The 240,669-nt window shown below is 39.2% G+C and overlaps 6 protein-coding genes across 11 annotated transcripts; 4 read left to right on the top strand and 2 right to left on the bottom strand.

Annotated features, from left to right (window-relative positions):
* The first annotated feature begins 340 nt into the window (after positions 1-340).
* LOC121504195 (leucine-rich repeat neuronal protein 1-like) lies at positions 341-16,453 on the top strand. Of its 2 annotated transcripts, none has more exons than XM_041778870.1 (2): positions 341-666; positions 13,428-16,453. In XM_041778870.1, exon 2 carries the CDS (start codon positions 13,660-13,662, stop codon positions 15,805-15,807), a length of 2,148 nt encoding a protein of 715 aa, XP_041634804.1. In that variant the 5' UTR covers positions 341-666; positions 13,428-13,659; the 3' UTR covers positions 15,808-16,453. The 2 variants fall into 2 exon arrangements, with proteins under 2 accessions (XP_041634804.1, XP_041634812.1); XM_041778878.1 differs by lacking the exon at positions 341-666 and adding an exon at positions 8,302-8,364.
* Positions 16,454-18,520: 2,067 nt separating this feature from the next.
* Positions 18,521-27,852, bottom strand: sumf1 (sulfatase modifying factor 1). The gene is made up of 10 exons (XM_041782823.1): positions 27,737-27,852; positions 27,244-27,647; positions 25,113-25,286; positions 24,439-24,513; positions 22,970-23,052; positions 21,519-21,641; positions 21,310-21,424; positions 20,706-20,819; positions 20,562-20,621; positions 18,521-19,439 (listed from the first exon to the last, which is right to left on the bottom strand). The coding sequence occupies exons 2-10, from the start codon at positions 27,463-27,465 to the stop codon at positions 19,338-19,340; spliced, it is 1,068 nt and encodes a 355-aa protein (XP_041638757.1). The 5' UTR covers positions 27,466-27,647; positions 27,737-27,852; the 3' UTR covers positions 18,521-19,337.
* Positions 27,853-27,899: 47 nt separating this feature from the next.
* On the top strand, positions 27,900-154,731 carry LOC121506856 (inositol 1,4,5-trisphosphate receptor type 1). Of its 5 annotated transcripts, XM_041782817.1 has the most exons (61): positions 27,900-28,106; positions 33,839-33,951; positions 36,240-36,310; positions 57,112-57,221; positions 57,794-57,880; positions 59,741-59,899; positions 63,907-64,005; positions 64,664-64,747; positions 65,324-65,470; positions 67,021-67,116; positions 67,347-67,391; positions 68,291-68,445; positions 70,062-70,161; positions 70,354-70,514; positions 70,608-70,749; positions 70,880-71,038; positions 71,595-71,767; positions 75,459-75,578; positions 76,131-76,325; positions 76,544-76,795; positions 76,908-77,049; positions 77,161-77,314; positions 79,310-79,500; positions 79,605-79,737; positions 79,817-79,871; positions 79,955-80,120; positions 80,236-80,409; positions 80,515-80,589; positions 80,709-80,846; positions 80,932-81,057; positions 81,164-81,364; positions 81,459-81,710; positions 81,916-82,041; positions 82,131-82,259; positions 84,752-84,778; positions 85,187-85,307; positions 85,879-86,063; positions 86,136-86,284; positions 87,485-87,596; positions 88,688-88,723; positions 101,275-101,322; positions 104,832-104,964; positions 110,536-110,723; positions 118,641-118,824; positions 118,984-119,237; positions 121,459-121,659; positions 121,742-121,852; positions 122,160-122,255; positions 122,348-122,491; positions 122,594-122,701; positions 122,811-123,003; positions 129,795-129,917; positions 134,269-134,444; positions 139,072-139,236; positions 139,770-139,959; positions 140,054-140,146; positions 142,066-142,205; positions 143,054-143,219; positions 149,954-150,114; positions 151,834-151,995; positions 153,380-154,731. In XM_041782817.1, exons 2-61 carry the CDS (start codon positions 33,860-33,862, stop codon positions 153,464-153,466), a joined length of 8,262 nt encoding a protein of 2,753 aa, XP_041638751.1. In that variant the 5' UTR covers positions 27,900-28,106; positions 33,839-33,859; the 3' UTR covers positions 153,467-154,731. The 5 variants fall into 5 exon arrangements, with proteins under 5 accessions (XP_041638751.1, XP_041638754.1, XP_041638752.1 ...); XM_041782820.1 differs by lacking the exon at positions 101,275-101,322; XM_041782818.1 differs by lacking the exon at positions 84,752-84,778.
* Positions 154,732-159,500: 4,769 nt separating this feature from the next.
* On the top strand, positions 159,501-163,261 carry LOC121507223 (class E basic helix-loop-helix protein 40-like). Its single transcript, XM_041783436.1, has 5 exons — positions 159,501-159,900; positions 160,032-160,095; positions 160,355-160,462; positions 160,899-161,022; positions 161,233-163,261. The coding sequence occupies exons 1-5, from the start codon at positions 159,830-159,832 to the stop codon at positions 162,150-162,152; spliced, it is 1,287 nt and encodes a 428-aa protein (XP_041639370.1). The 5' UTR covers positions 159,501-159,829; the 3' UTR covers positions 162,153-163,261.
* A 1,413-nt stretch (positions 163,262-164,674) lies between these two features.
* Positions 164,675-175,838, bottom strand: ttll3 (tubulin tyrosine ligase-like family, member 3). Its single transcript, XM_041782654.1, has 12 exons — positions 175,755-175,838; positions 174,813-174,956; positions 174,568-174,739; positions 174,056-174,111; positions 171,405-171,533; positions 171,184-171,298; positions 170,855-170,935; positions 170,582-170,756; positions 168,181-168,329; positions 166,964-167,207; positions 166,408-166,843; positions 164,675-165,418 (listed from the first exon to the last, which is right to left on the bottom strand). Exons 1-12 carry the CDS (start codon positions 175,836-175,838, stop codon positions 164,675-164,677), a joined length of 2,529 nt encoding a protein of 842 aa, XP_041638588.1.
* Positions 175,839-177,826: 1,988 nt separating this feature from the next.
* Positions 177,827-225,581, top strand: slc4a8 (solute carrier family 4 member 8). Its single transcript, XM_041782656.1, has 25 exons — positions 177,827-178,037; positions 199,243-199,324; positions 204,127-204,279; positions 204,674-204,809; positions 207,046-207,206; positions 210,008-210,184; positions 214,662-214,750; positions 215,185-215,342; positions 215,454-215,541; positions 215,652-215,798; positions 215,892-215,992; positions 217,836-218,010; positions 218,107-218,240; positions 218,335-218,580; positions 220,022-220,127; positions 220,485-220,646; positions 220,737-220,850; positions 220,937-221,098; positions 221,469-221,720; positions 221,834-221,902; positions 224,500-224,673; positions 224,761-224,892; positions 224,988-225,091; positions 225,295-225,400; positions 225,576-225,581. The coding sequence occupies exons 1-25, from the start codon at positions 177,999-178,001 to the stop codon at positions 225,579-225,581; spliced, it is 3,273 nt and encodes a 1,090-aa protein (XP_041638590.1). The 5' UTR covers positions 177,827-177,998.
* The last annotated feature ends 15,088 nt before the right edge of the window (positions 225,582-240,669 follow it).

The raw sequence follows: 240,669 nt of genomic DNA on the forward strand, positions 1-240,669 counted from the left end.
GTGTTTGTGTGTGAGAGAGGAGAGGGGGGTTTATAAGACCCACTTTCAAGTCCATTAAATTTCACAATTAGTGTGAATTATTAATAAGAAGTCATTAAATGCAAATCAACTTTGGAGTCTTTGGGGACCTTCTTCTCAAATAAGCTTTTTACAAAGCAAACAGGAAAAACCTTCTCTTAAATCAGCCTGAGAGTCCTCTCTAGATTCAGCAACAACACAGAAAAAAAAAAAAAAAAATCCAACACTGATCTTCACTGCTCAAGCTGATGTCATCGCCTCCTCCGTCAACACACCATAATATTGGCACTTCGCTCGTAGCTGACTGGGTGGGACTCTGGTTCCCATGGTGCATGTTGATGACAGAACAGATGGTGAGGGTTGCCTGTTTTTTGTCGGAGTCAGAGTTGTTTGAGTCCAGCTGACCTGCGCCAGGCAGCTGCTCGTCACTGTGCGCCGCTGCAGCTGAAGTCTCAGCGTGTCTCCAGCAGCACCGGGGATCACAGCGAGGGTTTTTTCCTCCCCTCCTATCTCGTCCTCAGGGCTGATCATTCTTCTTCGGAAATATAGCCTACTCTGCCCGTCTCGCGCATCATCCTGGAGATGCGGATACCGCATGGGTCAGTAGCCTGCAGCAGCCTCGCGCACGGAGGATACAGCGATTTAAAGGTGAGTTATTTCATGCTTGGTCTAAAAATCTGTTTAGTTTTATTTGTTACATGTATGTGTTTGTGAAAGTGATTTTTTCCAATCATCTCTTGACAGATAAACTCGTTCACACCTTCCTATGGTTCTTTAAATTTTTTTTCTTTTATGGAAATATACTGATCAACAAAAATGAAACAATAACGCGACCTCTCTCCTTGCGTGGGTCCTCTTGCAGCTCTTGTTCATATCGCAGAGTAGGCTTATAGTGTTCTTTAAAGCATAAACCAATATGGTTTTTATAGATCATCAAAGTTGTTTCTCTTCATCGCCATTTATCTCAGTCTAATTGATAAAATCAATGTTATGTTGATTTTCAAGCACTCTGCATTTAAACAGTAGGCTATGTAAGAGTTGTGAACATTTATCAGCTCTAGACCAGTGCAGAACATGATTTGATTCTGAGGAAACAAAGACAGACAAACCAAATAAATCTTTGCACCACAAATGTGATTAAGTAGCGATTTTGTGCTCCTACATTTTTCACATAAAAATCCAAACATGAGTGTGATTTGTTTCTCTCTAAGGGGCTCATTGTTAAACCTGCAGCTCTGACATTTCCCTGCACTGTGACACAGGGTTCAGCTTACACTGTAACATTTACTCAAACTGCAGCATCACTCACACAGTGCAGACAGCAGCTGAAACAGAAGTCCATCCAGCCTCTTTGCATGCCTATAAGGATCAGGAAATTGGCAGGTGTCTGCAGAGGCTCAGATGTCTGTGGTAGAAGAGAAAAAGACAATCCAATGTGTCTGCTAAAGGAGTGTGAGAGGCAGGGGGGGAGTGTGGTGGTATTGTTGGGGTCACCTTTGTCAAGTGGGGTCTGTTGTTTCAGCTGCTGTGCCTGTTACTAAGATCATACCATCACAAATAACTCACTATTAGGAAGTTTGATCACATGTTAAATTAAGAAGGAAGAAACATGGTGCATCATATGAATTCCTTGCTTACAATTTTCTTTGTCTTTGGATTAAAAGCAGACACTTGATAGATATGTCACCCAATGATGGGAGAGTTTAAAGGGCCAGGGCTCCTTGTCTTGAATCTTAACAATGCACAGTGACGTATCTCCTCAGCTGGTTGTGACGAGTGTGAGAACTTCCACAAACAAAGACACGTCTCTGTGGGTATTCGTGTGTATTTGGGTGGGAGCTATTGTGTCTCACAAGGCCTAACTTTTGAGCATGTGCTGGTGCTGAGGTTCCCACTGCAGCGGAGACGAGGGTGCAACAGCTTGACCTTCAGCCTTTTGTGTGCATGATCTGAAGGGGAACACAGAAACACAAGGGGGCCACTGAAAGGTGTTTCCAAGATAACTGAGTCAGCTGTTTTTTTTCATCCTTTGTTTATTTTCAGTGGGGAAATTAAAATGTATTCTAGACATACAGGATTCAAAGGATTTAAATTCTTCATGACACATTTTTACATCTAAAGTCAATACTTAAAGACAATAAAATCCCACTGATTTCTTTTAACTTTAAAGCTGAGTGAATGATAAGAATCTGTAAGTATCATCAAGCAGAGGAACACTTATGATGCCAGTATGAAGTGCTTCAGTTTAGAGGTCAATTTTCACTGTGTTAGTTCCTTCTCTTGACCTCTGCATTGTTTTTGAAAAAGGGATTCCCCTGAGATCAGAGGCCTTGGCTCTGTCAGGGTGATTGATTGATTCTCCAGTGACGACAAATTGGTTTTTCGCCTGCAATGCAACTGTAAAACCTGATTTATACCTCTGAGTCAAATCACCGTAGCATACACTAAAGCATCACCCTAAGCCTACACAAAAACTTGCGCAGGTAACCTGATGTGATGGTGGTGGATGAAGTGGAGGTTTAGCAAGAGGGGGTGGAGGACACAGGCAAAAAAGGAGGAGGGAAAATCGTATCAGAGACGACAAATTTAGTGCATTTCCACAGAGCTGTTCTGTACAGTTGAGTATGGAAAAACCTGATCTTGATTGTGTTTTCACTGCCAACCATAGTGAGTCTGTAGTCCCTCTCTTTGGGGTCAGATATGCTTGGTAACCCAACCAGGGGTGTAGCAAAAATGTTGCATTGTTTACTGTATATCTATGCATTTGAACATATGTTTTAAATATAATTTTCACATATTAATGAGCAGTATTTTTTACTTTGGTTGGATTAAATTTACTTGCATTATTAGACACTTCCATTTTAAATCACACTCCTTCTGGGGATTGCTTTTCTCATGTTATCCCATTGGTTGACTTTAAATATTGAAGGTGTTTTGGAAATGGCTTGCTTTCCTGATCATTGTGTACCTATTTTTGATGCGTCTGCATCTTTATAAGCCAGTCTGCACACAAGTGTCGAACTCTTTTTATCAGTGGGCTTCTATGGCCGAGATCCTTGGTTAACTGACAAAAATGTATTTGCATTACCCTCACCTTTTTCAGCGTAATCTTCTGGCCGCTCCTCTTATACACAACCTTAAGATAAACATCAATTTTCCCTGTTTTCCTCTCTTCCACATTCTTCATTTTATTGCTCTCTGTCCCTGGTTTCTTTTCCTCCATCATCTTCATCTTCCTCTCTGTCTCTGCTTTCTACTCCTCCATCATCCTCATCGTGCTCTCTGTCCCTGCTTTCTTCTCATCCATTGTCCTCATCTTGCTCTCTATCCCTACTTTTTTCTCCTCCATCATCCTCATCGTGCTCTCTCTCTCCCTGCCTTCTTCTCCTCCATCATCCTCATCTTGCTCTCTGTCCCTGCCTTCTTCTCCTCCATCATCCTCATCTTTCTCTCTCTCTCCCTGCCTTCTTCTCCTCCATCATCCTCATCTTGCTCTCTGTCCCTGCCTTCTTCTCCTCCATCATCCTCATCCTGATAGAGAAGGCAACAAAAATAATAATCTCCTTTGCCACTTCCAGTAAGACTTGAAGTTCTCTGACAACTGCATTTGAAAGTCAAACAAAGATTAAATCAAATCAAAATGACAAAAAACAAGTGCCAAAGAACCAATCCATCGATGTATCCCAGTTTCTACCATTACTACACATAGCTGCACTTCACAGAAGAAGGAACGTTTTGCAGTAGCAGAACAACCTAAAAGTATCCTGATCATCTATAAAAAACAAATCAATGTAAGAAAAGATTTCATATAATTTTCTCTAAGGCTATAAGAACACCCTCTCATATCATACACACCTGTGAAACTTGACCCTCACCATAATAATTTGATCCAGAATTTGCCTCAAGTACTGTATGTTAAAACATGGGTGTCAAATCCATTGTATTTGGATACAACCTTTTTAAATTCACTCATTTGTACCCCTCACTTAGGGTCACAACCTGGTCCTGTCTTTCCACCCTGCGTATTCTCATAACCATGGTTTTACTGCTACCCTGTAATTCATTCTCCCTTTTCACTGAATGAACGTCTGCTTCAGAGAAACTCCATGTCCTGTTTTCATTGCAAGCTGTAGCCTGTGTAAAGTACAGACTCGATACTGGTGTTTTTCCATTTGTGCTAGCTATTGAGACGTTCTACCTTGCCTTTGTGTGTATTGGGTAAATGATAAGGGTAAGAATGAGTGTTAGGGATAGACTCTACTATTGTTTTGTGCTGTGGTAACAATTTTCCACAAAGCAGCAGTAAAAATCAGAACACCATCACTATACATCTGACATTTATCTAAACATAGGTACTCACCTGTAGCTTGCCTTGCTTTTGTTTACTTACAAAGCCGTTGCAGCCTCATTGTTTGGCTAGCAAAGCGCTAATGCTAGCTAACATCAGGATAGTGGATTGAAGGGAGGCTCAAACAGCAATTATAGAAAACTGTTCATTATGCCAACAATCACCTTGTTTGATGTGTTTAAACTCCAAAAACTAGACAGAAAGCTTTTAAAGAAGAAAAAATAATTAATTTTTCTAAATCTGTCAATTTCAGTTGACAAGCAGCTGTCTGTGGTAAAAAAGAGTTCCCAGTTATCACAATGATTAAAGCCTGACTCAAAGCCTAAGCCTGATAAAAGCTTATAATATTGTTAAAATTCTGTAAAATTACAGGAAGAAGTATCTTGGGGAGATAGACTGTCTTCGTCACATTCATATGAAATACAGTCATCCTCTCTATAAGATTTATCTAGTGCTACAAGTTGTGTCTATCAGCTTTTTCCATCTGTAGATAAATGTGCTTCATTGGGACTGACATTGGGTAGCATAGCCCATATGTGCATATTTAGATACAAGTCACATATGTGAAAGGAAACAAGGTGTAAAGCTTCTGCTGGGAATTTTTGTATTGACACCTCTGGACTTAAACGTACCTGTTTGATTATTGTTTTTTAGAAATCCCATCCTGCTCTTTTAAAAGACAAACCTACCATTTACTAAGAATGTTTTTTCATTATAGATGTAAGAAAAAGGCAGTTTTTTTGTAGTGTGCAGTCATTGACTTTCTTCAACACTGACCCCATGGCACTTTTTTAAAACATAAACAATAAGTACAAAAACACTGAATCCTAAGCTGATAGTCTCACTAGCTTCTAGAGAGACACTAGTATTAATTTGAGTCTGTGTCATAACCAGCTGAAAGTTCTCACAGGAGCTTTCATGTAGTCCAAAGACACAATGTGGCAGCCTTTAAATCCATATGTGGTTTCTGATTTACTCATTGTGCCTTCAGCTCTGTTGTGTTTTCAGCTCAGCAGTTTCCTCCTGTGGCTTTCTAATTGAAGCAAAGCTCCACATCCTCTCCATCTTTACTCTCTCTCCCTTCTCTCTGACTGATTGGACACCCATCCTTCTCCTCCTCCTCCTCCTCCTCCTCCTCCTCCTCAGCTCCACACCTCTGCCATCAGCAGCTGCACCAAAGCTCTGTGTGATGTGGAGGGAGACGCTTGCATACTAATGGAGCAGGAACAGGAAATCTCTCAGGCAGGCCAGCGCAGTGAAGATGGAGAAAAAACATCAGGCAGGAGTACTCAGCAATGCTGCATCATATCCCTGAATTAAAAAGTCAAGGGCTTAAAAAAGTTTGATGAAAAACTTGTCAGAATATTGTTAGAAACTTAATGTGTGCTGTCATCACTTTTTTTGTTCAAGTAGCACTATCTTTAGCCTTCGGATGCCACTAATAGCTGTCTTCTCATTTGGTTATGAAACAGGCATGCCAGTGGCATAGGCGTTGCCATGGTGATGGCATGTCCGTGAGCCTGTTGTGCGCTGCTGATTCAGAAACACTGCTTACATTTTGCACCCTGTGAAAAGGGCCTGAGGACTAAAAGGGGGGGCAAATCACAGAGTCCTATGAAAAATGATGCAGTGTGCTCTCAAGTGAGGCTCCTCCTGGCTGCACCGGTGGCACATGCTGAGGTGTTTATTAGAGGCATCACATCTGAACTCAAAGAAAGTCTAAAAGCTAGTAAAGTAAATTTCTCAAAATCTTGCAAACAGCCCCTACAAAATAAGGAGCCTTTTTTTGTTTCCTTGGCTGATAGTTAACACTGCCGCATGCAGACCAACAGCTCAAAGATTTAACAAGAACTGCTCCCTTTGTCCGCCGGTCTGTGTTTTCTCTGATTATCTTCATTTCTCCCTGTGTTGTCCAGAGATCCTGTCTCATAAATGCATTATGAGGCCTCAGCATGAAGCAGGCAGAGCTCATTATGTCCCACAATTACATCTCGCTGTCTCGCTTTGATCCTCCGGGCCTGTGATGCTCTGAGGATATATGCAAACTTAGTTAAAATAGCAGCTACTGTAGATGTATGGATGTGTGCGTATCTGGGTGTTTTTCATATGCAATGTGTGCTTAGATTAAAACCTCATAAGGATTGGGTGAGCAAAGACAGTAAATCCCTCCTGCTGGAGGCGTCAGCTCAGACAGTCAGCTGGATAATGCCAAGCTGTTGAGGGATTTTTCTGTTTCCTTCCAGTGCTATGTGCATGTCAAAAATGAGTGAAAAAGCAGACTGTGTGTGTTTTATGGCACTCTGCAGATGGATGCAGTGCAGCTACATGTGTATACGCATGCATTTTTAATTAGGATCCCTGCTGTGTAATTGCTCTCCGCAGATTCAGCTAAGAGATAAGAAGCAGAGTTTCAGGATCTAGGTGCTGCAGCACAACAAGTCGAGCCCTGCTGTAGCAGTGAGATGATTAATCTGAATCTGTGTCACATCCTAGAGAACAAAAGTGTAATTCCCACAAAGTGACTCGGTACAGCATGGCCTCGGCCCCTCTACAATATGACCCCATGGGATTACATTTCTTCTCTGGTGTAGTTCCCGTCATGTACCAACTGAAGAGGCATAGCTACTGCTTTGAAAAAGGAAAAAGATGACTTTTTCTCATATATCTATATCTCATTCTGCTCAAAAATTTTGTTTATGTAGCAGCAGGTTTTGAGTTGTTAGAAGGGACACGTGAAAAATTATTTTTTTGTACTTTTGCACATATATTTGAGAGCCTGGTATATCCACCAACCTACATAATATGAGATAAGCCAGCCCAGTCCTCTGTTGATAGGCTGCCTATATGGCCAGAGGTATACAGTACTCGCTGTTACCTCTGCAGACACATGATGGCTGCCACAGATCCTCTGCACTAGTTCAGTGCATTGGCAGAAATCTGTGCAACACAGGATGCAGTAAGCAACATGTGTGATAGAGTAAATTTCACCCAATTTGAATAAAATTGTACCCTGAAAACATTTGGTCCCCATCTATTATGAGTAAAATGTATTCCACTTGCAGTTATTTTTACTCTAAAAAGTGTTTTTATTTAACTCAGAATGATTATGTACTCCATGATGAACAAATTAAAATCAACTCAATACAGTAATAGAGAGCAAAGTTTACTTACAGAGCTGTTTTTATTCAATAAAGTGTTGTATTTAATCCTTTCAGAGAAATAACAGAGCTTTTAATCATTCAATATGGAAGTGTTTCCTTCTCATTATGGAACAATTTTATCTCTAGATAGAAATGGTTAACTGCATGATCCTATATTAACACTATATTTTACTCTAAATAGATAATTCTCTTTCTGATGCTTTTCCCCATGAAAGGAAAGAAGAACAATGTAGACTATATTAGATATAGTGTTTTAATATTGAAGAAACTACAACAAATGATGAGGACCCAGGAGCAGAGCACGCACTGACAATAAGTTTAAAGGAGTTTATTTCACAAGATCAATAGTGCTACCATTCTCTGAGAATGTTATAAACTTGTCTTAAAAGGGCAAAATATGTCCCCTTTAACTTTTTGAACCATACATCATTGCCTCCTCCTTATTCTCTTTGATGGTTGGTTATTGTGCTGGTAAGTGATGCTATCTATGCCTTCAAATCCCTTTCATAAGCTTTTCTTGCCCTGAACTTGGGTGACTTTCCAAGGTATTTAAAGATTAAATCCACACCAGTAAATCTGAAATTAAAAGTGTTTTCATCCACTTTCTATCTGTTTTTCAGTGGATTCTGCTGCTAGCAGCTGATGCCAGCTGCCATATTGTGGGCTGTTCCGTCATTGTGTCATCCTTTGTCAAACCACGCAGCTCTAAGATCCTGATCCTGATAGAGATGGCCTCAATAGCCCATAATAGCTGTGTGTCACTGCAGACAGGAACTGCTTTGAATAATGGCACAATAAAGCTAATACAAAGAAGTGCAAAGACTCTTTTGTAATCATGTTAGTATTTTGAAGACTTTTGTCACAAAATGATTATTTTTCACTTTTTGGTCACTTTTTGATGATTTAAAATATCCTTGGTAAATCATAAAAAATTGAAAAGTAAAGAGTAAAGTTATTAGATTAAAAGTCAGGAAGGTGGGAAAAGATATTAACCTGTGTTTTTTTTTTTATTTCATTTTTTTTCACGAAGCTCAAACAAAGTTCAGTGTCCAAAGAGAAAGTACACACAAAAACAAATTACAACAAATATACAATGGATACAACATACTTCAGAAAAAGTCATGTGTTAAAAAAAAAAAGAAATCTTCCAATTATTTTCTCTAATTTGTGTTTTTGCTTTTTATTTAATATTTGGACATTTTAAACTCTAATTTTTTACTTTTATATCATAATTTGGCCTTTTGGATTCACAATTTAAAATTCTAAGTCATATTTTGACCTTCAAACTCATGATTTGACTTTCTAATCCCATATTTTGACCTTTAAATTCATAATTTTGGCATATATTTGCCTTTTAAAAGTGATTTTGCCTAAAAAAATTCATTTTTTGCCCTGTTGAACTAATAAGTTTGACTTTTTTCTTAGATTTTGAGCCTTTAAACTTATCATTTTGACTTTTTTAAGCTTAAAATGATTTATCATCAGTGTTAAATTGTTGTTATATTTTTTTCATATTTTATTGCTGGTAAAAAATGAGGTTGACAGTTTAACAGTTAAATGTTGACCCTGATAGGCTCTCAGGTCAGAGCTAAATTCAGTATCCAGTCCCTGCTAAGTTTGACACCTCTGGACCAAATCACCGTCTCATTAGAGCAAATCTGGCCTTGGACCCAATCTGAGTTTGACACCTCTGGTTTAGAAGTTTTTTAAGACAGTAAGTGCAGGGGAGACAAAATGATTAAAAATAGCTTAGGACTCAGAGGTTTAAGAATGTTGTTTATTCCCATAAGGGCTATAGTTTAAATTATAGCAATTCTGAATAGTTGCTCTTACAATGACAGAAAGCTTTTTGTTAATTTAAAAAAAAAATAAGAGGGTCCTTTCAGCTATTGCCACATGCAGCTATAAAGCACGTTTTATGAAACGAGATTATTTCTACCTGCGTGCATTACAGTTTAGAAGTCAGGAGTGCTGTACCAGAGATGATGAGTTGTGAAGTTATGTAGAACTATAAATAAACTGTGAAGCATCGTTTAAATGTGATGATTCAGACAATCAAGGTTTTGTGGAAAATGTGTTTATGGTGGTACAGCTCTAAAGGTTGATTTGTGGTAAACCATCACATGAAATGGGTTTTGCTGTGCAACATAAAACTGAATGATTAGGAGCCATGTTAGCTTTGAGATGTAATGATAGGGATCATGGACTTTAAGGCACAATGCTCATCTTTTATTAGCTGGTCTGTGGCCAGCAATGGCTACCTGTGGGTGTGCTCATGCCTGCATGTATGGATTATTGTTCTGAAGTGATTATGAAGCAAGTCGTTGATGAAAACAAGCATATGTGCACAGCAGAGCCTCCTCGGGTCAATAAGGTCAACACGTACGCACAGTGAGAGTTAGGTGGGAACGGATGAAGATCCCCACAGTGCTGCCAGTCTGCCAGAAACCTGGTGCCAGGTGTCTGAGTTTTATGGCCTCAGCATGAAATCAGCGATTACTCTGCCTGCCTGTTCAATTTGATACCTGAGCATAGAGAAAGACAGAGACAGATATGTCCGCATATCCAAAACAAGAGTATGCTAACTTAAAAGATAGTTTTTAAAGGAATTTAAAAACAGGAGATTCAAAGGAGCACTGTTTCTATTGGCGTGTTATGGTCACACTAGTTAGATCAGTCCGAGTTTGACCGGGTCATCGACCTGCTACCATGCATCTAATGTGCTCTTGCAGTGAAATTGACAAACGCAGCTTTAACCATGCAAAGGCACACCTCTTGTGTTTTTGGATAAATCTTATGATCTTGTTTTTCTGCATAGCATTGTGTTCTTTGTATTGTCAGGAGAGCTATTTATAGCTTGTTTGGTGTGATTTGTCATCACATTGCAGGGCATGAACTGACAACACACAAAAAAAGAGGGAAAACAATCTGGATCTCTCATTTTACTAATATTGAAGAAACTTGTCATGTTTTGATGTAAAATAGAATAATCCATCACACACTCTTTGAATACTCTGCTTGTGTTTGTTTATGAGGATAAATGTGAATTTCGATGGCTGTGAGTCACTCTACAAGCTGACACTGCAGTGCTTGGTTTTATCGAGTGAGAGAAAGCCAAGTGTGTCTTTTTCTGTCCCTCTTGATGATTCAAACTATTAACAAAGCTAGTTATTTTGTTGGGGCGCTCAATGATTGCCACTTTTGCCAAAGCCCTCATCTCATACAAATAGTCACTTATAAACGCAAACAAAGGCTGATGATAATGCTTACAAATTATAGTGACTGAACAGATAGAACAAGTTTAGTTGACTGTAAAGGGGCTTAGAGAATTTTTAAGGCAACTGACCACTGTTTTTCAACCTGATTGCTCATTATGTTGCTGTCACATTTACAATTGATAACAAATGGTCTATGGGGTGTAGATGCTGCCGTGAGTAACTGTCATTTTTCTTTGCATGCATGCACCAAACCATGAAGTCAATACCATGGCAGTTCTGGACAAAACACAGTCAGTTCTGCTTGTGTCAGTTCAGTCATGGATTTCTCACAGCCTCAGCACTTGCTCTTAAAAAAGTAAAACTGCCTCTCATGGGTCTGTATCATAAGTACTGAGTGATTAACAGTGAAGAGCACATACTCCCTGTTTATTAAGCCTGTTGTGTAATGGGCTCGCAGCCAGAGCTGCCAGCTGTGCCCACCCCACACTCGCTCAAGAGGATCACTGATACCGAGCTGGTATGCAGATAATCTATGCGGCACAGAGAGAAAAACATGCCTGTAATCTCTAGATGAGGGAGGCAGAGTTTATATCAACCTTTTCATGCTGGGTATGCTGACAGATACAAAAAAATACCTGATGTAAAAGTTAATAGCTCTCTCGTGTCTCTGCTACTGGAAGATTTTTATATTTCACACTAAGAAACTGAATCTCTCACATGTGGAGTAGCTAAGAAAGAGATATTGTCATGCAGATTTTGAAGTTTGAGCAGCTTTTATGGTTTCCCTAAATCTAATTTCAAGATCCAGGAGAGGCTTTTGCTGTACCTATTTTTTGATTTTCAAGTTGTTCTTGGCTGTGAAAGAGCTCATTAAAAAGTTAGGATGAATGTTAGCATGATGGCAGGGCCGAAAAGACAAATTTGAAAGATTCATTCTGCCCCGTTAAACACATCAACTTAGTCCCTTGAATATCTGCAGGGTGGCAGTGTGGCAAACTGCCACTTGCCTCATTTGTCACCCCCTACAAGGAAACCAAATTCGACTCTGTCATTGTCTCACACTCTTTTTTTCAGCTTCACTCTCCTACTGTGCTATTTGCTTGAACAGTTTTGGGTATGATCTGCATTTTTCAGCTTAATGTCCAGTGTATGTTGAGCTTAATGTCTGGTCTTTCAGACCAAAAAAACTTCATTGTTTTATTATTATTTCACTGTCCCTCAGCACACAGCTTCCCATCGTCCCCCAAATCTCCCTCAGTCTTTTAACTGATATCCGTTCGGATATGCAGCCCAATGCTGACTCAGTCCTTGTATCTTTAGTACTATTCACATGGGATTATATTACCTTTGGACCTCTGATAATTTTTAAATTACCCCCTGACATCAGTGTTTGGTGCGGTGCCTTCGCACAGGATAAGCAAAGTCTGTAATGCGCTCCAATTTTACATTACACAGAAAATTAAATGTGCACATAAGTTCTGCAGGTGACGTTCCCTTTAGTGTCTTATACATACTGATAAACTGAGTTTCCAATAGACAACACCTCTCCTTACTTTCATTACGCATCAACTTCGCATAAGTCACCTGTGTCTATCTGCAGCTGACTAGGGAAGAAAAGGAAGAGGAAGAAAGTTGAGCATCCCTTTTAGTCACAAGAGCGTGATGTTTCATGTTGAATATGAGCCTCTCCTGTCACTTTTATTGGTGCTGTGGATATTAGTCTGCATTTTATTAATTTGTGATGGTTACACATACACAACAACCCGCCTAGCAAATCAGCTATTGTAGCTTAATCCCTGAATGTTTAGCAACCCATTTTAAAATGTAAATTATGTTACGCATGAAATGTACGGCTAAATAACACAGATAAATGATCAAGCATTGGCAAAGAGAAGCTGTAGGAGGCAGAACAGAAGTGCTGTGAGTATTAAGAGAGCAACGGTGCGCACATTTGGAAAGTAGAGTTTGAATGGTTAAGTAAAATAAAGTAATTTTTCAACTAACTGAAAGAGAGGCACTATTCATAACCTCTGTCAAAACTTTAACAGCCTCTTTTATTTTTGTTGATTGGAAAAAGGCATACGAAAATCTGCACAGTCTGTAAAAAACAAATAATTACCACCCCGAATTATGGATATGCTGATTTGCATGCAATTAGTATTACCTGTGCACCTGTGTGCTGAAATATGGCAGGTAATTTGCCGTGGAACGTTTACTCTACAGATCACAGACACGGTTCGTACAGGATTAAAAACACAGACATCCTGTGCGGTTATTACAAATAACCGGAGGTCCCTAGGTAAAACTAATCCTGTGCGAATAGGCCTTTAGAAGTATTTCAGACCAACAAAATCTTGTCTTTAGTTTTGGGAAATCCATTGGTTCTCCTTGTGAAGAAATTGCACTATTTTGCCCCCCACTCAACCCCCCCACATGAAAAATTAAAATGTATGACACACATTTGAGCTTAGAGTGAAATATTAACAACATCCTGTCAATGTAAACACAGAGCTGAGAACAACAAACCCAGAGGAAGTCAGACATTACTATCTTCCTTGAAAATTATCACCTAACAATACATTCAGTTGAGATACCTGAAATCCTATAATGATGTTTAAAATGTTAAATATTATACCTTTGAGTGTACCATTGATCAAAAATGTCCTTTCTCTGTCTTCTTAGGCTTAAAACCCCAGAGAGGAAAAGAGTGAAAACTCTCCACAGATAAAGTCTGGACCAGATGATCTTCTGCCCTGGAAGCATCAAATAGCTTCCTCCTGGATCAGAAATTACCAGTCTGCAGAGCACCTACAGCATCCAGCGAGCAGTTAAGAAGACTAATGCTCATGAACCTTCCCTGCAAGGCTTTCCCCAGAACCCTGCCTCTCGTCTAGGCTTTGTTTGCGCGTACAACATGGCGTTCAGTTCACAACCCTGGCCTCCTCTACTCTGGCTGTGCATGGGATTATTTCTTTCCTCTTTGTCACCAATTCTTTGCAAAGAATGCCCCCATTTGTGCGTTTGCGAGATCCGTCCTTGGTTCACCCCCCAGTCGACCTACAAGGAAGCAACCACAGTGGACTGCAACGACCTGAGGCTAACGCACATCCCGACCAACCTGTCAATTGATACGCAGGTGTTACTGCTCCAGAGTAATGCCATCTCTCATACAAGTGGAGAACTGGAGGCACTGTTGAACCTGACAGAGCTGGATCTATCCCAGAATAACTTCAGTACAGTGGAAGCAGTGGGTCTCACAGGTATGAAGCACCTGACCACCCTGCATCTGGAAGAGAATCAGATCAGCCAGCTGCCCGACCACTGCCTGGGAAATCTCTCCAACCTCCAGGAGCTCTACATCAACCACAACCAGATTAGTTCCATCTCTGCTCGGGCCTTTGCGGGTTTGCACAGCCTGCTGCGCCTTCATCTTAATTCCAACAAGCTTCATGTCATAGACAGTCGCTGGTTTGAAGAAACACCCAACCTGGAGATCCTGATGATTGGGGAGAACCCAGTTATCGGCCTTCTGGACATGAACTTTAAGCCTCTGAAAAGCCTGAGGAGTCTTGTTCTGGCTGGCATGGATCTCACTGATGTTCCAGCAGATGCATTCGTTGGTTTGGATACCCTCGAAAGCATTTCTTTCTATGACAACAAACTGGTCCGAATCCCTCAACTGGCCCTTCAGAAAGTTCCCAATCTAAAATTCTTAGATTTAAACAAAAACCCTGTTCACAAAATTCAGGAAGGAGATTTCAGGAACATGCTACGACTGAAGGAGCTGGGAATCAATAATATGATGGAGTTAGTGTCCATCGACCGATACGCCATGGACAACCTACCAGAACTGACGAAACTGGAGGCCACCAACAACCCTAAGCTGTCTTACGTTCACAGGTTGGCCTTCAGGGACATGCCCTCCTTGGAGAGCTTGATGCTCAACAATAATGCCCTCACTGCCCTCTACCAGCACACAGTGGAGGTACTGCCTAATCTTCGAGAGATCAGTGTACACAGCAATCCACTTCGCTGTGACTGTGTCATTCAGTGGATGAGTTCCAACAGAACCACAGTGCGCTTCATGGAGCCTGTAGCCATGTTGTGCAGCTCCCCACCAGAGCTCAGAGGCCAGCGGGTTCGAGAGCTGAAGCTACTGGATGCTCCTGAGCAGTGTCTCCCCCTCATATCCCACAACACATTCCCGAGCCACTTAAACCTTGAGCTTGGTATGAGTGTCAGTCTCGACTGCAGGGCAATGTCTGAGCCAGAGCCTGAGATCTACTGGGTGACTCCTCTTGGGTCCAAAATCACGGTTGACACCGTGTCAGAGAGGCACCACTTGAGCAGTGAGGGAACGCTTCGGCTGTCGCATGTTCAGGTGGAGGATTCTGGTCGTTACACATGTGTGGCACAGAACGCAGAAGGAGCTGACACAAGAGTGGCCACGGTCCGCGTGAATGGAACCCTTCTGGACAGCGCCCAAGTGATGAAGATCTACGTCAAGCAGACTGAGTCACACTCAATCCTTGTCTCCTGGAAAGTCAATTCTAATGTCCTGTCCTCGGACTTAAAGTGGGCCTCAGCCACCATGAAGATCGACAACCCACACATTACCTACACAGCTCGCGTCCCTGTGGATGTTCACGAATACAACCTGACACATCTCCAACCTGCAACGGAGTACGAGGTGTGCCTCACTGTCTCCAACGTCCACCTGCAGACACACAAGTCGTGTGTTAATGTCACAACACGTAGCACTACCTTTGCCTTGGACCTCTCAGATCAGCATCCTAGCGCGGCTGTGCTGGCTGTCATGGCAACTATGCTAGCTTTCATCAGTCTGGGCACTGTGGGTGTCTACATGGCCCGCAGATGGAAGAGAAAAAACTACCACCACTCTCTGAAGAAATACATGCTGAAGACATCCTCCATCCCTCTGAATGAGCTCTATCCTCCGCTCATCAACCTGTGGGAGGCTGAGGGCGAGAAGGACAAAGATGGCGGCACAGAGGGGAAACCCTCTCCTGTTGACACCACACGTAGTTATTACATGTGGTGAGGATTTAGTAAGGAGGCCTTGCTGCCTCTTCAGCAGCACAAAAAGACACACTTTTGCCATTTTGGTGCAAAAGTCGAGTAAAGTTGCAAAGTTTTTTGTATTCTCAGCTTTGCTTATATGAGGCAGAGTGATCAAGGACATGATTTTTATTAGTATAGCGTATCGCCTTCGTTCGATTCTTTCTATCTCTTAAATGGTTTTGAACTCTCCGAGTTGGCAGCTGTATTTAGCCTGCAGGTTGTCTTAGTTGCTAAGCTTTTTGTTTATGTGGTGCATTTTTGACTCACTTTCTTCTGAGTTAACTATACAGCAGTGGGGGCCGATGGTCCTTGTGCAGCATTAGTGGAAATCAGTGTTTCGTTGTAAAACAGGAAATCTGTTGTACACTGATGGGTAATGAAGTTTGTCTGAACTTCAGTTAAATGCTGACAGCAGGGTTTAGACTTGTTAAACTGTCAACTGAATGTTAGCAACTGTGCAGTAATGTTGTATCAACTATACCTTTGAAATTTGATTTGAATTACAAGAGAATAGATGTTTAGTTTGCTTATATTGTGATTTTAATGCTAGACATACAAATGATTGAGTTTTTTACTATGGTGCACTAGAATATTTTCATTCCTCTTCCTGTTTACTCTCTTATTTTCTTAGACTTTATTTGCTGATTGCTTAGTTAAATATTTTCTCATGCAATATGTATAGCCTACAGAAGAAGTTACAAATAAATAATTTTTTGTCCTTTTTTCAGAAGTGTAGTCGTGTTTTAATCCTGTTCTAGTCTCAGAGGTCTTATATCCTCTCGGTTTTGACAGGCACACTCACTCCCCGGGGATACATACACATGGTTTCATTTGGATTCTTAATCTCATTTCTTAGGAGAAGTTAAGCCGCGTTCAGTCCAAAACTGCCTGAATCAGCTTTTCACTGTCACAGCACAGACTGCCCTCAACCATCGTCACTGACAGAGCTTACACTGTGTCAGCTTAACTTCTCAAATATGTTCATGTTTTTGACTAACGACACAGATGAAAAGACAGACAGATTGGTAGACTGAAAAACAGATAGATACAGTGCCTATAAAATGTTTTCACCCCCCTGAATGTTTTACCCTTTATTGATTTAAATAAATCACTTATGGTCCTTATAAGTTGGCTTTTTGAACAAAAGGTTATTTAAAAAAAATAACTCTTAATGTCAGAGTGAAAACCAATTTCTATAAAGGAGTGCCAATCAAATAAAAATATGTAATATGAAATTAGTGACTGCATAAATAGTCACCCTGTGGTCACCTGTGTCTGAAAGGCTAGTCAGTATTCCTGGCCACCATTACACTATGAAGACAAAAGAGCAAAGTTTAATGAAAAGTAAGAGTCAGGGGATGGATACAAAAAAAATCCATGGCACTGAACATCCCACTGAGTTCAGTTAAATCCCCCATCAAGAAACTGAGGGAATATGGCACATGTAGAGCTGCCTAGATCAGGCCATCCTCTCATATTTAATAACTGTGCAAGAAGGAGACTAGTGAGGGAGGCCAAAAAGATACCTATGACTACATTAAAGATGTTCTTCACCAGTCAAAGCTTTATGGGAGAGTGGCAAAAAAACAACTGCTGAAGAAAACTCATTAAATCTCTACTAGAATTCACCAAAAGGCATGTGGGGACTCCACCATCAAGAAGAAAGCTCTTTGGTCTGTTGGGACCTAATTTTATGCTTTTTGGCCATCAGACAAGATACTGTGTTTGGCAGACCTCAAACACTGCACATCACTACAAACACACCATCTTTACTGTGAAGCATGGTGGCGGCAGCATCATGCTTTGGGGATGCTTCTTGGCAGCTTGCCCCAGAGAGCTTGTAAAGGTAGAGAGTACCGTTGAGGCAAAATGCAGGAAAATCCTGGAGGATTCAGTCTGCAAGAAAACTATGGCTTGGCAGCAGATTTATTTTCCAGCAAAACAATGACCCGAAGCATACAGTGAAAGCTACACAGAAATAGTTTGAAGATAATAAAGTGAACGTTCTGGAGTGGCTGAGTCAAAGCCCAAACCTCAATTCAAGAGAATCTGTGGCTGGACTTGAAAAGGGCTGTTTATGCCAGATCCCTGTGCAACCTGACAGAGCTTGAGCAATTCTACAAGAAGAATGGAGAAAAACTGAAGTGTCCAGATGTTGAAGCCTGATTGAGACCTATCCACACAGACTCAGTGCTGAGATAGCAGCCAAAGGTGCAGCTACTAAATACTGACTTGAAGGGAGTAAATATTTATGCAAACCTTTAGATTATATAATCTAAATTAACTGACATTACTTTGTGGAAATCTGTTGTCACTTTGACAGTACAGTTGTTATGTCCAAAATTATAATGGATATGACTGATTTGTAAAAGCAATAAAAGGGATAGATAGATAGATAGATAGATAGATAGATAGATAGATAGATAGATAGATAGATAGATAGATAGATAGATAGATAGATAGACGAACATGTGCTGCCCTCTGGTGGATCACATTCATTACAACTACAGTATATTAATACTGTTTATCATGGTTGTCTCAGATAAAAATTAAAAGCAATGAAACAAAGTAGCATCTTGAGGTCATGTAAATGACCAGATACAGTAATAAAATATCAATTTATTAATTTATTCAGTACAAAGGAGCACCATGAGCTTAAGCATTAACATAAAATCACACATAATGCCAAGATGTGCCTGATAAACTGTTTTATTGCAAGGCTCATTAAGAAATCTTTTTATCTTTGAACTAAAAGAAAAAATACAACCAGTATGAAAAAAAATGTTGAAATGAAATGGAACTCTTAAAATTTAGTCACAAAAACCAAGAATATGCAGATAAAGCCAAAAAGGACTGTTAAGCATCTCATTTATCATGGATTAAAAGCTCCTGAGAGGAATTCTCAACTGGTAATGAAATACAGTGAAATTGATTCTGATATGTCCTCTTTATAGATATATTTTAACACTGCCTGTGGGTGTTAGCTGGGATTAATGGCACGCTGCAGTCACAACCTTTATTAAAAAGGAATTCTGATGAGTGATATGTTTTTTAGTTTAAATAAAGTATGACAGTTAAAAAAAAAAAAACAACAAACACTGGTCACACATGAACAGTCCACATCAGTGAAGAATAAAGAGCTCACAAACTAAAAGCTCCTTACAGGAGCTGTAAGTATTATTTAACAGCTCTTCTTGGTTTTTGTCTGTACTTCAGCCAGTGCTGAATATAAACATTTTTTTACAAGACCATAATGATCTAAGCTTTTCTATTAATTTCTTATAAAAAATAAGAAATAATGTTAAGTTATAACAATCTGAGAAAAACAGCTATGATGTGAGATACAAAGCATTTTTTCCTCAGACTAACCGTCTGTCTTTTCATCTTCAAAAGCACATAAACGAAACGGCACTTAGAAAGGCACTGTTACATCTCTTCATTCCTTCCTCTCCAAAGACATCAGAGAAAAGCTTGAATAAGTGGGACAGTGTTTCAGTCAAGTAGCTTCGGTCACAATTGTTTCTGAGAGATGCATCGAAAACCAAGATTTGAGGCAGAACTGTCTGGAGTGTTCTGACTCCGGGCTGCACATCTGTATCTGTAACAGTAGGACTAGAGGAGAGAGAGAGAGAAGACAGGAAAACTTCTAGTTAATACATTGATTATTTCGAGCCTGTGATGACTATCATACAGTTATCATTATCTGCTTTATTTCAGTTGTTGATTTCAGACCGCCGTTTCTTTATTCTTCATCTTGTTCTCAGCCTGTTTGCAAACATTCATCCAGCATGTCTGACTGTTTTCCTCTCACCCTTATCACATGGTCTGCTCATATAAAACAAGCAGGCCGCTGTGCTTGGGACTGATTTAGCATCCAATTAGTCACATTCCCATGGCAACCAATGCTGATGGCGAGCAAACTAAAATGGTCACCAGTGGGCGGCTCAGATCATGCTGGAGATAGAGTAGGTTCACCGTATGCATTAGTATGAACACTTTATTGTGCCATGCTGCTGTGTGAGAACTAACATAGGTAAGAGTCACAACCAGGCAAAGAAGTGAAGAGGAAAAGAGATGGCATTTTTTTATTACAGAGCTCTGCTGCTTCTCTCAGAGGATTTGTCAGAGCTGTTGTTAAAGTTTAGTGTAACAATTTCTAAATGTCAAGTCAGAAACATTTCATTTTCACCATTACACACAGTAAAAAACAACTCAGTGCACACAAAAAAATATTCCGAAGTGTTCTATTTTGGCCATGGAAACCCATTCCACGATGCTCCTGGCACACAGTTTCTGTGTGTTGACGCTGCTCTGTGATTTTTTCTGGCTTCCTGGCTGAGTTGCTGTTGTTCCTAAACGCTTCCACTTTCTAATAATATCCCTCAGTGGAATATCCAGCAGGAATGAATTTTGAGTCTTATTGCAAAGGTGGCATCCACCATATGACTGAGCTTGAAGTCACTGACCTCCTCAGAACGCCCCACTTTGTATTCCAAATGTTTGCAAATGGAGACTGCATAGCTAGGGTGCTTGATTTTATAAACCTGTGGCAACATGTCTGATTGAAACCTGAGTTCAGTAATTAACAGTTGTGACAAATTGTGTCTATATGGCATATCTCTATGCACACTTGGGCTGCTATTTAAAACATTATTTTCTATATTAAGATGATGACCCCAACCGTTTAATTGAGAATAATTACTATCAAAGTGCTGCAGTTGCTCTCTCCTTTACCTTGTGGCACATGTATGATCCTCCCTTCTTTACTTTGTCTTTGCCTAATGGAGGACCTGTCTGAAGTACAGAAAAAAATTATCACATCATCAGGAAAAAAGCTACACCATAAAAACTCAAAGAACAGAGATAACGTGTTCTTACTGGGTTTATTTGCCGGTCTGTGGTGTGAATCACAGTCCACCAGTCTGAGGTCCATTCCCACGCATTACCAACCATGTCATACAGACCAAAACCATTAGCTGGGAAGGACATCACCTAAAGGGTAGACAGAGATTTGTGTCACATAAAAACTGTCTGATTAAAAACTTTATTAGAAGCCAGTGTTTGCTCAAAGGCTTTGAAGATAAACAGCAATATGTTGTAGTCTTAGTGGGCAGAATCATAAAAAAAGCAATTTCCCTCAGCAGCTCCACACCCTTAAAAGATTTTGTGCATGTGTTCATGATTGATAATTTCATACTGGTTCTTAAAGTCTCTCATTGTAGACAGAACAAATGCATTAATACCAACCAATTGTTATTCATGTGATATCTGGAAGCTGCTGCGACATTATAAACCTATGAGCTCTATCTAGGGTGCTTTTCATTTCCTGTCGATTCTGTGAGCTGGGGCTCAATTATAAAATCATTTTCTAGTTTATACCAATGTCTTAGGACTAGATATCTTTATCCCCAACCTGAAGTCTAATCGGTCTTTAATACACTGATAATGAAAGCAAATCTTCATCTTTCTGTCTTGGATTTACCGGTGAGGTTTTCATGTACCCGTCCTCCCCAGAGTTGTGATTTGGGAACTCTCCCTGCCAGAGGTTGGCATAGTGTTCTCCTCTTGGGTTCAGCTTGTTTCCCCAGGGGTAAAGTCTACACGTGATAGAAGAAGATCAAGAACTGAAATGTTTACAAACCACAGGCACTTTTGAATATTTAATAATCACATATTGGGTATGTATCTAACCTGTCTTTCAAGCCACCCCTGCAGGCGTACTCCCACTCTGCCTCTGTGGGAAGCCTCTTATTGGCCCAGGAGCAGTAGGCAGCAGCATCCACCCAAGAAACATGGAGAACAGGGTGGTCGAGCCTACAGAAACACAAGTTTTAAAGCTCCTTTTAGGTGTTTTTAGTTGGTAATGAAATGGACAGAAACACTAACGATTAATACTAATATGACCCAAAATGGCACATGAGACCAACTTCAATAACAACTAGGGCTACAAGCAGCACTTAAGGGCCCTCACACCCTGGCGCATATTGGGGTGTGTGTCAACTGTGGACCTTTGGGAAGACTTGGGTGACAGCAAACTCTGTAGAGTGCTGCAGCACCGCAGAGATACAATATGTATCTTCTCAGGACTCTCATTAAATAGAAAAAATAAGCACACTGCAGTTTGTATATGAAGTAGTACTTCCAATCAACAGTAGATGACATTACCACAATGGAAGAGGCTGATATGTAAAGGTGAACAAGACAGAACAAATATTCATTTTTTTAAAATACCAAAAAACAGGATGTATTTTGAAGGAGATGCTACTGGCTTCTTACAGTAGGTGGCAATCTAGCAAGCCATGAAATTTAACATTTAAATATGTAGAAAGGCAGACCCTGATCATACGTGAAATTTGAAGCAAATTGGATCTTTCATTTCAGAGTTCGGCCAACTTCCTGTGAAATTGCATGAAATTGAAATGCTTACCATCGGAAGTGAGATTTTCTTTAACTAGATATGTCAGTGTGGTGGACAAATATTGGGGCCTCTCTGTCAAAATCTGAGCTTGATAAGTTCAACTCAGTAAGAGAAATAAAGAAATGGCCCAGTTGTGTCACTTCCTGTTGCCAGGAGGGGCAGCCTGAATTCACTGCTGCAGGGTGGGTGTCAAAGAAATTTACTTACAGGGGGCACCAAAGTCAACAGTGAGCACTTGAGCTCTAAGAAAAAACAGATAGTTTTTGTCAGTTTAGCCAACCAAAACATATTTAGTAATAAAACAGGTGAACATTTAGGATAGGATCAAATGATTTCATGTCTTTACAAGAAAACAGGCCTTCTGATTTATTTCAGTTGTTCCATCTTTGGCTGCAGTAATGAATCCTTTTTGACATTATAGTAGTGCTGAGGATTGGAGACAAAGAATGCTGAGAGTTTAAACATGCTTTGAGTTATGTAAAATTATGAATACACAAAAATGGCTGCTGTTACCCCATCACTGACATACAGGAAATGTTCTGGCCCAGTGTATGTAGAGAATAAAATATATCAGTTACCCTATGTGTGTGAAAAAAGACATGCCAGTATCATTTTGAGGGGGGCTTAAAAAGTTAGGCTTCTTCTGAAATAATAAACCAATGCCGAGACTGTATGTTGTCAAACACATCTTATGGTTTCTACAATAAGAAGAGTATCCTCTGACCTGTCTACTAATGATGAGTCGGGACCTTCTGGGTGCCTCCAATCAGCTCCTTTGACTGGCAGCCACCAGGGGGCAGCAGCAACCTATTAACAAAGTGATGAAAACAACATCTGTTACAATGCCTCTGTTATATGCTTTGTTTTCTCTCTTGTACAAATGTCAAAATTAAAAAAAAAAAATCTTCAGTATGGCACAGAACTGCAATAGTTCTAATGCTCTCTGGTGATGCAGACCTAATGTGTACACAGCAGCTCCTCAGCCATATGATCATGCTGCACATGACAGCTGAGATGGAGCGGCTAATGCCCTGCTGCCTGGCTTTCGTCTTGAGGAGGCCTGCTGCGCTCAGGCGTCTTGCAACCAATCTGTGAACTTTTTCAAGACTCTTAAATAACAGTCTGAGGCCAAAAATATATGTGACCCCAGGCTGGTACTTTGAAGGCTTAGTGCGCATACACTGCTCTAAAGATGTTCAAATACATGGCAACTGCATGGAGAACACCAAAGGGACAAACTTTTTTTTTTTTTTACAATTAATGCTTTTTCTCTCTTCTTGATTTCTTAAATAACTGCCAAGTTTGTATATTTTCCAATTAGCAGGAAATATTAAAAAAAATCAGTGCCTTCAGTAATGCATAGCATAGATCAATTCTCTTAATATAGTGAAGCTCCAAATGAATGGTCATTCATATTAATGCAGTAAATTGTAGTGTTTGTCAATGCTTTTTTCAGGTTTGAATGGAGCAGCAACAGAGCAAATCTGATACAGATGCCCTCTCTTACTTTAAGTTGTACTTTTAGAAAGTGTATGTGAAATACCATAAGCACACTATAAAAGAAAATGTTTTAAAGTAAAATACATCAGGAAATCTGGAAGGCAATGGCAAAAAAATTAAATAAAATTAATACTGGTAGCAACTTCAAATTCAGTCAGTCAGTCAGTCTTTGTTTAAATAGTAGTGCCAATTCACAATCAAAGTCATTTTGAGATGCTTTCCAAAGAGGGCTTTTCTAGACTGTAATTATAATTATGATTATGATAACAAAAACTACTACTAATAATAATTAATATTATTATAGTAGTTTTAATAATTAAATAATTATAGTAATGCGGAATATTGTTATACTAATAGTAAAAATAATAATGATAATAATAATAATAGTGACAATTATATTATTATTACTGTAGTTATAATAATAAGAAATAAGATGAGGATTGATATTATAATGATAACGATAATAATAATAATATTAATATCAATAATAATAATGATAATTATAATAATGAAAATAATGACAAGGAGAAGAAAAAGAAGTCTGTAGTTGTCAGTAGTTCTCCCCAAAAAACATTTATTGTCCTTCTCTATTTATTTCTTATATGTGACACTACTACAATGGCCTCTTAAACATAAAACATTAGAAATTATTATTTTTGAAAAAAAACAAAACAAGAAGGAAACCATACTTACTGCCTGTGTGATTTTTTCTTTGACAGTCTCGCTCAAAAGTCCCTCAAATACAAATGAGTCTTCAAATTTCTCTGCCTGTAAGAAAAAACACAAGAAAGATTAAACATTTAACTGAAAAATAACATTTAAATGACCTTTGCCAAAGATTTTATTTATTTTGCATTTAATTGCGTGATTAATACATTGGAACAAATAATGACTAAAGTTTCTGATTCAAAATCCGACTTAATGAATTTTAAATGTAATTATGCTGGGTAATTTCCCTTTATTTTATTAAAACTACTTTCTTCATGTAATCTCAAATTAGATTGATAATCTTGGTGAGGCAGAGTCATGAATCCAACAGGCATTGTCAAATTGTGAAAGGGCAATAAATATACATAAAAAGAACATTATAAACAGGCCTGGTTAATGAGAAACACAAACATTTGAAAAATATGAAAAATAATTTAAACAATTATTGATAAAATATTGCTTTTTAAATGAATCATTTCGGTCAGGGGTGTTAGCCAATGGGTGAGCAGAAAGCTCATAGTTTGAATGACACAGAAAAGAACATGCTTAATTTAGAGAAATAATCATCTAAAAAATGTGTGTTTTTGTAGTAAAGCATGAATCCTTAAATACACTGTAACATGTGTTAATAGTTATGAAGATAGAGTATTTATTCATACCTGAGTTATGTACCCTGTGGCCTCAACAAAGCTCTGAAACTGTCTATTGGTGACTTCATGGATGTCCATGGAGAAGGAGTCCACATGGACCAGCCTCTGAGGACCCTCACCATCAGCAGGGATACCCGGGTCGTCTGTTCCCATCAGGAACTCCCCTTCAGGAATCAGGACCATCTGTGTACAAGAAATACAATTTTTACAGACAAGCCATCAAATGAATCTGTCAAGATCAAATACTGTCACAGAATGTATTATTCTGAGTAAAGATGGATTCAAGTAGAATGAGTAAGGCTTTTTAATCAATACAAGCTGATGGCAAAGCCTACAGGAATTAAAAGGTACAAATACTGTGGATTTAAAAGGTCATATAAGAATTCAAGAAATTAAATTATGAAGAATAAAAGCCAGAAGAGGAAAAGCTATGTTGCAATACCTATCCTGTACTGAGACACCAAATGTCATGTCACTTCCCCCATCTGCCATAACATTATGACTACCTATGCATAGAATCTAACAGAGCCCTCTGTTTACAGCACTAACCAATAAATATTTTAGTATGACACAAATACATGTAAGTCTATACACCACAATAGTACAGTGGTGAGGGGTACAAAGGATCCTGAGATTAGAAAAAATATATGACTATGAAACAGATGGGATCATTTGCACCAGGCAGCTAATTCAATAGTCAGAAGTGGAACACAACTAGCCTGATTGCATTTACTCAAACTACTGTGACTGAGTAATTCTTTAGGTACTTGTATTTTTGGAGTAGCTTTTGGGGTATTTGTACTTTTTTTTAGTACATTTTGAAATCATTACTTTTACGTAGTAAGACTACACAGTAGCACATAGCAGGAAAATAATTCCACGTCACATCCCAATCAGCTGATGGACACAGCGAAAACGAAAGTGTTGAAATCCCAGTGATATACATTATAGAGTTGATTTCAACTCAAAACGGTCTTCAGTGTTGGAGTTATTTGACAGCATTGATCTGCCAGCGTTAGGTCAACTCTGTCAAGAGTCAATCGTCTAAGGTCCATCCACTGTGATTTTGATATTGCCTGTTGTGATCCTTGCTTGGGTTCTTTTGGACATGTTTCAGTTATATTGTTGCTGTTTTTGATGCATTCACATGAGTGACATTTGCCCCATGAGTAAAGTTATCCACTGATCCACTGAATCCCCACCTGTGACTTAAAGTGTTCCTGTAGGAGACATAGTGCATGTTCTTCATCAGTATGCAGTGCTTTGCTATGAGGTTGACTCTGCTTTGTTCTTACTGCAACTCTGTCATATTGTAAAAAATTCAACATTTTAAAAAGTGTAGTTTAAACACATGTAGTATGGACCAATGTGAACACTTAATGTGTTAAATTTAAGAATATATTAGTTTTAATTAACACTGTTAATTCTTTAGTGTATTTTACTTAACTGAAGAGCTGTGACTTTACCTGAACAGCCTGGTTGGAGATCTATTCTCTTGTTGTGTATACCAATAAGAACAGATCATATACTCATTAGTGACTCAGGACTGAATTTTTACTTGAATACCATAGTCAGATACATTTTCCACCTCTGTCAATAGTGTCGTATTTAATTAAACTCCGTTCTTGTACGTGCTGCTTGAGAAGAGCAGATTTGCAGAAACTAACACATTTTCATTTTCTTTAGGTTGGGGAATTCCAGTCTTCTGTTAAATAGAATGAGACAATAAAAAATTACATGGTAACGAATTTACAATATGAGAAAATCCCTTACCAGACTTAATGAAAATTTGAAATTCAGCCTACTGATCAGTTTTAAGTGTGTCATCAGGTCCCTGAGGCTACACATTTAATTTACGGTGAAGCTAAAATACAGTGGAAACTAGTGGTGTTCTGGTTAACAGTGTTACCGTGTTAACCGGAGACCTTTAGCAAAGAGTAGCCTCAGTGGTTGTCGTGGTCACAACAGATGTTGAAAACTAGACTAGTCTGCGAATGCTTCTTTGTTTATTTTTCCGTTACGCTTATGGACTATGAAAAAGGTCGCACTTTATACCGTTACACTGGTCAGGTGAATCGTTTGCTTCTTATCCAATCTATCTACCTTGTGTCCGACTAAATGAACACAGCTACATATTTACCTGACTTTGTATTTCATCCTCCGTTTCCTGAGCCTCGGACAGCCCCTCATTGGCGCCTTTGGAGTATTTTTGAGCTGCTGGCTCTGTTTCCTCCTCCAAAGGCTCTTCAGCAGTGGCTCTCTTTAGTTTGTCACAGCCGCAGCTCGATGACTCCTCTTCGGCCGCAGTTTGAGAGAAACACAGACAACTCAAAAGGAAAAGAAACGCTAAATTACGAACCATCCTGGCAAGACACAGCTCATGTTGTCACTTTCACTTCCGCAGTGTGACGTAGTGTGTCAGCTGGTAGAGTGTGAGAAAGTTTAACTCTTTCTTTCCCGAATACCAGCTTGTATAGTTCATATCTTAATTTCAAAATGTTACAGTGAAAATTGCTTCCAGTTACACCAGATGCCTTTTACCACCTGAAAAAAAACAAACATGAAATTTGTTTAACCTATGTATCCTTGTTATAAAAAGAGCTAGGTCATTCAAATAACATATTTTTAGCCACCTTGACAGTAAAATGCTTGTGCTGGATGAGATGACAAAATTAAGATATTCCTTGGTGGAGGGGGTATAACCACATTCATTTCCCAGCTTTCATCACAACTACCGCCTGAGACGACGAAGAAGAAGAAGTGGCAGCCAGCCAGGCAGCTCAGCCAACCAGTGTGCTGCCTGCCTCAGTGAACGCAGCCTCGGAGCACCCACAGGCGCAGCAAAGTGATACAGCTGTCAAAAATACAAGAAATAAACTGGATTATTGGAGTCGCTGACGGCTGGAGCTCGCCCTCGGCTCGTCGGAAGAGGAAGAAGCAGCAGTCATGCTCTCCTAGCCGCTGCAGAGGGAGCTGAACAGCCCAGTGTTTAGAACAACCGAGGTAAAGTTGCGCGCACAACTAGTTCACTTCACCATCCTCCTCTCGTTCTTCCTTTATCTTCTCATCGAGCAGATAGTGCTCCGTTTGCCCATCTCTTATGGTTAACAAAATGCTAACAGCTCACGGGCAGAGCTTGTGATGCCTCCAATTACACAGTGTAGTCCAAAAACAGGCGAGACAGCGAGCATGATAATTTCTGTTTGCGGTGAAAGAGTGTGATTGCGGATGCCGATTGAAAATGACAGCCTGGGCTCGTTCACTCAAGACAGAAAAGCGGCTTTTTAAGTAGCCTAATGTACGCACTTTTGTTGTTCAACAGCAAAATGTCGTTATTTATGTCATTATTTAAGGCTTCCTTTACACAACACTCAGTGAAGCCCCCCTGTACTATTTGAGTTTCCATGATTAATCGACCCCAGTGAGAGGCAGTGCTTCAAAAACAGGCGCGTGGAGTGGAACTGCACTGCTTCCACACAGTTTAGCCCCACAGCTCGGATAACCTGTTGCAGGTGCATAAGCCTTCCTTGTAGCTGAATCATTAACTGTCCAGAGACAAAGAGGTTACAGTTACATCTAACCAAATATTTCCTTGTTGCTTTTATGCAAAACCAAGCCAACAGAGCAGGTGTATCTAGAGTCTAAACCAATCATTTGGAGCCTGTGCTTTAAAAATTGCACTGCCTCATAACTGAACTGCAATACTCAAAACTAATGTACTTTTCCATATAACAGGATAAACAATATAGGGTTTTTCTGGATATCAAATATGCTGAGTTTATTAAAAAAGAAAAACCACAACAAGGATATATGACAAATTAAAGTGACTTCTATAATTAATAGATGACTTAGGCTTATAGTGATTAAGGACTGTAAGAAGCACTCTGATGGGCTAAGGATATAGGCAATCAGGGACAATGAATCAGCAGCATTAGAAGAGCAGAATTAAACAGATATCACACTTTGGCCAAAACATGACTTAGGCAATTACGCTGTGAGACTAGCGATATGTTCCTCTTATTAAGTCAGTCTGTTTGGGTAAGAAACAGACACAAAACAAGTGACACATTTGATTCTACAAAAGAATGACAGTTGCATTTTCTTTTTGAGTTCTGACATTCAGTAATGAAAAACTGAAAGTCCTGTATTTGGATGACATACACCAGTGATCATGAACCGGCAGCCTGGGGGCCACATCAGGCCCTTCAAGCTCAAACCCTAAAAAGATGATACCATGTATAAATGTGCTGATTTTTAGGGTATCTTTTGTCTTAAAATCCCTACATCTAAATTAAATAAACCCCAAAAGGATCAAGGTTGCAACAGTTTTATCAGGATTGAGTTATGTTGATTCAGCTTTTACAGAAACCCACCTGTCATCCTGTTATTTGGAAATATGATGCACAATATAACGCATTTAGTCCTCATTAAATATGCAGTCATCTGTGTAAACTTTCCACTTCAGGCTCTCGGAGAGTTATGGACAACATGGTAGCCCTAGAAATATGTTATCCAAATGTTTCTTTTACTTCCTTGTCGCAGGATGCAGTATAGGTTGAAGGGCTGGTCCCAAAATTCCTCACATTGTGAAAGAAAATACAAATATTCATACAGTAATATGACAAGCAGAGAAAGTATTTATTTTATTCTAGATCATTTTAAAGTTTGACTCCCAAAGCATCTCTCAGGACATAATCTGGCTCTTGTACAAATGCCAGGTGTAAATTATGAGTAAAAACAGGAAAGACACAACCAAGCTTCATCTGCCTTTTTTAGAGGTGAATACAGCAAAAGACAGTGAGCTGTGTGGAGACCAAAATAAATGTGTTCCCCGTTCATGGAACTTATACTTTCAAGATAAAGCTCCTGTAAAGTGATTAAAAGATGGATTTTTTTAAAAGCCTGAGCAGTGTATTGTTACTCAAAGTCTACCTCACTGCAGTGTTAGAGGCGGCATAAAAATAGCTTAAAGTCCATGTAAAGTGATAGAAATATCTGAATTTTAGGTTTGTTGTATAACAGGCCACTGTGTTTTGAACCACCAGGCCAAATTTAAGTCATAAAAAACATCTCAAAGTTTATAAAATTAAGTTTCAAAATCAAGAAAAATCAGGCAGCAAAATCTCTAGGATGGTGTGGGTGTGCCGTTGAATGAGCCACACCTACTCACAAGAAATATGATCCTCTCAGATTAAAAAAAAAATGCTCCTGATCAGAGTGCAGCTGCCTGGCTCTGTGCCAGAGCAGAGAGACAGAGGTCAGGGATTAAATTTACTGTTTTCTGGTACAAATCTCTCTGTTATGATACTTTAAATGACCTATAGGCCACTTTGGCTGATAGATACGGGAAATTTACCTCACAATGCACAAAAAACAGCATGTAGCTGACTGTTACCTTTCAATGGCATCAGTTTACAACAGACTATACCGAGATTAACTGCTGGTTGATTTTATATCATTGTAGTGTTAGGTGGACGGGGTTATTCCCCATCAAGACCAGTGATGTCATGGGCTCCTACATTTGCCCTTCTCAAATAAAACCAAGCCAGGAAAGAGGTGAACACCTTTCTAACGGTCTAATTAAAAAAAATCAATCACATAGATCTCAGTGTTTTCACATGTTTACAGCATCTTTATTCCAACATATCTAGAGTGTTAAGACACAAAGTTTGGATTTCACTTTACAGAGACTTTAAATTAATTCTCCTAATTAAATAAAAGGTTTTCAGGGTAGACTCCTGACAGATGCTGAAACAAGCCAAAAAACTAATTTTTCTCAAGCGCAAAAGTCAAACTAGCTGTTGTTCAGGCCTAAAATATCATCTCTTGAAAATCACTTTAAAGTCTAAGGAATGAGGGTGGAAATAAAAAAGATATTTCTGCTGTTCTGCTGTGCCAAAAACTTCACCTAATAAGGTGAAACATAATCAGTAGGGATGCACCAATGCATTGGTTTAACTTTGGCTGATAGCAGCCCGGTTAATGAACATCAGTCATCAGTGTAGCAGGAGCAGAGATCAGTAGCCAATGTTTATCTGTTGCTTCGAATCTATTTAATGCTAGCATCTAGTACAGTGGTTCTCAACTGGTGGGTCCGGACCCAAAAGTGGGTCGCAAAGCTCTTTTCAGTGTGTTTGAATGGGTGCTAATAAAAAATACTGCAAGAAAGTCTATGTACGAAAGCCCAGCGTGGATATTCAGTAAATGAATACAGCTATTTGTTTCAAGATTTCTACCTATATTCTGCCTTTTCTTTGGATAACAAAGCTCAAACAAATTTCACCTGTTGCACACAACTGTCTGTTTTCATAGATGAATACTAGAGAAAATGTTGGCATAGTGGGAGAGTTACACCAGAAAAAGTGAAAGAAATGACATTAGTAATGCCAGTCATCAGCTATGTGCTGCAGATGTGTGGCTGATTTATCAGCTGTCAATATCAGCATACATATTTATATCTGCCAATATCAGTAATCAAGTCTTTAAGCTGAATTTCAGTATATATAAAATACAAAATAAAGCCTTGACTACTTTTAATGGGTACAAATAAGAGCTGCCAAATGATTGAAACTTTTACTCACTAGTGGGCTCCAAGTCTCTGTAGTTAATCTGGGTGAATTTCCCCTTATGTTGCATTTTCAAACTTCACTATTTTTCATTTCAAACTGTTTTTGTTTCATATTTTTCTATTTGTGGACCACTTAAACTAAGAGTGGTTGAGTTCCTGTTGGATGCACAACTGCTTTTATTTTGAAATAAAATAAGGAATTTTTTGGATGATTATTACATGAACTTTACTACAGAAAAAGGAACTTGTTATGGATTAAAAGGGAAATAAATGAATGATGACAAGTGGAGTGTTTGATAAACAAGGTGTAGATAACTTCCAACTTGTCCACTGAGCCATCTGTGACAGTTTTAAAACTTAAATGAGACATTAAAGAGCACTGGTGTCCTCATTTTACATCACTGTGGCTGCAGCAAGACATTGTTTCTAGGGGTCAACAGATTATTGGCCTGAACAATTTTTGAAGCTGATATTTGGCATTTGGCTAATTTCATTTATCTCAATTTATTTGACCTATAATGCTCTACTTTGGTTCCACTGCTAAGTGTGTCTTCCCCTCTGCCATTATTTTCACTCTGTCAGGCTCACCATATGTCCTGTATACAACACAATCTGGCTAGATGTCACATGACTTGTAGCCAATCAACACTTAAGCCTGGCTACCACTGACACAGTGATAGATAGAATCACTTCCTGTTTTCCTGCTTCTGCTATCTGCAGTGTTACTTTGTGCCATTTTCATGCTGATAGAGCTAGAGCTAAGTTGTTTATTTTCCTTCTGTTATTCTCAGTTATTATTTTCCTCCCCGTCACTTTTAGAATTGATTTAAACATATTACTGATCCCCTTTGAAGCTCTTTTGGGAATTGCCCCAGTTTGTATTTCTTGGATACTGACCATTTATGAGCTAACGTGCAGCCTTAGATCCTTGAGGCCGGGGCTTCCTGGTCGTTCCAAAGTTGAGACTAAAATATAAAGGAGATCAGGTGTTGGCTGTCAGGGTCCCTTGACTTTGGAACGACCTGCCTGGGGAGATAATGCTCGTAGATTAAGTTACATCTTTTCAATCACCCATAAAACTCATTTTTACAGAATTTCTTTTTTGTGATTTCTCTTTTAATGGTCAATTTATTTAAATTTTACCTATCTTTTAATCAATCTGCTGCCTTTAATTTATTTGTCCGTGTCTTTCTGTTGCTGTCTTAATGGCCTCTGTTTTTAATCCACTTGCCTGTGCATCTTTTTATCTGTAATCCTCTTATGTATTTTATCTCTAAGGATGTGATGTTGTCTGAGTCTGTATTTTGTTTTTCTTTTCTTTATTATTATTATCTTGTTCTATTTAAATTATATCATATATCATATTTTCTATTTCTATTTCTATCATTTACTATTTTAAACGCCGTTCAAGATCTTTTGTGTCATTCCCATTCCCTCCATCTGTTTTAATTTTTGTTGACTTTTTTGCTTCAGTTTGTTCTGGCTTTTTATTTTTAACTCAAGACTTTGTTAGTTTGGTGTCCCTGAGTTCCCAGAGCTCATGCTTTCGCTGTCTGTTAAAGCACTTTGTAAACATCCATTTTTAAATGTGCTGTACAAATAAGGTTATTAATATTATCATTATTATAACTTTTTGATCATGCAATGTTACTTTTGCCACATTAAGTACATTTTGTACATCATAATACAGCATATTGGTTCAAAATATCGGTCTCATGAGCAGCTAATACTTGGTATAGGCCCTAAAGAACAATATCAACCCCTACCAATTATGATTGGAGATTGTAATGCTCAAATGGTGGACCTATATTCACTACAGTACAAAATTAATGCTGACAGTTGTAAAAATAGCCCCCAGTGCAGTAAGAATATCTGGCTTATTAAGTCTTTAAAATAAGAAACGGAATGTGGCTTTTATTAGATGTAATATGACAGTTTTCACCAGGAATCACACAAATACACTCAGTAAGATTAAAGTTGTTTTACTGTAGGGACTCTTTAGCTGCATGAATTTAGCAGAAAGCTCCAGATGAACTCTGCATTAATTTTGTGGTTGTGTATAATTAAATTCTGTTGAGACAGAATTTAAACTAGAATCGAGAGTCATCGTGAGCTAGTCGGATGTTTAGTGTCATTTCCTCATTTTTAACCCTTTCCTCTTCTTCAGGTGATCCTTGTATGAGTCAACATGTCGGACAAGATGTCCAGCTTCCTGCACATTGGGGACATCTGCTCCCTGTACGCAGAGGGATCCACCAATGGTTTCATCAGCACCCTGGGGTACGTGCATGCGTGTCATTGGTGGAAATGATTTGTATTATCCTGCTTCTTTTCTGCAAGCTGAGAATTTGAAAGGAGAAAAACACACCAGCAGTAGCAACTTATAGTAAATATTTTCCAAAAGTTGATGTCATGTAGTGGCCAATCAGGTCCAAGTATTTAAGAAGAGGCATGCTTTGTAGCTTATCTTTATCAACTGAACTGTGAGAACAGTGTGAGGCCTTTTGAAGTGGTCCTTCTGTGGCCATGGCTGACCCCACCATGGAGAGATAGTACTGGGAGAAAAAGGAAATGTTAGGGTGGTGAATAAATAGATAATGATAAAGTGTGTGTATGTTTGTGAGAGCATGGCAGGAGTGGTTGTGGAAGGCAGGATAAGGCAGAGAAACAATGATGTGTTACTGTGCACAGTTCTCAGCAATATGATAAAACTGCTTACAAGAGACTCGTTCACCCACACAGCCCCAGAATTACTGTGTTGTTTTCCTTCCATCAGCTGCAGCCCAGTATTAGCTGATTGTCTGAGAGTAAAATACACATTCAATCTAATTGTGAGGATTGCAGGACAGCAGATCACATTAGTATTTTGACTTTTATGGCACTGATGAAGCTTATTGTATTTTATTTTGCACTACATCTACACAGCGCAAAAAGAGAAATGTTGCATGAATGCTTTGTTTTGTTGTCGGAGGAAGGTGCCTATCATCTGCCAGCACTATCAATGTCCAGGACCTCCCCCCTGCTCATAAAAAATGGAATGACCTGCAGCAAAGTCTGAGTCACTGTGCAGACATTGTGGCCTTTTCTCGAGTTCCAGAGCTTCCTACACACAAGCTCACACTTGCACACACACACACATACATTCAAGCCCATGTATTCACTAAACTGTCATGACAGTTTTGGACAGGAGCCATACTCTCCATGCACAACCTCCAACTCAGCAGCCTTCTCTAGATCCTCTGCCCTCAGAGGAAAAAACTAAACCGAGCACACTGAAGGGAGAGAAACTCTTTGAGCGTTATAATGTCTCCAGTTGAGCAGCATTCCCTCCTCCAAGAGGGAGAGGGGGGTCTATTAGCAAATCAAAGGTTAGAAATGTTAAAAATGCTGCTCTGTACAGTTCAGCAGGACCTGTCCCGTTTGGTCAAATGTGTAACTACTAAACTGTTAATGACTGACCACTCCTGTAGGGATTAACAAGTTATAGTTCCCAAACATGCACATTACTGAAAATATCTACCTAAGCCACAAAGATGATTCCTTTGTTCTGATTCTAAGTCTGTGGTCTTGTTTCCTCGAGGTGTACAGACTGGACAAGCAGAAGGCTCTGTTTGGACAACTGTTCACATTCCCCGGGAAAAGGACTGAAATGGATGTGGGATTTGGCCCTCATCCAGACAAATGTTATTTCAAGCTAGTAAAAGCTATATATGTCACCAGAAGGTCCAACCTGCTCACAGGTCATCTAATCTAGAGTGATTTCATTCTTGCAGAGAGTGGGAGAGGAAATATGTTGCATATGTAAGAGCTGCACATCAAACTAGGAAAAAAAAGCTGAGTTCTGTCCATAACCTTAGGTAGTAATATTGGCTTTTAATGTTTAACACATAGACAACCCTATTCATAGCTTCAACACAAGATGGCCAAAATGATGCATTTGTGATCATCAGAGACAAGTTAAAGCTCCTGTGAAGAGTTTTTTGATGATAATAAAACATACTGAAATTAGCACTGATCCCTCTAAATAGCCTACAAAAGCAAGCACAACCATCTGGGAGAAGATTCATGATTTCTATTAAGTTATTTTTATGAAGCTTCAAACACTGCTGCAAGATATTCATTGACTAACACACTGCTCAAACAGACTTTTAAAAAAAGTTTTTCCTTAACAAAGAGTCAAGTTGCACATCTTTAAGACTTTCATCTTAAAAATGTTAATATTATTGCTCTCTCTAAGTGCCATAAAATCTGTGCACCTGTCTTGCTTGTATATTTATTTACTTTTTTCACTGCCAAATAGTTTCCTGATTAATTTATTTATGTAGCAGATCATAATTAATTCAGGAATCATTAAAAACATTATCAAGCTCAATGCCCAACCCAGAGGTAAGAGGACCTCTTTAAATGTCCAGTATGGTCAACAAACAGTTAAAATGTTGTGAAAGATTATATGATAATTTTAACAAATACAGTTGGTGTTCTGTCAATCAGTGAATCACTTGACAGTTTTATTGATCTACTGCAGCTGTGTCCAGTATCTCACAGTGCTTTCTCGTATGTCTCTTTAGATTGGTGGATGACCGCTGTGTGGTCCAGCCTGACGCAGGAGACCTCAACAACCCTCCAAAGAAGTTCAGAGGTAAGAGACACCCAGAGCGGCCTCCTGAAGCCTGACATCATCACACTAACTGCTGTGTGTTTATACTGAGAGGCTCTGCTCAACGTGTTATGCTGTTTCTTTGGTGACAACCACAATATCTCTGCCCACAGGACTTCAAACAGCAATGCCTTTGACAATGTTAATAGAGGGTACACACATACGCACATGTTGACAAATGAGTGGGTGATGGCCCGTTCTTGACGGTGGAGGCTGATTAAAAATAGAGGGAGTTCTGGTGTGGATTTGTTGAAGAACAACACACTTGGAGAGCTGCTTTAAAAATGATGAGGCCTTGAGATGCTTCTTTAGGGGAACCCACTATTAATAGCTCTTATACAGGAAGTAGAACTCATGACCGTCAGTTCTCGGGCTGGAGGTTTATTTCTCCGGGGGAGATGCCTGACCAAACATTATTCTGGAAGTATAAGCAGACTGACGACCTTTGGAATATTTCTTACAGGTTATAGTGTGCATAATATGATATGTGAAATAAACACCCTTTTGCTAGGTGCTAAAAGAAATCTTGATTGAGAATTTATATTTATGCCTTTTAATTCCCCTTTTTGTTTATTTGTATGTTTCTATCTATGTAAAACCCTCTATCTCTCCTTGTGTAACTTTTTGTCCCTTGTTATAGCTGATGGCTGTTCACTAATGTGTCTGGTTCTACTCAAGGTTTTGTGCTTGCTGAAAGAAACCTAAACTGATCAACTTTAGTGTCTCTAAATACGCTAACAAGAGTACAAACTGGGCCTGCTCTTTTTTAAAATGTGCCATGAGTTACCTTTTGATGTCATTTGGAAAATTGATGTGTCATTTTTTTTATGTCTTTGTAGATAAATCACATCTTAAAAAATGTGTTACCAAATATTATAGTGCCTATAAAAGTACTCACTTTCTTGGATGGTTTACCCTTGTATTGATTTCATAAATCAGTCATGGTCAATATGATTTGGCTTTTTTTTTTTTTTTTTTTTTTTTTTCCAAAAAAAATAATTCAGATAAACCTTTTAAATGTCAAAGTGGAGACAGATTTCTATAAAGTAATGTCAATTTAAAAAATAGGTAATAAGCAGTAAAATGACACAAGTGATTGTAGTATAAAACACCTGTTTCTGGAAGGTCCAGTCACTGGTTAATCATTATTCCTTGCTACCATTACACCATGAAGACAAAAGAACACTCCAAGCAACTCACAGAAAAGATTATTGAAAAGTTTATTTAAGGGGATGGACAACAAAACATTTCCAAGGCATTGCATATCCTCTGGAGTTCAGTGAAATCCATCATCAAGAAATGGAAGGAATATGGCACATGTGTAAATGTGCCTACATCAGTTCATCCTTATAAACTGAGTGACTGTGCAAGAAGGAATCTAGTAAGAGAAGCCACCAAGACACCTCAGACTACTCTGAAGGAGTCGGAATTTTCATCAGCAGAGATGGGAGGAACTCTGCATAAAACTGTTGCCCAGGTTCTTCATCAATCAAAGCTTTATTGGAAAGTGGCAAGGAAAGAGCCACTGCTGAAGAAAACTGATATAACATCACCACAAACACACCATCCCCATTGGGAAGCACAGTGGTGGCAGCGTCATGCTGTGGGGATGCTTCTTGACAGCTGGCCCTGGAGAAGGCTTGTGAAGGTAGAGGGTGAAATAAATGTGGCAAAATATATGAAAATCCTGGAAGACAGTCTTACGGCTTGGGAGACGATTTATTTTCCAGCAAGAAAATGACCTTCAGCATACCCCATAAACTACACAGAAATGGTTTAAAGACAATAAAGTGAATGTCCTGGAGTGGCCGAGTCAAAGCCCAGGCGTCATTCCAATAGAGGATTCGTGGCTGGACTTGAAAAGGACTATTCACACCCAATTCCCTTGCCACCTGACAGGTTTGAGCAGTTTGCAAGGAAGAATGGAGTCAAATTGCAGTTTCCAGATGTTGAGACCTATCCACACAGACTCAGTTCTGTGATTGCAGCCAACGGTCCAACTGTTATTAATTTGTAGACATTTGTTTTCACTTTGACATTAAAGAGGTTTTTTTTTAGGTCAAAAAGCGAAATGATATTGACTCTGATTGATTTATTTAATTAAAAATTTTTAAAATATACAATGGGTGAATACTTTTTATAGGCGCAGTAGTTTTATGCCTGTGGATCAGTCATGTCAGTTAGTGTTCGCATAATTTAGAAAATAGATGAGACTCAGAAAAGTAAAAGGAACCACGTTCTGCTTGTCACGCAAAAGAAAGAAATTTGTACAAAATGTGAATGTGCCTTTTAAAATACAGGGTAACGGTTTTACATGAAACCATCAAACCACATATCACATATTCATTCAAAAATAACAAAGGCGGGGGGGGAACAGGTGCTTCAGCGCGAATTAGAAGTGCTTGTATAAGGTAATTTAATGTAATTTTAGCATGTGATTTTAGTTCTTTAGGTAGTGCTCCACATTCACATGCTCACACTTTGCATTAAAGGATGTAATCTTCCCTCTTAGGAGTACAAAGAAGATTGTGCTGTATTTAGAAAGTAGTATGGTTTGATGTATGTGGCACACTCACACAGTTCATCTCTTCAGTGGGTCTCTGGTGTCCCAGGACAGGTTGTACCTCCCTCAGAGACAATCACTGTCAGCATGATAAACACACACTGCATACTGATACCCTCCCGCCTGTGGCATCATGAAAGATGAGTGTCGCACACCCTGTGTTTGTTGCTTTTTGGGTTTCAACAACTGTCCACTTAAAGTAATAGACCTAGAGGTTAAAATAAGTGACTGTAAATTTCCATCCATTCAAGCTTCAACAACATTTCAAAGTTGTCTCTACTGTAAAAAGGATCCAAAAATAGAAGATTAATTAATACGGAAACATCCATAGAGCTTGGTTTAAGTTTATCAAATGGCCAGAATTAGAGGGTGAAAATGTGGTTTTAACAGAGTTTGAAGTCTGCAGTATTTAAACCGTTTTTTCTGTCTGATTTCATCTGTAGTATTTTTGGCATCAAATATGCAACTATAGTGTAGGAGATGCCTCTTGGCTCAGTTACACAAAAGGACTATCACTAATCACTATGCCGTTTTTAATCTTTACTCCTCCCACTCTTAGTTTTTCCTTGACGCACTTGTAGACTCATCACAAGATCAGTGCACTCAAGGGAAATTTTTTTGAGCTAAATCAGACCCAGCACACTAGATCTCCCCAAACATTAATAACATTTTGCTCCATGTACTAAATAGTTGGTAGCATTTAACCATCTTTAATCCATTAACTTTTTGCTGAAAAAAAACAAGAGGAAAACATTGATGGTGGGGTAAAAGTAGTTTTTTTGTGCATGTCTATCAAACACAGCTTAGTTCATATGAGCTTTAAGTGCTGTTTAAGTAGCTTTGGTAACTCCTTTAGCATGTCAGCTGGATTTGACCTGAAGAGGCCTTCATGCCACTGTGAGAGGCCTCTGGATGTCAACCAGAAGGCACAAATAGATCAACAGAGGGACTGGAGAGCCATATGGAAGAGGAAAGAAGAGTAACTTTGTTGTTGCAGATGCTGCAGCGTGACAACAAAGACTTGGTGTTGAGGTCACAACATTTATTAAACAGGCTGTAAATATACATAAAGTGGAGGTGTGATGTTTTAGACATGCTCTCTAAAAGAGGGATGGGGGGATTTTGATGGCACAATTAAAATTGATAGATAATCTCAGGTGTCATGATTTTGAGGATTATGCATTAATGAATTTAATTGTACTACTAGTAGGAATGTAACAGTATCAAAATCTCACAGTATGATAATACCTCGGTAACAGCGACATGGTGCAGAAGTTATTGCCGTATCAACAAAACCCAAAACAACAGTTGCACTTTGAATGTTACAATTTGTGCAAAAAGTGCCATAGGTGTGCATTAAGCTTTAAAATATAAACTTATACTGTATGACAGCAGAGAGGCCAATAGCCATCATTTGGAAGTAATTCCACACAATAGGTGCAGCATGAAATTCAGTCCTAAAGCTTTTTGTTTAAGGGGATCTTATTCTGAGATCTGGCTGATAAGGGCTGAAAAGTTTATGGACAGGAGTGTAGTCAGGTAAGGAGGGAGTTTTACCTACAAATGCCCTGTAAATAAACAGAATGCTGTGCTGATTCCTACGCTGACCTAGAGAGGGCCAGCCAACTGAGTGATATGATGAGTACGAAATCTATCACCAGGGATAAAAGGAAGAGCACACTGATATGCAGTATCCAATGGTTTCAACATAGTTGCATGTTGTAGAAAGCCTCCATAATCCCAAACAGGCAGTATTTTTGAACAGTCTTCTTCCTCTTATTCATCATTAAGCAAGACTTATTCTGAGAAAGAAACCCAAGCAGGGGCCTTATTTTTCCAATTGAATTTAAATGTGTGATTTAAAAGACAAGTCCTGATCTAACCAAATACTTGAATTGTTGAACACATTCGATGATCATTTTGTTTGACGTAGACAAAGTAGCATAAGAGGCCAAGTTCTGACTGGAAAAAAAAGATATTTTGTGGGGTTTGGTGTGAGTTTTAAATGAATCAGAGCTTTTAACAATATATTGGAGTCATGTTGCAGCTGAGAGTGAGCTTGACTGTAGGAAGGTGCACAAGTATATAAAACCGCTTCATCAGCATAAAGATGAACTTTACAATTTTGCACTGTTTCAGCTATTACATTATTATACAATGAAGATAGAAGTGGGAACAAGATTGATGCCTGTGTGACCTCTGTGCTGATTTTACTCTATTAATGACAACCGAAGAGTCCTGTCCATCAAATAGTTGGTAAGCATTTACAGCCAACACTTCAACACCAAGTAAAGACAGACTACTCAATAAAATGGAGTGGTCTACTGTATCATAAGCCTTTGATAACTCAGTGAAGAGGGCAACACATTTTTACCTCAAACAAGCAGAAATTGTGCTGTGTCTGGGCTCAAATCCTGATTGATGAAGAGACTGAATCTTGTGTGCTCATAGGAAATAGCATAGCTGCTTTTTTTACCAGTGATTCTAATACTTTTGCTCTGCAGGAGAGTTTGGAGATTGGTCTTTCATTTCTGGTGTCACTTGGGTCTACCCCTCTGAGTAGTAGCAACACATGAGGGGGTTTCCAGGGCTTAGGAATAATTACATTTAAAAGAGACAGATTTAAAGCTACTGGCCTGCAAGTCATTGAGGCGGCCAGCTTCACAGATGACACCTAGCAGGCAGCAAGCAACACCCACCTGCTTGTCACTTAAATCGACCATGCCTCTAATTGCACATTTCCTAAGGGCCATTATTTCATGTTAATAGGTAGGTTGTATTAGTTTCAATCTGTTTGGCTTTTATATTTAGAGCAATGAGTTATAGGTGTGTTATTTTGAACTAGAATGGGAACCAGTGTTTTTCATAGCAATGAGATGTTAATTCTAATTATTAGAGCTATTCAGAGATGAATTGATATAAGATAATGTGTTGCACCTTAAATGGGACTTTGTGATTATTCCTCTGCCTTCTTCTATCAAGGGATGGGAGGACACTTTAAAAGAAATAGCCTATGATAAAAGAAAGTTTAAAACCAAACAAGACACAGAGAGTCCCTTCTTTTTAAATGTACAAAGTTTACATGTCGGTATTTATTTTCTCCCATCTTTGAGCATTAATTCTTATTTGAGGTCCTGTGGGTATCCTCTGGCAGAGAAAACATTCCTTAGTTCCTCTTCATGTGGGACATTCCTCAGTTGGAGAGGGACACAGTTGTGTTCAGATAATCCTCCTAAGTGGACACCATGAGGGCACAGGGCCAGACTAACCATATCTATAGTAAGGGTCTTCTACTGTCACTGTGCAGCTATGCTCAATATTTCCTCCTAATGCAAACACATTCACACTCTCACTTGTCTCTTTGTAGGCACACACTTTGTTTCTCATCTGATCTACATTTAAAATACAACAACATAGAAACACCTACACTCTCTCGGAGAGTGCACTGAGTTCATCTGAGTAAACTTTGCAGCAGTCAGTAGAGGAAGCATTCTAACAATATATAGTGAATATAAAATAATATTTAGGATTTTTTAAAGACTTGTTTGTATGTATGTGTTTAAGGAAGTGACTGTAGTAACAGCTGCATTTGTTGTGGACTGAAGTAATTGTGGACATTGTTCAAATGTCATCCCCTCAATTTACTGAGTTATGGTGATTTATAAGACTGTTTTAACAGCAGTGTAATAGCGGTTAGCAAAAAGCTAAGAACATAACAACCACCTAGATTGGTGGGTAAATACTTCCATGTGTGACTGCTTCGTTTCTTCATTAATGTGTATTTGTCATTTGACAAAACCCTGTGTTGGGTTTGTTATTTTTTTTTTGTCATTGCTTAATATATTCAATGTGTGCTTATTTGATATAAATACAGTCAGTGTTGTGGCAGAAGGGTGGCATGGCTCTCTTCTTAACCTTGGTTTGATCATGAAGCCTGATGTTCTCCTACAGTTTTGTGGACGAACCATGCCAACTTGAGTCTCTTTTTACCATGAAAAGAAACAACACAGTGTCAGCATCAGTAAACAGACAAACCCTTTTTTATGAAACCTAAGTCTCCTTAACCCTTTTAATGAACTTGTGAATCAAAGTTCCTAATTGAGATATTAATAGCTTGAAGACATGTTTTTGAAATATAATAGTGCAATATGACTTTTGAAAAGACAATCATCTATGCCAGCTTGGAGAGGTACCCTCTTAGAAAGCCATTTATTGTCATTAACACCTCCTAACTGTACATAGTTGCTTTACTGGTTTGCTTCCATAATATTGTGTATATTAGACATCTGATTATTTGAAATGGTGAGTGTTTGGAAGCCCATTTCCCCGCGCTTAAAAAAGAAAAAGGTAGAAGTAAGGCAATTAAAAAAAAGAATCCTAAGTCATAAACATGAGATAAAGAGTCAAAATTATGAGATTAAAAGTCAAAATTATGAGATTAAAAGTCAAAATAATGAGATTAAAAGTCAAAATTAGGGGCGCAGTTGGCCGAGTGGTTAGGTACATGGTACGCTCCATGTATGTGAACGTCCCTGGTTCGAATCCTTTACCGCATGTCTCTCCCCCGCGCTCGTCCATGTTTCTGACTTTATCCACTATCCTCCTCTATCAAATAAAGGCACAAAAATGCCCAAAATAAACCTTACAAAAAGTAATAATTATGAGTTTAAAAATTCAAATTATGTGATAAAAAGTCAAAATTATGAGAATACAAGTCAAAATAATGAGATTTAAAGTTAAAATTATTAGATAAAAGTCAAAATTTTGAGATAAAAGGCAGGATTATGAGATGTGTTCCAAATTATGAGATAAAAAGTCAAAATCATGAGATAAAAAGTCAGAATTATGGGATAAAAGGCAAAATTTTGAGATAAAAGGCAAAATTATGAAATAAAAAAATTAAATTGTGAAAATAAAAGTCAAAATTATGAGATAAAAAGTCAAAATTATGAGATAAAAAGTCATAAATATGAGAATAAAAGTCAAGTTTGAGATAAAAAGTCAAAATTATGAGATAAGTCGTATTTATGAGATAAAAAGTCGTAGCTATTACATTAGAAGTTAAAATTATGAGATAAAAAGTGGAAATTATGAGATTAAAAGTCAAAATTACAAGATAAAAAAGTCATGATTATGAGATATAAAGTCGAAATTATGAGATAAAAAATCATAATCGTGACTTGGCCCTCCCCAAAATAATACATCATCTATGACAGCAATGGCCTAATAAAAACATGAGATTTCAACATACCTAATGAAATAAATACTATTTTACATCTTCAGTCCCCTAGCAATATATAGACTGAAACACCAAAACATCTGGACTTGATAAAACATTTTCTTTTTTTGTGCTAACTCCCCGCCTAAGTGTTGTCATCCTAAACCAGTGTTTCTAATCAGAGACACACTTCAGAGTAGTTGGGTTGTTCATGCGAGATAAACACCAGAAGCACTTCTGCCTTGAGTCCCTTCCTCTCCTCACATCCACATATACTTCTTTCCTGTCGTCACAGAGGAGAGCTCTTGCAGGAAACAGCTGAGTGAAGCTGTTGTCTGACGACCCATTTATTGTCTCAGATGCTCTACAAGTGTTCGGCTGCTTCCTCTATAATATCTCCAACAGGATAAGAACCTTGGCGCACATAGCAGTTTATACAAAGCAGATCATTGGGGATATTGTTGATTTAGCACAGAATGGAAGCTGGATTATGCAATATGTGTCTCTGTAGGCCCTCTGCCAGGTTGATGTGGGTCTAAATTACAGCAGAGAAGATCAGCTCAGGTCTGTCACAGAGGTATGGGACGCCACACAGAGGCTCACAGTAGAGTGGGAATTTTGCAGGGTCAAACTATGACAGGTTACACGGTGAAATAGGCATCTTTTTGCTTTTGGAAAAAATATCTTCTCTGTAGAGTTTGAAAAAATATATAAGCAGCATTGCCCTCTTATAAAACTTTTAATTATCCCTGTTTTTAAATTATCTCTAAACAGTTTTGCTATGGCAACAAGACACTTATCTTTAAAAATGTTGAGGGGTTTATTGGTGACTGCAGAACTTAGACTCTTTGTTGCACTTTCCATGCATAAGTGATCTCTGTGACTCATCTGTGGCCCCTTGTGCAAGACCACTCAAAGCAGTGATGCATGACACTCTGTTTAAAAGCACATAAATAGACACGGCTTGGTGAAGTGGCACACTTTTTTTCAAATAGACTAAGTTTTTTTAAGTTAAGAAAACAAAACCATATATCTGCTATTTTTCCTTAATAGAAAAACCCCAGAATTTGTCATATAAAAATACAGTTAATTTCTTAAAGCTGACAGCTAAACACAAGATATCCTACAAAAAGATGTTTTTATAATTGAAGTTTGGCCTCATTTTATTTTTATTTTTTTTAACCTAGGGAATATTTGTTTAAGTGTTTATTTCAAACATGCAAAGATAAAAGGAAAAAATACAGTTTTTGTTGAAATTTATTGAGACACGCAAAATAAATAATGATGAAAAAGTAGAGTAACACTAAATTACACCACTAGAATAACACCACTAGATTACACATTCGAATTATAAACATATTTAACCATATGAGCCTTAAGCTGTGTTTTAACGATTTGTCTCACCTGGACTTTGTTCCTCAAAAAGCTTGTAAAACATCAACCCTGTGGTGCACAATCAAGCTCTACACCCTTTTTTCAGGACAACGTGGGCTTTAAGAATATGTGTGCTGCATTAATGTCACTTGAAATTTATAAAAATGGTAGGAGACTAAAATGTCATTGGTGACACAGCTGTGGAGAGAGAGAAAAGACATAGTGGTGATCCAGATAGAAAGATTTAGACCTGCTGGTTACAACCAAAGCCGTGCTACAGATAAATTAGATTTTTTTCTGATCGTTTTACAACTGTTATGCTCTAAAGCAGTGTTTTCCAAACTTCTCTGGTGAGCCACGTTTTGGGAGGTACAAGCCATTGTGTCCCAGTCCAAAATTATCCTGATCTATAAATAATTTGACAGGTTAATCGTGCATTAGCAAATGTTATTGACCACTTAAATACTGTTTCTTCACCATCATATGCATTTTTTTTTTTTTTTTTTTACAAATGCATCCCAACTTCATTTTTGTTCGCTCATAAAGCCTGTCAGTGCCGTCCTCGGCTGGTTGGTTAGGCCCATGGCAGGTGCTAGCTAGCTTGGCCGATGTTAACTCCAGACTAACTCTGATCTTGTCCAGCTGCTTTCTGTTGTAGAGCTTGAAAGGGGCTACTGCACCTCTGTCTCATAGGCTTTCTTTGCATGCTCTGCACATTGCCTTCAGTGGCTGTCTGGTCTGTAACATTGTATTTCTTTTTTTTTTATAAGCCAAGCATCAGTGACGGTGACTTTAGATCTCCTGCTATCCAGTGGCTGGTGGAGCCTTTTTTGAGTTTATTATGGTGAAGAGGGTGAGTGTGAAAAGGTGGAGCTTCCCAGAATGGCTTTGATGTGAACTGTAGACATAACTGTCATGTAGGGAAAAAATTCTGAAAACTCACTTGATGACCCTCAAAAATTTCCCACAACCCACCTGCCATGTTCTAAACAGCACAACATCAACATGACACAAATGTGCAGGATCCAATATTCCCTCTGTTACAGCCCTGGCTGGTATAAGTGTATTATTCAGCTGTCAGCAAATATTTTATTAAGTCTCTGTGTCATCACTTTAAAATGCACATGTTAACGTTAACGTTGGTGTTTATTACAGACAGTGAACAGAGAAGAAAGACAGTGATGCAATCTGGCCTGTGAAAGTGTTGAAATCCAGACCTTTGGGCCTGTTTTCAGCTGTTCTTAGTAAACAAGTATTTTAGATGCTGTCCAGAAAGATTTTATGTTTAGATATTACTCGCTGTGAGCTGGAACAAGTTGGCCCTGTTCATTGTTAATATTTGAAATAAGACTAAAACAAATAGCTAAAGATATTTTGTATATAATATACAAAAAAAAAAGAATAAAAATGAATGAAATGAAATGAATATAAAAAATGAATGTGCTGTGATCACTAGAATAATGTGAACATAGGCAGGTGCACGCTGGTCGACTTCGTGTCAGTTGTTGTTTCAGTCCAACATAACGGGATTATAATTAATATATCATGCTGCTAAGAGCTTGTTATGTTTATGTCTAAGTTGATTTAGACCAGGGGTCTCAAACTCATCTAGGGTCGGGGGCTGGATTTGCTCCAACGTGACGTCCTGTGGGCCGGACAGTTTTTTTAGCAATAACCAATGACTGATATATAGGCTGCTGTAATGTTTATGAAGAGAGATGTTCCAATATTAGATGTAGGTACCATTTAATGAGTGCTGCATGTTGCACACTAAAGGGTTAATGCTATCTTAGAAAGAGAATTTACCTGCAAGTAATCTAAACAGGTCAGGCAAGAATATGCTGCCCTTGTAACATATGACAATATTTACAGATTTTAACAGTTTCAGAATCCACTGATGTTGAATTAACAAGACTGGAATAATCATTAAATATACATAACTGTTTATGGCTATAAAACAGCAACCTGTTCACAAAACCTGATCTTATCCCTATTTCACCTGACCTGGGATCAGTGCACAGAGTCCAGTGAGGAGAATGAGAGAGAGAGAGAGAGAAGGGAGGGAGGGAGGGAGAGAGAGAGGGAGAGAGAGAGAGAGAGAGAGCGGGAGAGACAGGATCCTGCGGAGATTCATTACACTGCTGTGCTATTATAGATATAGTTATAGTATAGTTTATATAGCTGCAAACCCTCAGCTGCTGAGTGAAAACTTGACTTTAAACACATGTATGAGCCCTACAGTCATCTAAATCCCCTTGAAATCCCTGCATGAGTGATGACCTGGGGCATCTCTGTGCATTTTGGATGCATTTTAGCGCAGCATCAAGACTAAACATGCTGACCTCTTATGTCATAGGACAGCCTGTGTCCAGATTTGGATTGAATGTTCAGTTATACTGAATACCCCTTAGCCTCCTACATAGTGCTGTTAGCACCCAGCTAAATATCCAGAGGCAGTACATGTAATAGCGAGGGATTTCAATCATGTAGACTTAAATGTAGTGTTTCCCAAGTTCCACCAGCATGTGAACTGTGCTACATGGGGAAATAACCTACTAGATAAAGTCTACTCCAACATTAAACAGGGACACAGGGCCATACCATTACCCCACCTAAGCCAGTCAGACCACATATCCCTGTTTATGTTACCAGTCTACACCCCCCTCAGGAAAAGAGACCCCCCCCCCCCCCCACCTCAAAAACTGTCAAGACATGGCCTGATGGTGTCTCCTCACAGCTGCAGGACTGTTTTGAAAACACAGACTGGAGCATCTTTGAGTCCCAAGACCTGGAGGAGTACATAACATCTGTACTCTCATACATCCGGTACTGCACAGTCACCAAGGACAAACACATCCGGGTGTATTCCAACCAAAAACCCTGGATGTCAGGAGAGGTCAGGACTCTGCTGAGGAACAGGAACATTGCCTACCAGTTCCGTGACATGGAACTGTACAGTGTAGCTAGGGCAGACCAGAAAAGGGGCATCCGACAGGCGAAACAGGACTACAAAAACAAAATTGAGGACCACCTCCAGAGCAACAACTTGAGGCAGGTGTGGCAGGGGGTCCAGATTATCACGAACTACAAACCCAGACCCAGTGTTGTGGATGGCGATGTTGCACTGGCAGAGGAGCTGAACTGTTTCTTCGCCCGCTTCGAACAGACAACATCAGAAGCAGCCCCATCTCATCCAACAGCCAACACCAGCCACTCCTTCATGGTTGAGGAACATGACTTGAGGCGTGTACTAAGGAAAGTAAATCCCAGGAAAGCAGCAGGACCTGACAGCATCCCTGGCAGGGTGCTAAAAGACTGTGCAGCCCAGCTTACTGGGGTCTTTACAAAGATATTCAACCTGTCCTTAGTTTAGGCCACCATCCCAACCTGTCTTGAGTCCTCAACTATCATCCCTGTCTCAACAAAGACCCCCATCAGCAGCCTAAAAGACTTCTGGCCAATTGCTCTGATTCCAGTCATAATGAAGTGCTTCAAGAAACTGATCAGAGGCCACATCATCAGAGGACTTCCACCCACATTTGACACTCACAAGTTCGCATATACGTAAAACAGATCAGCAGAGGACGCCTTGCCTTAGCCCCCCACACCACCCTAACCCACATTGAACAAAAAAACAGTTATGCCAGGCTTCTTTTCATTGACTTCAGCTCTGCATTTAACACAATCATCCCTAGCAGACTAGTATCGAAACTAAAAACACTTGGCCTGGCACACTCCACCTGCCTCTGGATTAAGGACTTCCTCAGTGACGGACCACAGAGAGTCAGAGTAGGGCCCCACCTCTTCAGCACTCAGCCTCAACACCAGCACCCCACAAGGATGTGTACTGAGCCCCCTGCTTTACACTCTCTATACACATGACTGCACCCCCACCCACCCAGGCAACTCCATCGTGAAGTATGCAGACGACACGACAGTGGTTGGGCTCATCTCAGGGGGAGATGAATCTGCGTACAGGGATAAGGTAAAAAAAACTGTCATCATGGTGCAGCATCAACAACCTGGTCCTCAACAAAACTAAGACTAAAGAAATAATAGTGGACTTCAGGAGAAACAGATCTGACCCTCAGCCCATACACATTAAAGTTCCTGGGCCTGCACCTGAATGATGACCTAACCTGGAAAACCAACACCACAGTGCTGATCAAAAAGGCACAGCAGTGACTCCACTTCCTGAGGGTCCTGAAGAGCAACGTCCTGGCCAAGGAGCTGCTGGTGTCTTTTTACAGATGCCCCATTGAAAGTGTACTGGCATACTGCATCCCGGTGTGGTTCTCCAGCTGCACTGCTCAGGAGAAGACAGCTCTCCAGAGGGTCATCAACACAGCACAGAAAATCACAAGCTGTGCTCTCCTCTCCTTAGAGGAGCTGTTCAGGCCCTGCTACCACAGGAAGGCTCTAGGCATCCTGAAGGATTCATCCCACCCAGCACATCACCTGTTCCAACTGCTACCCTCAGGAAGATGGTTCAGGACAATAAGAACCAAAACTAACAGACTTAAAAACATCACCTATCCAAGAGCAGTTTCAATATTAAAGAAGAAACTGGTGGAGCACTAAATGGTACTGCAAAATTTTGTTGTACATTGTACAGTGACAATAAAAATGATTCTGATTCTGATTATACAGAATTGTTTTTACTGTTATGGGAAGAATTTTTACTATTTGATGAGATCTTTAGTTAAATACGCCGCAGGATTTATAAACCATGTCCTGTTTAAAATTAAGTAATCAAGACCACAATTTCACTTCTTGTTGACATAACATTAAATTGTATGTAAATAAAATTAGTTGATATTGGTTTAGCATTACAGATTGTAATAATGAGGGATTAAATCAGTCGGGAGATCGAACTGAGTCGCTCACCAAAACGAGATACAATGTCTGCGTTTGTGGCTGACGGACAATTACGCAGGGAAAATATTTGTCATTGTGTGTGTTTTTCTTTTTTGTCGTCTTACAATTACCAGCTCTATTATAATCCTCTTAGTATTGATAACATCTTTAAGCAGCTGTGGTGTCTTTCTCTTTCAGTTTGTCACATTAAAATGAGGTTCTTCTTATGAGGCTGTCATGTTACTTGCTGAAGTGTCTCACACGCCCTGCATGCCATTAGCGCTGAGCTTCTATAGTTTTCACTAGTTACATGGTTAAAGTTAACTGCTGAGTCTGAATCTGACACCATCTTTGACACAGTCAGCTTTTCTCTTCTCAGCACTGTGTGTGAGAGGGAGCAGAGCCCTAGGTTTTTTTCCATTTTTCTTTTTTTTAGTCGCTCAGTTATTTACAGAATGACTGTTCATAATTATACCACATGCCATTATGCCATAAAGTTATGATTCTCAGTATTCTGACCATTTAAATGATTCCAGGATAAAGCCACCACAGCAGACACAATTTATGCATTTGTTAGACTACAAACAAGCAATAATGAAAGTGGCACAACTCACCATTAGAAGCTCTACTGTACTCTCCTGATCATAATATTCCATACAACATTCCTACTGCATCAGAAAGAGTCCACACAATCTAAATTGAGTCAAATTTTTAGTGGGAAAACATGATTACATAAAGATGTGGTATAATTTCAGATTTTGTTATTATTCTCAATAGTCCACTGATTGGCTGTAGTAATGTATGTTGTCTCCAAAGCAATTAAGAAGATTTCTATATTGCAAAATAGCTACCAATCTCTGACCTTTACATTTACACCTTGTTTGGCCAGTTGGGACCTTCATTACTCTTTCTATTCTATTATAATCTGTCTGACATAGCCAATGAGGGCCTCAGTTGAAGCAAAGTGCCAGCCTCTCTTGTGATATCACCAGCTCCAGTCATATAAGGACTTGCATGCTGCCAATAACATGAAAAGAGTAAAATTTCATAAATAATATCTCTGGTGATGTGAACTGTAACACTTGCCTTTGTTTTTTATTTTTCCTGTTTCTGTGCCAGTAATACTAACAGTTATTTTGGTGGACAGGATTTCTCTGTCACCTTTCGAAGTAGTAGCCTTATATGATCAAGGGCTTTTTTTTGAGTCTGCAGTTTGATTTTAGCTAACGTAGGTAAAATAGCTACATAGCTAAAGCAAAAGCAAATGTAGCATAAGCTAACACAGCAAACATAGGTAAGTTAGCTTTAGATTTAACTATGTTAACTATGTTAGCTATGTTAGCTACTTAGCTACATTATCTAGGTAGTCTAGGTTACCAAAGCTTCGTTAGCTAACGTAAGCTGCGTTTGAGTGTTTTCATGATGAACAAGCTTTTTTCCTGTTAGCAGACTGTAATTCACCCTTATTAAACATTTTACAATGATGTTTTGCAGGTCAGGTTTTTGACTTTTAACTTCGGTTTCCTAACCCCTACCTTAACTTGATCCCTAACTAGAAGCAGCCCTCAGAAAAACTGGTGTTAAATGCTTATTTTCTGTTTTTTTTTGTTATCAGCTTTCAACCTGAACTGGTTAAGGCATATTGCTTTGGACCAGGGGAGTTTTTCATCTATTACCTCCCAGCTGCAGTCATCTACAAACCTCTGTTTCACTATAAAAATACAGATGGGAAAAAAAAAGTTTTGTTATACTACTCAATGCCAGTAGCAGCTACAATGAGTTTGGACATTTGGGAAGAAACATATTGCCTTTCAAAAGACAAATTGTATGTCTTTATACTCCAAATGGTTCAACCATAGTATTCAATCTTTTGTGGGTTTGTCTGGATAGGCGTTTTGACTCATTTTACATCGATTTCTAAAGGCCGGCTCAGACTACACGATTTTTTTTTGATCATTCACAACAGAACCATGCCAGACTATACAACAAAAATCTTGCCCCGTCTTGCCCGACAACCCTGGACACAGGGTAGGGTGGAGGGGTTGAGGTCAAAGAGTGTCTTTCACTCTACAACAGAAGCTCTCTAAGTGATAATAGCAGTCTTTTGCTCGTAGAAAAGGGAATAAGAAAAAAATTATGGATTGGATTATGGATAGTAAGTATGGATGTATTAAGAGAAGGACAATATGGACTGGCTCTCTATCAAATAGGACTTAAGGTACACATGTGAGTTATAGTTAGCTTTAGCCCAGGGGTGTCCAAACTATGGCCTGGGGGCCAAATGTGGCTCGCTGACCATTTTTAATTGGCCCCCCAGAACTTCTTTAAATTAAATGAAATATGGCCCTAAACAGTCATGAAGCTTATGCTGGACTGAATTATTGTTCTTAGTTGCAGCACAAGGTAGTGCTACCATACTAGCACTGTAAACAAACATTCTGACAAGTTTTCATGCTCTTTTGTAAGCATTAAATTGAGACAACACTATTAATAGTAAACACTGGCAACCAAAACAATAAAAATATCTTGATTTGTAATACTCTTATGGATTACAGCAGCAAATAACAGCACTAATGATGTTCCAGGGGCGGAGCCAGTGGTAGCCAGAGACTACAGGGCCCCCTGAAATGTGATTGGTCTCCCCAAAATCCTTAGAAATGATTGGCTATTTGCCTTATCAGCTATCACCTAGCGATTTAAGTATACCCAATCACTGAACATGTTTTAACCTACATTAATTGGTTTTACTTACTTTAATATCAAGGTGAGGTATATGAAAGTGGCCCCACCATCCTTATATAATTCTGTATGTGGCCCCCAATGGAAAAGTTTGGACACCCCTGCTTTAGCCTCATTTGGTTGTAAAATGCTCTTAAAGCATGACCGTCATGCTCCAACTTCCATTCAAGAGGTAAATGTACAGACGCTGATTGAGAACGCCTCATTTCCAAACTCTTCCTTCATATTAATTGCAATGCATTCAGACTTTTGTGATGGTTGAGTGTCCATGATGTGATAACAAAATTGTACAGCCATGAGCATTATAGGTTAAAGCTCCTGTGAGGAATTTTTAGATAGTTATAAAACAGGTCTAAATTAATAAGCTACAAAATCAAATAGGATCATCTTTAAAAAAAGATTATTTGTAAATAAACCCTGCTAGGATGTTTGACAAAGTGAATGATTGCACAGAGCAGTTACAGCAAACATGATCAACAAGATTCAAACTGAGTTATACATTTGACTTTGGAAAAAGAAGGGGGGGATTTTTGTCTGAAGTTATATTGCACCAAAGACATGTTTTATTGCTAAATAGATGGTTGTTTATGGGCTGCTGTTGCGGTTGTGGTTGTCAGGACTGTTTTAAGTCAGAGGAATGTTAATGAATCATTTTGGTTTTTCTACCCTCTGGACTTGTCCAACGTCTTATCCTGTCAGCTCTGGTGACCCCAGAAGGAATTCTCACCCCAGATTTCAGTTTTTACTGAGATGACATGTTGTTTCTTCAAGCTTTTTATGATTTAAGAGCAGCTTTAATTGCAGGCTGATCCTCTGTCACTCATACAGCAGCTGTGATTGTGAGAGAGAGCGTGATAAAATGTCTGTGTCAAATTAAAGGCCATCTCACTAAGCATTAAGCAGCTCTCGCTCTTTCTTTTTACTCCCTCTCTCTATTTCACTCTCTTTCACTCTCTTCTCCTCTTCCTTATTTTTCTCTCACTTCCCTCTCTATATTTTTGGGTCAAACTAAAGTAAACCATATCTGATGAGGGGGGGCCGGGGGAAGATCAACCAGATAGAGAGTGAGAGAGGAATGGTTTGAGGAATTTAGGAGGAGGGAGGAGGGATGAGAGAACATTGAGGGGGGAAGATAGGGGGAGTCCCCACCCTCTTCTTCTTCCCTCTCTTATCCCACTCCCCTTCTCTTTGGCTGGCCTTATTTGGTCATGTTACAGCGGCGATAGCAGAGACAGAGAGGAGAAAAGGGGGGATGGATGGACTGATTGTTCATTTTTTCTGCTCTTTTTGCCCTCTCTTGGGTCAGATGAGAGGTGAAATGAGAGGAAAGCCAGGGCTAAGAGGGAGGATCTGCTGATGACTAGGAGTGGGAAGAGTTGTCATGTATTGTTTTGGTAGGGGGTAAACTTTTAGCTGCCCAACTAAACTTTCATCCAGTTTAACAGCCTGTGTGTGTTTAACACAGAGGAGGGACTCTGCTGGGACAGAAGAAGAACTGTGTGATGCTAAAACTGTGTCCATGTGCAAATTGAAAAGGCTGAACCCTCACACCCCCTCCGGGCTCGTTTACACTGTATGAAAACGAGCAGTACAGTCAGAGTCTGCAGCATCTCATGGTGGACACCAACAACACACTAATACATACACACACATATATTACATATACATAGACATGGGAGGTACGTTGAGTTGTTACTCTCAATAACCACAGGAAGTAACCATCTGTTACTTTATTTGTGTTACATAGACACACACGTGCTTCCCCGTCCTCTCATCTCTGCTCTGAAGCACAAAAAGCCCTTTGATCTACATGAATGAGAATACTGAATATGTGTGAAGTACAAACACAGCCACATCCACAAAAGGGAAGCAATGATACACTCAGTCCTCCATAGAATGTAATACAACGTGTCAGTATTAAATTTTGCAACTATTTTAAATTAGTCCTAGTCTCTAGCTTAAAATCTTTTAAGTTTCAGCCACATTTAAGTCATTTTCAGTCCTAAGCATTTTAGTCTAGAAAACACAAAAGCACTTGAAATTTATCTTAGGTGCCTCACATTTCTCTCAATCTTTGCTGAAATGTTTCTAAACCTTGATTTGAGTTCACCTGTGGTAAAACAGATTGATTGGACATGATATGGAAAGTCACACTCCTCTCTATAGAAGGTCTCACAGCTGACATTGCACATCAGAGCAAAAACCAAGCCGTGAGGTCAAAGGAACTGCCTGCAGAGCTCAGAGACAGGATTGTTGCAAGGCACAGATCTGGGGAAGGCTACAAAGAACGTTGTGCTGCGCTGAAGGTTCCCATAGAGGCCTTCATAATTCTCAAATGGAAGGAGTTTGTCACAACCAGGACTCTTCCAAGAGATGGTCGTCTGGCCAAACTGAGCAATCGGAGAATGAGGGCCTTAGTAAGAGTAAGTGAGGTTACCAAGAACCTGATGCTTACTCTGACTGAGCTCCAGAGATCCTGTGTGGAGATGTGACAACACTCTAGAAGGACAACCATAACTACAGTCGTCCATTGATATGGGCTTATGGCAGAGATGGAAGACTCTTCTCAGAGCACAATGCATGAAAGCCTGCTTGGAGTTTGCAAATGAAAGCCAAGGTTTATGATTATGTCCCTCAGGGGTATTGTGGGGGGTACTGTGGGAATATAGGTTCCCAGGGCAGCTACGGTGAACCATCAGGCCTGTATAGCCAAAGTGAGAGTTGTGTCTGCATTCTCATTAGAAAGTCGGACACATTCCCAGTGTGTTGACCTCTGCCAGAGCTGACCCTTATCTCTGATTCTGTTTGTGATTGTCATGGACAGGATCTTGAGGCGCAACTGGTGAGAGGTGGGTTTCCAGTAAGGGGACCTCAGAATTTTGTCTCTGCTGTTTGTAGATGATATGATTCTTTCTGCTTCCTCAGCTGGGGACCTCCAGAAGGCATTTGGATGGTTTGCAGCTGAGTGAGAAGCAGTTGAGATGAGAGTCAGCACCTCAAAGTCTGAGGCCATGGCCCTGTGCCAGAAAACAATGGATTGCTCCCTCTGGATAGGGGTTGAGTCTCTGCCTCAGGTTAAGGAGCTCAAGTATCTTGGGGTCTTGTTCATGCATAAGGGTTAAAGGGAAGGTGAGATTGACAGGCGGAGTGGTCAGTGGTATTTCGAGTGTTGTGCTGGACTGTGTTAGTGAAGAGCAAAGCTTTTGATTTACTAATTGATCTGCCTTCCAACTCTCAATTATGGTCATGAACTCTGGGTAAAGACCGAAAGAATGAGATTTTGGATACAAGCAGCTGGAGTGAGTTATCCCCGAAGAGGTGTGTGGGCTCAGCCAGAGATAGGGTGAGGAGTTTAAACATCTGAAGGAAACTAAGAGTAGAGCCGCTGCTCCTTGGCATTGCAAGGAGCCAGTTGAGGTGGTTCAGGCATCTGATCAGGATGCCTCCTGTGCGCTTCCCTTTGGAGGTCTTTTGGGCAAGTCCAGCTGTGTGAGGAGACCTCCGGGAAACCCAGAATGAAATATATATCCTGTATGGTCTGGGAGTGCCTCTGGATCCCCCAAAATGAGTTGGAAAGTGTTGCTGTGGATATTAATGTCAGGTTTGATTTGCTCAGCCTGCTACCACCGTGGACCCGGCTCCAGATGAGCAGAAAAAGATGCAAGGAGGAGGTTCTGTACTTGATGAACCCCTTGTATCATATAGTTTACTAAGTCCTTCACTGTATATATTGTTTTTTCCTAAGCTGTTGAAGTGACCCTTTTCCCACACTGTGACTCTAACCTCTCTGTGCTTCACCCCAGCTGTTTTAACATATTCCGTCCATTTAAATAGTTGTTTTTGTGTCTTTACTTTCCTTAAAACCCAGTCCTTTAAACGCCTTTATTTGATTGCACTTGTGTTTCTATTAATAAGTTTAATGTGTTTTTCTACTTTCCTTCACACGAATTAACTTGAATTTATCTGTCCATTCATCTGTTATCCTCCCCCATCTTTTAACTCTGTATTTGTTGTCTTTATCTTTCTGTCCAGACTGCCTGTTCAGACTGTGTCCCATGAACCGCTACTCGGCCCAGAAGCAGTTCTGGAAAGCAGCGAAGCCTGGAGGGAATACGGACACGGTGCTGCTTAAGAAGCTTCATGTGAGTGAAATGACAACATGTGCGAGTGTCCGTAGTCACCACAAAGCAGCACAACACACACACACACACACCCACACATCTTCAGGCCTCACAGGATCTGAGTTTGGTTGTAAACTGACAGTAAAGCTGCTGCATGAAAGCACAGATACTTGCTGCTGTGCATGCCACTCCGCAGATTAAGAGCAATTTATGGCAAAGTAGAGTGAGTATGTATATATCTGCTGAAGTAGAATTTAAAGTCCTTTTATAGACATTTCTAAAGGCTTTTACTCATGCTGTCCCACCTTTCTGCCCTCTCTTTTCTCTTTTTCTGCTTGGTTACAATACCATTTAAAGCAATCTGCTTTCCGACCATAAAATGAAAGATTGCAATCTCTACTCTGTTTCCATAGAGATGTGAGCCAGAGTTTTTGGCAAAGCCCCTCCTGCTTGAGAGTTTTGGCTAAAAACTTAGTTACAGCTCTGCTCTATTTAACAGCTAAACAGTCAGATAACTTTTTATCGCTTCACTGCATTTAACTGGTATTATGAACGATTTTGCAGCTGGTTGATATCTCATTCTCTCCTTTCAGAGTGCAGCTGACTTGGAAAAGAAGCAAAATGACTCTGAAAACAAAAAGCTCCTGGGTACAGTAATTCAATATGGAAATGTTATACAGGTTTGTTCTTAATCATCCTCTTGGTGTTAAGTCACAGAGTTTTGCTTTATCTGAGATGCTCTGACATTAAATCAAAGGAGTTGATTTAATCTCACAAATTTTCCTCAATGTCTGATCTTTTAAACAAGTAAATAAAGTAAATTTTGAGCATGCTTCTAAATCTTGAATAACACAAAACTGAAATGTGCAAAAAGAAAAAATTGAAAATAAGTTGTCTGTTCTAGTATTTCAATGTTGCAAAGTGACTCTGAAGGAGGGTTAAAGCCTTTTGTTTTTTGTTGTTGTTTTTTTTTTTAATACTTTTTATTTACAAGAACAAAGAACATTAGTTCATCATGGGTGATACAGTTAAAATCAAAATGTTCTGTTACACATACATACATACATACGTACATCTTAACATAAAGTCTCACTATACAATGTGCATGTACATGATCCATTTTTCCCAGCGTTCCACACACTTTTCCAACTGAAGTCTTAAAACAAAAGTAAGTCTCTCCATACTGTAAATTTCTTTAATGAGCCCGTACCACTGGACCAATGTTGGGAGGTCTGGTTGCAACCACCTTCTGGTTATAGCTTTCCTGGCACTTGCCAAAAGGATCTTCAATAGGTACCTGTCCTTATGAAGGACTGTTTCCGGAATTTTACCAAGATATAAAATAACAAAAGAAAAATCTAGATCCACCCCAATTATTTTATTTATCTCGGTTGACACCTCCCTCCAAAATAATTGGATTTTGGGGCAGGCCCAAAAAACATGAAAGTGGTTAGCCATAGGGGTTCCACACTGCCTCCAGCAGAAGCCTCGGCTCTGTGTGCCTGTTTGCAGCGCTGTTAATTTAGGGGTGGGTTAAAGCCTTTTGAAGCAATTATAATCTGACCACAAATGTATCTGACAGAAATACACAGAGATAAATCCTGAACAGAGCAGACATGCTGGAGGAATGAATGAATTTATGAAATCTACAGGTATTTGTGAAAAATTAGAACATTATTAAAAAGTTTTTTTTTCCTTTGATTTACTTAAGAAAGTTGAATTTCAATATGTATTTGCTGTAGAAAACAAAATGTATTTAATGTGACAGTGGTTAAATCGCATGTTAAAAATAAGTAAAACAAACAAAATGCTAGTTCTATCAATGTAAGAAACAGCATTAAACAACCCAGTAGCAGCAGGAAACAGAAAGAGATATTAAAAACTCCCTCTGTCAGTGCCACCCAGGCCTGAGTGTTGCTTGCCTGGTATATGTGATACAAAGCTAGTCAGATGGTGTTGTGGGTAGATTATTAGTTGAGACGGTGAAAAAAAGCCAAAGGGCAAGATAAACCTGGCAGTGGAGCCAAAGTAGCACACCTTTTAATTAACTGATTTAATCAATTATCAATAAAATCAGTTTTTGAGTGCATAAATTGGCATAATTTTCCAGAAGGTCAACATTTCTGTATTATTAATCCTTCTTTGGACTAGTGTTTTGTGATTTTCTAATATTTTGAGAAAGTGGATTTTTGTGAGATGTTTTTCTCTTTGAGATGAATCTACAATATATAGAAGTTTCATTTCTTAAACTAAGATGAACAAACTTTTTAATATTATTTACATATTTGAGATGCACCTGTATAGGTGATTATTTTTACCTTTATTGATCTTAGAGTATTCCCACTGAGATACAAAATCCCCCAAACACACATATTATGCAAACCTAAAACATTCAACAAAGTACTCACAGTTTATAAGCTAAGTACAAATTGAATTATTTTGTCTCAAAAATCAATTTGCTTTCCATGTGCTCAGAGTACAACTCAAAGCACTTACTTCTAAATTCTTTGTTCTGTCTCATGCTGTATCTTCTCGCTCAGCTCCTCCACCTGAAGAGCAACAAATACCTGACAGTGAACAAGCGTCTGCCTGCTCTGTTAGAAAAGAACGCCATGAGGGTAATGCTGGACACTGCAGGAAACGAGGGCTCCTGGTTTTACATCCAACCTTTCTACAAGCTACGCTCAATCGGAGACAGCGTGAGTCATTATGTCTCATATGCTGTTGGCATGGTGCATTGTGGGAGCAACTGTCTATGTGTCAGTCAACATCAGGCAAAGCAAAGGGCTGAATCGTGCCTGGGGTGTGTGTGTTTAACATTTGACGTTGTGTGCTTTTAGAAATGCAGGTAGTAGATAATTATCTTAATGTCAGGCTTCTATCTGTAATTTGGAGCTTGTAGTTTGCATGCTGCAGGGAATCTCTTTTACAAGGTTAAGACTGAATAATAAAGTTTTAGACCTAGAGGGCACAGGTCCTTCCTACCATCCTCAGCCTGGGTGTTGGGAATCTATCTGATTACATCAATCCATGGATGGACCTATGCCAGCACCTAACTGGTCTTTGCCTGATCACAAAGCTCTTATTGGCACCAACTCATCTTCCCTGCAGTAGGAACTTGTGTGCTGGTGCCAAAGGACTAAATAAACCTGGGCAGAGAAAGGGCTTCTCAGCTAAGCTCCTTTTAGATTAGACATGGCATATAGCCATAAGCAGCAGGACTTGGACAAAAAGAAAATGAGAGTCACTTCCACTCTTACCTGTATGCATGTTACAGATTCATTGAGTACGTAGGCTACTGCATCTGAGTTGCACTCTGCTGATACAGTATTTATGTTGTGTTCATAGAGTTTGACTGATTTAAGGGTGTCCCGATATCGTCTTTTTGATAAGGATTCAGGTATTAGCTTAGTGTTGTTGTATTAGCATAGGAGTACCTCTTGATACTAGCAGTTGTAAGTACTACTTATTACCCTAAATGTAAACAAAAAAATTGTTTCCATAACTGTATGACTCAATATAATGGAGGAATCCTTAAAAGAAGGTCAAGTAACAAGCCAAGCTGATGAAAGTGGCAGTTTGGTTAGCGGTCTTAATCGTATCAGCTGAAGATTCCTGGGGAAAAAATTTGAGGGCTGGGCAATTAATCTCAAATTAGATTAAATTGCAGTATGGCCTGCTGCAATTTTCAGATTGAGAAGGTGCAATATTTCTTTCACCTGAAATTTGTGACAAAATACCTGTTTACATTTTTTTTACAGCAGAGACATTATGCACTACATATTATGCAATCACTTTAGTGGCATACTTTTAGAATAGTGTACAAAAAAAAATGATTTTCTCCATGTTTTTCTTGTTGAATATGAGAATTAAATTAAGATTATCACTCCTATTAATACAACAGTTCATATCCAATTTGCAAAATGAGTCGAAATCATCACAAAATAGTCCAGCCCTAGTTTAATCTAATGTTGTGTTGATTATGGTATAGAATGATTTATTGCTTGTTTTTGTTGGAAAATACATGAGCTGAGGAACTTAAGAGATAATCACATATTAAATCATAATCGCAATATTAGGTAAAAAAAAAAAAATTGCAATTATTTTCCCAAATTGTTCAGCCCTAGTTTCTAGTAGTTCTAGTTTTTAAAGTCTAGATTAATTTGAAAACCTGACTAAAACTAGTAATTTCACAACACCCATTTCAGACTTGTTGCTAACTTGGGTATGTAAACAACCTTAGCTTTATTGCTCTTATTGGCTGCCAGCAGATGTTAAAGAGATACTACGTGGTTTCTCCAGAATCTGTGCTCTGTGCAGTTTTCTAAGTTGTCTACATGCACTGTATTAGTTCAATACATTTAGGATCTTAAGAGTAAGTCTTAGGGTATTGCCGTGTCTTTAGGTTTTATGAGGAATGCTGGTTGAATTATATTTATAATTGTGTATAATATGTATTATGTATGCTATTTGTAAATTGTGTTACCATGTCTTGGCCCCTATCTAAAAAAAAATTACATATTTTCTTGGGAGTTCCATTTAAAAAATGATTTTTTTTATGAATTATCATGAAAGACTGTATGCATTTATTGATTCTGTGAATAAACTGATTGATAGAAAAATGATAAAGAATAAAATAATATAAAGTTGATTAAAACATCCTGGATCTAGAATACTGTCTAGACCAGTTTCAAAGTTTATTCACATGGGATTAGTATTACCTGAGGACCTCTGGTAATTGAAAATTTCAGGGTAAATACTGTATTCTATGTTCATTTCAGAAACCTGGTCACCTAATCTTAAGTAGCAGTGCTTTTCCTTTCCTGTGGGTAAACAGTATAGCTGCAAGCAAAAGTAATAAATATATTTATTCAGGTCTGAAGACTTTGTGTTAACTTTGTATTGGTATTAGAGCCCGACCGATTTATCGGCAGGCCGATTAATCGGGCCGATTATAGCGTTTCACAGATTGATCAACATCAGCCAATATGTAGCCGATTAACTTTTTTTACTGCGCGGGGATATTGTCTCTCTCTTTTTGCTCCTGTCGCTCTGTGTGCATCCCTGCGGAACTCAGCCCGAGTGCCTGGCCCCTCTCCCTCAAACACAGAGTGCAGCAGCAGCTCTCCCTCACCCAGTGTTGCCACCTTAGCGACTTTGTCGCTATAGTTAGTGAGTTTTCAGACCCCTCTAGCGACTCTTTTTCAAAAAAAAGTGACTAGCGACAAATCAAGCGACTATTTCTGGTGTTACTGGAGAGTTTTGGTGACTATGACATGAAAGTACGTATCGTTGTTGCTCTTCTCACGGAGCAGCAGGGGCTGCCATCCTCGTCCCTAAGCATTCACAGGTAGCCCAATCCCTGCTGCAGTCGGACTCACTCGTCTTGTTTTGCTTCTTGCGTGTGCCCCGCATGTCAGCTACGATTCCTGCCGGTGCAGCTTTCACACAGGGCGCGAGTTTTTTGCCTATCAGCTGCATATCCCTGCTTTCAAAGCCCAGTCCTCCTTCGTAGTTTTACCGCAATAAACCCCCCTTATAAAAGCAACTTGATTCAGTGTACAGTGGAAGTTTGTCGGGAACTTTTCAAAATAAAAGCATTCTGTACAAGTGAACAGAGTTTCTCTATAGAAATGCTAAACCAGGATTTTACTTTGAAAAGCACAAACCAGAAAAGCATTCATATGGTGTTTATCTTTCCTGTGACATATTCTACCAGTATGGAGACAGAAAGTTTCACTAATAGTAGATCTTTAGAGAACAACTTTATAAAACAGGTGCATTTAAGCTTGTGGCCTTCCCCAGGGTTATTGAGAAACACATTGTAAACATATTCTATGTGCATATTTGCCACAACGATGTAAATATGGCTCTCCATTGATCATTTTCCTGTCTAATATGGTCTGCAGCCAAAATATAAGATTATTATACAGCGTTTTAACATAGTCTAAGTTGCATCTTTGTGAAATAAACAAAGATAAATGCAACTGGTTATCCACATGTCCACATTCGCGTTCATGTACAGTATATATCCTGTGTTCTTATTTCATATATCGGCCCATATATCGGTTATCGGCCAATATATCAGATATCGGCCGATATATCGGACATCGGCTTTTTTTTTTTGCCCCCAATATCGGTGTTGGCATCGGCCCCAAAAATCTCATATCGGTCGGGCTCTAATTGGTATTATAGTGTTAGCTGAGGTCAGAAAGGAGAGCTAGCTTGACAGTCTTAACTAGCGGTGCTTTTCCTTTCCTATGCTTCAACAGTAGCTGCTAGCACAAGCAACAAAAGTATTAATTCTGGTTCAAGATTTGGTATTAGCTTTGTATTGGTATTATAAGTTAGCCAAGGAGTTCCCTGATGTGAAAAATTAGCTTTCACAATTGTGTGGTCTGGATCAGTACTTAAATGCTAACTTAAAACAGGCTAAATGCCTTGAAACAAGCAGAGCTAACGTTTGCTGCAGCTTGGCTGCTGGCAGTTTTCTAGCTTGACAGTCTTAGCAGTGGCTGCTAGCAAAAGCAATAATGTTACTGATTCGGCTCTAACTTAGTAGCGTATGAGCACACTGTTATGTTTGTTTGCTATGACCATTCTTTATGAAGCATCATTTAATGATATCTGTTAGTTAATGCCTGATCGTCTTTAGCAGCAACATATCCTTTGTTTCTCATTCTTGTACCTTGTTATCTTATTTCAGGTTGTGATTGGAGACAAAGTGGTCCTTAACCCCGTGAATGCCGGTCAACCTCTCCATGCCAGCACACACCAGCTCGTAGATAATCCAGGCTGCAATGAGGTTTGGCTCTAACTCATCATCACTCCTCACATGTTTGTGTGGGAGTGTCTCTGTGTGTTTGTGTAGAACCTTATTATAGCTTTCTTTCTCTGAACTGCTGCTTGGTTATTAGCTCCCTGATATCAAACACTTCAGAGTTGTTTCCTTTCCTTGTTAATGCTTATTTAGAATGATCCCCCTTTAAGACTATAAAGCTCAGAGCTAACATAACCTTAGTTGTTTTATCCAAGAGCCTTTCAGGTGTCTTACTAAACCACAGAAACACACAAGACACTTAAATTTTGAATTGGAAACTGGGGAGACAGACACATGTGGGAAAAAAGCCAAAGGCCGAATATGAACCTGGGCCACCTGCTTTGATGGCAGCAGCCTCAGGACATGGGGCACAGACGTAACCACTAGTTCACCAGTGCCACACTTTAAGAACTTTAAAGCAGTGTTTTATTTAGGTAAAAACTATGTAATCCCTTGAGGCATTGAGGTGCCTGTGTTGTCTATCTTTGGTGATTCTTTTTTCCTTTGTCTGACCCTGGATAATAAGGTAAAGATTAAACTCCACAAACACTGAACTGTGCCTCCCACAGAGCTGTTTTGTGCTGCTCACTGCCAGGAGATTATGTCTCTCTAATCGTCACATCTCTAATTGTTTGTTTCACAGGTGAACTCAGTTAACTGTAACACAAGCTGGAAGATCGTCCTGTTTATGAAATGGAGCGACAATCAGGAAATCATCCTTAAAGGGGTTTGTCTCAAGAAATACGTTTTTTTACAATCTGTTTATCAAAGGATTATGCAGCAGATACATCTTATATCTACAGCAGGAGGTTAAGATTTAGATACACACAGACCAAATTAGCCGCAGTGAGCAACAGAACACTGATTCAAAGTAGAAGGTCAAAAGCAGCAAGAGGTGTTGTATAACATCTCTCATCAGACCTTAGTGGGCAGTTGGCTTAGCTTTTTTCCAGATCAATATTATCAATCGACTACACCTGGTTATAAATGCATTTTGTTTTCAATATTTTTCAGCATAACTGAGACAAAAGCAAATCTGGCCAAAGTCCGCTAAAATTTTGGGTTTTAATATACATTTTTTAGAAGATATCAACAGGCAGAACCAGGTTGATCATGTTAAAATTATGTATTCGGAGACTTTATGTTCTGTTAATATTAGCAGAGAAATATTTTTGTTATTGCACATGCAAGCAGATGCTTCTTGTTATGTATGACAAAAGTTGAGATTAACTTTTAAATGTGAGTTTGTTCTGTGGTTGAGCTGAATCTTTTTGAAACTGACAGCTAATCTCCCTCTCTCCAGGGAGATGTGGTACGTCTGTTTCATGCTGAGCAGGAGAAATTCCTCACATGTGATGATCACAGAAAAAAACAGTATGTTTTTCTACGCACTACTGGACGGCAGTCAGCTACCTCGGCAACCAGCAGCAAAGCCTTATGGGAGATAGAGGTAAGGAAGAAAATGTTTGTTTTTGCTAAGAGATTGATGATATTAGATTGGCCGACAGACGTGCTTGTAGAGTCGACTGAGCCCTCCTCATTGATTGATTGATAATATTGATGTATGTGTGTTGGATCAGTAGCATCATGGCTAACAGTTTCTTCATTTTGGAGCCAAAAAGTGTTTTAAACTACTATTGGGTTCTGATGTTGTCGACTTTTAACTCTTTCAACCACTTTATCTGTCCATTTTTGCTGTATTGTTTGCCATCATTGCCAATTTTATGCATTTCTTTACCCATTTTCTCTACTTCAAATAAATTTCTGCCACATTCTAAACCCTTCAAATAACTTTTTTCCCCACACATTTCGCCACTTTCAACTGTTAACCCACTTTTGCTCCCTTTAAAATACAATTTCACAAAGTTTCCTACCCATTTTACCACTTTAAACCTATTTTCCCATTTTTTTTAATCCCACCTGTACTGCCAATGTCTACCACTTTTAGACCACTTATGCCACTTTCAAACCCTTTCTTTCACTTTCTACCACATTCTGCCTGTTGTTGCCTCTTTGACCTTTTCTTGCCACTATTAACCTCTTTTCACCACTCTTTTTGCCCATTTTTTGCCTATTTTAACCACCTCTCCCTATTTGTCATGCCTATGATTGCAACATTAAACCCATTATTGCAAATGTTGTTTATGAATTTTTTTTTAGCCAGTTTCTGCCAATTTTTTGCCTCTGATAACCAGTTTTTGCATCTTCAAACAAATTCTTGCCACTATCAACCCTTTTCTGCTACATTTAAAATCCCATTTATCACCTTTTCCACAAATTTTTGCCATTTTAGCCCATTTAAATTCTGTTTTAAGAAAAAGGGTTTACATTTTCAAGAAGGCTATAAACTAGGTCATAAGTAAATACAAATATTTTATGCTTTGATAAAAATGTTTGTTTTTTTAGGTAAAAAAAAAAAAAAAATTAGCTTGACTTTGCAATGGACCATGACTTTTCCTTTACATGGATCCCTAATTTTGCTCGGCCCCAGAAAGCCGTATCCCCCCTTTATGCGCGGCCTTGATGGCTGATACTGATATTGATGCTGATACATGAATGTAGTTCAGACCTAAAGCTTCAGTCCTGAAAACAATCCTTATACAAACAGTTTTGGTCCTGCCTAAAACAAACAGACTTTTCTGTTTACACAGCAGATATTTACTACTGATGTAGGCTGATATATACAGCCGATGTATCAGCTGTTGATATTGTTGGCAATTTTTACATCTGTTGATACCCACTTTTTTGCTGTTATTTGCTAATACCAATATTATATCAATAATACTGTGCATCCCTATTTTTGCTGATTTATGCATGTATGTAGTTAAAATGCAGTAGTGATCCATTCATACATTTTTACTGGACTTCTCTGCTTTTTGTGCCCTACGAGTGTATTTCAATGAATTTATTTGCATCATGTCAGATACCTGAAGTCAGAGCACCTCTGTAATTAAACCTATTCTCTGCTGTGTGATATCTTGCTGTCTGCTTTGGTATCAGGTTGTGCAGCATGATCCATGTCGAGGGGGGGCCGGCTATTGGAACAGTCTGTTCAGGTTCAAACACCTGGCCACAGGTCACTACCTAGCTGCAGAGGTTAGTGCACAACCGACTCTGCTGATTTTGTCTGCTATTGTTTCTGCTAAAATTATTACTGTACATGAAAAACTAGATTGATCTCTTAAATATTTTGTCCCTTGTAAAACTTTTTGGTATTCCCATTTCTCATTACAATCAACTGATTAAAGCCTGAGTTTAGGAAAAAAGGAAGTTTAAGTTAAATTTATTAAATATTGACGGTGGTGCATTGTGTTGTTAAACTGCAGGTGAATCCAGAGTATGAAGAGGAGTGCTTGGAGTCCCGCTCCTCAGTAAGTGAGCCAAGATACTCGTCTTGTGTTTTATAGTGGATTACATTTATATGTCAGCAACCTCTAATAAAATTGCCATTTAGTTTTAACTGGTTTACACAACAGTACTTGTTGGGGTGATAGTATGGCACTTAGAAATTCCTGTTTCTGACTGGCTTTCGTAACAGTAGGGACTATTTTCAGCACTTGATGGAGGGATGATATTCTGCAGACGAAGATGGTGTTAAGGTTTACTAACCAGCAGATGGCAGACTTTCACTTTAAATCCGTCTTTCTGTGCTGCCGCCTTAGCATTTTGCTGCAGTTCATTGAGACTGCTGTAAACATGATGCTGTTCACATCTGCAGACCAGGAAGTGAGCCAAATCACAGTCTACTCCTCACTTCACTGCCTTGCTTCCAAAGCTGAAATAGGAATAAGCTGAAAATGCACAGAGGGGCTGTATGGAAGAAGTTTAACAAATATCCACTGTTATAAAGGGATAACTGTTTTTATTACACCTGAGGACTTACAAGAATAAATTAATAGTTTTACTTAAATTTTCCTTGTCTTATCAATTGAGAGTTTTTCCTTAAGTCTTCTCAGGTAAATATTTGATGAATAGCTAGATGCTGTTCATCATAGATGTATGCAACTTTAAAATAATTGTCCATGTTATGGCCTTTTGAGGAAAATGGACTTTGAACAGTGATTACAGTTTCTCCTGCTTTCCAATTTTACTATCTTGAGTCAGTTTCTTAAAAATCTATGCATGGTAACCATTCACCTCTTCACTGACCTTTATTGATCCTAATACAACCATGGCAGTCACATGTTGGAAATGTGAATCAAAGTGGTGTTTTAAAACATTTTTTAAATTTTTTTTATGCATATTTATTTTCTACACCTTTCCCCCACAGCTGGATTCAGAGCAGGAGGCTTTACGGGCTCGTTTGAGAAATGTCCAGGACAAAGTCATGTACACGCTCGTGTCGGTGCCGGATGGTAACGACATCTCTTCTATATTTGAACTCGATCCCACTACTTTACGGGGCGGAGACTCGCTGGTACCCAGGTAGGAAATGTTGAAGTGTTGGGGAAGTTTTTTTTTAGATGTGGAACAGAGAGAAGCACGTCTTCATCTCTGTTCGTCACTCTTTCCAGTGAAAACCAAACGTTAGAGACATCACAGCTCGGGGAATTCCTCTGGATATGAAGTCATCTTATGAATGGTTATAAATCAATCAACCTGGGGAAGAGTGTGTACGTGTAATAGCATGTGCCCATCTGTTACTTCTGATAATGAATATGCAGCTTATATTGGTGGTTGCTTGTGTGGTTGCCCAGATAAGAAAAAGATTTATACCCTGATTAACTGGCAGCAAATAGACGATGTCATTGGCATGGAAATAATTTGTGAAGAAAGATTTCAACTTCACCTGTAACAAACAAAATTGTTGTTTGTTTTTGACTCAATATTTTTCTTCCTCAGAATTTGTACAGGCGGAAGTTGTTGTAAATCTACATGTTGTGATGTGTTTGTGTAAACCTGCTGCAGCTTGCAGCCAAAGTAGCTGTGTTTCTTGCTTATTAAAAACAGATGTGATTTTTGAGGTGATCTGCAGGCCAGCTGAGGGAGGGTGAGATGGGAAACACAAACCATCACTAAAATGTCAACATATCTCACTTGTGTTAAACATGTCTTTCTCTCAAACATTGTTTGCATACTTAGCATTAACAGTCCTGAAAATCTTGACAGAATATAAACTGGAATAAGGGTGATAAATTAATCTAGCTCTACTGAGGAACTCATCCATTATGGTTTATGTGGGTAGTTTTCTTACCAAAAGAGAAAAAAGTATGCACTATCTAAAATAAACATGTTGAATAATGTTGGAATTTAGAGCCAGATCCAATTTTGGTTTCAGATCAAAATTTAGATCTTCACTATGCAGACTTTAGTCAGTATGGTAATTCACTTGAAGGAATACCCAATATTGGATGTCAAAACAGTTATTGATATAATTTAATTCTACTAGAATTGTAATGGAGTTAAAAATTCTGGTGCCATGTCAGTGACCAATGTAACCCATTTATACATAAACATACTGTATATATAAAAAGCTTTCTAAAAACAGTGTTTTTCAGCTCACAAGCAAAATGTAACGGGAAGATCTCTGGTAGCTCTAGATGTCTTAGGTGTCTAATAATGTTTTTTTTGCCTTGTTCTAGGGCTCCTACTTGGATTAACTATTTCTGTGTGGTTCACCTAATCAGTATTTAATTCACTGTGAGGTTACAAGAGGCATGAAATAAAGAAAATCTCTCAAGTATGTGTAATAAACTCATAGGCCGTGGCCAGGAGGTGTCAGTTACTCAAACACACTAGATCTAAACTGCCAAAGACTTAACTTGGTTGATAAGAATTCCCCGCTGAACAATGCATCTTTTCTATTGCACCTGTGATAAGAATGACACAATAAGCCCTTCATGATGTGTTTCAGTCAGTAAATGTGACATTCTCTGTTTAGTCACCTGTCATAGCTGTTAAACACTTCTGTGTCTAATAAAGACATTCGGGGTCCATCCAGTGCTTCTTGCAGTTCTAGTTTTCTTTCTGTTGTTTCAAATGATTCCTTTCCAGGTCATAGATAGCATTTATTCATGAAAAAATGTTAATTTATGTTCCAGAAACTCTTATGTGCGCCTCAGACACCTCTGCACAAACACATGGGTTCACAGTACAAACCAACCAATCGACAAAGAGGAGGAAAAACCTGTCATGCTGCGTGTGAGTGGCATTTTTATGTAACAGCATATCATTAGCAAGCTCTTGCCACATCTAGACTTTAAAAAATGAAAAAAAATGTTGTTGAAATGGGTCACTCTTGTCTCAGATCCTTCCCTTATAAGCCAGAAATCCTCAAATAATTCTTACATTGCTTCAGTGGTGACTAAGTTGTTATTTCTTGCTAATTTTAAGATTGGCACCTCAGCGATGAAAGAAGACAAAGAAGCATTTGCCATCGTCCCCGTCTCTCCAGCTGAAGTGAGAGATCTTGACTTTGCGAATGATGCCAGTAAAGTGCTGGCCTCCATTGCTGGAAAGTTGGAAAAAGGCACCATCACACAGAATGAGAGAAGGTATGAAATGCATGATGATGCACGGGTGTAATATTGTGACAGGTTAAGAGGTAGTTATTATTTTTTGCCCTTTTCTTTTAAATGTACAATCAGAGCGGTCACTAAGCTCCTGGAGGATCTTGTGTTCTTTGTGGTGGATATTCCAAACAATGGGCAGGATGTTCTGGAGATCATGGTCAACAAACCCAACAGGGAGCGACAGAAACTGATGAGGGAACAGAATATTCTCAAACAGGTACATTTTGGTACAGTGACTCTATAGCTTACTTATTCTATTGCATGGATACAACTCATGTCCAAAAGTTGCTAACAGGAGCTTTAATTTGACTACATTTTATGTATTACATCCTCTTCCCTGAATTTAGATCTTCAAGCTGCTGCAAGCTCCATTCACAGACAGCGGAGATGGACCAATGCTTCGGCTGGAGGAGCTGGCCGACCAGCGCCACGCCCCCTTTAGGCACATTTGCCGCCTGTGTTACCGCGTTTTGCGTCACTCTCAGCAGGACTACCGCAAGAATCAGGTGCAGTTTATCTGGCGTGCTTCATGAGCATTTACACTGGGTGGAAGAAATACTCAAGTTAAGGTGCATTCCAGATTACACTGATTATGTCTGTTAATCTGTTAAATAGACCCTTGCTTTTTGGCTGCTCTAATGTCATTATCAGGACAAGGAATGCCCAGAACCTACAAATTGTAACCAAATGCCCAAAGCATTTCTCAAGGGTCACTTGTTCTTTATCAAATTTCCTGCTAATGTGATAGCTGAAACAAGTTCATCCTGTAACAATGGTTGTCAATGTAGAAAATAACATTTCTAAGTGGAGCCAACCTCTTTTAAACTTGTTCCAGAGTAATTGGTAAATGGTTAATGTCATTGGGTTAAACAAGGAGTCAGTCTGGTCCTTATGAACGTGCTGTTTTCTGTACAAAGATGAAAAAGAGCCTTAATGGCCTGTGTCCGTCGATTTAACCAACAGATAAAGTCATAATGAGGTTAAAGATTAAGATAAAATAGGATAACAAGACATCTGTCATGGTGTGTGTATTCTCAGACTGTTTATCTGCCTGCACCATAGGAGTACATCGCCAAACAGTTTCGCTTCATGCAGAAGCAGATCGGCTACGATGTCCTGGCTGAGGACACAATCACAGCTCTGCTCCACAACAACCGCAAGCTGCTGGAGAAGCACATCACTGCTGCTGAGATCGATACGTTTGTTAGTCTGGTTCGCAAGAACCGTGAGCCCAGGTTTGTGTCACTCCGTCTGTCTGTGTTAATCTGGGTTACATTCAAAAATGGAAATATTTACAAGATGATTTGTTGAAATAGTATCTTTTGTGTCCTTCATGTAAAATGAATATCCTGATTAAAAAGTATCTGGTATAGGGCTATTAAGATTAATCCAGTTAATTGTGATTAATTAACATCCACAATTACTGCACTAATTTTAGATTTGTTTTGCAGCAAGAAAGACTGTAACATTAATTATGACAAACATGTCACAACACAGAAGCAACATTAAACAAACAAAATGGAGAATGAAAACTATTTAATAATAATAATTTTATTTGTAGATCAGCTGTAAAACAGAGGTTTGGAAAATGCTTTGAAAATAAGCAGAGTCACAATTAAGACAAAGTATTACAAGCACAAGGACACAAGAAGAAATACAAAACCCAAACAACAGAAAAGCCCATGAAAAATTCAGCCAAAAATAAACCCCAACATCATAATAACCCAGAAGATACATTATAAAACCCAAGAATGTGTCAACTTAGAAAGACATCATAAAAACCCAGCAAAATGAAAAATTCAGAAAAAAATGAAGACCCCAAAATAAAGAAAAATGAATACAGGAACTCAGAGAGAAGGACCAGGGATGAGCAAAAACAGTCTACATCTGAGTTTCCATTAATGGCATGGCAAGGCAGTCGTTAAGGATTTTGGGGTTACCAAGAAGACTTTAGGGGGGCCCTGGCTGTCTTTGATTCCCAGTGGACAGGTCCTTGATCAGATTGGGAATATGCTCCGCAGCAGAAGGAGAGATGAGACCAGACGGTTAATCTCCACATTCAGAAACAAAACAAGAGCAAACTGCACAAAGCTGTCAGACTTATAGGAGTTTTGGTGCTTGAAAATGATGAGTGCAATATGCTTTGTAAATCGGACCTTGAGATGAAGCAGACAGTAGGGGTGGGAATCACTAGTGGCCCCATGATACGATATTGTCACGATACTTGGGTCACGATTCGATATTATTAGGATTTTAAACATTTTGCAATACATTGAGTAATACGATACCATATATTGTGATATAATGTGATTAGGGCTGTCAATAGATTAAAAATTTTAATCGTGATTAATCTCATAAATTTCATAGTGAACTTGAGATTAATTCCAAATTAATCACACTTTTTTATCAGTTCTAAATGTACCATACAGGACTATTTCTCAAAATTTCAATGCCCTTATCAACACAAGTGGACAAAAATGCTTTCTTTATGTAAATGTTTGTTCATGTCAACAACCCAAACAACAACAGATAAAATCCCAAAAATTCTCTAGACTAAGCTCAGAGAGAGCATAACATGGTAAACTCAAGCCCAACAAGGACAACAGATGGAGATACTGACCTTAACATGACATCACTGAATAATATCACAATGTAGTGTCCAACTTTAGACTTCTAGAAGTTTACTTTTCTGTTCTCAGCAGCTGAACACAGAACAACAGATCTAATAATCACACATGGACATAAAGAACACAGTCAGTGAAGTTTAAATCACTTCAACATCATTCCTGATCCTTCACACTTAAGGCAGAGAATTTCAGCCTCACATGGGGGAAATAAAGGCTCACAGAAACATCCCTTTACACCAAGAGGACTCACAACATGATGATACAAAAAGAGAGACTAAATGCGGTTAGAGAATGACTTTCTAGCAGAAGTCAAGTCTCCGCTGAGAGCTCAGCAGTAAGACACAGACACAGACACATCTAATGGTGTTTCACTGTTCTGATGTGGTCAGAGGTGAGCGAGGTGGACACATCTGCCCTACTCAAGAGAAAAAGCAAATAATTACTTCAGAAAATGTCTGCTATTATTTATCATCTTTTCATTTTCAAATCAAAATATACTCAAATGTACATGAAATGCTGACAGTAAGAAATTACTGTCATCAGTCTAGTAGATTTACTGGAATGATGTAAATAAACACAAATTTGAAGCTGCTTTTCAAAACTCATGGGCACACAAAATAAAAGAAGTCTCAATGGAGTACATTAAAGGTGTAGTAAGAGGACTTAACCATCTTTTCATTCTTCAGATCATAGAAGAGCTACAGATTTAATCTCAATCGTTTTTTTTTTTCTTCAAAAAATACAGGGGGCCCACAGTCTAATAATGCTTTTAGCTTATATTGTGATACTCTATAGAGCTTCTTCTCTCTCAGGCTCACCTTTAAAACCTTTGCTCACCTGTCACACACCAGCCTCTCCTGCTCTGTCCCCTCCTCCTGCTCATGATGTAGCTGTATCACCCGTGTCAGACTGTCTCTTATAGGGACTGCAGAGGCTTTGACAGCATCTTGATTGACTATTTTTTTAAATTTAGCATTTATTTACAGTCCCAGTCGATCGTTTTAGCACGTAAGATTAGTTTTCCCCGAATGCTTTCACTTTCAAGCAGGAGCAGAGTCGGGATGGGAGAGGGGGTAAACAGACCTTTAGGAGACGTGATCGGACCAGTCAACAGTCAATATAAAGGGTCAGCACCGCGATGGAGCCGGTGTATAACGGAAATAAATAAATGAATAATTCATACTGGCCCAAAAGCGTGTCGACCCACCGGGAAATGCCCGATGCTAGATAGCGAGTCCATCCCTGCTTACAGAGTTTGTCTGAGCATCTCCATTGTAAACAATCCAGCATGGCTAAGGGAGCCTCTCTGCGTTAGCAGTGTGCTCGGCCAGTGAGTGGTATGCGCTATTTAAGACTCTATGTCTACTCTAAGTCGACTCTAAGTCCTAACTTCAGCCTCATCTGGCATGATCTGAAAGCTGAACCTGCCATTCAAAAGTCTCTGTCCTTTATCCATTTTTGCTCACTTGCATTGCATCAAGATGGCGCCGCTTCCTGATCTGGCAAACTACAGGATGGGTAAGGGTCACACAGAACGTGCATGTGTTAATTGTGCGACAAAAAATTAGCGGCGTTAAAAGTAATTTGAGTTAGCGCGATATTAACACATTGACAGCCCTAATTGCGATCTATACCATTTTTTCTACTGTTTAGCTGATGTAGCATTAGTCTTGCCCTCATGTTTGTCATATTTCTGCAGTATTTTATCTTTATGTAGCCCTTCTTGCAAACCTCATGTGTCATGTCTGTCTAATTTGTGCCTTGCTTGCAGTCCTTAATGTCCTTACCCTGGTGCTGCCAAATTGGTTGTACTAACTTTCTCCTGTTTTATGACCATCACCTCTGCCGACTTTCCATTATCGTAGACTTCAGTTAATATTAGCAATTAATTTGAAAAAATCAATAATTGGTGGACAAGACGATATGATATATAACCAGAAAAAATATTGGGATACTATGCTGTATCAATTTTTCCTCCACCCCAAACAGATAGCAAGCAGCTAGGAGAGAATTATGCTGCTATTTGATGCTATAATCCTTTTTTCAACAACAAAAATCACATTATTGAAATTTTCTTGTCAAAATGTTTGTTTACAGAATTGACACAGCAGCACTGCCCAGTGTCAAAAGTAAGAAGTACTGTATTTTCAGAATTTGCTGCAGGCCAATTAAAAATAGACCACAGGCTCCAGTTGACCTTTGGGCCACACTTTGGACACTCCTGCTTAAGAGAGTTTATCTGTTGCTTAAATTCCTGGGTTTGATTAATATTTTGCCTCCTTAATGTGTTTGTTTTCAGGTTCCTGGATTACCTGTCAGACTTGTGTGTGTCAATGAATAAATCTATCCCTGTGACTCAGGAGCTCATCTGTAACGCAGTGCTGGATCCAGCCAACGCAGACATCCTCATAGAAACTAAGTGAGTCAAGATCTCTACATGTCTCCTCCCCAATAAACCATGTCATTGAAAATGTCTGGACAAAATGAGGCAATGCTCAAATAAAAACATGGCCTAGCGGTTAGGTCGTGACCCATATATGGTGCTTAGAATTTATAGTGGGCGGCCCTGTTTCAACCCGTGGCCTCTTTTCTGTATTTAATTTCTGACTCTCTCTCCCTGATTACCTATACTATCCACTTTCCTGTCCTCTGCAAATAAGGCAAAAAGCGTTTTTAGGAGGGTGTAAAGGGATGAGTAGGTCATCATTGAGGGATTAAAAACTGGTTGATGGAAAGTTTCACCTCGTGTACTTTAAAAAGTCAACTAAGTTATCTTAATGGCTTACTTTCTCTCATGTTTAGTGGATATTTAATTCATTGAATTTTGCTTATTCTTGCCTAAGAATAAAGATGTTTGAAGACATTATGAATAAGATTACTGCAATGGAATAAACTGCAATAGAGACAGATTCTTCAATATCTATTCAACTGGATTAGCTGTTAGAGTAAGAAAAATCCTTTCTGTCTGCAGACTCGTGCTTTCAAGATTTGAGATCGAGGGAGCACCACTTGGGGAGAACTCTGTGGAGTCAGAGGAAGATGAGGAAGAGGTGTGGTTGTTCTGGAAAGACAGCAATAAAGAGATCCGGAGTAAAAGCATCAAGGAGCTGGCCCAGGATGCTAAAGAAGGCCAGAAGGAGGATCAGGAAGTGATCAGTTATTATAGGTAAGTAGTTGACTTAATGTGCCAAGTGTATTTATGGGTTTTGAAATAAAAATAACTCTCCATACTACTTTATGCTAAGGTAAGAAAGAGTATTAATGTAGAGATGATTATTGAGTAGAATATCTTTGTTACTCAGCCAACATGAAATAAATGGATAGAAGATAAGGAGATGTTTGAAATATTATGCTGACTGTTGTTTTTTGTGTTTCTGTCTTCAGGTACCAGCTGAATCTGTTTGCCAGGATGTGTTTGGACCGTCAGTACCTGGCCATCAATAAGATCTCGGGCCAGCTGGATGTTGACCTGATCTTACGCTGCATGTCAGATGAAGACTTGCCGTACGACCTGCGTGCCTCCTTCTGCCGCATGATGCTGCACATGCATGTGGACAGGGACCCTCAGGAGCAGGTCACACCAGTCAAATATGCCCGTCTCTGGTCCGAGATCCCCTCAGAGATTGCCATTGATGAGTGAGTAAAAGGATGACCATCATGGACTGTTCAGTTTTGATCACTTCTCAAATGCAGTGAGCACTTTTTATTTCTGTTGTAATTGAATTTGTCCTGTTCATGGTCGGATCAGTTATGACAACGATGGAACATCCAAAGATGACATAAAGGAGCGTTTCTCTCAGACCATGGAGTTTGTAGAGAACTACCTGAGAGATGTGGTGTGTCAGAGCTTCCCCTTTGCAGATAAAGAGAAGAACAAGCTCACCTTTGAGGTAAGTTCAGCATATTCTTTACATGAACTAAACTTATGTCATGGTTGTCATATTTGAAGGCAAAAATGTCTAGGTATGATGTCTTATACTTTCTCTTTTTTCCATGTTTAGGTGGTGAATCTTGCCAGGAACTTGATTTATTTTGGCTTCTACAACTTCAGTGACCTGCTTAGACTCACAAAAATCCTGCTGGCGATTCTGGACTGTGTCCATGTGAGCAACATTTTCCCGTTCAACAAGCTGATCAAAGAGGACGAGAGTAAAGGTATGAGCACAACATCCCAGTCCCAATGTCTACCCAAAAGCCTGAGCACTACAACCTTATGGACTTTAATAATGTCAGATGTAAAATGCAAGTGTGCATGAAGGCTTTAGATTGGATGAAAAATTGAATCGGTCCACGTTGTCATCTTATTAATCTTTGGCTCAGAGTAACGATTAAATAATTTACAAAAGCTCTCTTTCAGTGTGCGATTATATTTCATCAATGTATATACAGTACTGTGCAGAACTTTTAAGCATGTTTGGTCCTAAAATTGAGGCTGAAGTAAGGCATGGATATGGCCAGTAAGCAGCCTCAAGGTACCATAAGGCAGGAAGGCGGAAAGGCACTGGTCATGCTCTGGATGTCCTTGCATATTACCAGGGGCATAGGAAAATAGTCTGTTTAAGAAATAAGAAAGCCCACTCCTTTAGGGGTGGAGTAAGGGTAGGATTTTGCAAGCAGGGATGGCCTAGGGTATCATCCTGGCAGGTAGTCAGGTTGCCACAAGCCCCTGGTCATGCTGTGAATGCCCCATGGGCCTGAAAATCGCAGGTGATCCCTGGGCGTATTACCAGGAGTGAAAAGGCTGGGAAAAAAGACATACCATTGAGCTTAACTTTAGTAAGGACACCAAGTTAAAAGTTAAAAACCTGACCCCCAGGAAAGAGCTTGTCCTGCATGAAAACACTCCTACACAGCTAGTGTAACTTATAGCTCCGTTAGCTGCGTAAGCTACCTAGATAACGACGCTATATAGCTAACGTGGGTACATAGCCAAGATAGCCAAAGCTGAGCTCACAAAGCAGCTCTGTAAACTGTTGCCTGCATAGCTAAGTTAGCTACAGCTAAGTTTGCTAAAGCTTAAATTGCTAAAGCTAATTTAGATTTATGTAGTGGAACTTTTTGTGCTCTATTTCTGTTGTGTTTACTCATCATCTCTAATGACTTGCTTTGTTTACGCCACTTTTGCTGCTGAACATTTTTGGAATTTCCCTCGTGGGACTAATAAAGGAATATCTTATCTTATTTTACTCTATCTTATGTAGCTAACAAAGCCAAGTAGCTAAAGCTAAGCTCACAAAGCAGCTGGTGTATGTAGTAAAGTTAATTACGCAACTAGCAACGTGAGCTTCAGCTAAAGCTAACGACGCTAAAGCGAGCCGCTGTTCGTGTTACTACTTCTTAAACAGACCTATGCATATTTTAGTCCCCCATTAGACCTCTGACCTTTATTTTATTTATGTAATGTTTCTTATTCTTTAATGTTTGCAATGTGGTTATTTCATCAATATAACTGCCAGACTTTGTTTATGAACAAAGTTGAATTATTTTTTCATCTTAAGTCTGGGGGCGCAGATGGCCTAGTGGTTTAAGGCGTGCCCTATGTACACGGGCATCACTGTTTCCAATTCTATCTACTGTCCTTCTCTATCAATAAAGGCAAAAAAAGCCCAAAATAAATCTGGCAAATCACTGCGTTCCCTTTCTGACATATATGGTGTTCATATGAACGGCCTGTGAGAGTGGCCATCAGAAATGTACTGTCTCCTGCCAGACCCTTCTCAATTCTGCCTTCAAAAAAAGTGTTTGTGGACACAAGCCATTATTAATTTGGAAATATTTTGTAAAGCATGGGAACTCTACTTATTTGTAGTTTCTTTTGTTATGTTTGTTTGAGACATTTTGGGTGGTTGAATAATTTTATTTAGTACTACTTTAATTTTCCAACATGTGAATTCATGTTCAGTCCAACTGAAAGGTCTGCAGAACTGCCAACTTGTATGAAGAACATAACTTGCATTATAAAGTCTGCATCAAAGCTCTCAAACACTCATGCTTCGACAGAGGGACAGCACTAAACTCTCACACACTTACTGGGAATGTAACTCAAAGTCTGTGAGTATGGAGATGAAGATAGGGTCATTGTGTGATAATTGAAAAAGCAAATCCATCATGGACATGAGCTGATTTTAGCATTTATTTGTTCGTCTCTAGGCAGTAACGTGATGAGGTCCATTCATGGAGTAGGAGAGCTGATGTCACAAGTGGTCCTGAGAGGAGGGGGCTTCCTTGCCACAAGTTTAAACAACAGCTCAAATGGAGAAATAGCCAAGACCCAGACAGAACCTGAGAAACAGGACATACTGGTGATGGACACCAAGCTCAAGATTATTGAAATCCTGCAGGTGAAAGACAAGAAATACGCCATACACCTTAATGCATGAACGTGCCTAAACAGTTTGCCTCTTTATCTCATAAGTCATGTTTTGTGTGGACTTTTCCCCTGCAGTTCATCCTAAATGTGCGCTTGGACTACAGGATCTCCTGTCTGCTGTCTATATTTAAGAGGGAGTTTGATGAGAGTAATTCACAGACAGATTTATCTGTGACTGGAGCAGTTGAAGGACCGAACAATATGCCAGGTCAGGCCCATAAACAGCTGCAAATGTTTGGCCAGTGTAACTGAGTTTTGTTGTTGTACTGTTTTTGTTTTTATTCCAGGGGCTTTGGATTTTGAGCACATAGAGGAGCAAGCAGAGGGAATATTTGGAGGAAGGTAATCCCAGCATAAGTGAAGTTAGAGTCCCAAAAGAGAGGATGTGTGCTTCCATTTAAGTGTGAGTTCCTCTGTGTGTCTAGTGAAGAAAACACCCCTCTGGACCTGGATGACCATGGAGGCCGTACTTTTTTGAGGGTTCTTCTCCACTTAACTATGCATGACTATCCACCTCTGGTGTCCAGAGCCCTGCATCTGCTTTTCAGGCACTTCAGCCAGAGACAGGAGGTCTTACAGGCGTTCAAACAGGTCTCCTGAAAAAAAAAACCCTCACACTTAAACTATTTTAAATTAATTTGATTTAATGTGATTTTTTATGCATACTTCTACTGTTTCAATAGATTTCACTTGTATGTGTTTACAGGTCCAGCTGCTGGTCACCAGTCAGGATGTAGAGAATTACAAGCAGATAAAGTCTGACCTGGACCAGCTGCGCTCTATTGTGGAGAAGTCTGAGCTGTGGGTGTACAAGCGGCAGGGGCCAGACGGGGCCATCGATGCAGGAGAAGGGCTCTCTGCTGAACCAGAACATAAAAAGGTTTACTATACTGAACATCAAAAGAAAACACACACTGAGCCAGCTGCTATTAATATCTTAACTACAGTAAGAGTGTTTTATTTTTGGTTCATTTGCACACTGCAGGGGGATTCAGGGGGCACAGACAAACCAAAAAAAGCAGAAAGCACCAGCAGCTACAACTACAGGGTGGTAAAAGAGGTAAGTATCTTGTTAATGTGATTAACAAGCTGGATCTGCTTTTTCTTGCAAGGGTTTTTCTTCTTAGAATTTTTCCACACAACTCAGCCGCTAAAATCTCTTTCTTTTCCTTTCATCAGATTCTGCTGCGGCTCAGCAGGCTGTGTGTCCAGGAAGGTCTGTCAGGCAGAAAGAGCAAGAAACAGCAGCAGAGGCTGCTGAGAAACATGGGAGCTCATGCTGTAGTCCTCGAGCTCTTACAGATCCCCTATGAGAAGGTATTAACAATGATTCAGTGCTTTATGTCAGAATTTTGTTTGCAAAAGTGAGATACTCCTCATTGTAGTAATGTTTGCGCTTTAGGGAGAGGATTTGCGCATGCAGGATATAATGAAGCTGGCTCACCAGTTTCTGCAGAACTTCTGTGCAGGAAACCAGCAGAACCAGGCGCTGCTGCACAAACACATCAATCTGTTCCTAAACCCAGGGGTAAACCATCCTCCCAACATAATGTGCCACTCAAATTGCAAAATAATCACTGATTCTGGCACTGTGAATCTGTTCTGGTCCTGATCTCTATCTTTTTTTGTTTTAGATTTTAGAGGCCGTCACCATGCAGCACATCTTCATGAACAACTTCCAGCTCTGCAGTGAGATCAACGAGCGTGTGGTTCAGCACTTTGTTCACTGCATTGAAACACATGGCCGCAATGTGCAGTACCTCAAGTTTCTTCAGACTATTGTCAAAGCAGAGAATAAATTCATCAAGAAGTGTCAGGACATCGTCATGGCAGAGGTTATGCCTCACTTCCACCTTTGCCCTTTTGAACTAGATTTCATTATTGCCTAAAGTAACCATATACGTTTATTGTCTTGTTTTTTTCCTTCAGCTGGTGAATGCTGGAGAGGATGTTTTAGTCTTCTATAATGACCGCGCCTCCTTCCAGACTCTGGTGCAGATGATGCGGTCAGAGCGAGACAGAATGGATGAAAATAGTCCTCTGATGTACCACATTCATCTTGTGGAGCTCCTGGCAGTCTGCACTGAGGGAAAGAACGTCTACACAGAGATCAAGTGTAACTCACTGTTACCACTTGATGACATTGTGCGGGTGGTGACCCATGAGGACTGCATCCCTGAGGTGAGATGGTTATGAGATATAAATAAAATGTTTATGACGAGACTTGATTTTCAGTTCACCAATTGCATGCTTAGAAAAATATAGGATCAAATTTATATGAACCAACAATTAATTTTGATGACGCAGTTTCCATTTACTTGTGAAAAATCAAATTTTGCTTAAACATTATAAATTTGCTAAAATACAGTCCACTGTGAGTTTTCAGGTGAAGATTGCATACATCAACTTCCTTAACCACTGTTACGTGGACACTGAGGTGGAGATGAAGGAGATCTACACCTCCAACCACATGTGGAAACTCTTTGAGAACTTCCTGGTGGACATTTGTAGAGTAAGAAGTCCTGGCTGCATTTTAGACTCTATGTAGTAAATGGCATGTCTTTGACTGTAAGCCATTTTCTTCCATTTTGACATTTACAGGTGTGTAACAACACAAGCGACCGTAAGCATGCAGACACCATCCTTGAGCGATATGTGACGGAGACAGTCATGAGCATCGTAACGACTTTCTTCAGCTCACCTTTCTCTGATCAGAGCACCAGTCTGCAGGTATGTCAACACATAGTTTACAAACATATTAAGTGGCTTTAAAGTCTGGAATGATTTGAAATTAAGCCATACCTGTCCAAAAGGAAATATTCTCTAACAGGACAAGGACAAGCTGGTGACTGTGATTCTTATAAAGTTTTTTTTTTTTTTTTTAACAGCAGCTGAGGGAATGTTGAACTGTGTTCAGTATGTCGCCAAAAATTAGCAGTGACACAGGGATGTTCACGTTGCCACAACTTAAGCATAGATACACTATATGGACAAAAGTATTCAGCCACCTGACCATTACACCAACAGGGACTGTAATGGCATTCTATTCAAATACAAGTACTTTATTGAGTTGCTCCTCTTTTGCAGCTATAACAGCCTCCGCTATTGAAAATCATTCTTTTAACCTCCTGCTGCACAGTTTTTGTACTTACATTAATGCCAGTGGAAGTTCAGAACTCTGACATCAGCACAGCATTGGCAACCTTTATACACCATGCGCCTTATAATTGTTGACTCTGTGATCTTGTGTCTTTTGCGTCGTGAACCGATGTTGTTCCTAAATGCTTCCACTTTCTTATAATATCACTTACAGTTGACTGTGGAATATCAAACAGTAAGGAAATTTCGTGAACCATCTTATTGCAAAGGTGGCATCCATCACAGTGTCATGCTTGGAGTCACTGAGCTCTTCAGAGCGACCCGTTTTGTATCACAAATGTTTGCACATGGAGACTGAATGGATAGCTGCTTGATTTTATACACCTGTGGCAACAGGTCTGATTGAAACACCTGAGTTCAGTAATAAACAGGTGTGGCCAAATATTTTTTTCCATATAGTGTATGACATTTAAGCAGCTCAAAGGAAATTGAAACCTGTTTTGATACCATGACAACAGTAACAGAAATCCTGGGCTCAAAATATTGGGCATTATCTTATTTTGATGAACAGCAATTCCATGGAAACATTGAACTTTATCAATGTATCTCTTCAGCTATGACTGGTTTTTACTCGTAATCCATTTGAACCAATCTGTTGGTGTTTATTTAAACAGATCACCACTAATCTGTCTTTCTCTTGTGGCAGCTTCTGGTTAGAAAAACTGAATTTTTTTTTAAGCTTTTGTGTTTTTTTGTACTATCAAACATTAAAACAAATAAGATTGTATAATTTTAAAACACATGGCATCAAAAAATGGGCAATGCAGGGCTACTTTATTAGAGCATCATTTAAATATAAAGTAATTCAGGGTGCTGTACAGAGCCAAAAACAAGCCATTTATAACACCAAGAGCATCAAAAGATATAAGAGAACAAAAACAAAGCATTAAAGTAGGGCTCGACCAATAGGGGTTTTTGTGGGCAGAAGTTGATATTAGAAAATAAAAAAAATCAGATATCTGATATATCGGCCAATTTAATTGTTATATTTTTTAAATGGATAGTACAGAATCCGTTAAAAAAATTCCTGGATCTAGACAGTGATCCAGATCACTCCCAAAACTTAATCAGTTCTTCCTTATGCCATTTCTGACATTTCCAGAAAATTTCATCAAAATCCATCCATGACTTTTTGAGTTATGTTGCTAACAGACAAACTAACTAACTAACTAACAAATTAACAAACTAACAAACCCTGCCGATCACATAACCTCCTTGGCGGAGGTAAAAAGTTGAATTAAAAGAATCATGTCTAAGGAGAAAAAAAAAGAAAGAACTGAACCTAGGGCAACATATAGAAATGTTTTCAGTTTTGACATCCCCCATAGACGTTCATGTCTCTCCTAACATCTACATGTGAAAATCTAATAATATTCAGTATTTGTTGTGCTCCAGGTGGCCATCAGAACGAATGTAAGTAAAAGTAGTGTATGTGTAAGTCTTGCCATCTTATTAAAAAGTGAAATAGTGTGTCTCCTCATACAAAATCCTGACATTAACTGTAGACTTAAAGCTATCCTCCACTGTTTTTACATGAGCTTATCCCGAAGTGATGAAATCAGTGTCTTTGTGTAATTCCTGGGAACTGTTTCATTTGATTAATCACTACCGGTTCCTCTTTTGTGTGTTTATCGTAATCATGTTAGTCATAATCCTGTAGAGCTCATTAGATAGTTCAGTGAAAGACTAGTGCATGTTGTTGGAATCCTGTTTTTCGATCCAACATTTCCTTTATAGATACACAAGTAGCTTCCAGAAATCTAATTATTTAATCTTTAAGTCCTTGAGTCCAGTAAGCTCGCCAAATGATCAGAACTTTTGGCTAAGTTGGTACAAACAAGCAAAGAGAAAAAACATTGTGTGGACTATCATTTCATCTTTTTACAAACAGGATAGCATTATTTTACAGTTGTAGGCTTCATTTTAAAGCACTCAGCGTGCTGTAAGGAATTCTAATGTTAATCTTAATTGTGAAATAATGTATTTGTTGGTCAGTGTGTAATGCATCTTTGTTATTTTGCATGCATGCTTTATGTCTTCACTGCTTGTATTCTCTGCTGCAGGCCTCTCTGTTGGGGAAAATATTCCAGGTATTTTTTGTCCTTTAATTCAGCGGTAAAATCAGAGTTGGGTGCTCCTCATTCTTGATGGGTTTAGAAGCAAGTTCTTTGCCCTGTTAAAAAAGTATACTTGTGTGATTTACTGCAATGAAATTGGGCTATATGTTTAGGAAATGTCTGCTCTGGGGTTGGTTTTTCCTGGGAAGATCAGAAAGAGTCACTGGGCCTTCAGGTGTATTTACTCTCTGAGCTTTGTCAATGTATAGAAAGAAGTGTGCATTTGTGTTAAATGAATGTAAATGAATTGCTGTTGCTGTGGACTGTAGGTTTCTTTATGTTGTCAATAAAGATCTTTCTTCATTTCTAAACAAGAAAAGTTTTATTGATATGCTGATATTTAACCTTTCTTTTGTTGCTGTTTCTGCTCCTGATCCTCAGACCAGACAGCCAGTGTTTGTGCAGCTGCTGCAGGCCGTGTTCAGGGTCTACCACTGTAACTGGTTGATCCCGGTGCAGAAAGGCTCGGTTGAGAGCTGCATCAAGGTGCTCTCTGATGTTGGTAAGACTAAAATCCTTCTCAGCGCTTCCCACAAGTTATGAAAATGCTATCTCTTATACCCTGGCTTTAAAAAAAATCAGTCTATTATGCAGCATTACATTATAAAGTTGCTTTTGTTTCTTTTAAATGATTTATCTTGGCATTATGGATAGTATAATTGGCAGTTTGGAATCTGGGTCTGAACCATCAATGCTGCCATAAGTGCTGCACATACCTTATTCTGTTGCCTACCTGATCATAGCCCTATGCACCCTACTGTAGCCACAGTTTCTTTGTTTTTAACACTCATTAGTTAAATGCCTACTAATACTCTTCCGTGTTTTTTTTGTTGTTGCTTAAAGGGATACTTCAACATTTTGGCAAATTCGCCCATTGCCATAATTCCTATAGTCTTAGTAATAGGTTCGTTTCCTTTAGTTGTCGGTGCAAGCTGTTTTTAGATCTGGGGGGACTGATATAATAATCAATAATTAACCCCTACCTTGCACTGTAATTTTGGAGCAACCTAGCTGAAGAATTTCCTTCAAGATTGATTAATTTCTGTCTTATCTTGCAATGCTTTACCTGACAGCTAAAGGAAGAGCAATAGCCATTCCCGTAGACCTGGACAACCAGGTGAACAACCTTTTTGTGAAATCCAACAACATCGTCCAGAAGACGGCCATGAGCTGGAGACTTTCTGCCCGTAACGCCACCCGCAGAGACTCTGTGGTGACCGCTTCACGGGACTACAGGAACATAATTGAGAGGCTGCAGGTGCAGTATTCCTACATTTTTGTGCTTCTTCATCTTTCAAGTAGTAGTGACACTTCACTGTTTGGATTTTAGGACATTGTGTCAGCTCTGGAAGACCGTCTGCGCCCGTTGGTCCAGGCTGAGTTGTCGGTTCTGGTGGATGTCCTTCATCGGCCTGAGCTTCTATTCCCTGAAAACACAGACTCACGCAAGAAGTGTGAGAGCGGAGGGTTTATATGCAAGTGAGAGCCACAAATATTATCTTTAGCTTGATATACGGTGTATATATAAAAAGTATTCACCCCCTTGGATGTTTTACCCTTTTAATGATTTTAGAATCAATCATGGTCAATATAATTTGGCTTTTTGACAGAAAATGTACATAAGGTTTTCTTTGATGTCAAAGTTAAAACAGATTTCTACAAAATAACATCAATTTCACAAAAATATGTAATTCTTTAGAGGTGATTGCGTAATTATTCAACCCCTATAAAGTGACTGACCGAATTCAACAGAGGTCCAGCCAATTGGTGCTAGTAGTCTCACAATTAGTGAAATGGGGATCACCTGAGTGCAGTGAATGTGTCTCAAGTGATCATAGTATAAAGACACCAGTGTCTGGAAGGTCCAGTCACTGGTTCACCAGTTTTCCTGACTACCATTACATCATGAAGACAAAAGAACACTCCAAGCAACTCAAAGAAAAGTTTATTGAAAAGTATAAATCAGGAGGTGGATACAAAAAAAATTCCAAGGCACTGAACATCCTCCAAAGCTCTGATAAATCCATCAATTAAGAAACGGAAAGAATATGGCACATGTGTAAATCTGCTCACATACTAAGTGACCACCAGACATGGCACATCACCACAAACACACCATCCCCACTGTGAAACACACAGTGAAACATGGCAGCATCATGCTGTGGGGATGCTTCTCAGCAGCTGGCCCTGGAAGGCTTGTAAAGGTAGAGGGTAAAATGAATGTGACAAAGTAGGACAATCTATTCAGTCTGTAAGAGAACTACAGCTTGGGAGGGGATTTATTTTCCAACAAGACAATGACTGGAAGCATACAGCGAAAGCTACATAATAAAGGTTTAAAGGCAACAAGGGGAATGTTCAAGGAGTGGCCCAGTCAAAGCCTAGACCCCAGTCCAAAAGAGAATTTGTCGCTGGACTTGAAAAAGGTTGTTCACGCCTGATCCCTGTGCAACCTGACAGAGCTTGAGAAGTCTTGCAAAGAAAAATGGAGTAAAAAAAAAAGAGGGTTTTTGTACATAATAGCCAATTGATATTGACCATAATTGATTTATAAAATCAATGGAAGGGTACAACATCCAAGGAGATGAATACTTTATATAAGCACTGTATCAACAATTGACATATGAGTAAGGGTATTTATTATGAAAGGAGACTGAAGTAATGGATGTTTTTATGCAGGCTGATCAAACATACCAAGCAGCTGCTGGAGGAGAATGAGGAGAGATTGTGCATCAAAGTTTTGCAGACTTTGAGAGAGATGATGACAAAAGACAGAGGATATGGAGAAAAGGTAGGAGCAGCTGAAAAAGCACTGATAATACAGGAAGATATACTTTATAAACATGATATCGTTGTGCATTTACTCTGTACAGTACTGGACATGAGGCATAATTACAGTTGTTAAAGATTATTTAAGAAAATTTACTTTAAATTTGCTTTTTAAAGGCATTTGTTGAAAAAGTATGTAAGATTTAACATAGAGTCAAATTCATCGCTCCTATGAGGAGTTTTCAGGTGGTAATGGAACAGACTCAGATTAACACTGATGGCTCTGTATGACCCATAATAGCAAAGAAGACCCACGGAGAGAAGAGTGATTGTTTCTAGTAAGTTATTATTCACATCAGTGGTGTAGGTGTCAGACAAGATAACTATTATCAAAGTGCAGAAACAGCCTTTTTTAAATTTCCCTCGTGCGAAAGGGTTATCTTGAGCTGTTTATTTGGACATTTACAATAAAGAGGGGTGAGATTTTATGCCATAAAAATTAGGCACACAATACAAAACAAGATCAGCAAAGAGCATATTCAGGGGGAGCCAAAATAGATGCGACCAAAGAGTTGCTGAAATATGCTTTTAGGATTTACAAATTAAAGAGCTTTGCCTTGTATATGCATCATAATTCAATGTATTAATGTGTTGTTCTTTTTCACCTTATTAACCACTAGTTCACAGTTTATCTAGCAAGGAAAGACAAAAATAGCACAAGTTGCAAAGAAAGCACACCGAAAAAGAAAACATCAGTATAACTCAGTTTGGATTCTATGAAAATATCAAGAAATATAGTTTTTTATTTAACAGGATTAGACAAACTGCAACAACTATTTCAAACTTGCCACAACAGCCGGAGGCAACTTATTGTAAAAGGAATTGGCACGTCCTGTGTCACATTCCCCTCTGCAGTCACTGAGCACGTGTCAGAAATGCTTTTAGCCACACTCACCCCTGTATGAGGTTTCACTAACATCTTCTTATAAAGACATGTTTTTCTGAGCTCAGTGTTAACTTGCACAACTAACATGACCTGCTGTTGACCTCTGCTTCTGCTCCTTTCTTCCTCTAATGTTGTCTAACCTCATGAAACCCTGTGTTCTCTTTCAGCTCAGGGCCTTTGATGATGAGATGGATATGCCTAAGGTTATTTTTTTCTTTTTCTTCTATTCACCCTTGTTTCCCTGAGCTGTTGTCTGTTTTGTGTAGTAGTTTGTTCTGTAACTGTACTTTAGCAGCTGCTTTGTGTCATAGTAAGTGAAGGCTCTTGCAGGTGGTAGCAGGTCGTGTTCGGCTGATTCTGACTCACAAACCTGCTGAACTCTCTGCCGTAAACTATAACGTCGACTTAACTGAAAATCGTGAGAAAGAGAAACTGTAGGGAGATCGGTGCTGTGGTGTGACGGTGGGTTACTCAACAGAGCCGTTTTTCTTCCACAGTGAGTCACTTGCCAGCTTGGCAACCTGCCAGTGCTGCATTAGCGTCTGTGTGTCCTCACACAGGACGTTTAACATGCTGTACTTCCTGCCTATTGAAGCAGCACATGTATGGAAAGTCATCCTGGGACATGTTTTCTGTACATTTTGACAATATCTCCAGTTTGACAATTTACATTCACACATTGTCCTCACACAGAACATTTAACATGCTCTACTTCCTTCCTCTATAATCAGTGTATATGTAGGAAGTCATTTTGGTTGATATGAAGTGAATAGTTGAGCCCTGTCTCCAGCACAGCATATAAGAGTGTATGGAAAGTCATCCTGGGACATGTTTTCTGTACATTTTGACAATATCTCCAGTTTGACAATTTACATTCACACATTGTCCTCACATAGAACATTTAACATGCTCTACTTCCTTCCTCTATAATCAGTGTATATGTAGGAAGTCATTTTGGTTGATATGAAGTGAATAGTTGAGCCCTGTCTCCAGCACAGCATATAAGAGTATTCAGAAGTATTCAGAACCCTTCACTTTTTCAAGTACTGACTGTTGTCCTCAACAAACTGGTGGTGGGATTGATTCCTGGTCCTGGCGCTCTTTGGTTCTTCCCCCAACTCTTTCTCCCAGTGTTTCCTGTCTCTCTTCAGTTGTCCTAACCGGGGGGCAAAAGCCCCCAGAATATCTCAGAAAAAAAAAAGACACATCACATGTGCATTAGTATTCAGACTATTTACTCACAACTGGAATGGGGGATTTTCTTCCATTCTTCTCAATCAGGTTGGGTGGGGACGGTCAGTGGGCAACTATTTTCAGGTCTCTCCAGAGATATTGGATAGAGTTTATGTCAGGCCTCTGGTAGGGCCACTCGAGGACATTCACAGAGTCATCCCTAAGCCATTCCTGTGTTGTCTTGGCCACTTGCTTAGGGTCACTGTCATGTTGAAAGGTGAACCTTCTGCCCATTCTGAGGTCCTGAGCACTGTGGAGCAGGTTTTCATTGAGAATATCTCTGTACTTTTCTGCATTCAGCTTCCTCTCAACTCTTAACATTCTCTCAGTCCCTGTAGCTCAAAACACCCCCACAGCATGATGCTGCCACCACAGTGCTTTACTGTTAGGATGGTATGAGTTTTCCAGGCAACCAGCTCTCGCAAGGGTCCTGGTTGTGCCAAATTCCTTCCATTTGATAAATATGGGCACTGTGCTCTTGGAACCCTTCAGTGCAGCAGAATGTTTTTGTAGCCTTCCTCAGATCTGTGCCTTGCAACAATCCTGTCTCTGAGCTCTGAAGGAAGTTCCTTTAACCTCATGGCCGGGTTTTGCTCTGATATGCATTGTCAACTTTGAGGCCTTCTATGCAGAGGTCTATGCCTCACCAAATCATGTCCAATTAATTTAATTTACCACAGGTGGACTCCAGTCAAGGTGTAGAAACATCTTAACTATGATTTTGAGGAATCGGAGGCCCCTGAGCTAAATTTCAGGTGCTTTTGTAAAGGGTCTGCTTTGGTCAATGTCATATTTCAGTTTTTCTTTTTCATGAATTTGCAAACAGTTCTAAAACGCCATTGTCTTTTGGTCATTAATGGGATACTGAGTGTTGAAATTAATTTAAAAGATTGTAACATCAAGCTGGAACATAACAAAACTGAAAAAGGTGAAAGGAGTCTGAAGACTTTCTGAGTGCTCTGTATGTCTGCACATTGTCTTTGTTGGGTATTTACCATGCTCTAGTTCTGCCAATATAAGCACTACATGTATGGAAAGTCATCCTGGGACATGTTTTCTGTGCATTTTGACATTATCTCCAGTTCTGCATATTATGTCTGCACATTGGCCTCACACAGTGCATTAACATGCCCTACTTTCTTTCTATATAGGAGCTGTGTTTCACCAGGTGCAGAGAGGTCATTTTAGGACATAACTGTTCAATAATTTCACCATGTTCCAAATTATTATGCAAATGAAGTTTTTCTCATATTTTCCTAAGTAATCAATGCAAATGACAGTATGATTTTCAAGTCATCAACCGTGTGAGCATAATTCACATTTTACTGAACAAACCTCTTAATGATAACTTTTTTTTTTCAAAAATAAAAAAGACTCAAAATGCACTGTGCACATGCACAACAGAATTTCAAAACAATTTATAGGTTGTTAAGAACTGAAAATGGTCATTTGTTGAATTTACAGCATTAGGAGTTTATATTTACTGAAATCAAAAGTTATTTAAATCAAAAACATCTTAACAGTCCAAGTTACATGTTAACATAGGAGCTCTTCTTTGTTGTCACCTTCACTATTCTTGCATCCATTGAACTTGTGAGTTTTTGGAGAGTTTCTCCTAGAATTTCTTTGCAAGATGTCAGAATATCCTCCCAGAGCTGCTGCTTTGATGTGAACTGCCTCCCACCCTCATAGATCTTTTGCTTGAGGATGCTCCTGAGGTTCTCAGTAGGTTTGAGGTCAGGGGAGGATGGGGGCCACACCATGAGTTTCTCTCCTTTTATGCCCATGGCAGCCAATGACACAGAGGTATTCTTTGCATCATGAGATGGTGCATTGTTACGCATGAGGATAAATTTACTATGGAGGCACAGTTCTCCTTTTTGTACCATGGAAGAAAGGGGTCAATCAGAAACTTTGCTGAGGTCATTTTCACACCTTCAGGGACCCTAAAGGGGCCTTCCAGCTCTCTTTCTTCACAGTAGGATGATCTCGCTTAAGTTTTCGTGAAATATCTAATGTTTTCATACCTTGTACAAGGCATTGCAATATTTGACGCTTCTCAGCAGCAGAGAGATCCTTTTTCTTTCCGATATTGCTTGAAACCTGTGACCTGCTTTATAATGTGGAATGTCTTTCTGAAGCAGTTCTGCTTTAATTGGGCTCACGTGGCAAACTAATTATCACAGGTGTTACCATGACTTTCACTGAAAAACAAAAAAATGAATGTTTGTGACACTAAATCCAATTTGCATAACAATTTGGAACTTGGTGTACACTCAATTTTTATTCATGTATTTTTGAAAATTACATTTTAAATTTTAAATGCAATATTGATCAGAGAGGCCATTACAATCTTCACTCTGTTATTTTTGAGATGTATTTGTTGTATTGTAGCTTCTGTACTTTATTGCATCTTTATATGTCCATTGTTTTATAGTTTATGTTAGTTAATGTATATTTTTTACTATATGTCTAAAGTCCTGACTTGCTGGCAATGGGCCACAACCTCATATCTCCAAAATCACTACTATTCAGGGATTGAAAGAAATGTTGTATTTTTCAGTTAATTTAACTCTTAACGGTCATAGACAGAAACTTTTTGACACTTGTTATTGCTTCAGAATTTGTTAAACCTGACCATAGATGTAAAGGGTGACCAATAGTTCTGATTTATGAAGCCAGCAATTAACTCTATACTTTGTATTAAAATTGTGTTAAAATGGCATTGCCTCTGAGAGTTTGAATACATTTAATTCAGTTCATTTAAAAGAGCAGTACAACATGATTTCGTTGTCAGACAGGTTTTGAAAAGACTTGAAACAGGAAGTGAAAGCATTAGTATAAAGATACAAATTATAAGTTGAAGACATGAAAATGTATTTACTTCTTAAAAGGATCTAGTTCCTCATCACATGGAGAAGTACCTTCAGAGGTTCAAGAGGTCTGAATTTACAAAAAAGTTAAAACAGTTAAGTCATAAACTTAAATGACTTCATCTCCTCTCTTTTTTTCCTCTTAATCAACATGTTTTATAGTCTACGTCAATGTTCAGCTCTTTATAGGGTGTTTCCCGTGCATCTCTTCAAGGTGCCAATAGGGGGCGCTGTGACCGTGTGCGTGCAGCCTCTGTGAGTGTATTAATGAATGTGCTGGGGCTGTGGCAGTCATTGAGGCTGTGTCCTAGTTTTCCTTGCCTGGGAGCTGCACGATTCCTGGGCCCCTGCCAGCTCCAGGCCGAGGTTACATAAGAAGCCGTCCCTTTTTTTTTTCCTGGAACTCAGCCCCTCCGCTGATGTGTGACCTTCAGCAGTAATTGCCAATAAAAGTGTGGAGGAGCTGTTTACCCACACTGCCAGCGTGTGTGCGTGCGTGTGCACCACCTGTGTGTATTAACGCTATAGTCGGGTGGGATATTGAGAGGGTTTGCATGATGGTGTGAGAAAGAGAGATGATGATATGTACGCACACCTGTTTGATTCTGTCTGTCTCTTTTTCCCTCATGGCCTCATTTAATCATAGTGACACAATTCCTCTTCTCTCCCTGCTTTCACTCAGAAGCGGTAGGTGTTATATGAAAATGTGCCTTTGGCTCTCGTCTCCTCTGTTGACCTTCGAGTGCAGCAGTAATAGCTGATTATATCATTAAACAGCAGCTGGGTGTGAACCTGTCAAGCAGGGGTTGTGGATTATATAGGTCACATGAAGGAGCGTTATAGACTTGTGTTGAGGCATACTTGAACTTAAGATTAAAAGATATGTATGTTCAACTTGTGTCAGTTTTAGAGACATTATTTCTGATAAAATTTTGCCTTCCATTGACTTGTCATATTATCAAACATCAGAGCCTCTGAGACGCTGTATGGATTTAGAGAATCAGGGTAAGTTATAATGCATGATATGCTACAATTGAGGCATATTTTGGAGTCTAGAAAGCAGCAGATATATTTCTGACCTCCTCGGTGTGTACACAGCACAGCATTGCTAAATGTCACGGAGGTGATTATCAGAACAATCCATCGCTCTCTTGCTGTCAGACTTATGTAAGAGCCAGAAGAGTGCAGGATACAGTGTTGGTCTTTTTTACTCACAGACTCCCCCTCTTCACCTGGCCTCATGTGTGTGGTCTACTTAGACCTGTTATGTAAGAGCTCCATATTGGAATAAGCCATGTATCATCTCTTCCACTTCTCTATTTCTAACCCTATTTGTGTTTACTTTTTTGTTTCTTTCACTGATGAATTTCCCCTAAAAATCCTCAGCTGAAGCATTTCATCTTAATTAATCTGGCCTGCTTTTGAGTAGAAATAGTGGTGGTCAGTAGTGTTAATTCAGTTTACAGCACTGGTGTAGAAGTAGGTCAGTTTTGAGGAAAATGATAGACTACAGTCTTTGGATTTAGTCTGCTCTCTTTCTGCGTTTACCAAGCGGCAGAGTGGTTTCAACATGAGTCAGCTAGTAAAGACATGTTTATTTACACACCCTAAAATGCACCCACACTTAAAGTAGAGCGTCCTCTTTGTTTGTGTTTTTATGTGGACATTTATCACCTCTATCGTCAACCTGAAAGGTGTGACACTGACAAAGGGTGGGGGGGTTCTCCCTGGGAGTTTCCAGTGTGGAAGAAAATACTGCAATGAGGCGGATGTGGCTGCTGTGGGGGGGTTACTCTGTGGTCTCTCTGGTCAGAATGGGGGAAGATGAACTGCACACATCTTCTCTGATCAGCATATCACTTTGTGGTTTGATGTGATGATACTGAAACAAGATGGCTACAGCAGTGTTTGTGTGACTCTCTGCTGAACTATGGCCCAGTATACTTTGTGTCAAGACTGAGAGTAAAATCTCCAAACTATGTCACAAGTCAAGACCAAAGAGTTCAAGTTAAACTCATAAACTTTGGTTTAGCTCATAAAATGTGAGTAAAGGCGAAATTTATTTCTGGCAATAAGAGCTGAAATGTCACAATTTGCATTTTTGTGCACGTATTGTATTTCCCCTTCATCTTTCACTCTGCTGCTGTCATTTTCACTGCTCCGTCTGTCTCTGTACATCATCCTCACACAAACAAAATTGCAAAATAAAACCCTTCATTTTCTACTTTACTGGTTACCTTTGAGAAATGCTATTCAACTCTAACTGCATTTCTTAAATTTGTATGAAACTTTTCAAGAACTGTCATTTTCCAAAAAACAAATTAAACTTTAAAAGTTTTAAATGTATTCAATAAATACATATATGTAATACATTACCAAATTTTCGGGGATAGTCAGCCCCAAGCCAAAGACTGTGTAACAAATTGACATACAGTGCCTGTAAAAAGTTTTCGCCCCTTGGATGTTGTATTCTTCCATTTTTTTTTTTAATCAATTATCGTGGATATAATTAGGCTTTTTTACAAATTACAAAAATAATTATTTAATGTCAAAGTAAATACAGATTTCTACAAAGTAATGACGATTAAATGGAAATACGTACGGCAAAACAGGTGACTGCATAAATATTCACTCCCTTCAAGTCAGTATTTAGTAGTTGTACCTTTGGCTGTAATCACAGCACTGAGTCTGTGTGGATAGGTCTCAATCAGGCTTCCACTTCTGGATACTACAATTTTACTCCATTCTTTTTTGCAAACGTGCTCAAGCCATATCAGGTTACAATGGGATGGGATGCGAACAGCCCTTTTTAAGTCCTGCCACAAATTCTCTGTTGGATTGAGGTCTGAGCTTTGACTCTGCCACTCCATAACATTCACCTTATGGATGGCACTTGATGGCACTTACTGATGTTGTTTCTTCTTGTCTAGATCATTGCTTGTGTTTTTCTTGCTCTCAAATGTACGTCGCTTTGGAGAAAAGCGTCTGCTAAATGACATTGTAACATTGTAACATTATTGTCTTTCATCAATTTCTGTGTAGATTTTACTGTATGCTTCGGGTCATTGTCTTGCTGAAAATAAATCTTCACCCAAGCCACAGTTCTATGGAAGACTGGATAAGATTGTGCTCCAGGATCTTCCTAAATTTTGCCACATTCATTTTACACTCTACCTTTACCGGCTGCCGAGAAGCATCCCCACAGCATGATGCTGCCACCACTTTGTTTTTCAGTGAGGATGGTATGTTTGTGGTGATGTGCAGTGTTTGGTGTCCGCCAAACACAGTGTCTCTTCTGATGGCTTTAATACACCAATTTGGTGTCATCAGACCAAATACCTTTCTTCCACTTGACCATGGAGTCTCCCACATGCCTTCTGGTGAACTCTAGTTGAGATCTAATCTGAGCTTTCTTCAGCAGTGACTTTCTCTTTGCCCCTAACCCATAAAGCTAGACATCTGGTGAATTAGGCCAGTCACTTTAAAGGGGGGAATATTTCCTAATTATTTCTGAAGCACACATCAGAAACGAATGATGATGAAGTGGAGCTGGCAAACAGCTACCATCAGCTTGCCTGAGTACACTCAGCTCATCCCCAATATCACAACACTTTGGCAGTCATTGTTTATTATCGTCTGACTGGAGCTATATGTCTCTGAAAATGGAAGGGAATTTTTCTGTAGTTGCAAGAAGTCAAAGGTGAGTGCCAACAACTTCAAGGCAAGATTTCGTTTTCCACATAGAGTTCAAGTCTACGATGTAAAAGGCTGTAATTTCTTTTATTCTCTTGAGAAGTGCGGTAACTCTGAGTCTCTGTTTTGCATATGTAGGATACAGCTTTGTTCTCACTCGTTAAAGGGATATGATCCTCAAAAATAAGGTACTTTAATGTGATTTTTCTCCCAATTAAGGAGAATTGAGTTTGCTGAAATAAAAACATTGTGATGCAAATTCATAAAAAGTTTAAAAGTCAACCTTTGCCAAATCAGTCCTTAAGAAGAGAAGAAAACAACTTTGAAATGCTTGTTTTTAATAGAGTTCAGTGTTCTTCACAAGCTCAACCAGGAGTAGTTGGCCAACAGGCTGGTCAGACACACCTTCTGGTACACCTTCTCTTGAAGGTGGGCAGGAGGCAAACCACTGATCCCTGTTCGTTAGGATATCTGTTTCATTACAAAAAGTGTTTCAGGTCCATTGTCAGCACAGACACACTGCACATTCTTTAAGTACTTTACATCTGGATGGAATTATAGTGAAAAGAAATCGCTGATCCCAATGCCTTACAGAGTACAGTACGCTTTGGACTTTTCCTATGTAGCTCAAATTTAAGGCTTCATTATTTATAATGTAAAGCTGCCCTGACAGGAAACATCTGGGCAGAATCCCCAGCTCAAGAATTGCATTACAGCACCATGCTCGACACACATCTTCATCCCAAAAACTGAAAGCTTCGAAAACCACATATTTCTAAGACATGCTACTACACAAGAATTAATTAAAACCCTTGGATGAATTTTTGGCACAGTAAAGCAATAAAACAGACAGTACAAATACACATTTGGCTCACAAACAGATTAAAACTCCTAGAGATGAAAGATTTAGGATTAGTAATAATAGTGTTTCAGTTATATATAGCAATGTATTGTAATACAATACGTTGCTATATAAAATGAAAGCATGGAATAAGAAGCCATCTTTTAAGAAAGTGAAAACTAGGGGTCGACTTATGTGATCTTTCAGGACTGATATCGATACTGATTATTAGTAGCTCATGGGCTGGATACTTGGAACTGACACGGGTCAGTGGCACATATTGCTGTTATGGATAGGTTGTTTGCAGATGACTTCAAGTCACAGCAGAGAACTCCAGATGGGGGTAGGAGGTGGTTATCTGCATAGAGTGGTGCTATCATAATGCTAAAGCTTTGTGATGTTTATGACTATTGAAACTGTGACCACCCAAATTACAATGGAGGAAGTAACCAAATGCTTCTATTCAGGCCAGGAAAGATGAATGGATCATTTTTACGGAAAAGATTTGAATTACATAAACCTCCAGATCTCAGATGAACACCTGTTGATAATATTAGGAGCATGTGACATGGCACTCTCTACATCCATCAGCTGAACACACAACGAGGGATTATCTGTTGGGACAGTTTTGGCACAGTAAAGCAATAAAACAGACAATACAAATACACATTTGGCTCACAAACAGATTAAAACTCCTAGATGAAAGATTTAGGATTAGTAGTAATAGTGTTTCAGTTATATATAGCAATGTATTGTAATACAATACGTTGCTATATAAAATGAAAGCATGGAATAAGAAGCCATCTTTTAAGAAAGTGAAAACTAGGGGTCGACTTATGTGATCTTTCAGGACTGATATCGATACTGATTATTAGTAGCTCATGGGCTGGATACTTGGAACTGACACGGGTCAGTGGCACATATTGCTGTTATGGATAGGTTGTTTGCAGATGACTTCAAGTCACAGCAGAGAACTCCAGATGGGGGTAGGAGGTGGTTATCTGCATAGAGTGGTGCTATCATAATGCTAAAGCTTTGTGATGTTTATGACTATTGAAACTGTGAGAAAAAACTGATCTTGCTATGTTTCCACAGCTGATACAGACTCCTTTATTGTGATGATGTAGAATGGCCATAAGAGAAACTCAGTGACTGTTGAGTGGTCATCAGAGTAACTCTGTGACTTTTGTGTGGTAGTTAGAGAATCTCTGTGACCGTTGAGTGGTCATTAGTGAATCTCAGTGACAGTTGAGTGGTCAATAGTGAATCTCAGTGACCATTGAGTGGTTGGTGATTTTTGAGTGGTCGTTAGGGAATCTCAGTGACTGTTGAGTGGTAGTTAGAGAATCTCAGTGACTGTTGAGTGGTCGTTAGAGAATCTCAGTGAGTGTTGAGTGGTAGTTAGAGAATCTCAGTGACTGTTGAGTGGTTGGTGACTGTTGAGTGGTTGTTAGGAGAATCTCAGTGACTGTTGAGTGGTCATTAGAGAATCTCAGTGCCTGTTGAGTGGTCAATGACTGTTGAGTGGTCATTAGAGAATCTGAGTGACTTGACTGGTAAGTGGTTGTTAGAAAGTCCCTGTGACTGTTGAGTGGTCGTCAGAGAAACTCATTGGCCAGTGAGTGGTCGTCAGATAATCTCAGTGACTGTTGAGTGGTCGGTGACTGTTGAGTGGTAGTTAGAGAATCTCAGTGACTGTTAAGTGGTAGTTAAAGAATCTCAGTGGCTGTTTAGTGGCCGTTAGAGAATCTCAGTGTTGAGTGGTCGTTAGAGAATCTCAGTGACTGTTGAGTGGTCATTTGAGAATCTCAGTGACTGTTGAGTGGTAGTTAGAGAATCTCAGTGTTGAGTGGTTGTAGAGAATCTCAGTGACTGTTGAATGGTCATTTGAGAATCTCAGGGACAGTTGAGTGGTAGTTAGAGAATCTCAGTGGCTGTTGAGTGGTTGTTAGAGAATCTCAGTGACTGTTGAGTGGTCGTTAGAGAATCTCAGTGGCTGTTGAGTGGTTGTTAGAGAATCTCAGTGACTGTTGAGTGGTTTTTAGAGAATCTCAGTGACTGCTGAATGGTCATCTGAGTAACTTTTTTACCTCACAGCACAGCCAAATTAGTGTACTTGATTTATTTTATCTGCAGTTGTTGAAATTAAATGTTGATACAGAAAATCATCTAAATGGTTATTTTCAGCCCTGATAATTGGCCAGGCCATTATTGGTCAACCCTTATTCAAACAAATACATGTGTTACCATGGTCTGCCAACAACATTGTCTTTACAGTGTTCCCCTTCTGCCCATGACAATCATGCAATGAGAAAAAATTCAGTTGTATGACAGAGTGGACTCTCTGATAAGTAGATTACTGCCATGTACGTAAAAAAATCTACTATACATTTGGTGACACACATCGTCTTAGAACTGGATTAACCACCCAAATTACAATGGAGGAAGTAACCAAATGCTTCTATTCAGGCCAGGAAAGATGAATGGATCATTTTTACGGAAAAGATTTGAATTACATAAACCTCCAGATCTCAGATGAACACCTGTTGATAATATTAGGAGCATGTGACATGGCACTCTCTACATCCATCAGCTGAACACACAACGAGGGATTATCTGTTGGGAGAAGCATGTTGTGTTCAGAAACATGAAGAGACTGTGCCAGAAGAGGCCCCGCACCTCTAATACATGTTGTACAGTACATTATGACCCTGACCTCAACTCACACAGAGCGAATAGTTCACCTGTCAAACTTTATGTGTTTGTTATCCTTTCTGTTCTCGCTCTCTCTCTATCGGTCACTCGCTCTGCCTCTTGCTCTCTGTGTTTTTGGTGACAGATGGTCCACTGTACGCAGCTCCGTGTCACTGGATCAGTGGCCTGGTTCCTTTTGGAGTGATTATGTAACTCTAACCCCATCGCCCCCTCACCTCTCCCTCTCCACTAGCCCGCCCCTCTGAGTCTGTCTTTTTACATAACACTTTATGTGGAGCATTGCCTTCTTTTTTTTTTTTTCTTTTTAAACGGTTTCCTTTCACCCTGAGTGAGCACACTCTTAGCAAGGTGTCTCAGCCGAATTCGTGTTTTGTGTGAACTGTTAAGGAAGTTAGATAAAAGAGAGTGATCCCACCAGTAAACATTTGATTATTGTGTGTTTGATCTAGCGCAAGATTTGACTCAAGGTGAGAATCTCTCAGCCTGTGTTTACTCATCCTTCAGTTTGAATGACTTGTCTGGTGTGAAAACAGTATTTACTCAGTTTTCACTTATGTGTTAAAAGGAATAATTTGACATTTTTAGAAATATTCTTTCCATCACAGTGACCAGCAGAGACTCTACGAAGTGCACTTACAATAAGTACCCATATAAAACCAAAATTGTCCTTTTTATATCTCTGTTTTTATTAGAATTGAAGAGGGTTGCCAGGTCTTTTCAGTCTGTAATGTCTATATGCTAATAGGACAGTGGATAGAATTGTAGAGAGAGTTGGGAATCACAGGCTGGAAAGGATCCACAGGGCACGGGTCCCTGCATCTTGAGTGTGCAGTCACAGACATAACCACTAGGCTACCAGCACCCCAGCATATTTTTAACCATTGAAAAAAAAGCCATTCTAGCATCCTCAGCATCCCCTATTTCCATTTATTATGCTATGTTAAGCTAAATGGAAAAATTGCTTCCAAAAAATTAGCTTTAGCTTAAACAGCAATTTAACTGATGTGCCCTTTTTTTACCTACTCCTTTATATTATCAACTTTTAAATAGAAAATATCAGCTGAAAAGGAAGTTTCTTTTGTCCATACAAACACTATTTTGCTTTGCCTTTATAGAAACAGAAAATGTGTCCAACCACACTGGGCATGTCTCATTTTATTAGCAGTCAGCACATCTCCCGTCTTAGCCACCATGCTTCCCTGGTTTCTAACAGAGCAGTGAATGAATGCATGGCCGCTCACAGCAGGCAGATCTTTGCATGGCCACTTAAATAACAGCTGAGTGGGTTTATATTGTGTTTTTCAATTAACCTGACAATGATCTGATTCTGTGCTGCATGAATACTAACCCTGTGCATTTATCTGTCTGATCACTTGCTCACACTCCTCACTGCACCCAGCAGCTGGATCAGAACCAGCCTGAGAAGCTGTTGGAGGACCAGAAGAGGGTAGGTACTCAGCTGCATGACAGCACAACTCAGATATGATACTGAGCAGATTCGCAATGATACAACAAGTTTTTACCAAAAAGTTGGTCTTTACTGAGTACTTTCCTGCTTCCATGCTTTAGGCATCACCTTACCTCTCATTACAAGAAACTCTGATAAACTGAATGAAGGATAGAAGAAAGGAAAAGTGTTTAAATGTCTTATTTCAGAGTTCCTCATACCTCTTTTGCATTCATGCCATCAGGAAAGCTGAAAATATTTGAATCAAAGCTCTGATGTTTTCTGAAATTAATATTTGTGCCTCTGTGTGACCTACAAAAGCAAATAAAACTGTCGGCTTCATTATAGACTACTTTTATATGGTCATTTTTAATTTTAAGCAAGTAAAGGATTGTTTTAACTATTATATGACAAGTTTCTGCCTCAGAAAGCACCACATATGCATGTACATGTACAAGACAAGATCAGTGTATAGGGATCATCAACTATATGTGTACAGCAGACCCTTTAGGGTCCAGACTTTCAAATATACCTTGAAGAAGTCATTTTTAGGCATTAGCAGTAAGATCATTCCCTATTGCCTATACTTCAGCCAGTTAAGAGGGGATGTTTGGAATATTTTAGCTACATATTTCTGAGGCAGTCGTCACTGGGTTTGACATGAAAAACTATGGTAATGTTGATCATTTTGGGGTTGATGCAATAACTAAGCCCTGGAAAACATTAATTTCTCATTTCCTCCTCCCATTTTTGGAATTTAATCATCTTCTGGGGGCCAAATTGGGAGCTTTGGGGGTCCTGATTTGGCTGAAAACTTTACACTTTAATGGTTACTCAGAGTCCACATCCAGTAGTTAGTGTGTTATACATAAGAAATATTACATGTCAGAGTAATGATTGGCATCTTTTAGGTGTATACAAGTGTCTGTTTAGACTCATCAGCCCTATCTTGGGATCTTATGTATGCATGTATTTTAACCTTGTTAAATGAGTTGACTCTGCACTTTTTTAACATAATTAATATGCTGGTGAATTTGTAAAAAATCTTTTTATAGACAAGCAGACTACAGCTCCTGTTGTTACAAAGCAATCTCTATCTCAAATCAGTAGGAACACAGTAATGGTCCGGCATAAGACCACTATAATCCTCTCTAGTTTCAGCGTAAAGACACAGGTCTTTTTTCACTCTCCCTTTTCAATTGCGGGTAAAAAAATATGGTAAATTTTGGCTGTTTAGTTATTTGATGCTCGAAATGCGATGCAATAGCACTTAATCGTTGTGGTACCGGTGTTTCCCAATCTAATGTCACTCAAAGACAGAGCTTGTTTCATCCAAATGGGGTTGTGGTCCCTCTGGAGAGAGAGGGAAGTGACGTTTCACTGTTTCTATTAAAATAGGGTATGCATGTGACGTCATCGTTCCAGGGGCTGAGTAGCAGAAAGTTCATTCTGGTGACAGAAATCAGTAGGGAGTAAGCAGTAAGCAGCATTATTTCAGCCAAAAAGTGCCGTCTTTTTATTAACTACATCTTGATGATGTTAACCATGGTTAGTATAGCTCCTCAGCTGATGAAATATGTTTATAGAAATGTTTTGAGTCATAACGGTGCATTAATAAAGCCACAAAATGAAGCTGTGTTATTATGGTAGCTCTGACGCATTCAGTTAGTTATGAATATAAGCTTAACCCCACTTCATTCTCCTTCCTCTTACCTTAAAGGAAAATTAAGACCTGAGCTGCACCGTGTGGATTAATCACATTAGAAATAAAATGAAGGTTTAACTGGGGTTAAAATTGAAATAGATGAAGTAAGACTGCCGGGGTACAGTGATCTCGCTTTGAAATAGGCTACACCACACATTTTTGCGAACAGATGGCGATCTTTTTACTGATTAGCTAAAGTAGGAAGTAAATAAAACACCAAAATACTGAGAAACAACTGATCTTAAGCTTAATCTTAACGAAATTTCAATGTTAATTCAGTTTCACATCCATCACTGATGAACCAGGCTGATATGTGCCCTCGGGTTCTGCTTTGTGTACCTAAAATTTGATCCATATAATGTGAGAAAACTCAATTTTAAGGCCACGTATCAATATAAGCAGTCCACTGTGTTTTTAGGAAATGGTATGAATCTCTGTCAAGCCAAAATATTAATTAATTTGAATTTAAGTAGATATTTGTTTGTTTTTCCCTGTTTTCATCCATTTGCTATTGAGTCATCTTTCAGACCATTTTCAACTCAGTTAGCTGAGCAGCAGTGTCTTGCACTGAAAGTGATCCCCGTGTGTATCCTCTGTTGTTCTCTCAACCAGAATTTCATATATTTGCATAACAGAACACACTTCACATCAGCCAGCTGATAACATTGATTGTACTCTATATTTGTTTTTCTTCTGAAGTCAGGATTGATCACTCATGTTTCTGTGAGAAGATTTGGCCAATTTTTCATGTGTACAACGCACGTACTCAGCTCAGCTGCTCATCCCACACATGCATGTGCATTTTAAAGGGAAATAAACAGGCTATGCAATGGTCTTAAATGGTCTTGCACAAGCAAAAAATGTTCCATCAGAAGACAAACATCTTGACCCCACAAACCAAATAAAGCTACCTTTGATTTTAAATTGTTTAATGCTTTCTTTGTCCTAAAGTTTCAGTAATTAACACTGGATACACACCAGCTTTGTGAGAGCAGTTTAGATGACATTTAGACATGAAGATCTCTGACTGAGGACTTTATAAAGGGCGGTATTTCCCTCTGAGACAATAGCCATCTTCCCATCAAGCTGTGCTGTTACACTTTCATATACAGCTGATGAAGCTTCTGCCAGAGAAAGATGAGAGTATTGTTCTTCACACCTCCTACATAAACTAATCCTGACCTCAGATCGTAACGACGGCAGCGCAGCTTACATAATCCCGCTGTCGTCTGTCAAGGACCACCCACAGTTGACAATGATTTGCACATTATCGCGCACTAACACACATGAAAAAACACACTCTCTCTCTCTTTCATTTCCTTTACTTTATCCCATGGGAGGTCTGACAGGTAGCTCTGGGCCTCGGTTGCCATGACGACGACAAAGTCGTGATGATCACTGCTGAGCAGTGGATGAGTTACGGTGTGGGAGGGCCGGCCTCAGGTCTGTCTGAGTGAAAAGCAGGACCTCTTATTGTCCCTACAGGGTCACTCTGTGCTAAAGATGCTAACAGAGCTATAATAATCATGATAATATTTACTTATACAAGTTATTCTATTATAAACACTCAGCAGAACTATAAACTTAACATTTAGAATGTGTAGTTCTCTGGAAAATCACTGAGTTCAATACATAGTAAGGCTGGTTTTCATTCCCTGAGGTCTGTGGGTGTTTTAGGGTCCTTGAATTCACCACAAATACACAATAAACAACTGATGCTGCGTGTTCTCCCTGTTATACAAGAGCTCCTCTCCCCACTGCTGACATCATGTTATTACATCCTCCCCTTTCTCTTCCTCTCTAGGGCGAGGCGCTCAGACAGATTCTTGTGAACCGTTACTATGGCAACTTCCACCGAAGTGGTGGGCGGAGGGAAAGCCTGACGTCATTCAGCAATGGTCCCCTCAGTCCGGTAGGACCCGGCAAAACCCAATCAGGTGGGACTGTTGTCGCAGTTTTTGATAGCTTTCATATGAAGTTTATTAAACTGTCACTGCAAGAAGATTTGTTTGTTTGTTTGTTTGTTTGTTCAGTGCACACAGATCCATCAAAAAATGGATTTCAGTATCTCCACTTTCTGTTCACATGTCTGTCAAGCGTCAACCAAAATCCCCAGCCAGACAGAGCCATGACTTTGCAGCCAGTAACGACTGCAGCTATTATCTGAGAACAAAGTCCAGCCTTCTTGTTTGCCAAAATGTTTTCTGCCCCTGTAGTCGTAGTAAAGCAAGGTTGTTTCAATATTGTTATGTAAGGATATGTCTGTGTGTGTTATCAGTTGTAGAGTTGTGCTGTGAGCTGCCCTTTGAGCACACAGAGCACAATACTCTTATCAGTGCATGATAACACGGTCATTGTGTTTCTGTCTGCAGTCAAAATACGAAACTATGTCTCTCTGTGTGGTGTTTCTGCTTCTGTTTGAGTTTTGTGCTTGAAATGTGCCATGTTTGAGGTATCATTTAATCTGAGCCAAGATTTTAGAGGACATATTGGTGCCAGTAGTATGTACTGCCATTAATTCAGTGCTACCATATTGACCTAGTAACCAGAATGTCGGCACTGACACTTCAACATTCAGCGAGACATGAGTAAATGAGTATGCATGTCGTGTATATCTGACAGATGGTATAAAAGACTCGGATGTTTTATTTTTAACTGAAATCCTGATGCTTCTCAGTTGACCTCCTCACTTCTGTCTGTGCATAAAGATGTTCTAGACTACAGAAAATACCCCCACCCACCACTCTCTCCAGCGTGGTCTTTCCTATATATGCTGTGATTTCCTGTGGAAACACAAGTTGCACCTATTGAAAGGACATGAGCCAAGCTAGGATTTAATGTGAAGCCTTAAGCTGAGGCCTCAGAAAAGAAATGTGCAGCAGATTCATGCACAATGTTTGGTAGGCACAGGGATGGTTCACAATAGTTAGGAAACATAAAATAGTTTCAGTCAGGACCACTTTGTCAAGAAACACACATGATTCACAGTTATAAATTCTTTGCTGTTCTTGGATCCCCTGTCCTTCCACAAGCCTATGTGGAAAGTATCCAGTAGGAGCAGCACATGTCCCTGCTCTTCCTGTGCCTACAAGGAGAGCCTGAGGCAGGGAGAGAAGCAGAAATAAACCCACACACTAACAGATTGCTGTAAATTTACGGGGAAATTTCAACGGTAAGATCCTGTTATGTTTAAATACAGGACAACAAAATAACAGTTTAGAACAGTATTTTACTGTATTACTGCTTCAGAGAAAGAAAACAATAATTTCTTGTATTTTTACCTTGCATTTTTGGGAACAAGAAGGTGAGAGCACATGCTTGGAAGGAGAGTGAAGTTAGAAATCACATTGTTATCCAACTCCATCCTAACAATAAACAGTTTAATGCCTTACTGCTTTGCTAGTTAGAAAAGGCAAAAACCATCACTTACTAAGTTTGACGTCATTTGTAAAATTAGCATTAGCTAGAGTTTGAAATGACACACAAGCACCGCAAGCACACAGAGTGAGTAAATTCTTTGCCAGATAACATTAGCTTGATTTTAACAGTTGCTAAAAATTGAATTCAGATAATTCATTTATTGTATTATTACCTTCGCCAAGGAGGTTATTTGATAGGTAGGGTTTGTTTGTTAGTTAGTTAGTTTGTTAGCAACATAACTCAAAAAGTTATGGACGGATTTTGATGAAATTTCAGGAAATGTCTGAAATGGCATAAGGAAGAACTGATTAGATTTTGGGAGTGATCTGGATCACCATCTGGATCCTTGAATTTTTTAAACGATTCTTTACTATTGGGAGATAGGGCTAATGGCGGAGGTCTGTGCTCTCCGAGTGCTTTTTTAGTTTGTCAATTTTGATAGAAGGAAATGAATTCACAGCAAGTTGTAGTATTTTGCTACAATTCACAGTAAAAATCTGTAAATATACTGTGGCGATTCAGGAAGCTGTCGCCTGGAGCAGGGACTTCTGGGTATTACTTTGTGCAAGGGAATTCACTCTTCTGATGTTCTTAAATGTTCATGTTTCATTGCAGGGTTGTAATTGTGCATGTTTTGTTTGTTGGTTCATGTTTTTTGGGGAGGGTGTTCTTTTAAAGTGCCACACCATGAGTGAGGGGGTTAATTGTGCTGACTACGCTGCCTGTATGTGTCTGTGTCTGTGTTGAAAATACATGATACCTGCTCATGCTCATTGCATGAGGGCTTGTCAAACTCATTCAACTTGTCTATGAGCCATTTCTTACCACAGCTTGCCACAATACCTCTTAAGAAAAAGTGTAAATTAACGGTAAAAAACTGCTAATCTTTTCAACAGTCTTTTCCTGTTAAGGTTTAAAATAACAGCTTTTTGATGTATTTATAAAAAAACAGTAACTAACTGTAAATTTCAGCTACAGTGACATGCCATTAATTTTACAGTAACTTCCTGGCAACCCTATTGACAGTTGTTTACCGTGTTTTCACAGGGGAATTTCTAAGAGAGCAGAACGGAGCAGGCATAAATGACAACATAAGGACATTGATTAAGTCAGTTATAGCATAAAGGAGGAGCTGGGGTGGAGGAAGGTTGCAAAAGGCAGCTTGCAAAGGAAGCAGCAAAGCATAGCCAGGCTAGAGCAGTTTAATTATGGCAGCACGAGTGCAATTAGCCTACAGCATGGTTAGAGCAAATCAGCTGATGAGGGCTTGTGTGAGATCAGCTGATCTTAACTATATGTGGACGCTTCACTCCGTCGCCTGCTTGAACTAACGCTGTGTGCTCAAAGTTTGGCCTGTTTTGGTGTATTTCAGAAAGACAAAAAAGAGTTGAATGGTGCACTATAATGAAATTCAAAGATCTATCTGATTTATAACCTAAACTGGGCAGCTCCAGTAATGAGTATGGCAGCTGGCACTGTCATATTTCAGTAATGGTGGAGCTATTTGGAGGATCAAACTCATGCAGAGGCCTGTTGGGAGACAAAAATGCTTGAAATATGGTTCTTTGCTCTTCTTTAAACAAAGAGATACTGCCAGGTTCTGATAAAAACTGATGCCATACTGTAGCTACATCCTAGGTAATCGTTTCACTGGCAGCAGTTGCTGCTACGTCATGCAATACAAGAAAACACCGCCTGTAACTACAGCAAACTCACACCAAAGCAGGTAGGGAGAAGAGCAATAACATCCACAACAGAAAATCTGTCAGTGTGGTTCTGTGCTCTTCTTTCAATAAAGAAATCTCATCCAGTTTGGATAAAACTGCCTCTATATTAGCTCAGTGTCAGCCTTTGCCACTGGCTCCTTGTAAAATGAAACCCCGCCGTAGCTACTGCCTCATTCTCTTCAAGTGACACAGGTTGGCCAGTTCCATTCTCAGACCTAACAATCATTTCAGGTCAGACCTTTGCAAGATGGATCGGCTTGATGACAGGCATGGAATCTAGCCAATCCATCTGCTATGTAAGGTAAACTGACAGAGTAACAAAACTTTAAAGTCGTGTCATATTGAGCTAAAGCGGAAAAAGAGCTCTGGAATGCACAGCACTGACAGAGCTTTACCAAACTGTGTGCTGCAGCTACACAAACACATAAACACATGATCAAAGTGTTTACAGCAGAGGAGAGAATGATTTAAAACATTTCAGGATAAAAATGGAGGTTTCTCTTTTTCTCTTCACCTTAAGCTGCCCGTTTTCATGCAAGTGTTCCTGCATGAGCAAGGGAGCGTGGTACTGTAATAATTAAACCACCTCACTGTGTAAGTGTGCAATTGGGAAGACTGAGATGTGGTCAGATGTATCACTTTCCAGGAAATATAGATTAATATTGATAAATTGCGGATGTAAAGCATGAGAAAAACTCTACTTCTGCAAATATTATTCACAGAGGAAGTGAAATAAAAGAGGCAGCCAGGTAAAATCTTTTAAGCAACAGCTGAAAGAACCAGCCACTGATTGTAGTTAGCAGTTGGACAATTTATAAGTCCTTCAGGATTCAGAGCAGATGTGGCTGAAAAGAGTAAAGAAGTAGACTTCTCTGTTTTTATAGTTTGAATTATTTATGAGTTACAGTAAACAACCATTAATCACTGTTTTAATCTTTCTATGAATTTTATGCAGATTATTTTAATGAACAGTTCACAGGTGTTTTTTAATATATAGAAAACACGTCTACTTCACTTGTGAAATAAAATAAAAGAATTCAGGAAATAAAGTTTGTGACAAAATGTGCTACGGGAATTTGGTTAAGAGATGGTTTTATGATAAACATGAAACTGAGCACCATATGAGGAATCAGTCAAAATCTGTATTGACTGGTCAGATTAGAGAAAAATGGGGAACTGAATTGGCCAATTGAATTGGAATCAGTGCCTTTCTAATAGCAGAGAATTACAAAACACATCAGCATCATTTTGGCAGTTATATTTTGGCCTTGTTTTCTTTCTAAAATATGTGAATCTATTCTAGGTAGCTACAATTTTTTCATATTTTTTAAGCACTTGTGCGATATTATTGGCTTCTTAAGAAACTCACTGACTCCAATACTAATAGCCTAATATAACCTACAAAATAAAGAGTAGCTTGGTGCTAACAGTTTTTTTAACTTGATGCTGACACATATTGTTGTTATTAATGGGCTCACAGGGTTAGCATTGTGACTGCAGTTATTTTAATTTCAGTTAAAATGACAACAATTCATAACACTCCAAACCCTGCTGGATCATTGATGGTCCCAAGTGGTGGTACATGTGTTGTTTTTTTAATTTTAGGAACCATAAGATGGATAAGACAGATCTCTATGGAGAAATTTGACACCATAAGTAAAAGACAACAACTTCCTGTTAGCCTTTTATTTTTTTTCATGGCAGAAGGGACCAATCAGGGCGGATCAGCGAGACAGTTTGGAAAGGAAAAAAACAATAGTCCTCGAGGGCCCAAATAATGAAAAGACAACATTTGCACCCCTGAAAATGAGATTTATGCGTATTTTAATGTTTGCATGTTTATTATCAAGTATTTATTTTTTTCTCTTAATAGACAGGGCTGTATAGGAACTAAATGTATGTTTGAAAAGGCTTGTTCATTGTTGATCTGGGTGTGGATTGTATAAAGTTCCATAAGTTTCAATTTCTGTTTTGTTCCTTTACTTTGTCTTGTTAGACATCACTGCAGAATATGTTCTGATAGTCCAGGTTGTCCTGAAAAAATAAATGTGTTGATTGTGCTTTGCAATTCTACAGGCATTTTTGCATAAAAATACAGGTGGACCAGAAATAACAAAAATGGCCAAGCTTTCTAAAGCAACTCTAAGGTCTGTGACTTTATAGTTTCATCATTGATCAAAAGCCTGTGGACTGACTGAAATTAGCAAAAATAATCAACAAATCTAGAGGCATGACATCTGTCACTCATTTATACAACAGACAAGTCTATGGAAGAAGATGCTATGGTGTTTGGGCTGTAAAAAAACAGTCCGCCCAGAGCTATTTTATATTTCCTTATGACTTTAAATCTCTGTTCTGCAGCGTTGGGGGGTCCAGGGGGCCTGAGTCGAGCGGAAATGAGCCTTGCCGAGGTTCAGTGTCACCTGGACAAAGAAGGAGCATCTGACCTCGTCATTGACCTCATCATGAACACCACGAGTGACCGAGTCTTTCAAGAAAGCATCCTGCTGGCTATCGCACTGCTGGAAGGTGGAAACACTACCATCCAGGTCAGTTCACATCACCTTCCTGTCATTTCATGCACAGAGAAACTCAACATGAAACATGTCTGAATGTTTGAGTTAAATTATCTAACATATAAAAAACATACACTTACCTACTGACCTGACTACAAACTGTAACTGATCTGTGGCGTTTTAGCGACATGGGCTGTTAACTGCATTAAGGCTTACTTTATCCCACAGTACATCTGTGAAGGATATGCTCCAATCAGATCAGTGGGAAAGCACACTAGTGTGTCATGGATGGAGCTTTTCATTACTAGAGTATCTGCTGTATATGGGTCAGTGTGCCACCATAGCTGCTCATATACATTACCAAAGCAGATTTCCTACACCTCATATCTGACACTGAATCTTTTAGCTAGAAGGCTAAGCCAGCTCCTGCTGCTGCTAGAAGGAGTTTGTAGGCTAGGATGTAATCTAATATTTTTACTTTGTTTGCTTTGGACTGTTTTTTGGACATTAAGAAGAATAAAAGAGTGTTTGATTTGCTTTAAGGAAAGCTACTCCAGCTCTACCTCCATCCATCCCTTATGCTCCCGTTTCTTATTTCTCTCCACCTCTATTGCTCAGTCTGTTAAAAATCCTTATATTTTCCATTTGTCCGCCTGTCCCACCGTCTGCATGCTGTTGTGTAAGCGCCGGGCTTGCATAATCAGGTTAGAGCGAGGAAGCCGCTGTGGCGGAGATAATGCTTCGGCTTCCCACGGCTGCTGCAGAGCTACGTCACGTGATCTGTCTGCGTTACATAAGGCCTGTGTGAATGAACAATGAGGAATGTCTCAGCCTTCAAAACATTCCAGCCTCTCCCTCCTGCTCCACTCGCGCTCTCTCCTGCTGGCCCAAACTGGGTCATGCTGGGCCTCCGGAACTGGGGCAGTGGGGAGAGAGGGCAGGGTGGGGGATGGGGGGGGGGTACAGGAGGGATTGAAGAGAAACCGGTGCTCCTCTTTACAAAGTTTGCTCTGCAAAGGGAGGTGTCTTTGAGGAAAGGCTACTCCATATGCAATCCTAAAAATATGTTAAATAGTATATAAAATGATAATCTTGGGATGTTAAATTTTTTCTCAAACATTTAAACTCAACAAAGCCATATTTTGTCGCAGGAGGCTTTCTTCTACTTTGTTTTAAAAATAGAAAGAAAGGGTGTAACATCACACCGACAGCCTTAATTTCTTAAACAAACGAACCTTTCCACTACCCCTGCTCTCTGCTCTCATCATAGATAAATACTTGTTTACTATTGTCAGTGCCTTCATTTGACATGTTGAGCCAGGCACCTGTTAGTTCCTGAATATCTCGTTCTCACGTAACATGGTTAACAATTTACTCATGACCTACAAAAGCACACACAAATAAGCCACACAATACACCTCAAAGCTGTATGCAAAGTCATGTATACACTCGCTCTGCTGGCATGCAAGGCTAATTTAAAGATGTCCAAGGAACATTTGCTTCAATGCTTTCCAGACTTCCTGGTGTTTACTACTCATTTGTTAAAATCCATGATGCCTCAGAGAGCTGTGAATTATGTTGTGACATGGCAACTTGTTACACTTAGCTTTTCAGCCATGTGGCATGCAAGACACCCTGACATACTCTACAATTTCCTTGTGGGTTTATCAATAGCATTTTAAACAGTGGAGAACTTAAGTGTCTTTTAAGCAGTGATGGAAATAACGGGGTTAAAATAAATGGAAGTGATGAAAATGGGTTAAAATTTGACAAAATTGATGTAAGTGGCAACAGTGTCATTTAAAATATGTTCTTAGTTTTTTAAGGCATCTGGAGACCCCCTCTCAGTGTCTTGTGACCCCAAATGGGGTCCTTATCCCAACGTTGAGAACCCCTGCTCTATGCAACTAGCTTGTGAAACCTGCTTAGAAAAAACTTAAATCCTTAGACATATTTAAACAAAAAAAAAGTTACTTTTTGGGAGAAGTAACTAGTAACTATAACTAATTACTTTTTTAAAATAACGTGCCCAACACTGCTTTTAAGTGAAAAAAAACATCATGAGTTTAGATCAATTTGAAATAAGGAAGAATCAAAGGAGAGAAGGGGAAAAGACTTGTTGGAGAGCACATTCACTGCTCTACTTGGTTTGCATGCAGTGCTGCCTGACACGAGAGGGAGGGAGGGAGGGCGAGGAACTGAGGGAGCAGGCGCGTATAAATAGACGTTACATAACATCCCTTTGTTGATGCCAAGTGGTGGAACGGAAGGAGAGAGAAGGGAAAGCGCTCTGACCTTGTTTTTCAGCAATGTCCGCCCCCACCTCGCCCCGCTCCCCTCCGTCTCATTCCACTCAGGGTTTTGTCACCATGGATACAGACATGCTCTGTGTTTACCCAAACTACAGGGGGCCCCTGAGATGATCATCCATCCCACTCTCATTCTCCTTGTTCTGTTACTATCAATCTATTCCCTCCTTGACCACCACTCATTACATCATCCCTCCATACAACCACCCTTCTATTTTGCCTTCTTTATTCGAGTGAGCAAGGGTACCTTGACGCAGATATTGCGTCTGGGTGCGTTACTGATTAGACATGATAGTTTCTAGAGAATCTGTTACATAAATGCTTGCTGTGGTGTTTTTCCCTTTCAAAGTAAAGGCCTTCGTCTTTGTTTCAGTGACTCACTCCATCCAGTGAACTCAGCTAATTTCTTAGAAACAGTCCGCTTAAAAATGTCTCTGTCTGCTTCTGTTTCAAAAACTTCCACTGCTGGAATAAAACAATTAATAACTCCTGCATGACTGATACCCCTTGGCAGCATTAATCAAAAACAACTTGCCGCTAACACAGTGAAATATAATCGCTCGGCTAACCCTGCTTGTATAACACAAAACAGGCCTGCTGGCGTGGTGTTTGCCCTGCACGCTCACACTGCATGCAGACTCTCTCACGCCATATCCTGGAGCTGAGAGCTGCAATCTTTAATAAAAATGATAGGCAGCGCTAAATGATTGCGATTACATAAGGACAGAGTTGGCAGTGTTTGCTGGAGAATACTGTATTGCAGAGCATGTGTGATAAGTGGGCATGTCCTCTCCAAATTGGCATGTGCCTATGTCGAAGAGACAGCTGACCTAGTTTTTGAGTGTAAAAGTCAGTGGGCGGATTAGCTTATGCGCTCTCCAGCCTGGGTGTGCGCATACTGTACGAGAGTGTGTGTTAATGTGTGTGTTTGTGTGTCTGTCTGTGTTATGCAATGATAAAGGGAGGGAGGGGGGTGGGGTGACGATGAGTGCTTTTCCCTCTGTTTGCTCGCTTGAATCGATGTGTGTTATCCTGGCCCTTTGCCCGATGCTTCAACCCTTGTCTTCATCGCCCCCTCCATGAGTTATGTGAGCAGAGATTGACCATCACCCCTTCACGCACAAGTCTCTGTCCTTTCGCCCATGCTGCGAGCCAAAGTGGGTTGCCAGCCGTGCATCTTATCCCCCCTCTGCACTTTCCTCTCTGTCATCAAGTTGCTTATTGCATGATGGTCTTGCATGGCAGAATCCCCCCACCCTCTCTTTTGCTATGCTATCTCTTCATCCCTGAGCATTGGCAGAGTGTGTACGTGCAGGAGAGCTGCTGCTCAGTGGTGGAAGAGCCGGGGTGGGGCACAATAATGCTCTGGAATTTGCTTTGGGGCATAGCCGCGCAGTTATGTAATTGTTTCTGAGGAAGAAAGTTGGCCACATATCTGGGTTAGCCCTGCTCTGCGTCGCCTTAATAAGCTGCACACACTCCCTTGTTTGGCTACTTTGTTGGTCAGTGTTTTAAAATATGTATGAAAGGATAAAGCAGTGTATAACATGAAATTCTGATGCATATAATCGTGTTAGTAGGAACACCCTGAGGCAGTGACCTTAGAGTGGGAAAAACAAGGATTGTTTTGTCTGTTTCGCTTAACATCATCCTTGTGACTATCATTTATTTGTTTCCTCCAGTAGCCCAGTTTTACATCTAACCTGGAAAGACTGACAGTTATGTAACAAACTTGAGAACTGGCCTAGATACCGCCTGATAACATTCCCTTCCTCCCTACCTCTTGCTCTTGTTTCCCCTCTCTTATTCATCTGTTTTTTTCCCTACTTTTTCCTCTCTTTTTCCCCTTTTAGTGTCCGCCTCTTGCCTCCAGCACTCCTTCTTTCCCTGCTTCTCCTCCATCGCCCTCTCTCTCTCTCTCTCTCTCTCTCTCTCTATCTGTGTAAGTAGGCCAGGCTTCTCCGTCTCGTGTCATTTTTCACCCCGTTAGTGTGGAGAGGCAGCTTCTGCTGGTCGAAGCCTTTCCATAAGCAGCAGCAGATAACAGTTCTTACATAATCAAAACAACAGCCCTGTGGGTTGGGACACGGTGTGCTCGCAGGCTCCAAAGTGTTCTAATTCTGCGTGACCCCATTCCACAGTAATAACTGCAGCGTTAAAGCCTTCGGAGGGCACCAAATCCAGGCTCTGTACTGTGGATTATATTCTGTGAGGGTCAAGTTCAGACCATGTGGCTCATATTGTATGAATTATGATTTTGAAAAATTATGTAATGTATGCTGATTTTAAATAATTTCAAACAAAACCAGATCTTAACATTGGTGACTTAGCAAGCCAACAGTTTCAGTATCATATTCATTCAGTCTTTGTTGTACTTTGATAACTGAGAAGTTTCATTATGCAAATTTTAAAGAGAAAACCTAGTGTTGGCTGTGTGGAGGTGGCATGTAGCAAAATTAGTCTACAAAGTAGAGGCACTGGAAAAAATGAATTCACATCAGAATCGCATATATTAATTTCTGTGATTCTGAATTGATTAAAAAAATCTCAGGAATACATATTTTTAAATGTACTGTATTACATGAGTGCATTTTAAACAGCAGACACACTGCAGGTTATATCCTCTGTTTGCCGTTTCCATCACTGATAGAACAGGAGCATGTATGGCTGGTGTACTGCGCTGTTAGCATTAGTATACCAGTTGTATGCTAATGCACTAGCACTAGCTTTCAGTGTCGGTAATGCTACATTACTGTGTCTGACACAATTATGTAAAGCCAGCACTGTCTGTGGAGCCTTGAGCCTTTCAGCATGAGACTCACTGTGATTTCTACAGCACCAGGTTGGAGGAAGCCTGACCCAAAGTGTATGCTTAGTGTGCTAAACTAAAGTAATATATTCATCTTCACATCATACGAACACATTCATCCAGAGTTAAGGCTGCACTTAAGGGAGGGTAAGAGGAGCGATTTCTGGGCCCCAAACAAATTGGGGTTCCACTATAGTCAGTAAAATCATGGTCCATTGTAAAGTTAAAGGGATACTTAAACATTTTGGCAAATTCACCCATTGCCATAATTCCTATAGTCTTAGGAATAGGTTCGTTATCTTCAGTTGTTGGTGCAAGCTATTTTTAGGTCAGCGCTGCCGAGTTTGGACCTGCTGTGCCAACTCAATGTAAGCAGATGGTATCCCAGCTTTCCCTCCTCAAACTTATCAAATACACAATCCAACAACTCCAAAACGCTCTCGTGGACAAGTTGTGACCTGTACATTACGAGACAGAGATGTTTTAAAGTTAAATGCAAAGCCGGAACTACACTCCAGACATGGCTGCTGCACTGTGTCACCCCGCCCAGTGTTTTACTTAAGAAATAGTTCCGAGTATTTGCTTCATGTGTTGTAATGTTACATAATTATACATTATTATTTCATAGCGTGGTGAATGTGCATGTTTTGTTGCTCTGATTGGCCTGTAGAGATGTGCTAGAACGTTCATCCAATCACACTCCAAGTTTTTTTCAAATCCTCCTCCTTTTCCCAAACATTTCCTATTGAAGCTTTCCCATCTGGTGTGTCAGGTTAGGCAGACACTGCTAAAAAAAAACTGGAAGAAGTGGTGGAACAAGTGTAAAAGTGGCAAAATGGCTTAGAAGTGACAGAAATGGGTGGGAAAAGTGGTGAAATAGGATAAATATTATAATATTGGCTAAAAATGGCAAAAAAGGCATGTAAGGCAGCAAACATTGGAAAATTTGGCAAACGTGGGCCAATTTGAGCAAACTTTTGAAAGGCAGCAAATAATAGTGTCCGAAATTAGTGGAAAAAGTGGTTTAAGGGGGTTAAAAAGTGGCACGAATAAATAATTTCAACATCAGAATCCAATAACAGTTTGACACTTTTCAGCTCCAAAATAAAGTTACTGCTAGTCAGAATGAAAGCACCAATGCTCCTGATCAAACACACATGCATTTACATCATCTATTAATCACAACTTCAGAAGGCTTTATTCTCTGGGTTTGTCAGGGGCTGAGCCATTACTTTAGACAAGCACGCCCTGATTAAAATTATGTAGAATATCAGCTAACAACTGCTGACCAACACAGATGAGAAAAATAAGAACCTATAGTCTGTTTCATGTGGAAGACTGGTGTTTTGGTTGACCAGTGACCATGTGAACTGGTGACTACATTTCAAATATGTCTGGGATGATAACAGATATTGAAAAATTAAAGAGATCCATTGTTGAGTTTTTCAGTAAATTCATATCTGTCAGGTTTATATAAACATGAAAAAATATTCAGTTTTTTACAGTGTTGTAACTAAGACAACTACTGACACTTTAAGCTGCAAAGTCACCAGTTATTAGGTCACTAGTTAAACCATAACACCTGCTCTCCTATAGCATCATTTACAGTAAAGGCTTTATATTTATGATTTTTTTTTTTTCACTGACAAGTTTCTGATGAGTGCCTTTATTTAAGCCAATACATTTTATTTTAAGATATTTTGCAGTTCAAGCTTATATTGCTGTTGTCTTTGTAATTATTGTAATTTCCAAATTAAAAAAAAACACTAAAAATATTCTAAAAAGTATTATCTTTTGTAGTATTGCATTTTTAATTTTAATTTACAGCTCCCTAATGCACAGCAGACTAAAAAGATTAAATTATCATCACTTTGTAAGAAACAGGAAATGTGTTGTGAATTGGTCAGTGGTTTAAACCAAAAATCGATTCCCAATCAAATTCAATTAAATCAAACTGTGAGATATTTAAAGATTCACGTCTCTACAAAAAAGTGTAAAAACATTGGAAAAAAATATGATTTTTAAAGCTAAAAATATTTAATGTTACAGTTACTTATGTTGTCCAGTCATTACACAAGAAACAAAGATTCAAAAAACTACTTGATCCATGTCTGAGTATTAGCTAAGGCACTCCCCAGGTGTTCTTTTTTCCATTTTTACTTTATTTGTGCACTTCTCATCTCTATAAAATATTAAAATTGAAAGTAGGGCTGTTGAATGATTACATGATCTTTTATTACACACAATCTCATTATTTTTATGTTAATCATTTACCTGAATCAGTGACAATAATGCATTATTGATGGAAGTCCTTATTGAAAACCAAGACATTTTACATTTTGAAATATTTTTTAAAAAAGACACAAAAGCAAATGTTTGATTTCAGAAGTTTGATCAAGGTGGAATTTAATGTTTTTGCTTGGGTATTAACTAGGGATGCACAGATGCCCCTGTTTAATTGTGGGATTTGCTCTGTCCAACATTGGCTATCAAGAAATAATATGGCATAAAGAGATATCAGAAGCTGATTTTTGTCTGTTGGATCATATCGATCTATTGCTGGCATCTGGCAATAAGAGATTTTTTACTGGAAAAAGTCACCTGTTGGAAACATATTGAACTGTATTCATGATCAAGCATGACTGAAAATGTTGGCATGGTGGGAGTGTTGCACTGAAATAAGGGATGAAGAAAGCATTGGTATTGACGATCAGGTTAATTGTCACTTTTAGTCATCAGTATCTCTATTGGCCCTAATTTCACAGTTGGTGCATCTCTAGTAATAAGTGATGATTGATCAGATCCATTACTTTTTTTTCCCTGTGTTTCCAGCGTTCATTCTTTTGCCGCCTGACAGATGACAAGAAATCTGAAAAGTTCTTCCGGGTCTTCTACGACCGCATGAAGCTGGCTCAGCTGGAGATCAAAGCCACCGTGACCGTTAACACCAGCGACCTGGGAAACAAGAAGAGAGACGAAGACAGCCAGGACAAAGATGTCCCTGTTCGCAAGAAAGGTCAAGATCTAACAAAAGCACTGATTTCACTGACAAAACACAGACAGTTAAATTTTGTTTAAAAATCGAGATTAGGAAGATAATTTGTTTTTGTACTGCATACTAATTAATACGAAGCCTTGGCCTTTGCTACCTTTATCTTTGTCTTTGCCTGTACAGCGAGAGACTCAGCCGTGGTCATGACAGAGGATGTAAAAGAGCAACTACTGGAGGCCTCGTCCGCCACCAAGAAGGCTTTTAACTCTTACCGACGAGAAGCAGACTCAGAGGAGCATTTTAACTCAGTGGATGGCCAGCCCAGCAGTGGGGACAAGAACCAAGATGAGGGAGAAATGAGTTTTGTGATTGTCATTATGCAACCCATCCTACGCTTCCTGCAGCTCCTCTGTGAGAATCACAACAGAGACCTGCAGGTGGGCACACCGAGCTTCAGACCATGCCTTTTTTCAGATGTCTGTATGAGTGGATCACAGTTTTCCTTCTTCTTCGCAGGTCTAGGACACTAGTCTCACAGTTGAATTACTAATGGCATAGCTGTCATTTCTGCCATTGGGGAAGGTCAGGTTTCTTTTGGAAATATAGTTGGTACACTTCTACTCTGCTGGATGATATATCAGTCCCAGAAAGAAAGCAGCTTAATAAAAGGTCTCTCTTAACAGTTGGCAGCACATCTGTTCCATTGTTAAAACTCCAGACCTCTTATTCTCCCCTCCCAAAGAAAGATGTCAGTAGCAAAGCGGATTAGATTGTCGGCATAAATGTTGGCATGACACTCAATTACCTCCAATTAGGAGTAGACTTGTCTGAATAGTGATTAAAAATTGGTTCACCATTGTGTAAGTGAGATCATTACGTTCTGTGAGGTTGTGCATTATATTTTCACTCTGTTGATGCCAACATGGCTCTCTCTGGAATGTCAAAGTTGTGTTCCTGTTTTTGCACAAACCCAAAAGAATGTTTGGCAAAACAAAAGATTAACATCACACCAGCCTGCAGAGGTTTGGTCTTAGGAGGTTTTGACTGCTCGATGGCATGCGTCTGATGGGATAGTCAAGTTCTAAAATAGAAATGTGGTTACCTACTTTCTCTGTCTTTTGTCTTCTCGAACTTCAGCTGAGCTCTGTGTGACATAAGTAAAACATTTCACATACTGTGCATATAAAAAGTATTCCCCTCCTTGGATATTTTACCCTTTATTGATTTTACAAATCAACCATGGTCAAGACAATTTGGCTTTTTTTTTTTAACCAAAAAAATGTACAAAAACAACCTCTTTAATTTCAAAGTGAAAACTGACATCTACAAAGTAATGTTTATCAAACAAACATGTTTAAGGTAAAATAACTGACTGCATAAATTTTCACCACCTTTAAAGTGACTGACCTCATTCAGCAGAGGTCCAGCCAACAGGTGCTATTAGTCTCACAATTAGTGACATTACGATCACCTGAGTGCAGTGAATGTGTCTCAAGTGATTGTAATATAAAGACAACTGTGTCCAGAAAGTCCAGCCACTTGTTAATCAGTATTCCTGGCTACCATTACACTATGAAGACAAAAGAACACTCCAGGCAACTCACAGAAAAGGTTATTGAAAAGTAAAAGTCAGGGGATGCAAAGAAAACGATTTCTAAGGCAATGAACATCCCCATGAGTTCAGTTAAATCCATCATTGAGAAATGCAAGAACTATGGCACGAGTGTGAATCTGCCTAGATCGGGCTGTCCTCACAAACTGACAGTCCAAGAAGGAGACTCACACGGCCAAACTGGTGATGAAAAAAGCATATCAGCTTGGCACGGCGCGGCCAAAAGTCACAGTGGAAAAGCACCAACTTTGAAGGAGTTGCATGCTTCAGCAGCTGAGATTAGAGGGACTCTGTGCTCTTGCTCTTCACCAGTCAAAGCTTTATGGGAGAGTGGCAAAGAGAAAGCCACTGTTGAGAGAACCTGGACTTGATCTTGACTTGAGTTCACCAAAAGGCATGTGGGAGGCAAGGCAAGTGGAAGAAAGTTCTTTGGTCTGACGAGACCAAAATGGTGCTTTTTGACCATCAGACAAGATGCTATGTTTGGTGGACACCAAACACTGCACATCACCACAAACACACTATCCCCACTGTGAAGCATGGTGGTGGCAGCATCATGCTGTGGGGATGCTTCTCAGCAGCCAGCCCTGGAAGACTTATAAAGGGAGAGGGTGAAATGGATATGACAAAATATAGGTAAATCCAGGAGGGCAATCTTATTCAGTCTGAAAGAGAACTTCGGTTTGGTAGAAGATTTATTTCCCAGCAAGAAAATGACCTGATCTAGGCAGTACTTAGTTTACATTACATGTATTTATTTAGAAGTACATGACTTTCTAGAAATCTATTTTCACTTTTGCATTAAAGTTTTTTTGTAACATTATTCTGCCAGAAAAGCCAAATACTGTTGACCATGATTTATAAACTCAATAAAAGAGTAAAACATCCAAGGGAGTAAATACTTTTTATAGGCACTGTCTAGATGAACTATTCTTTTATTGTTTTTTGTGTTTTCATTTGGTCATCTTTAGTATGGTTTATGATTCATTTTTGTCAATGCAGATTTGCACATTTTTTAACAATCCAACCCCTTTTTATCCCTTTAGAACTTCCTTCGTTGTCAAAACAACAAGAACAACTACAATTTAGTTTGTGAGACTCTGCAGTTCTTGGACTGCATCTGTGGCAGCACCACAGGGGGCCTTGGCCTGCTTGGGCTCTACATTAATGAGAAGAATGTAGCCCTCATCAACCAAACTCTGGAGAGCCTCACAGAATACTGCCAGGGGCCCTGCCATGAAAACCAGGTACAGAAAGAGACCACTCTCCTGAGTTTGAACTGCACTAATGCAGTATTCTTTGTTTTTCACACTTTTTTTGTCCTTACAGAACTGCATTGCCACCCATGAGTCAAATGGTATAGATATCATAATAGCACTGATCCTTAATGACATCAACCCTCTTGGAAAAAAGAGGATGGACTTAGTGTTGGAGCTCAAGGTAAGTCATGTAAGAGTATAGTGAGTAAAGTAGAGGAAAGATCTTCATTTTGTTTGAAAATTACTGAAATCTGGAGTTGAGTTTTGATAAATATAAAACAGGATGTAATATGACTATCAGGTTACAAGTATGAGAGTGGGACATTCATGTGTCTGAGGTCAGTGAGCTTCCGTGCTAGCAAGCCAAGACAAACAGCTGCAGAAAGCATTTTTCTGGAACATTAGGGTCACTGTTTGTTTCACTTGGTAGATGTTAAGCCCAAGATTTAAGTGCTCCATCTCTGCCTTTTTTTCTTCTTTAATGTCAGAACAATGCATCCAAGCTATTGCTTGCCATCATGGAGAGCCGCCATGACAGTGAGAATGCTGAGAGGATCCTGTACAATATGAAGCCAAAAGAGCTGGTGAGGAAATGCCACTTTTTCATTTTCACTTATTCAGCGATTGCATCATCTGTTTGGGATAACAGACAATAAAACATTACTACTGTCCACAGGTGGAGGTGATAAAAAAAGCCTACCTGCAGGGAGAAGTAGAGTTTGAGGACACAAAGGAGGAGGAAGAAAACGGTGAAGAGGAGGAACATGATGCCGCTTCACCACGAAATGTTGGACACAACATTTACATTTTGGCTCATCAGGTCTGTGCATCCTTTCTGCATTATATTTAGTAGAGTAATTATGTAATTAAATTGTTTCAAATCATTAAAAGCGGACTTCTTGGCTGTGTTCCCTTCATATAGTTGGCACGGCACAATAAAGAGCTGTCCATGATGTTAAAGCCAGGAGGGGCGAGTGGAGACGGGGATGAGGCCTTGGAGTTCTACGCCAAACACACAGCTCAGATAGAGGTGAACATGCACAAACCATTTTAACACGGAGCTTCACAAAGTCAATCGTTTAAATAAATGAACCTTTACATACAAAAAAAAGGTGGTGACATCTTGCTTTTGTGTTTAGATTGTACGCCAGGACCGCACCATGGAGGAGATCGTGTTCCCCGTGCCAAACATCTGTGAGTTCCTGACCTCTGAGTCAAAGCTGCGAGTGTACTACACCACCGAGAGAGACGAGCAGGGCAGCAAGATCAATGACTTCTTCCTGCGAGCAGAGGACCTCTTCAATGAGATGAACTGGCAGAAGAAGCTCAGAGGTAGGAGCGAGGCGTGGTGTGTAGTTGCATTTCTACGACAAATCTCTGCCTTCATTACACATTAAGACATTCGTGTTGATGCTGGGATGGTGTTATATCTGATAGTCAGTCTGTTAATTCACATTCTTGTCACACGGCACAGCAAGAACTCCAAATACACACACAGTGAGATATGCTCGCAGACATTGCGACTCTGCTTGCTCCACTGCTCCTGCTCTCTCCTCTGTAATGTTACTACCTATGAAGCCAGCACAGATGAAGGATCACTTCGCCCCCCCTCTACGCCTTCATGACATTCATAGTGAAGGTGAAACATCACAGAGGCAGAAATATCTCTCTTTGAAACAGCACTGGCAATTAGCCTTATGGAGAGGTTGAATAAACTCCTTTGGTTTTTCACTCATTTTTGGTTATATCTATTACATACATACATATTTTTTGAGCACAAAGCAAAACAAGACAAGTGATAGATAAGATGCAGATAATACATTGTGGAAAGACACAACAATACCATGTGGGGAAAATTCACACAACAGAAACGAGAAAAAACTAAAAACATACTGAGAGGTTTTGAGTTGAAGGTGTTGAAGGGCTTTGTCTATATGAATGTGTTATTGGTGTGCATGTGTGTATACGTGTGCTTAATGTGTTGGAAAAACAAAAGGGAAATGATTTAAAGTTAACAGTGCCGTGAAAATTTAAGAAGTTGGGGCGCAGGTGGCCTAGTGGTTAAAGGCACACCCCATGTACGCAGACAGCTCGGGTTCAAATCTGGCCCGAGGCCCTTTACCGCATGTCTCTCCACCGCTCTTGTCCCTGTTTCCAGCTCTATCCACTGTCCTCATCTATCAAATAAAAGCACAAAAATGCCCAAAAATAAATCTTATAAATAAATAAATATATAGATAATTTAGCAAGAAGGGGTTGAGTTGTAAAGAGAGACAATGAATGAGTCAGAGTAATATTTAAGTTGAATATGCATGAACACATAAATTCATATACATGCACATATATACACATGTATATGGAGAAGTACAATAATTATGAAAAAAATAAAAAAAATAATAATGCCTTGCATTTTAACTGGATCCTTACTCCAAGGTCACATGGGTTAAAGAAGAACTAAAGAAATACAATAATGTAAAAAATAAAGGAAAAAACCTTTCTTATATACTACGTAATTTAATTGTATTCAGCTGGTTGCACTTCACAATAGGACGTGTCAGTTTTCACAGTGTGTGTAGACACATGCAGCAAGTCAGAGTGAACAAAGAGCAGTGACATAATTTAGTGAGCCTGTTAGTTTATCAAGACCACTTCATCATCTCCATGCATGTGACTGTTACTTTGAAGAGGCTTCTCATGATGATCAGCTGATGTTATGCTCAGCTTTTGCATCTTTTTTCCCAGAAAATTCTCCATGCTTAATTGCTGTGATGAATGTCCTAAAGTTGTTTGTGGCATGGTAGATCATTGATTTTTTTATCTCTTTTTTTTTTTGCTGTCAGCTCTCAGTTATAAACATGAGTTAGATAAACAAAGGCAAAGGGCAAATAAAGCATATTACTCAAAACCTCACTCTTAAAAGCTTTTTTGAATCTTTCAAATAGAGCTCATACAGTCTTAAAAGATTCAAATATAAAAAAAGTCCAGTTTTGAGTAACATGCTTTAATTTGTATGTTGCTCAGTTTAAACCATGATGTGTTGTTTGCACACAAACATGCATTAAAAAAACTTCAAATTTATGTACACTCACCGATCACTTTTTTTAGGTACACTTATTCAATTGCGTGTTAACACAAATAGTTAATCAGCCTACAGAAACATATTAAACAAGAAACACACAGGTATAGTATTTCTGTAAGTTGGCAATCTTTTGTTTAGATTCTAGAGAATCTAAACAAAAGATCTTTTTCCTGCATGTGTCTTTGACAATAACTACACAGCATATTAGCATTAAACACAGTGACAGTCATCATGAGAGCTCCAGAAATAAGTAGCTGAAATATCTCAATCACCCCCTTGTGGTTGGCTGCAGTATTGGTCATTGGTTCCCAACCTGGGGTCCAGGACACCAAATCACACCACATCTTTGGGGGCACCAAAGATCTTAGAAGGGGCACAAGGCTTTTTCTGTTCTGAAGCTGCCAAAAATTAAATGAGCAAATATTGACTAAAACATGATAAAGCAGTTATTAAGTAGTTTATACAAAGGTCTTTTGGTAAAAAAAAAAAAAAAGCATGCATAGGCCTTTTTTTAGGTTTTTTTTTTTTGGGTGAAACAATTGAAATCTGTGTTCATTTTTGGCTACAGTATGTCACTTTTTCTTCTCTCTTGGGTCTTGTGGGGGCACCGCTTTTCTTATTTACATGTAGGGGGGGCTCTAAGGAAAAATGGTTGGGAAAAACTGGTATAGGTGATAGGGGCTGATATCACTGTTAAATGCTAAATGTTCTGTGAATTTGGAAGGAAATAACATATTCCTAAGGCCAAAAATTGATGTTATTTTACAGGCAGGGTTCATGATTTCTGTATAAATCCTTATATGATGGTGTTTATATGCCTAAAACAACTGTGGTGGGTCAAAGCAAGTTATTAACTGTACTAACATCCTTTTGTAAAAGCAAAAAAATATCAGTTTGTGATCATTTTGATAGGATTGGAATTTTACAGTGATTTCAGTACTTTATCTCTCTACCACTCACCAACCAGGGTGATTTTGATCAGACAAAAGCTTTAAGACCAAACAATCGACCAACTAAATGGAAGCTGTCAGCACTATCACATCAGTACAGAAAGAATGCATGCATACATTTATTTATTTTTACCCTATTTTCCACAGACAGGATGGAGATTTGGTTATTTCACAGCTAATTTTGTCATTATAATGGGGAAACCAGCTCGTTATCCAAAGAGAAGGAGATGAATGCAGGGACATCTTAAGAAAAATACTAAAATTTACTTGTCATCACAAGAAAGCCTAAAAAATGCATGGATGAATCTACTGTCTGCACACATTGCGCTTCCATACATACCTTTTGGGGTCTGGGTCCTGATCCACCAAGTGGGGACCACTGGTTTAAATGAATTGTGCTTACTGGTGCAAACAGGATTTATGCTTGCCTTTTGAGCAGTTTCCCTTGAGAGTTACTGTAGCTGTTGTTGTTGTTGCATTCAGCTCACTGTGCTACTTAAAGTAAGAGCTTTGACTGGAGGAACTATACTCTTGTATACCATTTATTATTTTCTTAATTCTTGTTCTTTTTTAACAAGTTTATTCAGTTAGACAAACTCAGACAATTCAGTTACAAATGCAGTGCTGAATGACTTGAAATATTATAGTTTAAAATAGCTTTTACAGAGTGCACAATTAATAAAGCATTATGCAAATAATGACAGCCACATCCCAGCCAAATGGGCTGCACGGTGGTGCAGGGGGTTCTCTCCAGGTACTCAGGCTTCCTCCCACCACCAAAGACATGCTTGTTGGGTTAATTGGTGACTCTAAATTGGTTGTAGGTGTGAGTGTGAACATGCCTGGTTGTCTGTCTCTGTCCCTGTGGTTGACTTGTGACCAGTCCAAGTTGTACCCCACCTCATGGCCAATGCCACCTGGGATAGGCTCCAGCCCCCCCTGCGACCCCCAATGGGATAAGCGGTATAGAGGATGGATGGATAGACATCCCAATTTTTGACCATTAAAAGGCTACTGATCCAGACTGAGAGGCCATTTAAAAGGTCAGGACACCTTTGAAGGTGGTTTGAGGTAGTTAGTTTATTGAAGTGGCACCATTAGTCTCCAATATTGAACTTTTTCACAATTCTAATTTTCTGGGATAGGGAATTTTAAGTTTTCATTAGCTGTAAGCCATTATTTTCAAAATTAAAAGAAATAAACATGAAATATACCAGTCTATGTGTGATTTTGAATTGAATTACAGGAAAAAAAACTTTTTGATGATATTTTAATTTATTGAGATGCACCTGAACATAAGGAGTCTTAGAATCTTGCACCACCATAATTCTTCTTTACCACAGAAAGGACCAAATAACGTGTCCTAACTGAATGTGATACGAGCGACTGTCAGCAACAAAATCAGCTTGAGTACACTGACTCCTGTTGAAGAGTCCTGACAGCATGTTGGCAATGCAGCGAAAAGCTGGTCAATGTGGCAAACATTTTTCCTGTCACCATTTTCCTATTTTGTTTTCTGTCGCTTACACTGAGATGGGCAAGAAACAAGGAACAAGGTGGATGACTAGGTATCAGGAGAGCTGGACAGTAATGCTTCCTTGATTTTTTTTTCATATTCCTCTTTCAGCACCATGTGTCACTTTTCTTTACAGAGTGGAGATAGTTGTTGATTAATGATATCCATACCCTTTTTGAAATGTTATGCTCTGACTTGTGTCAACATGGAAGCAAACATGTCTGTGTTCAAAATAAAAGCTGTTATAGTAAACAAAAGGGAAGCCTGAGATTTGAAGGGCAGATAAATATATTTTTAACAGATGCATGCTGTAAGTACATGGTGTAACAGTTGTACATTCTTTCAGATTTCACTGCCTGCCACAGTTTCCCAAGAAGTGAGCGTTGCAATCTAGAATCTGGTGGTTTGATGTAGCTAATATTCCCATTTTACTGCATCGCTAGGAGGATGTAGATAAGGTGATTTGGATCCCCAAACCTTCTACGGTGTTAAATGCTGTTGTGTGACAGTGTTGACTAATGACAGACTTCGCAACATGTCCAGGGTACAGCCCTTCCTTTACCTAATCCAATCTGTGGCATCCCTGTTGGCCGTGATGGGATGGAGTGATGGAAAGTAGATGAATGTGTGTTACAAACCCACAGCAGGGCTAACTCTGTCACTAAGTGTGCTCCTGTTGTGTACGTGTATGTTTCCACAGTCTAAAAGCAGACAGGGGCTTTCCACATCCTCTGAGCCGTGAAGCACTTGTACAGTAACCTTATGAATCACAACTGAGAGCTCTGTTGATCACGCACACAAACACTCACACGCAGACCCGCACCCACATTCAGTCACACTTATAATCCGAGTACAAGTCTGCATACCCACACACAGCCATATTTTGTCTCTCACTCAGAGGCTTGGATGGAGAAAGTCCCGGCATCTGTTGTTGTTTTCCACGAAACTAGACAGCAGAGAATATAATAGTGCACGTAATCATTAATGTTATTCTGCTGAAGCAAATGTCAAAGTGTGTTTCAGTGCCTATTTTCTTTTCAGGTAATTTGAACTTTATGTTGAGTTTGATTTTATTATTTAACATCATGAATTATAATATTTGCTTTTTTCACTTTTTACTTAAAGCTCATGTGAGAAGTTTTTCACTATTTGTGAATTGAAATGTGGAAATATTTTTATATTATTATTTAGTTAAAAGAAAACAGGATGATTTATGTGTTGAAAACCCTTCTCAGACATAGACAGGACAAGATCAACAGAAAGGTTTTATCTTTCCACAGAGGGTGCCAAAAACAACACAGAGGGAGTCTGACAGATGACAGTTCTTCACAGGAGCTTTAATGTAGATGATTTCATTTATCAGTTGCCAAAAATTCCTCCCATATCAAATGTGATGCAGAAAAATTATATCTTTGAAATATTATGATTTTTTTTTAGTCTTCATTTTGTCACAAGGTTAAATAAAACATCTTAGTTCCAAAAAAATTTGATTTTTTTTTGGCAATTATCAGAGGCATCAGGCTTTACAGGGTTAAACAACTTTATAATGTATTGCATTTGGTAACAGATGTATGATTTAAACCTGTGTGATTGTACCATTGTCCATCAAAAAGCCGATGTTCACTTTTGCTACTTTTAGTGGTAAATATCTGTGACTCATCCGTGTTTATATCATTTCTTTTGAATTTTTTCAAGTTTTTGGGACTGTTGGTTGGACAAAAACAGGCAGGCCAAGTACTTGAAAGTCACATTTTCTCTCAAAATGTTTTCTCCCCCTCAATAATAATAGTAATGATGATGATGATATTAACTTTAATTGTAGAAAACTTTTTTAAAAACAAGGGTTTATAAAGTGCTTTGAAACAGTGTTTATGACCCCACAATGTATTTGTCCTACACCAATCAACATTTCATAAACAGTGAATTAAACACTATAATTCAACTCTGTCCAGTGTCATGACAAAATTTAACATGCCTGTCATTTTTAACCATTTTCCACACAAAATTATGTATTAGTTTTTCTTAGCTCAGGTCTTAAAAAAGGTCTTAAAAAGTCTTATATTTAATCTTAGAAATGTGAAGGAACCCTGTAAATTAAACAAGACCCCAACCTACGTGTAAAACCCAAACATTATTACCCAGACATCTTGACACTTGACATCTACACACTTTTATCGTGTAGTCGACTTAATAAGATGGTTTGCTCCTTTGAATAATTAGCTTTCCTTCTTGCTGTCTTCTTTTTCACACAGTCTGATCACTCCATATGTTAGGACTTCATGGAAATCATGGAAAGCCATGATTTCACACCTGATGTGTATTTCTCCACTCACCTGACAAACCATTTTCAATTTCTATTCTACTCTGCCTTTGCCAGCTCTGCTGAGTCAATCCTGTGCTCATGCTTTCATACTGAATATCCACCTGTAGGCTCGAACAGCATTTTAAGACACTACCTCATTACTATTAAATTTCTTCATGTGAGGTAAATCTTGAAGGAATGATGTGCATTGAACCTGGATGTCAGACAAAAAGTATAATTATTACTGATATTTCATTGTGTTTCTCTCCCTCCCAGCCCAGCAGGTGCTCTACTGGTGTTCCAGAAACATGTCAGTGTGGAGTAACGTTTCCTTCTACCTGGCAGTGCTCATGAACCTGCTCGTGTGTTTCTTCTACCCTCTGGAGGGGGTCCAAGGAGGTCAGTGCATCTTAATAAATCTTGATCCTATCAGTTTAGGATCTTATTTCACTTCTTTGGTTGCTGAGTGAAATTTGAAACCAGGAATTATTTTATTTTATATATATATATTTTTATAATTTGCATTTTTCAAGATTATGACATATTACGAAGTATCTTCACAGTTAGTTACCGAAAATGAAACAAACAAGACAGATGAGGAAAGCAATATGCCACAACCAATAAAGGGGAGAAAATAAAGATAAGAAAATAAAGGAATTATATATTTTATATATACATATATACACATACATATATACACATATATACATACACATACACACATATATAAATATATAAATATAAACATACATACAAAAATAAAATAAAAATCATAAAAATAATAATAATAGTAACTGAGTTTTGATAAAATAGCAGATTGCATTAGAGTCAAATAGTACATTCTTTGACTTCTTAAAATTCTAAATATGGGAATTAATTATCATTATTATAATTGGTATGAGTGACATCCAAGGAACTTCATTCATGTTCCTTAATGCAGCGAGTGGATACATGCTTGCAGGTAGTCCACTAGGAATTATTTTCTAATGCAATTCAGTATCTGAAACCCTTGCAGTCCTGCTTTTAATCATATCAGTAAAATGTCTGGTTAGAAGCTTTGATGCATATGAAACTTAAACCGTCACTGAAGGGACTTTTTTAATGGGTGTTTATGTTGCGTTGCTGATGCAGTTCCACAGATGTGAGGTTGTGTGTGCTGCAATTCAAAGACTTCTTCAGAAACAGGGTCAAAGAAAGGTGATGAACAGGAAGGATGGGACTTAAAGATTTTTTTTCTTCTACCTGCTGCTCCAGTTACCTCTTCAAGATTAGAGCTGTCAGCATTAATGCATTAATCACAATTTTATTGATTAAGGTCTACAATAACTGTATTGATGATTTTTAATTACAATAATCAAATGCTCTGTTGTCCTTTTGTAAAGCTACCGCAACATCTTTCTGCTTAGTGGTGTAATATAAGTCTACCACTGCTTCTTATTGTCTCATTTCACTTTAAAAACTCACAGACAACATCTGTGGATGAGTCAAAAGTCATCTACACCTCGTATAATCAAACATTTATCCTTTTCTTATCCCCTTAATGTTCATGTTCATGCAGGTCACGGTGGTAAGCTGACAGCCAGCTGATCCCAATTATTGCCTCCCAGCTTCCACAGCCAGTCGCAGCTCTTTCTCTCATCACAGCGGTGTATGACAGTGTATATGATGTACTTGTCGCTAATCCTTGCTTGCATAAATGCTAATACACCATGCTGCTGCTTGCAAAGCTGAACCTCCTCCACCCCAGCTTCCTCCTTTATAGCATAAAGCTAGTTGCACCCTCATATTCAAATTCATGCTACTATGGATTAACTGCTTTTGAACTAATTTTATTGTATTCACTTTGTATTGCCATAAATGCATCTGTCCATATGGGGGTTTCTAGCCATGCACTCTTTGATGAGAGTGTACTGTACCTGAATGAATTTTTAATTTATAGTAAGTTCCATTTTAATGGTTAAGTTAATTTCGTGATCTACCCAAGTTTCCTTGTGTTGCTTTCAAAATAAGAAAGTGTGTATCCAAACAGGAAGTCAGTAACCCGTAGTTTAAAAACAAAAAATTGAATGCAAAACTGTTGGAATTTTAAAATGTGATTAAAGGGGAAGATCATGATCAACTACCGAAATTCTGAGATTAATTGTGGTTAAAAATTCTAATCATTGGACAGCCCTAATCATAATGAGGCTGTTTTGAATGCAGAGCACTAAATGGTGCAGCAAACATCAATGCCTCAATTCATAACCAGAGTTCAAGGAAAGGTAAGGAAAAAAAGCCCTGATAAACTATTACACTATGTCATCAAATTCACCTTTCATTTCATAGTTTGATCTTGACATTTACATCACACCCGGATATTAGGGCAGATATGAAAAGACAGGTCCCACAGTTCAGCCACCCACAAGGATAGACGATGAAGATCTGACGCACTATCCTTCACCTGAACATCAGCACTGACCTACTGATCTGCTTTTACTGCAAAGTTCTGATCTGCTGACTTCAGATCACCTGACAGAGATTAGGAGCAGGACCTTAAAAGCCCTCTACCTTTGTTTAAGATACCCACACCCACACACTTACATACACAGACTTACCACAGCTCTTGCTGTCAACGCTTTGAGCTCATATTTGTCTTTCATTACCATGGAGACCACAGTAAACACAGGAGCACACACCATCATTTAGCCTTCCATAAATAAAAATTACAATTACCTAGGTGGGAAAAGTCAAACACCACATATCAGATGATCAAAAGAAGTCTTACATCATGTTTTCTACTTCAAACAGAGCCTTTTATTCAGCTGCCAGATCCTCCTCTGTGACGCTCGTCCGTCTACTTTTTTAGTTGGTTTAGTTTCCCTGTTGAATATTTTCTGTTCTACTCTAACTTATCAAAAACATTGTGTAATGAGAAAGTTTGTCTGTTTGAAAAAACCCTAGCCATTCATACCTTTTTTAATTTAATGAAAATGAGTGAAATAAAAACAAAAATAAGGGAATATGGATAAGAGAGTAATTCTTCTACAACCAGTTTGTTCATGTATCCTTTTGGGATTGTCATTTTCCTAGATTTTTAAACTTTAATAATCATTTCAATCCTATTTGAAATTAAAAAATACTGATGCTGGTTTCTTACAAGCCAGTTTCTTGTTTTGAAGTACCAAACATTTCAGGCAAACTCCTGCATGGTCTCACAAATGTGTCAGCAATTATGTTACTCAAATGTTGCCAACTTCTGTGCAATTCAGACAGAGCTTTCTCTCTTTTGTTCATCTTTGTCGGTTAAAAAAACATATATATGATGAAATAATAGTACGTTTCTTTTTTCCAAGCAAGGCTTCTTTTGATACAATCAATGATTAAACTTCCAGAGATTTTATCGTTTATAGCGTGTGGTATGGATGTAACAGAATATGAAAATCTTTGGTCTGCTGCTTTAGCCCAGTTGGTAGAACAAGCAATCCATGAAAGGCTCGAGTCCACATTGGCCCTGTGTAAAAGCCGGCATCACGTGAGGCTGCAGTTTACCTTTGGCCGGCTATAACCGGCACCTTTATGGCTCTGGGCCCCTGCTTTCTCTCTCTCCCACATTACCACTGCACTCACTCTTCCTCTTCTGCTCAAGGCTTTACAGTGAGGGTTGTAAGAGCAGGAGATCTGGGTCAGTGTGTTCTGCCTTCATGCATGACTTCAGATGAAAAGACCACATAACGTCATAAACTCATATAACATGCTCTCATGCTGACATAGGCTACATGTTTGAAACTTTCCCAACTGTTGATTTTATTCAGATCACCATAATCTTCCTGCTCATTAAAGTGCTAGGTATAAGTGTGGGGTTTGTCAGTGCACGTAAGCGCCCCTCTTTCAGTCTGCCACATCACTGGAGCTGTAAGCGGCTCCCTCCTCATTCCTCATAAATCTTTCAGCTGAGGTATTTTTAGAGACCGCTGTTATGTAAGTGGCACCTGTCATGTGATCTCTACACGGATCGGGAGGGGGAGAAATCTAGGGGATGGAAAGGAAGGCTCCCTCACCCACATTACTACCGCTCTGCTTTCTAATCCGCACAAACTATTTTTTTTAATCCTCACAGCTCTGCCCCATTTTTCATTTATTGTACTTTTTCAACCTTTTAAAAACATATTCTTCTTTTTCATGTCTCCTGAGGCAGATCTGCTTTAATTGCTCATAAAGTATTTGACAACAACAGCATTTGCACATGTTAGTCATGTGTTTTAGCAAAGAGGGATCAGTTACAGATCAGCAGGTTTGCTGGGTGTGGTCTTGTTTTTAGGTTGGTCAAACCTGGTCGTGGGTTTTAGCCTAAGTGATTTGTTGCAACATGAAACCCCTAACTATGTCTCTAATCCTGGATTTAGCCTGGGATCAGGAGAGCCTCAGGTAGGCTTCACTAAAGCCTAGCACACACACATTCATACAAAAAAAGTATGTCATATACTTTTGGGTGTTATGTAACAGGCTGTTTTTGAGTTCAAAGTCTCCCTAATGAAGGCCTGAAGCCTGCCTGAGAGGCAGAGCTGAAGCCTGTTAAAAATCTGTTGATCCTGATGAGGCCTTGTTTAAACTGCAGAGTCATCCTCTCACCTCTGATCCTCTGCTTGCACTTTCACACTCATATGGAACATAAGTCAAAATTAAGTATCTATTGCAGGTTTAGCATTTCACTGACTGTCATTAATAAAATTTGTTTCTTCACAGTGTGCGTCTTTAATTTTCTCCCCTTCAGTTGTGCTCGATCCCCACCTATCTGCTCTGCTTTGGATGGGAGTCATGGCAACACTGGTCATTGTTGTTATAATGCCGCAACCACTAGGCATCCGCGCCCTTGTCATCATCACCATCCTCCGCCTCATCTTCTCCGTTGGCCTGGAGCCGACCCTCTTCCTCCTTGGTGCCTTCAATGTGAGTATACATGCTTAAAAGGGCTAGTTCATCCATGTTAAGATGGTTCTACATGAAGTAAAGTATATTTTTTAGATAATATAATCATGGCATTACCTTAAAAATTCAGTTAATGGCCCTGGCTTTTATCTAGCTAACTGTATGAATTTACCCTGCCCCTGGTCATCACTAATGAGTACTTCTCTGGTCATTGAAGCTGTGTAAACCAGTGCTTCTCAACTGGTCCAGTCCCAGCACCCACCACCAGTTAATGGAAATGATAGCCCAAATTTCCGAAAGTTCTCAGTCACTCCAATTATTAATGATGCCGTAGCAAATGAAACACATTCAACTTGGGTTAGACCCCAATCTCAGATCCAGCTTCTGAGGTAAATTCAACTCAGCCAAAGTGCCTGAATGATGACTCTGATTTTATAAAAATTCACCCCAAAAATTCCTACCAAATTAGTCTTCAGAATCTGTGCTCTTCGGAATCAAGGACAATTGGAGCAATGGTGTGGCATGCAATTCGACACCGACGAATGGACAGACAAACAATAATCGTAGTAAAATGAGATTGTTGTGGTTTGTTTACAAATTTGTTGTAGCTGATAAAGATATTGATACCAATGTATTAATGTAGTTCAAAGCTAAAACAAAAATCTTTAGAACACATCAAAGTTTAAGGGTGAACAAAGAAAAAGTCTTCAGTCGATAAAAAAACACTCTAAAGTTAAGGAAATAGGGATGAAAAAAAAACAAAAGACTTCAGTTGGCATTGGTCTGTTGGTCCCATCTAAAACCTGACAAACTTATTTGTACTTAAGGCGTATATTTAGAGCCAATATAGGAGCATTATTACACTTGAATTATCAGCTGTAAAACACAGCAAATTTTTTTGTGGCATGATGCCTATATTACAATATCAAGAGGGGTCTGGCTGCAGACTGTACATCTCTGATGGCCACTCTCACAGATTCTCACAGATCTGAGACACTGTATATCTCAGAAATCAGAAATATCAAAATACAGGCTGAAACTTTCAAAATAAAATCATATCAGAATTCCGTTGTTGAGTTATGATTATAAGGGTTTTCTCCATTTTTTAAACATATTTGGCTGGGAGCTCCTCGTTTTAGCTGTCTACAGTCTCATCTACAAACTGGATGTCCCAACATGCAGTAAAATGTAAATAACTGCCATATATTAAAAGTTCTAAGTATTGTGGAAAAATGGGCAAAAGCACGTACTCACAGGACATTTTCTGGGCCTTTTATGGTTAAAAAAAGAAAAGAGTCCAGAAACGCCAGTTTTAAAGGGTTAATTAAATTCATCAGCAATTGGTGAAATGACATGGCGATACAGATAATCAGCCAAATGCACCTTTAGGGCATGCATTTATTACGTTATTTCACTCATGAATACATGTACATTTTGGTTGTTACAAATCTCATTAGAGTAACACAAAACTATGGGAAAACAGCTTTATTATTCGATGTTGACAAAACAATAATGTGAGATCTTGGGAAAACCACATATATTTCCCCCATTATCATTACAAAATGAAGGAAAATAAATATATTGACCATGTCTGACTAGGGCTTCAGTACATCATAGACCCCTGTGATAATTTATTTTTCTAGGCATACATTTGAAACCTGCTAAAGCAGCTTTGTGACCCATTTTTGGGTCCTGACCCACCCATTGAGAACCACTGGTGTAAACATATCTAAATATACTGGGTGCTTTTGCAGATATAGAGTAAAAATTGTGCATGAGAGATAGAAAAAACATTTAGAATTTTCCAGATCATCATGTGGGGGTATCTAATGAGATTTGCTCCTATTTTGAGGAAGCACATGCACATATGGCTTTTCATCTGATCTTTAACCATCTTTTTCACACTGGTACACAGGCTAGCACTAATGTGTCATTCTTGGACAGATTTTGAAGTTCATCTTTATTTTATTTTTTCTCTGTGTTTTCTATCTGCAAACTACTACAACCCAATTATATGGGCCTTCAATAGGTGTCTTTACAAGTGTAGGAGGCCATGATTAGGCAATGCCAGCAATGGTTTTGCTCTTTTGATAGAGCAGGTATCTCAACAGATTTCCTGATTAATAAAGGCAAAAGGTACAGAAAGTGTTACATAGGGATAAAAACATTGCTCTTGTTTTTGTAATAATTTACAGTTTCACTGGGACTACACTTTGCATAGCATGTACATCAAATTAACCTCATTTATTTGTGTGGGTTGAGGCAGTTCATCCAAAATCTCAAAGTGTTTTTTCTTTCCTGTGTTTGAGACTGTTTTTCCTTATTTTTTCCTAAGAAACTGCAAAGACTCAAAAACTCTATTTTACTTTAAACAAACACTTTTGTTTTGTTCTTTCAAGTATGAAGACCCAGCACCCAGCCAGTTTCAGTTTTCTTTATGCTCTCACACTCATGCCCACTTAGCATGCCAGGGCTAGTGCCCCATCTGCCTGTGCTATTCCCCCCCTCCTGTCTCTACAGTCCTCTCTGGCAGTGCCCGGCTGTATTATTGGGTGTGAAGTGCGTCACTGGATCCTTGAGAGTGTGACACCACCCTAGCACCCGCCAGAGATTTACTAGATGTGCTCTCAAGCACACAAATGAAAAACAAAGTTTAGCCCATTCTCTCTCTCTCCCCCCTCTTAAAGTTAACATGTGTTGAAGAAAACCGGGTTATTAAGAGAGATCAGGTTTGAGTAGGAGATCAGAAGACACGTTGCCATGGCCTGAGTGACCTGGTCACTGTAAAATCTAGTTTACACGCAGCTGGTCAGTAGTCACGTGTCACCCTGATCATTTTTTTATTTTTCTCTCTCTGATAATTAGACTCCTTTTTATTCTTATGAGCACTTTATTCATTATTCCAGGAAAAGAAATGCTCTACTGATGACCTTTGCCTTTATTCTGCCCCACAGCTGTCGCTGATACTTGTCATAACCTGTCATGCGTCTTTTCATAGCACAAATGCACTCTTATATAAACCCTCTTAGAAACCCGGTTATGCTCATGCATGAACAAGAAGTCACGTTTTTGCAGCAGGTGTCAGTAGTGGCCGTGTTGTCCAGGTTTTCCCTGATCCCCTGGTGTGTCAGTCACATTAGGTTTTAGAATTTAGTGATAACACACTGTTGTCAAGACATTCTGTGTCTCATCCAAAACCCTCAGCAAAGGCCAGGTTGATTTTTCTTCATTAAAGACTCAATTATCATGAATTTTAGAGATGCACTAATTTAGAAAATAAGAGCCTATACCTTTTTGATATAAAACTTTAGCAAATGCAGAAACAGAGGATTTTTTCACAACTTTTTTCAGAGTAAGAGTTCTTGTGTACAATCATGTTCTCTTAGATCAGAGTTTGTCTAACTGGTCACTTATTCTGCCCTTTAAAAATGTCTTATGTAGTCCATCAGCTAAATATGCCAGATGCTAGCATGAAACTGGTTGGACTCAAAAGATCAACATTGGTAACTGATATCTATTTATTCCACATTATTTCAAGACAGTCTGGCAGCAGACTGTTCATTTCTGACGGACATTCACAGACCGTTTATCTGAGTTAACGTATGTATCTTAGAACTGAAATACAAAACTTTTGAAATAAAAGTGGCTTAAATTTCTTTTTAGGGTGAGGGTGAGGATTAAGGAAATGGTTAGGATACCGCAAGTTAAAATTTAAAAACCTGACCTGAAAAAAAAAAAACGGATTACAAAGCATTTAATAACACTAAGTTAACAGACTGCTTACAGAGAAAAAGCTCATCATTGCTGAAAACAATTTGATACAGCCAGCTTAGCTACTGTTACTCCATTAGCTGCATAAGCTACATAGATAACTAAGCTATGTAGCTAACATAAGTAAAGCTAATCTCACAAAACCGCTACTTAAGCTACATATCTATGTAATCTGCGTAGATAAGTTAGCTTTAACTATATTTTCTAAAGCTTACATTTGCTAAATCTAACCTGGCTATAGATAAAGAGGTACGTAGCAAACGTAGCTAATGCTAAGCTTAAAAAGCAGCTACTCAGATACGTGACTATGGTCTTTGTGTAGCTACGTTGCTTAAGCTAGCTTAGATTAGATGACTGAGCTACGTAGCTAAAGCTGAGGTCACAAAGCAGCTATGTAAGCTATATGTCAACGTTATCTGCATAAATGAGTAAGCTTAAGCTACATTTGCTAAAGCCCACTTTTGCCAAAGTTCTCTTAGCTATTGAAAATAGAGCTATGTAGCAAATTTAGCTAAAGCTAAGCTGACAAAGTAGCTACTTAGGCTACGTGGTTACATTCTCTAACTATTCTCTAACTATTCTATAACTGCCAGACTTTGTTTATAAATAAAGTTTAAAAAAAAAAAAAATCTTAAACTGGAAATGTTGTACTGGCAAATGTGCTGGCAAATAACAACACTTCCTTTCTGAGATATACGGTGTCTCGGTCCGTGAGAGTCGCCATCAGAAATTTAAAGCCTGCAGCCAGACTGTTCTCCATTATTTGTCCAATGGCAGATCTTTGTAAAGAGGGCCAACATCAGCCGATACCTATGCTAAAGTGTTGAATCTGTACATTCCTACTGGACTCTACTGAGAGATTAACTTTTTCTTTCAGGTGTGCAATAAAATCATCTTCTTGATAAGTTTTGTGGGGAACAGAGGAACCTTCACGCGTGGCTACAAAGCCATGGTGATGGATTTTGAGTTTCTCTACCACCTCATGTACCTTATCATCTGCAGTCTGGGGGTGTTTGTCCACGTCTTTTTCTACAGTCTGTTGGTAAGAAAAACTTTGGTTACAAAAAATACCTAAAAGGGATAGAGACATGTAGGTGAAAATCGAGATACAAATGCAGCCAAATTTGAGAAAACCCATGTATGAAATAGTTCCTTTCAAGGACATTTCCTTCTTGCAAGCCTGATTTTGCCTTATTTGACGATGTTGTGTTGATTCTGTTTTTGTTGTTGTAGTTGTTATGGTGTTGAGCAGACCCTGACGTCTGTTTTATGATGTGTCAGAATAACTCCAGGCATTTCCTCTGCAGATGGATCACAGCATATTTCCATACTTTTAGCTTTAATAACAGGATGATGTAAACTGATTTAACTTGTAACAGAGAAAAACTGTGGATTTTGACAAAAAAAAGGCTGCAAAATAGGAAAATATCCTGTTAAACACTTTGCCTTCACCTTTCGACGAGGTTAAACAGCGTGGCATCTGAATCAACAGTTGTGTTTTGTTTTCCTTACAATTTGCCAATTTAATATTTACATTTTAGCTTTATTTTGATATAGTGTGTTTTGTCCCTGTAGCTCTTTGACCTGGTATACAGAGAGGAGACGCTGTTAAACGTGATCAAGAGTGTAACCCGTAACGGACGCTCCATCGTACTGACTGCTGTGCTCGCTCTTATCCTGGTCTACTTGTTCTCCATCGTGGGCTACATTTTCTTCAAAGATGACTTTATCCTGGAGGTTGATCGCATCCCAAACGCAACCCTGAGTGAGGACAGACTTGTGTTATTTATCTTTCCCTCCCAGAGTTTTCATTTAGAAACAGCTACAAAGACCATGCACTCTCCCTTCATACTTTGTAGAAAATGGGGCCAGTTTGACCAGTGAGTTTCTGAGCACAGGAATGTGTCAGGGAGGGATCGATGAGAACTGCACCACAGGAGCTCCACAGGAAGGTAAGACACACTGCAATATACTTCATATTGGATTCAAACTGCATTAAGAATGTGCCAGTGATTTGTTAATGACTTGAATAGTAAATTGGTTAATAATGTCAGACATAGACTACAGAGATTTAATTGCTGGAGGGGCAGCACTGTCTGGGTTAAAAAGATGAAGATAATCTGAAGCCTAAACGTACAGACAAAGGTAAAAAAAAAAAATCAATTAAGATTGGCTGCTATTCTTAAAGTAATCTGTTAGAATGTAATGAAAAAATACATATCTTCCTAACATGTTGTTCATGAAGCAAAGGTTCAGAAACTGCCACTTGACTGCCCTTTGACCTAAACTATTTACATGTGACTCTCTCGGCCCACATGTGATATCAACATGTGGAGCTCCAAAAAGGTTTACATGCCTGGAAAGTCCCTGCCAGTCAGGATGTGAGGCGTCTTTATGGTTAAACCAGAAAGAACATTTATCTTTGACTCAATTACACTTCGGTATGTTTGACTGAGCGCCTCACTGTATGAACCAAAATATGTAAACGAGGATTCAACAAATATCAAGCTCTGCTACTCTGCTAAGGAGTGAGATTAATTAGTGTTATCAGGATGACATATTTTTAACCTCTGTACAAAACAATATTGAAACTTGTATCAATACCACAGTATCAAAAATGGAAGTCGTTGACACCAAATGGTAAATAATTTTGTTTTTTAAAATACTCAAATATTGGCAACCAAACAGAAACTGACAGATTTCATTTTTTTTCCCTAATGTGAACAAACAAAAGATAATTACGTCAAATTAATATTGTATATAAAAATTGACATCACCATTTTACAATGCAAACATAACTTACATTAAACTCACTGTTATGATTATAGCTTAAGATGAAATAATTAATAAATGAATATAACATTATTTTGCAGCATACCTAAGTTTCATTTTCATGTATATTTATGAGTACCTTCTGAAAAGTCATACCATTAAGATCTTCCTATGTGCATGCTCCTGCATCATCTCCTCCAGTTATTTGATTTGGTTTAGTAAGTATTCTAGGCAGACAGATGCTTTTAAAACAAAATAAAGTTCAATATTAAGGTTCTGGTGGTACTTATTATACACAAGTGTGGATGTACCATTTTTAAAAAGGATTATTATGAAATTAAACACTGATATAAATAAAACAGCAACAGTCATAATATTAAAGCCTAATGGGGAACTTTGCTTTGTGTCAGTTTTGTCTCTCCAAAGTGTTGAGTTGTTTTTTTTTTTTAGTTTTTGTGTTAGTTTTAATATAAAATTTCTTAGCAGGAATTGCCCAGTGTTAAATGAAAGACACAACAATGATCTTTGTACTGGAAGAAAAAGAAAGTTTCTTTTGCAGTGTATATTTAGGTATGAATATCAATTTGGTCTATTTTAGAATCATCAAAAATTCCCCACAGTATCTTCAGTAAGTATAAATATCTATAAGTTAGTTATTTTAGTTATAAATAACTATAAGATGAAAAAGAATGCAGAATATGACTGTCTTACATAGTACATAAGTATGCATACATACTTACTATATAAAGCAGAGGTTGAAAGGTACATTACTATTGTACTCAAGTAAAAGTACAGTTACTCTAATTAAATTCACTCAAGCATTTAATAAAAAGGTTTTTTTAAGTGAGTAGCTGCTGAGGTGTTGTACAGTGAAATCGTGAAATTGTGGACTTTTTATAACCACTGTACTAACCACACAGAAAAATGGACTGATAAATTTATACAAACGTAAATTTTCATAGTTATGAAGTTATGCACACATTCTTTGCAAACATCCATAAACAGATAGAAGCCTAATTAGAATAAAAACAGTAGTTCTTTCTACTGTCTGTATTTCCTCTAAAGTTGCTTGATTGAAGCTTTCTCTCGCCTCTGTCAGTGTCTGAGGATGATGAAGAGGAGGACAGCGACATGGAGCGGACCTGTGACTCTCTTCTCATGTGCATCGTCACTGTGCTGAGTCATGGTCTGAGGAGTGGAGGGGGTGTAGGGGACGTTCTCCGAAAGCCCTCCAAAGAGGTACGATGACTCTGATGAAGCTTCTGACTACTATGTGAATGAATGTGTTTGGGATGAGAGCGTTTAGCACCCGCAGCTGCAGCACGGGTCATTAAAGTTGGCTGTGAGCCCGCCGTGTGCCAGAGTTGTTTTTGTCTCATGGGGTTTCACAACGTTTTCCATCCAGCTGCTCTGCCTCCGCCTCGTTTGAGAATTAAACCTCAAAATAGATTTCCTCTGAATTCAGGCTCAACCGCTCATGATGTCAAAAGAGGATGTGAATATCTTCCTCACGTACTCACGGCACATTAGACCAGAAAGTGTTGCTGGCTGCTGTGGTGAATTTCTGAAGTAAAACAGCAGACAGCCACAGTGTTGCTTTGAAACACATGCTTTAAGTGTGTCAGACTGGTGACCACAGCAGGGTATTTCCCTTTTTTTGTACCTCCTTCTTGTACTTCAAAGACAGTTAATTTATAAAGAGTGAATGACACACCACACTAAATAAAAAAACAAACATTATCTTTCCACATTAATTTTTTAAAAATCTGTGTCCTACACAGCAGAGCTCCAGCAGATTTACAATCTCTCTGCCGTCTCTGTTACTGTAGCATCTGGCAGGTTAGGCCTGCAGTCTTGTGTAACCATTAACATCCATGGCAGTGACGGTTAAAGCAGTTTGAAACCCATAACATCATCCCTGACACATTTATGTAAAGAGCTGCCCTTTAGGTCACACATTAATGTACACATGTGACCTAAATTATGCCAAACAGCCTGAGCTGATACACGTCTGCCCCACAAAGTCATTCTTAAGTCACAAATTAGAAGAACTGTTGAAATAACCCTGTTTTTCTTTTCTTTTCCAGGAGCCACTGTTTGCAGCCAGAGTGATTTACGACCTGCTGTTCTTCTTCATGGTCATCATCATCGTCCTCAACCTCATCTTTGGTGTCATCATTGACACCTTCGCTGACCTGAGGAGTGAAAAACAGAAGAAAGAAGAAGTGTTGAAGACGACCTGCTTCATCTGCGGTGAGACACCTGATCTAATCAGCTGATAAAACAGCAGTTGACTCTTGTTTTTGTTCTTATTTCACATGCTGCACTTTTAATATTTGATTCATGCTTAAACTCCTGATCATTTTACCAAATTAGTTACCTCAACAATCATTTGTTTAGCAGAATCAGACAGAACTATCAGGGACTAAGACTCAAAACCTGTCATTTTCTTACACTGAAGTTGCCAAAGCAATCCATTGATGTTTGTTTGGAAAACAGGAAGTTGTCTTTTACCTGCTTTAAAACAAATGAGATGGATGGGCCTGATGAAAGCAGAGTAGACAAAATTGACATAAACAAGGAATAAAAATAGCCATGGACACAAGAATCCAGTATTTTGCTATCGAAATATTTTCTCTCACTCTTAGATTGATTGATTAACCTTTGCACAGTAGGGGTGTCAGTCTTGTGCTAATTTCTTGTTATTAACATTGATCCCATCTTACTTGTTGTGAATAACATCTTTTTTTAAGATATATTTTTGGGCTTTTTATGCCTTTATTTCAGAGATAAGGACAGTGAATACATTTAGAAACAGGGATGAGTGGGTGGGGGAAAGACATGTGGGAAAGGTGCAGCAGGCTGGATCCAGGCCACCCACGTTCATGGGGCACCACCTAACTGCTCAGCCATCTGCACCCCAATAACAATAGATGACTTAGATTTTTTTCTAATAAAGTTTGATCTGGATGTCCTGTATTTAAATTAGGGATGCACAATATTATCAGCCTGATATTGGTATCAGCAGATAGCAAAATTTCTGCCAATATTTCCATCCCATATTTTGGCTGTGAATATAAGTATATATTGACTGTAATTTAGGGCCATATATACTAATAAATTAGTAGAGTTTTAGGCTGGACCAACAGACCTGTGTCAGTTGAGGTATTTTCTTTATTTATCTTCATTCTTTGAACTTTAAAGTGTGATTTGAGGACTAAATTTTGTTTCTGTGTTCATCCTCAAACCTTGATAAAATATTTCAAGGACTTACATTTTAGCTCTGAAAATCATATTCAAACATCAGTGTCAATACTGGTATCGGCTTAAATGAATCTGTAAATATTGGCATGTCAGATATTGGCAAAAATACACATTTTGTATCCCTAATTTAGATGTTACCAGTGGTTTGCTGTAAAGCCTCTGTATTTACATTCATGAAGGCATCTATTCATTGTAAACTTTGACAATGACACTCTGATCACCTCCAGAGTATTCCTGACTTGTTTAGATGTTTTTCTTCATCAACACTGTAAAAAGTCCAACTTGATCAATGTTGAGTGAAAAAAATTAGGAATTACTGAGTGCACTGTTGTTAATTTAACTAGTCAATGCAACACATTGTGTTGCATTGACTATGTAAGAAACATACAAAGTGAACGTATAGAATTAAGTTAAGCCAACATTTTCTGGGGTAAATAGTCGCCATACTATTTTAGTTGAGCCAACTGAAATATATATATAGTATATATCATTTATCTTCTATACCACTCATCCCATTCGGGGTCACGGGGGGGCTAGAGCCTAATCCAGCTGTCATTGGGTGAGAGGCGGGGTACACCCTGGACTGGTCACCAGTCAATCGCAGGGCTGACATATAGAGACAGACAACCAGGCACAATTTAGAGTCACCAGTTAACTTATTGAGCATGTTTTTGGTGGCTGGAGGAAGCCGGAGTACCCAGAGAGAACCCACACGTGCACAGGGAGAACATGCAAATACCACACAGAAAGGCCCTCCCCGGGAAGCGAACTAGGGACCTTCTTGCTGTGAGGCAACAGCTCTCACCCCTGCTCCACCGTGCAGCCCTATAATATATATTTCTGTTGAAAATTTTTCTCATCTAAGTTTTTACACTGCTATCATCCTGTGTCCAATTCCTGTGGTCTTCCAGACATTTTAATGTTGCTCAGCCTGTCAGATAATTCTTTTAAACAATATACCAAATTGTTGAATTAGCTGCTCCTGAGGTTTTTCCTTTTTTTGCTAGATTTATTTTTTTCACCTTAATTATGCCATTCTTTCACTTACATTGATACCTTCTTGGACTTTATATTGATATCTCCAGTCAAACAGATACAAAATGCCAATTCAACATTTGAAATTGTCTCTAGTTACTGTTACTTTGCATTTCCTAGGTACTACATATACCAAAATGCTCGAAATTTTCCTGGAAAGAATGTTATTTTTTGCATTCCCAAAAGATGTTTATACAGTTTGTGTCATTTTCCCAACATAAATGCCAACATGATTGTTAAGAATCTGATGTCATTCCCAGCTTTGACATCCGTCTTCCAAGGAAGCATGTCCCTGAATGATGACTCAGCCAACATTTTGGGATTTTATAGACTATCTCTACATATTCATGATTTTTTTTTGGCATTAGTTTTAAACAAGCATACCCAAGAGTTCTGAAAAGGTATCAGGGAAAATTGGAGCAATGGTGTGGCATGCAAATCGACACAGACAGACAGACATGCAGACAGATACACTGCTGATTATAGTTGTAAGATAAGCTTTTATTATACTTTAATTGCAACCCAAAAGTAAACTTAAATGCTGGGTATCTCAGAAATATTTTTAAAGCTTTTGTTTGGGATTTTATGCCATTATTAAGATGGGACAGTGGGACATGCAGGAAAGGAGCCATAAGTTGGATTTAAACCTGGGCCGCTCCCTTTGATGACAAAGACTTTTATACATCGGAAATACCCACAAGGCTAACCGCACCCCAGATATTAATTTTCCAAAGGTTGTAACTTTTTGCCTGAATTTTCCTGTGTCACATGCTGGATTTTTTTCTAAGCATTTTTCCCCTTGTAATCAAATGTCCTAACTTTGTAGTGGCAGGCTTTCTACTGTAATCATGAGGGCAGCCTGCAGCTAGACAGAGCTCCAATGTGTGAAGGCTGTGCATCATCATTACACGCCTCATGTCACCAGGTTGAACCCCAAGTTTACTTCTCTGTATGTTTGATTTCTTGTTGGTTTTGAACTCTTGTGAAGAACATTTTAAAGTTGTAAGAAGCCCCCCCCCACTCCCCTCTGTCTCCCTCCCTCCTTTTTTACTCCGCTGTCTTTCCAAAGAAGGCTGAGTCATGTTGAGCTTCCTGTTGCTGCTCAGTTCGCCTCCATACTTCATGTCAGTCTTACATGCACACACACATTTTCTCCCACTCATTCACACACAAACTTAATTGTAAAAGCATATGTTTTCTTCTGACTTCCAAAACTGCACTTTCCTGTACATGCATTTCATTTGTCTGCATAAATAATTGCTCAGTGCAGGCTGTGTGTAGTTACTTTGTACATATCTGAGCCCAGCAGTATGCTCCATGTGTGCATGTTGGGTCAGGCAGTGAGGACGAGTGGTAAACATATGGAAGGAGAGCGGTATTATGTCACCATGCAGCCTTCAGCTGTGACTCACTTATGTTAAAGAAGGCCAGGCCGCAGGGGGAGCTGCCGTCTCCATGGTTTCCACAAGGACCATGAGGGAACAGGAGATGCAGAGATTTGGAGGCGACCTCCATGGGCTTAAGTGGCTCTACATCCTCCTACTCGCTTTTATAAGCCATCGATCTCTCACTTTGTTTTGTGTTAGGGTTTTAGATTGATCTACGTCAAGAGCTCTCTGTTCAGGCTGGCAGGTTTTACCTGTAGATGAAGAGCTCTTTGTTTAGTGACCTCAGAAATACTCTCATCTTGGATAGAAAAGTTGAACATATCAACAGATTCCCATAGACAGCTGACTCTCTTAAAGTCCTCTGAAGATGCACATCACCCTCAAAATATTTCTAAGATAACTGATTCTAAACTCATCAAACTGTATTCAACATTGGTGACCTCAGGAGGGACAAAGAAAACTCAGTTTAACCAATGTTAAAGATGAGGAAAAATGCAAAGGCAGTGTTTGACTGTTCTTTTCTTTGAAGAAGAAATTCTAAAAGGATGCGTCCAACTAAATTGATGTTGTAAACTTTGAGAATCTAAAGGCTCATAAATACTAAAATGTATACTGGTGGTGTTTTTAACAGAGCAGGCAGACCACATTTAGCATAAAATTTTGCTTGTCAATTCAGCCAAGAAAAAAAATGACGGTAGAAACCATCCTTTATGTTCCTGTCTATAAATCTTCTTCAAAGATGCAACACCATCAGCATATGTTTATGTTTGTTACACTCTGGAGGTGATGCGCAATGGTTCCAGATGCATTTACCTATATATTTTTTTTCTTTTTTAAATTAAACTACATTTAGATGTCTGAATTCTACTGTTTTATTTGTATGTATTTGTATTTGTCTAATAGACTTATTTTAGTGTGTACTTAAAATGCAATTCACTTGTCTTTTTATGGAGTTTTATGGAATTTATGGGCACAACAGCATAGGCAAGATTGACAATTAATGCAAATGCAAAACTGAAAGTCTTTGTCATGTAATAAAAATATGGATTTTAAATTTTCTTATACAACAGAAGATTGTGTTTAACTACCAGGCCACATTTTAGTTACAAAAATTTGCTGAGTAAAACTTTATAAAATAGTATTTTAAAATTCACAAAAAAATGGATGTAAACCTCTGCTCTGTGATGCTATGGGAATGGCTCTTTAATGTGGCAACACCACATATGACTTTGGGGAAGAAACGACACTACAGCTGTCAAAAAGCTGTTATTCAAATCTGGCTTACAGGGACAATGAACTTGCACAATAAAAGCATAGCTAGTAAGCAAATCTACACACTATGTGTTCTCTGCAGAGGATGTCATACAACAGCAGAGAGCTTCCTATGTGGGGCAGGTAGTGATTTCTACATTGAGAAACGCTACCAAAATGTCATGTTTTGAGCTTTTTAAGACTTTGCCAAGCATTCATAGTGCGAAAAAATGTCATTTTTGTGCTACTTTTGTGTCCCAGAAGTAGTAAAATATTCAGGCAAAAAAAGTAGCACACAATGCTTATGAATGGCCTGTTTCCACAAAGCAGTCCACTTTGCCTCAGTACAATTCCCGCAGTTAAGCATTAAACTGATCTTGCCCATGTTTCCTCAGCTGATGTCCATCCAGTCTCAATCATTGTGACAGGAAACCCGTCTCCTTTAAGGGGTCCAGATCATTTTGTTTAGCTCAGTAGAGCTAGTTGTTTGGCTCCCAATGGCTCTTCATTTGGTACCAGTTTTGCTTTCAAAAATGGCAAAATTAGGATTTTTAATACAGTGCTTAACAAATTTATTAGACCACCTGTCATATTTGTCTCAAAGACCATCCAGCATCAGGAAGTGCTTTAATGCGGACTCTTTCATCTTCAGTGAACTCTCCATGTTTTCCCATTTTGAACAGGAGTGAGGGATTTCAAACTGAATTCACCCAAATTTGAGCCGGCTCACTGGGCTTCTCTGGGAAGTCAGAAATTAATCAAGCATAACAGTCAACCACTAAAACTCATTTTTCTGTTCAGGAATGCAAGTAAATAACTATAATTTTACATATTAATCAAGAAATATTAAAGTGCTTTACAATTTTTTTCAGTTTTTTTGTAAATCAGTAAATTTGAAAATTCATGGATAACAATAATAATTGTATTTTAGCATTAAATATATCATTTGGGTTAAAGAGCTTCCACATATTGGTGTATTAACCATTGCAGAAACATAAAAAATGATTTTAGTAATTACCAATGCTGTTAATTTAGGGCAGCTGTGGCATAAACCTTATTTTGGTTAGGGTTAGGGTGGCATAATAAATGTGTTAAGCACTGTATGTTAAAGGGGCTCAGCTAGCCTCTTAGCTCAGTACTTGACTCCTCAAAACTCTTGTCTCCCTTCATCTTGCTAGACAACATTAGGAGGTCTGCAAGGCTGAGTAAATTGTGATATTGATTGGCAGGTATATCAGTTTAACTGTGGAAAAAATCCCTCTTTTGTATAGTGTAGAGATCATACTGAATGTAGAAATTTTCTGCTGTAAATTGCAGTGTATAGGTCCATTTAGAGCTGGAAAGTACTAACTTCATTCAGTTCACACTTATTCCTAATGGCTGTCCCCACTTCCTGGTCCCCAACGGACATAAATCACGTGACTGAAGAGAACCTATTGCTGAACTGTAAGCAACTAGCAAGCAAGCAGGAGAGTGGAAGATACTAAAACCCAGGGCTTTTTACTTTGTTGTACTGTGGGGGGGTAGTTATGCATAAGGAACCCCAGTGCATCATGGACATCCCCATCACTATGACCAACATGTTGGCCCTGCCAAATTAATTAAAAATAATAAAAATACCTGAAGCTTAGAGTGATAAAAAAAATGTTTACAGTCATAAATCAGTCCAGCATAGCTTTTAGTCTTTTCACATATTTGCACCAGCCTTTGTACTTTAAAAATATATTCTGGTTTAAAAGTATTGATAAACCATTTTTCTTGTTCTTCATTTTCAGTTTCCCATTGCAAATTTTAAATCTGTAATTATGTTCTAAGTTTTGTATGCATATTGCAAATAAGTGGCATATTCTGAAATAATATATTTAACTAATATTTCTGAATGATCACTATTCCACTTTTTATTGCATTGTACTTGTTGCGCATGCAGATGTTCACTTTCTCAACTTATAGTGAAAGATAAACTGACTGAATGGAAGCTAACCTCTGTTTTCAGCAATCCCCTCACTTTGTTATATTTATTTTATAGTGTCTGTTATTTCATCTCTGCAGGCCTGGAACGTGACAAGTTTGATAACAAGACAGTGACTTTTGAGGAGCACATTAAAGAGGAACACAACATGTGGCACTACCTCTACTTCATCGTGCTGGTAAAAGTGAAAGATTCAACTGAATACACTGGCCCAGAAAGCTACGTGGCTGAGATGATCAAGGTAAATTAACAGACACTCCCTCTAAACACACATCCTCCTCCACAGATAATTGCTTAGGCCTTCTTTTTTTCCCATTTAACAGTATTAACTCCTGTGGTTTTGGATTAGTTTATAAAACCCATGCTGAATGACATCAGGAGCAGCAGCGTCCATGGTGTTTGCATGGATTATATTTGTTCAAAGACCACTCTTTTTATTTTTTCTCCCTGCTTGACGACTTATACACTCTATCCTTTTGCACTTGCCAAAGTCTTGCAATTATTGTCTGGTGTTTGCGATTTCATATATGATGGTGTTATTAAGTAATCCAACTTAGTGAAGTAGAGAGTTCCTCTTTTCTTATCACAACTATCAAACTTAAAAGTCATGCACACTTAATGACACCAACAGACTTCTACACATAAACAGGATGTCTGCGAAACAAGATGGTAAATGAGCTGCAGAATAAAACTGATCAAAGGACAATAAGGAACTGTTGGTCAGCTCACTGGGATTTTCTTTAAAGTAGGTCCAAGTCATAGTCACAGTGCATACATCTCAGGGCTATAGTGTCATTTATAGTTCACACATTTTTGGACTTGGAGAAGATTCATATAATTGTGTCCCAAAGGGGGGTCATGTGGGGGGTACTGCAGGAAAATGGGGTTCCTTGGCTGCAGCAGCAAGCCATCAGGTCCCTGTATTAACAAAATGAGAGCTGTGTCCACATCCTAGCACAAAGTCTAGTATGTTCCCAGTGCGTGTTGGCTTCCACTAGGGCTGCCCGTTGTCTTTGATCCTGTTTGTGATTTTCATGGACAGGATCTCAAGGCGCAGGAGGATTTCTGGTTCAGGAGCTCAGAATTTCATCTCTGCTGTTTGTAGATGATGTGGTTCTGTTGGCTTCCTCACCCGGGAACATCCAGCAGGCACTGGGGTGGTTTGCAGCTAGTATGAGGGTAAGCACCTCCAAGTCTGAGGTCCTCTGCCAGAAAATGATGGATTGCTCCCTCCAAGTGGGGATTGAAGGCATCCAAGTATCTTGGGGTCTTGTTCATAAGTGAGGGTAGAGTGAGATTGACCAGCAGATTGGTGCAGCATCAGCAGTTTTGCAGGTGCTGCACTGTATTATCTGTGTCGGAAGGCAAAGCTTTTGATTTACCAGTTGATCTTCGTTTCCAGCCCTCACCTATGGTCATAAACTCTGGGTAATGACCAAAAGAATGACATCACAGGTTCAAGCAGTCAAAATGAAATTCCTCTGGAGGATGTCTGGGCCCAGCCTTAGAGATAGCGTGAGGTGCTTGGACATCCAGAGGGATTTCGAATATAGAGCCCCTGCTCCTTTGTATCAAAAGGAGCAACTGTAGGTGGACATCTGATCAGGATGCCTCCTGGTCGCCTCCCCTGTGGGGGTCTTCCAGGCACGCCCAACTAGGAAAAGAGACATTTCAGTCCAAAATTCTACATACTGTACCTGTAACTTTAAAGTTCTTCCCATGCTCTATCTGTAAATGGAGAAGGCAGCGATCATGACCTATTTAGCAACCAGTCAGCTGGGGGAGCTCAGACTATTTCAGCTTCACTTCCTGGAGCTTTTGTGCTGTCCATTCTTCATAAAGATTATTTCTGAAAAACGTGTTCTTGTTGCACAGAAATCCAGTTTAATTAACTCCTTATTAAGTATAGAAACATTCTTGAAACAAAGAGTTGCTGTCTTATGTGTTCGGCTAACTACAGGAGCACAACCTGGACTGGTTCCCACGGATGCGTGCCATGTCTCTGGTGAGCAGCGATGCAGAGGGGGAGCAAAATGAAATCAGGAACTTGCAGGAGAAGCTGGAGTCCACCATGAGACTGGTAGCAAACCTGTCTGGTCAGCTGACTGAACTTAAGGAGCAGGTATGCCATGAGAAAGTAGATCAGTTTAGTTTAATTTCCTTCATTTCAATTTTCCCTTCCTGAAACTGTTTTTTTTTTTTTTTTGTTTTGTTTTTTTTTTGTGGTTGTTAGTTATTAGTGACTTGGCCAAAGTTACTGCTATATCACAGCTTTGAATTGTTATAACAACCAAAAAATGTAAGTGATCTATAGTGTTGCTAAACCACCAAAAGTGCTCAGACAACCAGGCATTTCAATATGGTTAAATTTATTGATGTTTAATGACATTCTTCTTCTTCAACAAGTTAAAAAATCCCAGTTTTATGTGGAAAAGGAGTTAATCTGCTATCAGGGGAATACACCAAAAATAATAAATGAGATGGTCATTACCACTTTCATGTCTGTACAGTGAAACATGAAGCTAGCAGCAGTCAGTTAGCTTAGCTTAGCTTAGCATACAGACTGGAACCAAGGTAAACTTTTTGCCAAGCCCTGTCTAAAAGTAACAAAACACAGCTGTATATAGTGAAATACCACTTTGAAGCTTTAAAGCAGCATCAAGTAAATCACCATCATTTCAGTTTTTAGAGCTACAAGTGATCATATTTGGTAGAGTGGTAGGGATACAAGTTTAACAGGTTAGTGTATTGTTTCTGATAGAGATTTCATTTTTTTCAGTAGTTGCCCAAAGATAGTAATTGACTTAAAGAGCTAAGACAGCTTGTGTAGCATGGGGAACTCCCAACTAACTGCCCTTTGTCTATCTAGTTTTATCAAAGTGTAACTCTGGACAGTTCTCATGAGACAGTTCATAAGCCAAAAGCCATTTGTGATAATAAAATTGATCTTGATGCATTATTAGTTTTTTCTTTGTCCAATCCATCCATCCATTTTCTATACCGCTTATCCCGTTTGAGCTCACAGGGGGGGACCTATCCCAGCTGTTGTTGGGGGGTACACCCTGGACGGGTTGCCAGTCAATCGCAGGGCTGACATGTAGAGACAGACAACCAGGCACGCTCACACTCATACCTATGGCTCCACTGTATTGAAAACTGCTTAAAAAAAAAAAAAAAACATATATATTAATATTTTCCACTATTTCCACTAAAATCTTTTAATCTACTTCAGTCCAGGTCAAAACTACCAAATATTCAGTATTTTAAATAGATTCTGAATGCTGCTTTAAATACATAGTGTCAGTATTATTTAAAATGTCATACAAAAAAGGAGTTACTTTCTATTAATACACGATGGGGGTCTCTGATATTTTTTCAAATTATAGTCCTGAGTGTATAAAACATAAGCAAAAAAAATATGATAATAATACATCATGATTTTAGAAATGAACCAGGTTACAACACAAATGTTAACTTTACTCTTGTAATTTTGTTTTTCTGTGCAGATGACAGAGCAGAGGAAACAGAAGCAAAGAATCGGTCTTCTTGGTCATCCACCTCACATCAACATCAATCCCCAGCAGCCTGCCTGAGGGCCCATAGGTCCAGTTTCACCTGTGCCTGAGCGCTCCTGCCTGTGTAACTAACAAGTTAGTCAGGAGAAAGCCAAAACATGTCCATCTCCAGTTTGTATTTAGGTCGACGTCTGACTGTACACTTGACCAGACACTCCTCCGACATGTGTGCCTCTGAGTGTGCGTCTGAAGTGAAAGTTTTGTGAGTGTTACTCACAGCCTGTAGTGAGGATGTGTCTGTGTAGGTGAAGTGTGCACCAAGTGCCTCAGGACCTGAGAAGCCAGTCCTGTAAGTTTTCTGAGATAAAAACACTGACTTCAGCTTTACTACCCAGAATGCCTTTATATCTGTGTTGTACCACACTAACAGCATGCCAAAGTTTAGCCATTGTTCCCCAGGGAGAATTACTCTCAAGTGGCCTTGTGTAGTGAGGTTTTTGCACCTTTTTGCACCAGCAAACTCAGGTCACATGGATTTCAAAGTTTATTTGAACTCTAAAAACCACTTTATTTAATGTTTTGCATTAGTCTGACAGCAATAGCAAGGTTCAGTGATATGCAATATCTAATTAAGAATGAATTATTTTTGGTAACTGGTGTTTGCTTTTATATTGAAAATTATATTATCTTTATTTAAATATGGAGACAAACAACACCTGTGAACAATCAACATGTTTATGAAAGAGCTCTGAAATGCTCTAAGAAATCCTAAAGTGTTTTTATTAACCTGATGATGAGTGTTACCACTTTATAGCTCTTTGTGATCTGACATGAAGGTTTTACTTTTTTGAAGTAAGAAAAGACATTTAATATGACATTGTGGAGTTATTTTGAGTTCCCACCTTTTCTAGAACTATTATTTTGAGTAATAAAATCATAAAAACCTAAAGAGAAACAGGAGGAATTTGTGTGAAAGTGATGTGAAGTCACATAGACAGAATACTGTAGAGCCAGGCTGACAGGATTTTGGGAGAAACTTTAAAATAGATTTATTTTTTCCCTCTGCACTGAGTTATTTAATCTTCCTTTCATACAATTAGTCCTGAAGCACTGATATTTTTGTAGCACACAAATAGCTGTTTAGTTTTGGTTGATCACTTTGTAAAAGATTGACAAGAGAGTGACTGATTGAGCTATGAGGTACATGTGAGAAAGAAATGAAGAAGATATAGTCAAAGGGGTGCAGCTTGACCAAACTGAACTTTAATATAATTAGATGGCTTGTGTCTGAAATGTACATTCCATTCCTGGAGTCTATTTAAATAAAGAAGTGTGTAAAATGATTTATTTTGTGATTGTTGGAAACATGTGAGTCGAAAGGTCAAAGACATGAAGCGTTCCCTGGTACATGTGAGACAGCTTGTCTCACAGGAGCGGGGTCATGCTTTTGACTGGGATAAATAACTTTGAACAGAGAAGCCAGTTTGAGAAGTGCAGACAGATGAACTGTGAAATCTTATCTGTGGTCCTCCACAAATGAGGAAGTGCTCTTATCTCATCACTGTGTTATATGAGGAAATATGTTGGCATGATGCACACTTGTAATTTTCATATTAGTGGCTTTAACTTGAACTGTTAGAATTCATCAAAGCAGAGGAAGACTATTTTATTTCATTAACTTAAAGCTCCTGTGGTGTTGTTTTTAACTGGATATTAAATGGGCTGATAAATATAGTAAGGCACTTTATTCCCTACAAATCCAAATACAGTTAAAGTTCTTCACGTGAGCTTTAAAGATTTAATTTATTGATGCATCTCAGAAAATTTCATGTTTTTCCATGACTTACTTTAGAGAGTTAAATTTCCATATATTCAAGATTCATCTCATACAAATTGAAACATTTCAAGACTTTTTTGTTTTTAATTAAGATGATTACAGCTCTCAAAAATCCAATATCTCAAAATATTAGAATATTGTGGGAAAAGTCAAATTTTCCAAAGGTTTCCTTGAACCTTTAGTCTCACTGTGGTTCAGTGCACACAACCACAATAATGGGGAATACTGCTGACTTGACAAATGTCCAGAGGACAATCATTGACATCCTCCACAAGGAGGGTAAGCCACAGAGGGTCACTGCTGAAAGGGCAGGCTGTTCTCAGAGGCTATATCAAAGCATAAACATAGGAAGTTGTCCTGTTTTCAGATGATTTCTTTTTTTTTTTTTTAGAAATCAAGGTCCCAGAGTCAGGAGGAAGATCAGAGAGGCACAGAATCTAAGGTGCTTGGAGTCCAGTAGTTTCAGTTTCACCGGTCAGTGGTGGTTTTAGGTGTCATGTCATCTGTTTCTGTGGTCCACGGTGCTTTATCAAGTCCAGGGTCAAAGCTGTCACCCAGGAGATTGTAGAGCACTTCATGCTTCCCACTGCTGAGAAGCTTTATGGAGATACTGATTTCCTTTTCCAGCAAGACCTGGCACCTGCCTACAGTGAAGCCAAAACTACCAGAAACTGGTTCTGCTGACCATGGTATTACTGTGTTTGATTGGCCAGCCAACTGGTCTGACCTGAACCCCATAGAGAATCTCTCAGGTGTTGTCAAGAGGAAGATAAGAGATGAACTGAAGGCAACCTGGGCTTCAAACACCCCATCAGTGCTACAGACCAAAGCCACGTCACATAGCTGCTGTAATTTCTGCAAAAAGAGGTCCAACCAATTACTGAGTGCATAAGTAAGCATGATTTTCCTGAAGGTCAACATTTCTGTGTTATAATTCCTTATTCTGGACTACAGTTTTGTGATATTCTAATATTTTTGTGATGGAGGATTTTTTTATTTGAGTGAGCTGTAAGCCATAACAATCTACAAAAAAAAAGTCTCGAAATATTTCACTTTGTTTGAGATTAATCAAGGAAATATTATATAATAATAATAATAAACTTTATTTGTATAGCACTTTTAAAAACAGAGGTTTACAAAGTGCTTTGACAACAAGCAGAATCACAGGTACAAAGCAAAACACAAACAGCAAAACATCACAGGAAAGACAAAACCCCCATAAACAGAAGAACCCATAAAAAACTCAGAAAGCAATGTAACTCCAACATCATAAAAATTAGCAGAACATTCTAAAGATTAAAATGGTGTCAGTTTAGAAAGACATCATAAAAAATATAAATGAAAGATTCACTTCTTGAAGTAAATCAGAGGAAAAAATGAACTTTTAGTTGATATTCCTTTTTTTAGATGCAACCATAAGTTATAATAAATACAGGGATTTAAACAATAATGCTTTTGCATGCATTTATCCCTTACATTTTTTAAATAACTTATAAGGTTCTTAGCAACATTATCTAATTTGTTGTCAGTGGACTTACGTCTAACTCCATTGCACACAATATTGCAAACTGTTAAACCTTGTCTCCAACAAAATAATTAACTTAATTAAAATACATCTCAGCATAAAGAAACTTCTACATTCTGATTTAGCACAATTTACCGTGTTTTTTCTCTACATTCTCCATGAATATTTACGATCTTCATGAAAAACAAAAATAGGCAGCATGCTGAGAGTTTTTTAAAAGAACAATTTCAATGTTGAATCGTGATGTATTTGCCCAAATTATCTTCATGGGGTTTTCCCTCATTGTTTTAATCTAATTATTGTTGAAACACTGAGACATGTGTTGCACTCATGGAGCAATTACTGATTCCTGGAGCCCACCCCAATTATATTTAATCCACTACACCCTGGGAATGTAGTTAAACCACGCTAAGTGGTCATAGTATGTGAGTCTTTTTGAAGCTTTATTTAAATGAAGGATGTCACTTGTTACTCTGAAAGGAAATTCTTTCCTAAATCAATGATAAGGGTTGTTATGTGACAGATGCTTGTTCTGTGTTAATTCTTCTTTTAAATGAACAATTTAAAAGAAAAGTTAACTTGTTTGATGGTTGCATGAAATTTAATTATTGCATTAAGCATATGCCCATATTAATGTAGGATCTGCCTATCAAAATTCTCCTTAAAAAACGTTAATACCTATTTTTCATTCCCAAGTCTTACCTGGCTTGTGGGATAGGATTTTGTTTCCTCGCCCTAAAAAGAAGTCTTGAAAATAAATGTTTTTTATGCTAATTAAAATAATTCCCAAGTTAAAATGTAAATATTTTGCAAAATGAGAAAAAGAAAATACCACAGTTATTGCCTAATAATGGTGTAGTTTATACAGAAGAAGACTGACCCATTTTACCGAAATCCACCTGTCAGACATTGTTAGTTTACATGATGCATGATGAAAAACGTACTCATAATTCGAGTCATATGCTGTTTTTTGTGATAACTTACCACTCCAGGCTCTTGGATAACCTGACATTTAAAAGAAAAAAAAAACTGTTTCTTGTTTCTCACCAATTAGGACACAGCAAAGTGGTGTTGGACAACCTAGAAATATGGAGTTAAAATATCTCAATCGTTCCCTGTATTTGGCCGCAGTAAAGGCACTAAGGGCCGATCTCATTGATAATTCCTAGAAATAAAAGGAACTACTAATATAATAGTGGGTTAATGAGACAAAAAACACTTATTTAAATTTGTGTATTTGAAAGTCTGGCCCCCCAGTGACTGCCAAAACAAAATCTGGCCCATGTACAAATGTAGCTGATGACCCCTCCTGAGACATTCAAACCCCAAATGCCCTATTTGCTAGTGTGAAATAAATAAGTGGTAGTAGGTGCTGCGTTTAAGGCCTCTGTGCACTTATTTCCCCCCGACATTACTCTACAACACCTGAAGCTGTCCTCTAGCAAGAGTAAATATTAACTGAGTTGTGCTAATGACAGTGTAAATGCCATCATCTTGCCCTGATATGCCTCTTTTATTTACGATTGTAGAATCATTTAACCTGCATCACTATATAGGGTGCGCTGGTGTGACATGTATGTGCACCCAGCCTGCAGCAGACAGGTGCAGCTGCTGTGTGCTGGATGTACTGGGCTGCTGAATGTGCCCTGCACGCTCAGCAGGCTCCAGGAGCCATGAGGGGATCAACGTGACAAGCAGCACCGCCTCATGACAACAAACACCGAGTCACTCCACGCACGGATGCACGTGGTTTTCATGTGGGGACAATACTGTCGATAGCTCACCTGCCCTGTGCTGATAATGAGATCAATTTATGAACAGCTGAATGATCTATTTTCATCCTTAGTTGCGTTTAGGTGTGTTGACCTTTAGCATTTAGCAAGGAGTCGTTTATGTGTAGCGAAAATAAAGTCCAATAATAAAGGTTAATTTTAAGGTTAAAATTAAACGTGTACGGTTCATATAATAAACACAATTTAAAAATATGACTGAAATATAAAGGGAAGCAACAATATCAGATTTTTTTCCGAAATGTACTGAACAGTATAACAGTATGCACACACCTGTATAAATCTGCTCAAGTAAAATTTAGCCCTAAAAAATCTCTACAATTTTTGTTCTGCATTTGAATATGATTTTTATATTGTATTATATGAATGCAGTATTTATAAATTATCTTAAATTATTTGAAATATTAAATGTATTTTTATATTATTTTTATTAATAATAATAATTATTATTATTATTATTATTATTATGACTATTAAATTCAGACACTAGACATTAATTAGGATAATATCAACCACCAGTGCAAATACGCCGAAATACAATGGCTAAAAGTAATTTGTAGTCCAAATTAAGTATTGATTAACAGGTGACTTCAATGAACTTGATCAAAATCACATCATTGCTGCCCAAAAATATCGTGGGATTTCAGGCCCGCCAATGGCCCCTAAAGTATTTGAATCGTGTTATTGTCAGTTTTTATTGGCAGCAGGTACCATACCCACTCTCCTCTCCTGCCCGGGGCCTGTTGAACTCCTCTGGTTCCCAGCCAGCACGTTCCCTGCGCCGTGGAGAGCTCAGTCTTGTTTCCATACACTTCAGCATGGTGGTACACGGGATCTGACTCGTCCCGCCCCCCGCGCTGACGTCCGCAGCTGTCCGCCCACTGAGGCTCCTTATCGGTCGAAAATGGGCGGTCCCTCCGCCGAGGATACAGCGCCGTTTAACACGTGAGCCTCATGTGACAGAGGTAGGTCAGGCTGAGCGGAGAGTCAGAGGGTTTATTTAACTCGTCGCTCTGTCCTCCCCCACTTTCCCAACGCGCCACCAAAGAGGGTTGCCTTCTTTCTGCGAAGTGATCACGGGGTGGATGTCGCAGTGACTAACTTCACAAAAACAACCTTTACATCAGAGTAGCTGTCAAGAAGGAGAGGAGATTTTATATTTCAGCGCTTTTCAAGCATTTTTGTGCATTTTAATATTTTTTTTCCTCGCGGGAAAATAAATACGAATTTATCAGTGACTGAATTGGAAAAGTACTTCGACTTTGACTGCGTGATTGGAGTTAAAAGAAATGGAGCGAATTCCAAGCGCGCAACCGCCTCCCCTGTCCAAACACCAGGCTGATCTGTCAGACGTGCAGGGGTAAGTTTCACTTAAAATGCTCTAAAGACACTGTATCATTTACTGTGTGGAAAAAAGTCTTTATATTCTATTTCTGTCACTTGAACAAAAAGTTACGTTATTTCTCACCGTCTGCTTATTTTATTTTTTAGGATGGATTACCCGATGTATGTTTATAAACCCAGACGGGGAATGAAGAGAGGAGAAGAGAGCAAGGTTGGTTTTGATTTTGTTTGTTGTATAGTCTATTTGTTAGGTAATAACCAGAGCTTTCATGAAAGGGTGTGAACTACAAGAGAGGAATTATACTGGCAGCAGTCCTGTAGTCCCATAAATGGTTGACCTAATTCCTGCTATGACATAACTCCTTGAGACCTCCCTATCGGTGTGGCTGCCTCTGATCACACAGAGCTGGAATGGCGTTCACGGATCCGAGGAATTAACCCATCAAATGCTGATTTGTGTTTTGCTGCAGGAAACCTACAAGCTGCCTCACAGACTTATTGAGAAGAAAAGGCGTGACCGGATAAACGAGTGCATCGCTCAGTTGAAAGATTTACTGCCAGAGCACCTGAAACTCACGGTGAGTTCATGCTGTTGCAAGCAGGGAGAATAGGATTCACTATATTGAGTGGCATGCGCCACTTAGTGGTTGTTCTCTGATATTACACCCAATATGCTGCGTGCGTCAGCAGCCAAACTGAGGACTCATTATACAGAGGGCGACTTTGTGTCACTGTTTAAACTAGATACTTAAAAATTACTGTTTTTATGTAGAAATTATAATATACACTCTTAAAATTATCAGTGTGTAGACAAACTATTTATTATCTATGGAATTTATACTTTTTAATGTTATACAATATGTATATCTTTCTGGTTAATTTTGCTTTCAGGGTTGCATATGCAGTGTTGTGATAATGAAACAGCTAAAATCATGCATGCATAGATGGTACAGTGTAGTCTCAGTGTGTTATGTAAGAGGTAAGGATGTGCTGACGCTGTGTGTTTTCCTGTAGACTCTTGGCCACCTGGAGAAGGCCGTGGTTTTAGAGCTAACGCTCAAGCATGTGAAAGCCCTCAACTCTCTCTTGGAGCAGCAGCAGCAAAAGATCCTCGCCCTGCAGAATGGCATGCAAATTGGTGAGCTGCAGATCACACTTAGACACACATACCAAAATGCATGCTGATCTGGAGGGTATTGATGAACAGAATGCAAATGCAAAGCACAATGAAAGGATTGTGCACAGCCACAGGCAAATTGGTGCGTCAAGTACAGCCACAGTCGTTCATAAAGGTCTTTGTTTATTCATTTCAGTTGTTTGACTCTGCCGTTCCTCTTTGTGTTTACAGAGCAGCCTGCAGTCAGCCAGGAGAAGTCAGAAGAAATGTTTCGCTCCGGCTTCCACATGTGCGCAAAGGAGATTCTTCAGTATCTTGCTAGTCATGAAAATGATGGAGACTTCTCACCATCCCACATCATCAATCACCTACATAAGGTAGCTGCAGAGGTGCTGCAAGGCCCAGTCAGACCGCGCACTCCTCCAAGTCCACGTCCCGAGGAGATACCCGCCTACCACCAGCACCAACCTCACAAGGAGACACCCACCAGCCTCCCACCCAAACCCAGCGAGGGCTATGGGAGGAACTGCGTGCCTGTCATCCAACGAGCCTACGCTCCACCCAGTGGTGAGCAGAGTGGCAGCGATACAGACACGGACAGCGGCTATGGAGGTGAACTTGAGAAGACTGACTCTGGAGCTCAGCAAGGTCGTCAAGATTACTACGTGCAAGAAACCCAGCTGAAGCGAGCACTGAGCGAGAGGCAGGGCTCTAGCATCAAGCGAGAGGATGAGGAGATGCGCCACAAACGACCACGGGTGGAGTCATCAGAGGATGAGCTTCTCTCAGGTGGAGAATCATCATCATCTTCGAGTGGCTATAGTAGCTACATGAGTGTATCTCCCAACCATCCACCCCCTCCTCCTCCACACCCACTCTGCATGCCGTTCTACCTCATTCCACCCTCAGCTGCAGCCTACCTGCCCATGCTGGAGAAGTGCTGGTATCCTGGAGCTGTGCCCATGCTCTACCCAGGGATGGGAGGCTCTGCATCCGCCATGCCCAGTGAAAGGCCACCTCCACCTCAGCTTGTGATGTCTCCAAGAGGAGGCTCCCCTGCTCCAGCCATATCTCAGACTCCCATGGACTCCCCCGCTCTCCTTCAGGCGCTAAAGCAGGTACCACCCCTCAACCTGGAAACCAAAGACTGAGAAATAAAAGGACAGGGGTGAAGAGACAAACCTGTTTGAGCACCCAGGAACACAGACTGTTGTAGGAAGGAGAACCTGACTGAGCCTTTCCATTATCCCTCCTCATTTCCGCCCTCTGTTCCTCACAACACAAGAGGACGTGTAGAAACTATCCAGGCGAGGTGGAGTGGAGAGGATGCAAAGCTCTGGTTGAATGTTTAAAGTTCAGTTGTTTTATTCAATGCAAATGTATCATACAGACTGGACCTGCCCTGCACAAACACAAACACATACATACGCACACATAAAACACTTGGTTGAATGTAAAGAAAGATTTTAGATGCTGCTGTTAAAGTTTAAATGCCGATGACACTGATGCACTCACTTGTAGCTGTTGCAAGACACGCCATCTTTGTACTTTTAAAAAAGTGTTGCACCAAATGTTAGCGTTAATATTTCACTGCCTATGTCCTATAGGTAAACATTATCATCACACCACACCAATAACCATAAGTTCAAGGGTTTCCTCAAGTGTGTACAGACAAGAGTAAAGGGTACACCCGATGCACGAATGAAAGAATGGGCCGCCATGTGACCACACTGAATGAGAAGTCTTGTTTTTGACAAAAACAGACAGTCAGGATGGATTTTTTTCTGTAATTATTGTTCATAGACCTCTTGTACATTTCTATTTTTGATACCTGTTCTTGCAGTCTGTCCATCCGGAGGATAGAAAGTGGACATATGTACATTGTGTACTCAGAAACTGTGTACATATACTGTAGCACTGTGCTGGACCTGGTCTGCATACTCATCATGCATCTTTTTCTGCTCAAGTCAAACCTGGTGTTTGTTCTTGCTGTTGCCTTTTACTTGTGAAAAGCTGATAAATCTCAGATGTTTATTCTCTGTACTGCGTATGAATACTGGAGTCAAAGGAGCGAGGTGGAGAGAAGTGAATGTAAAACGTTTTACCAGAAGACTAGTTTTCTATAGAAAGAGGTACTTGAGATTTTATATTTTGGGACCTACATGAAAGATGTTTGATGTACATATTTTGTCTATAAATGTTGATATACATTATATAAGTGTAATAATAAAGTATTTTTTTTCCTGTGGAAAATGACTTTGACTCTATATGTGACAAAAAATGAGTGCATGTGTGTGAGTGTGAAAATACCCACCAATCAAATGCAGTCCGTGCAGTTTTAGTTCCTGCTCTCATGTCGCAGGGAACACTTATGTAATGACAGATTTGCAGCCTAGCTCTCCTGCTGCTAAAACGTCTGTGCCCACTAATAGAACAACAAGTGAATCTGCACGAGTGTAAACAGTTTCAGTTAATCACACGAGGCAGCGATCGAGACCAATCTGCTTCTCGTCAACAGCGCTGACAGGGAGACATGTTTCTTATTAGCTGTAAGATTCATCATGAGATGCTGTTTTCTCCATATCTCTTTCTGGATTTACAAGAATGTAAACCTGCAGATTCAGTAAATCAACAAATACCAAGTAGAATCCCAAGAACCTGGCTTGGATTGTGTTACCACTTTTTTTATCTCATGTTGCAGATATCAACATGTGTTTATTTCTACTCAGAAACAGCAAAGTTGATGCCAAAGAACAAGTTATTACAATCTGTATCATCATCTTATTTGTTTGCCTAAACGTCTCCTTCCCATTTCACTGCTGTCATTTCATTCAAATTAACTCATCCTTTACTCCTGTCACTTCAACAAATAAAAACTAATTTCCGCCATCTTGAACTTGATAGCCAGTGTTTTATGGGCCTACCACATAACTGCAACATCATTAGGAACCTTTTTCATTCTTCTGTAATGTTGTCCATCTGATTCTAGTTTTGTCATCCGTCAAATTTATTGGGATACAATTCAATTCTGAGAGACATAAAACCAATTTCTGATCATTGCAGTTGTTTATTACTTTAGGCAAGGGGAATACCAGATCTTACTGAGTTTTTTGCAAACTTAATTTTGTTAATCCAGATGTGCCAAATAGTCTAAACCATAAAAGTTTGATGTTGATCAAGCAGGGGTGAAGAGGTAGGTGTAAAACATGTAAAAACAGCAGTTTCTTTTCCTGGTATGGCCTACTCGTAAACATGCAGCACAATCTTTCAGCCCCTACTGCCACCTGCTGGTCATTTAAAATACCTACATCATAGTGACGAGTATTTATCTGCAAAACATGAAAATAATGATAATTTTCAGTCTTTTATCTGTCACACTCCAGAGATTTGACTCTTCATGTGTTTTAATATGAATAAACAATTATATTAAAGTACATTGATAGAATAAACATATAAATTAAACATATTTAGATTTAATTCAGCAAGTATAAATGACTGAAAATGATTTTCCTCCACCCTCATTGTCCCAAATATCCTACAAACGAATCTGATGCAATCACAATAATCTGACTGATGCTCCGATCACACAAGAATTAATCAATTAACGCTGACAAAAGCTTTGAAGTACTTTCTATTCTTTGCTCTTTGCTGCGTATATCAACACACAACACCACTAGAGTTCCTGTTCCTCTGTGTCCGCTCCTTTACATTTGACCATGCTTTGTCTTCCAAAGCAGAGGAACGACTGATGTTTGTGGACGCTGAGATTAGAGGACAAGTTTGGACAGAGGCATGTACTAGTTCTGGCAACAATGTTTGGTCGCAAACTAAAAACCTCAAGTGTAGGAAGGAGACCCTGGGATGATGAGAAACCCTTGGCAGATTTCTTCTGTTGAGGCCCAGAGGCTGTCTGGGCGAAGCATCTGGAGATGTGGGATCTTTGACCTGGATTAGGCTGAGATTGACAATGTGGCATGCTGAGAGATTGGCTGAGGGAAAAGGAGAGACTCCGTGGTACCAGAGTTTCTTTTTTGGCACCGAGATAAAAGCCCAAACGTCTGGCTTTCCTCTGAGGTTCAATGTGAGCCAGCAAAGGCTGCTGACCATACCTGCGAACACAGGAGGTAGTCTTTTCTCCTCTCTTAGGAGATGTTGACAGCATCTGCCTCTTTTTCTCTCCAACAGCCTGATTCTCCTTGCTTGAGTGTTTTAAAGCAGAGACTGCTAAATGTTTCTGACCTGATAGTCCATGTGTTGTTTCAACATCCTCTGAACATGACTGGTCTAATGATGGCTGGATACTGGGAGGTGGGTTTGATGTGACACTTTGTCTATGAGGTAGAGGTCTGGATCGCCTTAGTGGGGCTCCTTCCACCAGCAGATTCAGTCCCATATACTGAGGAACTTCAACTGCAGCCTGTGACAAAGAGTAACACAAAAGAATGGAGACCATTGCAGCTTGTTTTGCAATATTCAGTTAGTTCATACTGCTCCAGGTTTGACTGCTTGTTTCAGAGACTTAAACAAATGTTACTTAAACAGCTTTTAGTTTGTGAATTACAACAAGTGAAGAAATCTGGGAGGAACACAACAGGTTTGCTCTGATCCTCTGATTGTAGACTGTAGATTTATTTTTAGCTAACAATGCTAATCTGATGGTAACCTTGTAAACATAAGGATTATGAGTATCAGGTGGCTGGGAAAAAGAGGACTGTCTGAACAACATGAATTGTAACTCATAAAGGCAGTTAGATAATTCAATAAAGCATCTTGTTTGATGGCCAAACAGCACCATTTTGGTCTCCCACTTGATGATGGAGTATCCCACATGCCTTTTGGTGAACTCTAGTTAAGACATAATAAAAGTAACTCTAGTTGAAATGTAATATGAGTTTTCTTCAACAGTGGCCTCAACATCTTTGCCATTCTCCTATAAAGCTATGACTGGTGAAGAACCTGGGCAACAGTTTTTTGTATACAGAGCTTCTCCCTTATTCCTTTCATTTCTTGATGATGGATTTAACTGAACGCAGAGCAATGTTCAGTGCCTTTGACCATTTTTTGTATCAATCCCCTGACTTACACTTTTCCATAACCTTTCTCTGAGTTTTTGAAGCATTCTTTTGTTTTCAGGGTGTAATGGTAGCCAGGTCAGTCACTTTAAAAGGGGTTAATATGTATACATACAAAATATATATATTATATATACCATATATATTATACATATATTAATTGACATGCATTGACCATGACTGATTTATAAAATCAATAAAAGGGTAAAATATCCAAGGGGTAAATACTTTTTATAGGCACTGTAATGACCAATGAACAGCAGCAGCCACTAGGAAAATCCATCCCCTGACCCCCAACTAATTCATCAGTAAATATACTTCACATTATGTTGACCTGTTTGTACATCAGCTGAAAGCCTCCTGTGTACGCATTCGGATCAGTCCGTCGGTCGAGCACAACCCTCAGTGTGTCCAGCTGCACAGCGGGGCAGAGGCGAGCAGTCACAGCGGTGGAACATGCCATGGTAGGACTTGCATTAATCTCCAGGAGCCAGGGCCTCAGATCCCTGTCCAGTATAAAGTCTGCTCCATAGAGCTCAAAGCTTGCTTTTCGAGGCTCAACCAAGTCTTTCGCTGTCTGCAAGGCCCGGACTACTGCTTGCTGCATGCCTGGGACCACCACTGAATCCCACTCTGCTCCACGGCCCTGTCTTTGCAGACAAGCCCTAAACTGAGAGCAGGTCCACATGTTGTCCTCAGGAAGTCCTGGATAGCGGTCACTTGACGGCTGGAAGTGTTTCTGGATGGAGTTGTTGCACAGGTGGACTGAACTACGGAAAATAATAAAATAATAATCCTTTAACCAAACCTTTTGCAAAGCGCTCTGCTTAAATATATAAATTTAGTTAAGGTCAATCATAGCTATTTATGCATTCTCTCTTTTGTCTGACCTGTCCAGAGACTTTACTGAGTAAGGCTGAGTGGAGAAGCGCAGGTAGCACTCTTTGTAGAGCCAAACAGTCAGAGGGTTCCAGTCCGTGACGAGGAACCACTGACGGAGGTCAAACTTGGTGCCATGGACTAACAGAGGACGTTCCAGGTATTTCTGAACCACCCACTTGCTCTCCTTAGAGGGCACTCTGTCACTTTCAACAAGGGCTAAAATCTCCTCCAGACGATTCATACACATAATACCTATGTGGTTAAAGCAATATTTTACAAAACAAGCTCAAAGTGAGGGACTTTTTCTGTTTTTATGATCTAAGAAACTGTTGAAAAAGGAGGTGAGACAATGGTTTTTCTGTCAAACATTTTTCACCTACTTTCACAGTTGAAAACAAATGCAGAAGTAAAACAAATGCTGAAACACTTTTATCTCATGTGGTAATTTTATCTACTTTTACAATTAAAGCAGTCTCCAAGATACATGTTTTGAAACAGCGTATGCTTGCAACCAGATGACATCTTTGTCAGGATGCCCCCGGCTTATTTCAGCAAAAAAAATGGCAAGCTTCATTCACAAATTACAACAGCATGACTTCCTGTGAATGAGTGCAGGTACTAGACAGGCCTGTATGCAGTCCGGGACTTCTATAATTGAAAAACGTTGATGCATTATCAAGCGCAAAATATGAATATGTAAACGCTCCCGCTGTTGAGCAACTGAAGTTGTACATCTAGCAAGAATAGGAAAGAGTTCCTCTTTCAGTACTTCAACAGTTAGTATCTTGAGTCAGCAAATGCTTACAGAGTGTTGGTGGAATAAAAGGTAATGTAACAGTGGTAAAAATGCTCATGCCCCAACTGTTCTGCAACATGTTGCAGGCATCATATTAAAAATGTGTGTATGTTTTAAAAAAAACATAAGGCATTAAAATTGTTCAGTTTCAATGTTAAATAGTTTGACTTTGTGCTGTATTTAGCTTTATATGAGTTTAAAAGGATTTTCAAATCACTTTATTTGGTTCTTATTCGCATTTTACCCAGGGTCCCAACTTTTTTGGAGTTGAGATTTGAAATCTTTAAAGTCATAAAAGAAGGCTTAAATGGGTAAATACTGTAGTCATAAATCCGCAGGTAACATCTGGAACATTCCTTTCATTCCTTTAAGGTCTATAGAACAGACATTTCAGAACTAAGAAACTATTATTGTAACAGAAAAGCTAACCTCGTCCTCTAGACTTTGCTCCTGGTTTGATGATCCAGATGTTGTTTAGTCCATCTGTATCCAGTTGAGGGCAAACCTCCCGCAGCCTGATTAACATTGCCTGGCAGCGGTCCACGGTTGCATGGCTACCCCTGAGCAGAGCACCTTCACTGCACAAATAAGATTCAAAGGCTGATTTTATCAAAGCTTTATAACTATTATGATTGTATGCCTTACTGCACATACACACATGGACAAAACTGTTGGTTCACTTCTGTTAAAGGAAGACAAACTCACAATAGTCACTGAAATAACTTAAAATTGATGAAAGTAATGATAAATAAAAATGTACCGAAAATTAACTAATGAAAATTAGTTAATTGTGGTTCAACAGAATCATTTAGGAAAAAAGACTACTGAAACTGGCCTGGACAAAACAAATGGTACCCTTAACTTAATATTTTGTTGCACAACATTTTGAGGCAATCATTGTAATCAAGTGATTCCTTTAACTCTCAATGAGACTTCTGCACCCATCCACAGGTATTTTGGCCCACGCCTCGTGAGCAAAATGCTCGAGCTGTCTAAGGTTTGAAGGGTGACTTCTCCAGACTGCATGTTTCAGCTCCTTCCACAGATGTTCAATAGGATTGAAATCAGGGCTCATAGAAGGCCACTTCAGATCATCCCATGTCTTGTTCTTAGCCATTCTTGGGTGTTTTGGGTCATTAACCTGTTGGAGGACCCATGACCTGTGACTGAGACCAAGCTTTCTGACTGGCAAAGCAGCCCCAGAACATAACTGAGCCTCCTCCCATGTTTCACAGTAGGTTCAGTGTTCTTTTCTTTGGATGCTTTATTTTTGCGTCTCTGAACATAGAAAGAGCTCCAGTTTTGTCTTATATGTCCAAAGGACTTCCTCCCTGAAGCTTAGGGGCTTGTCAATATGCATTTTGGCAAATTTGGGCCTCACTTTTTTATAATTTGCTTTTAACAGTGGAGTCTTCCTGCGACAGATGGTCATTCTGACACTGATATACCTAGACCTTGGAGCTCACCTCTGATCTCTTTAGAAGTTGTCCTGGGCTCTTTGGTTACCATTCGTGTTATCCAATTTGTCTCTTCGATTTGTCATCAATTTTCCTCTTGCGGCCTTGTCCAGGGAGTTTGGCTTCAGTCCTATGGACCTTAAACTTCTGAATAATATGTGCAGCTGTTCATAGGATCATCAAGCTGCTTGGAGATGGTCTTATAGCCTTTACCTTTAAAATGCTTGTCTATCATTTTCTTTCTAAGCTCCTGGGACAACTCTCTCTGTAGCTTTCTGTGGTCCATGTTCAGTATGGTACACACCATGATACCTAACAGCACAGTGACTACTTTTCACCTTTTAAACAGGCAGAATGACTGGTTGCACGTTTGCATACACCTGTGATGCTAATTACAGGACACACCTTAGTTTAACATGCCCCTGTGGTCAAATTATTTTACATCTTTTCTAGGGGAACCATACATTTTGTTATGGCCAGTTTCATTGTTTTGCTTTTTAAAATGACTTTAAATGGCTAATTTAAAATAAATTTGTGTTTAAAACGGCAGTACTAAATATCTGAGTAATAAACACTCCTTCAATAATAATCAGGTAACAAGCTCACAAGTTAGAAAAGCAATTAAGTGCAGGTGTATACTGGTTTACTGTGATTTTATATTCTTATATTTTCTTATCTTTGTTTCTCTTATGTGCTGTGTTGTGTTGCACAGTACATGTGCAATATACCTTATGTTCCTGTTTATTTCTTGTCTCAGCTTTTCCCCCTCTTTTTATGGATTGTGTTTGTTTCTTTTTGTACTTATTGATTCCCAATTTTCCTACAAAACATAAAGCTTTGCATATCATTCAAAGCTTTGTTTTGTTTCATATCATTTCATATAGAGGTTTTCAGGAAAATAGAGAGCGCTGTACTGAAGGTGTAACTAAAGGACCACTGTTTGCGTATGTTTTGCCTCCAAAATGATTTACTCTGCTCAAATTTCTATACACCAAGTACTGGAATGTGAACTATAAATACTGACATGCAGTATCATATATATCTTAGGTATCTGTACATACAGCAGTGTGAAACTGGAACAGGTTGTCTTTCCAGTCACCCCATCTCGATGAAAACTTTACTCATAACTGACTAAATTTAACCCCAAACTGAGTCCTGACATGAACTCTACATGCTGTTGAGAGAATCTATTTGGAGACACATGGTATGTAGAGTACTTGGCACTGCCCTAAATCTTCCCTTGTATGAACTTGTTGTCTGTAGGTTTTATTTGTCAAACTGACAAGTTGACATGGACTGTCATGGATGAATGAATATCATAAATTTGATGAATAGGAGAGATTATTCTTAAAGCCCCTTGAAAACATACTCACTGTACAACCTTGTAGTAATCTTGAAGAAATGCGGCCCACTGTGGCTCCTCCAAAGATGTTTCAACGCTAACATCAATGTCATTGTGCTCCAAAACACTAAGGAACTCTTCACACATGTGTAGAGCAAAGTGGATTAATCCTGGACCAGCAAACTGATGTTGCCCATCATTCAAGTCTAAAGAGAAGGAGACCGAAACTGTTACACGTCAAATCAGGGCCTGTTTTGAAACTTTCAACCTCAGAGATAGTGTCTTTTGTGTTTTCCTTCTTCACCTTCTGCTCTGTCTTTGTTCCTTCTACTTGTCTCAACAACATGCTGCAGCAGACTGGTGCACGCCGTCCTCCTGAAGTCTTCTACGTGGTCATAGTGAACAAGAAGGCGCAAGCACTAATCAAAGAAAGGCTACCTTTTGTTTTAGATGATAATATAAAATAAACTTCTCCATTCTAGATCGAGGCTACTTAATACCATTTACACTCATATCTTCCTGCATCTTTTCTCAGTATATGATTTTTCCATGTCCTGTTTACTGCTAGACATTTTACTGCATATTTGATAAAGTATGGATCTGGTTATATTTTAATAGAGACAAACAGCAGACCTATAAATGCATGCTTTTCATCCTCTGCCCCAAGCTTGTAGCATCTTGGGAAGAAAGTGTCAGGATCTGCTGCGTCAAACCACCGAAGGTTACGTAGGTTCAGACAGAGCCCCACCTGTAAGAAACATACATTTGAGTCAGATAGCACAAGTTGGCTCATGACTAAAGCTAACTACTTCTATTTCTCGTGTGTATCATCATAAACTTGTTGAGAGTGAGACCTTGGTTGTAAACGCTGCAGAGTTTGCATAGTGATTGGTCATTTGGTCATTCTGTAAGGAGCGACAGTCTATGTAATCCCGGCGGGTTGTCCAGTAGAAATAGGTTGTTTCATTTCGAACCAGGCGAGACTAGATAAAAAAAAAAAAAAGGAAAATACAGTGAGCAAGAGTACAATGTCAGAATTCACAACATTATTCAAAAAGTAACATTTAAATACTCTGAAATAGCTGTAAAGGACCTTTTATCATCTTTTGTTGTGTTTATGTTCTTTAAATAACATTTTTTGAGGCTTTGGGAATATACCAAATAGGCTGGTGCTTTTATTGTGAAAGGGAAACACAGAGAGGAGACAATTAGACAATCACTTTACAATTTAGATGGAGTCTAGGGGGTTCAGGGGGTCAAGTGAACCCCCCACGGTGAAGTATGAATTAATATTTACTGTATGTATTTTTTCTTTAACATAGAACTATTAATGGGATACCAATAAGATATAATCAATAAAATTAGTTGAATGATTGATTATTTTCATTTAGCTGTGATAATTTCATTGAGCTCTGATACTGGTAAAAGTACCATGGACTGCATATCATTTTCAGCCACTTCCTGCTCCAGCTTTCAGCTCAATTCACAAAACATATTGGCTAATAATATCAAAGCACAAAAAGCAAGGAGCTGCACTCTTATTCTGAATGACAACATTCCTTTTCTCATATGAATCGTGATGAGCTTGGAGCAGAAGGACACTTTATACTAGTTTATAGAGAGTCTCAACTAAGGTGATGTAAGAAAAGCAGTTTGTTGTGGAATATTCTCTAGATCAAGTCTGCACTATTTCTTTAAGCTGTCAGTAGTAATGGCTCCACTGCCTTGACTCATGGAGAGACCTTGTTCCCAAATGGTTTGGTGTTATATCTCAGAATGCTACAGACTGATTGAACCCCTGATAAAAAAAATTATATCATCAAAACAGAATTTACTGAATTTATCTTTAGATAATAAATGTTTGGAATATTTAGAGGTGGCGCTGTGTTCCTGATCAATGGAAAGTTTGCACGTGACGTCTCTCATAAAGATGCAGTTACGTTCACACTTCAGTTCTACGGAAGAGTATCAGGGCCACTGAAAAAAAAAATTTTGGGACAATTTTTTTTTTTTCAATTGTGAGAAAAAGTCAGAATTCTGAGATTAAAGTCAGAATTCTGAGAAAAAAGTCAGAATTCTGAGATTAAAGTCAGAATTCTGAGAAAAAAGTCAGAATTCTGAGATCAAAGTCAGAATTCTGAGATTAAAGTCAGGATTCTGAGCAAAAAAGTCAGAATTCTGACTTTATTCTTCAAATGAAAAAAAAGTCTCAAATGTTTTTTTTTCTCAGAATTCTGACTTTAACAGAATTCTGTTAAAGCCAATTCTGTTAAAAAAGTCAGAATTCTGAGATCAAAGTCAGAATTCTGAGATTAAAGTCAGGATTCTGAGAAAAAAAGTCAGAATTCTGACTTTATTCTTCAAATGAAAAAAAAGTCTCAAATGTTTTTTTTCTCAGAATTCTGACTTTAAACTCAGAATTCTGACTTTAATCTCAGAATTCTGACTTTTTTCTCACAATTGAAAAAAAAAAAAATTGTCTCAAAATTTTTTTTTTCAGTGGCCCTAATACTCTTCCGTACAGTTCACTTCAGCAGGTGTTTGTGAAAAAGACCTCGTAAGCAAAATTGTAGGATTTGGGTAAACAGGGGTCAACTTTTCCCCAAATGACTGATGACTCACTAAGGCACGTGCAAAAAGCTGTGAAGCACAGAGACGCTTTGCTTTCCTATATAGTAGACCAACATAACATTTGTGGGTTTAATGAATAAAACTGAGTCTTTTATGCTTGTTTAAATAGCATTAACAGTCTCTAGCAATGGTCTTTGAAGAAATGCTTGAAGAAGATCTGTAACTACTTTATAAACACAGGCTTTTACAGTCTTTGAGTTCAGTTTCACTAGGATGCCTATTCTTCGCTAAACTGCAAGAAACTGCCTACCCCAACCCCACCGCAAATCACCTAAAATTTAATTGGAACTTTTTGATAATATGGTTATATTTAACATTTTATTTATTTTTAAATATTCCTAATTAGAGACGATAATTCAATAGATTCTGATTCTTGGTCCCACTGGCTCTGAGCCTGTAAACTTTGAGGTTAATTCTACTACATACTTTATGAGAAAATTACAGGTAAAAGAGTAACATGACGCAACCAGTCCCTGTCACTTCCCAGACTACACTGGGTGTAAACAACAATGGTGGTATGAATGTAGAACTTCAAATTTTCTCAAAGTATTGCATTCTAGTGTGTTTTATATGATATACATGTAAAAAGAAAATGCCAATGTTAATCCAAAGAGGTCAAAATTTCCTAACATGCAGTTTTCCTTCAAGAGTTTGTCTTGAACCAAAGCAAAACAAAAAAAAAAAAAAACACTTTAAAAGGGTTGCACGTTTTAAGGATATTACAAAATGGTGCCCTTTCTGTAGTGTCTTCTATTTTCTGGTGTCAATCAAGCTTTAAGGAATTAAAGCATCACTCAGATGCTATACTACACTGAATTGCTTTAAGACTGTGTGGGAGGTTAGCGACATGTGGGTCACTAGAACTTTATCTTACCATGAGGTCATACATGTCATCAAGGTTCTCCTCTTTCTTGCCTTCATCCGCTCGGTCTGGAAAGAGACAAGAGGAAAGGTGTGCTTCACACACACGTAGGCTTACATGTGTAGAGGAGTGTGATTAAAAAGGTCTGGTGCTTGTTTAACAGATTTCTGTAATTTGGTGCACAGTGACACTCTGTCTTTCATTAGCTGATCAATTTTAACAAGTGCTCCAGTGACACACAACCAAAACCTTTAAGCACTTTTATTTTCTTACATTAAAAGACAGCATCTTTGACTGTTGTATAAAATGAATAATCTAACAAACAATATGGGAAAATCTATTTAAGTGTTTAAATTTTAAAATTGTATGCATTAGATTAAATGTATAAATATACTTTAAAGTACTTTATTTTATTCTTCCCACAGGCTTTGAAACAGTTCAGTTTTCAGTGTCTCATTGGCATGTGCAATCCACCCCTCTCATAACAAAGACCCATAAGGACCCATTAAGACCCACAGTCTCACCAGTAACAGCAACACAGACATCGCCTTCCTCTCCATCCTCCTCCTCCTCATCACTATGGCAATGTGGTGCTTTTTGAGCAGCAGGGAGCAAACGACGTTCCACCCACCCTCTGGACCACAAGGCAGCACGGATCACAGGATAAGGTCCCTGCACTGAAAACACTTTTCTCAACTGAGAATGAGAGAAAGACTGAGTCTAGCACAGAAAAAAAAAACATTATAAATGATTCTCTATATAAAATCACCTTCACAGCTTTCTCCACAAGTGCTTTAGCTGTTTTTAGCCTGTCTGGCTTGATGGCTGGCAGGGTTGGCACACTGCGACGTAACCTCCCCTCCACTGGAGCCACTGAGGATTGAGGTATTGGGATACATTTGCTTGGTTTAATCTGAATAATTAAAAAGTCAGTGTGGATTTGTGTATTTAGATGTTATTCACCTACCCCCAGTTTTTTGCATGTTAAGTTCATGAAGTTCTCGCTTTGTTTTTTAAACATGCAATCCTTCACACTGTGGAGGCAGAAATATTTAACAGCCTTATAATTAGTATATAATGGTACACTTAACGCATAAAATTATGGATATCAAAATTCTGTGCTAACCATAAGATTTAAGCTAGTTTTAAATGCATTTGACTATTCTTATTTGTACACTATGACAGTTAATATACTAAATTTCCTTTTGTTATATCTATTAAAAAATGTAATACCTTTTTTAATTTTGAGGTTGCAAGCAGATTGCTCTCTCTGTTAGAAAGAAGTGTTAATTGATTTTATCAAACTGACTTGAATTACCCATATTAATATGACTGTTTAATTGATTTGAAATGTATCATTTAATCCACTATGTAATCACATTATTATAGCAAAAGAGAACGAGAAGACGAAGGAAGTAAATTAAGTTTAGAAGACGCCTTAAACAGGACAGAGCAATTTCTATAGCTTCACACTGACACACCCGTGCACAAATAATGGCAACACGATGAACAACCCACTCCCTAAGTCCTGTATAACAGTTATCAGACAAGTTTACTCACAACTTCCCCAGTAGCCTACTTACAGCCACATACAGATTTGACGTTGAACATTAATATGCAAGCCTCCCCAGTGACCTGGCCGATCTGCTAGAAGTCTCGCTCAACAGTGCATGCCGCCACACAATGTTTGTATTTGCCATGACAACAGTACCCAGGAGAAACAGGACGCCATGCAGGTCGGAAAAAATCTGTGTCCTTTAGCTACGCGTTGGCGGAAGTCGATCATGTATCGCATGGTGTTACTGTAGTACTGTACCTGTAGTACTGTAGTTACATTGTGGCTACACGTGAAGTCAACGTGCACACAATAGCACTGACAGTATATGCACAGTTCTCAGGAAGCCACCATCACAACAGGCTGGGGAGGGTCAATTTAGCTTTAGGTCCTTTCGTAAATAAAGATGCCTACCTACTGCACCTGCAGTTCTTAAGAAACTGCACGTCTTGCATCTTCAATGATAAGCCCGTCACATGCCATACACGTGCGCACGAGCCCTATTGTGTTAACGTGGATTCAATAGCTACAAGTACTTTTTATTACCACAGGGGGGCATCCTAGGCTTTCTAGTAGGTACTGTGTGAGTTGTTGGATCAGTTCGATGTGACACTGTTCAGTTTCTTTTGTCGCTCTTGTAAACCGCTGTTTAGCTCACATAGCCTTTCAAAGCAAACTACTTAGACGCATACCCTTCTTATAAGTGTCTCAGGGTAAATTGGGCATAGGGACGTAAGGTTAAAAGTAACTGTTTCACAGCAATGGTGATGAAAATAAAACTTTATTTTAAACATGACCCCTTGACTTGTGTATGAGGAAAGGACAATAGCAGCAGGCTAGCTGTTGATAGTTTTTGGCCTAAGGTCAAGAAATTCTCCAAGTTTACATAAAGTTTGAGAAATTCGGGCTGCCATCTATGACCACACTGGAGTTTGCCTTCTGCCGGCTGTTAGCCAGCAGCAAATGACTTAAAAAGTCCTATTGTAGGAGCTAAACTAATGAAAACACCAGCCTTGCCTCAGCAATGTATAGCCCAAAGTCGCACCTAGAAGCCCAAAAACAATGACTATGCTGACTGTAGCCTTTAGAGATTGAAAGTCTTGTCCAAATCACCTAAATGTTAGCCTACATGATAAAGATAACATGATAAAAGCCTTCCCCTCTACCGAAATAGGCAGCTTTAAATCTTCAGTGTTACAGACATGCGTTGGACTATTTTTCTTTAAATTCATGGATTAGAAATTTGAAAACTTTCCTAATTTACCCAGATTCACAATATTAGATTATTGTCATAGCAAAAGTAAACATTTTGCCATCATGTAGCCCTTTTTGTAGCTTAAAAAATCAGGAAAACAGAATTTGCTATTACACTTACTACCCTTGAATTTAAAAGAGCCTTTAGTTGCACGAGTTGTTTCTTCTACTTCTTAATTCAACTTAGTTTGAACCCATGTTTTCTGTAGATCATTGAAAAGTATTGAAAAGTCTTTAATTGAACTTTGAAATTTAAGGCCATGAAAAGGCTTAAAATAACTTATTTATACTAGTGTAACAAAAAGTGACAGTATCTTTAGTTAATGGACAATTGTAGAAATAACATAGTACTAAGTCCTAGGGCACAACCTCACTTCGTCAAGGCACAGTTGGGAACCACTGCCCTATATCACTGGACATTGCATAAATATATTAAATCAGAAAATTTCACCTTGGTTCCATGTAGGCCTACTGAGAAATCGTATCTGCTTTTTATTTTTGATCATTTGTTGTGCTGAAAACGGTATTGTTTTTCTCAGTTGAGGTCTTAAAAAGTTTAAAATTTCATTTTTTAAACTGTGTAGGAACCCTGTAACCACACTCCACGATAAAATTGGAACAGAGAACATTATCTGGCAAATTAGAGCAAGTGAACTATTATATATGTGCACAGTGGTCATAAAGTTGGGTCCATCATAGTTCCTGAAAGGTAAGAAGCCGCTGAACTCCTCATTGTATGGAGTGACGTTGCCCCAAGCTTAGAATAGTCTTGGCTGTATTGAGTTGGGTAGCAGCAGTGCGTCGCAGCCCGTTGTGCGCTTCTGCGCTCTGATTGGCTGACGCTGCAGTGATGCTCTGCATCCTGCTCCCACCGACAGGGCAGGAGGGAGGGAGGCTGGAAGCGCGGACGGGAAATCATCACATCGCAGGGGGGCTAAATTATCTATTTTACCGTTTTCCTCACCTGGAAGAGATTATGACACTCGACTAAACATGTCTGCAGAAAAAGAAGCACCTTCTGTTGCCAACTCGTGAATGCTTGTACAACACGTCTTGAAGACAGCGCCGAGAGGCTAAGCAGCCCCTGAGAAAGTCTCACCTTTACACCCCGGGAACACTGAGCAGGTTAACCCAGAGGCCACCAGAATGCCCGTTAACGACCCCGAGAGCATACTGAGCTATCAGGTAAAGTGTCCTTTAATGTCTTAATGCATGTCGTGCTGCTGTGACACTATACGATGGTTTAGTGCAGGCTGTACATAGTCTCTAACAACTGTTTGAAACACTCTGCTCCAGCAGCAATGCACTGGAAATTAGCTGTTGTAAAAACTATTTAAAGAAAACAGAGAACACCTGCTGTCTTCGCTACTGTTGCTTCCTCCTGTGCATGTCCTAGTTTGCAGCAATATTTACATTTTCAAATGTAGCCTATGCATATTTTATGTTCTATAAATGTTATCCTAGGATGCTTAGTTGTATTGGGTTTCCTGCTCTGCAGAGTGATGCTCTATGCGGGGGATGTTGTTGACATTGTTATTCTGAGGTGCTAACACGTGCAGTCATTCCGGAGAGCGTATCACATTACTGTGCTCTCACTTATTAGGACTCTTTAGGCACACGTACTGTTTTGGAAAAACTCGTGGCTGCATCATTGTTAGATTGCTGCAGATTATCGATTAGAAAGCCTGTCGATGCATTCAACCCTGATATTAAGTGCAACACAGCGCTCGTTAAATGTAAACTGCTCTTCTTGTATGTGAGGAACAGCAGGAAAATGCACACTTTGCTGGGTTTTCAGATGGATCTTGCATAGACGGCATGTTATTTTCCCAGTTACCCTCAAATGACCTTGACGCCATCCGTACACCACACTGTGTTGGGTGTCTACCTCCATATACATGATCGTTATTAGCCCATCCTGACAGCAGGGGGAGGACAGACTATGGTCAAGTGCTGTGTGAATGGGGGATGGGGGGTGGGGGGTGGGGGGGCATCCTTAACGTCCTGTTGGTGCGTGATCCTTTATCGGATCTCAGGTCAGCTGATGAGAAAGACACACAGGAGGAAGGACAAATGGACCATTGAACACACCAGCGCTCAGGGATGTTGATTCAAGAAGCATTAATGTTTATATAGTTTAATTATGACTAACACGGCTTGCAGTATCACAATTTAAATGACCTAATGTAGCTCATACCCCCACATGCGGATTTATAATAGCATGGTAGAGCAGCAGACGGATAGAGAAGGTCCAGCGGTGAGCTGGGAAGTCTCTGATATGATTAAACAGCTTTCAGGCAGGGATGGGAGCTTCTCTATTCAAACTTATGCCAGTGTGATGCTGCTATAGAAAAAATGCAAGTGCATCATTATGATGTTTTTGTCAGTCAGCATGAACTGAAATCAGAGCCAGTGCCTGCTGAAACTTCTTTTTATTTTTGCCATAGAAACATTGGGGGTGGGGTGGGGTTGTCCATAAAACACTATTTGAATACTGAGTTAGCCAACATGTAAATTAGGTGATACTTAATAAAAATGACAGAGCATCAGTACAGCATTTGCTACTTTAGGAATTGAAGAATTCATAAGTAGAGGGTCTCTGTCTCCCAGAAAGTCATCATTATGTACTTTATAGTGCATGCATGATTTATTAAAGTTGACTATGAAGAGTTTGAGACTTATAATCCAGTCACACTTCTGCTGCACACAGACGTACCCCTCGAAGACTGCAGACTCAACTCTGACTCAAGTTCTTAAGCATTATCAAGATATCATACGTAACACTCCCTGACTGTTGTGAAGTGCATTCAATGGATGACACAATGGTGGGCACATCACCTGCAGCTGCTATCGATGAGGCTGGCTCATGGCACACATGATACAGATCGCCTGGGGTGCTATGCTCAAGAAGAGGGCTGCCTTAAACCCTGAATATTGAGTAGACGTGCTGAATATGATGATACATACCTTACAGCCTTGCTCACCTATGCCCTGCTCCCTCTCTCGGCCTCGATCAACCCCTTGCTCCTTGCATGTAAATGAGCCTTCAGAGGATAAGGCAGCTGAAATGACCTAAATATCTCCTATCTTCAGATAGAAGATATTTAGTAAAAAGAGGGTAGCCTAATAACTCAGCCTCTGTAGTAACTTCACATTAAAGATGCCAATGGCCTTTTTGAGACCGGATGCATGTTTTGCATTTTTTCCGTCTATTTTGATGTTTGTCTCACAAATAAATAGACAGGGGAATGATAAATAGAGAGCCATATTTGCCTTGTTTAGCTGATTAGTCTGTCCACATCAGTGAAATATGTTTGAAATGTGTTTCTTGATGAACCTGATGAAGACCACACACCGTTGTTTTAATGTAGCTGTTCTATAAACTTTTTGGGTTTTAGGAGCTTATGTTTCCATATTGTCACAGGGAAGATAGAGTATGCTGATGGTGATGTATACCAAAATCCTGTGATGTACAAAGGTGCTGTCTGTGATGGCTAACATGCCTTGCAGCCAAAATGCAGCAGACACCCAGTCTGAAGTAGGCATCAGTCAGCAAACCAAGAAAAATACTAAATTAATTATTAACACAACCAAAGGCAAGGTTACGGGTTTATTATTGACCATTTAATTTGGATCATTGGTTCCCAACCTAAAGTCTGGGTCCCCCTATGGGGTCCGCCGAGGATTTTGGAGGGGGTGTGAGGCTTTGATTGCATATATTAACTAAAATCAATGTATCACACTTGCTGGATGGTTCATATAAAGGTCTTTTAGTAGTGACAAATTTGTACAGGACTGTGTTATGGGGATTTTGTCATAGAAAGCCCCCATTTTTTATGATACAAGTAGGGGGTGCTCCAAGGAAAATGGTTGAGAACCACTGATTTAGATTTTACCTCCCTGTTAGGTTACTATTATTCTTAGGATAATAAGCTAGAGGGTTTTGTTTATTTACAAATATGTAGTATTTTATTAAAAAGTGTGATTACACACTATGGGTGAACTGAAACCCCTTCAGGTTGTATTTTATGTCTAATAATGCAAGCAATACTTTCCCATTACCATAAGTAACAGGAGTTGATATCTGTTTTGGACATTTTAGTTTTTATCAAAACTGTTACAGAGTTGACTCTTACACTACAGACTTGAGGCTTGTCTTGGACCTGTGGCTACACTTAAGACTTGAGACATGACTTTGTCTTAATTGCTAAAGACTTGAGACTTGACTTAGACTTGAGGCTTCACTGTTACACTTGAGAATTGGCTCAGACTTGCCCTCAAAGATTTTAGACTTGAGTTGGACATGATGTAAGTGTACCATAGGCCTCACACTTGACCTTGACTTTTGCTCACGACTAGAGATTTGACTAGAGACTTGACAATACTATTTGACTTGAGACTTTACTTGGACTTGCACCTGTACTATAGACCTGACACTTGACCTGGACTTTTGTTGCAGACTTGAAACTTGGACTTGTCAGGTGAGATATGGGTGCATATGCTAGTTCGACACTTTGCCACATCAACCTCGGACCTGTACTGCTCTGGCCTACTGATGGCCATTCTCCAGGCCTACACCAGGACCATGCCCCATTTCTCCATGCCCCATTTTGTCCCCAGTGTCTGGACCAGCCCACCAGGTCACCACTGGGGACCCAGCATGTGAAAGGCTGGATCAGGCACAGCTGCCGTTCCTGTATCAGGCAGCTGACCCTTCCAATCCTTTCCTTTCCTGTGCATATTAGCATTAGACTCATGGTCTTGCCAGTGATACCCAAAAATGTGCTGAAGAGAAGTTGTTTCAAAGGAGTCAAGCTGGCGCCTCTGGCCATTGGTCAAAATCCAGGCCTCAAAAGAGCATTGTTGGACTGGAAGGACCAAGGACTGAAAGACTCTGACTTTTGTCAGCATGCTCGGATACCAAGACAGTGTGGAACGCCACACTATCTTGCTCAGCGAACCCATCACCTTATGCACGATGGGTTCGCTGGACTTGTGGCTGCACTGGAAGACTAAAGACATGACTTAGACCTCCACTAAAGACTTGAGACTTGACTTGGACTAGCAGCTGCACTGAAGGGCAGAGATTAAACTCCAATTTTGACAAAAGACTTGGGACTTCTCTTGGACTTTTGGCTCTAGTGACGTTAAACTTGACTTGGACTTTTCTCTCAAAGAATTGAGACTGGACTTGTGGCACCACCATAAGACCTGAGACTTGACTTGGATTTTTTGAGCATTACCAGTAAATTATATAACATGTATACAACCAAAAGAGATGTATTTTCTAGATCATTGATTTTTCAGACTTTTTTTTGGCCAGGCACACTTCAGTTCAAGCCAAAATCTCAAGGCAGAACATAACCACGCAAAATAGCCTGTTTAAAACATTACATAGAAATAAATTATGATTGTACAAATTCCCATGGCACACCTAGACTTGTCTCATACCAGTGCACCATTTGGGAGCCTCTGGTCTAGATAATGCTGTGAATATGCTGTTACTATCTGCACTGTTCCACTTTTCTGTTGAATACACATCTGTATGATGGAGATCATTCAGTGGATACTGATCAGGATGTTTATGAGTGACCCTGATATTAAGTGTATGCCTACACCACCACTCACAGACCCACTCTTATGGCTGCACCAGCACTCCTTTACACATAATAACCATACAGAGATGAACTGATCGTATCCTCGCCTCAACAGGATCACACTGTGATTCAAAGTCCTCTTAAAATAATTCATGTCATACACTTGTCTCAAGTTTAAATCCCCCCAGTACTTAATTGCAATGGTCTTATGCACATTTCTATTTGGCATCCCTCCCAGGCTTTTATTTTAATCAGTTTGTTGCAGCAGAGTCCATTTAGAGAGAGTGAGCCATGCTAGCCTATCATCAATGAATGAATGTCTGTTTTATAAGAGATGCTGTATAGCCAACCATTTTGAGTTGTTTATCTGTTAAAAGGGTCTCAATTCTTCTAGTTGAATGTCTTAATGACACTAGATGATGTTTGAAAACCATTACAGATCTTCAGCATACCCAACGGCACAAATTAATTGGATTAAGTCTGTTTGAAAGCAGACACTAATGAGTAGAAGAGGTTTAAAGTCACAAGTCAGTCACAAGAAACAAACATGACAAGAAAAGGTCCTCAGATCCAGAATGTTCTTTTCACTTCAAACAAGCTAAAATTCCAACATCTGCCTTTTCATCACCCTGCATGTTTCTATCTTTCACTCACAGACTTGACCAAGGCTGCTGTAGTCATTCTGAAATGAAAACAATTATAGCGCGAGGGCCGTTGGGAGGCGGGATTGTATGTGAGGAATTGAATAAGGTGTGTATGACTCATGCTGTGTGTGGGCTGAAGCAGTCAAAACAGCCGGCCCTCTAATCCTATCTCCTGCAGCTCTTCTCTTTCCTGTCTCACTTATTTTCATTACATCTTCTTTTCCAACCATTCATGTTAACTCCTTGTGTGCAGACGGCTCTGTCTTGTGTGTTTCTGCAACATGGTTAGTCTTGCCGCGAAGCTAAGAAGAGAGTGTGAACCCGTGGCTGTAGCACCGACCTCAGACACAGAGCCGGTCTGGAAGTGACAGACCCAGTTGTCTGAGTCAGTATCGGTGTCCTTGCTGTCGGTTCAGAGTGCTGCTGGAAAAAGAAGGAGAGTGGTCGACTGGAAAAAGGAGGGGCGGTGGTGTTGGCACGGTCACACAAAAATAGAGGATAGAGGAGAAACACAATCAGGAAGAGTAGTGGAAGAAGTCTCAAGAGATTTGTTCAAGTGTTTTGTCAAAGGCAAAGAGGTCAGTGAAGTCTGTGACAGACATCTCAAAAGTCTGAACAGTGCAGCTGAATTATGGATGCACTTCGAGAACCAACTTTATCAGAGCTTTTCGCATTACTGCTGTTGTCGTTTTCCATCCACACAAAGTTAACATCCCCATCCCGTCTCTCTTTAGAAGATCTAGACATTCTGTCTCGTGTATCTCGTCAGCTTTTCCTCTGGATTTACAGGCTCTTCATATTACCCAGCAGGCCTCACTTCTCTAAAATTGGCTTCATGCACCCACTGCTCCCTTCCTCACAGTCCTAATAGAGTGAAAGGGCATTTTGGCCTGAACCATTGATTACCTCTTTCAGTCAGGAAAATCATTGCTGCTCTATTTGTTCATCAGGATGATGGGTACAATGTGTTTCACTCTAATGTACTGTGATAAAGCCTGTATGAAATTGTTGCCAAAGAAATGTGGCGAGTTCAGATTTGGTTGTCATAATGCCAGATTTTTTTTTAACTTTAATATAATACTAATAAAAATCAGACAATATAAATTTTGATACCAGGGCAACAAAAAGAAATCAAAGGCACCCAATAATGGAAACTTTTGTAAATAGAAAATAATTGCAATCTGACTCCTACACATTGTGCATATTTGCACAATTTAGACAGTGTGTAGGAGTTGGGCTGCAATTTTTTTGATAGATTCTTTCCTTTCTAGGGCACAAATTTTACCCCCCTGTGATCTTCTGGTAGCTCTGCTGGCTGTACCAAGGACTGAAAACCAAGGTTGATAGAGCTTCTACTGTCAGAGCAGGGTATATACAGTAATCCTTAAGTTAAATTTAATACCTTTTAATACCTTTTTTACTACCTTCGAAATTTTTTTAAAACCATCATGACACTGAGTTGCAAGTGTTAATCAGCGACCATTCTAACATTTACGCAGATTTTGCTTAACAAATGTATTAGAGCACCCTAACACTAACCAAAGTCAGGTTTCTGCCACAGCTGCCCTAAATTAACAGCACTGGTAATTACCAAAATCATTTCTTATGTTTCTGCAATGGTTAATACACCAATATGTAGAAGCTCTTTAACCCAAATGATATTTTTAATGCCAAAAATAATTATTATTGTTATCCATGAATTTTCAAATTTACTGATGTACAAAAAAATGGAAAAAATAGTAAAGCACATTAATATTTCTTGATTAATATGTCAAATTATAGTTATTTACTGTTATTCCTGAACGGAAAAATGAGTTTTAGTGCTTGAATGTTATGCTTGATTCATTTCTGACTTCTCAGAGAAGCCCAGTGAGCCAGCTCAAAATTGGGTGAATTCAGTTTGAAATCCCTCATTCCTGTTCAAAATGGTAAAACGTGGAGAGCTGACTGAAAATGAAAGAGTCTGCATTAAAGCACTTCCTGATGCTGGATGGTCTTTGAGACAAATATGACAGGTGGTCTAATACATTTGTTAAGCACTGTATGTAACACTATACACAACAGAATAGATTTAGAGACTCACTGATGTTGACCACATATTGCACATTTATTTCACCTTGTGAATAAAAATTTAAAAATTTAAAAAAACGACATATGTGCAATAAAGAGATAGTTCCAGCACACTGACTGGCATTCACTGCATGAACTGTTGTATTGCTATTGATTTTAACATGAACATGTTCTGTAGGCCTAATATGAACTCATGAGCAAAAGAATCTTATGACAAGTGTCGTAATTGCACGGCCTTTTCTTCAATAATTTTGTCCATTTTAACCAGTTCTTCTTTTTTCTCTATGTATCTCCTTCTGAGTGTATTGGATTTAGTGATTAGCTGGGCCGTTTTTGACAAATGGCCCAGTCTTGTTGATGCCATCAACAAGCTGTTTTTTGAAGAAGTATGCTAATCCAAATCTGATGATGTAACCGGTTTTGTCTTTACCACACGTGAATGACTTTGCGATGTCAGAGTTGGGAAACATTTCTTAAAACAGCCCCACTATTCCTTTGTTGGAGTTCAATGAATGGTGTTTAACTGCAGTTGTTTAGACACCACACAGCCTCCGCGTGCAGCGTTGGTGTGGTGCCCATACTCACCCGGAGGTCTGACGCAGTTGCTGGAGCCGTAACGTTGGTTAGTACCATGGCACCAGTTTGCAGTGGTGGTGGTGGTGCAGCAGCACAAAAAGTTGAGAGTGGTAGAGTTAACTGCTCTCGCTGACCGCACATTCCATTTTTATGTTTAGTGGATTGCACATGCTACCGAAATGCGTTAGCTCCCATCCAGTTGATGTTGATGTTTTTTTTTACAAACTGAACAATAAGCCTGCTGGTTACTCCCTACTACAGGCCTGAGCCAGTCCTTAAACGCTGGGTCTTCCACCCCGCTGTCAGAAAACTTGCATTTGCCCATGACGACGATGATGGTTGTCTTGACGTTGAAGATAAGCCAGCCAGTTGGCTACTCAGTTGAGTGCGCAACGTGTTTACGACCACTGAATATGACATTATCAAACATAGCCTACAAAGTTGAGACTTCAGGATTGAGACGAGTATCTTCAATTATGTGCCCAGACATGCTAGCCCACGTTTAAACGAACTAACGCGAACTTTAGCAGATAGAATTTCAATTGGAATAGGACACCTCATAGCCTGAAAAAATAACATCTATTTTTCAAAAAATAATACCTCTAAAACCACATTTAACACTTTTAATGGCCTTAAATTTGGCAATTCTAATTTATCACCTTTTAATACTTTTTAAAACCCTGCTGACACCCTGCAGAGCTCCCATACTTTGGAACAGCCTAGAACAGGTTACAGAGTCAGTTCTGATTTTTTTCTCTACCAAGACATTGTTTTACAAAAAAGCTTTTAATCTGTTAAAGGGGCCCTATGCAAGAGTTAGAAAAATATCAGTGTAGCGACACCGCTGGCTATTAGGCGAACTACAACAACATTGTGTTGCTCGTCCACGACGGCGTGCTCCTTGTTCATGAACGAGCCTCTGGTTTATCAGCTGATACACACGCAGACCAAGGTGATTTACCAGCATCATGTATACAGAGGAGGTAAGTGACGTAACACTTAAAAGTACCACAAACTAAAAATGAAAATGAAAAAAGTATATTTGAACCTCTAGTGCGGACACAGCATAAAATTAAATATTGATTCATATGAGGCAATTTAAAAAGGACGATACTTTTGTGACCATTTCTATGAATGAACAACTTCGCTACTTGGTGCAGTATTGACCAATTTTATTGTCTTTTTACGTGTGTAATGTGTAAAGTGTATTGAATGGGACGCGTTTTAGAGCAGAAGCCACAGGGCAAACTTGCTTAGCTCTGATAATGGTGCCTCGACCGTGGATATCAGATAGCTGACATTATGTGTTGAAGATATTTTAAAGCAAAAATCTTACATAGAGCTCTTTTAATATTGACTTTTACCTGTTTTTAGAATTTCTTGTTTCATTGTATGATGCTGTCTGTTATAAATCTGCTCTGTTTAATATGTGTTGTGTAAAGTACCAAATTAATATCACTATTTACAAAATAGATGTCTTGTTTCAGGCTTTCAATTCTATCATTAATAAAATGATGAGGACTGTGTGAAATAAAAACACATTGCAATGAAAGGTATCAACATTTTGACTTCTTTAGTCAGTTTTGTTGGTCTTGAAACACCTTAAAGTGTTTACTGCAAATTCCTGGATTCAGCACATGAAGAAGGAAAAGTTTGATCCATAACCTGTAGCTCTCTTCTGTCCACCTGCACTCTTCCTTTCTTTTCTGTCTGTACGTCTGCCTGTCTATTTATTTGTATCTGCTTACTCCTTTAGACTCGCCCTGTAGCCCGTCGTCTTGCCCCAGTCCAAAAACATGGAGGTCAAAGGCTGTTGGGAAGCAGAATTGAGTGTATGGCATTAAATAAGTTGGCACTCATACAATTCTGGCTATGGCAGATGGCTGTGAGCCAAGCTCGGGTTTAAGTTTCTGAGTCAAATTTTCATAAAACAAAGGCTTATACTAAGTTTAGGTCATGAGCCTGCAAATAATGTGAAGAATTCTATTCCATATAGCCCAGTGATTTGAGTTATTTCTTAAACTACAGATTATAGTTCAAATCTAGTTTGGGAACTTCAGGCGTGTATGAGTAGGCAACATGACTCAAAAATCTTAGATTTTTTTCACACCAAACCTGATTTTTAATTTGATTTGATTTTGCAACATGTGAAGCTGTCACCTACTGTATTGGCTGTGTAGATGACCTAGTGGTTAGGTCGCACCCTATGCATGCAGGCTGGCGGGCGGGTTCAAGTCCTGCCTGTGGCTCCTTTCCCACACGTATCTCTCCAACTCTCTCATCCCTGTTTCTGATTCTATCCACCATCCTCTTCTAAAAAATAAAGGCATACCCCCCCTCCCCAAACTAGTGTATTGATCACAGAGAGCAATCTTATGTGGATAAAGAAAATAAAACTGCTTAAACAGTCAGCAGATTTACTTAGCAGGCTGCTCAGTTAAAGTCTTGAGGGAAACAGCACTGTTAGAGACTCACTTCTGCTCTTTACTGTATGCCTGCTCAAATGCATGAGTGAATTTATGCATGATTTTTCTGGGGGACATAAAGCGAACTGGAAAACAATCTTAATGTTTCTCAGTCTGACGAGATATTTTCAACCAGTCTGATTGTACTCAACCAGGCAAAGCCTGAGGAAACCCCAGTTTGCTCCCACTGCTGTGTCTGTGATGTGAGAAGTCAAAATAGAAAAGTGGTTTACAAGCTCTAGTCCATCTTACACTTTGCTATTGTTTACAATGATTGAGAGGAGGAATGGACGGATAGGTCATATGTCATGTCCACATTGCATACCCATGGTTATGCACGTGCTGGCAATGGTAAGGTGTCAAGCACACCTCTTCCATCCATGAAGAGGAGTGCACTGTGCTTGAGTGATGTACAGAGTATTCTGTGATGTCCATGACATCATGTGATGTTTGGTATTGTCAGTCTGAGTGTCTCCAGCCTGTGTCGGTGAGCTCAGCTCCTTGATTAGAGTAATGTCACACACCTGGGCCCAGAGTGTTGAGGTTATTTAAGCTCCTGCAGTCACACGTTCACTCTCTGACCTGGCCTCCACAGGTATACCACACTTTGGTTTAGTTATTTTAGATTAGGTTGAGCTTTAGTTATGTTTGCATTTTACAACATTTACACACATTCTATTCACTCACGCACATCCCACACTACTGGCTTTATTGACTTACATACTTCATGCTCTAAATATTTGATTTGTTCTAATTTGAAGTAACTTTAAGTAATTTGGTCTAATTTGGCTTTTCAGACTCTTTAGTTTGGTTTAATTCAGTTTAATAGTAAACTGCCTGATTTGATCATTTGACTTGGTCTAATTTGGTTCAGTTCTGCCTTATTTGGTTTAATTGGAGAATTGTTTGATTTAAATGTTTAATTTGGTTTGATTTAAAAAATAAATACTTTTTTTAAACGTTGCCATGGTATTTTTTCTCCCTTCTTTGTTGTACCTTAACATGGTATGGACTTCCTAGTATGAACATGAGATTTGTACTGGACAGAAGAAGCCATCTGTTGGAAAAAATCTGGTTGTAAGAAAATGTTGGCAGAGTAGGAGTCCTGCTCTGTGAAAGATCAGCAACAGTCAGTTTGTAAGACTTGTTCATGGAACATTTCAAGTGCAGGGACTACTAACAGGTTAAATACACCCAATCTTACAGCTTCTTTTACAGACAAAGAAGAAATTTAAGTGTTGGTGGAATCACCAAAGTCCTCTGTTTAAACACAGGGCTCAGCCCTGATTTTCATAGTGGATGCACCTAAACGTGTGCGCTCATATCTCCTGTCACTTTCTGCATCGGTGTGAGGTTAATCATCTGAAGTAGGACACTGTGTGAGGCTGCTCTGCACCCTTCTGTTCTCAGAGTCTAACATCTTTCAGGGACGAACAGCCGCACAAAAAAATACATTACAGTATTTGTCAAGCTGTGAGACGGTGATAGATATTAAAGTGTGAAAATTGGAAATATTAGTGACATCTTACAACCAGATAGACTGCAATGCTCACATCTGGTGAGATCCATGGCAACCAGTGGACTCGGGGGGGGGGGGGGGGGGGCCTTTTTTACAGTATATTAAAAAAATTCAGACCCCCTTCACTTTTTTCAATCTTGTTATGTTGCAGCCCGATTCTACAATCATTTAAATTCATTTTTTCAGTACAACACATGATGTAACAAGTGTGCACACCTGGATTGGGGGATTTTAAGCCATTCTTCTCCACAAATCCTCTTAAAGTCATGTTGGATGGGGGGACATCGTTGGACAGGTCAGGTCTCCACAGAGATGTTTGATAGGGTTCAAGTCAGTGCTCAGGCTAAGTTGTCCTGAAGCCATTTTCAGACAATTCAGTGTTGTCCTAACTGTGTGCTTAGGGTCATTGTCATTTTAGAAGATGAACCTCCGGGCACTGCAGGACAGGTTTTCATTGAGGATATCTCTCTACTTTACTCCATTCCACTTTCCTTTTAATCTGACCAGTTTTCCAATTCCTGGTGCTGAAAAATACCCCCACAGCATGATGCTGTCATCACCATGCTTCACTGTTGGGATGGTTTTGGGCAAGTAATGAAAAATCCCTGGTTTCCTGCTGACATAATGTTTAGATTTGTTGCCAAATAGTTCAATCTTCATTACATTAACCCAGCGAATCTTGTTTCTCACAGTCTGAGAGCTTAAAAAAGCAATCTTTTGATAACAGAACAAGCTGGACATTTTTTTTCCTGCAAGCGTAATTAGAGTTGATGCTCATACACGCTCATAGCTTGTTTTAAAAGTCTTCAAAATCTTGAGCATATCTTTTATGAGCCAACATGGAATTTTGTTTGGTCACATTCCCCTGAAGACTACAGAAAAACTCAAATGTGCCTCAACCACTTTTCTGAGTCAAAGCCTCATTTTCAGCAGCAGGCAGCTCCAGTGTTTGTTTATAACAAGTGCTTATAAATCACATGCTAGTAAAGGGCAGAAACTCAAGGACAAGCAGCCATTTTGGGGCCTTACTGTGGAGCCACTCTCTGGTGCATTGGCGGTAATCTGTGTTGAAATTATGTTCGAGTCATAAACCCTCCCTAGCGCTGTGACTGATACAGAGCTGGAGGACAAAAGTGAAGAAAAAGGGGGATGGTTGCCAAGTGATAGAGGCAGGCTGCAAAAAACACAAATTATTCACCGTGTCAGTGGAAAATCACGCACATGTGCATGCTCTGAGGGCCGCTGATGAGCTCTCCTATGGCGAGCAGCAGCAAACAAAAGTTTAAGTGCCAGGTGAGCTTTAAATTAGCTGAAGCAAGTGACACGCGGGAATGACAGGGGACCATTAACCTGTAGAAAAAACACATGCCTGCATTAATTTCTCATTAAGAAGTTGTTTTTAGAAAACTGTAACTAGGATGACCATGAGCTGGGAGTCATACTGGGTCGTCACAAGGACATATAGCTGTGTAATATAATCCAGCGTGCAAACACAAACTAAAAGACACTCTTTCTCTGGTAATGTCATTCACTGAAACACCGCTTTAACCAGAAGTCAAAGTTACAATTATTGAATGAGCCTCAGGATACTGATTTTTTCCATTTTCTGTTAATGTATGCGTGTGTGCATTGAATGGATCCACTAATTGATGATCTGATAGTGTACCATCCTTTCTGGGACAAAGAGCTTTTAGCGACTCTCTCTCTCATCCATTCTCTCTTATTGTGTGCCGGTGTTTGGTAAAGCTCCAGCTCTAATGAAGCCCAAGGCCTCCAGCTGGAGCCCAAACCCACACAGTGCATAGAGGCAGCCACAGCTGCACTTACTGATAACACTCCAACACACTGAGTGTATGCATGTCTGTGTGAAGCAGGCTACTGCTGGAAGAGCATGAAGAGATTCAACTAGTGGATGTTTGTATGCACAGAAGAGTTTGCTTTCGATCAACTTCATGATAACAATGTGGAGACAATACAAGACGGGTCAGTGTGTGTGTTTGTCACAGTTGGTCACACCAAAAAAGCTGAATCAATTTGATTTGTCATGTATGTGTAAATTAGAAACTACTGGTCAAATCTGTAAAGCTCCTGTGAGAAGTTGTTGGCTGGTTATGAAACAGACTGAAATATGGGATCTCTGTTTGAGCTAGAAAGGCATTAGCATAACAATTAACCATTTCTATATATTCATTTTGATGCTTGAAAACACTGCTGAGGGTTAGGTGTTATATAAAGGGTTTGCTATAATAGCAAGCAGCGGGTGCCAGTTTAAATCACCATTGGTAGAGCAGGGCCCAAATACAGAGACTACAGTCCTCCACACATTGATCAATCCTGATCCTGGTGCTATTTGGTGCACGTCTTCCCCCACTCTTTCCTCACAGATTTGGTTGTTTCCATGGTTAAAATAAAAAAGGGGGCATTTTTCTTGAAAAATACTACTTCCATATTGTCACCTTCCTAAAATAATAAGTCATATTTTTAAGTTTTTCAGGAGATAGAAAAAACTGAATCAAATATAAATTATAACATATTTATTTACCATTCCACACTAAAAGGTTATGAAAACAGATGACTATTAACGTACAAACAATGCTGTCAGTCAATATAACATAGGAGGATTTGATGACTTAGGCCAATTTATGAGCATGTCTTTGTAACTTAGGCCTTTCTGAAGTTGACTTAGGCCAATTTCTGGAATAAATGACAGTCAAATCTGTGGGCTTCTTTTTTCCCGCTACTGTGACAGACCATGGGGAGGATTGGATGAGGCCTGATCAGTGTCAGAATAGTCAGGATTATCTCCTACCAACAAGAAAAAACATTTTAACCCTTTGAGGCGTATCTGGTGCCAAATCATACTGCTGCATACTGTGCTCCCTGTCATCATGGCTCTCTGCTGTCTACAGCTGAGAGGCAGAAGAGCTACGGATGCATTGAGATCATCATGATTTGATGGATTTTGACTGCCCGACAAAAACTTAATTGCATTTTAGTGTCGTTCACATTTCTATTTTACGCCTCCTTTCATTAAAAAACTAAACTGAATTTAAGTCAGAGTTTTAGTCATCAAAGATTTTTTTATGCCCTGTTTGTTCAGGACTGGAATTGTCTATGGACCTCTGGTAATTTATAATAATCATGTAGGACGTCTGTCGACCATGTCTGTAATCTGCACAGCTAAATGTCCAGAGCAAATTACTGATCATATTTCAGCACACACAGAGGTCACACAGGTAATACTTATCCTGTATGAACCAGCATCTCTGTAATTTAGGGGGGTGATTCTGTATTTTTATGGTCCATGGAGCTTTTTCTGCTACTTTTTAGAATGCTTACAAAGTTGTAACACATATTGGATATTCTCTTCAGTTAAAAGTAACAGGAGAGGTTCATATTTAACATCAGATTTCTCCCTTATGTTATCAGGAGAGATGCTGGACTTTCTCTCTTCTGTCTGATCAGCTGTAGATACTGTAGATGGGTAATGGAAGTAAGGGGAGATATTTCACAGTGGTCATGGACAGCTTGCAACAGATTTAAAAATGCCAATGTCAATATGCAATGTGGAGGAAAAATCCTTCTTTGTTGTCTATTATAAACTCTGGTTAACAGTCTGGATAGGACACATAAAGCAACTGCAAAAAATGACTTAGGCCATTATTTTAGGAACAGACACAATTAAGAGAAAATAGGCACACATCAACAGGAGCCAAAATCAATTCCTAATGATCTTGTAGTGTATACTGCTTAAGTCAAAGTGATGCTTCACTCTGACAGACTTTACTGGTGTGAACCCAGGAAACCGAAAAGATTCTTTTGATTTGCTTTCATTTATGGATATTAAATTTGCAGAAACGATCTGCTCACAAGCTAATTTGATTGCCTACAAATGCTGAAAAGTGCACTTTTACCCAGAAGGTGCTCTTCCACAGAGTTCAGTGCATCATCCTTGCTATATTAAAGTTGGTCCCCACTGGTAGGACTTCTCTCAAGCTGTAGTTATCCTGCAGACTGAATAAGATAGCGTCTTGTCTGATAGCCAAAAAGCATCATTTTGGTCTCATCAGACCAAAGAACTTTCTTCCACTTGACCATGGAGTTTCCACATGCCTTTTGGTGAACACCAGCCAAGATTTAATATAATTGTTCTTCAACAGTGCTTTCTCTTTGCCCCTATAACATAAAGCTTTAGCTGATGAAGAACCCAGGCAATAGTTTGATGCAGAGTCTATCCCACCTCAGCAGCTGAAGCTTGCAACTTCTTCAGAGTAGTCATAGGCGTCTTGGTGGCCTCTCTCACTAGACTCCTTCTTACACAGTCACTCACTATGTGAGGACAGTCTGATCTAGGCAGATTTACACGTGCCTTTTTCTTCCATGTCTTGATGATGGGATTTATCTGAACTCTGGGGAATGTTCAGTGCTTTGGAAATCTGTGCTCTGACTTTTACTTTTCAATAACCTTTCCTCTGAGTTTCTTGGAGTTTTCTTTTGTCTTCGTGGTGTAATGGTAGTCAGGAATACTGATAGACCAGTGACTGGACCTTCCAGACATAGGAGTTTTTATGCTACAATCCTTTAAAACTCATTTACTGCACTCAGGTGATCTCCATTTCATTAATTGTGAGACTACTAGCTTCAGTTGGCTTCAACTCTGTTGAATTAGGTCAGTCACTTTAAAGGTGGTGAATATCTATGCAACACTTATTTTACTTTAAATATTTGTGTTTAATTGACATTGCTTTTTAGAAATCTGTTTTCACTCTGACATTAAAGAGGGTTTTATGTATTTTTTGGGGGGTCAAAAAAGGCAACTTATATTGACCATGATTGATTTATAAAATCAATAAAAGGGTAAAACATCCAAGGGGGTGAATACTTTTTTATAGGCACTGTATATAACATAGGAGTATTTATGTCAAAATAATGTAGATATTTCAGTGCTGAAATGTACTTTAAAAAGAACCTAACATTCAGATTTTTTGTTTTAACTTGAGCCATTAATTTGGTTCTCTGATGGGTAATTACAGCAGCAGTAGGATTATGTAGGGATATGCTGAAATAAATCACTGTGCCATGTACATGATAATGAACAAGTAACTTTTATGCAACGCTGCAAAAAAATATTACAGTCAGGCTGAACCTTGTTGCGGACAAAAAACACTCCAGAGGATCAAATTGGCCGCTCGTGGTATATCGTATTTATCACTTCTAAAACCAGACGATTGATCTGTTAAACTTCCATAAGTTCTGATACAAGTAAATAAGCACTAAAGTGTTAGTTTAGTGTCTTGCTCTGGGCTACCTTGATGGAGACAAGAGTATGTTTTTACATCTAAAGACCCAGTCTTTTCCTCTACCAACACATTTGTCTGTTACATAAACATCATTATAAAACCATGAGTCACATTCAGTGTTTAGCCCAAGTATGACTTCCTAATTAAGTGGCCTTCTTCTTTGAGAGGACACAATTATCATGGGACAGAGAAGTGCTCAGTCATGGAAAATGAAAGAAATCCCACAGCTCTGATACTGAGGAGGGTGTTAGGGGAGGTAGCATCAGGCCTTACACACACACACCTGTGAGTAAGTGGATGTCTTGGGATCACAAAGCTGTTTTAATCTATAAGTGACTGTCTGCAATGATACTAGAGCTGTGGGCTTAAAAATATAACAAGAAACTTTTTGGAGCTGGATTTAGATTTTTGCTTTGAATCAGGTAAGACATTTATCTGTCTGCACTGCATGTTAATTAGTTTTCTCTTATCACAATCTGTGTTAATGTGCTTAGCTGTTCAGTGTGTAGCACCATGGGGAGGCTAAAGGAAGGAGACAGAAGATTAAAAAAAAACACTTAGCAATGAGAGCGAACAAAAATGCAGTCAGAAATAGAGAAAACATAAAAACACACATACACAGCTCTACCCCTAGTTTTCATAACTGTAGGCGGAAACCAGCATGATTCTGAAGTTGTTTTTTTTGTAATCAATAAACTGTGCATGGTGTTTTATCAGCTAAACCACAGGAGATCTAAGAAAAATCACTGCTGGCCTTGCCACACAAGCACACACCTTACAGTGTTACACAGCCATACAAACACAGGACAAGCATATTTGGTATATATGAAGAGATCAATAACTCTCATTAAAAGATCATATGAATTAAGTATTTAGTTCCAAGTATTGCTGTTTTTCACCAGAATTAATGTGGACCCTCTTACATGCTTCTCTGACAGGCCAAGATGTTTCCATTTCACCCCTCTGTACAGCACTCTCAGCTCTTTCCGGTCACACTTCAAGAAGACAAATTGAAATTATTTTTGCTTCTCCAGCCTTTGTGTCGCAGTGCTAGCTGTAGTGTGTGCTGCATTTGCTCCTTACTGGATACTGGACTGACCAATTACAGTAAAAGACAGCCTGGCAGAGGCTGTAAATCTTGAGTTTCCCCTCAGAGAGGCGGACAGATTGAATGGACCATCATAATTCTTACATTTATCTTTGGATAAATACACAGAACATGGTTTATAACACATGCAAAGCTTTTCAGCTTTGTGCTTTAAATCTGTGTTTAAAGTGAGATCTTATTTTAAGTCTACTGAACAGCTCTGCTTTAACTCTCTGACATTCTCCTCCTCTGTGTTGGTTGTGGCATCTGGTTATGCAGTCATGATGAACAGTTTTATTTCCAGGGCAATTTACTTTGGGAAGGAGTTCAAAATTCTCCACCATTAATCATTCCTGAAGTTGTTTCTACATATGCAGTACTGAAACATTATAGAAAATCTCAGGAGGACTGCCCCAGAAGTCCTCCTGAGCTGGTTATTTACATTTGCACCTCACAGTGGTGCTATTACAGATCAAACCGGGGGGAAACCGTTTACAGGGTGCCGTTACTGCAGTGGATTTGGAGAGAACTCCGGCTGGAGACCCTACATCTCTGACGGCCACTCTAACAGACTGTTCATAATTTGCTGGTAAAGAATTTTTCCAGTTTTAGATTTTCTTTTAAATTCAACTTAATTCACAAACAAAGTCTGGGAGTCTGTGAACATTAGCTAAGAAACATTTCATAACTAAAACAGAAAAAGATCAGAGGTCTAATCTGGGATTAAATTATGTTTAGACCCAATTTAGAAGTAGTTATATGAACAGTGGCTAACATACTTAAATGTCACAAATTATGCGAAATACACTTTTTTCAGGCTTTTATAGCAAAAATATGTGCCCCTGGCCTGAAACAGAGGGGTGTTAAGACATGCAAAAATCCAATACTGGAGTGTTTTTTCATCAACAAACTTCACAGGCATGTTTTGGGGACCTCTGAGACCAATATAAACTTGTCTTCAAGGGGTAAAATATTTGACCTTTAAGCCAATTTAGATAAGTTAGCTTTAGCAAGGGGAGCTTTAGCAAAAGTACCTAAAAAGCAGCTATTGCTTCTTTCTCCTCAAATGGCACTGATTGGTTGGGTCACTCTCTAACCAGGAACAGGCATTTTTGCTTGAAGCTTTCTGCCTGATGACAGACATGGAATCTGGCCAATCCTTCACCTTTGCAAGATAATATAAATCCAGCAAGTAGTTAGACTAACACAATCAACAACACTTCATCACAGATAGGGGTCAAAATTGATTTTTTTCCACTATTTCTAAAATATGTATTGTAAACAATGTCAAATATCGTTGATGTCGAGCCAAAAACCTGTACCTCCATTTTTCATGATTTTAATTTTCTTTTCATAAACCAGTGCTATTGGTCACCCTTTACATCTGTCAGTAGGTTTTAGCCAATTTTAAAGCAATAAAAAGTGTTAAAAAGATTCTCACTATGACATTCAATGTTTTTTCATAAAAACATACAGCATTTTTTTCCATTCCCTAAAATCGTTGATTTTGGAGATACACTGTTTCGGCCCGACACCAGCGATATGTAAAATCTAACTGAAGTTAAGATAATCTGACTAAAGTACCTCTGTCAGTGGCTGTCTGATATTTTTGATCCACCTATCTCCAGCTGTAAAAGTTACAATGATAACAACGCTCACAAATAAACTGTAGGATTCCTTTACAGGGAGATTATCCCTGTCAGACATGAGGTGGGCTTGTGGTCTGAGTGGGAAGCACATGAGATGAAAGTGCAAAGTATCAAAGTCCACCATCTGTAGCTAAAATGGTATTTTCTGTCTCTTAATCAGTGCTACCTGTAGTTCAACTCAATAATGATTTCACCCAGAGAGCAGAGGAGAACATAACACAATGAAGCGGTTTCATTATGTGCAAATACTGTCACATGATATAATGCCATCACTCCCACCCACTCCCCTGTGGTGAATTTTCCTGAACGTTTTCTGCTGCTTTCACCCAGACACCACATGGCAAATATGCTAGGAAATATTCTGGGTAAAGTCAGGTGAAAGACTGTGCAGATTGCATTCACACATGCAGCTTACCTTGTAAAAAACTGGGGATATCCAGGAGTTATGTTCATATGTGAAAGGGGTTCAAGGATGGGCTAGAGTTCTAGAAAAAGACTTGTGAGTTTTAATCTTACCAGAAAATTATTCATTTACCATCCTCACAGAAGACATCGGGTACATATAGATCATGTGTTCATATTGAGTGGGTGGAAACATCCATTATGTAGAGATTTGAGAGTGTGTTTGTGTGTGTATTTTCCCTCAAGCACTTGCATTTAGTTATAGATTCAAACTATTGATTTCTAACAGCTTCAGCAGGCTTTTACATGCCATGCTCACATACATGCATCTACATCTAAAATGTGTTAAAGGGTGCACTTCTGCCCCCAAATCAGGCAGTGGGATTGGTTGAAAATGTTTATGCTTGCAGCGTAGCACACACACCGACTTGCTCAACACTTTATGGGACAGTCTCAGAGATTAAATTTAAGATTGAATGTCTGTTGCGTACACTCGTGCAAATGGATAAAGAGAAACAGAGACGCTGCAGCAGCACTGGAGTCAAAGCTCTGCTGTGGAGCTACTTCTCTGCCCTCATTATCAAAGGACAGTTACATGACCATGGATAACACACACCCAACATTTGAGCAAAGAGCCCTGCTACTGTGGAAGTAAAACACAGAATCATCATGCAGCAGTTGCCAACACTGCGGACCGATAATGCCCTCTGCTAATTTGATTTGATTACCCCTCGACAGTAAAGCCTAACACATTCTCCAATTGTTCACCTCTGGCATGAGTGTGTTTGTGTTTAATGGATATGTGTGTGTGCCTTCTCCCTGTGTGTGCATGTGTCAGAAGGTCTAAGAATAGCCTGTCTGGAATTTGATGCCCATTGTTGAGAAGTTCTTGCCGTTTTGACCAATTAGTGTCTTTGTTATGGTGTCACTTGTTTGTCTTTGCACACAATGACCTTTCAAATTCTCTTGAAGACTGAAAGTGGTCTGCAAAGTTCAACTTTAGCTAAGGAACAGTAAGGCTTCTGAAGATGCACTGGCATTGAATTTAATTGTCTTTTTGTGTCTCTGTTTTTTCTGTCAGAGGCCAGATGAGGAGGTGGTGGTGGATCAGGGAGGTACCAGCTCGATACTGAACATCCACTATGAGAAGGAGGAACTAGAGGGTGAGTGACATGATCATGTCCAGTATTCTCACATATACAATGTCCACAGCAGCAGTTAAATCAACAACAGGAACTGTCCACCTGGTGGGCAAGAAAGGCTGCTGCATGTTCCTTAACCAGTTTACTTTCTATTTTTAAATCAAAAAAGTCATTCAGTTGGATGCAGTTACCTGTGAAGAGACAAGCCTGTGTTATACTTCTACAGAGTTCTATTTGTGGGAGAAAGGAGAGAGGAGGAGATTGTGAATAAAAGCTATTCTATGCTCTACTTAGGCCGGCCACACACTAGATGATTTTTTAATCTGAAACGATTTTAAAACTGTGGGAGACCACAGACTTCAGGACAATTTCCAAGGATTTTTCATCTTTAATCCTCTGAATGCACACACTAGACGACTCAGCCAGATTGTCAGATCACTGGAGACCACACACCAGCCGACCTGCCGACGACCTCGTGTGATCACTTGACTTTAGACAAAAAACAAACAAACAAAAACACGTGTGTCTGTCGATACCGTCTTGCTGTCTCTCCACAACAGGCTGCCCTGGCATGCGTTACAGGTGCAGCAAAATCACACAACAAGGGAAAGACTCAGGACGAAATCCTGGCTGGAATTAAGATATAGTTGTGTTTATGGTTGTGAGCGGTGAATGTACATATATAATCTGTCTGGTGACACTACCCGGTGTGCTCGCTCTCATTGGTTGTTGTAGGTACTCTGTCAGAGGCACTACAACCTAGAAACGTAAATATCAAACATGTTTGATATTTACGATTCAGGGTCTGGGAGTCTACGACGCGATTTGGAGCAGTAAATTAATCGTGTTGACACCACACACATGCAGACTACTCAGACAAATAATCGTTTGCGACGAAGCTCCAGTCAGTATACACCCCCACAATGGTCGGGGGGATCAAATCTTGCCTAAAATCGGGCTTAAAATACCGTAGTGTGTGGCCGGCCTTAGCCTTGCAAGCCTGATGGATTGGCCAGATTCTGTGTCTGTCATCAGCAGATCCATCTTTCAAAGCTCCAATCTGAAGTCACTGTGGCTGCTCTGAGATCAGATGGACCAATCAGTATTATTTTAGGAGAATGAGGTGGTTGCTACATTGTAAAGAAATCAAACTTAATTAGTGTTGAGTAAACAAATTATGAAGTATTTGGTGCACTATTAATAACCTAACTATTTGATTCAACAAATTACACTGAGTTTCTTATACAATGTAAGATAACATAGTGAACATTGTTGATACAATATGTCATAGGGATTTTCTTTAATGATGTAAGATATATAAGTGAAAATAAAGATTTAAGCTTAGCCAACATTTTCTGGGTACTCAGCTTAAATAACTGTTGCAACTACTTTAGTCTAGCCAACTGGGAAAAGGACAATTTTCTACCAACATGACATTTAGCTATGAGCATGTTGTCATGTTGTGTCAAACCAAGGCTCATCACAATACAAGGACAATCAGTCTGCAGGCTGCAGACCATTCATCTCTGATGGCCACTTTCCCAGACCGTTCATCTGAGACACTGCAGAAATACACGCTAAAACTTTCAAAATAAAAACAGATTAAGATTCTGTTTATGGTTAGGGTAACAGTTAAGGTAAGGGTTCAGGTAAAAGTAAGAATGTCAAAAGCTGTGTTAAACTTTTGTTATGTACAGTCAGAGACTTTAAAGAGAATAGAAGAGGAGCATGTTTTCCTTCAGTTTAACAGCTTTAGCTGATTACATTTTGATTTATCCTTTTAGTCTGTTTTCTGTATGGAGTTAGATCTTTTTCCTGTCCTTGAAGATCAGCAAGAAGATATTCTTTATCTTTTCTCTTTTCACAACAGATCTCATTTTTATAATTCTCTAGCTTCAAAATGTTCTGTATTTTTTTCTATGCAGTCAAACTGTATCTACTGTGAAGGCAACAACCTTCACTCTGCCATTTACATCTACAGTCTGCAGGGGAAATATGAATTTTATAAAATAACCCTGCAGTCCAGTTCAGATTCCACACTCATGAATTTTACTAAATGAGTCAAGAAGAGGCAAAAAAAAAACCCTTTCATTTGCAGTGAAATTGCATCCCTTCTTTTTCTCAAAATACGTACGTATAGTATAAAAATATGATGCCTTGTGTACATGACATCCTAAACAATGAGTGCATTTAAGAACTCACTTCAGATTGGTGCATCCTGTTGAATCTGGATGTTATTCAATATCCTACTTTTCTCTTGAAGTTGGTCTTTGTTGGATACACAAGATCTCACTTTATCCCCGGCTAGCAAGGATTTTAAATTTACCCTTCAGAGGAGACAGAAGCAAAAGTACTTGTGTGTATCACAATTTAAAAAAAAGAAACGTTTGCTGGATGTAAACATATTCTGATTCCACCATGTCTTCACAGAGGCTCAAGCATCACTCTCAGGGTGGGTAGCTAAATACATTTTAAAGTTATAATGCAGTTTCATTGTTGAAAATCAAACCTAGGCTCATCATACAAGGACAGTCAGTCTGGGTGCAGACCATTAATCTCTGATGGCCACTTTCACAGACCGTTCATCTGAGACACTGCAGAAATACACGCTAAAACTTCCATAATAAAAACAGATTAAGATTCTGTTTGTGGTTAGGGTAACAGTTAAGGTAAGGGTTCAGGTAAAGGTTAGAATATCAAAAGTTGAAAGTCAAAAGCCTGACCTGCAAAACCTAATAATAAAATGTTCAATAAACCAGAGTAAACAGTCTGCTTACAGGAAAAAAGTTCTTCCTCCATGAAAACATTCTAATGCAGCTCACGTAGCTTACGTAGCTCCATTACTGGCCTAAGCTATGTAGATAACGGACATACCTAGCTACGCTCAAAAAGCAGCTATGTAAACTACATATATATTGTATCTACATAGCTAAGTTAGCTGGCTACATTTGCTAAAGCTCACATTGTTAAAGCTAACCTAGCAACAACATAGCTAACATAGCGACTTCACTAACGTAGCTAAAGCTAAGCTCACGAAACAGCTATGTAGATATGCTATCTAGGTATTTTCATTAGCTGTAGCAATATTTGCTCACATTGCTAAAGCTAATTTAGCCACATTGGCTTATGAAGTAATATTAATTACTTAGCTGACATAGCTATGTTAGCTTTCGTAAAAGCTTAAGAAGCTGAAGCAAGCCATTGTTCATATAACTACTCCCAAAATTGGTCCATACATAATTTAATCTCAGTTTCTTAGTCTGTAATGTTTTTTTTTTTTTTTTTTTGTAAATCTAAAACCGGTAATACATTGTACCAGTAAATTACTGCATTTCTTCTCTGATGAACAGTGTCCCAGATTAACTGTCTGTGAGAGTGGCTGTCAGAGATTTGATGACAACTGTTTCTCGAAAAATTCAAAGCAAACATCAGACATTCATGGAGCCCTTGCTTACATTTCAGTTTTAGCCATGAATTATTGGCTAATAGAAATGTTAGCTAGCTAATTGACCTCACTGTAAGCTAGGAGTTTGGATGTTAGCTTGTAATGCTGGCTAACAGTAATGTAAGTTAATCGCCATGCAAACATGAGCTTTTTATGAATTATACTTATGGGTTTTCATGATGTTTCCATCTGAAGTTTGGCCTGTGCTGCCTTTAGATTTTCTCAGTTCCTTATTTTGGTTACTAATCAGCTGAAAAGCAGTAAAATTTTCACTTTTTTTGTTTCTGTATTTTTAAAACACACATTCAGCCAATTTAAATAGTACAAGAAAAACTCACTGGTCACACAAACTAAATTTTTCACCTCAGATATGACTGAAAATATAACTGAAAATTTCAAGGGTTGCAATCCACCATTCCCTTTAATACACAACCTTCTCTGAAGAAAGTCCCTAATCTGAAGACCGGGTAAAACCAGGAGACTTAGACGAGTGCCTGTGCTCCCTAAGTCTACTTTACATTTTGAACATGGTTTTAGCAAACTTGAATTCATTCTGTGTCTCAGTTGGGGGGTAACATGCAAGCAATGTGGTATTTTAATGACGTTTCTGTAGTTCTATTAGATATGGAGATCTCCTTAGCAAAGTTACATACTTCAGCTCATATTGTTTCATCCATGTTAAGGTTAAAATAGTTCTGTATCTGCCATAAATAACACGAGGGCATGGTGCGAAGGAAGAACCCTTGCCCTAACCTCACTGTAAGTTTTTTTTTTAGTCTACTGCAAATAAAAGAGCTGTTAGTTTATTTCTCATGTTAAATGACTCCCATACTAACCAGACTGATTCTAAGTCATTAGCAACAAATTTCAACTTCCTATATAAATGACTTGTAACTTGACATTATGAAATCATTTAGGCTTCCCACCATGAGGCTAGAGTCAGAGAAAAATGTCCTGATATGATGGATGGGATTCATGACAGGCCTATGTGTCAGCTTTGAAAGAGAAATGGTAATCATAGACCTGCAAGCAAATGGGACAGACGTTGAGTGAGATGAGACAAAAACTGACAATGAACACAAGATTCATGTAGAAAAGAAACCAAAAGACATGCAGTAGAAAGACCATTTATAACTGCTGTGAATTTTTGCTTGATTAATATCACCATGGAAACGTTATACGTTTAGTGTAATGCTCTCTGAACATACAGTAATAGGATGGCCATTTTAACAACTACAAAATTATGTGAACATTAAGCATTTTAAGGGACTTGTTAATGGGCTTTGTTATGTATTCAGAAAGGCTTGCCATAATTACTATCAAACTTGGTCAAAAATGCCCCTTTAAAAATGACATTCTTCTCTCTGGCCTCTTTTAGGACACAGGACTCTGTTTGTTGGGGTTCGGATGCCCCGGCAGAGTCATCGTCACCACAAGGCCCACGGCTCTCGCCATCGCAAGAGAGACAGACGAGCTGGAAGCATCGCTACACAACAAAGCGAGGAAACTGAGACAACTGCCTCCAGTCATGGTAACACAAACAAACCTTTCCTCACGCTGCTCTGCTGACAACACCGTCTTCTGCTATTCAAGTCAGAAAGGGAGATAGACTCAAAAAGGATGAAAACAAATGGCCATGCTTGGTGCTACCTCCCAGCGAGGAGGCTGTGGTTGTTAAACAAAGCCCATCAATACTCTGGGCACCTCACACACTTGCATAAACACACGGCACTCCAGGCTAACATCGACAAGCCTGATAATTGGCAACCAAACAGTAGAAACTAGTCAGCATGTTGCGTGTTAGTGTGTACATATTAGAGTTTGTGGGAATGTGTGTGTTAATATGATTAAAATGCATACAAATGGACAGTATGTTGTGTTTTATATGTGCGAATTTACCTCTTATTCCTCCCTCGCTTCATCAGACACACCTTCCCAGAGGGTTCAGTTCATTCTGGGCACAGAGGAGGACGCTGAACATGTGGCCCATGAGCTGTTCACTGAGCTGGACGAGATCTGTGTGAAAGATGGCAAGGATGCTGAGTGGAAGGAAACAGCCAGGTCAGGACCTCCTCTGGGAGCCGTTTGCATCAATGCTAGGCAATAAAGCCTCTGACAGGCCAGCAGCTCTGCAGCTATACTGTTCACAAGTGGGGGTTTCATTTTAACTTTAGCGGATCATTTTGAGGTCAGTTTACTCAAGCAGAAAGACCCCAAAGAGAGGAAAACAATACTGTCTGCCCAATCCAAGTTTTTAGTAAGTGTCAAATCCTAATTCTGTTCTGTGGATATTTACATCAAAATTCAGAAGCATAAGACTGCAAGAAAGTGGTTCTAGTTATGTAGAACAACAAGGTGGTTAGCTCAGTACAGTTTTCATGTAGCTTAATGAAGAACTTTCGATGATTTCAAAGCCTGATGTTACCTTTACTTAAAAACTTTCCCTACAAAAAGATCTTAAACTCACTGAGCTTGTCTTGTTATGTCTTGTTGAATGACTAGGATCAGACCTACATCTCATTGCCCAATGAACAGGCCCTCCTCATATTGATTTAATAATATCAATGCATGGATCAGCAATCTTAGAGCTATCCTACTGGCTAGCATTTGCCTACACAGGGCTCATCTTAGTATGGAAGCCAATTTCAGCCAAATAGAAAAGAAAAAAATGTGAAAGTAAGGCAGTTCTTAAAAAAATCACAAGTCATAATTATGAGAAAAAATGAGAAATTATGAGCTAAAAAATCAAATAATGAGATAAAAAGTCATAATTATGAGATAAAGTCATTATTCACAACATGGTTTTTTATCTCATAATTTCAACTTTTTATCTCATAATTATGAGGATTTTTTTTTTTTGCCTAACTTCCACATTTTTCTTTTGTTAAGCTGCGGAAATGGGCTTCTATAGATTAGCTTTTAAACTGAAGCAGAAATAGTTAAACCGGTTATTATTAGGGTCATATTCACCTTCTTCTTGATTTTACATTAACTTTTGTCAGTTCTTTAGCATGGCCATCAAGAGTCCAACATTACAGGGATATTTCTATATTTTTTCAGTTGGGTTGTATGATGATTGTAGTGCCATTAGACTCCAGAGATTTCAGTGTGTTGGCCCCTCAAACAGAATGCACTGGGGAAGCTAGGCTATGTAGTATCACAAGCAGGTATGATTGCTCTGCTTAGTTTAGTGGGTTTTAGATAAAATGGACCAAAAAAAAACAAGCTGGCTCAATTTCATGCTGTATTAAACATTTACTGAAGATACATGGCAAGAGAAAGCAAAGCAGATTGGTATTAGATTAATTACAGTTAAAAAGAGAAAAAAGGTCCCAGACCACAGCATTTTGAATGTAATTTAATACTATATAGCTTTCCATCCCAGCTGGGTTGTTTTATGCCCTAGATAAATAATACAATAAAAACCATAAGCTTTCATTTTAAATGATACTAAATCACTTGTTAACAAGTATAAAAAAAAGTCTCCACTGATGTATTTTAATGTACGTCACCTTTTTGTCACAAAATCACTGTCACGGTTTAATTGGTTTTGGATTAAGTAGTGACACCTCAATAAGCATTCTACTGGTCCACTCACTTCCTGATTCTGAGAATTTATTAGTGTTTTAGGCAAACTTTTCAGCCCCCGACCCCCAAAATAAAAGTGCCAGAGACCAGGGATCCCACTGTACCTGAAGGTGGTTGAAGCATAGTGGAACACAGCTGTGCAAATTCAAGAACAGTCATGTGCTATTATTATAAATATATTGTAAATACTATCAAGGGATGAATATTAGAAAAGACATGTAAGTGAATTTTATAGATATCTGATTAAAAAAAAATATGAAAACAGTGGTGGCCTCTCAACTGTACTTTGTCAGTCCTTAAATCCTTTCTTAATAAAGTTTCACTGAAGTCACTGATAAATTATTACAGCAGGAAGCAGCAGGGAAAGAGATGTTTAAAGTTATTTCAGTTAGCATGAGTCAGCTGAAATAATGAATCCTTATGTTGTGGATGTATGAAGGTTTGGTGGGCCCAGGAGAATTTTAAGGTTCAAACTGGGCCACAGCATACTGAAGTTTGAGAAAGGCTGCCCTAGAATATATCTCCAAGGGTGTACGGACAACCCTTTGTCTCTGCTGCAGACATCAAGGATTAAGAGTTAAATGAAAAAAACCTCAGGAGCTCCCCTAAGTCTAGGAAAGATAAAAATTACAATACTTGCCTTTCACTCAAACTTTTCCGAAGTTTGATCATTCCAGGCCCTGATTTCTTCCCTCTATGTACCTCACAGGTGGTTGAAGTTTGAGGAGGACGTGGAGGATGGTGGGGAAAGGTGGAGCAAGCCATACGTCGCCACTCTCTCTCTTCACAGCCTGTTTGAGCTCCGCAGCTGTATTATCAATGGCAGCGTGCTGCTTGACATGCATGCTGACTCCATTGAAGAGATTGCAGGTAGGAAATTGTACAACCACGTTTTCTATCCTCAGTAAAAGAGGAACACCTTCCTAAGCATTTTTTTATGATCGTAAGAGAAAATCAGTTTTATCATTGTTGGAAGAATCTAATGTCGCTAAGTTCAATGGATATATCACACTTCATTTTCCTGTCTCGCTCTTCCCCTGTGTCTTCAGTCACCTCTTACTTGTGTCCTTAAGTTGATTTTATAGTTACTGACATAAAACAGGCTCTATATCTCAGCTGAAACGCCTGCAGGATATGAGCTACAAATTGATTTATCTTCTGAGAGAGGTCACACACATACAGTACAGACCTAAGGGGAGCATCGTCGTCATCATCCTGGATGCAGGAAAACCTCAGACACACAAGTTATCAGACATTTAGAAAACAGTGTTCAGTGACTTAAAATTACTCAGGAAGTAATTCCAAGCTGTCAAGTACTATTTCATGCTCACAGGGCATCTGGTTGTTGCAGAGGCTCCGTGACATTAAGCTGAACAGTTTGGTGGCTCAGTTGTTGTTTTTACTGGATTATGCAGCTGAACTTCTGTTGAACCTAATTTGCATCAAAATCTATAATCAGAAAGAGATGTCACACAGTTCAACTTTATTTGCATACCACTGTGCAATTAACTATGCACCTGTAGAGCCACTGCATGCAAGGACAAAAATGGATAAGCACTGTCCATGAGGTTCTAAACAAGGCTGTACTTTAATGATTCATGTTCTTAAACAATGTGAAGATGCATAAGTTCAGCACTGTAATGTCTTCCTTATCCAATCCCACACGATTCACATGCACGCACACGTATAAAAATAACAGGGTTAAAGGCTCTCCATCAGTTAGCCCCCCTCACGGTCAGATTGTGACAGCTTTATGGCCTGGACAGCCTTGTTGCCTGCAGCCAATCCCCTTCACCAGCTCTTCACAGCTCCCTACCTCCCTTTAATGTGACTCCTGCCAACCGCACCTGCACTCAAAACCACAGCCAAGATGACAGAGGAGACAGACTTCTTTATTTATTCACATATTTATTTTTGGAAGAGTGGAAAACTAAGACCAAAGAGTAGAAATATTGCATGTCATATCTTCACTGCTATCAACAGGATACTTATGAACCCGCTCAGTTGAAACACATAAATGAATGTCCAAATGAGACATGGATCAGAGTACTAGATTCCAATTTATTATATAGCATCCATCCATCCATCCTCTTCTGCTCTGCTGAGTTGCAGTGGATGAAGGCTACATAAGTCATTACAGACATCCCTCCTTGCAGAAATGCTTTCCCGCTCTTTCTGGGTGATTGTGAGGCAATCCCAGGCCAGATGGGATAAATAATGCCTCCAGCAAATTCAGGGTCTGCCCTCTGATCTCTCCCAGTTGGGCATGCTCCACAGGGTGGCCCCAGGAGGTATCCCAATCAGATTTCCTTTTTCACTTGTCATTTTTCTCTGGATGTCTGAGCCCAGCCACCCTTCTGAGGAATCTCATTTAAACCGCTGAAATCCCGGTTAATTTTTATTTTATTTTTTTTTTTTTTTTACAAATTTCAAGGCTTTTTCTGCCTTCAGTTTTTAAAGAGGTGGACAGTGGATTATATTGGGTGTGACTCACCTGGGCCCGATCTTTTGGTCACAATCCAAAGCTCATGACCATAGGTGAGAGCTGGAATGTATAAATCAATCTGTGGGCCAGCCAGGCAGATTGATACCAGGCTGCCAGCAGAGATGTACACACAGGTGTCCTGAACCCCAGCAGTGCAGACTAGTTGTCCAAATTGGTACTGAAGTTTTGTAAATAAGGATTCTGAAAAACTAATTCAGGTGTCCAAACTCTAGTTTTAAACAATAAATTTGATATTAAGGAAGTTTTAAATGTTAAATCAATGATGCAAATTTTGTTTTGGTAGTCGGCATGCCCTTATTCAGCTCCAGCATGATTTAAAAAGTCTGACATTTTGACTAATGATTCTCTGATTTAATTTGATTGCAACTTTTCTAATTGAAAATACCAGCAACTTTTAATTTACATGACCTAAATGTGACAGAAGCTCAGTAAAGGAGGCTGCATTCTCTGTTTTTTTAATCCATCTCCGAGTTACTGATGATCAGAGGTCAAGAGAAGGTTAAAGGAGTCTTTTTCTTAAATCAGAAGGAAGTGATATTAGGAGAGAGGTTATCTTAAGACACACCATTTATGAGTTTTGATCCCATTTTAGGCTCCTTTGTGCTGATCTCTTGTCACTGTCCTTATTAACATGGCTGATTATGCTGCTGCTGAGCTCGACACATCGGCGCTGGCCTTGAAGTGTGCTCAGAATAAATTTAGGTACTGCAGTGTGTGTGTGTGTGTGTGTGTGTGTGTGTGTGTGTGTGGGTGTGTGTCTGCATGTGTGCTAGAGTTTGATTGACTGTGGAGGAAAAGGACAGAAGGAAAGGAAAGATCCAGGTCTGACTCAGCGAGTTGGTATGAAAAGGGAAGGAGAGGGAGGAGAGAGACAGAGTGATGCTGATCCTCTGTGGTCCCATGTGACCACACATGTCTGACACATATTGACCTACCATTTCCAACAGTTACTGACTGTTCAGCACTATACCTTCACGTATTGACAGATGTTGAAAGGGAAAAAGGAAAATCAAATATTGCGCAATTGGAAAACTCATCAGTATTCTCATCTATGATTTATTCATACAGATTATGTAATAACATTTATAGAAAAAATAAAGGACTCAAAATGTAAATATCAAAGCTGTCTCATTAAAAAATGCTTGTTTTTTTCTGTGCTCTACAGACATGGTGCTGGACCACCAGGAGGCATCCCATGAGCTGGATGACAGTGTTAGGGTAAGGGTGCGTGAGGCTCTTCTGAAGAGACACCACCATCAGAACGAGAAGAAGAAGAACCTAATCCCCATTGTACGCTCCATCGCAGAGGGAACACGCAAACAGTCAGAGCCTCACCTGGCAGGTGATTCATAGATTTTCCTCAAATGCTGACACATGTTGCACAAATGAAGCCAGCCAGCATTAAAATAGACTTTTATGTATGTCATGGTATTATATCAACAGACTTTGGTACTGGCCAGTTGAAATCTTCTGTTGTAATGATATAGAATTACCCTGGCATCTGACTCTATACGTAAAAAAATAAAGCATGAAAAGTTCTATGACATCACAAGGTCAAGGATTTTCTCAAGCAAGTTATCAAAAAATAGTAGGAATAATAGAAAAAAGGAATTAAAGTAAAAAATGTGTTCAGACACGAAACCCCTTGTGCATCCTGAGCAAATGGGTGATACTTTGGTAGCGAAGCATTAAGCAAGTGACAACTCCAGTGTTGAGTTGTTGTTCCACATTTCTCCTGAGTGGGCGTGGCTTCAGCTCATTCAACAGACACGCCCACACCATCCTAGAGCAGATTTTACTGCCTCATTTTTCATGATTTTGAAGCTTAATTTTGTAAACTTAGAGAAATTTTATTTGACTGAAATTTGATTTAGGGGTTCATAACACAGTGACTTGTCAAACAACAAACCTAAATACAGATTCATTTTCACTTAACAGGGTCTTTAATTTATTAATACTTATAGTCATGGGCACTGGTTTAGCTCAGCAGGTAGAGCAGCTATAGTCAAGCTATAGTCCTCAACGCACTTATCAATCACAGGTCTTGGCACAAGTTTGGTGCATACTTTCCTGCACTCTCTCCCCATATTTCCTGTCTCTCCTCAGCTGTCCTATCAAAATAAAGGCAAAGAATAATAAAAAAAAAGTCTAAGAGTTACATGTGTGTAAAGTCTGGTGTATACTTTGATGTTTAATCTGTGCCTACCAAAAGCTCTGCAATTCTCTGCCTCCTCTTTAAGCATCGTAGTGTACAGGAATCTATGGTTCTGTTAAAACATACACTATATTGCCAAAAGTATTCACTCACCTGCCTTGACTCTCATATGAACTTAAGTGACATCCCATTCTTAATCCACAGGGTTTAATATGACGTCAGTCCACCCTTTGCAGCTATAACAGCTTCAACTCTTCTGGGAAGGCTTTCCACAAGGTTTAGGAGTGTGCTTATGGGAATTTTTGACCATTCTTTCAGAACTGCATTTGTGAGGTGGTCTATTGGATTGAGGTCAGGATTCTATGCAGGCCAGTCAAGTTCATCCACACCAAACTCTCTCAGCCATGTCTTTATGGACCTTGCTTTGTGCACTGGTGCACAGTCATGTTGGATCAGGAAGGAGCCATCCCCAACTTGTTCCCACAATGTTGGGAGCATGGAGTTGTCTTAAATCTCTTGGTATGCTGATGCATTCAGAGTTCCTTTCACTAGAACTAAGGGGCCAAGCCCATCTCCTGAAAAACAACCCCACACCATAATCACCCCTCCACCAAACTTTACACTTGGCACAATGCAGTCAGACAAGTACCGTTCTCCTGGCAACCGCCAAACCCAGACTCGTCCATCAGATTGCCAGATGGAGAAACACGATTCGTCACTCTAGAGAACATGTCTCTACTGCTCTAGAGTCCAGTGGTGGTGTGCTTTACACCACTGCATCCGACGCTTTATATTGCACTTGGTGATGTATGGCTTGGATGCAGCTGCTTGGCCATGGAAACCCATTCCATGAAGTTCTCTATGCACTGTTCTTTAGCTAATCTGAAGGCCACATGAAGTTTGGAGGACTGTAGCGACTGACTCTGCAGAAAGTTGGCGACCTCTGCACACTATGCGCCTCAGCATCTGCTGACCCCGCTCCGTCATTTTAAGTGGCTTACCACTTCGTGGCTGAATTGCTGTTGTTCCCAATTGCTTCCACTTTGTTATAATATCACTGACAGTTGACTGTGGAATATTTAGGAGCGAGGAAATTTCATGACTGGACTTGTTGCACAGGTGGCATCCTATCACAGTACCACGCTGGAATTCACTGAGCTCCTGAGAGTGACCCATTCTTTCACAAATATTTGTAGAAACAGTCTGCATGCGTAGGTGCTTGATTTTATACACTTGTGGCCATGGAAGTGTTTGGAACACCTGATTTCAATTATTTGGATGGGTGAGTGAATACTTTTGGCAATATAGTGTATGTATGTAATGGCACAATGGTGGAGTTGTGAGTTGATAAAATTTGCACAGCAGATAATTATAAAAAGGAAAAGAGACATCAGAGGAGAGAGAATTTATGGCTGCTGTGTCAAGGACAGGGGAGTTTTTCACACTTGCTCAGCCACTGAGAGAAGCACAGAAAAGGAAATACACCTCTGATATTGTCAGATGTCTACTTATGTTCGTTTTCTGCAGCCATTTATCTCCGACCAGAGTACACAAAGCCTGTAGATATTAATCAGAGAATGGCAGTCACTGATGCTACCAAGCGGACCAATCACTCAGTTTGTGGTGTGGGTGATTTTAATGCATAGTCACATTTCTTAGAAGGTGCATGTCAGCTACTTGCGAAGGCCTCCACATAGCAAACCTATGGCATATGCTTTAGCACATTTGACACATGTATAAATCAGGCATAATGGGGCATGACTCTATTGACTCACAGGTGGGTATATTGTAGCTGTTTGCCAGGCTAAAGGCCTGCCTTAGCTTGACCTCTGTGCCTGGTATTTAATCAACAGAAGAAAGGTCGACATTCCCAGCATTCAGTGTTACTTTCGTCGACTAAAACTATGACTAAAACTATTTGTCGACAGCCCTTTTTACCATGACAAAAACTAACAAAAAAGATCTATGATCTTGCTATGATGACTAAAAATAGATCTAAAAGATCTATGATGTCAAAATGACTAAAACTAGACTAAAATGTAATTTAGTTTTTGTTGGACATTCAAAATCTGTGATATTTCTCCACTGTGGGTAAATCTGTCAAAATGCAATGCATCTGTAGCTCTTCAGCCTCTCAGCTGTAGAAAGCAGAGACCCCAGATTAATCAGAACACAGAGAACACACTACCATGATTTGGTACCACATTCAGGCAAGAAAATAATTGCTTGGACTAAGAGTTCAGACTCAAATGTAAGGACTTCTTAGGGACTAAAACTAGACTAAAATGTTTTTGTCGACTAAAACTGGACTGAAACTAAAAAGGGTAGAAATTACTAAAATGGGACTAAAACTAAAATGCATTTAATTTAAAGACTAAACTAAAACTAAAATTAAAAACAGCTGCCAAAATTAACACTGCCAGCTTTGCAGCTGCTATTAGTATTAGGCGATATGTCCTTATAATCATTTTAAAGCATTTTCTTACCTTTTATGGCAACGGTATTGGAAAATTTAGATAGATAACACATTTAAAAGCATACAAAGGATGTTTCAATGGATTTTTTTCCACAAGCAAATCCAAAGAAGAGATTGGAGTACAGGAGTCACTGTTTTCCAATTAAATCAGGGCTTTTAACAGCTTTTAACAGCTGTTTGACTCTGATGAAGATCAGAGTCAAACAGCTGTGGTGCCCTCCTCATTACAGTGTCAGCCCTGATTGGTTGCTCGGAGAGGGAAGTCAGTGAAATCAGTGAACCAATACTGTGACCGCAGTCATATCTAGCCTTCTCATCCAATCACAAATATGTAGAACATATTTACAGTGCATTTACACAATATACATAATTTATACAATATACATAGAGTGACAATTTGTAAAAGAACATTTAAATGCATTTGGTGCTACAAACCACTCCTCCTCCTTAGCCAAAACCTTGATGGTTTACTCATCTCATGTTTTAAGTCTCTCTTTGTCTCTTGTGTCTTCTTGTCACTTCTTTATAACTGAACCTGTGTCAACTTGCTATTGACTACACCATATTTCCTATTGGGGTACAATCACAATAAAAGCACTCAAGAAATAATAGCTAAAGAATTTTCCTGTGAAGGAATTGACAAATGTAGCATTTTTCATTGATTTAACATACCTTGGACATTGGTACCAGCGACTTTATACAGCTGCAATGTTTACAAATGCATTTCTGACACAGGCCGCTTCTTTGACTCCACGTGGACTTGCATAAAGCAAGTCATGAGTTCAAACACCTTTAAACAGTTGTTAAAGCTGAATCACTGCGGCGCTGGGGCTAAAAACAAACCGAGATGATGTTAAAGCCCCTGACAGACCGACAGATGTGTGCATCACTTACTGTATGCCTCTGGAGGCACTACGACTCAACACATGTATTTAAACCAGTGCTGATGGTGTTGCAACAATAGATTCATTGACAGAAATCATACTGGTGACAATATAGACACTGGTTTACTGCCATCATTTATCCTCATATTGTCTTTTTCAAAAACCAATGGATGACGTTACTAAGACTATGCCCATGTGTTATGCTGTATTTTACAGGCCAGTATAAACATGATCTATTGCATTCCCTCTGTCTCTCCTAAATACACACACCTTTTTTTTTTTTTTTTTTTTTTTTTTTGAGCAGGGCCAGCAACATCTCCCCAACCTCCAGCAGCCACAGAGCCAGCTAAAAATGGTGGTGCGCAGGACAGCACCCAGGTGGACCTCAGCAAGGTAACCCCAAAGAGCTCTTCAGATAAGTATGTGCATTTATTCTAAGGAAATCACAAGAAAATGACAAGATGTCACATCCAGCAACAGCACAAGACCATTTTCATTTATCAGCTCTATTTAAAGTTTGTTATCATTGTATGGTGAGTTGTCAACATCAAAAGGTCACATAGCACCCCCTACGAAACAACAGAAGAACTGCACTCATCCAGCAACAAAGACCATCACTGCAGGACTCTACAGCCACATAGGGAACAGATAAAAGCTCAAATGTATTTAATGCATATCTGTGAATTTGAATACCTCTATTACAGAATGCTGGAAAAGGTCAACATTCATACTGTCCTCGTTTATACTGTATACTGATTATGTCTGATAATTAAATAATTAATGATGTAAGTTTTTCTCATCTCTTGTTATATACCTTGTCTCATCAGGTGGACATGCACTTCATGAAGAAAATTCCAGAAGGTGCTGAAGCCTCTAATGTTCTGGTGGGAGAGCTGGACTTCCTGGAGAGGCCAATCGTGGCGTTTGTCCGCCTGTCCCCTGCTGTCCTGCTCACGGGGCTCACTGAGGTCCCCATTCCCACGAGGTAGAAGATCGTCTCTCCTCAATGATAGAGAAATAATGTCTTCAAATGTATAATCATGTTATTTTTATTCAGTAATACAGCATGATTTACAAACTGAATCCTTTATTTCAGGTTTCTCTTCATTCTCCTGGGCCCTGATGGGAAGGCTCAGCAATACCACGAGATAGGGCGTTCTATGGCCACCATTATGACAGATGAAGTAAGACTGCTGACTCAGTCACAGAGTAGCAGAAGAAACATTTCAGATATTAGCTCTAACAAAAGAAGGCTGCTTATTTATTCTGCTCTCACTTTTTTGGTCTGGATCAGATCTTCCATGATGTGGCTTACAAGGCAAAGGACAGAAGTGACCTGCTGGCTGGGATAGACGAGTTCCTGGATCAGGTGACGGTATTACCACCTGGAGAGTGGGACCCCTCCATTCGTATTGAGCCCCCAAAAAATGTCCCCTCACAGGTACACAGCTCACATTATAGAGATTTAATTTAATTCCTAAAGTGTAGAGGTCTTTGTCTTTTGTTTGACAATGGACTGTCACTCTGTCAACAGGAGAAGAGAAAGATGCCTGGAGTCCCTAATGGCACAGCCTACCAGGTGGAGGAAGAGCTGCATGCAGAGCACCATGGGCCAGAGCTGCAGAGAACTGGAAGGTACTCTGTTAATTTCATGTATTTATTTTTTTTGTTTTTTTAGATTTCATTGTGTCATTCTGAGTTTAATATACAACCCATTTACCTCCATAAAAGTCAAATATCAGGATATTCTGTCAAAAATTAATTGTGGGTTGTGTGGATTTTTCACCTTTAAGTTACTGGAAGGAAAGTGTGGGAGTCCGGTGACAGGTTTAACGCTCTCCACTATGTCTGACAGTTGCTTGAGCAAAAAAACCCTAAATTTAGATTTGTGTCAGGCTTAGGTGAGAGAATAAAGTGACAAACACTGACCAAAAATGACAACATGAGAGACAAGCCTGCACAAAATCCAGTCTATTTCTAAAAAAAGGCACATCAACCTAAGGAAGTCTTTTTAAAATCCAGTCCATTAATTAACTTTTGCCTTGCTGTACTCCAGGAAACTGTGAAATAACAAATAAGAAGACCAATCAGAGGATTTCTTGTCAGGAGTGAATTAGGCTTGGAAGTGTCACTCTGATGTTTCGGTATAGGCTGAAAGAGGGACAAGAAACTGAGAATTAAACAACTTCTCCCAGCTCACCAAAGAAATAGAAGAGGAAAGAGTCAGTAAGAGTCTGCTGAGCACAGTCTGCACATATCTAAACAGTCCTATATAGAAGTGGGAACAGGGGAAATAAGTGAGAACACCTTTGTAATCGACCATGGCTGTGGAAGACTATTAATTAATGTCTACTGGAACAGTAACCTTTAAAATGCCACTATGACACACACTAGACATGCTGTTAATTAGTTTTCTAAACTTAGAAGTTTGAGAAACTGGAAGAAATTCAGTAATTTTATTTTTTTGGTCAATGTTTACTTTACTGTTTTTACAAAGTCAGGGTCCAACCCCGCTGAATATGCCCCACCATACCTTTTTGCTTACTTGCCTTTTTCATATTTGGGAGTCTTTTCAATAAAACTGCTCTCGATTATGTGTGTTTACCAGTAAGTGAGCTACCATTATCAATTCATTAATTAATTTCTCATATTAAAGCAGAAAAGCTGTTTTAAAAGGGCCAACGCCTCCAGCTTGTGCTCTGAGCATGTGAGCTACAAGCAATGCATTTTGGGTAGGCGAGGACTAATTATCAGCCCTGTTAGTTATTGATGCTGATATTTGGTATTTAGCTGATTATTGGTATTAGAATTGTATTTTCATGATAATTGGCCAAAATCAATTAATTCATGGTGTGCTACTTTGGCTTCACTGTAAGCTATGTCTTTCCCCTGGTTTTGTTTTCACTCTCTACAGTCTAACGTCCTGCCAACAACACTATCTGACTGGCTGGATGACCCTGTTTCCGACTCTATCCACAGTCTTCCTCTATCAATAAAGGCACAAAAAGGCCAAAACTAAATCTTACAAAAAAAAAAGAATAAATAAATAAATGTAGGTAAAAAAAACAAAGACTGGAAAAAAGCAAGTCTACATCAAAGTGGCTTTTAAAATTTTTAACTTTTTGAAGCATTAAACTTAAAAACTCCAATTTAAGACTTTTATGGACCTGCAGGAATCCTATTAGTATATTTCCTGGCACTCAAACCAGTTTCTCAACAAAATGACCACCCTAACCAGCCTCGACTGTAGCTATTAGATTTAAAAAACAGAACTATTCCTTTAAAGAGAGTGTGTCTAAATTTCCTTTGTGGAGGGTTTGATGAATCAGAATTGCATATTTCTCTGTGTTAAAACACTTCCTTTGTCAATGGTAATTATTTTCTGTACACTTCAACCCAAATTTAATCAAACATTTTGTGACCTTCATTTTTTAAGTAAACAATGTCCTCACCCTCTCCCTTTGTTGTTTATCATCAGGTTGTTTGGTGGTCTAATCCTGGACATCAAGAGAAAAGCTCCATATTATCTGAGTGACTTTAAGGACGGTATGAGCCTCCAGTGTGTGGCCTCCTTCCTCTTCCTCTACTGTGCCTGCATGTCCCCTGTCATCACATTTGGAGGGCTGCTGGGGGAGGCGACTGAGGGACGCATTGTAAGAGGACAGTCAGAAACCTGAGGCACTAACAGTACTATAACAGTAATACTATACTAAACTGAGACCTTTTCTGTTTTTCCACACTTATTGTAGAGTGCCATAGAGTCCTTACTAGGTGCTTCTATGACTGGAGTGGCATACTCTCTATTTGCTGGCCAGCCTCTCACCATTCTGGGCAGCACAGGTCCTGTTCTTGTTTTTGAGAAAATCCTCTTCAAGTTCTGCAAGTATGTATCTCAACACCCTCTCTGTGAGACTTCAGTAATCACTGTCCTCTGGTCTGCTTTGTTAACTGATTATCCTCCACTTATCTCAATTCAGGGATTACAACCTGTCCTATCTCTCTCTGAGGACTTGCATCGGCCTGTGGACTGCTCTGCTGTGTTTGGTGCTTGTAGCCACAGATGCTAGCTCTTTGGTGTGCTACATCACTCGGTTCACAGAGGAGGCATTTGCTGCCCTCATCTGCCTCATCTTCATCTATGAGGCCTTGGAGAAGCTCTTTCATCTGGGGGAAGTGTACCCTTACAATGCACACAGTGACTTGGACAAACTCACCCTGGCTTTGTAAGTAACAAACAGATGACTCTGCCTGCATTGCTGATGTAAAGTCCTAGTTTAAGGTTAAAAAGTCCATTCTAAGAGCATTAAAAGAAAGTTAAAAGTTTTCAACAATGAGTTGTACAAAACAATACATTGTGGTGTCATCCACATGTACTCGTGGATGAATATTAGTGTCAGTTATTACAGTATTGGCCTAAATATTAGACAGTCCTGATTGGGAGATATACCCCCTTTTTAAGATAACATTTTAGAAAACCAGCAAATCAATACTGTCATATAAAGAAATGAAACCACAATTTAAAGACAATCCTGATTGTCAAGTATGTTTCAAGGAAAAAGTGGCTCAAGATTTAGACCACTGATCCAGTCTCATATTTTGGCCATTGTCTTAAATTTGGGCCAAAGGAGTAATGTAGGTCTTAAATTCTGGGCATATTGGGTAATATAAGTGTTAAATTTGTGCTACTGTGGTAATGAAAGTCTTAAATTGGGCCAATAGGGTAATGCCAGGCATTAATTGGGCCAGTGTGGTAATGAAAGGCTTAGATTACGCTCATGGTGTAATATGTCATAGATTTTGGCCATTGTGATAATGTAAGTCTTAAATTTGGGCCAATGGGGTAAAAACATTCTTACATTTGGTCCAACGGGGTAATAATAGTCTTAAATTTTGGCCAGTGGTGTAATACAACTCTTAAATTTTGGCAAGTAAAGTAATATAAGTCTGACATTTAGGCCAGTGTGGTAATATAAATCTTATTTTGGGCTGTTTTGGTAATTTTATTCTTAAAGGGATACTTCAACATTTTAGTTACCTTTAGTTGTCGGTGTAAGCTATTTTTAGATTGGCGGTGCTGAGTTAGGAGCAGCTCTGCCAACACAATGGAGTCTTATGGTATCCCTGCTTTCCCTCATCAAATTCATCAAATTCATCAAATACACAATCCAACATCTCCAAATCCATATTTCTAAATATAACACATTGAAATCAATTATTATTTTATCTTACACATGAAATTGTCTAATTTGTTAATAAAGGATATCTGAATAAGAAATTATCAGCTGTCTTAGAAGCTTTTAAATAGTTACTAGTTTATAGCAAAATGCAATCTCCTATTAATACTCTGACAGCTGAGTTGATTTTATGCATAAGACTGGAAACAGACCAGAGCAAAAACTTACACCTGCATGCTTGCCTTATTGCATTTTAATTGTTCATAGTCGATTATTCTGACAAAACAAAAGCTGCTATTCATTTTCTGTGAGTGTCTACCTCTGAGTGGCTCTCGCCTTGTTGTCTCTGTGTTTCAGCTTTTTTTTTTTTTTTTTAAAGCCATTTCATCACAGTCTCCAATGCAGCTCCCTTTATGTCTGGCCTAATTTGTCTGAGAGCCTGTTTTTTAATACCCTGCCACTAACATTTCTTCTGTTATTCCCTCTTCAGCTGTAAGTGTGCAGAGCCTGATAGTCCCAGTAACAAAACCTTAGAACTGTGGAGTGAAAAAAATATCACAGCCTCTGCCGTACCGTGGGCCAACCTCACTGTCAAGGTAACCTAAAAATGTGGAAACATGCTGACACCTTGTGTCAGTGTAACTTTCACATGATAGCACACACTCCATTAAGTGTTTACCTTAGTTAACATTCAACTAACCCCCTCACCTTTCTCTGAACAGCTAACCTCTCTTAAGGACCTTTGCAAACACTGAAAAGGACATTCAATTGATTAACCTTTCACTGCTGGCTGTGTTACTGAGCACACCAAAGGCTTATTTTGATTCTTACTTTATTTTTTTGTACTGTGAAAACTCCTTCGTATTTGTCTGGTATTTTAGATAAAACTGTCTTTTGGTCTGTTTCCTCCTGAATCCTCACGTGTTTTTGTTCCACTCTCTGAACATATACAGGAGTGCATCAATCTGCAGGGCCATTTCATTGGGACATCTTGTGGCCACCATGGCCCCTACACCCCAGATGTTCTCTTCTGGTCCACCATTTTGTTCTTCTCCACCTTCTTCATGTCTGCCTTCCTTAAACAGTTTAAGACAAGTCGTTATTTTCCCACCAAGGTAATAAATAGGCATGATTCTCAGAAAAGGCTTGAAACATCAGTTATAAGACTTGACTGATGTCTGAATGTTGTTGTCGTTCATGTCCAGGTGCGCTCCATGATCAGTGACTTTGCAGTGTTCCTCACCATTGCCGTCATGGTTCTGCTTGACTATGCAATTGGAGTGCCCTCTCAGAAGCTGAAAGTACCCAGCAAATTCAAGGTACGAAGGAATAAAAACTTTCATATAAAAATTGGCCTGGATGTGGTTAAATCATGACCTCACCCCACTTTAATTGAATCCTTCAGCCAACAAGAGACGATAGAGGATGGCTCATCAATCCAATAGGGCGTAACCCGTGGTGGACAGTCCTGGCTGCATCCATTCCTGCACTTCTCTGCACAATTCTTATTTTTATGGACCAACAGATTACTGCGGTCATCATCAACCGCAAAGAGCACAAACTACTGGTAAGACAAAATCTTAATATCCAAATCACACACCAATGTCTTTGTGATGGCTGCTGCTCTGAGGATAAAGACCATCCTACACTATGTAGAAGAAATGTGGTTTCATACCTGGATTCTCCTGTTGGCACGTCTGTCGCCCTAAGACTTTAAAAGCTTAAGACAAGAGTTTGTGAGCATCTTTCAAGGCCACTCCTGGCATCAGTGTTGCTATCAGCTTGAATGGTTATAAATGCTGTAAAATGTTGAGTGGTCAGAAACTAAAAAGGCTCCATGATGTGTCTGCACAGTCCATTAACCGTCTATAAAGCTGTAATCGTGCTCCTCGTCTTTGAGCTTTAGTTCTGTTCCTAGCAGTCTCTCTCTTTTACAGAAAGGCTGTGGGTACCATCTGGACCTGCTGATGGTCGGGGTGATGCTGGCTGTGTGCTCCATCATGGGTCTGCCCTGGTTTGTCGCAGCAACAGTCCTGTCAATTTCCCATGTCAATAGCCTGAAGCTGGAGTCAGAGAGCTCTGCTCCGGGAGAACAGCCGCGCTTCCTGGGCATTAGAGAACAGAGGTTCACCGGCCTGGTCATCTTCCTGCTCATGGGCTGCTCTGTTTTTATGACTGGAGCCCTGCAGGTTAGTCAAATGAGCCATGAAATGCTGCCCCCCTCTGGCTGGAACATTAGGTTAGAAGGGAGAAAACTGGAAAATGTGGCCAAAGCTCAGTGGTGTGTTGTTTTCTTCCCCAGTTCATTCCTATGCCAGTGCTGTATGGTGTTTTTCTGTATATGGGAGTCTCTTCGTTGAAAGGCATCCAGGTAAGAAGCATGATATTCATAAATGTAACATCTTCCTTTATGTTAAAGAACAATTTCAATCAGGGTTGTCTAGTGCTTTACTATTAAACTTTGATATGATACAAGTAAAATGTCATTATATCCTTAGCTCTCATACCACAGCAACCAAAAGGGAAGCTCAAGGCAACCAAAAGTCCATGTTTTATTGTTTTAAGGTTTTTTTATATTCCAGGCAAGCGCCCTCATGACATTGCACAAATATATCAAAACAGCTTTACCTCCTCTACTATCTGTTTGTGAGAAACATAGGCATAACACCTTGGTGTCTATGAGACACCAAAGTTGCTTAAGAAATACCCATATTTACTTATCTGTGTACTCAAATGGACTAGTGCTGCTCTCTCATGGCAGCTTTTAGTTTATTTATTTATCAAGGGACAGCGTGCAATTAATTTGGCTAAAATATGAATGAAGATCTGTTGCTTTTTAAACATTTCCGTCATTATTTATATTGTTTATTATAAAAGTAACTGATATCTATTTTAAAACAAATGGAATAAAAAATTACTACCTCACTTTCAAATCTGCTTTTTCAAAAGTTTGGCAAGATGGTTTAATTATATTAGTAAGTGAACAGATATGGCTTTAAGTAGAGATGGGCCCATCTACTTTTTTTAGTTCCAATCTGATTCTGATATTTTTTCAAAGAGAAATAAAATTCTCTCTTTTTTGTGGTATTACGTGTAAGGGTACTCAAAGCTCTAATTACTTGAAACTAGATTTCTTATTCAAAGACCAAAAACTGCATATATATATATATAATGAATATATTTAAACTTTGTGCTAGTGTCACATAGGAACAGAAGCAGTAGCAGCAACAAATTTGTTTTCAGATTAAATATTTGAATCTACAGTGTACTGCAGACACAGTAGCAACAATTGCACACAACCAACAGCACCACAGGTTTACAGCAGCAAACTGAATATGTAAAACAAAAGTACATTACTGTATGCAAAATAAAAATGCAGAAATAAGTTACTACAAAAATGAAAACAAAACTCTTCAAAAAAGGAAAACAATAAAACAATTCTTCAATTATTATATAGTATTTAGGGACTCTTGCAGTGGGAAGCAACTAATGTGAAGTTTTTAAACTACAAATTAACATAGAAAGAATGATGCTACTTTAAATATTACTACAAACTCAAGGAAAACAATATTTTGAAAGATCTGTCAGAACTACCAGGTTTATTGCTGATTTAAAAGCACAGCATGTTAAATTATACTCCAAGCTTGCACATACACATTCCTAGGTTGCTTCCAAAGGACCAGGAAGTGTTTAACTGGAGCATTTCTCCCTCATTATGAGAATTTTATGAACAAAAATAGAACATCAGTGTCCTGTTTAGTAAATACGCTTTATGAGGGGCTGTTTTTATTGAAAAAAGTCCTAAATGCCAAACAGGAGAATGAGGCCACAGAGGTGGGCAGGGTTGAGCAGCGCTGGTCTGAACCATCTGAACATGCCTGGAATGGGGAGGCCATAATACTGAGGTCTATTCTGGTGATTAAATTCCAACCCATGGCAGCCTCCATAATAAGACACGCCCTATTACGATCATACAAAATAAAATGTCTCAGTCTTTGAAAACTTAAGGAATAGTCACAATTCTGTAGTAGCTCAAAAAAATATCTAACCTAAGAATTGTCACTTTTTCAGTTAATATAGCTATTTTAGTGTACAAATTCAACATATCGCTATAGGACTCTTTATAGCTGCTTCTCTGACCTCGCTTAACGCCACAGCCCACGTCTTTGAATCATCATGGACTTAAAATAAGTGAGTCATTTGTTAAAAATACTTTTAAACAGGTGCTTAAGCCATTGTAATATAAGTTGGCACAGCTCATATTAAAGCAACAGACAGTACAACAGAGTATAGTTGTTTCATTTTGCTGTTAATAACTTAAAAAGGAGAGGACATCCTTTTAACCTCATCACTGTGCTTCACATTAATCACACGGACACAAATGGGTGATGATTGGGTTTTTATCATACTCTCTTTAGTGGCAGAGTGAAATATGATGAGTCGATCCAGGCGGAGCTGTTTGTCACAGAGCTCTCTTCTACGCTGTGGCAGCAACACAATGCATGCATTCATGTCCCAGGGAAAACGTGGAATATTTGGTTCAGTACCATCAGTGCGGTCCGATATATAAACATATAAACAGAAATGTCGGACCTGATCCCAATATTGGATCGCATCTGGCTAATCTCTAGCTTTAAGTCTGCCTACAGCTCTGATTTAGAAATATCGTCTCTGCAGATGGAAGTAAGTCAAACATGTGCCAAGTTGTTCTCTTGCTCCGCTCTTCAAAGCATCTTAGTCATTTGGCTGTCTCGGTTATGCCCTCTCCTAATCTAATTAATTTGGTCTCAATTCAGTAAGGCCTGACAGTTAATACTCAAACCAATCTTACTGAATTTGTCTTTCATAATCACTTCTTTTCTCTGACCATTATCATCATCTGTATCCCAGCGCTATTCTTATTAATTAATTTCTCTCATTAACCTCTCTGGCTCTAACTTTCTCCACCACCTGCCTTCATCTCCTCAGTTCTTTGACCGTCTGAAGTTGTTCGGCATGCCGGCTAAGCACCAGCCAGACTTTATCTACCTGCGCCACGTCCCTTTAAGGAAGGTGCACCTCTTCACTGTCACCCAGCTCACCTGTCTGGTACTGCTCTGGGTCATTAAGACGTCACCTGCAGCCATTGTTTTCCCCATGATGGTAAGCTGACCACCACAAAAGCCCCTTCTCTGTCTCCACTAGTCTTCAGTTTATATTTTTAGCTTATTTTTACTCTTGTCCCTGCAGGTGTTAGCTCTGGTTTTCGTCCGCAAGCTGCTGGACTTTTGCTTCTCTAAACGAGAGCTAAGTTACCTGGATGATTTGATGCCTGAGTGGAAGAAGAAAAACCTTGATGACGCCTCCAAAAAGATAGAAGAGGTAGTCTGAGTGGCCTCTTGAAATGTAAACATGAGGGTAAATTAACATGCATGTGTTGACTCTATCTGTTTGTGGCGGGCGGGGGTGTCTTTGAGGAATCACAGGTTATGCTCAGTGCCAAGACGGATGATGCAACTTCTGTTCAGATTCCCATGGAGAGCAGCAAGCCTGGTCAGACTTCAAAAGCACATGACCCCAGGTTAGAGCACACACGCACAGACACTCACACAGACAGGACAGCAGAGTGGTCAGACATCCATGTGTCTTGTTTGGTTGTGGTGGTTTGCTTTTAAGTGCACCCTGTAAATACTTACCCACTAATAACACCTGCTAAAACCCAAATCATCCCCAAAACTTTCTTCTTTCTGTCCTTTCCATCATTTTCCTCTCCCTGCTCTGCAGGTGCGACCCTTCTGATATTAATATATCTGATGAAATGTCTAAAACCACCGTGTGGAAATCCCTAAACTCCAATCAAAAGGACACTCGTCCTGTGGCTGCTAAGAAGGCAAGGCCATTCCTTCTTTTTTTCCTCACCCCTGTCATCTGGAAATTCCCCCACCACAAATTTTGGTCACTTGCTTCTTTGATGCTTTGAAATAGCTCCAACTAGTAATTGCAAAATGGCATAAAACTATTCTTTTATCCGTGTTAACTCTGGGTTTGTTTGTGCTGCTCTGCAGGATTGAAGGGATCGAGTTCATTGATGAATAATGAATATCCACAGGCTGGCAGGCTCAGCTGTGTTACATGACTGCAGTTCTGGACCATGGGATACTGCGATCTGGCGCCTTTAACAGCCCGCCACTTCAGAGATACAAGTCTTGATGATTTCTACCAGCTACACACAACACACAACACTGATAACATGTTGGGCACAGAACATGTGCATGCTCTTCTATTGCTGTAAGGACTAACTTGCCTCAACCCATACATTTATACTCATTCATGACCTTTTTAACCAATCATAGACGTCTGGGATTCTGGCTTGTGCACTGCCACTGGCTTTCATCAAAAATGTGTGGTTCAAAGATGAGAAACAGTAAAGGATAAATTTCCCCCTTTCAGTAGGTTAAAATATAAAGTTTTTGTATGGCTCAGTATGAATTAATATGTGTAGAGAAATGGGGCATGCTTTGGTAATGTAATCTAGCTGTAAATCCTGGAGATTTTCCATCCATAGCAATAGTAATTAAAAAAACTGTAAGAATACTATGATAGCTGCTGGCAGCCTCTGTGATTTTACTGAGCTATAGGGACATTCATTGATTCCCAACAAAAAGGCCTGCATTTAATAAAAAATCATTAGGAGGTAGCATCTCAAACTGCCAGTCTGTCACTGCTCTATTTCTAAAGTGTCAACCAAAAAGTGTGGCTGGTCTGTTTTTAGATCACAGAGACAGCTGTTGTTGCTCTATAAATATAGTCTTTACAGCCCAACATCAATAACACAGCCTGTTGTAAATTCTTTTGTTGGGAGAATTTCTTGCATAATGCCAGGGCTAGCATAGCAGTAGCATTAGCAGTGAACTGGACTTATCACAGAATCATACCCAGATGTCATAACCTGACCCTCCAGGTAAACTGATTCATGTATCCATTACACTGAAAATATTGAACATCCGTTGGGGAAACCTCCCTTTCAAAGTGTTTCAGAAGGACAGGACTTTTCAAAATATTCTTAAAAGGTGATTGGACAACTGTTCAGTCTGCCACATTAATTATGGACCAATCAGAGCGACAAGACAAAATGAGGTTGTAGGCATGTGCAGCCCCAGCAAGAAACGTGAGGTTTACAAAAAGTGGAGTTGGTTTGTGGATAAAACTCAAGCTGAGGCCAGTCAGACGGAGTGTGTAAATATCTTCTATTCTGAGAAAGGCATTCAGTGTGGTTCTTTGCTCCTTGAACAAAAAGAAATGCTGGCCAGATCTGATGAAAACTGTTGCTAAAGCTACATCCAAGCTAGGAGCTTCACTGGCAGCAGTCATTGCGAAAGGCTTGAAATATGAGTAAACACTGGCTGTAGCTAATACCATCTCATGTTGAAGCAGGTAGGGAGAAGAGTGAAAACATCTTTTTCACAAAGGAAAGCTTCCAATGCGATTCTTTGCTGTTCTGTTAATAAAGAAATGTGCTCCACCTCTATTTAAGCTGCTGCAGTAGTTGCATCTGAGCTAATCGCTCCACCAGCAGCCACTGTATACCGGCTTCCAGTACAACTAAAGTCCGCCCAAACTTACCGGCTCATTCTCCCAAAATGACGCTGATCAGTCTGGTCTGTTTTCAGACCAGGCACAATTGTTTCAAATTGGAGCTTTGCAATATGGATCGGCCTAACGAAAACCATGGAATCTGGTTACACATGCCAGTTTATTAAATCAAACTAATGAGGTCTAAAAACAATCCAGTAAAAATGTTCAATCTTCAAGAAGGTTATGATCAGTATTTTCAGCTTTTTGAGGAAGTGTTGATTATATTATGCAGGATGTAGTTCTACAGCATTTATAAAATAGCACTGAATTGTGCTAATTATTTTTTCTTTAATTTGGTCCACCTCATGAAAACGAAAGAGGAGGGACTGGCAGCTTCATTACCTAATAAATACTTTTATCTGTTTTATAGCCATTTATAAAGTTGCAAACATGTAAGTAAACAGTTCCTGTTTTACATATCCAGTAGACATGGAGCCTCACTGCAATAAATAATTATTTGTTAATGGCCTTCTAATGAATCTAAGAACAAATCTACTCTTTATTTAGTTCACAGAGGAATAATTCTTCTTTGCCGCTAGATGCTCAGACAGTTTGAGTACAGCAGGTTTTTACAGATCATTCTTCTGATGTAGTACATCAGTGGGCAGCTAGGTGTAGATCTGAATTTAGCTGAAAAGCAATGCAAATCTAACGGAAACTTTGGATGATAATATGAGGCCAGTTCTTTACTGTAAAAAACCTTGTTAGCTGACACCTACTGTTAATAAAACCTTTGGATTCCTATTGCAATAGAAGAGCATACACAGATCTACAACATCCAAAACCTTGACACTACACCCTCTCACCTTATCATGAGAAACACAAAGACATTTCCCGACCTCCACTGTATACTGATGGAGAGTAAATCCTCCTTTAAAACAAGCCAGGTTCTTTATAATAATCCAAGTAGGCTTTTTTTCTGTCATTGATCCCTAAATCTACCTGTGTGTCTTTTGTTTCATGTGCTGACTGTTTATTACTTCTAACAGTGATGAAATGGTCCAGTACATTTTAGAGCTACATGACAGGTTCAGTTATACATAGATTTATCCTCTTTTGTGAGCATAAAACTTGGTGTCAGTTTTGCGTGGTGATGTAAACTGAATACTGTTAATGTTTTAAGACCCACAGGGGTGGCACACAAAAAATGAAATGCAATCTTTTCCATTTATGGATGTTTTACTTGGACTAATGATTGTGTGGAAGGGAGATAGTTCTACAGAGTCTTGGTCACTTGTTAGTGTCTTATTTCTTTACCTCAGACAAGTTCACAAATGCTCCTGCAAGGCACTTTGGATGACGTCAGGTCAGGGAATGAAGAGCTGAAAAATGATGCAAGGTTGTGTGTCCCTATGATCAGGAAAATAATAGCTTTTAAGTTATGTTGTTGTTAGGGGGGCTTTTTTAAGCAATAATTTAAAGCGTATCCAAATTGACCTACCACTTCTCTTTATTTATCAGGTACCTTTGTGCCAGTCCAACCTTTTTGATGACTGAGTGTAAACGCTTACTGACCTTTATTTTCTGTGCCAAAAAAGAAATTCCAGCATAAACATACTAAGAGCAAAAAAATACTCCAGCATTCACTAAATGAATTCAGGAGACATGAAGGCTTAAATTAACAAGATTCTTCTGTAATGTTTTTAACTTCATGTCTAGCTAAAGACGTGAATTCATTTGAACAGATGTTTCTTTTCTAGTTTTAGACATGAAGGTCACCTCAAAGTTTGGAGAGCCAAAGGGCACAGAGAGATTATGACGTGCAAGATTGATCCTCAATAGTACTTTCTTTGTAGTCGCACTTTCTGTAGATAAAGAGTTTGTGATATATTTTATTTTCATGAGATTACAGAATCAATGATTTAAAAAGTATTATTTAGCTATTATTTATGATAATATTTTTAGATGAAATAACTAAAGTGTTCTTTTTGCTTTCTGTATATAGCCTGCTGTAAAAAAAAGGGAGATTAGCTATGGAAGAAAAGCTAAAGACTGCAGCTTGAGTAAGAAAGGATGAATAAAAAAAACATTTTCAGAGGTTATTACACAGAGAGCAAATACCTCTGTCTCATAAAGTATGATTGTCACTTTCTTCGTCCTTCATGGAGGAGCCTTGAAACTACTCATAAATCAATCAGCCATGTTCACACAGCAACCTTTGTCCTCTAAGGATGGTGAGTAAAACACAGGCTATGATGCTTTACTGTTTTTCCAGGTTGTATTTTGTGTCAGTGTAGTGTCTTTTCCATGATAGATCAGCAACTGAAAATGCAACAGACATAGAAAATCTGGAGGAATATCTGGCTGTCCTTAAATAAGGACAACATGTATGCCACGACATTTAAAGCATCCAACACTAAAAACATGTAATTATTAACTAAATATTTGCAGAAAAGTCAGCTTTTAATGCCCAAGCTCCACTGTTGCAAGACTTAATCTGCTATTTTCACATGGTCATTTAAAAATGAGCAGTTTCAGGTATAAGATGATCTTGTTTGAAAGTCATGTTTACCATTCTCAAAACAAACACACAAAATGTTTGAGATTTCTCCAAAATTAGGAGTCCAGTTTTGTGTTACAATGGCAAAAAACACTTTCAGTCACATAAATGAGCTGGATAATGGAGCTGGTAACAGAGACTGTAGATGTCCTTGTGGGGCTCTTAACTTACTGAGTGAGGAGGCTGAAGTGTTGGGAATGCACGTCTCCAAAATAAAGATCCGGGCATTTGGGGATGCCTTGGATGCTGACATTGAATCTGTGTCTGTCAATGTTGAGAGTGGGGAAGTTGTAGAGCAGTTCATCTACCTTGGCAGCGTAGTCCACCTCACTGACTGTGTGGCTGAGCCCAACCATAAGAGAGTGTGGGGTTCCCGGTATCTGAGCTTGCAGATCAAAGTCAGAGTCTTTTGGTCTTTGGTACATCCGGTCTTACTATACTCTTGTGAGGCCTGGACACTGACTGATGACCAGAGGTGCCTGCTGCACTTCTTTGTGACGACTTCATCTTTGGGTATCGTTGGCAAGACCATGTGTCTAATGCTGGCAGCTGCACTTTTATGGGCATCTAGTGCGCTTTCCCCAGGCCTGATCCAGCTCACTACATACTGGGTGCCCAGGTGGGCTAGTCAGCTGGGAGATGGGGCATGGGCCTGGTGGAGGCCTAGAGAGTGGCCATCAGGAGGCCAGAGCAGTACAGAACCAAGGTGAACACAAGGAAATGATCAACCGGCATATGCTCCCATACCTGACCTGAAACGCTTTTAATCTGTAATCACTTCACTTGAAGTTGATAAGCTGTTGAAATAAATCTAAAATTTACAGGAGAAGGAAGTTGTAACGAATAGAGAAAAAGTAGCCGGCTGTAATTAAGTGAGTCGGCTGTTTGGTGTACAGATGGCAATTATGGAAAGCCCCACATGTTAATACTGATGTAAAGAGGTCTACATTTCTCTATAACAGGATTAATTTAATGAATTCAGTCGAATGAGTTGTGATAAATATTCATTAAAAAAACTTTTGCTATGGCCTGATATTCAAATTCATTCAAATTCAATTTCATGGTTTGATTTATGACTATCTTCAAGGCTACATCCTCCACAGTCCCTGTCATTTGTTAAGTAATTTGAAGCAAAGTGTGCAAGTACAGTTATCCGCCACTGTAACATTTTGTGTAGTGATACCTTCTAAAATGACACATACGAAAGTTTTGTACACTGTATTTGCTGTCATGTGCTTCTGCTTTGACTGTCAGACTTTTGAATGTGAATAATCTGTGTGTCTGAGGACCCATAACTGAATTATGTTACTGGCATGACTAAATATTATTCATTGTGTAAATATGTATTCTAAATCTCATGACTGAGTGCAAACAAAAGCTGTGTAAATTAAGAACATATATTTAAAAAAATGCTTAAATAATGAACTAGACCAACACTTTTAACCATCCAAGCTCTATGACTAGGAAATGAACATTTAGTAATTGTTTGAGTTATATTTATGGCCATCATGTGTCTTAAACTTGATTTGAACTCATTAATGTATATGTGAATGTATGGTAAGCATACAGTACATGCCTTCAATATACTGTAGGTGATTTCATATGCATGTGGCTGAGAGAAGTCACACATTTTGATGGATGTGAGTATAAATATATGTGCTAAACGTGTGTGCCTGTCATAGAAAACATTACTACTTCTACCTGTGCTGTCATTTTTTGATGTTAGACCACATGACGTGACCAAAACAAAGTAAAGCCAACAATGAGTCACAACTCATAGTCATTACTGTGTACCATTTTGTACAATTTTTCAAATTCTGGATACATCAAAAGACCCATGTTTCAGTACTCTCTTTGAACCTGTACTTCATTTTTACGTGTATAAAAGTGGAAATGGTGCGGATTGTGAGCCTATGTCCTTTTAATGAATATTTTGAGAAAAGAAAGCTTGTGTCTGTTTCAAGGACAAGGTCTGTTTGACAAAAAAGAAAGAGGATGAAAGAGAGAGAGGAAGATGTCAGAAAGCAGGAGACTTTCAGGGAGAAGAGCTCATGTACTGCAGTACCTTCAATCTTCAAGTTTTGGAGCCATAGAAAGAGTGATGCCTTGTCTCTTTAACCATTAAATGATTAGTTTTAAGCAGAGTAATTCTACGTGTTTTGTATGTATATGTAATTTAATTTTTGATTATGAGAAATAAAAGAATACATGCAGCTGAAATAAAATTCCCTGTGTGAGTTATTGAATTATTTGGTCTGTTTTAGAGTAATGACTGGAGTGCAAAGTTGGACCTTTAATAAAATCTGATGTATTTAATGATTTCTTCCACTAGAGGGCAGCATGTTCAAAACTCTCGCAATCAGATTCTCCCTGTTGGGAATTTCATTCAAATGTTTACAAATATTCAGGACCTTCACATCATTCTAAGTACCATAAATCGTGGTCCTAGCTCAGTGTCCTGGGACATCCAAAAACCTCTCCTTTCAGCCCCTCTGAGACATCCCATTTTGATTGGATTGTCCCCTTCATCTCTGTGCCACACCCCTCCCCCATTTTTTATCCTTAGGTGAGAACACTGTGTGCACATCTGGAGGTGATCCTGACTGCAAAGGAGTAGCCTGTGGGAAGGAGAATGAGGTTAAAGATGCACAACACTCTGTATGTATACATCTATGACTGCCTGTGCGCCTTAAGGGTGTCATGTGATCCAGATCCCCAAATTCTCCTGATTACAAACAGCTGGCGGGCTGCTGTTTTTGCCAATCAGAGAGGAGGTTAGCTGTGATTTGAGGTAAAAGGAGTGAGGAGAACTGGAAACATTAGATAGTTTTAGCTCATGATTTGAATCGGGGACCTGAAACACCAAGCTACATTACATTACACTCTACTTTAAATTGTCCTTTAATGCCCTACCGATTATTATCATGTGCGTACAGTGTCATAATGGCCCATGGCCAGCACAGGACCAATCAGCTGAGGACCAAATGTCACTATTCTAAGACTTAAACATTCAAAGAGATCCTTTGTGCTCATGGGAAGGTCCTGAAGAAGCTGGAATGCTGGCTGGAATGCACTCTGCAGCTCTGACACAGAATGCTAAATAATTAGCAGACGATGTCAGGTATTGATGATTTTCCAATTGCTTGCGATGCCTTTCATTTACCATCAATCATGTAAACTGATCTTGTTTTATGTGCTTGAGTTAGCTAACAGGAGGCGGATTTTCATAGCAAATGTGTTCCAGCAGGAAAACTACATGAGAATATCAGCAAATTGACAATAATGGATTTTTAGATATGCAAGAGCAAAACATTAACGGAAGGATTAAGTTTTTCTGAAAGTGTCAGATTTTTCCACAAGAGTGAGCTATCATATGCAGCCAGTTAGCTTGGTTGCCCTACTATTAAGAACAGTTACATTACAAAAAACAGTTAGCAAAAGGAAGACATTTAAAAACAAATTTATATGAACTTTAAAAATGCAACATAATTTCTTTGTTGCAATTACAGAAATACAGCAGCAGATTTTGCCCCCTTTAGAATTAGGCTGTAAAAATGTCTTGTTTGATAGGTTTATGTGTCCATCTGTGGCAGAACAACACAATTTGTTGTTTTAATTGTGTTGAAACTTTAAATACAAGCTCTTTTGTGCGAGGCATGGTTCACATCAGGCAATGCTTCTTGAGAACAGTAAACTCAAAACTGGTGTGTGTTTTTTTATAAGACAGGGCAGTTTTAATCAACAAATCCAATCTCATCACATTGATTGGACTCCAGGTTGGCAGACTCCTGGCTCCAATTAGCTCTTGGAGAAGTCATTAGCCTAGGGGTTCACATACTTTTTCCACCCTGTACTGTGAATGTTTACATGGTTTGTTCAATAAAAACATGAAAACATCATTTTTTGTGTGGCATTAGTTTAAGCAGAATGTGTTTGTCTATTGTTGTGACTTAGATGAAGATCAGAACATATTTTATGACCAATTTATGCAGAAATCCAAGAAATCCCAAAGGGTTCACATACTTTTTCTTGCAACTGTATGTCAGATTTTCAGTATTTTTTTAATCATAAATTTTCCCTAAAGTGTCTAAAATGTGCCAATGCTTCTGTGGAGTAAAGACAGAGAGTAGAAGTTTGTAGCTGTTTTTAATGATTGAAAACAACACCAAAATCTTAGGGTCTGCCAGCACAGGAACTGTATTGTTGTTGGAGTGATAAACAGATATTGATATCTCTTGTGTCGTGCTTAGTGCTGTCAAAAAAAAAACCAAAAAACATTAATGATAATGTTTTTTATTAAAGAAAATTAATCGCACTGACTTCACGAGTCATTGTTCGCTACAAGCTTCCACCACATGTAAACATGATGAAAAAACAAGCTAAATATTTTATTGTCTTTTGATTTTTACTATGTACATCCAGAAGATTCGCACCATCCAGTATTAATTTACTGAACAGCCTCTCTTGAGTGGACACACCTAAACAGAGACAAGCACAGTCAACCGCATGCAGAGATGTGCTGGAGTGCTACTTACAATAATTACGCTGAATTCATTTACTGATTTGCAGACATCCCTATTTTAAGATTACCCCTGTTCACAGCAACAAAACCCTGCAAAAAGTTGTGATGCTGCGTGTTTATGGAATGAGATTTGTGTCAAAAAGATTCAAACAAAACATTTTCAGTATCAAACAAAAATTAGCATTTGAGATAAAAAAAAAAAAATGTGATCCAAGCAACAAAAATGTTCACATCAAGAGAACAAATTTGAAATAGCAACCAAATTATTAGTCTTTGAATTTTGAACATCTGTCTTTTTGTTTACAGTTCCTGTTTTTCTCTCTCAGTGATCAGACTTTTGCTCTCGCTTCGCGGTTTTGCGTTTGCGTTGCCTGATCCTTTGTTTGCGTTTCTTGAGTTTTTGGTCTCAGCCCTGACACAAATGTCACGTGTGGGCGGGCTTTTCTGGGATGTATCCCTGTTGGCGAGTTTTTGAGTGATGGCTCAGTCACTCTAGATGCTCTGGAAGTTGTTGTTCAGCTCACGTTTGGGAAATTTAAGGAAACCAGCGGACTATCGTTTCTGCATCAGTTTTACTGAATCATTGATGTTTTATTAAATATAACTATTGATTGAACAGGTTTATTTGTCAGTGCAGAAGTAGATGTTGTATTGTTTCATACACGTTTTAACAATTTTTACAGCAACTTCAGGTGTCGTCTTCGCTTTGTACGTAAACTACGCCTTCATCATCAACTTGCCAGGTAGTTCAGCAGTAATATAAATGCCTACCACCCAGGGGACCGGGGTTCAAGTCTCTGCTATTTTATAATTATTGATGTCTGTGTGGGGTTTTTTTTTAATGATTTTGATTTTGTTTGGATTTTCTTAGATAAAAAAGGGTAAAAAAAAAAAAAGGGGGGAGCACAATGGATGTGGAAGGCCCCAAACCTAGGGCTGCCTGGGGCCCTAAAATTGCTAAGTCCACCACTGAAGATCAGAGTATAAAATAATGTCTTAAATACATACATTTTTATGCACTTTATGATGCACTCATACTCATATTATCAATATATGTAATTAATCACGATTAACTAATCACAAAGCCTGTAGTTTGTTTTTTTTTGTTGTTTTGTTTGTTTGTTTTTTGCTTAACAGCACTGGTTGCACAATCAAAGTTTATATATTTAGTATTGCAACAACCCTACCTTAGACAGAGCCATGCAAACTATTTCTCCTTCCCTTAGCAAGCCTTGGTGCTAAGCTAGGCTAACACCCAGCAGCCGACACTAGTTTATACTTAAATAACGAAAAAACCACCACTGACCACTAACAAGAAAATTTAAGCATTAGCCATATATGGAGCATCTTCTTTAATACACATTTGTGGCATGTATTTCTATTAATAAAGACTTATGGCATCACACATGGTTTTTAAAAACAAGCTTGAATAAAGAAGTTATCACTGGCTGATCATGAAGCTGTTTGAATGTCCCACATGTATTACTGTCACACTGGGACCCTTATATAAAGCAAAGTCATGGTTGTCTTGTCTCTTTTTTGACTCTGTGAGCTTCAGTGACGTTTTCTTAAATTTAACACTAACGCTCTTGTAATTTCACCATCTCAAAAGCAAAATTATGTCTCATGGGTATGAAACAACCCTGTCTTTTGCCTTTCTTTTCCTTAATTGTGTTTGCCTCACTGAACCTCTGTTCTCAAGAAAAAGAGGTGGCCCTCAGCGCGGCCCTCCCCTCCATCAATCTCTGTCATAAATCTGTCACGCTGAGAGAAAGGGAACTGCTGAATACAGATTTGTCAGCAATTAATCTAACCTCTATTACTAGACTTGAATATTGTGTCTTCTATACTAGAGAACAATAAGCCACTCTAACATGGAGCACTGCGTTGTATGTGTGTGTGGTGTGCAATCGTGTGTGCATGTGTGTGTGTGAGGCCGAGTGTTTGTATGTGTGAAATTAGCTTCCTTGTTTGGTGTTTTTACTGACATATAAAGTCCTTATGTTTACACATTTTGCAGAGGAAAATAACAATGCTTGGTGTTTGTCTTCACTGTTTTTATAAATTTGTGGAAATCTCCCACCAGTTCTTCTGGTGCAGAGTAAAGGCTTTTGCTGTGATTGGATATCTTATAGACTATTTTGAACGTTTGTTTGGGCTTACTGACAATAAAACACAACCAAACACAAATTCCCTTACTTTTTGTGTTAGGTTTACATCCAGCTGCTGAAAGCTCTTGCAAAACTATAATTCAAACTTGTTGAATTACAATAATGCCGTTTGGTAGGGTCAGTATCAAATCAAGTTTGGGTTTCTAGGACCACTTTTATTTGTTGCTAGGTTTGGCCTGGTTGTGGGTGTGTCAAGAACTGATGAGAAAAATTATAAAGATTAACCCTCGATTTTCATATCTTATACTAGACCAGTACTGTGCTCTCAGTGACATTTCCCTGGTCAAACAATGCACACAGCCACTCATGGTCAATGATTTCCTGCTTTTATTCTGAATCAAAATAAGGAGCTTCAGAAAGATTGCAGGGTCATCAACAGAAAAAGGAATTTGTTATGGATTAGAAAGGAAACAAGGGGACAGAAAGTGCAGAGTTTGATAATACAAGGAAAAGGTGACATTAAGGAGCAGTAGTGGACTTATTTTTCATCACTGTGGCTGCAGGGAGACGCTGCGGAGGCTTACTCAAAGTGTGCTGATAGGGAAGATAAAAGCATGGTATTAATAATGGTAATTTTAAAAACGGATAGATGCAATTTTCAAAGCTAAAGTACTTCTTGATAATGATTTTTATCATTTTTTAAACATGAAGAAATTTTTTTGAAAACCTTATTTTCCTGTCCCCATGTCAATCATGTGACTCTTCTTCAACTGTGCACCTGTGTTTAGTCTGGCCCTCTTTCCTTCTCCTTCTTTACTCATGTATACATGTGCACACATACACACTATTATCGTTACTGGGACAATTCAGTGGAGCAGCAGGCTGGTGCTCAGCTGCTTGAGACAGAATTAGAGTGGCAAACAGCTGAGCTTCTCTAGGGTGCTATCATGTGACCTATCCCACCCACAGGGCCAAAGGAAACCCAGGGTTAGAGTTACCATGTCCAATTTCCAGCATAGCCATCATGTGTGCCTATTTGTGTGTGAGGAAGTCAGTCTTCCTGTGTTGTTTCTGTATTCTAGTTAGAAAGGGGATTTTTCCTGCTCTGTGGACCCTTGTAACCTTGTGTTCCAACCTGCTGATAGCCGCACCTTTCTGAGCGACTGCCATTAGCACACACTGCCCTTTTGTCCCTCTGCTTGTCCCAGTGACCCGTTTAGGGCCACACGGCTGCATGTGGAGGCGTTCTTGACGTAACAAGAGACCACATCTGGGGGCTTGGACTCTGCAGTGAGAATGTATCAAACAGCCAACCTTATCTGTGATGAAAAGAACAGCACTCGCAGCACATTCAGGATTGTTCAGATGTATTGTTTCTTTGCCCACAAAACAACAGCCTGGCTTTTTTTTTCAGTGTTTGTCAGCAAAGCAGGTAAGGGTGAAAGAGCTGAGCACTGCACTCACCATTACTCCTCTGAGTCACCTGATGAAAGGTCTTGTAAAAAGCCTCCACTGCTGTTACTACCAGTTATTTAACTCAAAAGTAATCGTATATTTCAGCCAGTGAGATCTTTTAAGATAAAAAGAGTTTAATTAAGGACAGAAGTGACTAATACAGATAGGCTGCTTTAATGAAGAGGCTAGAAATCATAGCAAGTACTCATTTGAGCTAAAACTCAACTTTGTATCAAAGTTTTGACATTCAAGTCTCGTTTGCATCTGTTTAGTAAAACAGGTTTAATTGAGAGGAATGAATCCATAAATAGGAGTATATATATATATATATATATATATATATATATGCATATAGTTCCTAAAAAGCATTTTCCCCCTTGGAAGTTTTACTACCCTTTTATAAAATTTATAAATAACCCATGATCAATTTAAGTTGGACATTCAATTTGACATTAAAAATCTTTAATGTCAAATTGAAAACACATCTCTACAAATTTATGTCAGTTCAACAAAAAAATGTGTAAGTATTCGCCTACTTAAAGTAACTGACCGAATTCAACAGCAGACCAGTCCATCAATACTAGTAGTCTCCCGATTAAGTAAAAGGGGGTCACCTGAGTGCAGTGAATTTGTCTCAAATGACTGTAGTATAAAGACAGGTGTGTCTGGAAGGTCCAGTCACTGGTTAATCACTATACCTGGCTACCATTACATCATGAAGAAAAAAGAACATTCCAAGCAACTTGGAGAAAAGGTTATTGAAAAGTACAAGTTAGGAGATAGGTACAAAAAAATGTGAAAAAAGGCAATGAACCTCCCCGGGAGTTCAGCTAACGCCATCATCAATAAATGAAAGGAATATGTCACACATGTAAATCTGCATAGATCAGGCTGTCCTCACAAACTAAGTGACCATGCAAGAAGGAGAAAAGTGAGAGAGGAAACCCAGACGAATATGACTACTCTGAAGGAGAGCAGCTGAGATGGGAGAGACTTCACACAGGTTCTTCACCAGCCAATGCTTTATAGGAGAGAGGCAAAGAAAAAGCCACCGTTGAAGAAAACTCATATTAAACCTTGACATGTGGGAGACTAAATGGTGAAGATTGGCAAAGCTCTTTGGTCTGACAAGACCAAAACGGTGTTGTTGGCCATCAGATGAGGTGCTACGCCTAGTGGACACCAAACACACCATCCCCACTGTGCAGCACGGTGGTGGCAGCATCATGCTTTGGGGATGCTTCTCAGGAGCCAGCTCTGGAAGGCTTGTAAAGGTAGAGGGTAAAATGAATGAATGAATTTAGGACAATCTTATTCAGTCTGCAAGAGAAATTTGGCCTTGGAGAAGATATAGGTCTTGTCCACATGGAGAAGAAAATGATATATTTCTGATTAATTGTGAAAAAGTTTTCCGAAAACACGGGATCTTTTAAGGAAATGACCGCGTAAGTAAGGAACCACTGAAAATGACTAAAAATACATATATATATGCCAAACCTGTAAGTGGCGCTGTAACGCTGCTGCTGAAATGCACCAAAAGAGAGAGCAAGATCACCGAAAACTGCCCCAAACTTTCTCCTGGTTGCCCTCTTTGTTGTTGATGTTGTGGATTTAAGAACATCTGGTGTATGCTGTTCTTGGAGGTGGTAAAGGAGCATCAGAATTTGCTGTAAAAGCTATAATAAGCTCAGTAGCTTCTCCCGCACAAACACAACACTGTAATCCGCCATAATTGATTTGGTTTGACACGTGCATGTGGCTTAAGTGGTATTTGCTGTGTATGATGAACTCGTTTCAAGAAAGATGCGCTTGGCTGTCCACACAGAGACGAAACAGTAAGCGTTTACAGATTTGTTCACTTTGGGATCCAGTTCCAAAAGGTAGCGTTTTATGGCCCTCCAAAACGCTGGTACGAAAAAAACTGTTGCGTATACTCCTGAATTCGTCTCCATGTGGACGAGGCCTTATTTTGTAGCAAGACAATAACCTGAGGCATACAGCGGAAGCTACACAGAAATGATTTATAACAGTAAGGTGAATGTTTTGGAGTGGCTGAGTCAAAGCCCAGACCTCAGAGAGTTTTTGGCTGGACTGTGAAAGGGCTGTTCATGTTCGATCCCTGTGCAACCTGACAGAGCTTTAGCAGTTTCGAAAAGAAAAATGGTGCCGTGTCTAGATTTGAAAGTCTGATTGAGACCTATCCAAACAGACTCAGCGCTGTGATTGCAGCCAAAGTGCGTATACTAAATACTGACTGAAGAGGGTAAATATGTATCCAGTCACTTATTTTACATTATGTATTTTTATTTAATTGAAATTACTTTGTAGAAATCTGTTATCAATTTGACTGTGAAAAGGGTTTTGATTGTAATTTCTTGGATCAAAAAAGCCAAATTAAATTGACCATGATTGATTCATAAACTCAGTAAAAGGGTGAAACATACAAGAATGTAGATAGTTTTTATAGGCACTGTGTGTAGCATGCTAGGCAACCACCTATACCTGATAGTTGACTTGTATATTTTAACAGTCTTTAAGGTGGATATATGATATTTACTGCAGATATATTTGGTTTAACCATTGATGCTGATACGATAATTAACTTATTTAATATCTGCTGATAACATTCTGTGTCTCTTTCCATTTGTCAAACTTAATATTATTGATAATGAACCATCTTATTGCATATCACATATGAGTTTGGCTTTGAACAACCGCCTTTGGAAACTTGGCTCCCACATGTCAAACATGTGCTGGACAGTGTGTAAGTGTTATTGATAGGGCCCAGTGTTGGAAGAAGCCAAAGCAGAGGGAGTGTATGTCCAGCAGGGACCTGAGTGTTCATAGCAGAGTAACATGAGGAGTAGACCAGCTTGTCCCGCCCCCCTGCCATAACTCTAAATGCAGAACCACAGCTGTGTTTCTGTGCTAGACGG

This window comes from Cheilinus undulatus, linkage group 3, assembly GCF_018320785.1.
Source record: "Cheilinus undulatus linkage group 3, ASM1832078v1, whole genome shotgun sequence".
Classification (NCBI taxonomy): domain Eukaryota; kingdom Metazoa; phylum Chordata; class Actinopteri; order Labriformes; family Labridae; genus Cheilinus; species Cheilinus undulatus.

Coding starts and splice junctions, on each gene's coding strand:
- LOC121504195 (XM_041778870.1), top strand. CDS start 13,660: ATGGCGTTCAGTTCACAACCCTGGCCTCCTCTACTCTGGCTGTGCATG.
- sumf1 (XM_041782823.1), bottom strand. CDS start 27,465: ATGGTTCGTAATTTAGCGTTTCTTTTCCTTTTGAGTTGTCTGTGTTTC. Junction 21,642..22,969: donor GACTCATCATTAGTAGACAG/GTCAGAGGATAC, acceptor GTGTTTCTGTAG/GCTCGACCACCCTGTTCTCC. Junction 20,820..21,309: donor GGTACATGAAAACCTCACCG/GTAAATCCAAGA, acceptor TCTACCCTTTAG/GTGATGTCCTTCCCAGCTAA.
- LOC121506856 (XM_041782817.1), top strand. CDS start 33,860: ATGTCGGACAAGATGTCCAGCTTCCTGCACATTGGGGACATCTGCTCC. Junction 82,042..82,130: donor TCCTGGTGGACATTTGTAGA/GTAAGAAGTCCT, acceptor TGACATTTACAG/GTGTGTAACAACACAAGCGA. Junction 84,779..85,186: donor TGTTGGGGAAAATATTCCAG/GTATTTTTTGTC, acceptor CCTGATCCTCAG/ACCAGACAGCCAGTGTTTGT.
- LOC121507223 (XM_041783436.1), top strand. CDS start 159,830: ATGGAGCGAATTCCAAGCGCGCAACCGCCTCCCCTGTCCAAACACCAG. Junction 159,901..160,031: donor GATCTGTCAGACGTGCAGGG/GTAAGTTTCACT, acceptor TTTATTTTTTAG/GATGGATTACCCGATGTATG. Junction 160,463..160,898: donor CAGAGCACCTGAAACTCACG/GTGAGTTCATGC, acceptor GTTTTCCTGTAG/ACTCTTGGCCACCTGGAGAA.
- ttll3 (XM_041782654.1), bottom strand. CDS start 175,838: ATGCGATACATGATCGACTTCCGCCAACGCGTAGCTAAAGGACACAGA. Junction 171,299..171,404: donor CTGCAGCGTTTACAACCAAG/GTCTCACTCTCA, acceptor TGTTTCTTACAG/GTGGGGCTCTGTCTGAACCT. Junction 168,330..170,581: donor GATTACTACAAGGTTGTACA/GTGAGTATGTTT, acceptor TTATTTGTGCAG/TGAAGGTGCTCTGCTCAGGG.
- slc4a8 (XM_041782656.1), top strand. CDS start 177,999: ATGCCCGTTAACGACCCCGAGAGCATACTGAGCTATCAG. Junction 207,207..210,007: donor CTCCATTGAAGAGATTGCAG/GTAGGAAATTGT, acceptor TGTGCTCTACAG/ACATGGTGCTGGACCACCAG. Junction 218,011..218,106: donor AGGCGACTGAGGGACGCATT/GTAAGAGGACAG, acceptor CACTTATTGTAG/AGTGCCATAGAGTCCTTACT.